Raw genomic sequence first — 288,358 nt, forward strand, 5'->3', positions numbered from 1 at the left:
ACCTGGGTGGCTTCTCTTGCAGCTTGAATCCAAAGGCCTGTTCTCTGATTTGATGTTTCTCATGATCCTTCCTGCCAGTTCTCCTCTTCAGCTTTGCAACCTTCGAAGTCTTAGCTTTAGGGAGAAGGAGCAGCCTAGTTTTCTAGGCAGCCTAGTGGCTGGTTCCTCTTTCTCAGTATTTCATTATAGATCTGCTAAACATTCTCCCTCTGGGACACTGGTCCTGGAGAGGATATAAATGACTCCTAGTTGGAAAAGAAAAAACCCTACTAATACTTTCAAATTTTCCTTAAAATTTTTTCATAAGATTAATTTAAAAATATTTTTCTTAAAATTGTATTTTGCAATAATTTAACTTTTATTTTTAATATTTTAATATATTTTTTAGGCTGAGCTGGGTCTTCATTGCTGCACACAGGCTTTTTTCTAGTTGCGGTGAGCAGGGGCTCTACTCTCTAGTTGCAGCGTGTGGGCTTCCCATTGCAGTGGCTTCTCTTGTTGAGGGCACAAGATCTAGGGCATGCTAGCTTCAGCAGTTGCAGCATCTCGGTTTCTAGAGCACAGGCTCAGTACTGGTGGTGCATGGGCTCCGTTGCTCTGTTGGCATGTGGGATCTTCCCAGATCAGGGATTGAACTGGTGTCTCCTGCATTGGCAGGTGGATTTTTTGCCACTGAGCCACCAGGGAAGCCCCTAATTTAACGTTTAGAAGCAATTTAAAGCTCATTTTGCAGTACTAGAGGGTTAAATTTCTGTAGATAAAGAGAATATGGAAGCATCACTTCTTCCAGTTCTTAGCAGAATATTTGAATCTTGACCATGAAAAATCCCTCTTAAGGATGAGCAGGAAATACACTTTTCTTATCAATCTAATCTCTGACTTCTTTTTTTTTTTTTTTAATTGCCAAAATGAGATGTTTAATAAAAACTAATATATTTAATAAGATAAAAATATTCATTTTACTTTTCTGTTTTTTCCTTTAAAAACATTTTATTTATGTATTTTTAATTGAAGGATAATTGCTTTACAGTATTGTGTTGATTTCTACCAAACATCAAGATGAATCAGTCATAGGTTTTAGCCAAAGGTCCAGAGCCAAAGGTTCACAGCCTAAGGTCTGTCTAGTCAAAGCTATGGTTTTTTCCAGTAGTCATGTATATGGATGCATTTGGACCATAAAAAAAGCTGAGTGCTGAAGAATTGATGCTTTTGAACTGTGGTGTTGGAGAAGACTGTTGAGTGTCCCTTGGACTGCAAGGAGATCCAACCAGTCCATCCTAAAGGAAATCAGTTCTGAATATTTATTGGAAGGACTGATACTGAAGGTGAAACTCCAATACTTTGGCCACCTGATGCGAAGAACTGACTCATTGGAAAAGACCCTGATGCTGGGAGGGATTGAAGGCAGGAGAAGGGCACAACAGAGGATGAGATGGCTGGATGGCATCACCGACTCCATGGACATGAGTTTGAGCAAGCTCCGGGAGTTGGTGATGGAAGGGAGGCCTGGGTGCTGCAGTCCGTGGTATTGCAGAGTCAGACACGACTGAGCAACTGAACTGAACTGATTGCGTTGATTTCTACCAAACATCAAGATGAATCAGCCATAGGTTTACCCATGTCCCCATTGACTTCTTTATTTTAGGTCATGTGCAGGAGTTGTTGAATTTACAGTGGACAGAATGAATTTTGAAATACACCAACTGTCCACTAGGACCTGGGTTGAAGCCATGAACTTATTTTTTTCAGGTCCCTGTGTAATCGTGATGGAGGCATTGGTCCCCACAGTCAAATTTGCACTGAAGTCATTGCACAGCAAAACCTTCCCAAGGCTACATTTTTATATTTCATTTTCAGACTGTTGGTGCCAACGGAGCAATTAAAATTTGTGAATAATGTCTGTTTCTCCCTTGATAAATAATGTGGATGGCCTGCAGTCTGTTCATATTCATGGCAAGGGATTTAATAGGCTATTGTGTTAGTAACAATGTGGATGCAAATTATAAACATTTATCATCCCAAAGTTTCATACAGTTTTCAAAGCAATATCAGTTGAAACAGATGCTCTAAACCCCCTAAATAAAACAATCTTTAGATGATTTTCCCATACTCTCCAAAACCATTTTGTCTCTCAGTGACTTCTATTTATTATATCAAATGAAATTGTAAAATCTACTAAAAAGTGATGAGTAATGGATAAAAAGTTTTAATGCAATGTCCTCTAAAATTGATTTCCTATCTCTGTAGATGCTTTGAGCTATTACTATATCAATAATACCATCCATATGTGGAATATAATATGTCCCCTCTGCCTATTTATCAGCGTATTTATTAGGAGGTGAACTACTTATAGCTAGTGAAAATTTCCTGATATAATTATCTATTTATTTCAGAAATTTACAACTGATACTATCTTCACTCCTGAAAATCACTGATCCTAACAGGAAATTCCAAAGATTTGGAAGTCTTAAAATTGAATGGATATTTTTCCAAGAGGGGAAAACTCTTTAAGAATCATTATTTAAATCTCCTAACACAGCAGGTCGGAAGAGACAGACATGGATCAACAAGTATTTTTTTTTTAATAAAAATTTTTATTATTGGCTGTGCTGTGACTTGTGGGATTTTAGTTCCCTGACTAAGGATTGAACTTGTGCCCCGCCCTGCCATGGAAGTGCAGAGTCCTAACTACTGGACCACCAGGAAATTCCTGACTAATTTCTTCTTGTGAGGACTTGGACTGAGCATGTGGGAATACAAAGAAACATAAACTGTGGCCTTGACCTCAAGAGGCTCAGAATCTAGTCAGGATACTCAAAACTTAAAAATCTGGCAAGATAGTCAAAAGTTGAAACATGCTTGGGCAGAGAAGATGGTAATCTATTAAATAATTAAATGGATGTTGGAGAAGCATAGTTTAGGTATTTTGAAAAGGAATATTATTTTTGTGATAATCAAGAAAGACTTTATGGAAGAAGTGGAATTAGGTAGCGATTCAGGAGAGGTGAACTCTGAAGAGTTTTAAAGGAGCAGGTAGGCAGCGTGTTGGTGAGAAACACCCCACGTGAAGGAAGAAGAGAAGCCCGCAGTCTTGGGAGTAGGGGTGGCAGGACTGTGAGGTGAGTAGACAAGTCTGATTAAAGTGAGGGATAAATCTGTGGCTGTGAGCAAAAGCACAGCCTGGTCACATGGAAAAGGTGAAGGCATTGAGACTCCACTGTGAGGTCCTCCTACTGTGGGGAGGTTGGTTTCTTGTGTTAGGATTCAGGCAGAATGGAGATAAAGCCCCAGCTCCACCACATATGAACAGTATTTTACTTAGTGATTTAACTTTTTTGAACCTCAGTTTGCCTTCTTGCCAATGGAGATTATCTCCACCACACAGAGCTGTCAGGGCTGCATAAATAACATTTCACCGTCACATGGGCTGTCATCCCTCCCAGTAAGTGGGTGGCGCAGGGAGGCCAAAATAAGTGCTTGTGAGGAGGAAAATGACATCATTAACGGGATGGACATGGTGTTTGGGAAATGCCAGTTTTGTGGTGGTGTCCAGGGTGAACTGAAGAAGAGGGGCATGCGTGTATTGGAGGTGAGAGGAAGCAGGAAACCAATCTTATCAGGCTATACACAAAGAGACAGGGTCCTAACTAGCCATCCTGGCTATGGCCAAGCCAGTAGAAATGACGAAGCGACTGTCAGAAGGGAGGAATGAAGGGATTTGATGAAAATAGGGCCAAAGGTAAAAAATGAAATCCAGAATAAAAATTGATTTAAGGATGAAGACAGAAGTATCAAACTAGTAGCAGAAAGTATTGTTTTAAAACCTTCCAATGGATGTTTATTTTTGGTTTGTTTTGCTTTGTCCAGTGCCTGCTCTTTCCTTTGAGTTAGCTGCTTTCTTCTCTCTCTAAACACATCTTTATCTGGAAAATCGGAGCCCTTTATTGTCTTGGCACAATGGTTGGTCTGGAGATCAGGCCAGCCAGAGTCCTTCCTTTGGATTTTTCTACCTGAAGATAAATCCACTTGATCTCTCTGAGTATAGGAACTAGCAAGATTTCTAGAGAAAACTGATGGTAGGAATGCAGGAAGCCAAATGGAAAGCATAGGAAATCAGAGGAGAAGCAGAAGGATGGATTGGAGGTTTGGTAATGTTGATACTAGTTTCATTTCCCAAGATTCACAGGGTTGCCCTGATTTTGGTAGGATCTCTTTTAAAATTTCTGTGAACTACAATCTTTCTAACAAACCCTTTTCTGTTTAAGCTAGGTTATGCAACAGAAACCCCAATAGATGTGACTGAGCAAAAGTTAAAATTTCTGCAAGCCCAAGTGTTTTAAACAAAATCAAGTCAAATAAACTAGATAACATTTGCAACAAATACAATATGTCAGAAAAGGTAACTATTCTTATTGCATGAAGAGAGATTACATATCAATAAGAAAATGTTACTATTCCAGGAAAAAAGTAAGCAGAGGTCATGAACAGACCATTTGCAGAAGAAGAAATACAAAAACTCAATAAGTAAGAATCTGCCCCAATAACAAGCACAGAAATATAAATCAAATCAGCATCCACTGACCGATGACCTGATAAAGAAGATGTGGCATATACAGGGCAAAAATAGAGATGCTGAAGTAGAGAATGGGCTTGGGGACACGGGGAAAAGGAGAGGGTGGGCTGAATGGAGAGAGTGGCATTGACATATATGAAAGTGCAAGTGTTAGTCACTCAGTCGAGCTGGACTCTTTGTGACCCCATAGACTGTAGCCCGCCAGGCTCCTCTGTCCATGGAATTCTCCAGGCAAGGATACTGGAGTGCATCGTCATTCCCTTTTCCAGGGGACCTTCCCGACCCAGGAGTGGAACCCGGGTCTCCTGCATTGCAGGCAGATTCTTTACCACTGAGCCATCAGAGAAGCCTGTAGGTACATGTTTACACCACCATGTATAAAATAGATAACCAGTGGGAAGATGCTGTATAGCACAGGGAGCTCAGTTCGGTGCTCTGTGATGACCTAGAAGGGTGGGATGGGGGGTTGGGAGGGAGGCTCAGGAGGGAGGGGATGTACACACATTTATAGCTGATTCACACTGTTGTACACCAGAAACCAACACAACATTGTTATACACCAGAAACCAACAGAACGTAAGAGAGGACATATATATGCCTATGGCTGATTCATGCTGATATTTGGCAGAAACCAACAGAATTCTGTAAAGCAATCATCCTTCAATTAAAAAATAACCTAAAAAATAAATCAAAAGAGCAAGATATGCTGTTCATTAATCAAATTGCAAGGTGAAAAATATGGTAAAAATGCTTTGCATACAATGTATGTGTTTGTATTATTCTACTTTTCTTGAGGGCATTTCTGCTTTGTGTGTTAAGAGCCTTAAAAATGTTCATAACTTTTGTTTGAAATATTCTTCTAGAAATGATCCTAAGGTTATACTTAAAGGTGTACACAAAGATATACATATCCATGTTGTTGATTGCAGTGATATTAGCCTAACTGTAAATGTCTAACTAGTGATGGTTTGATAAATAATGAGGAATGGGAAGTCATATGATGAAAAATTATGAGCCAATGTAAATCCCATTTTTGGAAAATATTCCTTGACATGGGAAATGCTCATTATATAACATTAATGGAAATCAAGTAGAATGCAAGATGATGATATGGTCCCAATTATTATTATTTTATGTATATGTGTATGTATATATGTTTTAGGATGTGAAATGAGACTTTTTCTATTATCTGGAACTTTCTCGGCCAAAGCCCAAAGTTGAGTAATTGATACAAAGTATCCTTACATTCTCAAGAAGGGGGTTAGACAGTCCCACAGTATTTACATTAAAACACAAAAGCAAAAAAGGAATGAAATGTAGTAGTAACTGTTACTATAAGGAACAGTCTATACGAGATTTCTCAGAAAGGATGATTTGAAGTGAATTTTTTAGGGTAGCATGTGCTTTTTGGCAGAGGCCCTGGTCCCTGATGCTACCTTGGAGGTATTTGCAGGTGGGAAGTTCGTTGGAGCAGTCCGAAATCGTAGACTAGGAGAGGGGAGTAGCAGCGTCCACAGGCCTTCCTTTCCCCCTTGGATTCTTCCATGGGGTGAGTCGGGTGGGACAAGGAGAATGAAAGATAAGACCATTCATTACCTCCTCTGCTCCAATTCCCTGAACTACAGAGAGGCCTGGGCTTAGGGAAGAGAGAAGCATTGCCTTGATGGAGAGTGAATGAGACCTTTCCATTCCTGCATGAGAAGAACAGTTCTCCTACCTGAAGGTGACAGAAAGAAAAGCTATGGCTGTGTTTGGATCATGGCTAAAGGCAGAGAATGGAGAAATGCAAACTGGAAGGAAACGGTAGGAAAAAATGTCAAGCCGCTTCATCTTTGTACTCCACTGTGTCCATCCTATGAAGTCATCACTCCTAATCACATCCATCCATCTTGGAAAAAAAAATTTGTCAATATGTTGTCTGAAATCATCTCTGAGTGGTGAGAGCAGAGGGCTTTCTTAAATGCTTTCTTTATAATTTCCAAATTTTCCAAAATAAAACATGTATACTTTTATAAGAATAAGAAAAGACATAAAAAAAGATCAAGAGGAAACAGCTCAAAAGAGAAGAACCAAGACCAAAGTTTTAAAAGGAGATGAATTATCTCCCACTTAGTCTAATGAGTATGTTATTTCTGGATTTCTCTTGAGATGTCTTTATATCGCTCCCTCTTTTCACAGTCATGTCACCACATGAATGCTGAACCTTCCTCCTCCACGTTAGAAAACTGCAGTGATTTCATAATTGCTGTGTTTTCCTCCTAGCAACCACCACATGACTGATGGACCAAAATCTCTAAACATTTTTTCTCCTCTTTGGAATCTCTCATTGCATCCAGCAATGGCACCCACTCCAGTACTCTTGCCTGGCAAATCCCATGGACGGAGGAGCCCGGTAGGCTGCAGTCCATGGGGTTGCTAAGAGTCAGACATGACTGAGCGAATTCACTTTCACTTTCATGCATTGGAGAAGGAAATGGCAACCCACTCCAGTGTTCTTGCCTGCAGAATCCCAGGGATGGGGGAGTCTGGTGGGCTGCCGTCTATGGGGTCGCACAGAGTCGGACACGACTGAAGTGACTTAGCAGCAGCAGCATTGCTTCCCGACTGTTTCAAGATAGCCCTCTAGCTTCAATCAAGAACAGTTTATTTACACTCCCTTTACAGTAGGCTAAGCTAATCCCTACTTGCTGCTGCTGCTGCTGCTAGGTCGCTTCAGTCGTGTCCGACTCTGTGCGACGCCATAGACGGCAGCCTACCAGGCTTCCCCGTCCCTGGGATTCTGCAGGCAAGAACACTGGAGTGGGTTGCCATTTCCTTCTCCAATGCATGAAAGTGAAAAGTGAAAGTGAAGTCGCTACTTGGGCTCTTGTCGATTTCTGACATCCAAAGTGTCCTTTCAATGTATTCAAATTACAACCGTTTCCTGGAGCTCATCTTAGTTCCCACCATTTCTGTCATTTCAGGAGGCAAGGGGCACTTGCTGTGGAGGTTGGTTAAGTGGTAAATAGAATTCTCTACTTTTCTGTGCGTGTAAATGAATTCACCTGAAGACATAAATTCTACAGGTGATGGGGCCATGCAGTGTGCTTTTATGTGTATGTCCTTATGTCATTTACCGCATTGTTTAGCACATAATAATTTCAGAAAATATTGTTGCACTGATTGAATTTAAGTAGTCATCACAAAACTAATCTGTTAATGCATCACCAGAACTACTAGAAATCTGGTATTTAATATAGCCCATTCAGTTCCTTTCTTGAATTTTGGAAACAACTTTCTAAATAATCTTTCTTTTCAATCTGTGATATAGGGTTATGTGAAAGTAATTTGACATCATAATACCTAAAATATAAAATAAGAGAGTAGATTTAGAGAAAATAACCTGTATTAGTCCCATTCGTATTTGTATTTGAAATTTAAAATGAATTAGTACTCTCGTATTACAGTTGTCATTTAAAAATTACTTTTTTTGAGCCTCCTAACAATAGTCACTAAAAACATAGAAAACTTTTTCTCCCTTTTCCTTACTTGATCACCTAGGAAAAGATTTTTCTTTTGACCTTTCTGAATAGATCCAAAGGAAAAAAATAGAGGCTCCTACTTGTTCTCTTCACACTTACTGTTTTATTTGTAAGTAAATTTACCCTTGGATTCCCAGGTGCTTCAGTGGCAAAGAGTCCATCTGCCAGTGCAGGAGATGCAAGATACGTGGGTTCAATCCCTGGGCAGGGAAGATCCCCTGGATAAGGAAATGGCCACCCACTCCAGTATTCTTACCTGGAAAATGCCACGGACAGAGGAGCCTGGAAGGCTACAGTCTGTGGGGTCCCAAAGCCTCAGACATGACTGAACAGCTTAGCACACACATTTATCCTTACTCAGTGCAAGGCAAGGGCTAAATAGCTTGCCAAAAAGAAAGCGAAATTGGATATAGACAAAGGCCAAGTTTCCTCTTAAGTCTACAAGACAGCCATGTCCAATGGGACTGACACGCAATACTTTTCGTGGGCTGAGTATTTCGGAAGCCATGATATATAAGTATTAAATTTGATTTGACTTCATTAACATGGTACTGATCACAATATTGATCTACATTAGCTTTTTCAAGTTTTTGTTTTTAATTCCTTATTTGACCTCACATTGAAACCCATGACACATTTTCTTTAGTTCCCACCGCCTTCTACTGGAATCCAACTCCATTGTCCTCAGCAGCGGCAGTGCCGTAGACCAGGCCTGTTGGCTGGGTTGAAGATCTCTGGAGGACCCTAAACCCAGAGGCAGCTTGACTCTCGCCCCCACCCCCACCCTTCTGAGCTCTCCTCCCTGTACAGCCTGGTTTCACCTCCCAGAATCACATCCTTTCTACTCCCTTTTCTTAAAAGTTAAGTCTCTAGACTTCCGTTGTATCCCTACCATGCGGTTGGCAGGCTGCAGACGGTGAAAGCCTGGCTGTTGCTCCTGATGGCAGAGGCAGAGATATGTTGACAGCTGGAACTCAGAACTCATTTAACCATGGAAACCAAGGCGTTTTGTTAGCTAGGTTCTAGAGTACACACAGAGCTCCAGATGAGGTACGGAAGTGAAAGGCACTCGTGTGAGTTCTCCTGGGCATCTACCTACTCCTTCAGGGTTGTTTCCTTAGGAGAATGGCTTTGCGTTCCAAGTCGACCATAAACTCTCTTTGTGTAGAGGGAGTCCAAGGGGCAGAGGTTGAAATTGTTAGCTGGCTGTGAACCCAGGCAGGGGTGGGTCCCTCTGAGGGACTCAGCCCTCTTTACCACGACTCCAGGCCCAAGACTTCTGAGCAACTAGGGAAATGAGGAGGCGATTTAGAAGGAGCACGGGAAAGGGAAATAAGACGAGTGGGGAGAGGGCGCCCAAGAACGTGGTGCAAGGACCATGCGCGGGGCAGGAAGGGCAGGTGGTTTGGGAAAAGTACAGGTGAAGGTTTCCAGAAGGGCTTTTGGCCTGGTCCCTAGAGATGGTAACAGTGTTATATTGTTAAGTTAGTTTTTATGGACTTGAGTCAGACATTGGTGGGAATCTTATCACAAAAACACAAGTGGAGCAAAGAATTCTATCTTCAGTTTTCTAACAAATGGAGGCCAGGGGTAGAGTTATCTTGTATATGGCAGGCATTCTGCTGTTCAGTTGGAACAAAATAAATTTGTAGCTACAGTCAAGGCCACCCCAACCTGGAGGCAGTAGGAGGTGAAAGCAGGAATCCTTATAAAGTGATGAAAGAACTGGAGCCACCATAAAGCAGGAGGAAGAGTCATGACGGTCATTTATGACTCTGACTTCCTTGGAGGAGGAAGAGAGAGCTGGGGCACTGGGATCCAGACATTGAGATGCAGGTCTCTGATCTGCTGCTGTTGCTGCTGCTGCTGCTGCTGCTGCTAAGTCGCTTCAGTCGTGTCTGACTCTGTGCGACCCCATAGACGGCAGCCTACCAGGCTCCCCTGTCCCTGGGATTCTGCAGGCAAGAACACTGGAGTGGGTTGCCATTTCCTTCTCCAACGCACGAAAGTGAAAAAGTGAAGACGTTCAGTCGTGTCCGACTCCTAGGGACCCCATGGACTGCAGCCCACCAGGCCCTTCCGTCCATGGGATTTTCCAGGCAAGAGTACTGGAGTAGGGTGCCATTGCCTTCTCTGAGGTCTCTCATCTAGGTTTAGCAAATAATTTACTCATCTGGTGACTCTTTTGATTGTGTCCTGGGGGAACCTGGGTGCTTTGATACACTTCTTGGTGTTTAGGAGAGGCAGAGATATGTTTATGTTAGTGGTAAAAAACCTGCCTGCCAATGCAGGGGAAGCGCAAGAGAGACGGGTTCCGTCCCTGAGTTGGGAAGATCCCCTGGAGAAGGAAATGGCAACCCAGCCCAGGATTCTTGCCTGGAAAATTCCATGGACAGAGGAGCCTGGTGGGCTACAGTCTACGGGGTTTCAGAAGAGTCAGACACGACTGAGTGCACACACATGCATAGTGTATCAGCCCTCAATGAGTGTTACTGATAGCCTAAATAAAACTAAATAAAATAGAATTAATATATAATAAGACTATACTTTGAGGTTCAGACAAAAGGCAGAAAGAATTGTTGCTGTAAAACTGAAGACACACTGTGTTGGTTTCGAAGCTGATTTTAGCCTTTGTTTATCATCATAGCTGTTGAATGTGCCCATCCAGTCTTTTCCTTCAGGGGAACTGAATAGAATTAGGAAGACACACCAACCTTTGCTGTGACAGTTTAACATTTATTTTATGGTCTTTCAAAGTGGTCTTCTGGGGGCTTCCCTAGTGGTCCAGTGTTAAGAATCTGCCTTGCAATACAGAGGATACCGCTTCGGACACTGGTCTGGGAAGATCCTACACGCTGTGGGGCATCTAAGCCCGTGAGCTACAACTACCGAAGCCCGTGAGCCCTAGGGCCTGTGCTCCCCAACAAGGGAAGCCACTGCGATGAGGAGCCTGCACATCACACCTAAAGAGTAGCCCCTGCTCACTGCAGCTAGAGAAAGCCTGTGGGCAGCGAGAAAGACCCAGCACAGCCAAAAATAATAAAACTGTTTAAAAAGCGGCCTCCTGGGGCTCTGAGCCTTCTCTCCTGAGAGTGTGGTAGGTATTAAGGTAGAGGATGAGTTGATGCCAGAATCTCAAAAGTGATGGAGATAGCGGTGGTGGTGGTGGTGATGGGTGTGTGCATCCATGAGTGCTAAGCCGGGAGGGATTTTTGAGGAGAGGTATAACACTTCTTCTAGCCATTGACTCCTGTAGCTGGAAGGAGTTGTCCCAAGTGTTGGGAGTGGAGTATGGCTGCAGAAATTGGCCTGACTATCCTCTCCAAAATTCAGCCTATGTGTTACCTTTTGGCACATGAGTTGGAGGTGGAAGGCAGACTAGCTTGCTCAAATGTATGCAAACAAAGTATATACTTTATAAATGCCAAATGCTCTTACTTACTGAAAGCACCACTTATCACTGTTTATTTTTTTCTGGCTGCACTGGGTTCTGTTGCTGCACGTGGGTCTTCTCCAGTTGCACTGAGTGGGCACTACTCTCTAGTTAACATGCGCAGACTTCTCATGGTGGCTTCTTGTTTCTGAGCCTGGGCATCAGTAGTTGTGATGCACAAGCTTAGTTGCTCCACGGCATGTGGGATCTTCCTGGACCAGGGATCGAACCCGTGTCCCTTGCATTGGCAAGCAGATTCTTAACCGTTGGACCACCCGAGAACTCCCTTCTTTTCTTCATTTCTACTGTTGCTACCTTAGTACAGGCCCTCGTGAACTTCTGCCTGGCATTTTGCAGTGGCCTTCTGCCTGAGCTCATTCCAGCTTCATCCTTGTAAAATCCATCTTCCCTGTGGCAACTATATTAAGATATTCGCAGTGCAAGCCTAGCTGTATTAGTACGATAAGTTCCACCCACCCTGCCCTCCAGTTTCTCACTTTTCTTTTTCCACTGCATTGGTCAACAAAAGCTTATTATTTCACCCACAGACCAAGTCCAGGCACTTGCATCAGTAGCTAAGACAGATTTGATAATGAGAAAGAGAGATGGTCAGTGTCCACTGATTTAATCTTTAAGATCGTCTTCAACACTTTATTTCCTACAAGATGAAGCAGAAGTTTTGCAGGTTGTCATTCACTGTCCTCCTTACCTTTTAAACTCCGCCCTCCCCTCCCCTATCCCCCACAACTAAAACTCCATAAAAAGAATCACTGCTTCAGCCAGATTTTTCTGTAATATAGTTACCTGTAAGTCTTTCTCCAATGGTGGCTTGTTTGCACAGATCTTTCTGCCTACAGAGCCCTTCACTTCATTTCTGTCCATTCACTTGAACCAACCCTCAAGGGATTCTAATTCACACTGATTTTTTGCTCTTCTGGCATCTACATATTTGCACAACTTAAAAAAAAATCATTTATCACTTACTGCTTTATATTGATATTTGATTCTTCATGAGTATGTCCTACCTCTGTCACCGGATTTTAAGCTCTGTGGGGGACGAGGTCCAAGCTTCAAGCCTCTGAGTGCACTTAGCTCATTGTTTTGCCTTATGTGGGTGCTTCTCACGTGTTTGTAGATTTCTTTCTACAGGATCCATCTCTTGAATCATAATAGCTCCACATTTTGGTGAATTGTCAATAAAAGGTTCAAAGAAGACAAAGTCAATAAATTTAAGCTTCCAAATGTAAAAGTTAATTGAGGTTAGATTCCTCAGTTCCCACAAAGGGGATAATCACATTTGTAAGGTGCCTAGCAATAGTCTTAAGTTCTCCTGAGCAAGTCCAGGGAATTTGTAACTTTTGTGTCAATGAAAATTATAATTACTCAGTACAATAGCAATGCCATGGAAATAATATTACAATTCATACATCTGTAAAATTGCTATTTCAAGGTGCTGAAAGATACAAGCTCAGAACAAAGGAGAACAAGAAACACTTTGGAACTAGATTTCTGGTGGCAATAAAGAAGTTGCTGAAATTCCCTGGAGTTCCAGTGGTTAGGACTCTACACTCCCACACTGCAGGGAGCACAGATTTGATCCCTGGTCAGGGATCCTACGTGCTGTATAGTTTGGCCAAAAAGGAAAGGAAAAAAAATAAAAGCAGTTACTTTAAAAGTCTGGGATTTTAATTTTTCTTTCTCTATATATTCTTGTTTATTTTTGAGTGTTTCACCTTAAATTGGAGATCATGAACACAGAAACTCTTCTATTATTTTCATATATTTTATTTTTCTGCTTCCAAGATTCTGTCTCCCATCTGTTTTCATGGCTTTATTATGATTTTAATGAACATTTCAGTCAATCCCCTGATCATCTTGACCCATTAGACATTTTTCTTCTAGAGGTTTTAGACAAAAGTTCCATTTCATTTATCTTCTCATAAAATTTAGTATTCTTTCCATTGTAGGTGGTGTTTTGTACTTATACAAAAAAGGAATTTATTGGCTCATCTCAATTGAAAGTGTAAGGCTAGATCAAGTTTCGGTCACAGCTGAAGTAAGTGGCAAAGAGATGTCATAACTGGTTTCTCACCATCTTTGTCTTCTGCCAAGTGTTGCCTTTACTTCTGTGTTTAGTCTCTCGGTCGTGTCTGACTCTTTGCGACCCCATGGACTGTCATAGCCTGCCAGACTCCTCTGCCCGTGAGGATTCTCCAGGCAAGAATACTGGAGTGGGTCTCCATGCCCTCCTCCAGGGGATCTTCCCAACCCATGGATTGAACCCCAGGTCTCCCGCATTGCGGGCAGATTCTTTACCATCTGAGCCACCAGGGAAGCCCTTACTCCTAAGCTTAATGTAGCAGCAAGGGAGTAGCAACAGTCTGGGTCCTATATCTCCTCTAGGTTTAAGACAGTGGGAACGAGTGATACTCTCTTAGAAGTCCCACGGATAGGTCTCATTGGCTTTCAGTGGTTTTGTGCCCGTCCATAAATCAACTGTCATGACCTTGATTTACTTGAATGGGATGAAGAGGCAGGTAGGCACCACCTGGCCTCAAGGGTGTAAACTGCTCCACCAGAATCTGATGGACTGACAATGTAGGTGAATTGGCATTAATCTTTGTAGAAACCCATCTACTGAACTGTCAGGAGCCGTCAACCTTGGTGACCACTTCTTTAAATCATCGATTTCTTTGACTTTTGTGATGCTTCAGTCTCCTGGTCCCTCTTTTACCTTATCACTCTCTCTCTGGCTGTTAAATGTTCAAGCCTCTCAAGGGTGGGTCCTAGACACTCTTCTAACTGGCCTCTATTTGAGGTGATGTCATTCATAAGCAAGGCTTCAATGACCACCCAAAACCTGAAGATTTGATATTTCCTCTGAAACCCAGAGGAAACTTTGCGCCCCCTTCTATGTCCAACTGCCCACTGAATTTTCTATTTGATTCTCTTAAAGTCATTTCAAACCACAATGTTCAAAACCACATCCGCTGTCCCCCAAATAAACCTGTCCTGAGCACAGGTTTTCTGTTGTGGTGAATTGAATCTATCCAGTTGAGCAAGTCAGAAATCTTTAACACGGCCCTCAACCTCACTCCTTGTTCCTTAGCTGATCTATCACCAAATCCTACAAGTTTTGCTTCCTCAATACCTCTCAAATCCTTCCATTTTTCTCCATCTTTATGGCCACCTCCTTAGTCCAAGCCGTTATCTTCAATCATCTAATTACTATACATTTTCTCAACTCACTTTCAATTGTTTCTGCCTCTTTTCAGTCTATGTTTTAATTTTGTAGTTGCAGTGCATTTCTTCAAAGTGCAGGTTCAGTGACTTCCATCACCTCAAGATACAGAACAAAATCCTTTCTCTGGTCTACAAACCTTTGCCGGTATGCTTCCTTCCCAGGTCCTCATCACCTGACTCTCCATACTCCCCTCTTGCCCTTTCCATGCCATCATAGTAACATTCTTTTACTTTCTTGACACATCGTGGTAGACACAGTAAGGGTCCTCCAGAGATGTCCATAGCCTACTCACCAAGACATGTGAATGTGACTTTATATGGAAAAGGAACTTCATAGATGTGATCAAGTTAGGGGTCTTGAGACAGGAAAATTACCCTCTTTATCCAGGTAGTCCCAGGATAATCAGAAGGGTCCTTATAAGAACAAAGGAGGAGAACTGAAGGCAGAGAAGGACATGTGCTGGTGGAGGCAGAGGTCAGAGTGGTATGAGGAGGGGACTGTGCATCAAGGAACACTGGTGGGGACTTCCCTGATGGTTCAGTGGTTAAGACTCTGTGCTTCCAATACAGGGGTCGTGGGTTCTATCCCTGGTTGGGAAACAAAGATCCCATATGCCCTGCAAGCACAGCCAAAAAATAAATATAATTACAATAAGAATAATAAAATAATTTTTTAAAAAGGAACACAGGTAGTCTTTGGTAACTGGAAGAGGCAGAAGACAATACTTCCTCTAGTAGGCAGACAATCTTATTGACAACCCAATTTTAAGGGTTCAGAACTGTAAAATAAGAGATTTGATTCATTTGAAGTGACTGGAATGGTGATAATTTTTATAGCACCAAGAATAAACTGATACACACCCCTGAGCTGAAGATCTTGGGTTTGTCCTTCCAGATTATTCTCCACCCTTCTTTGTGCTCTTCTATGCCCTGAGGCTGAGCTGCATGTTCTGCCTCAATGAGATTTCTTAACTTCTGCTGTGGCTGGGCTTGACCAATGGGAGATATCCCCAGGAGGCTGGAGGGCAGAAGGAATGGGAAGTTGAGCTATTTATCTCCCTTCCTACCACCCTGTGGGGTCTCTGTGGGCTGGTTGCATCCCCTCTACTGAAGGCCACAGCTCCTGTTACATGGCCCTACCACGTGTCTGTCTATTCTAGGTTCCAATAACTGCCTTATTCTCTTGTGCCTTTAAGCTGGGGTGGTGGTGGCATGGTGGTTGCTAACAGTTCTCTGCAAGTGACTAGCCTAGGGTACCGTACCATTATGGACTATCTTCCCTATACCCTGGCCTCATCTTGTAAACACTCCTTAAATTTCCTGGTTCAAAAAAGCTGTGTCTTTCCCCATGGGAGGCTGACTAAAACAGGCCTTATTATCTTCTGCTATGCCTCAGGGCCTTGGCACATGCTTCTGTCTTTGCCGGAAAGCCTTTCTTCCTATCTGTGGTCTCTTCCTGGATCAATCTTCAGAGCCTTTAACAGCAGTTCCCCTAGATGAAGTCAGATGTTACACCATCACTAACACTATGTATCTATACTTCTTATCACTTACTGTTGCTTATGAGTTCTTTTGATTACTGTTTCTCTTTCCTTCTGGAGCCACATTGTCCTATATGGTGGTCACTAGCTACCTATGGTTATGGAGCACTTGGAAGTGGCTAGCTTCACTGACTAATTGAATTTTAATGATTAACTTTGATTAAATTTTCACATGGTAAAGAATCTGCCTGCAGTGAAGAAGACCCCAGTTTGATCCACGAGTATGGGATATCCCCTGGAGAAGACAATGGCAACCCATTTTAGTATCCTTGCCTAGAGAATTTCATGGATGGACCATAGGGTTGCAAATAGTCGGACATGACTGAGCTACTAACATTTTGATTAATTTAAATTTAAGAACTATTAATAAAGTTATCAGAAAGCTTTTAAGAATATTTATAAAATCTTAAGGCATGGGGACCTACTTTATCAATGAACATTTATACAGATACAGTTTTTCCTGACAAAAATTTAGTGTCTAAATAGATATGGGCCATAAAACAAAAGACTAGATTTCAAAGACTTAATACAAAACAATGTAAAATATATAATTAATAATTTTAAATATTGATTACATATTGAAATGATAATATTGGGATCTGTTGAATCAAATCAAATATATTACCAGAATCAATGTCACTTGTTTCTTATTACCTTTTCTAAACATGGCAACTAAAAAATTTTGAATTACATATGTGACTCACAGTGTTATTTCTCTTGGTAAGTGCTTCTCCAGACTAGAGCATAAAGTTCAACAGGGCCGTTTTCTCACCTCTCTTTCTCTTTGCTACTGCCAGATGCTTCTTAGATGATGCTCCTCAAATATTTAATGCACGAGTGAACAAATGGAAACATGTCCTTAGGCTAACAGTGCAGGGGAGCCTTAGGGAGCACCTCACCCTGAGTAGCAACAGATTTCTGGTCTGCATCCCTATGTAGCTTAAGAGTCAAAGTTTTAGGGACAACGCTGGCAAGACCTATACATGTTTCTGTCTTCTGGAAGTTAAGATCCTACAGCTTGATAGGATAGCTGTTGCAAAATGTACCTTATCTAGTAATGAGATGATGTGTGGATTAGTAGCAGTGGAACAAACTTTGCTGCACTTGATAGGAAGCCAAGTTTTAAGGTGGTTTTGAGAGAGACAGGGCTTCCCTAGTGGCTCAGACGGTAAAGTGTCTGTCTGCAATGCAGGAGACACAGATTCGATCCCTGGGTTGGGAAGATCCCCTGGAGAAGGAAATGGCAGCCCACTCCAGTAATCTTGCCTGGAAAAGCCATCCCATGGACCGCGGAGACTAGTAGGCTATGGTCCATGAGGTCGCAAAGAGTCAGACACGACTGAGCGACTTCACTTTCACTTGAGAGAGATGAGAGTGAGCTGTACCAAAGTCTCCTGGCACTCATATTCAGGAATAAACCAGGGACTTCCCTGGTGGTCCAGTGGTTAATAATCATCCTGCCAGTGCTGGGAACATAGGTTCTATCCCCGGTCCAGGAAGATCCCATGTGCTTATGGAGCAACTAAGTCCATGCACTTCAACTACGGAAGTCCACGCTCTGGAACCTGGGCTCTGCAACAAGAGAAATCACCAAAATAAGAAGCCTGAGCACCGCAACTAGAGAGTAGCCCCCGGTTGCCACAACTTTGTTGCCAATGCATGGCAGCAAAGACCCTGCTGAGCCTAAATAAATAAATTAATTAATTAAAAAAAAGAATAAACCAGGGCTGCTCCCTGCCAGCCATGCTCCCTTCCCCACAGGGACCGTGTTTCCTTTTTGTGATTCTCCCTACTTTCCCCACAAGTGTCATCCTTATCACTTAACTCTGGTTTCTCCCAGCCTAATCTCATAGGGTATCTTACCCAAGAGCCTGCTTCCAACCAAGGTTGCTTATTTTGTGGACAGTAGACTTTTACTTCTCTGAATGGACTCTTCAAAGGGAGATGTGGCAACTTGCTGGGGTGAGAAATAGACCATTTGATTTTTGTTGGAAGGAGATCAATCATGCTAATCAGACCTCTGCATTGTGGGTCACACATCTCCATCTTTTCAGCCCCAAGCACCTCTTTTCAACTGGAAAAATGTCATCCTGCCAGGCAAGCTGGTCTCTGATGTTGAGTCCTTCTATCTTTGAGAAGATAGACACAGACAAGATAGAAACTTCATGTCTTTATGCTTAAGGTCCCTTGAATGTTCATTCTGCCTGTCCGACTGGGTATTTTGTAAGTTCTGAGTCATAGGAAGGTTTCGAAGGGGACTTCCCTTGCTGGTCCAGCCCTGCGGCTCTGCCATCTCCCTGCATTTTTCGCAGATCTCACACAAGCTGAATTCATCAGCTTATTTTCATTCATTCCGTCTTTACGCTTCCTTCAGAGCAATGACCTACTTAAGTTAAAGGGAAATACAAACCTCCAAGGAGATTTGCTGACAGCTGTTTCCTGGGTAGAATTAGGTTGGGCATGTGTCTGAGAGAAGCTTATGAACTCTAAGAATCATCTTGGCTGAGGATGGAAGTGGGAAAGAAGGAATTGAAGGTTTTAAAGAAAAATGTTAGACACAAGTATTCCAGGGGAGGTGATGGGAAACTGGCGATGGCAGGGAGGGTTGGGTGAGTTTCTCAAGGACAGGTCTAAGCTGGAGTCTCCACGTTCTCTTTAGTTCCCTCCCTCGGTTTCTTGCTCAGAAGCTCTATCTACTCCTCAGGTCATAGAACTTCAGTGTCCAGACAGCAGATAGAGCCAAGCCAGTATCAGAAATAAAACACACTTTTGGAAGGCAGTAAATCATAGGGCAGTTTGGGAGGTAATTTAAAGACAAAAGATCACAACTGGAAACAGCTTTGGATCAAGAGTGGAAACACTGGAATTTTTACCATGAATTTGCCAGGGACCGGCTGTGTATGTTAAACAAGTCATTTTGACTCCTCTAAGCCTCACTTTTCTCATCTGTGAAATCTGTGGTTCAGACTAGATCATGACTAAGATGTCTTTAGTTACTAAATTCCTTGAGACATATAAAATGATTTACCTACTGGCTCACGTAGCTAATAATCACTTTCACTTAGTAAAGTTGTTAAAAAGTAGATTGACTTATGTTTCATCCTCTTTCTTTCTTTTGATGGAGGTATTTAAAGGATGGTCAAAAGACCAAAGATCCACATAAGCCCCAAACTGGACACTGGGCTCTGATTCATGGATGGCTGATAGGCTGTGGACGTACGCTGTCCTCTGGTACGAGTCCTCAGCCTTATTATCCCAAGCAGCCGATGCCATGAGGTGATCCTTTTCTCAAATGTTTGGTGCATGGGAGAACCAACTAACAGCCCAGAATCTCCTGGTTGAAACATAAGGTGCAGTTTGCATGTCATTTTCGTTCAATTGTAACTGCATGAGTAGAGTAATCTCTGTATAATATTTGATATTAAATTCCACACCAAATCATCTGGTGTATATTAGAGCAGCTGACAAAACTGGTTATAGAAGATCAAAGTAGTCTTAGGTCAGTTTATAAGCTTAAAATTAAGTGTTACAGAATTTAGCATTAAAAGAGACTCAGTTCAGTCGCTCAGTTGTGTCCGACTCTTTGCAACCCCATGAATCGCAGCATGCCAGGCCTCCCTGTCCATCACCAACTCCTGGAGTTTACCCAGCCTCATGTCCATCGAGTTGGTGATGCCATCCAGCCATCTCATCCTCTGTCAGCCCCTTCTCCTCCTGCCCCCAAACCCTCCCAGCATCAGGGTCTTTTCCAATGAGTCAACTCTTTGCATCAGGTGGCCAAAGTACTGGAGTTTCAGCTTCAACATCACTCCTTCCAATGAACATCCAGGACTGATCTCCTTTAGGATGGATTGCTTTTATCTCCTTGCAGTCTAAGGGACTCTCAAGAGTCTTCTCCAACACCACAGTTCAAAAGCATCAATTCTTTGGTGCTCAGCCTTCTTCACAGTCCAACTCTCACATCCATACATGACCACAGGAAAAACCATAGCCTTGACTAGATGGACTTTTGTTGGCAAGGTAATGTCTCTGCTTTTGAATATGCTATCTAGGTTGGTCATAGCTTTTCTTCCAAGGAGCAAGTGTCTTTTAATCTCATGGCTGCAATCACCATCTGCAGTGATTTTGGAGCCCCCCAAAATAAAGTCTGGCACTGTTTCCACTGTTTCCCCATCTATTTCCCATGAAGTGATGGGACCGGATGCCATGATCTTCGTTTTCTGAATGTTGAGCTTTAAGCCAACTTTTTCACTCTCCTCTTTCACTTTCATCAAGAGGCTTTTGAGTTCCTCTTCACTTTCTGCCATAAGGGTGGTGTCATCTGCATATCTGAGGTTATTGATATTTCTCCCAGCAATCTTGATTCCAGCTTGTGTTTCTTCCAGTCCAGCGTTTCTCATGATGTACTCTGCATATAAGCTAAATAAGCAGGATGACAATATACAGCCTTGACGAACTCCTTTTCCTATTTGGAACCAGTCTGTTGTTCCATGTCCAGTTCTAACTGTTGCTTCCTGACCTGCATACAGATTTCTCTGGAGGCAGGTCAGGTGGTCTGGTATTCCCATCTCTTTCAGAATTTTCCACAGTTTATTGTGATCCACACAGTCAAAGGCGTTGGCATAGTCAATAAAGCAGAAATAGATGTTTTTCTGGAACTCTTTTGCCTTTTCGATGATCCAGCGGATGTTGGCAATTTGATCTCTGGTTCCTCTGCCTTTTCTAAAACCAGTTTGAACATCTGGAAGCTCATGGTTCATGTACTGTTGAAGCTTGGCTTGGAGGATTTTGAGCATTATTTTGCTAGCATGTGAGATGAGTGGAATCGTGCAGTGGTTTGAGCATTCTTTGGCATTGCCTTTCTTTGGGACTGGAATGAAAACTGACCTTTTCCAGTCCTGTGGCCACTGCTGAGTTTTCCAAATTTGCTGGCATACTGAGTGCAGCACTTTCACAGCATCATCTTGTAGGATCTGGAATAGCTCAACTGGAATTCCATCACCTCCACTAGCTTTTTTCGTAGTGATGCTTTCTAAGGCCTACTTGACTTCACATTCCAGGATGTCTAGCTCTAGGTCAGTGATCACACCATCGTGATTATCTTGGTCGTGAAGATCTTTTTTGTATAATTCTTCTGTGTATTCTTGCCACCTCTTCTTAATATCTTCTGCTTCTGTTAGGTCCATATCATTTCTGTTCTTTATCGAGCCCATCTTTGCATGAAATGTTCCCTTGGTATCTCTAATTTTCTTGAAGAGATCTCTAGTCTTTCCCATTCTGTTGTTTTCCTCTATTTCTTTGCATTGATCGCTGAGGAAGGCTTTCTTATCTCTTCTTGCTATTCTTTGGAACTCTGCATTCAGATGCTTATATCTTTCCTTTTCTCCTTTGCTTTTCGCTTCTCTTCTTTTCACAGCTATTTGTAAGGCCTCCCCAGACAGCCATTTTGCTTTTTTGCATTTCTTTTCCATGGGGATGGTCTTGATCCCTGTCTCCTGTACAATGTCACGAACCTCATTCCATAGTTCATCAGGCACTCTATCTATCAGATCTAGGCCCTTAAATCTATTTCTCACTTCCACTGTATAATCATAAAGGATTTGATTTAGGTCATACCTGAATGGTCTAGTGGTTTTCCCTACTTTCTTCAATTTAAGTCTGAATTTGGTAATAAGGAGTTCATGATCTGAGCCACAGTCAGCTCCTGGTCTTGTTTTTGTTGACTGTATAGAGCTTCTCCATCTTTGGCTGCAAAGAATATAATCAATCTGATTTCGGTGTTGACCATCTGGTGATGTCTATGTGTAGAGTCTTCTCTTGTGTTGTTGAAAGAGGGTGTTTGCTATGACCAGGGCATTTTCTTGGCAAAACTCTATTAGTCTTTGCCCTGCTTCATTCTGTATTCCAAGGCCAAATTTGCCTGTTACTCCATGCAAAGATGGGCTCAATAAAGGACAGAAATGGTAGGGACCTAACAGAAGCAGAAGCTATTAAGAAGAGGTGGCAAGAATATGCAGAAGAACTATACAAAAAGATCTTCATGACCCAGATAACCATGATGGTGTGATCACTGACCTAGAGCCAGACATCCTGGAATGTGAAGTCAAGTGGGCCTTAGGAAGCATCACTATGAACAAAGCTAGTGAAGGTGATGGAATTCCAATTGAGCTATTCCAGATCCTACAAGATGATGCTGTGAAAGTGCTGCACTCAATATGCCAGCAAATTTGGAAAACTCAGCAGTGGCCACAGGACTGGAAAAGGTCAGTTTTCATTCCAATCCCAAAGAAAGGCAATGCCAAAGAATGCTCAAACTACCGCACAATTGCACTCATCTCACATGCTAGCAAAATAATGCTCAAAATCCTCCAAGCCAAGCTTCAACAGTACATGAACCATGAGCTTCCAGATGTTCAAACTGGTTTTAGAAAAGGCAGAGGAACCAGAGATCAAATTGCCAACATCCGCTGGATCATCGAAAAGGCAAAAGAATTCCAGAAAAACATCTATTTCTGCTTTATTGACTATGCCAACGCCTTTGACTGTGTGGATCACAATAAACTGTGGAAAATTCTGAAAGAGATGGGAATACCAGACCACCTGACCTGCCTCCAGAGAAATCTGTATGCAGGTCAGGAAGCAACAGTTAGAACTGGACATGGAACAACAGACTGGTTCCAAATCAGGAAAGGAGTATGTCAAGGCTGTATATTGTCATCCTGCTTATTTAACTTCTATGCAGAGTACATCATGTGAAATGCTGGCCTAGATGAAGCACAAGCTGGAATCAAGATTGCTGGGAGAAATATCAATAACTTCAGATATTCAGATGACACCACCCTTATGGGAAAAAGTGAAGAAAACTAAAGAGCCTCTTGATGAAAGTGAAAGAGGAGAGTGAAAAAGTTGGCTTAAAACTCAAGATTCAAAAAACTAAGATCATGGCATCCAGTCTCATCACTTCATGGCAAATAGATAGGGAAACATTGGAAACAGTGTCAGACTTTATTTTGGGGGGCTCCAAAATTACTGCAAATGGTGACTGCAGCCATGAAATTAAAACACACTTGCTCCTTGGAAGAAAAGCTATGACCAACCTAGATAGCATATTAAAAAGCAGAGACATTACTTTGCCATCAAAGGTCTGTCTAGTCAAAGCTATGGTTTTTCCAGTAGTCATGTATGGTTGTGAGAGTTGGACTATAAAGAAAGCTGAGTGCGGAAGAATTGATGCTTTTGAATTGCAGTGTTGGAGAAGACTCTTGAGAGTCCCTTGGACTGCAAGGAGATCCAACCAGCCCATCCTAAAGGAAATCAGTCCTGAATATTCATTGGAAGCACTGATGCTGAAACCAATATTTTGGCCACTTGATGCAAAGAACTGACTCATTTGAAAAGACCCGACGTTGGGAAAGACTGAAGGTGGGAGGAGAAGGGGACAACAGAGGATGAGATGGTTGGATGGCATCACTGACTTGATGGACATGAATTTGAGTAGGCTTTGGGAGTTAGTGACGGACAGGGAAGCTTGGTGTGCTGCAGTCCATGGGGTCACAAAGAGTTGACATGCCTGAGTGACTGAACTGAACTGAAGTGCTTTGAACAGCTCCTGGCATGCAGTTAGCACTCAATATATAAAGAAGGCTGAACTCTGAAGAACTGATGTTTTTGAGTTGTGGTGATGGAGAAGTTTTTTGAGAGTCCCTTGGACTACAAGGAGATCAATACTAAGGGAAACAATCCTGAATATTCATTGAAAGGACTGATGTTGAAACTGAAGCTCCAATACTTTGACCACCTGATGCGAAGAGATGACTGGGAAAAAACCCTGATGCTGGGAAAGATTGAAGGCAGCAGGAGAAGGGGGTGACAGAGGATGAGATGGTTGGATGGCATCACCGACTCAATGGACATGAATTTGAGCAAGCTCTGGGAGATAGTGAAGGACAGGGAAGACTGGCATGCTGCAGTCCATGGGGTTGCAAAGGGTCAGACATGACTGAGTGAATGAACAGCAACAAAAATAGCAGCAACGTGTTAGCTATCTTTATTATGACTTTATACCACATGTTCTGTGCCTGGCTTTGTAGAAACAATAAATATCACAGCAATGAGAAGTATTATTCCTTAAATTATTCATTGTCTGTTTGGAGCATCAGAGAAACAAATATACAGTTCTATCTGTGTGCTAGGAATGTGGTTGGAGGTGTGCTTGGGGACATAGGCGGTTCAGGGGAGCACAGTGTTGGTGCTGAGAACCCTGTGTGACTGGGGCCAGGAAAATCCATGGACCCCCCCCATGAAGGCAGAGGTAATGACCCTTGGGGAGGCGGGAAGCTGAGACACTGTGTATCCGAGAACTGTTTGCCTGAAGTGAAGGGTGTGAGGCTGAACTGATGTGAGATGAGGCAGATAAGGCTGGGTCTGGATGTTGGAGGCTTTTGTTGGCCAGAATAAGAGATGATCTGATCTGTATCTTTCTTAAAGTTAAGAGCTCCATTTCCCTAAGGTTTAAAGCCTTTTGAGGTATTCTAGAAGGGGAAGCCACATAGCGAAACCAACACATACACGCATGAATGAATGAGTAAACAAACGCCTTAAAAGTCTTACTTTAATGGGAGAACGATGGATTGACCTGAGTTTCCTGAGAGCGGTGGCTCTCAGCTGGGTGATTCTGCCCTCCCTGGGGACATTTCTCAGTGTCAGGAGACATGCTTGGTTGTTGTAATTGGGGTGGGAAGTGCTACGGGCACATAGTGGGTTGAAGCCAGGGATGTTGCTAAAAGTTCAAGGACATACACAGGACAGTCCCCAATGACACAAAACCCCCAGGTCCAAAGTGTCAATGATGCTGATACTGAGAAACCTTGCTTAAAACCTGAGAAATAAGGCTGGAGGAGAAGGAGGTTCTGAGCACCTTCATGCAGATCTTTAACAACATGACAAGTATCTTGGAACTCACTGCACAGGCCATTAGGAAGCTAATGAAGGTTTTTGAGTAGAGAGCGATGGTGAAGGTTGTGTTCTGGAGGATTAATGTCTGTGTGGAGGGAACTCAAGGATTTCAGGACATTGCGCAGCCAAATAAGCCACTTTGGTGTACTGATTATTTTGAGCTGAAGGTACTTGAAAAATGTCCAATGAAGGGAGAGGTTTGCTCTGAACTCCTCTTAGCTACCTCAAGACAGATCCTCCGAGAGAAACTCAGTAGTGATGGATCCCCTGCAGGGAGTTTTGTCCTCCAGGGCAGACTGAGTCATTGCAAGAGAGGAAACAAGAAGTTGACACCGCACTAGACAAACTTTATCCCAAACTACCATACTTCCCATCATGTCAGAGCAAATAGAAGGGGAAGAAGTGGAAACAGGGAGAGATTTACTTTTCTTCAGCTCCAAAATTACTGTGGACAGTGACTGCAGCCGTGAAATTAAAAGACACTTGCTCCTTGGAAGAAAAGCTATGACAAACTTAGACAGCATACTAAAAAGCAGAGACATTATTTGCCAACAAAGGTCTGTCTAGTCAAAGCTATGGTCTTTCTAGTAGTCATGTATAGATGTGAGCATTGGACCATTAACAAGGCTGAGCACTGAAGAATTGATGCTTTTGAGTTGCAGTGCTGGAGAAGACTCTTGAGAGTCCAAGGGACTGCAAGGAGAGCAAACCAGTCAATCCTAAAGGAAATTAACCTTGAATATTCATTGGAGGGACTGATGTTGAAGCTGAAGCTCCATTACTTTGGCCACCTGATATGAAGAGCCAACTCATTGGAAAAGACCCTGATGCTGGGAAAGACTGAGGGCAGGAGGAGAAGAGGGTGGCAGAGGATGAGATGGTTGGATGGTGTCACTGACTCAATGGACATGAGTTTGAGTCAACTCTGGGAGATAGTGAAGGATAGAGAAGCCTGGCATGCTTTGGTTCGTGGGGTCACAAAGAACTGGACATGACTTAGCAACTGAACAAAGACAACGCTCATACCTCTCATCTATTCTTCGAAGGGCCCATTTATCTTTCTTAAACATCATTTGCTCTCCTTTAAATTGCCTACATTCTCCCTCCCCTTTTGCTATTAAGATGATATAAAGCTCTTGAATCTCACTGCTTCTTTGAATGTTCACTCTCCCCCTCCCCGTGATGTCCTTATGCACATAATATTAAGAATTAACATATTTGTATCTTTTTCTCCTGTTAGTCTGCCTGTTGTCAGTTTATTTAGTAGATCCCCCTAATGAAACTAGCAGGATCGAGGGAAAGCCTTTCCTCCCATACAGGACACCAGAGGGTAGGAAGGATCACAGGCAGAGAATTGTGTAGGAGGTTATTACGATTGTTAAGACTCTAATGGTAAACCTAAGTGCTTGGGAGAAAATGGAGAGGAAAATAATGAAAATTGATGGACATTAAAAAAAAAAACTTGGAAAGTAAATTACTGTGGGAGAAGAGAATGTGCTTTTTTTTAAAAGAAAACATTCATTTTAAGGTTAACAGTGCAATTCATGCAAAAATATCTTGTATGCAGAGAGTTGTGTCAACTGAACAAAACAAAACAAAACAAAACTGCACACCCTAAAGCTGAGAATTAGGCTTAAAAAAATTTTATTTATTTATTTTTGGCTGCACTGGGTCTTCACTGCTGGGCTCGGGCTTTCTCTAGTTGTAGCGAGCAGAGATACTCTCCAGTTGGCGTGTCTGGGCTTCTCACTGCTGTGGCTTCTTTTGTTGCAGAGCACAGGCTCTGGGTTAGTAGTTGGGGTGTATGCACTTAGTTGCCCCACGGTATATGGGATCTTGCTGGGCCAGGGATCAAACTCATGTCCCTTGCTTGGGCAGGCAGATGATTCTCAACCACTGGACTACCAGGGTACTCCAGGAATTGTGTTTTATTTAGGAGACTGTCTGAAGATTTAAGCCCAGGTGGTCATTTCTCCGGTAGCTCTGAGGGACTGCTCCAAAGAGTAAGGGAGAAATCAGGATATATGGGAATTTTTGCAACAAAACCCAGGTAGTTGGAATATCAAAAGATTACTGTTAATGAAAGAAAAGCCAGACATTTTAAGTCAACGATTTTAGCACTTTCTTACATATGCGAAGATGCAAGTGTCTGGGTTCATTGAGATTACTCCTCTGATAGGCATGTAAACTATCTGGACCCGTATTCGGTTTTGTCCGTCCTGAATCTCCTGGGGGTTCACAGGGGTGGGGGAGGGCTGAGGCTACAGTAGCTGAGGGTTTGATGGCAGCAGCCTCTTTTCTTTCTAGATATGGCAGGTGACATTCTCATCTTCAGATATGTGCTTAGCAAAGAAGGTTATAGGAGTCATCAGGGTTGAGGTTATAGGAGTCATTAGGCTAGAAGTGACCAGCAAAATAGCAAAGGGCTAATTCTTTGGGTGGAAAGGGGTGGCAAGAGAAAAGCAGTAGCCTGAGAACTGAAGGCAATTCGTGATGTCTCTTCTCTTTCCCTGTTTTGTTTATTTTTTCCTTAAAGCCCCCATTTCTCACCAGTGTTGTAAATGAGAAGAATGGAGACAGGTGCCATTTCCAGGTAGCCTGACTCCACTGGTATTCAAGATCCTTAAGTGACTGTTCATTACATTGATTAGCCAGGTGTTTCCTGGAAGGTTGACTCTCATCTGAGGACTTATCACTGAAAACTAGCCTGATCATCAATGTTTCTAGTTACTTTGGTCCTCCTCCAGTCTAGATGGTAGATTTGTATTCAAAAACGGAACATGGCCTGGATCCTTTCCTTTCCCACTGTGTGCACCAGCATGCCTGAGGTGTTGGCATTCTGTAGATTGTTGTTTTTTCTTTTGCTTTATAAGTCCAGTTACCTTGGAGTTTATTTAAACTAAGAGAAAAAGGTCATAATGTTTTCATGCAATACATACTTCGTTCTTTAAATAACAATTATTGTGACAAATAACAGACATTATTAAGGAATGCTGCACTTGCGATCCATACAAAACGCCAGCATTTTGAGTTGTACACAATTTAAAGAAATGTCCTGAACACTTTTCGAAATACTGTAATAGCCGATACATAGAGGCATGCCTTAGGCGGCCACAGGAATGCAGTTTAAAAAATAAAGAAAAAAAAATCACACTGGAACTACTTGATTTCTTCAAAACCACTGAGCAAGAGAAGCATCATTGAACTTCCATACTGATTTTACATTATGTCTCTACAGTGAAGTGAAGTGAAGTGAAGTTGCTCAGTCGTGTCCGGCTCTTTGCGACCCCATGGACTGTAGCAAGCAGGCTCCTCCCTCCATGGGATTAGACCTTGACTTAAATCCAAGAGTAAAAGTTAAGACTCTCCTCTATTTTTGGTAAACAACTGCATGGTAAACTTGGATGATTTTTTCCCCCTGGATTTTACCTGGGAGTGGCCTTTTTGTGATTTAAAAGAGGGCAGGTTTGGCACTTTTATACTGATGTCACCAATGTCAATATTTCTTGGGCTCTCAGGAAGATTCATATCCTTTACAGCTGATACAGCACGGGCTGGAGCTCCTGCTAAGCCAGCCTCAGATTTCTCCAGTTTATTTTATGCATCAATTTGTGTAACAATCTCATTCATGTTGGTCTCCAACACCATTTCCCCATCACCATTTCTGCAAGAATATTGTGAATCTTGTCTACATGGAAAGTTAAATCTAGTTCACAGATGTTTTCAAAACACTTGTCTAATGTTTCCACAAATACTTGAATTAGATCTAAAACGTCAAGTTCACTTTCTGAAGAATCCACGCAGAAGACAAAATATAATGTTGCATAATGTCTATAAATCAGTTTGTTTTCAGATCCTCCAATTAATAATCCTCCTTCTAGGAAATTGCAAATATTTTCATCTCTCTTAGATACCAAATGGAATGTCTCCCCGATGATTTGCTGTTGTATATCTTCACTCTGTGATTCTGAGTCAGAGTTGGGTTGGGTTCTCCCCCACCCCTACTCCGGCGCCTTTCTAGAGATGCTCTGTAGATTGTATTTTTTAAAATCTTGTTTGGCCATGTCCCACGGCTTGGAGGACCTTAGTTCCCTGACCACGGATTGAACCCCCCTCTTAGACAGTGAAAGCATGGAGTCTTCCTAACCACTGGACCACCAAGGAATTCTTTTGAATCTTGGTTACTGCTTCTCTGTTGTATCTCCTGTGTCTCACCAGTATTTTTCTCTCCCACAGAGCATATTAACCACAGAATTCTACAGTCTCTGCAAATCAAAAACTTGATCTGGGTGGATAGCAATGCAAGGAAGAAGGAAAGGGTATTAAGGAAAATAAAAAGACAAATGTATTTGGTTAAAAAAAGAGTGAGTGAGTGAGTGATAGTCTCTCAGTCGTGTCTGACTCTTTGCAACACTGTAGCCTTGCAGGCTCTTCTATCCATGGAATTCTCCAGGCAAGAATACTGGAGTGGGTTGCCATTTCCTTCTTCATAAAAAAAGAGCAAAGCCCTTAAAATGACTTTTTAGTCAAGAGTTACACAGAACCTTAAGAAGGAAGGAAACCCCACCATTTGTGACAGCATGGATGGACCTGGAGGATGTTATGCCAAGTGAAATAAGCCAATCACAGAAAGACAAATATGTATGATCTCACTTACAGGTGGAATACGAAGTAGTTAAACTCACAGAAGCAGAGAGCAGAGCAGTCATCACCAGGGGCTCGGTGCAGGGGGAAACAGGGAGGTGATGGTCAAAGGTACCAAGTGTCACATTTTAATGGCTGTTACTTATTTACTCAAAATTTAGTTTTCTTGTTTAAAAAATTCTTTCTGAGAAACCGCGCTGCAGTCAACAACTTTCTGTGTAGATCATTTTGCACATACGTAACAAGTACCACCAGAGAATACATTCCTAAAAAAAGAATTGTTGTGTCCAAGGGTGTGTGCATTTGTAGTTATGATAGATAGTGCAAACAATCTTCCATAGGGACATACTCAGATTAACCTCCCTGTACAATATACAACGTACAGGGTGGTTCTCATGTTTAAAATTTTTTGTTCTTCTGATAGAGAAATCATAGCTTGTTGAACTTTTCTTTTTACAGTGTGACTGAACATCTTTTCATATGTTCAAGAGACATTTTAAGACATTTAAGACATTCTTGGACTTTCCTGGCAGTCCAGTGGCTAAGACTCCGAGTTCCCACTGCAGGGGGCTCAGGTTTGATTCCTGGTGGGGGACCTAGTTCCCACAGGCCACAGTGAAGACTTCGCATGCCACAACTAAAAATCCTGCACGCCACGACAAAGATCAAAGATCCTGCTTGCCACAACTAAGGCCCAGTGCAGCCAAATAAATAAATAATAATAAAAAAAACTTTGTAAAAAAATTCACATTCTTAATGCTCCCCAGTCTTGTGAATCCTTGGCAAGATCCAGTTTGTCCATAGGTCAGCTGAGTCAGTAGCTTTCTCTTGTTGGGCTGGACCTTAGCTTTCCTTCCTCTTGATGATGTTTACTGAACCTATGGGCCACACGTTCCCTCTTTCTGTGGCTCTGAAAGAGCTCTCCCTGCACAGAGGGTAGCTTGGCCTCCCCTGGCCTTTCTACCATCCTCTGCTGATGCAATCCCTTCTCCCTCACTAGCATCACCTGCCTCAGACGGCTGATCTGTGGACGCCACAGTCGCAGCCCAGTCCTGGCCTCTGCTGCACTGACCCAACCTTTACCTCTGACTTTCTTGGCTGCCTGTTGTCATCCAGGCCCATCTGGAGTCCATTCTTTCCTAGCCTGACTCCGGTTACCTACTCTCAATGCAACTGATGCTCTGACTAACTCCCCGTAGTGATGACCTCTATCCCTTCTTTGAGAATATGCTGTATCTACCCAGCACTGTTGTCTTCGTCAGTTGCTGCTATAACAAAATACCATAGACCAGGTAGCTTATAAATGACCAAAGTTTATTTCTCACAATTCTAGAAGCTGGAAAAATCCAAGATCAGGCCCCGACTGATTTGGGGTCTGCCAAGGGCCCATTTCCTGGTTCATAGATGGCTGTCTTTCCCCTGAGTCCTCAGCATGGCAGAAAGGGTAAAGGAGCTCTCTGAAGTCTTTTTGTGAGCCCAAGAACTATAGTCTGCCAGGCTCCTCTGTCCATGGGATTCTCCAGGCAAGAATACTGGAATGAGTTTGCCATTCCCTTCTCCTAAGGATCTTCCTGACCCAGGCATCAAATCCACATTTCCTTCATTATAAGCGGATTCTGTACCCCTTGAGCTACTAGAGAAGCCCCTCTTAACTCTTTCAGTTCAGTTCAGTTCAGTTCAGTTGCTCAGTAGTGTCTGACTCTTTGAGACCCCATGAATGTCCATCACCAACTCTCGGAGTCTACCCAAACCCATGTCCATCAAGTCAGCGATGCCATCCAGCCATCTCATCCTCTGTTGGCCCCTTCTCCTCCTGCCCCCAATCCCTTCCAGGATCAGGGTCTTTTCCAGTGAGTCAACTCTTTGTATCAGGTGGCCAAAGTATTGGGGTTTCAGCTTCAACATCACTCCTTCCAATGAACACCCAGGACTGATCTCCTTTAGGATGGACTGATTGGACCTTCTTGCAGTTGAAGGGACTCTCAAGAGCCGTCTCCAACACAAAGTTCAAAAGCATCAATTCTTTGGTGCTCAGCTTTCTTCACAGTCCAACTCTCACACCCATACATGACCACTGGAAAAACCATAGCCTTGACTAGACGGACCTTTGTTGGCAAAGTAATGTCTCTGCTTTTTAATATGCTAGGTTGGTCATAACTTTCCTTCCAAGAATTAAGCGTCTTTTAATTTCATGGCTGCAATCACCATCTGCAGTGATTTTGGAGCCCCCCAAAATAAAGTCTGACACTGTTTCCACTGTTTCCCCATCTATTTCCCATGAAGTGATGGGACCAGATGCCATGATCTTCGTTTTCTGAATGTTGAGCTTTAAGCCAACTTTTTCACTCTCCTCTTTCACTTTCATCAAGAGGCTTTTGAGTTCCTCTTCACTTTCTGCCATAAGGGTGGTGTCATCTGCATATCTGAGGTTATTGATATTTCTCCCAGGAACCTTGATTCCAGGTTGTGCTTCTTCCAGCCTAGCACTTCTCATGATGTACTCTGCGTATAAGTTAAATAAACAGGGTGACAATATACAGCCTTGACGTACTCCTTTTCCTATTTGGAACCAGTCTGTTGTTCCATGTCCAGTTCTAACTGTTGCTTCCTGACCTGCATATAGGTTTCGAGAACTCTATTTTAAGGAGGAGGAAACTGACACTCAGAGAAGGTACATAAACTCCTCAAGGGCAACAGATGGAGATAGAGGAAGATTGAGGAGGGCATTGGTGGAGTGAGAACTCTGTCTCTCCTTTGCTCTAAAGTGCATGCTGCCCACTGCCCCAGTGGCGGTGCTAACCAGGTCTTGAGTTCTGGGGTTTGCTCTTGGTTGCTTTCTGGGGCTTGCCACCGTGTCTCTCCAGTTCATGTACACCTTTCTCTCTCTCATCTGTTGAAAAATGTCTTCCTCTGCAAACTGGTCGGATCTATTTTTAGGGAGATGAGTGGGAGGGGAGAAACCACTTCACGGGCCTCTAGCACAGGGGCTGTAGCCCAGAATGACTCAGGTCTTGAGGTTTACCCTTCAGACTTCCTCTTCCTAAGGCACCTACGCGCTGGGGTCAAAGTTTGAGGAGGGAGTGGAGAAGGATGGGGAAGGGTGTTGCATCGTAGAGAACCCATCACTCCATTCTGCACTGACTCCCTCTCCTGCCTGGGCTGGCATGCCCCTCTTTCCCAGATGCCTCCCTCCCTCACCCGGGATTATTCTCTCAGGAGCCTCTTTATTCTCCTTGCAATCAATTTGGCGTCTGTCAGGCACCCAGGGCATCAGATCCATGCATAGGTGGATCCCTTATACCATGTGGTCCCAAAAGGCCTCCTCACCTCAAAAGGGTCTATCAAGTCAGGGACTGCCCCTAGATCATTGTTTAAGGGTCTCTGAACCCTCCAGTGCACAAGAGGCTCACTCTGTGCTGAACATTCCGAAAGGCCAGCTACACATACAGATATGCCCGGGCCTTAACCATGGCTCCATCAGACCCTGCCTTAACATCATCTGCCCCTTCCTCTAAGCCCTGTTCTGTGGTCTTGCCTGGACAATGGACTAAACAGTCTCTTAAAGTTGAATTAACTTTAGCTTGTATTTCTGTCTTTGGTCTCTTAGTATCACTGTTTCCTTTCTTCACTTCTTTTTTCCATTTCATTTTATTTTTATTTAACTATGGTTGATTTATGACACTGTGGTGGTTTCAGGCGTACAACTTCAGATTCTTTCCCATTATAGGTTATTACAAGATACTGAATGTAGTTGCTTCTGCTATATGGTAGGTCCTTGTTGTTTATCTATTTTAGATATAGCAGTGTGTTTCTTGGAGAAGGCAATGGCACCCCACTCCAGTACTCTTGCCTGGAAAATCCCATGGACCGAGGAGCCTGGTAGGCTGCAGTCCATGGGGTCGCTAAGAGTCGGACACGACTGAGCGACTTCACTTTCACTTTTCACTTTCATGCATTGCAGAAGGAAATGGCAACCCACTCCAGTGTTCTTGCCTGGAGAATCCCAGGGACGGAGGAGCCTGGTGGGCTGCAGTCCATGGGGTCGCATAGAGTCGGACATGACTGAAGCGACTTAGCAGCAGCAACAGCAGCAGCAGCAGTGTGTTTCTATTAATCCCATAATCCTAATTTACCCCTCCCCCTTGCCTTTTCCCTTTGGTGACCATAAATTTGTTTTCTTTGTCTATGAGTCTGTTTTTGTTTTGTAAATAAGTTGATTTGTATTATTTTTTAAGATTTCTCACGTAAGTGATACCATATGTTGGTCTTCCTCTGCTGGACTTGATTGACTTTGTATGGTAACCTCTAGGTCCATCCAACACAGTCTCTTAATCGTCCATCTGGTCTCAGTGCCACTGCCTTGGGCAGCTGCTACTTCGCTGGCTCATTCCAAAAAGCTGGATTCAAACCCTTCCTTCCTAGTGCCCTTCTCAGACACACATATACATACACCCTTGAAAGATCCAAGATTTTTGGAGTCAAAAAAGTCCTTTCCAATAGAAGCTTTATTTTGTAACTTGTGGCATTAACAGTCTGGCTGGAAATGAGGTGCTGTGGAGGAGCTGGTTCTAGTGGATGGACACAATGTGGGAGCAATAACCTCGGGGGCTCGATAGCCAGGTTCTACTCTGCTCATTTGAGTTCTTCAGGGAAATCACTTTGCTCCCAGAGCCTCATGTTTTCTCATCTGTAAGTGATGGGACTGGACTAGCTGGTCTCTGGACTTGTGAGGAGAGGGAGACTGTTGTCAGTCTTCAGGAAAGCAGGTTAGCAGGGCCACCAATTTCCAGCCACAGAGGGAAGAGAACACATCTTTTCCTTACACAGTCTAGCCCAGGCTCTCAGTCTTGACCTCACTGACATTTTGGACCAGATAATTCTTTGTTGTGGGGGGTAGTGGTTCCTGTGTATTGTAGAATGTTTAACAGCACCCCCAACCCATACCAGTAGAATCCCCTCTCTAGTCATGACAACCAAAAATATTTTCAGGCATTGCCAAATATCCCATGGGGTCAGGGCAAGAGCCCTTCCAGTTGAGAACTACTGGTCTACCTTATGCAAGTCTTCCCTAGTTGGCTCAGGCAGTAAAGAATCTGCCTGCCATTGAAGACCCAGGTTCAATCCTGGAGTTGGGAAGATCCCCTGAAGAAGGGAATGGCAATCCACTCCAGTATTCTTTCCTGGAAAATTCCATGGGCAGAGGGGCCTGGCAGTCTACAGTCCATGCGATTGCAAAAAGAGTTGGACACGACTGAGAGGCTAATACTTTCACTTTCACCCTATGCAACTTGTATAGATTTTCTTCCTGGAATAAAGTCTTTCTTCCAAGTGAGCCAGCGTGTAGACCACAAGGGTACTACTGCCTTCCTCTGTAGGTTGTAACCCAAGGGCTGTGGACACTGATCACAGCAGGTTTAGTTGTGGTGGGCTTATTTTCATTTCTCTGTATTTGCTCTGATCTTAAGCATCTTTACACTGGCTACCTGGGAAGCAGTGGTGTCTAACGAGTGTTTGAAGCTCTGAAAGAGATGAATGTTGGCCCACAGAAAATATGTTTCCTCTAAATTCTTTTTTTAATTTTGGAGAGACAAGGAGACTGTAAACTGACTCCAAGAAGCTTATCTTAGTTGACACTCCAAAACATCTAATCATTGCTCTAGGCTGCCTGTGGTATGATAGGAGAGCCTTCACTTTGAGGGGCCTGAGTGCTCGATGGGGCTGGTTAGACAGCATTAGCCACAGAGCAGCTGGATTTTGAAGCTGTGTTCAACAATGGAAGCCAATGTAACCAACCCATAGACCTAGGTCACTACAGAGGGCAGACCTATGAACCAGGAAGAAATCAGTTTGCTCCTCGGGGTGAGGTGGGGGGATGGGAATCACTCAATGCAACCTAAACAGATTCAGCTTCCAAGGGGTTCCAAGGAACACCACCCTCATGGGATGCAGGTAAACTGTGGGACTGGCCCCCATCCCTGCACAGTGCGCCTGTCAAGAGATCTGAGGTCAGGCTGCCCTCCCAGGGTCAGCCTTGAGGGAGAAGGGGCTGGGAGGAGACTTCATGCCAAGGTCAAGTGCAGCTTGAGGGGTGAGTCAGGAGGCTGGTGGGGAAGATACCAGATCTGGCTGTGAAGCCCAGTCCTCTTTCCCTTGGAGTTACTGATTCTCTAGGGGAACTTCATATATTTTCAGCAAGAGCTCACAGTACCATCCCATCTGCATTCATCTGGTTCTTCCCTTAGTAATTTCTTCTCCTTCCCCAAATTCTCACCCTAGACCTGCAGCCAGTCTGGTTTGTGATTCCCCCGGGCTGGCATTGCAGGTCAAGAGGAGATGGGGGTGGCAGTGTTTGCATATATAGATGCTAGGAGTGTTAGAAGTGGGGCGTTTCTGTAGCTTTTATTCCCTCATTTGCCTCCCACTCAGTCTCTGTACCTCACTTGTAAGAACTACTATTATGAACTCTGGATTTTTCCTATAGCATTGCTCTCCCCACCTACCTGAACCTCTTTTTTTTTTTTTTTTAATTTCTTTTGGCCACACTGTGTGGCCTGTGGGACTTCAGCTCCCCTGACCAGGGATCAAACCTGTGCCCCTGAACCCACGCCCCCCTGTACTGGCAGCAAGGAGTTTTAACTACTGGACCACCAGAGAAGTCCCCACCTCCTCGAACTTCTGATTGTCCTTTAAAGCTCAATTCAAAGCTACCTCCTCAGGAAAGACTTCCTATCACCTTAGTCTGACTTGGAGTCCCTCACGTATGCTCCTATAACGTCAGTGCTCCGTCTTTGAAGTCTGATCCTCTTCAGTCTGTGTCTGTTTTCATGTTTCTTTCCTCACCATTTGCTGGACTCTTTAAAGACAGAAATAAAATCTTCTGTCTCTGTATGCTTTAGACATTTCAGCATTATCCCTAATTTATTAATAAATAGTCCTACTATTTATTCAGTAGGCTATAAACAAGTATCTGTTGACCAAATCAATAAAGATAATTTAGAGAGCCCATCAGAATTCCTGGGTGGAGTTTTTAAAATATACATTGCTAGATCCACCCCTGGGCATACAAATCCTCCAGGTTTGGACTGGGGTTCATGGATCTGCCTTTTGAAAAAGTCTCATAATAATTTTGAGGTTCACTCATGGTTAAAAACCACAGACTTCATTAGATCTATTCTACTCACTCTGAAGCTAGAGGGGGGAAGGGACTTATCTAATATCATGCGGACTTGAACTAAATATCCAAATATCCATACCAGCAATCATGCCCTTTCTTCTACTTTCTAAAAAAAATAAAAGAAAATAGAAATGTGTTAGGAAGAAGAGATTTGATGTGAGGCAGAAACAAAATATCGGGATGAGTTAAAAGTTCTTTGGCTCTTCAACAACAATAATTACCATTAATGATAATAAACCCCATTGTGGCTGGAAGGATAGACATTACTTATGATGGAACAGATGTTTGGGAGAAAAACTGCAGCACCACTCAGCTGGTGACAATCAGGGGAGGGATACAGCCCCGATCGCCCCGCTTCCTTGCTTGTGAGGCGTGTGGACCGCATTTGCCTAGATAAACATCCATACACAGAGCCATTCTTGGATTGCTGGAGGAGGGAGGGGTGCCGAGTGCCTTTAGTCCTGTGATCCCATTTTAGAGAAGAGGAAACTGAGGCTGGGAATGGGAGTGGGGAGTGACCTCAGGAGCTGCAGCAAGTTAGTGGAAAAACTGGGCCTGTAATCTAGTTCCCAACTCTTTGCCAAGTATGTGTACACTGGTTATTCCTGAACAATGCAGTTAAATGTTTTCAGGTTGATTCCCTCAGGAGTCCCCAAAAGTGTCCACTTCAACCTGATTTTTTAACCTAGCGATTCAGATTTGATGGAGTCAGGGTCTCCGCCATAAGGAATTCAACTTCCTCTTGGAGGTATTCTGCCTGTCCACTCAGTTGGGCCTCCTTGGACCACTTGAGGGGAAAGTGAAAGTGAAAGCTGCTCACTCGTGTCCAACTCTTTGTGACCCCATGGACTATACAGTCTATGGAATTCTCCAGGCCAGAATACTGGAGTGGGTAGCTGTTCCCTTCTCTAGGGGATCTTCCCAATCCAGGGACCAAATCCAGGTCTCCTGCACTGCAGGAGGATTCTTTACCAACTGAGCTATCAGGGAAGCCCCAACTTGAGGGGATGGCCTTTGAAATTCCACAGGACTTTGTCAACAAAGGTCTGTCTAGTCAAAGCTACGGTTTTTTCAGTAGTCATGTATGGATGTGAGAGTTGGACCATAAAGAAAGCTGAGCACCGAAGAATTGATACTTTTGCACTATGGTATTGGAGAAGACTCTTGGGAGTCCCTTAGACTGCAAGGAGATCCAACTAGTCAATTCTAAAGGAAATCAATCCTGAATATTCATTGGAAGGACTGGTGCTGAAGCTGGAACTCCAATACTTTGGCACCTGATGTGAAGAACTGACTCATTAAAAAAGACCCTGATGCTGGGAAAGATTGAAGAGAGGAGGAGAAGGGGACGACAGAGGATGAGGTGGTTGGATGGAATCCCCGACTCAATGGGCATGAATTTGAGTAGGCTCTGGGAGTTGGTGATGGACAGGGAAGCCTGGTGTGCTGCAGTTCATTGGTTCACAAAGAGCTGGACACGACTGAGCGACTGAACTGAACTGAACTGAGGCATTCTCACTTGTTTTGACCCTAGTCTTCATGATTGGAAGTGGACATTACCATCTGTCACCTTCAAGTCTGGAGGAACAAACTCTTTACTCCGATTATATTTACCCGCATGCTTCCAAAAACTCACTTTCTCTGCTGCTTCCAATGATTTCCTCCACTTTGAGTTCTTCTTCATGTCAGCATCTCCACTTACCAAAATCCTTCCCATCCTTACAAACCTCACCCATGTTCCTGTCCCCTGCGAGGCAGCCTTGTCCATTCTCTGGGGTCTTCGAGCTCTCCTCCTTTTCAGCGCTTGCAGGAGTGTGTATCATCCACACCAATCCCTCGGTGTGTGTCACGCTACCTTGTTTTAGGCTTGGGGACACAGTTTTCCCGGCTGGGTGACAAGCCCCTGGGACCACAGTACATGTGAGCTATTAATTCTCTGCAGAGTACATGCTGCGGGGTAACTCAAATCAACAAACGTTTATTGTGCTTTGTGTGGTGCTACCTTGGGACTTCTTGTTATGGGGAAAATAAATGTACTTATTGTTCAAAGCTCCTTTTATTTGGGTTTGCGCTTCCCTGTAGCCAAAAGCTGCATGACTGATACATACACCGCTTAAGTAAATAGATGTGAGGGTGGACACAGGGTTTTTCTAAGGTCTACTTCAATTTGAACGGCAAATGAAGGGGAATGAGGGAAGAGGGGGAGTTAAGAATCAGTGTGTGTGTATGCATGTGCGCGTGTGTGCGCGTGTAAAAGCACAAAGCTAAAGGAAGCAGAGAGTGAATGTGTGCCCGTGGGAGAAGGCAGGAGGGAGGAGGACATTTATTTAGAAGCAGATGAAAATAATGAACTCCTCGTGCAGAATAACTCCAATATGGAGTGTTAAAATCTGGGTATTCTTTTTTAAAATAAGCATTTCTCGAGTGCCCCGGGTTGGCTAGGGGTGGCTAATAACACTCTATTTTTTAAAACTTCAGCTCACCTCATCCAAACCAGTGCTTCCTAACATGAAATTTGATTTTACTTTCAATAGATAAGGAAAATAGTTTTTATTCTCCATTTAGGTTAGAAGCAATTCCGGCAGCAGTTCAGACACTCCTCAGGGCACCAAGAATATCCAGCAGCTTATCTTTGTGAAGGTCTTTTGGGGGCCCGTTTCTCATTTTCTGGGATTTTTCTTTTCTAGCCTTCTGAATTTTCTTTCTTTTTTTGTTTCACAGTTTTCATTTATTTTTCATCACATCTGTCTTCTTTGACATTCCTCCATGGTTTCCTTTTTGAGGTCTCACATTTATTCCTCCCTGGAATGAGCATCTCATGTGAATGGAGGGGGTAGATTTGGGGTCCTCAGAGTAGCAGGAGAGCAGTTTGGTAAAGTAGAGAAGTTCTTGGATGAGGGCGCGGGAGTCTGGGTTTGCGTGCAGGGTTTTATCACTAACAGGCTGGGTGACCTTGGGCAAAATCGCAAATTCTTGGTATTGCCTTAGGGCCCTTATCTCTAAAGAGGATTTGACCAGTATGATCTCCAGGCATTAACTTTCTGTGCCTTTTATAAAAATACAGCTGTATTTAAGAAGTGAGATTTGCCCTGGTACTTGGAAATATGGGTCTTTGGTGATAATTAGCACTGGATTTAAAAGTCGTTTTGTGTTCTGCAACTTTGTGGTTACTCGAGCTTTCTAAATGAGGGCTGGGATTTGGGACCAGCATTTCCCAGGTTGTTATCCATCAAACACAGGAAACTTTTCCAGATAGGAGCCTACTCTGAAGGAAACAGGGAGATAGAATAGTAACAGTCCTTGATTTGTGCGTGTGTTTTTAATTGTGGTAAAGACATAAAACAAAATATACCCTATTAACTACTGTTTAATTGTACAGTACAGTACTGTTAGCTCTCAATGCACTTGAATTTCCAGAACTGTTTCATCTGACATGATTGTAACTCTATTCATGGTATAGCAACTCCTATGCCCTCTCTTTCCCCCAGCCTCTGGAAACCACATTCTACTCTCCATTTCTATCAGTTTAGATACTTCTTATCAGGGGAATTCACACAGAATTTGCTTTTCTGTGATTGTCTTATTTCACTTAGCATACTGTCTATAAGGTTTATTGTGTTATAGAATGTCACAGACTTCCTTCTTTTAAAAGGCTGAGTAATGCTGCGATTCATGGGGTTGCAAAGAGTCGGACACGACTGAGCGACTGAACTGAACTGAATATTCCTTGACTTGTATTCTAAACTAGACTTTTTCCTGAGTCTTATACAAATAAAATTAAACCAGATATTTTGTCTCAACGCACTTTCCTGCTCCTGTGGGTGGTTCATGGTGCCCTCACCAATGTAAAAACTTTTTGGGCAGATTGGCCTAGTACCCACTCACATATAAGGATGGTTCTCTTTACCCCTGATGTATTCTCAATGTTACATGATTATTTTTTTTTTAACTATTTTTCATTAGAGTTGTTGTTCAGTCACTAACTCATGTCTGACTCTTTGTGACCCCCATGACCGCAGACACTGTCCCGTGATTTTGGAGCCCAAGGAAAAAAAAAATCTGACACTGTTTCCATTTTTTCCCCATCTATTTGCTAAGACGTGATGGGACCAGATGCCATGATCTTAGTCTTCTGAATGTTGAGTTTCAAGCCAGCAGTTTCACTCTCCTTTTTCACCCTCATCAAGAGGCTCTTTAGTTCCTCTTCACTTTCTGCCATTAGAGTGCTATCATCTGCATATCTGAGGTTGTTGATATTTATCCTGGCAATCTCGATTCCAGCTTGTGATTCATCCAGCCTGGCATTTTGCATGATATACTCTTCATAGAAGTTAAATAAGCAGGCTGACAATATACAGCTTTTTCTAGAGTTAGGTTTATACATAGCAGAAATCTTTGTCTATAAACATGGCCTTTTAAATAGAATGATCCGACTTTTGGGGACAATCTAGATTCTTGTCTTGACTCTGCACATGCTTGGGCAAACGTCTTCCCAATGTGGGGCTCAGTTTCCTCATCTGTAAAATGGAGAGGTGAGAGTAGATTACTTGTCCTCGTCGAGGGTCATTTTTCCCTTCAGTGGACATTTGGCAATGTCTGAGGACAGATGCTGCTGGCATCTACTGAGTAGGGGCCAGGGATGCTGGCCTCCAGGGCCCAGGAGAGGCCTCTTCCCTCCTCAATGAAGAACTATCCAGCCCCAGATGTCAATAGTGCTGAAGCTGACTAGTCCTGGGCTAGCTAATGTCTACCATCTCTAAAATGCCATGATGCTTTCCATCTCTTCAGCTTTCCCCTTCATACTCTCATTGGCTTGGGCCTGAAACACAAGTATAAAGTAGGAGAATTTGTCTACCTTCTCTCTTCTCCTTTCATACACTGTCCTTCCCAAGCTTTCATTCTCTTTTCCTTTCCTTCACTGTTTCATCATAATGTGGGCTGGGTTTAAGAGGAGTATTCTTCTGAACAGAGTTGAAACTCTAGGTGGCATCAGGCTGGCTCAAGGGGGGAAGACATCTGATCAGCCTAGGTCTTTGCTCCCACATGGCTTCCTTCTCATGCTTTGAGTCCATGTGTGACTACCCCTCCTCCCCCCTTAATCTGCCCAGTTATGTTAGCTGTGGAGTACACTACAGTTTAATTTCAAAGCAAGATGATGTTTAGTTTCCAGGTACTGTTAGATTTTGCTCTTTATGTTTTCCTACCCTCACAGTCCCTGTCTTACCCAGAATTTTAATGTGTAAAAGTAAAATCATCAGTCTATCTGCCTATGTGTACTTACTCCAGAGAACTAAAGATACTCCTTGTATATGACCTTGGCTTTAAGGCAATCTTTAATGATCTCTGGCATGTCTTCTATAATAGAAATACATTAACTATTCAAGCACATAAGCCAGAGTCTATGTGTAATCTTTGATAACTCCCTATCTCTCATCTCTCAGACTGAATCCATCTCCAAGCCCTATTGATTTTGCCTCCTAAATATCCTCCAAATCCCACCACTTAATGCCCCCTCTGTCAGTAACTCCAGGGCAAATTCCTATCACCTCAACCTGGACCACAATCATCTACTCTTGACCACTTCAAACAGATCCTTCTTAGCCCCCTCCAGTCTTTTCTTCACATTGAGACAAGAGCCACCATCTCAAAACAGAAACAAGAGCACATCAACCTCCATTGTAAAATCCTTCACTGGCTTCTTACCCCACTGAGGACAAAGGCAGAGCTCATTTCCAGGGCCCTTATGATCGCTCTGGGATCCTGCAGAATCCTTCTCTACTCTCTTCCCTCTGCCCCCAGCCGCTTCTCTGGACACTTCTTCTCCTGCTTCTTCTCCTTTTTTTGGTAATATTTATTTATTTGGCTATGCCAGGTCTTGGTTGTGGCACTGGGGACCTTTGCTGTCTTTGGAACATGCAGGGTCTTTACTTGTGGCATGTGAACTCTTAGTTGTGGCGTGTAGGATCTAGTTCCCTGACTACAGGTTGAACCTGGGCCCCAGCACTGGGGACATGGAGACTTAGCCACTGGACCACCAGAGAAGCTCCTCCTACCACACTTTCCTCATTATTTTCTGTTCTGGTGAGAGTGGCCATCTTTCAGTCCCTGAAACTCTTCGTGTTCCTTCCCATCTCAGGGCTTTTGCACAAGGTTTTCTCCTATTCTCTCCTCTCTCACTCCAACTTCCTGTCTTAAGGTGGGTTCTCCAAGAAGTCTTGTCCTGACACTGGAACATGAGTTTGTCTAGTTGGTGTGAGAAGCGGTTCCAGAAAGTGCTGGTAAGGGAGTCAGGGAAGGGAGATGAGCTGGGGATGAAAGAAAGCCAAGACTAGATGCAAGGATGAGGAGGTGGCTGGTGAGGACGGTGAAGCTCAATTTCACCAGGGCCTTCTAGAAGGTGGTGCAGATCATGCTTGGAGTCGTCCAACCTGGGGGCTTAGGAAGTTGAGATGTTTGTGCTTCTGGGAGTGCCAACTTTCTAGTACTCCTGGCTTGCCCTGTTAAGAACTGAGACCACCCTGTGGTCAGAGAAAGCCCTTGGACAGAGCACTGACGTCATCTACTACACCACGTGCCCTTCTTCACCAAGTTAATTTCTATTCATTCTTGGATTGCAGTTCAATCATCACTCTTTTAGGAAGCCTCTCCAGACCTTATTGAGGAAGTCAAGTGCCCTAATTATTAGCCCTTCTGGCACCATGGTCCTTTGTAACATCTGTGATTATTTCGTTAATCACACTATGTAGTCTAGCGTAGTCTCTACCACTACACTGTAGGCAACACAAGGACAGGGACTTGGTCTATTTTTACTCATCTCTGTCTATACTGCAACCACAGTGCTCAGCCTAGGCTTTGTGAAATGAATGTGAATGCTCTTTAATTTTATTCTTTTCCCCCTGTAACTGAATATAGAGATTTTCTTTTATTTATACTCTTTTAAACACATCTGGTCCCATCACTTCATGGGAAATAGATGGGGAAACAGTGGAAACAGTGTCAGACTTTATTTTTTTGGGCTCCAAAATCACTACAGATGGTGATTGCAGTCATGAAATTAAAAGACGCTTACTCCTTGGAAGGAAAGCTATGACCAACCTAGACAGTAAAGCAGAGACATTACTTTGCCAACAAAGGTCCGTCTAGTCAAGGCTATGGTTTTTCCAGTGGTCATGTATGAATGTGAGAGTTGAACTGTGAAGAAAGCTGAGTGCTGAAGAATTGATGCTTTTGAACTGTGGTATTGGAGAAGACTCTTGAGAGTCCCTTGGACTGCAAGGAGATCCAACTAGTCCATTCTAAAGGAGATCAGTCCTGGGTGTTCTTTGGAAGGAATGATGCTAAAGCTGAAACTCCAGTACTTTGGGCACCTCATGCGAAGAGTTGACTCATTGGAAAAGACCCTGATGCTGGGAGGGTTTGGGGGCAGGAGGAGAAGGGGATGACAGAGGATGAGATGGCTGGATGGCATCACTGACTCAATGGACATGAGTTTGACCATCACCGGGAGATGGTGATGGACAGGGAGGCCTGGTGTGCTGTGATTAATGGGGTCGCAAAGAGTCAGACATGACTGAGCTACTGAATTGAACTGAACTGAAACACATCCAACAATTCCCATTTTTGTTTGGATTATATTTTTTTTTAAATCTATTCTTTTTTATACTAGGATTTGTCTTAAGTTATAGAAAAATCATAAAGGTAAAAAAGTTATAAACAAGTGCTGAAACATTGCTGTATAGACATAGACAGAGGTGTTTAGATACAAAATTATTGATTGCCAGGCTGCGTTATCTTAATATGGCTCAGTTTTGTGTGAAAGGTGATTTTGATGTGTTGCTCTTGGCAAGGAGTGTGAGTTCTACAAAATTCTAATGAGTGAAAGTTAAGGGCTGAACTGTGTGCTCATTGATTTACTCTGTGATTCAGAGTAGATCCATAATAACTTTGCAGTTTTATAATAATAATGCAAAGTCCATAATAACTTTGCAGCCCATGGTAACTTTGGGGGTATGGTCTATTTATTTTAAAGAGAAGCTTCTGTTGCTTTGGTGAAAGGTAGGTGCAATTGCTTCTTGGGAGTACATTAGTTGGGTCTCCAACAAAGACTAGTATAAATGGGAAAAATGGGGCAAAATACAGGAAAGATGGAGCGGGGAGTCTGTTCAGTGGATCAGATTAAAATAAATATAACAGGTCACTTTCCATCACATTCTTTCTCTCCTTCTTATTCTCATTTCCTTCCCCTCTCTTCTTTGACTCTCTCTGGGTTTTCCATATTTTCTTGGGTTATACCCAGGCTACTTCCATGTCAAAGAAAAGATGACCACTGACATCCCCATGGGCTTCCCAAGTGGTGTAGTGTTAATCTGGCAAGTCTCAGTAATAAGAGAACACCTTTCTCCTAATACCCAAGTACCAGGGAATTGATTGGTTTTGCCTGAGTCATGTATCTGTTGCTTGGACCAGTCCCTGTGGTGTGTGAAAAAGAATACCATGATTGGTGAACTTGGATGGAGGGTACAGGAATTATGAGTGGCAGCCCCACCAGAACTACATGGCAGGAAGAAAGAAGGTTGCCATTACTGAAATAAGGGGAAAATGCTGGGCACAGAGGTACAACAGATGCCCCTGTAAAAAGGAATGAATTTGATTTTTCATTAATTTATTCGTTTGGACACTAATCCATTTATTCAAAAATCACCTAGTGATTCTCTTATTAGGACCAAATACTGTCAGATATAGAAACCAAAGATGGTTTCGCATCTCAAGTAACTCAATATGGTGGAGGATATGGATAAGGAAAGAGTTATAATAGGTATCAGCTTTCATCTATTAAAGTAACCCAACTACAAGACATTAAAAAACTTTTTCTTAGGTCTATCCAAAGAAGCTGAGAGCTACCCTGACAATGAGAACCATATTTATTCCTTCTGATTCCGGCCATGACAAAGCTAATTGGTTGCTCTACTATTCTGTGGGTGAGGAAGAGGGAACAGTGAGGAGAAGCTCAAAAATTGAACATCTACTCAGAGTTCTGACAGTAAGGGGAAATTATCAAGATTCCAGGGATTCTCTGAAGAAGAAAAGCTCTTAATCATCTCTCCTGGACTTTGAGAATCAACCCCTATGTCTAGGGCTATAAGAATCAACACCTTTCTGGATTGTCTGGAGAATTTCTTAGCAAAACTTGATGATATGTTAAGCTTGTCAACCATCAAGTATTTACAATACTGCAATTGTTTGAACAGTGTCACTTCTAATAGTTTCTCAATCAAGTGTCTTCCTACGGAACGCCCATGACCTTGGCCAACGTTCTATGAAGACGTCATTTTCTGAAATTCAGTTTGGAAGTTCCTCTAGTCTCACCTACTTGAGAGGTTAAAAAAAAAGTGATCCATAGTAACAATAACCAAAGGCAATCACTGTTAAGTGACTTTATTTCTCACTGAAAACCAACAGGGATTTAGGGTGAAGCTGGCCAGAGCTGTTTGATTTAGCAATAAAGGACTGTTTTCTTTAAGTTCTACACAGCCTTTAATTTACTGTCTTACTGTTGTCTAACTCCCACACAGACCTCCCTAAACACACATTTCCAGCACTCTACTTGTTACAGCCCTCAACACAGGTCTGAGAACTTCCCAGCAGAGAGATAAAGGGCTATAACTCACACAAACTCTGAAATTTCACGCAGAGAAGAAGCCTTCATCACTTCTGCCCCTGTAGCAGGCTTCTTAGTAACACAGCTTGCGCTTTGACACAAGATTGCCACACCTCTCATCTCAAGCTTCCTGAAACAGGTCAGTCCTCAGAGTGGTTTCAAGGAAAGTCAGTGGCAGGAAGAGAAAGTACTCCTTTTTTTTTCCCCCTTAAATTAATTGGTTTTTTTATTGGAATATAGTTGATTTGCAAATGTTGTGTTAGTTTCTACTGTAAAGCAAAGCAAATCAGTTCTGCATATACAGATATCCACCCTTTTAAGATTCTTTTCCCATATAGGCAATTACACAGTATCAAGTAGAGTTCCCTGTGGCATACAGTAGGTCCTTGGTGTGTGTTAGTTGATCACTCATGTCCGACTCTTTGTGACCCTGTGGACTGTAGCCCTCCAAGCTCCTCTAGCCATGGGATTCTCCAGGCAAGAATATTGGAGTGGGTTGCCATGCCCTCCTCCAGGGAATCTTCCCAACCCAGGGATCGATCCCGCCTCTCTTACATCTCCTGCATTGGCAGGCGGGTCTTTACCACTAGTGCCACCTAAGGAGTGTGCCATCCTCATCTTTGCATGTTATCTCAGAATTGTCTGGTATATTGCACAAGCTCAGTAAATATTTGCTGGCAATTGAAAGTGAAAAGTGAAGTCTCTCAGTTGTGTCTGACGCTTTGCGACCTCATGGACTGTAGCCTATCAGGCTCCTCTGTCCATGGGATTTTCCAGCAAGAGTACTGGAGTGGGTTACCCATTTCCTTCTTCAGGGAATCTTCCCAACCAAGGGATCAAACCTGGGTCTCCTGTATTGAGGGCAGATGCTTTACCATCTGAGCCACCCGGGAAGCCCTGGTAATTGAAAGAGCAAACTAATTACTGTCTGGAGACATTTGGTCAACCTTGTATTGATGACTACAATTTCACTCCTTGTTCTTTTAAAGCACAATACATCTGAATTTTGAGAAATGGGCAGTTTTCTAATTTTTTATGAGCTTTAGTTTAGTTATAGTGCAGTCTAACATTTTATGTCTAAAGTATACATATATCTTTATATTGCAGCATGCATTGTCTTTCCTCATGGATAACCGGGTCAACTCCTTAACTAAATAGATACTATTTTCCCTTTTCTTTTCATATTCCTTGATAGCTGGTAAAATATTACAGCTGTTTTTAAAATGTCTTAATATGGCTATAATTTCTCTTATTGACTCCTGGTGGAGACAAGATGGGAGTCTATTCATTCTGTGGTTTTTCTTCCCTCCTGGTAGAAGCCCTTGGGCAGCTGTCTGCTTTATTGGGGCCAGGGTGGAGGCCTGAGCTCCTGTCTGTTTTGCTACCTTCTTGGCTAGAGGTCAAGCCTTGAGTTTCTTTTGAATCTGGGGGAGTGGCTTAGGCAAATCTCGTCTGTTTGGCGATTGTCAGGTTCTCTGGGTAAGAGACTAGCAGCCTCTGGTGATTAGAGGGGAATAGAGTCCTCCACAAGCTGGCTAGTGGGAGGATGCTGCAATGAAAGTGAATCTTTGACAAAATTCTGCCAGATACACAAGTGTAAAAGAAGATAACAACCTGCTCTTGGAAATTCAGAGGTGGCTCTTCTCATTGACTTCATGAGCGTGTTACTTCAAGGCGAGTGCCATGGTTTCTGATGGTTTTGGAGTCAAGTCAAGCTCACAGCCCATGCTTGCCTATCCTTGCTGTCATAAGGCATTGCATCACCACATGGATAGAGTCGTACTGAGTGAAGTAAGTCAGGCAGAGAAAGACAAATGTTGTATGATACCCCTTATATGTGATATAAAGAAATCTGAAAAGAAATGATACAAATGACCGTATTTACAAAACAGAAACAGTCTCACAGACATAGAGAATGAACTTACCACGGACGAAGGTGGAAGGGCAGGGATAGTTAAGGAGTTTGGGATGGACAGGTACACACTGCTATATTTAAAATGGATAACCAACAAGGACCTGTCGTACAGCACATGAAACTCTGCTCAATGTTATGGGGCAGCCTGGATGAGAGGGGAGTTTGGGAAGAATGGATACATGCATATGTATGGCTGAGTCCCTTTGCTATTCACCCAAAGCTATCAGAGTAGTTATAGTTAGTTAGCTATACTCCAATATAAAATAAAAAATTAAAAAATATATAGATCACTGCATCCATATTGGATTAACATATTCACACAAGGTGCTTGTTGGAGTCCCTTGCAGTGGTCCCCAACCTTTTTGGTACCAGGGACCATTTTCGTGGAAGAGTTTTTCCACAGACCACTGAGGGAGATAACGGTTTAGGGCTGATTCAAGCACATTGCATTTATTTATTATTTAACTTATTTATTTTAATTGGAGGCTAATTACTTTACAGTACTGTGGTGGTTTTTGCCATACATTGACATGAATCAGCCACGGGGTACCTGTGTCCCCTCCGTCCCGAGTCCCGCTCCCACCTCCCTCCCCATCCCATCCCTCTGGGTCATCCCGGTGCACAGCTGTGAACACATTGCATTTATTATGCATTTCATTTCTATTGTTATCGCATCAGCTCCACCTCAGGTCATCAGGCCTTGGATCCCAGAGGTTGGGGACCCCTGCCTTAAAGTACAGGGATAGGATTTCTCTAAAGCATTCCCCGCAAAGTTATGAAGTCCTGTGCTTGCCTCATCCTTAAACTTCATTTACAAATTTAGTAGAATATATAGAACATAAATTTTTCCTATTTTAGTCATTTTTCAGTGCCACAATTCCATGGCATTAAATGCATCGACATTGTTGTGCAACCATTACCACCATCATCTCCAGAACTTTTTCATCATTTGAAATGGAAACTCTGCACCCATTAAACATTCAACCTTCCCCCCAACCCCCTAGCCCTGGCAATCATGATTCGACTATTTCTACCAGTTTGACTACGCTGTGTACCTAATACACAGCATCATACAGTATTTGTCCTTTTAGGTTTGCTTATTTCAATTAGCATGAATGTTTTCAATGTGAACATGAAGTCACTCAGTTGTGTCAGACTCTTTGTGACCCCATGGACTGTAGCTCGCCAGGTTCCTCTGTCCTTGGGGATTCTCCAGGCAAGAATTCTGGAGTGGGTTGCCATTTCCTTCTCCAAGGAGACTGGATAATTTTTATTTCTCAAATACCACTTATTTCACCCCAAATAAATTATTCCTAACATCCTTTATGCTATTTAACAAACCTGTGGAGTGGATTTAAGTCACAATGTCTGAGGGGCTTAAGCAGCCACCTCTGAACTGTTGAGTCATGTTTAGGGTTTTTCATATGATAATGAATCACCTTTTACACATTACATAGTTCACAGTCTTAAAAGTCTTTAAAAAGTAAATTACCACATTGACCTTATGACCTAGTTAAAATTCAAATATCCTGACAGAGGTAATGTTGAGTATTAATAAGGAAATGACTGTCTAAATTGAGTAGCAGATCATATTTGATTCTGTGAGGTGGCAGGGTTTCAGAGATGGGCTTCAGAATCTAGAGTTCTGCACAAAACTCTCTCTGTGTGTATTTCTGGGGTAAGAGCTCAGGATTTTTACCAAATTCTCAGAGAGGTGTTCGTGAGCTTCCTAACAATGTAATGAGCCATGTTGAAAGGGAAAATTTAATTTTTTGCAGTGTTTTTGAGGAAACAAAAGGTTCAGATATCCATGTGGGGTGGTTTTTGAGGATGGCAAAAGGTCCAGTTGTCTATGTGGGGTGATGCAGTGCACTGAATGCTCATGGCCCCTTAAAAGTCATATGTTGGTACACTACCATATGTAAAATAGGTGGCTAGCGGGAAGTTGTTGCATAACACTGGGAGCTCAACCCAGTGCTCCGTGACAGCCTAGAGGGGTGGGCTGGGGTGGAGGGTAGGAGGGAGGCTCAAGATGGGGGGGGGACATACAGATATGTATATTAATGGCCCATTCACATTGTTGTATGGCAGAAACCAACACAGCATTGCAAAGCAATTACCCTCCAATTAAAAATAAATTAAAAAAAGTTCACATGTTGGAATCTTAACCTTCAATTTGATGGTATTAAGAGTAGGGTCTTTGAGAAGTGATTATGTTGTTTCTCACGAGTGAGATTCGGGTCCTTATTAAGAAGACCCTGGAGAGCTCTCTTGCCCCTTCTGCTGTGTGAGCACACAGTGAGAAGGAATCCATCAGTGAGCCAAGGAGAGGTTTCTCACCAGATATGAAGTCTGCTGACACTTTGATCTTAGACTTTCCAGCCTCCAGAACTTTGAGAAATAAATTTCTATGGTTTATAAACCACTCAGTCTAGGGTGTTCTGTTATATTAAGTGAACTGACCGAGATGGGGAGGTGGGAATGTTGAGAAACTCAGGTTTATTGCTTCTGAATTCTCATGCTGCTGAGCCCCCTGGTTGACAGTTGCTCTCAGCCCCAGGCTGAACTGAAGACAGCAGCTTTTTTGGCCTTCTGATCACCTCCTCTAAACAATAAGTCTTTGCGCTTATTGATGTCTGTGCCTCCATAAAGTTACACTGGTTAATAGCTCTAATTGTCACTTGGGCTGTGTGTGGTCCCTTAGCCTTAATTATTTTATGGTCCTCAGTATGAGTGTTCATGTTTTGTAATTTCTCTGATCGGAGCCAGTGATCTCTTATCGAACCTGCGGCCTCAAAGCTTTTCCTTACTCGTGAGGGTAAGAGCATCACACGACTTCAGGGGACCCGGTCCGTCTGCATCCCCTGTGAGCGGCACCTCCTTGAGTTGGACAGTGAGGTGGCCTTGTTAATTGCCAGTGCTCTCGTGTGTGTTGATGCCACTGAGGCCTTCACCAACACCCCTTTTCCCCCACGGTCTGTCTGCTCTTTCATACGTGTATTCAGTGTGGACTGTGTGGAAAAGACCAAAGAAGAATCAAGAATAGGACCCTTGCTTCTGTGTTCCAAATTAGCAAAGTGATTGTTGGGATTTTGAAAAGACTTTTACAGTGATCAGCTAATGAGGGCATTCAGGGAGATAAATAACATCAAGAATCTTTCACAGCTAATAATTCCCTAATTTTCTGTTTCAGCCTTTCCTCCCCAGATTCTCAATGCTATGCCAATTTGGCAAGCTGATATAAATCATTCTTTCCTACCTGGAATGTTCTTCTTCACTCTGACTGCTTGATTTCTCTACATTCTCAAAATCTCAGCTCAAGTTCCATGAAATCCATGAAACCTTCTCTAATCTCTTCCACCCACCATGTTCCCTCTTCCGAATTTAGTACCATTCAGGGTGTGTACCTCACTATTAGCACTTACCACATATGGCCACACTGCATTCATTTCCTTTTTAGACATGTGTGATGGGACAATATTTTGGTACATTATCTGGGATAATTCTCCTTGCTGGTAACTTCAGTTGCTCTGCAACCCTCTCTTTCCAGGGAGCTGAAGCATCTACTGAATTGGGGGTGCAGATTTAGAGAAACAGTTCCCAAGACCATCCTCAGGTTTAATACCTCTCGAGTATTCACAGATCCCACTGAAGGCCATTATGCTCTCAGCTATGGTCTGTTACAGGGGAAAGATGCAGGTTAAGACCTGCCATGGGAAGAGGTGGTGGGGGAAAGTCCCAGGTGCGGAGTCTTTGGTCATCCTCCCCCACCGTCATGGACAGGGTTACTCTTCTGCCAAGGCTGTGTGATAATGTATGTTATGTGGGGGACTGCCAACCAAGAATGTTCACCTGAGCCTTGGTGTCCAGAGTTTTTGTTTGGGTTCCATGGCTGACGATGGCTCATGTGGCTGACCTCAGGCTCCAGCTCCGTCTTCAGAAACTGAGCTGATAGCGCTTGCCTCAAAACCCCCTCCATAAATCACATGTCTGGTGTGGTCCAATGCCTCCAGGTAAGCAGGGACATTCCTATAGGGCAGGACATTCCAGGCTTAGAGGTAAGCACCCCAGGAGCCAAGGGCAAAGACCAGACCTCTTTTGGGGCAAAGTTCAATTCCTCTGACACAGGGAGCTTTGCGGTATCTAACTGAAGGGTAGAGACCACTTTCATTTCCTGGCTTCCAAGACAGGCTCTCAAAGTGCACATCAAAGACAACAGCTGTGATTTCCATCTGCAAGGTTTTAGTGTGAGGAGTCAGATTCTTTGAGAGAAGTGAGGTTTGTGTGTTCTCTGGGAGCCAATGCTGGAGGACTAGTGTTTGGCATTTATGCAGGTGAACAGTAGAACAGGGGATGAGGTAGGCTGTGACATAAGGTGCTTTCCCATCCCACAAGGAGGCAATGAGAATCCCTCCTGGGCTAGGAGGTGCTCAGGAGATGGAGAGAGAGAGGGGGGGGGCATTGACTCGACCCACCTATGGGGCTGAAACCAGGGGATGGAAGTGAGGGCAGAAACTCCCCAGATGCATTTGAGGACCTACTCTTTCTTCTGCCTTGAAATCTTGGAGGAGAGCAGCTCATACAGTTATACCAACAAACTGCAAAGATGGAGCACACATAAAGCTTTCTGGGTTATAAGCAAACAACGGTCCCGCATCAAAATGACACATGTAGGACCACATGCATATCCATGATTATGTTGCACAATCCATAGACAGATGGAAGTCTGCCCACATTGATGGTAAGAATTAGTGTTATTATTTCAAGCACAATAGGCAATTTACATCTTTCTTATCTTTCTTGGTTAGTTGTATAATCTCTGAATAAACATTGTTTTGGGCAATTTATAGCTGATCGTATCTGACTGTGTTTTCCTTGCTCAGATGTGGTTGACGAAACTCCCTGCCCTTTGGCCAGGCATTCATGTCTCCAGTTTGACTTCAGCCCTCCTGCCAGCCTTTATATTCTCTTCCTCCTATGCAGGCTGCCCACCCTCCACTAAATGGAGCTCAGGGGTTCCTAGAAGTGCTTCCCTCACCATGTCTTTAGTTGGAGTGTTGTTCTTTTCTGGCCTGACTTTCCCCATCTCCACTGGGCTGAAATTTCACTTCCTCTGTGAAGCCTTCCTTAATTTGTGGTGGAGGCCACTCCTTTTGAGCTTGAACCACAAGTTTAAATTGCTACAACCTTGGGCCTTTTGGTTTGGCTCTTTTAAAAGCCTTAAAAATGCAATTCTCCTTAACCCAGCCATTCTACCTCTGGAAATTTATCTTCAGGAAATATTCATGATAGTGCACACAGTCTGGCAAACATGTTCACAGTGATTCATTTTTTAGTCAGTTCAGTAGCTCAGTCGTGTCCGACTCTTTGCAATCCCATGAATCACAGCACGCCAGGCCTCCCTGTCCATCACCAACTCCCGGAGTTCACTCAAACTCACATCCATCGAGTCAGTGATGCCATCCAGCCATCTCATCTTCTGTCGTCCCCTTCTCCTCCTGCCCCCAATACCTCCCAGCATCAGGGTCTTTTCCAATGAGTCAGTTCTTCTCATCAGGTGGCCAAAGTATTGGAGTTTCAGCTTCAGCATCAGTCCTTTGAATGAACACCCAGGACTGGTCTCTTTTAGGATGGACTGGTTGGATCTCTTTGCAGTCCAAGGGACTCTCAAGAGTCTTCTCCAACACCACACTTCAAAAGCATCAGTTCTTCAGCGCTCAGTCTTCTTCACAGTCCAACTCTCACATCCACACATGACCCCTGGAAAAACAATAGCCTTGACTAGACAGACCTTTGTTGGCAAAGTAATGTCTCTGCTTTTGAATATGCTATCTAGGTTGGTCATAACTTTCCTTCTAAGAAGTAAGCATCTCTTAATTTCATGGCTGCAATCACCATCTGTGATTTGAGTCCCCCAAAATAAAGTCTGACACTGTTTCCACTATTTCTTCATCTATTTCCCATGAAGTGATGGGACCAGATGCCATGATCTTAGTTTTCTGAATGTTGAGCTTTAAGCCAACTTTTTCACTCTCCTCTTTCACTTTCATCAAGAGGCTTTTTAGTTCCTCTTTACTTTCTGCCATAAGGGTGGTGTCATCTGCATATCTGAGGTTATTGATATTTCTCCCGGCAATTTTGATTCCAGCTTATGCTTCCTCCAGCCCAGCGTTTCTCATGATGTACTCTGCATATAAGTTAAACAAGCAGGGTGACAATATACAGCCTTGACGTACTCCTTTTCCTATTTGGAGCCAGTCTGTTGTTCCGTGTCCAATTCTAACTGTTGCTTCCTGACCTGCATATAGGTTTCTCAAGAGGCAGGTCAGGTGGTCTTGTATTCCCATCTCTTTCAGAATTTTCCAGTTTATTGTGATCCACACAGTCAAAGGCTTTGGCATAGTCAATAAAGCAGAAATAGATGTTTTTCTGGAACTGTCTTTCTTTTCGATGATACAGAGGATGTTGGCAATTTGATCTCTGCTTCCTCTGCCTTTTCTAAAACCAGCTTGTACATCTGGAAGTTCACGGTTCACGAATTGCTGAAGCCTGGCTTGGAGAATTCTGAGCATTACTTTACTAGCGTGTGAATGAGTGCAATTGTGCGGTAGTTTGAGCATTCTTTGGCACTGCCTTTACTAATAAAGAAACATCCTAAATGTATGACAATCAGATTTAGGTAAATTAAAAATAGATAAGCAAATATATATACATATTTTTTATCACAGAATTCTCTGAAGTTAGTAAACGTGATGTTGAAGATTTGGGACCGCTTTCCTTTAAACTCTGCTCCCTGGGACTTTTCTGATGGTCCAGTGGCTAAGACTCTGTACTCCGAATGCAGGGGACCCATGTTTGATCCCATATGCTGCAATGAAGATCAATGATCCTGTGTCCCACAACTGAGACCTGGTGCAGCCAAATAAATAGATACATAAGTAAATATTAAAAAAAACCCCTCTGTTCCCTGATTTGGGGCTGGTTTATGTAGGTGCACTGTCCCCAGCAGCCATTTGTTTTCTACCTGTACGTGCTAAGTTGCTTCCGGTGTGTCTGACTCTTTGTGACCCTATGAACTAACTGTACCCCGCCAGGCTCTTCTGTCCATGGGATTCTCCAGGCAAGAATACTGGAGTGGGTTGCCATGTCCTCCTCCAGGGGATCTTCCCAACCCGGGGATTGAAACTGCTACTCACATCTCCTGCATTGGTAGGCGGATACTTTACCACTGGGCGGCACCTGGGAAGCCCCCTGCAATGAGGCACAGATCCCTTGATCTTTGACACTGTCCCACAGTTGCTTGAGTTAAACCTTGCTGAGGCCAGAGCAGAAGGTAAGAGCGGGATGGGGTTTCTCAAGCCCCTATTTTGCGGGCTGGAGGTGTGCACAGGTGCTGAGCTGTGGGCTGCTTGTGTGTGATGCTGTGTGATCAGTCTCTCCCAGGAGGGCACAGCTCGGGAGGGAGTCTCATCTTCATATTTGGTGGCTTCTTTTTCTGTATCTAACCGATGGAGAAAAAAGCTGACTTGCCCGACATTAGAAGGAATTTCTTGACATGGAAATAGGCTCCAGATCCTTTGCCAAAGGAAGCAAACAATTCACAAAACTGCATCGTGCAGTATTATTTCATTTTTTAACAACAGAAGCCTTATATCTTTCCATATTTATATTTACGTCTACACCTCTATCTCTGTCTCTATGCATGTAGAAAAGCATCTAGAAAGAAGGCTTACCAAAATATTGACATCTGTTAGTCTGGGGGATAGAAATGCAGTTAAGTTTTGTTTGTGTGTATTAGTCTTTAAAGGTTTTGTTTTCTTTCTTTCTTTCTTTTATGTCTCCCTCTTTTTTTCTTTACCATAAAGATATATATTACTAGTGTTCAGTTCAGTTCAGTTCAGTTCAGTTGCTCAGTCATGTCTGACTCTTTGGGACCCCATGGACTGTAGCATGCCAGTCCTCCTTGTCCATCACCAACTCCTGGAATTTACTCAAACTCATGCATTGAGTCCGTGATGCCATCCAACCATCTCATCCTCTGTCGTCCCCTTCTCCTCCCACCCTCGATCATTCCCAGCATCAGGGTCTTTTCAAATGAGTCAGCTCTTCACATCAGGTGGCCAAAGTATTGGAGTTTCAGCTTCAACATCAGTCCTCCAAGGAATATTCAGGACTGATTTCTTTTAGGATGGACTGGTTGGATCTCCTTGCAAGTGTAATAGACATAAATAAAGATCTACCTCTGACTTCTTCTGCTCACTAAACCATAGTAAGGAGCTCCTGGTTCGAGGTGCAAGAGGCCCTCGTGGAGAGTCTGGTGGAAGGAGCCATTCACTCTGACTGGGGGCTTTTGGGAATGTCGTGGAGGAGGTGGCCCTTGAGGGGGTGGTCCTACGAACGAAGGGGAGAAAGGTCACGCTGTGTTGAGGGAGCAGCGCCAGTGACAAAGCGAGTGGCTTTATCATGGTGACGGTCACCTCTGGGTCTCTGAGGACACGGGTGCCCCAAATGGCTGGGGGACAAGGGGACTCATCAGACACTCACATTTAGGTCTTCCATTTGGACCTCAGGGCTGCCTGCAGTCTTTCTTTGACCCTTTTCTGCTCAAAAGTCTTGTTCCTAAAGGAGCTTCAGTTTCATGGGGGCAGACCCTTCTTATGAAGTTCCCCCAGCAGGTTCCTCAGTGCTGAGCAGAGGGGAGATGTTCAGTGAGTCTGCAGGAGTTGAACTGACATGAAGTCCATGAAGGCAGCTGCAGAGAACCCCCCAGCCCATGTGATCAGTCTGGAGGAAAGGTTGAGGGTGACCTATTTAAAGAGCGTCCTTCTCTAGGGCTGTTCTTGATAGAGATGTGAGGGATATTACTAGTAATTTGGTACTCTCAATAGTTAAATTTAGCTTACAAATTATTCCCTTTTTGTTCGCTAGAACGGATTCAGGGATATGCATATGATAAAGTAATTCAAACTGGCTTTCTGGGAGGCTGCCTGCATGATGAACATGACATCTAGTTCCCTGCCTTTATGCTCACACGGCATAGTGAGCCATTTTCCCTGATGGACCCTTTCTGGTGAATTCCCTCTCAGGCTTATAAAAGCGTGATTACAAGTCAGGGACGAAGCAAGCCGGCTGTACTACTTGGGGTCTTGTCAAATCTGCCTCTGACATGGACATGCACTCGTGGTCCCCTGACTCGCTTCCCTCCGTGCGTGGAAAGCTGACCCTGGTGACAGCTCTGAGGTGAGGGAGGGGAGAACGCTAGAGAGGAGCCGTGAAGGACGCTGGCTGGCGAGCGACAGGGGAGACCCAGGCCCACAGGTCGGAGGAGACCCCTCCCCTCTCTCTCCAGAGCATCCTGTGGCCCCTGAGGACAGCCGTCAAGGGAGCCAGGCTTATCAGTAGCGGGTGGCTCCCAGGCACTTGAAACTGAACACGGACTCCAGGTGAGGTGTCCCAGGGGAGAAGGCCGCAGCCCCGACCCCATTCCCCCAGGATAGGCCCTGGGGAGCATACTGTTGGCAGGAGCGCTCACTCCAGACAACTGGGCAGTCGCACTAGCTGCCGTTCAACTTCTGGAAGTGAAATGAATCCCACTTGTCCCGCGGTGGAGTCACTTTGCTGCTCTCCTTTGTCCTAGCCTGACTGCCAGAACCTGCTGGGTGCACCTGGGAAGGTTTTGAGACAGTTTCTTGCTTTACAGACACCAGAGAAGCCTGTCTTCCTATAAAATCATGACTTAAGCCTTTTGTTAGTGATTGACAGGTGTGCAAAGTCCTGAGAGCAAAGCTATATTCACCCGCTAACCCACATATAACCTAATTTGAGATTAATTTGAGCCACAGTCTCAATCCCAACTTATGTCAAGTGAAGAAGGATGCCTTATTTAGAAGGAAAGGCTTGTTGAGAAGCCCTTCAGTGGATTTCTGCTCAGGTTCCATGGATGGGTCATAGGCTTGTGCCCCAGCTGCGGGGGAAGCTGGGAAAGCAGGTGAATGACATGTTCACATCTGCAGTGTGATGGGCTGTTCAGCCAGGAAGAGGGTTGGGGAGATGGATGCTTGTAGGCAGCCTTGAACATCTGCCATATTTCCCAGATGTCTGGTCCTCCAAATATCTGATCAGGCCATTGACAATAAAGTCCAAAAGTCCAACAAACCCCACTCTTCTAGCTCAGTTTGTTTCTTCTCTAGCTTTGACGCTGTTGCTGTAATTGGAGGTCCTGGTTCTTGCCAGTGACACTTCATCTCATGACACCATCTCTTGTCATTTTGCCATGTTGCCCAGAAACAACGAGAATCAGTGTTGCCATTCTGCCGGTGGTCTAACCAGTGACCCCAACGCTTGTTTCAGCCTTTTCACTGTCTCTTTAAATAGCTGTCTTCTTACTACATCTGTGTCCCCACAGCTCCATCCCCATCAATAGAGCCAGCTCTGTCTTCAGGCAGCGGGGAGAGTGACTCCATGGCAACCTTGCTGAGTCAACCTTAGCGGGGTCTTCCAGCACGTGATCTGGTTCTTATTTCAGTCCCCTTACTTAGAGGCTGGGAGTCCGTAATTTATAACAAGAACTCTAACTCGTGGGTGTGCGCCCTTGAGGAAACATCACTGTGTTTCTCCTCCCAGTGGGTTGGTTTCCAGAAGAACTTGTGTCCACGTTGTGTCTCTGATTCACTAGTTATAATTATACCTAACAGCTTATAACACAAACCTGATTGTGATGAACCAAACAGAAATTTTGTTTTTCTCATGTGAAAAGAAGTCTGGAGAAAGGCAGTCTAGAACTGATGCAGAATATACATAATGCTGTCAGAGACTGTCTTTCTCATGCTTCCTGCTTTATTGTCTGTAGTGTGTGGCTTTTGGCCTCAGGAGAGCAAGATGACTCCATCACTGAAAGAAATCACATTTCATTCCAGGCAGGAAGAAAGGAGGACAAAGAATAGTAAAAAGGGAAAGACTTTATTTATTTTTTTAAAATGAGGAAACACATTTTCTGAGAAGCTCTATTCTGTAGGCTTCTGCTTACATCTTATTGGCCGGATCTGGGTCATATGGCCGGGGTTTCCCAGGTGGTACTAGTGGTAAAGAAGCCATCTGCCAATTCAGGAGATGGGGTTCGATTCCTGGGTTGGGAAGATCCCCTGGAGGAGGGCATGGCAACCCACTCCAATATGCTTGCCTGGAGAAGCCCACAAACAGAGGAGCCTGGCGGGCTACGGTCCATAGGGTTGCAAAGTGTTGGACACAACTGAGCGACTGAGCACAGCAGTACAGGTCACGTGGCTACTTCCTTATCAGTGAGGGGATCTGAAAGAGATAAGCTGGCACATTTACTGAATAAATCAATGTTCTCTTAGTTAAAGAAGAAGCAAGGCTGGATACTGGGTGGGTAGCCAACAGTGTCTGTCATGGGAACCCATCTCTTCAGGTCAGGTGTGGTCTGGGGGAAGGGGAAGAGTACCTGAACCACAGAAAGTTCCCTTTGTCCATACTCCCACAAGGCGCTCAATCTCCACTGGTGAACAGCTTGCAAAACTCCCACATTCCCTAGACGGCTGGCACATGTTTGCTTACGGCCATTTTGGAGGGTCCCTGCCTTCCTCTCAGGAGAGTCATTCCGTTCTACCTTCTGTCTCACTCCCTCCCTCTCTGCTTTCCTTCCTTATTTCATTCCACCCTTCCTTTGTCCCATCTCTTCCTTCCTTTCCTCTCACCCTCCCTCCCTTCCTTCTTGAAATGCTTCCTGAGTCCCTGATCTGTATCAGACGATGTCCTGGGCACTTAGAGACACAGGCCTATGTTGCCCCCTTCCTCTGTTGAGCAAGATGCCAAGTGAGACTCCTGGGTGCCACACAAAAATCATGGCTCTTCACTGAGCGTCACCTGCTAGGAACTATCCAGGCAGGGGACATGTGTTTGCAGCTTGTGAAAGCTTAAAGAGATTTCTGGAAAGTGTGTTCCAACAGCCTACAAACCTTCTGAAAGCTTGCTCTAAGAGGAAAGACACAGGCCCTGCCTTCTCCCTGAAGGACGGAAGCCATCCCCAACCCTCCATCTGTTGACTTCATGCTCGTGTGTGGGAAGCTTGTTTTCCCTGTTACAGATGGCTGGACAAGCCAAGTCCACTCGACATGGCTGCGGCACAAGATGTCCCCCCTCCCCACTGCCCACTCCTACTCACATCAGTTGGGAATCTTGCTGGTGATGGACGCAGTGGGTCAGCCCCTGGAGAGGCCAGGCTTAAAGAGGCTTATGGCAATACAGTCACACATCCATATCTAGGACTCAAGACTGTTTTGAAAACTTCTCAACCTGTCAGTGAGAAAGATGTGCAGGATTTTCAATTATCCATGAAGTTGGACGGTGTCTGCTGGGGAAATGCTGAATTAACCAGAATAACTATAATATTTTATATGGTTAATAATCACTTACATTTGTCTAACATGTTACACTTTTCAAAGTGCTAATGTATACCTGATCTCATTGGACTTTTGAAAGAGTTTTAAAGTATGCTTCATATTATATATATAAATATGGACAGCTCTTTCCCTACCACCTAAGGGGTTTCCCAGGTGGTGCTAGTGGTAAAGAATCTGCCCACAATGCAGGAGACGCTGGTGACATGGGCTCAATCCTGTGTTGGGAAGACGCCCTGGAGGAGGGCATGGAAACCCACTCTAGTATTCTTGCAGGGAGAATTCCAGGGACAGGGGAGCCTGGTGGGCTATAGTCCATAGGGTTGCAAAAAGTCAGACACACCTGAGCACGCACACACTCCCAACCACCTAACAAAGGCAATAAAACTTCCACAGACACTGAATATCAATATCTTAGGAGCACTAAACCCCAAATGTTCCACTTTCTTTTACTTGCCTCATGAACCTGTTTTATTTATTTTTTAAAGTTTGTTTTTTAACATGGACCATTTTAAAAGACTTTATTGAATTTGTTACAACATTGTGCTTGTTTTATGATTTTGTTTTTTGTCATGAGGAATGTGGGATCTTAGTTCCCTGACCAGGAAATCTTAACCACTGGACCATTGGGGCAGTCCCATGATCCTGTTTTATAACACGCATTTTGTGTTCCTAATTCTTTTTCTGACGTTTTCAGATTTCTGTTACCCTAGAGTGTCCTTATTCTTGACATTGGATCTTTGATATCCCACATTAACCCACTTTGTTTTTGCTGTTTGAGTTTAAAAAAACAATTTATTGAGGTGAAATTTACATACAATAATCTGTACACATTTAAAAGCATTAATTTACTAAATTTTGACATATGTATAAACCCATAAAACCATCACCACAACCAAAGTAGTGAACATATCCATTTATTTCAAGCGTTGGCCTTTATTTTTCCAATCAAAGGAAGCTTAACTAAGATGCCATTTTATTGACATTTTCTGGTTCTTGAATATGTTTAGGGAGCACTCTCATTCCAGTTCTGTACTCATGGGGCTGTCAGTTCAAGTGGGACCTCAGCCTTAATAAATGATATTTATACATATTCTGTGTCTCATTACCTCTAGTTTCGATTTCAGCAAATTCGGTCCATCTAATGTGGTAGTTGAAAGAGGACATTTCAGAGCTGGAAGATCTGAGTCCATGTCTCTTCCTTGCTTCTTTCTAGATGCCTGACCTTGGACAATAATGACTATTACGCCACACACCTTACTGGATCACACGAGAACCTCCTCACGCAACAGGATGTGAAAATGGAAGCTTCTCTTCAGTCCACGATACATGTCATATTCCAACACCAAATCATCACACGGACAGTTTACAAAGAAAATGTCCCTAAACTGATTCACGATCTCTTGAACTTCTCACCAGCTTTAAGATAATAAAAAGAATCAAGAAGTGGAGAGGACTGAGAATATGTGAGGGAATTTTATTTTATTATTATTATTCTTTAACAACTGAAGTCTAGTTAATTTACAAAGTTGTGTTAGTTTCAGGGGGATTTTCTTGAGTGAGGACTGTTTTCATAATGTGAATCTCCTGCCCTCTGAGGTCGCCCAGTGACAGGTGACTCCCAGGGGATCGTTCAGAGAGCTTGATGGGGAAGAGCTGACTTGGGGTGGGGGGACCTGATTCACCCCGAGAAAGATGCAGAGGACCAAGAGCTGCAGGTAGGTGGGTTGCCTGCACTCCTGGGGACTTGTGGGATGAAGGGAGCATGAGGACTTCTTGAAGGTCAGAGATTGGTTGACCTCATGCCATTGAGGATCTAGAGAAGGTAAGGAGAGAATGAGGGATGACCTGATGGAGTCCGTATGGGCACTGCACAGGGCCATGGGTCATGGGGAGCAGTGCCCAGAGGAGCAGAATTCAGGGTCCGTGTTGTGGGATCGTGGCCGGACAGGCAAGCAGAATGACCTCCAGTGGGTCCAAGAAAGCACCTGTGCGGGAAGAGGTGGCTTTTAATGTCCACCTACCGGCCAGGAGAGCAGAAGCTGTCGGTCATGGGGGAACCTCCTTGTCCCTCCTTACACCTTCCTCTTGTCTCTCCCCACATGCCACTCCCTGGGGGACCTCCCAGAGGTCTGGGAGGGCAACAGAGAAGTCTCACCCTGAACGTGTCTTATAATTTCTGAATTGGGAGATTTTGCCTCCAAACCAGCAGAAGGGTCGTAGGATCTGACCGTATTCTCATCTAGGAACAGGGGAAATGTACTCCTCCATATTAAAGGGGAAGTGAAAGACAAAAATAAAGTTGCATTTAAATTATATCACAAATGATGCTTGCTTATCATACAAGTAACTCCCTTACACTGGAAATGTCATGTAAATCTTAGTGACTGTTCAATACATCCTTTACCATTACCTCTCACTGGTCTCACAACACCCATTGCAGTGGGTCTGGGGTTGGGGGTGAGGACCAAGAATTTGCATTTCTAATAAGCTCTTGGGTGTCACTGATGCTGCTGATCTGATGCCCGCCCTTGGAGAACCACAGTTCTTAAACCCTGGTTCTCCACCTTGGCTCTATATTGGAATTACCTGGGGGAGAATTAAATACTGATGCTTGGGTCCCAGCCCAGAAGTTTGATTGAATTGATGAATCTATTTCATGGATTAAAATTGGTGTGACCAATTCATAGACCAATTCACAGGTTAAAAGCTTCACTGGGAGTTAGAGGAGGAATATTTACTTTTATTTTAAAATTCTGATTTACCTAATTGAAGGTGGAGACCTTAACTTTCTGCCTTATACATTTTGGAATTATCTGAACTTTTAACAAAAAGCCTATGTCACTTTATGGGGGTTCCCAGATGGCACTAGTGGTAAAGAACCTGCCTGCCAAAGCATTAGACAGGAGAGACGTGGGTTCAGTCCCTGGAGGGGGAAGATCCCCTGAAGGAAGGCACAGCGAACTACTCCAGTATTCTTGCCTGGAGAATCCCCTGGACAGAGGAGCCTGGTAGGCCATAGGGTAGCAAAGAATCGGACACGACTGAAGCCACTAAGCATGCATGCATGTCACTTTATAATTAGCAAGCAAACATGTGACTTTATTTTTTCCATCATTTGTCCCCATTTTAACATGTATCACAACTCTTTCAAATCTTAGAGGACATTTGGAACTCTTCTCCATCATTCCTTTAATCATTGAAAAAATGCCCTCTGGGTCTAATAAAATCTAGCTCATTCCAAATTCCAAATTATTTTATTCTAATTTCAGTGATTACTATGGAATGTTGGGAAAACTTTATCCTGCACCTTATACTTCATAGAGATTAGAGATCTTTTGTTCTCTCACAATCCAGAAAATTTTACAGATCCATTTCCCTTTCTGGGGTTCCAGGCTCCTGTATGTAGTGAAAGTGAAAGTTGTGTCCAACTCTTTGTGACCCCATCACTATACAGTCCATGGAATTCTCTAGGCCAGAATTCTGGAGTGGGTAGCCTGTCCCTTCTCCAGGGGATCTTCCAACCCAGGTCTCCTTCATTGCCGGTGGATTCTTTACCAGCTGAGCCACAAGGGAAGCTCAGGGATACTGGATGGGTAGCCTATCCCTTCTCCAGGGGGTCTTCCCAACCCAGGGATTGAACTGGGGTCTGCTGTATTACAGGTGCATTCTTTACCCACTGAGCTATCAGGGAAGCCTGGATGTAACTAAACACATTTATTTACTTGTATTCTCACAAGTAAGTAGAAACACCTACTGAGGACTTATATTGAGAATTGTTTCCATTTTACAGATCTGGACACAAAGGCTTAGAAGATTTCCAAATTCATTATTACAGGATTATGTGTGTAGCTTTATAGGTGTCTTTCCTACCCACATATTTATTGACTATCTATCATTTGTAAACAGCAGAAATGTATTTAATTTCTGACTTGATGGGTAGCTCATCTGTCATAAATCTTCAATCAGCCTTCCCAAATTCTGCCCAGAGACCCTTTTTATTGTAGATTGATTTCTGATGATTTCTCACATGTCTGTCTTTTTTAAAGACACAATTGAAATATTCTTGCATGGAGGAAAGATTACTTTTGGGAGGCAGTTACACATTTTATTATTATTCCCAGGCTCCCATTCATATGCAGTGTCATAAATACACATCTGGCAGCTGAGGTTCTCTTTCTTTCAAACATGCTCATTTTGTATATTAAACAAAATTCCACCTCTACATGATTCCCTTTTCCTATTACTGACTTGTGGGAAGATGCCTGAAACCCACTCCCTTTATGTACCATAAAATTCTCTTTAGGTATTACTCTTTATTTCTTGTACTAAAATCACATCCAGTTTCTTCTCTCTCAGGGCCATGCCAACTGTGACTTTAATGTTTTTCATTTTACTACTTTTATGTATTTCTAAATTGTGCCTTTTCTATATAGATGTAATTTTATTAAGACCTACATATTTCCTTTGATTGCTGTCTCCTCACGGCTCCCAATCTTTGTTCTTTTAGCATCAGGGTCCATTCACTCTGAACCCAGCATTTTTTTGGGGGGGGGTGCTCTCATTTAATTTCTTTGCTGTCTTCTTTTTTCTCCTCTGTTGATTCATTTCGATGTAATTGACTATTTCCCTTCTTTTCCATGAGTTAGCCATCCCCCAAAGCTTTTGCCTATAAGATTTTATGACAAACATTTTCAAAATACAAAAAAGTGTAAAGGATTTTATAGTGAACATCCACACACCTTCCACTCAGATGTCACCATTAATATTTAGTGCGGTCACTTCATCACATGTCTATCCATCTATCTGCTCCTCTTTTTCCATCTATCACACCACCTTCGTTTGGATGCATTTTGAATCAGACCAAACAAGTCAGCTGAATATTTTTAAAGTTCAATATTTGTTTATCATTCTTTTGTCCCCTTTGAGGTCAAATTTATATACAATGAAATGCATAAATCTTCAATTTACCGTGTGGTGTGTTTTGACAAATACCGGTCACTTAGCCTGACTTCACAGACTGGGAACACAGTTCAGGGTGCAGGGTGGCTTCCCTGACCTCGGGGCTCAGTGACTGCCTTTTTGGTCTGGTCATAAGGCCGTTCCTGCCCCTAACATCAAGGCCACACTCACGCCTCAACTATACTCTCTCTCTTCTCTGCTTCTATTGGCTTCTTCTGTCCTTCTCTCCACATGTTCTCTACTTCCACTCAGTGTCGGCCACCTCTTTGTGTGTGCCATGACCAGACTTGTTATGAAAGAATCTGGTTGGTTCAGTTAGTCGCCAGCCGCTATCGGCCATCCCTGTTTGGTAAAACTTGCCAGATTTCAGAGGGCTGTTTTTGGAGTCAGGTGCCGGGGGTGGAGGGTGTGACCTGGCTTTAGAGGCAAGTTATTACTCTGGCTGCCCTCTCCTAAGGGGACTATGGAACTGGCAGGCTCAGAGCATCTTGTCCAGGACACATAGTGAATCTGGCCCTCACAAGCTAAAGACGTCACAGTCCCCAAATGAGAAGTCCCAAGCACACGGATGGTTAACCCTTTCCTTCCTTTGCTATAGTTGATTTCATAATAAACTATATGTCCCTCAAGTCAAACCCCTTTTGTGTCTGTTTCTTTGCTGGCACTGGTAGTCTCCCTTAGTATATAATTCAAGCAAATTTTCCTGGAGGAGGCAAGCCTTGATCTGCAAGGGCCTAATCTTATTTTACTTATATGGAGAGTACATTGTGAGAAATGCTGGGCTGGAAGAAGCACAAGCTGGAATCAAGATTGCCAGGAGAAATATCAATAACCTCAGATATTCAGATGACACCACCCTTATGGCAGAAAGTAAAGAGGAACTAAAAAGCCTCTTGATGAAAGTGAAAGAAGAGAGTGAAAAAGTTGGCTTAAAGGTCAACATTCAGAAAACTAAGATCATGGCATCTGGTCCCATCATGTCATGGGAAATAGATGGGGAAACAGTGTCAGACTTTATTTTTTTGGGCTCCAAAATCACTGCAGATGGTGATTGCAGCCATGAAATTAAAATGTTTACATGTATAATAAAATAATAAAAGGAATAATAAGGGACACATCCATCAACACTACCACTAATAAGATGTTATTTCTAACCCAGCAGACCAGCAAAACCCTAATCCTCTAACCTTTAAGAATCCATAAAGATCAAGTTTGGCATTTGGCACACAGGCCACCTTCACGTGTCCCCCTTTTCCAAGGTATTAGTTAATATAGAAAATATTTCAGAATGATTAGAGCAATGATTAGAAAGCCCTCAAGGAAAGAAAAAAAGTGTTATACCCAGATAAACTGCACAAAAGTAAATAAGCAACTGACAGATATTTTCAATTATGACAGAATCTGAAGAATGTAGTCATTTAGGAGCTTGAAATTGGCAGATACAAACCACTATATATAAAATAGATGAACAAAAAAGTTTTACTTTATTGCACAGGAAACTGTATTTCATATTCTATAATAAACCATAATGAAAAAAGAATATTTGCATATATGTTGGCATAGGAAACTATTCAATATTCAGTAATAAATCATAATGAAAAAAGTAAATGTGTATATGTGTGTGTATGTATATATATTCACACACAAACATGACTAAATCATTAAATCACTTTGCTGTACACCAGAAACTAACATGACATTGTAAATCAACTATACTTCAATAAGAAAGTAATAATAAAAAAGTAGTCATAAAAAAAAGTAGTCAGAGCTGCCACATGTGGCATACATGTATGTGGCATTCCATAGACTGTAACATGAATGCTGTTCCCTGGAATTGTGCACTGCACAATCTGCACAGATGTGTGTAGCAGTGCTGAATATGGTTCATATTTCCTTGAAACACTAATAAAGGATAAAATTTAATTGCATAAAAGGTAAGTGGAAGAGGTAAAACAAAAAGGACTGGCAGTAGGGATTGAATCTATCTAAATGCAACAATAAAACTAACAGCAGTGGCAATTGTGGCTCAGAATATAATGTGAACATTACAAAGAAAGATAATGTACAAAAATAATTAAAAACCTCAGACGGTAGAGAGAATGAGACGGAGAAGGAAATGGCAACCCACTCCAGTGTTCTTGCCTGGAGAATCCCAGGGACAGAGGAGCCTGGTGGGCTGCCGTCTATGGGGTCGCTCAGAGTCGGACATGCCTGAAGCGACTTAGCAGCAGCAGCAGCAGCAGCAGAGAATGAGAAGGTGGGTAATGTAAGTGTATGGATCTTCTCATTTCTCACGGAGGGTGGTCCAAAGATACTGTCTAAATCTGCTAAATCAGGTAACAGGCTATCAATACATATAAAGCTATGAAAGTAAAAAAGTATCCGAAAAGAAAATTGGGTAATAGGAGAGAAGGGAGGTAGGAAGAAATTTCATCTTCATTCATAATGTGAAGCCAATAGGTTTCCTAAAAATTAGAGAAGCTGGACTTTTTTTTACTATATAGTTCAAAAATTCATAAATAAAAATGATAAATATCTTGGTTTGAAAAGCAAAACTATTATGATTAAAAGAATAGGGTTTGAAGTCAGACTCCCTAGCTTTGAATTCCAGTTGATTTGCTAGTTGTAATATCTTGAACAAATTAATGAAATGCTTATCCTTAGTTTTTTCTTTTGTCAAGTATGATTATAATAGTGCTTATTTCATAAGGTTATGAGGAGTAAATGCAATAATGAATCTAAAAGTCTTAGCAATAAATATTAATTATTATTATAAATAAATGCTATTATTACTTTGCCATTCATTATTTTCATTAAAAGATGCTTGCTCCCTGGAAGAAAAGTTATGACCAACCTAGACAGCATGTTAAGGAACAGAGACATTACTTTGTCAACAAAAGTCTGTCTAGTCAAAGTTATGGTTTTTCCAGTGGTCATGTATGGATGTGAGAGTTGGACTCTAAAGAAAGCTGAGCACCAAAGAATTGATGCTTTTGAACTGTGGTGCTGGAGAAGACTCTTGAGAGTCCCTTGGACATCAAGGAGATCCAACCAGTCCATCCTAAAGGAAATCAGTCCTGAAAATTCATTGAAAGGACTGATGCTGTAGCTGAAATGCCAATACTTTTGCAATCAGGCCACTGATGTGAAGAACTGACTCACTGCAAAAGACCCTGATGCTGGGAAAGATTGAAGGCGGGAGAAGTGGGTGACAAAGGATGAGGTTGGATGGCATCACTGACTCAATGGACATGAGTTTGAGTAAGCTCTGGGAGTTGGTGATGAACAGGGAGGCCTGGTGTGTTGCAGTCATGGGGTCACAAAGAGTCAGACACCATTGAGTGACTGAACTGAACTTGTCTTGACTATTGTATATAGTGCTGCAATGAACATTAGAATGCATGTGTCTTCTTGAATTATGATTTTCAGGGATGGAACTGCAGGATCATATAGTAACTTTATTTTTAGTTTTTAAGAAAACTCCATACTGTTCTCCATAGTGGCTGCACCAATTTCCAATTCCAACAATAGCTTAGGAGGGTTTGTAATTTTAAATAGAATGGTCCATAAGGCATCATCAAGAAGCTTCCCTCTGAGAAAAGTCCTGAAGGAGGTGAGCAAGTAAGCCATGTGCCTGTTTGGGGAGGAGCAAGTTCAAAGGTTCTGAAGTAGAAGCATGCCTGGTGTGTTCAAGGGACTAACTATAGGGAGATCAGTTGTCTGGAGTGCAGAGGTGAAGGGGGAGAATGACAGATAAGGGAGGTCAGAAAGGTAATGAGGAGTGACAGATCATGTAGGATCTACTGTGTACATATGTGGTAGCAGCTCAGTCGTGTCCAACTCTTTGAGACCCCACAGACTATAGCCCACCACCATCCTCTGTCCATGGGATTCTCCAGGCAAGAATACTGGAAACAGTAGCCATTCCCTTCTGTAGAGGATTTTCCCAACCCAGGGATTGAACCTGGGTTTCCCACATTGCAGGCAGATTCTTTACCATCTGAGCCACCAGGGAAGCCCTGTAGGACCTACTACTATTACTATTACTACTACTATTATTACTACCTTTACTACTATTACTACTACCACTATTATCACCTCTACCACCATTACCACCACCAGTGCTACAGCTATTACTACTGCTATAGCTGTTGCTGTGACTCCTAATTCCATTATTATTCAGGGTATGAGGATACAGGAGAGGGATATGGTAAGACAAAATTTACAAATAAGTTTGCTTTTAGAGTAGAATTCTTAAATTTTTGCCATTCACTCTAGTGGCCCTTGCAAACCATAAACCCTGCATGCTGCTTAAAAATCCACCGCACCAAATTCACCACCTAAAAACAGGTGCTATGCCAATGAGGGATAATGGAGTAAATGAGAGAACGCATACTGGCCACTGATGCAGGCCTGACTCTCTACCAGCTTCTATGCAGAATACAAAAGAAAGATGACTTGGTCCCTGCCTTTAAGAAATCTGTAGTCTTGTTGGAGTTAAAAAAAAAAAAAAACCAGATAGACAGACGTTCTCAGCTGGTAGTGCTGGCTCCAGGTGGGAGGCAATGAGGACTCTAGAGAGGATGATGAGGGAGCTTCCTGAAGCTTCACCTTGAAAAGTGATTAGCCAAGAGAGAGAATCCCAAGCAAGAATAAATAAACAAAAAACCTGTTCATGATAGCAGTGAGCTTGAGCTGGGAGTGCAGTGGGAGGTGAGGTTACACGGTTGAGGGTGAGGGAGGACCTTGAAAGCTCAGCCAAGAAGTGTCAAAGGTAAAAGATTAATGTAGCTCTCCACAAGTGCGAGCAGGAAAACGTACTAGTCTACTGTAAACCCTGATAGAGAAGAGATGGGCCAGAAGCCCACCTGGATATGGTGCAAGAAGAAATTCACTTGGAGAACTGCTGGGGGAGACTTCTGCTGATTGAGCTACCTAATGCTTTGTGAAGAAGAAGTAAAGAGCCTCTTGATAAAAGTGAAAGAGGAGACTGAAAAAGTTGGCTTAAAGCTCAATATTCAGAAAACTAAGATCATGGCATCTGATCCCATTGCTTCATGGCAAATAAATGGGGAAACAGTGGAAACAGTGTCAGACTTTATTTTTTGGGGCTCCAAAATCACTGCAGATGGTGACTGCAGCCATGAAATTAAAAGACGCTTGCTCCTTGGAAGAAAAGCTATGACCAACCTAGATAGCATATTAAAAAGCAGAGACATCACTTTGCCAACAAAGGTCCATCTAATCAAGGTTATGATTTTTCCAGTAGTCATGTATGGATGTGAGAGCTGGACTATAAAGAAAGCTGAGCGCCGAAGAATTGATGCTTTTGAACTGTGGTGTTGGAAAAGACTCTTGAGAGTCCCTTGGACTGCAAGGAGATCCAACCAGTCCATCCTAAAGGAGATCAGTCCTGACTATTCATCAGAAGGACTGATGCTGAAGCTGAAAGTCCAATACTTTGGCCACCTGATGCAGAGAACTGACTCATTTGAAAAGACCCTGATGCTGGGAAAGATTGAAGGCAGGTGGAGAAGGGGATGACAAAGGATGAAATGGTTGGATGGGATTACCGACTCAATGGACATGAATTTGAGTAAACTCCGGGAGTTGGTGATGGACAGGGAGGCCTGGCATGCTGCAGTCCATGGGGTCGCAAAGAGTCTGACACGACTGAGCGACTGACGTGAATTGAATGCTTTGTGCTCTTCAAAAATTCCCTTTCCTACTTGCGGGCAGTTAGGGGAGCTCTCTTATCAGACTCCTGTCTCCAGTTGCAGCAAGATGGACTGAAGTCTGTTACATGAAGGCATTTTAAATGCATTATAAGACTAGAGATTCCAGAAATGGCAGGGATAAAGGCTGCACTCGTCCTGATTTCAGCAGATAAAGGGGAATTCAGAGTGCAGAGAGACAAGAAAATCTGTTGTTGAAGGCAGGAACCAAAGGGAGGGGCTTTAGAGATCGGCCATCCTCACACCATCCTCTAATCAGAGTTGCCTAGGAAGGTAACCTCACACCCACATTCTGCTGCTTCTCTCCCACCTCCAGACCTTTCAGGGCCCAAAGATGGGACACCGTCAGTTTATCTTCTCCTGGGTCAGATCTTTAATCTGTTAAGAGAAATGTAGCCAGACAACAGAGGCACCGTTTTAGGAGAAATTTCCAGCTGCCGCCTGATCTACAGGTCCCAGGTTGTCTTCTTTTTGAGTAGTTTTTTGAGACTTAAAGTGCACATCATTAGCAAAATGCAGCAACTCAGCCCTACTCCATCCTTACTTACTCACAATTCCCTGGTGGTTCACGTGGTAAAGAATCCGCCTACAGTGCATGAGACCGGGTTCGATTCCTGGGTCAGGAAGATCCCTTGCAGAAGGGAATGGCTACCCACTCCAGTATTCTTGCCTAGAGAATTCCATGGACAGAGGAGTCTGGCGGGCTAGGGTCCATGGGGTCACAAAGAGTCGGACAGGACTGAGGGACTAACACTTTCAAAGGCCTTTCGCAGTCTGTCCTCTGATGGTCTAGCCTCCTCTCCCTTGACTGTCTCTTGTCTCAGCTACTATAAACTCTGGCATCTGGGTTTTCTGTCCCTCTGCGCATGCACTCAGGCTCATCCTTCGGCTCCAAATGGTGTTCTTTCCTTCTCCACCGGATGGATGCTGTTCTGATTGCTGCACCCGGTCCTGCTTTCCTCTTCTGCAGGTTTTCCAACCCTAGCTGCACATTAAAATCAACCACCAGGAGCTTTTTAAAAAGTACGGAAACCCAGGCCTCACCCCTGGGGAATCTGACTTTCTTGATGTGGGGACAGATGTTTGGACATTGGTACTTTTAAACAGTTGCCTAACTTGGTGCTTCTTGAACTTTGCTGTGTCCACCCACCCCCTGGGGATGTTTCTGAAATGCAGATTCTGATTCAGTAGGTCTCATGGGGCCTGGGATTCTGCTTGTCAGATGTTATGAGGTTGTTGGTTCACAGACTGCACTTGGAATAGTGAGGTCTGGCATGGATGGTTCTGAAGTGCCTGGAGGCTGGCTGCCCTTCTTCTATAGGACACTTTCAGGCCTCCTGATCATCACTCTTCCTTAGCTGCTCCATCTTTCTGTGTCCGGCCTTCTGATTTTTTGACATTTCTTATCATAATAAGGTTTTCTCTGATTTTCTGTGCAACCTACAGTGATTAAAAACTCCAATAAAAAGTAAATTTAGGTGGGAGGGAGGTTCAAGAGGGAGGGGACATATGTATACCTATGGCTGATTCATGTTGATGTATGGCAGAAACCAACACAAATTTGTAAAGCAATTATCTATCAATTAAAAATTAATAAATTAATCAAAAATTTAAATATTAAATAAACAAATTTTAAAAGTAACCTCCAAAATAAAATTCAATGAGCTGTTTCATGAGGGAGAAAATTTCATATGCTTTTTACTAGCAAACACTTTGGCATCAAGATACAATTTCTGTTTAAAATGCTTACTAGGAAATTGGTAAGACATCAAAGAAAAACATTTCCCACAGAAGCAAAGAAAAGCTGGTTTGTTCACTTAAGAAACACAGTTTAAGGGCTATTTGAAGTATTTGATATGAAAAGGAAATATGAAGAATTTGCAATAATAATGATAGTAATAATGATAAGAGTTAATACTTTTATCATTAGATAATAGTTATATATTATATTAGTTATATACTAGATATATATACTAGTTATATATTATACTAGTTATATATTATATTATAAGATAATCATTAAACATTTATTATCAAGGTAATGTTCTAAATGCTTTGTAATGACTCTACTAAACCTAAAATTAAAAATCCTAAAATTGTCCTTTGAGATAGTTCCTATTAACTATCCCCATTTTTTCAGGCAAGGAAATGGAAACTCAAAGGTGTTAAGTACTCAGCTGTGTGAACTAGCAGGTCACTTAACTGAAACAAATGATTTAACGCTAAAAAATAAAGAAAAGAACTAGAATCATCCGGAGGTTAGAGACATCATTTAACACCTGTGAAAGCAGATCACTGAAAAAGCTTTCCAGGGAAAATACCCGTTACCCAGCTTCTATCTACAACTTACACACTTTCAGTGGTGTTTGTGAACATCAACTAGGCAAGGAAAAGTTCTTGAGACACGTGATTCATGATTTTGAACGCAGTTTGAAAACCTGGGGAGCAATGAAAAAAATGCTTCCTCTTGCTTTAGGGAGTTTTTGTCATCTTTTGTTTAACCTTTGTATTCTTACTGTGAAATTCTTCAGCCAAGTCAGTTTGTGCTGTAAAATTCTCCCAAAAGAGTATTTTAAAGATTAAGTATTTAGATTTAATGGTAAAGAATCCACCTGCCAATGCAGGAGATGCAGGACACGCAGGTTCAGTCTCTGAGTTGAGAAGATCCCCTGGAGAAGGAAAGGGCAACCCACTCCAGTACTCTTACCTGGGAAATCCCATGGAGAGAGGAGCCTGGAGGACTACAGTCTATGGGGTCACAGAGAATCGGACAGGACTTAGTGACTAAACCACCACATCTGCATTTAATACTTAGTAGATATCTAGAAAAGCAGATACCGGCAGTTGCACAAAGCATATGTGGTATTTCTCTGGTGTGAAGGACTCTCTAGGAATGAAACCTACATTTGTATAAATACATCTGTAGGAGATAAGCATTCTTATGCTGGCCTGACAGCTCTCGGATAGGTTTGTGCCCAGGTGGATTCTTTAACACTTAATGTGCATGTTTTCTCAGGGGCCAGAACTAGATCCATTCAGCTTTGTATCCAGCTCCCTGCCGGGTTGCTCACTGTGTTTACTGAACTAAACCAGTATCCATAGTTAGTGTATACTGAGTGCTTTCTCTGATCTAGGCACTGTGCTGGGTGCTTTTGCAGGGATTAGCTCATTAAAGCTCTCCATAAAGCCACAAGGTATGCACACTAACCCAGGCCTCTGATGACAGCTCCCCTCCTGAGAACTGTGTGTTGGCGCTTCTTCACCTGTGGGTTTGGGCTGCCCTGAGGCCATGTGCCCTTGGCAGCTGCCACGGTGCATACGACAACTCGCAGCCCAACTTCTCAACAGACATTTTTCTCTTCCTGAATTATTATTATTTTTTCTTACTACCCAGCTCACGAACTGGGCAGTAAAGCTACTGACAGAGCCCCTAAAATAAAAATTCTATTTTTCTGCATTTCTGAGATTCTCGCTGAATCCCAAATCAAGTATACATTTCCCATTTGAATTTTTGGAGAGCTAATAAGCTGCAATTGCATTCCAAGATTTTCTCAGAATCCTAACTCAGATATTTTCCCCAACGTGACTCTTTAAAGAATGAACACTACTAAAAGCTTTACATTCAACTCCACATTTAATTAGAAGCTGTCTTAAATGTGGTTCCCTCTTGAATTGTCAAATAGCCTAATGATTTAGTTATTTTATCCATTTTACAGGTGAGAAAACAGGCATAATAGTGTTTTATTCAAAGTCACACTGCCTTTTTAAAAAATAGATGTCACCATTTGTAAGATACAAGATGTATATAGGACAGATAATATAGGTATTGTTATCCATATTTTATGCATGAAGAAAAGAGGGTGTTAAAGGTAAGAACTAAAGAGCCTCTTAATGAAAGTGAAAGAGGAGAGTGAAAAAGTTGGCTTAAAACTCAACATTCAAAAAACTAAGATCATGGCATCCGGTCCCATCACTTCATGGGAAATAGATGGGAAAACAGTGGAAACAGTGTTAGACTTTATTATTTTGGGCTCCAAAATCACTGCAGATGGTGACTGCAGCCATGAAATTAAAAGATGCTTACTCCTTGGAAAACAACTATGACCAACCTAGACAGCATATTAAAAAGCAGAGACATTACTTTGCCAACAAAGGTCCATCTACTCAAAGCTATGGTTTTTCCAGTAGTCATGTATGGATGGGAGAGTCGGACTAGAAAGAAAGCTGAGCGCAGAAGAATTGATGCTTTTGAACTGTGGTGTTGGAGAAGACTCTTGAGAGTCCCTTGGACTGCAGGAAGTCCAACCAGATCATCCTAAAGGAAATCAGTCCTGAATATTCATTGAAATGATTGATGCTGAAGCTGAAATTCCAAAACTTCAGCCACCTAATGCGAAGAACTGACTCACTGGAAAAGACCCTGATGCTGGGAAAGATTGATGGCAGGAGGAGAAAGGGACAACAGAGGATGAGATGGTTGGATGGCATCACTGACTCAGTGGAGATGAATTTGAGTAAACTCTAGGAGTGGATGATGGACAGGGAAGCCTGGTGTGTTGCAGTCCATGGGGTCGCAAAGAGTCGGACTCGACTGAGCAACTGAACTGAACTGAACTGAAAGAAAATAGGCATCATACTGTTTTGATTGCTGTACTTTGCAGTATAGCTTGAAATCAGGGAGCATGATACCTCCAACTTTATACTTCTTTCTTAAGATTGCTTTGACTAATCAAGATCTTTTATTTTTCTATAGAACTTTTAGAATTATTTGTTCTAAATATTTGTGAAAAATGCCACTGATATTTTGAAAGGAATTTCATTGTATCTGTAGAATCCCTTGGGAAGTATGGTCATTTTAACAATCTATGAACACCAGCATATTTTTCCATTTGTTTGTGTTGTCTTCAATTTCTTTCACAAAGTCTTATAGTTTTTCACATATAAGTGTTTTGCTTCTTCAGTTAGGTTTTGTTGTTGCCATTCAGTTGCTCCATGGTGTCTGACTCTTTGTCACCCCATGGACTGTAGCACACCAGGCTTCCCTGTCCTTCACTATCTCCCAGAATTTGCTCAGATTTCTGTCCATTGAGTCAGTGATGCCATTCAACCATCTCATCCTCTGTCATCTCCTTCCCCTCCTACCCTCAATCTTTCCCAGAATCAAGGTCTTTTGACCAATGAGTCAACTCTTCACATTAGGTGGCCAAAGTATTGGATCTTTAGCATCAGTACTTCCAATAAATATTCAGGGTTGATCTCCTTTAGGATTGATGGTTTGATCTCACTGCAGTCCAAGGGACTCTCAAGTCTTTTCCATCATAAGAGCTCAAAAGTATCAATTCTTTGGCTCTCAGCCTTCTTTATGGTCCAACTCTCACATCTGTATATGACTACTGGAAAAACCATAGCTTTGACTATAGGGACCTTAGTTAGCAAAGTGATGTCTCTGCTTTCTAATACACTGTCTAGATTTGTCATAGCTTTTCTTCCAAGGAGCAAGCATCTTTAAATTTCATGGCTGCAGTCACCATCCACAGTGATTTTGGAGCCCAAGAAAATGAAGTCTGTCACTGTTTCTATTGTTTTCCTATCTATTTGCCATGAAGTGAGGAGACCGGATGCCATGATATGAGTTTTTTGAATGTTGAGTTTTAAGCCAGCTTTTTCACTCTCCTCTTTCACCCTCATCAAGAGACTCTTTAGTTCCTCTTTGCTTTCTGCCATTAGAGTGGTATCATCTACATATCTGAAGTTTTGTTGATATTATTTCAGGTAATTTAACTAAAACGACTTCTCAGCACAATTTTATAGGACAGTGATCCTAATAGATATATTTTTGCATGCTTGTCCTACCTGTAGCCTCCTTTTCAAAATTGCTTCCTCCCTACCTATAGCCTCAGTTGAAGGAGTGGTAGAATCAGGGAGCCATGTTGACACCAGCTCCCTTCCCTGATTGCACCTGTGGTGGATACCTGACCAAGGTCCAGTCAATCCACTGCCTGACCAGCACCCAATCAGAGTCTCTCTTTTGAGAATTTGAAACAGGAGACACAAAGAGTTCTGAAAGGCCTAATGGACATAGACTTGTGGATACAACGCCAAGGAATCCTTCAAAGAGAAGTGGACAAGAAAGAGAAAGAGCTGGGAAAGAATACATAGTTCTTGAGAGTGGAATGAGGTCTCTCTTCAGAGTTGTAATTTCTAACACACTCTTTCCTGCATGAGTGGACCTCTGTTCCTTGAAACACATTGATTCTTCACAGAATGGATGTAACCATGTGATTCTGTCTGAGTATGGAAGTTTATATGGGTTTATATGTGTGTGTTGGTCGTTCAGCCGTGTCTGACTTTTTGTGACCCCATGCACTATAGCCTGCCAGGCTCCTCTGTCCACGGAATTCTCCAGGCAAGAACACTGGAGTGGGTAGCCATTCCCTTCTCCAGCGGATCTTCCTGACCCTGGAATTGAACCCGGGTCTCCTGCATTGCAGGCAGGATTCTTCACCTTCTGAGCCACCAGGGAAGCCCATTGGTTTATATGTGGCTTGCTAATTGATATAAATGGAATGTAAAAGTTGGTGTTTTTTGTTTGTTTGTTTTGTTTTTGCTTTTGCTTTGTTATTTTTCACTGAAGTGAAGTTGTGTTTTCACGGCAAGAGAATGTGAAGTCCCCAGAGTAGAATGTCCAATTGTTTGGGAAATATTTGAGTACCTGCCATGTGCCCAAGGGGATCATAGGGCTAGACACATCAGTACTACCTCCAGACAAGTTTTCATCAGCCCTTTCTTCATAGCCAAATGGTGATTAATAGCGACGATCAGCCAGCCTCTGGGGAATACATACTGCTTGCTTTTCTGTCTTCCTACTCTGATTGCAGTTTCCAAATTCACTGCTCCTAGGCACCTTGACCCCTGGATAGAGGAAGGAACAGAAGAGATGCAGGGAAAAAAAGAGAAAACTAGCCAGTCTTGCTTTGTACTTTGAGTTCTAGTGCTCCACTTGGTGGAGGGCCAGGTTTATAGACTGACCAAGAGGATGTTCCATGAAGAGCCCTTTGCCTCTGAACCCTCCTCCACACCTCCACCGGGTTCCCTAGATTCCTTGCAGACAGGGAATTCTCTGGAGGCAGCAGACAGGTGGGAAGAATCCTGGCCTGGGGGCTGTGTCCTTTCTGGTCCTGGCTTTGCTTGGGGGGTGGTGGGGAACTGGGGCAAGGTCCACTTAGCATCGCTAGGCTTCTGCTCCCATATCTGTAAAAAGATAATCATCAATGCCAGTTTTGTCTAGCTCACAGGGTGGCTGTAGGATCAAATGAGAAAATAGATGGGAAAAGATTTCTAAGCCACAAGGAATAAAGAATGTGTGTGGGATCATTAGTCAGGCCATGGTGGAGAAATGTGTGCAGGCAGCAGAAATTCCAACCTGCCCTGACTTGTAACCACTCCAAGATTCCAGTCTTGTGGCCAACACCCACTCCCCGCCCCCAAACCCAACCCTCTGATTTTCTCAGGTTTCTTCCCCTCTCGACCTTTTCTCTTCGTAGGGGGACAAACATGTTGCCAGTCAGGGCTATGGAACATAGAAACCAGCCTTCACTTTGGAATATTTAATTGAGTGTTCCGGATTCTTGATCAAAGGTAGATGTTTTTATATATGTCAATGCGAATAAGTCATTGTACTTCCTTCCCCCACAGTTTTGTTCATAAGAAGATGAAAAAGCGGAATCTTCCAAAGGCCGGAAGTTTCCCTGTGTGCCTATTAGTACTACTGGTGGCTGTCCACCAAGACCCGCCCCCTCCCCGCCCCCGCCCCTGCCCCTCACCCCCGCCCGCCCCGCCCCCCACAATTCTTCCTTAATTGGTCTGGGGTGCGGCTTGGACATCTGTGCTTTCAGAAGGCACCAGGAGATTCTAATACACAGCCAGGGTTGAGAACTTACTGATCTTGTCTAAATTCAATTTACCCTCGAGGATCTGGAGGCCGATGTCTCCCAAACTACAGTCCTTCATTTAAATTCCCGTTGGCCTCCCTTGTTGGGAGTTTGCTACTGCTGCTAAGTCGCTTCAGTCGTGTGCGACTCTGTGCGAGCCAATACCTAAATCTCACACATCCTAAAATGGAAAACATATTCCTTTGCAACCAGCTTAAGCTATTTATTTATTATATTATTTTATTTTATTGAAGTATAGTTGATTTACAATGCGTGTTACTTTCAGATGTACAGCAAAGTGATTCAGTTATGTGTATATATATATACACACACATATATGTACGTATGTACACAGACACACACACACGTACATATATATATATATATATATACTTTTTCAGATTATAAATTGAAACTCTTAATGTCATTGCCATCATTATCCTCAACGCCTCCCTGGAAACCTCAGGCAGCTTTATATTCTCCTTATCCCCAAGATGAACTCTGGAACTGGAAGGAAATTTCTTGTTATATTTCTTGTCTATTTTTTTCAGTTTCCACTCTGCTCATGACCTTGTCCATCAGCTGGTAAACTGGTCTCCTTGCTTCTCTCCGTTGCTTTATTCTACCCCAAATATGAGGCTCAGTGGAGGATGGGCTCTCAACTCCTCAGCCTGGTCTTAAAAGGCTCTGGTTCTTTGTTTTAAATTTCTTTACTCATTTTTGGCTGCGCTGCGTGCGGGTTTTCTCTAGTTGTGGCCAGCAGGGGCTACCCTCCAAATGTGATGTGCGGACTTCTCATTATGGTGGCTCCTTTTGTTGCAGAGCACAGGCTTAGTTGCCCCGAGGCATTTGGGATCTTCCTGGACCAGGGATCAAACCCCTGTCTCCTTTATTGGCAGGCAGGACTTGTAACCACTGAACCGTCAGGGAAGTCCCTGGCTCTTTGGTTTTATTCTCTCTTGCTGCCAGGTAGCAGACCTGGACCCTGGACCCCTACTTGCTGAACACACTTTTTTTTTTAAGTGTCTGCTCAGGTTCTGCTCATACTTTTCCTTCTCCTTTTCTGCCTGTTGAATCTCACTTACCCTTCAAAGTCCAACTCCACTGTGGCTGCACCCACTAAGTCTTTTGCGATCACCTCCTCCCAAAGGGATTTCTTTTTGAATTCCTGCAGCATTTTCTTTGTGTTTGACATTGAGCACTTGGCAGATGCTGAGTTTCTCATGGAGACTTTGAGCTCCATGGGGACTGGGGCCCTGTTCTGTGTGTCTCTGTCTCCCAGCTGATACCCAGCACAGGCTTCTCTGTCATGGTGAGAGTATAGTCAGTATTTGTTGTGTGAGTGACTGCACGGTTGAAAGACAAACAGCTAAATGACTTTTGCAAGATCATCCAAGTTGTTTGATGGTCTGAGTAGGATGAGAATCTGTATCTTTGATATCTACACTTTATTCTGCTTCATGGAGCCTGTTTTGCTTAGACAATTCACAAATGGTGTACTTTACAGAATATTAATTGTTTCATTAAGGACACATGTTTGTTAATGTTGAAAAGAATCACAAGTAAGAAAAAGCTGAACAGTTTGAAAGAGGAAAAAGTAATCTTGTCAGTGGCTCAACCAAAACAACCAGAAAACCAAACATTAAAAGGGTGTGGAGTATGACATTTTCCTGTCATTCCAGGGGAGGTTCTGGGAAACCTGGATGTCAGAGGAGGAAGGGACAAGAACAAGTTGAACAAAATGCTTCTATTAAGAGAAGATGAAGAGCCTAGGCTTTCTCACAGCACCCGGGCGCCCTGGATGCTCTGTGATGCTGCTGGCTTTGACGGGGTGCAGTGGTGTGCAGTGGTGCACAGTGGACTCGGTGCAGCCTGGGGTGGCAAGGGTTAGGGCAGTTTCTTCCCCATTATCACCTCATTAAACTTCTGAATGCTGGAGCTTTGCTAGCAGACTGGATTAGGTTTAATCTCTCCTGAATTCCACACATTGCCTTTAAGCGGCACAGTTAATTGCCTAAGGGGTAATTGAAAATGCAGCATGAAAAGTATGGCCAGAGAAGGTTATTATACAGACCTCAAAGTTCTACATTTCTGATTAACTCTGTGAGCTTAGCGCACGTTAACCCTCATTCCCTTTGATGACTGGCATTGGGTTCAGGCCAGTGAGTTCCTGCTAAGTGCGTGCGTTTGAGAATCTTAGCTGCCACCTTGATCCTCGCCCCGTCCCTCTATTTCTCTCTCCCTCCCTTCCTCTCTCTCTGTCTTTTCTATTCCTGGGATACTGGATTTCTCAAACTGTTCTCTATGGAAGGAAACCGACTCTGTTGAAGCCTAGAAGGCAATCACGTGGTGCCCAGTAATGGCTTGTGGAGAGTGTGGGGACCCCCCGGCTTCCCTCAGGCGCCTGCCCAGCGGCCCGCGGAGGTGCCCTGGCTCCCGCCCGGGTCCCTCAGCTCCCAGGGCTGATGATGGGGCCCGAGTGTTCTGGACATGCTCCCTGCCTCCTGGGTTAGTATTCAACCTCCACACAAGGCTTAATATGCACGCAACCTTCTTTCCCCACCCCAGGCAAGGTGGGAAAACAAATCCTTGTTTCTATGTTCTTAGAAGAAGGGTCTCCCCTCTGTGAGGCCTGCGTCCCAAGGTGACTCCGGAAACCCAAGAGATGCATCTGCTTTTCCTCAGAGGTGGCCTGTGTGTCTCTGCTGGAAACACCCGGAAACGTTTATACAAGCAGGACCGAGAGGTGTGAACACACACACGGAAAATGATTGATGAAGGACCACCTTGACGGTCCAGTGGGTAAGACGCTGCTCTCCCAATGCAGAGGACACAGGTTCGATTCCTGGTGGGGGAAGTAAAATCCCACATACCACATGGAGTGGCCACAAAAGAAAAGAAAATGGTTGATGAATGATTGCGCCCACCACGAGCCCCTTGTAGAGAGTGGTGGGACACATTCGCCTGACACTGATTTGAGGGGTGTGTGATATTGGATGCTCATGCAGGTGAGGGGTGTGTCGGTCGGAAAGAAGGTGTGGCTGGGAATCCTGGGCCCCGCCCTGTCACCGAGTGTGTCTGGCCTCCTGGAAGTTGCTCACTGTCTCTGAGCCTGACTTACCACATCTCCAAGACCATCTCCTGGGGCCCTTCCAGCTGTGGGAGACAGATGTTTAAGAAGGTTCTCTGGGCATTATCTCCAGTGCTACAAACCATACGGAAATAAAGTAGCAAGGGATGGGCTTCTGATGCCAAGAATCAGAGAAGGGAAGGGAAGTGAAGTTGCTCAGCCGTGTCCGACTCTTTGCGACCCCATGGACTGGGGCCTACCAGGCTTCTCAGTCCATGGGATTTTCTAGGCAAGCGTACTGGAGTGGGTTGCCATTTCCTTCTCCAGGGGATCTTCCTGACCCAGGGATCGAACCCGGGTCTTCAGCATTGTAGGCAGATGCTTTACCCTCTGAGCCACCAGGGAAGCCACCAGGAAGAATCAGAGAACCAGCCAGCAAACAGAAACACAGCCCAGGAGGGTCTCCCTGTCAGCTGATGGTCAGCATCAGTTCAGTTCAGTCACTCTGTCATGTCCCACTCTTTGAGACCCCATGGACTGCAGCATCACCAGGGTTCCTTGTCCGTCACCAACTCCTGGAGCTTGCTCAAACTCGTATCCATGGAGTTGGTGATGCCATCCAACCATCTCATCCTTTATTAATCTGTTGCCTAATTTAGTTGAGTCCTAGCCCTTCTTTGCTAACCCACCTCACTCAGGATTGGCCATTATGGATTTATAGATTTTTCCTCTTCTCCCCTGGGCTCAAGTGTCTATAGCAATTGAGGTCTTTGCTGGGTTGTGATGGGGAAATAAGAATGAAATTAACGGCGCTTTCCAACGAGGGTAAACTTAATGGAGGTAACAGATAAAATGTCTAATTAAACAGGCATGTATCACTGTCTACTTTGAGTCTAAATAAATTTTCCTTTTGACTTGGGTGGGGTAAGAGGTTAATTAAAAACCAGCAGATGTGTAGCCACACCTGGGTGCTCCCTGATAAAGGCAGTGTCTGGGTTTGAGAAGGCGGGGGATGGTTCCATCCAGTATAATCTCCATGCAGTGTAATGCTTTTGAAGGACACAGGCCTAGTGAGGGTCAGCTATGTCTCCTTTCTCCTCTCCCCCAATACACACACACACACACACACACAAGCATGCGTGCACACATGTGAGTGTGAGTGAGTGAAAGTCACTCAGTTGTGTCTGACTCTTTGTGACCCCGTGAACTATACAGTCCATGGAATTCTCCAGGCCAGAATATTGGAGTGGGTAACCTTTCCCTTCTCCAGGGGATCTTCCCAACCCAGGGATCGAACCCAGGTCTCCGCATTGCAGGCGGATTCTTTACCAGCTGAGCCACAAGGGAAGCACACAGGAGGAGTATTTATTTCCTGTGGATGAAGCTAACTCAAACATCGAACTGAAAAGAGAGACAGGAAACAGAAGGAAGACTCAAGTTCAGCCACATCGTGCCTCATTCTGGGGGAAGGGAAAACTCACCCCTAGTATTTCTCCTCCTCCCACCTCCAGGCAACTAACATTTATTTAGCCCTTTCATGTGGTCTACTTTAATTTTATTTTGGTTGTGGTTAAATAAGCATAGGTCTTCTCAGGTGGCTCAGTAGTAGTGAATCTGCCTGCCAATGCAGGATCTCTGGGTTGGGAAGACCCCCTGGAGGAGGAAATGGCAACCCACTCCAGCATTCTTGCCTGGAAAATTCCATAGACAGAGGAGCCTGGTGGGCTGCAGTCCATGGGGTCACAAAGAGTCAGACATGACTGAGTGACTGACATAAATGTGTATAACACAGAATTTACCATCTTAACCATTTTAAGTGTGCAATTCAATAGCATCAGGTAATTCTCATTGTTGTGGTATTCTCACCACCATCCATCTACAGAATTCTTTTCATCTTGTAGAACAGAAACTCCGTACCCATTAAGCACTAACTCCTCATTCTCTCCCCCTCGTTTCTGACAATCACCCTTCCACTTGATCTTTATGAATATGATTATTCTGAGTACCTCATATGACTGGAATCATATAGTATTTGTCTTTTTGTGGTTGGCTTATTTCACTCAGCATAAGCGTGTGTCAGAATTTCTTTCCTTTTTAGGGCCAAACACTTTTCCACTGTATGTATAGACCACATTTTTTTTATTCATCTATTGATGGACACTTGGGTTGCTTTCTCCTTTGACTGGTGTGAATAATACTGCTATGAATATGGGTGGACAAATATCTCTTCAAGCCCTTGCTTTTAAACTTTTTTGGGAATATACCCGGAAGTGGACTTGCTGGATTATATGGTAATTCTATGGTTAATTTTTTGAGGAAGAGCCTTACTGTTTTCCAAAGTGGCTGCACTGCTTTACACGTATACCGGCCGTATATCGGGGTTCCAGTTTCTCTACATCCTTGTTAACATCTGTTATTTTCTTTCCTCCATCCCTCCCTGTCTTCCTCCCGCCTTCCTTCCTTTTTCTCTCCTTCGAGAAACAGAAGAAGAAGGGGAGGCAGCTTGCTTTAGTCTTTGTCCTCTCTTGCTGCTCCTTTGCCCCCTCTCCTGGGTCCTTTGTCTCCCTCTGATAGTATCCCCTCATTTCCAGAGGAGGGGGCTTCATGGCAGAGCTGATTGGGATAGAAATCTGATGGTTTCTGGGTTTATGGTACTAGTTGGAAAATCATCCAGCTCTCCTCCTCTGTCCCCACAAAGCCTGTCTGTGCACATGGATGCCCACACACGTGTGAAGTATAAGTGAACGATGAAGGACAAATCTAGGCTCTGTGACCGCTGAGTTACTTCTGTCCAGTTTATCAAATATTGAGTGTTCTAGCTTGCACTGGGCTCTAGAGAATGAAAAGTAAAAAGTTAAGAGAGAATCTTGCACGTGGAAATATGGGGGGAGACAAACTTTACTGACAAAAAAGAATCAGGGAACAATACTCGTTAGTATAGAAGCAACTGCTAAATCAAATATAATTTTTAAATTCTAGCATAATCAATGGGAATAATGTACTGGAAGCCGAAGTGTTGTTATAGGAGGCTTGCTGTGAGCCAGGAAGGAGGAATCAGACTGGGACAGAGGAAGAAGGGGCTGCAGGTACCGAAGGATTGTACTGTGTGGAGTCCTATTCTACTCTCGTTCCTGAAACAGCGATGGGTTTATTAGCTCTGTTTACCATCTTGATTGATCCCCATCCTCTGTCACCAAGGTTCTTTTGGCTCTGATGGGAAAGTGCGTGTGTAGACTTGCGATTGAAGAGATAATGTCCCACCTTGGCATTGACCTCACCTTCTTTCAAACACTTCCTCTTCTCTCTCTTTACATTTCCCAATCAGAACTTGAATTTCTGGGCTCCTGTTTGTCAGATCTGCCCTCTGGGGGAAAAATACGAATACTTTCAGGAAATCCTTTTTTTCCGAATGATTACAGGCGGTGTTGGCCTCTTTCGGGACCCTCTGCTAACATCCAGCCCTAGAAATGAAAAAGGAAGAAAGATGTGGCATGTTCACTGTAGAAAAGCCATTTGTTACAGAATTAAAAGCGTTGGTCCCATGATCACTTGTTTTTAAAACGCAGGATATGTGACTACTTCTCTCTATCTCTGTGGAAAATTATCTAATCAAAATTCAGAGATACCAGCCCTGTAGGCTCCTCTTTGCTGTGGTTTGTGAGCAAAGAAAGCTGAGAATGAGAGATGGAAATATTCTGTAAAGGTTATAAAGGTCTTCATTTTTATTTATTGTCCAAAATGCTCTTTTTTTTGAGAAGGTGGCAACTTTGCCTGTAACATTTGCTGTTGTTTTATGGGAAAGGCATCTCTTTATAGAAAATGGAGCAAATTGATTCAGGACCCACACACACTTCCATCCTAGTTCAGTGTGGTTGTTGATTGACCTATTGTGCACTAACTCAGCCGCTGAAATTTGGGTCCTGCTAGTGGATCCAAAACTTATCTGACTCCTGTTTGTTTTGTCTCTGCTTTTCTTGCCTCTCAAGATGTTTTCTTTGAAAAGGCAACCCAAGGTTAACAATGGATAATTTGCAACAGATTGCCGAGAGCAGCTCTTTCCAAAGGCTACGTTCTGTGTGTGCAGCAGAGGCTAGATAATGATATAGCTTTATCTTTGAAGGCAAACGTCCTTTCTACCAGTGGGCGCCCCAAATCCTTTCCAGGGTTAATTAATGCAGCTACAAAGTGAAAATAAAAAATGACAGTGGAGGGGAAGGGAAGAGCAGCTTGGGGCTGTTAGCAAAGGAAAAAAAGATAACACCTCATATTCTAAAGCACGCTCAGCAAAGGTAGTCCTCCCAGCTGCAGGACAGATCGTGTCTGGGCCAACTGAACACCTATTAAAATAAAGGCGAAAGAAGATATGTGCAGGTATCCATGCGTCAGGGTCTCTTCTGGTGTTACATTACAACAGCGGTCGTGGTGATCACACGCCAGGTAACGCAGAGGGTGGGGGCCATGCACCAGGCCCTGCAGTAGCTGCTTCTCCATTAGGGTTTCTCCGCTCGTCACTATTGACATCTGGGGCACGATAATTCTGTGTTCTGGGAGGCTGTCCTGTGCATTTTAGGATGTTCAATAGCATCTCTGGTCTCTGCTCATTAGATGCCAGTAGGACCCCACCCTCAATATGTGGCCAAATATATTTCAATATGTGGCCAAAAATACCAAAAATATCTTCTGCTATTGCTGAATGCTTACAGGATCATGTTATTTAACCCTTCCAATATAGTGTGAGGGACACTATTATTATCTCCATATGACCAAGCAGAAACCTGAGAGAGAAGAATGTTAGATGGCTTGCCCAAGGTCATAGTATATATGATTCAGGGCGGTGAGTGTCCTAACCACAAAACCAAGCGGTCTTTTAGGACACATTTGTGTGCTCTGCTGCTGAATAAGAAGCTATTTTCAGCAGTGAGGTACTTTATTACTTACCCAAATACTAATCATATAGGATCCTTTATCATACCTTTCTACTCTACAAATGTTACTACTTAATACATCAGGTGTCTTCAACTGTTGCTCCATTCATACTACCTGAAAGAAAATATTGCGAGCGTATCAAAACAAAGAACGATACGACAGATGCTGGATACAGACCACATCATTAGTTTAACTTATCTTAATGTTTTATCATATTTGCTTTAGATTATTTTAATTAAAAAAAGAAGATATTCTGATGTCTTCCAGTTTCTGTTCTGCTCTCTTCCAGCCCAGAGATAATCCCTATCCTGAATTGAGTGTTTATCATGCCCATGAATATTTTCATATCTTGTTACGTATTTGTGTCCCCAAATGATATATTATAGTTTGCCATGTTTATTTGTGTTATTTGAATGCTATTATAATGAAGTTATCACAGTGTATGGGTTTTGCTTACCATTTTAAAAGTAATTTTAAATTTTGGATAATTTTAGATTTATAGAAAATTCGTAAAGAGTTCTTATATACCCCTTTCACAGTTTCTCCTATTGTTACCAATTTATTTTATGGTGATACACTTATTAAAACTAAGAAACCAATATTCTTACTATTAATGAAACTATAGTTTATTCAGATTTTACTAATTTTTCCACTAATGGTCTGTTTCTCTTTTGGGATAAAGATCATTGCATTTAACCTCATCTTTAAAAAAAAAGTAACAGATTTATTAAGATATAATTCACATACCACACAATTCACTAATTTAATCAATGATTTTTAGTATGTTCACAATCAATTTTAGAATATCTTCGTCATGCCAAAAAGAAGCATTTCTATTAAAAATCATGTCTCATTCCCTTCCTCGCACCCCTCCCCCCAATCCTAGGCAACCACTAATCTTTTTTCTGTCTCTGTAGATTTTCCTGTTCTGGACTTTTCATATAAATGGAATCATACATCACGTGGTCTTTTGGGACTGGCTTCTTTAACTTAGTGTTCAATGGTCATTCATGTTGTAGAATTAAATAGTACATCGTTCCTTTATATTCCTGGGTAATATTCATGGTATGGATTTACCACTTTTTGTTTATATGCTCATTGGTTGATAGATGTTTGGATTTTTTTTTTTTTTTTTGGCCGTGGTGGAAGATGCTGCTCTGAATACTCACATACAGATTTTTGTGTGTACACTTTATTTTCTTGGGCACATACGTAGGAGTAGGGTTGCTGGGTCATATGGTAACACTATGTGTAATGTTTGGAAGCATTGCCAGACTGTTTTCCAAAGTGGCTGCACCGTCTTATATTCCCACTCACAGTGTATGAGGATTCCGATTTCTCCACATCCTTGCTGAACACCTATCATTATCTAACAGTTTTTGATTTTAGCCATACTTGTTCGAGTGAAGTGGTATCTCATTGCAGGTTCTCTTTTAAAGCTTGACTTTTATTTATTTGTCTTTTGGCTGTGTGGGTCTTTGTTGCTGCACCTGGGCTTTTCTCTGGTTTTGGAGAGCTGGGGCTTCTCTCTGGTTGCACAGGTGCACAGGCTTGTCTTTGCAGTGGCGTCTCTTGTAGCAGAGCACGGGCTTTAGGGCTCACGGGCTTCAGTAGTGGTAGCTCCCGGGCTCTAGAGCACAGGCTCAATTGTTGTGGTGCTGAGGCTTGGGTGCTCTGTGGCTTGTGGGATCTTCTTGGACCAGGGATGGAACCCATGTCTCCTGCATTGGCAGGCGGATTCATTACCACTGAGCCACCAGGGAAACCCCTCATTGCAGTTTTGCATTATATCTTCTGATGCTTTATGATGTTGTGCATCTTTTCATGGGCTTATTACTCACTTATATATCTTTGGAGAAATGTCTGTTAAAATCCTTTGTCCTTTAAAAAATTGAGTTGTCTTTTTATTATTAACTTGTAACAATTCTTTTTTAAATGCCTTTACTGAGATATCTTTGACATATAAATACTGGATACATTTAAACTATACAACCCGATGTTTTGATATATGTATAAATTGTGAAGAGATCATCACAATCAAGCTAACTAACATATCTATCACCTTCACATAGTTACAATTTTTGTACATTTGCATATGTACTTTGAGAAGACTTAAGATCTGTCCTAGCAAATTTCAAGTAAATAATACAGTATTGTTAACTATTATCACCATGCTGTACACTGAATCTCTAGGCCTATTCATTTTCTATAACTGAAACTTTGTACCCTTTGAAGAACACCCATTTCTCCCTAACCCCAGCCCCTGACAATCACCCTTCTACTCTCTGCTTCAGTGACTTTGACTACTTTAGATTCCACATGTAAATGAGATGGTAGAGTATTTGGTTTTCTTGGTCTGGCTTATTTTGTTTAGCATAATATCCTCTAGATTCATTCATATTGTTGCAGATTGACAGAGTTTCCTTCTTTTTTAAAGGTTGAATAATATTCTCTCTATAAATAACATTTTCTTTATTCATCTGTTGAAGAATATTTTGAAGGGCATTTAAATTGTTTCCATATCTTCGCTATTGTGAATCATGATGGAAATGAATGTAGGCGTGCAGATACCGCTTTGGGATAGTCCTTTGGTTATATAGCCAGAAGTGGGACTGCTGAATCATATGAAGGTTCTATTTTTAACTTTTTTGAGGAAGCACCATACTGTTTTCCATAATGGCTGTGCTAATACACATTCACATCAGTAACACACAAGGATTCTCATTTCTTAACATCCTCATCAGCACTTGTTATCTTTTCTCCTTTTGATAATAATCATCCTAACATGTGTGAGAGGACATCTTGTTGTGGTTTTGTTAACATTTTTCTATTGATCAGAAATGCTGAGTATTTTTTCAGACATCTGTTAGCATTTGAATTTATTCTTTTGAGAAGTGCCTGTTAAGGTCCTCTGCCCATTTAAGAAAATTAGGTTGTTTATATTTTTGGAATTGAATTATATGGATTTCTATGTATTTTGGATATTAACACTTCATTAGATATATTACTTGCAAACACTTTCTCCTATTTTGTCGGTTGCCTTCTCATTTTGTCAGCGTTTTCTTTTTTTGTCAGCTTTTTCCTTCGCTGTGCAGAAGCCTTTAGTTGAATCCAGTCTCACTTTCCTATTTTTGCTTTTGTTGCCTGTGCTAGGGTGTTGTCATATCCAAAAAAATTATTGCCAAGGCCAACGTCAAGGAGGTTTTCTCTTATGTTTTATTCTAGGAGTTTCGTAGTTTTGAGTTTTACTTCTAAGTCCTTAATCCGTTTTGAGTTAATTTTGTATATGGTGTGAGATAAGGATCCATTTTAATTCTGTTGCATGTAGATTTTCAGTTTTCCCATCACCATTTGTTGAAGAGACTATCTTTTTTCAACTGTGTGCTCTTGGCACCCTTGTCAAAGATTCAGTTCAGTTCAGTTCAGTTCAGTCGCTCAGTCATGTCTGACTCTTTGCGACCCCATGAATCACAGCACGCCAGGCCTCCCTGTCCATCACCAACTCCCGGAGTTTGTCAAAGATTAGTTGATGGTAAATGCATGGGTTTATTTTGGGGTTTTCCATTCTGTTTCACTGGTCTGCATGTCTGTTTTTATGCTAGTATCATACTGTTTGGATGACCATAGCTTTGTAAGATAGTTTGAGCCAGACAGTGTGATGCCTTCAACTTCATTCTTCTTGCTCATAATTGATTTGGCAATTTGGGGTCTTCTGTGATTCCATATGAATTTTAGGAATTTTTTTCTACTAATGTAAAATATTTGGGAAATTTTGATAGAGATTGATTTGAATGGGTCTTTAAGTAATATTAGTTCTTCTAATCCATGAACATGGAATGTCTTTCAATTTATTTGTGTATTTTAAAATTTCCTTCATCAATGTTTTATAATTTTCAGTGCAAGTCCTTGACATCTTTGGTTAAGTTAGCTCCTAAGTATTTTATTCTGTTTTCTGCTAAGGTGATATTGTTTTCTTAATTTCTCTTTTGGACAGTTTGTTGTTAGTGTGATGTCATTGATTTGCATATGTTTAAGTTGATCTTGAAACTTCACTGAATTTATTAGTTCTAACAGGTTGTTTGTATGTGTTAATTTTTTAGGTGCTCTGAGGTTGGGTGCAAATATATTGATAATTGTTATATTTTCCTGTTGAACCGAACTTTTAATTATTATACAATGCCTTTTTTTTTTTTTCTAGTGACAGTTTTTGACTTCAAGTTTTCTTTTTCTTGTTATAAGTAGAGCTTTCCCTGCTCTCCTTTGGTTACACTTGCATGGAATATCTTTTTTTACATATTTGCTTTGAGCCTATGTGTGTCTTGATACTTGAATTGAGTCTCTTATAGACTGCATATTCTAGATCTTGTTGTTATTTTTTTTTTAATCCATTCAAGTAAAATGACTCTGTGTCATTTTAACCAAGTTTTTGATTACCGAGTTTAATTCCTTGATATTTATAATACTTATGCATAGTTAAGAACTTACTATTCTATGTTAATTATTTCCAGTTTTGCACTTCATGTTTTTCCTTTCTTCTTTTCTTCCTGTCTTCTTTTTTTACTTGCTATTTTTTTAAAAATAGTAATTTATTTTGTTCCTTTCTATTTTGTGTGTCTACTAGGGTTTTTGTGTGTGTATTTGTGTGGTTACCATGAGGCTCATATACATCTTGTATTTATGAACATCTATTTTAGTTTAATAACAACTCAAATTCAAATGTATATAAAGCTTCTCCAATTTTATTCCCCTCACACTTTGTGTTCTTGAAGTCAAAATTTACTTTTTTTATGTCGAGACTGTTGCCAAAGTTTTCTTGTTATAATTATTCTTAAAACTTTTGTCTTTTAACTTTTCTAATGGGGTTATAGCTAATTTGTGTAGCACCACTATATTATTCTGTATTTCACTATATATTTACCTTTACTGGTGAGATTTATACTTTCACATGCTTTTGTGCTGCTGTTTGTGTTTTGGGTTCCGTTTGAAGAAGGCCCCATGTGGCTCTTACAGCAAAAGCTATGGTGTGTTCCTGGTGGCTGTGATGGCTGTCCTTACCAGTACTTTTAGGTCCGGTGGCAAGTGTGTCTGGATAGGCATGGCCAGAGCAGGAGGCAGAAGGGCTGGGGCTGGAGGTATGTGTGTGCAGTGGTGGTGGCCAGCAGTGGGTCCTGGGTCTGGCTCTTTGCAGGCAAGTACATGGTTGTAGAGGCTAGAAGTGAGCATTTGTGTGGCAGCAGGGGTCAGGGCTGGTTGTGGACACCTGAAAAACAGCTGCTGGATCTCAGGCCTGGGGCACTGCAATGGCGCTGGCTAGGGTGGCTTCCAGGGGGTGGGATGAGGGTGGTTCAGGAAGCCTTAGTTCACAAAGGAGAAGACTGTGGCACCCTCAGTGGTGAAAGCCGTGGGGGTCATCAGTGGCTGCAATGAGCTACGGGGGTCTTTCATGGGGCAGGCTGCTAGTGATTGCAATGGCAACCACTGGGTTCCTGCATAGTGAAAGCTGCAGGTAATCCGTGGCAGCACTAGAGCTGATGAGGTGGCAAAGGCTTCTGGAGTTTTCCGCAGAGCAAACGTGGCAGTCTTCTACAGAGCAGGCCATGGAGACCATGGTAGCTGTCCACAAATGAAGGAGAGGCAGACTTTCTAGAAGTTTAAGGCGTTTATCACCGCTAGACCTACCTTATAAGAAATGCTAAAGGGAATTTTTCAAGTTGAAATAAAAGGACATTAGTTAGTAACACAAAAACATATGAAAGTATAAAACTCTGGTAAAAATAAGTGTATGGTCAAATTCAGGAAAATCTAATAGTATAGTGGTGGTACAGAAATCACTTTTAACTCAGGTATAAAAGTTAAAAGACAAATATTAAAAATAGGTGTAGTTACCATAATAGTTAACGGATACACCAAATAAGATGATGTAAATTGTGGCACTGGTAACAGGAAATTAGGCAGGGAGTAGGAAAAGTGTAGAATTTATGTAGGCAATTGAAGTTAAGTTGCTATTAGCTTAAAATTGACTGCTATAAAATGTTTTATGTGAATCTTGTCATCATAGGGAAAAAGTCTCTAAAAGATATGCAAAATGTAAAGACAGATGAATCAGAGGATATCACTACAAAAAGTCAAATCACAAAGGAAGACAGCAAAAGAGGAAGGAAGAAAAAAAAACCAAAACTACCAAACAGCGAGAAATCAATTCACAAAATGGGAAGAGTAAGTCCTTATCTGTCAATAATTACTTTAAATGTAAATGGATTAAATTCACTAATCAAAAGACAAGAATGGATAGGAAGATAAGATACAACAATATTTACAACAGACTTGTTTTACCTTTAGGGCATAATGGCCAAGATATGGAAACAATATAAGTATCCATCAGCAGATTAACAGATTAAAAAAAATCACACACACACACACACACAGAAATATTATTCAGTCTTAAAAAAGAAGGAAATCCTGCCCATTCTGCAACCATGGATGAACCTGGAGGGCATTGCGCTAAGTTAAGTCAGTCAGACAAATATTGTAGGAAGTAGCTTATGTGTAGAATCTAAAATAGTCAAACCCATAAAAGCAGAAAGTAGAATGGTGGTTGCTGGGGCTAAGGGGGTGGGGGAAATGGGAGGTGTTTATTAAAGGATACAAAAGTTTAGTTACATGGATTGAAAAAATTCTGGAGATGTAATATAAAGCACGATGACTGTAACTGATAATAACATATTATATACTTGAAATAGAGTAGATCTTGTGTTCTCACCCCTCCCTCAAATCATAACTATGTGAGATGATGGATGTGTTAATTAACTTGATCATGGTAATCATTTCACAACATATGCATATATTAAACCATCATGTTATACAGTTTTAATATATTCAATTTTTATTTATCAAGTACCACTATATGAAATGGAAAAAATGAATCTCATATTGTGCTATAGCTAATTAATTTGTGTTTATAAAGGGCTTTGAGATCTAAACTTGAAAATAGTTATGAAGCAGAAAATATCATTATGATGATTTATTTGTGTACTGTTGTTTGCTGTTATTTTATTACTGAGGTTATGTAATTTATTGTCATAGGCGAAGGAGAGCTCATTGCCTGGGAAAATGAAAATATACAGTAGATACAGTAATATATCTATTACACATATTTTAAAGGGAGCCACCTTCTTGCATTTATCACCTGTGTTATGTGAGGGTGAGTTATGAGACCTCACAAAAATGGTGTATCTCTTTTTATGCACTCATAATTTAGAAGTAGTGGCTGAATGGATTTCAGAGAAGTTCTCTCTCTCAAAAAAAAATGAGCACCACAGGACTCAGATCAGCTCAGGGATTTGAGTGACTAGAGCCATTTCTCTGCCTAGGGGCGTACTGAAGTGAACGAAGGAGAAAGTACATGCAAAGAAGAGAAGGCTAGAACTTTTGTCTTATTGCTGTACTCGAGCGTTGTACGCTGAAGACTACTAAACTAACATGAATATTTTGAGGTGTCATGTTACTTAAATCGGAGAAGGCAATGGCACCCCACTCCAGTACTCTTGCCTGGAAAATCCCATGGATGGAGGAGCCTGGAAGGCTGCAGTCCATGGGGTCGTTGAGGGTTGGACACGACTGAGCGACTTCACTTTCACTTTCATGTATTGGAGAAGGAAATGGCAACCCACTCCAGCGTTCTTGCCTGGAGAATCCCAGGGACGGGGGAGGCTGGTGGGCTGCCGTCTATGGGGTTGCAGAGAGTCGGAAACGACTGAAGCGACTTAGTAGCAGCAGCAGCTACTTAAATAGGGAGGTCATTTTTATTTTTAGTGGTGGATTCATTTGTTATTTCCATTTTATAGGTTGAAAAACCGAGCAGGAGATAGATTATGCATCTGACATCTGGTGGAGAAATAAGTTCTTGTCACCTTAGCACCTAATTATTATTAAGAATAATGACCACGGCAGTGTACTGTGTAATAACCATGTAGATTACATAGCAAGGAGCCTGGCACACAGGAACCATAGTGTTGCTGTGTCAGACACTGTGCTGAGGGCTTTACTGGGATTACTACATTAGATGCTCACTTTAGCCATAAGAGGTAGGTATCAGCTCCCATTTGAGAGGTGCAGAAACAGTGGAAACAGTGGCTGACTTTAACTTTCTGGGCTCCAAAATTACTGCAGATGGAGATTGCAGATGAAATTAAAAGACACTTACTCCTTGGAAGGAAAGTTATGACCAACCTTGACAGCATATTCAAAAGCAGAAACATTACTTTGCCAACAAAGGTCCATCTAGTCAAGGCTATGGTTTTTCCAGTGGTCATGTATGGATGTGAGAGTTGGACTGTGAAGAAAGCTGAGCACTGAAGAATTGATGCTTTTGAACTGTGGTGTTGGAGAAGACTCTTGAGAGTCCCTTGGATTGCAAGGAGATCCAACTAGTCCATCCTAAAGGAGATCAGTCCTGGGTGTTCATTGGAAGGACTGATGCTGAAGCTGAAACTCCAATACTTTGGCCACCTCATGCGAAGAACTGACTCATTGGAAAAGACCCTGATGCTGGGAAAGATTGTGGGCAGGAGAAGAAGGGGATGACAGAGGATAACATGGTTGGATGCATCACTGACTCAACGGACATGGGTTTGGGTGGACTCCGGGAGTTGTTGATGGACAGGGAGGCCTGGTGTGCTGTGGTTCATGGGGTTGCAAAGAGTTGGACACGACTAAGCGACTGAACTGAACTGAACTGAACTGAAACTGAGGTGCAGAAAGGTTCATTTAATCAGTGATGGATGAACGTGCAAATCCATGTCCATCTGACTCCAAAGTCTTTGTCATTAACCATCAACTTTCTACTGCTGTTCAATACAGTAGCTGCTAGCCACTTTTGGGTAGCGGGAGCTTAAAATGTGATTAGTCAGGATCACAGCACAGAATTTGCTGGGAATGTAAAATACATACAACATTTTGAAGACAGAACAAAAAAAGAATGTAAAATATCTCATTAATATTTAATAATATTGAGTACATGCTGAGATGACAGTGTTTTTGGACTTACTGGGTTAAACAAAAATGTATTATTGAAATTGATTTTATGTATTCTTTTTAAGTTTATTTTTAATGTGGCTATTAGACAATTTAGAATTTGTATGTGGCACACATTGTATTCCCATTGGACTGCACAGCTAGAGTCTGTTATTGTTCTAACCACAAGCCTCTGCCCATAGTAAGCCCTCCACATGTCCCGGCATACCCATGATTTATATAATCAGGGTTGGAAGCCAAAGAAGAGGGAAAATGATAAATTGACAAGTGATTCCTTTTGGCATGAGAAGACCACAGCTTGACAGACTCAGAAGACAGACGATAAAGTGGCCATTTCCAGGGCTCAGGCTCCCATCATCCCACCTTCCCAGCCCTTCCTCCCTATCCTTCCCTCCTCTCATCGATAAACATGCTAGGAGCACTTAGAACAGGCCAGGGACTGTGCAAGGCGCTGTAAATTACAAAGGTAATAAGGCCCAGTAACAAGGTGTTCACTCCCTAATAGAGATATTGATCCATATTAGTTTGCTAGGGTTGCCATAGACTGGCTGTTTGAACAGCAGAATTTTTTCCTCATGGTCTGGAGGCTAGAAATCAGACATCAAGGTGTTGGCAGTGACATTTGTTTCTGAGGTCTTTTTCCTCAGCGTGTAGATAGACAGCTATCTCCTCCTTCACACTGTCTTCCCTCGGGGTCTGTGTCCAAATTTCTTCTCTTGTAAAGGCACTGGTCATATTGGATTGGGGCCCACCCTCATGACCTCATTGAACCTTATTGTCTCTGTAAGGACTGTCTCCATGTATGGTCACATTCTGAAGTATTGGGATTAAGACTCCAGTACTTGAGTTTTGGAGGCACAGTTCAGTGTGTAACAGGATATATGAAGCAAGAGCAGTGGCCACGTGGGAGATGAAGTACGTGATGCCTGGTGACTGCATGTTGAGTTTTGGTCAGGGAAGACTACTCATGTGAGCTGGGGATTGGTAGGCTCTGTCCTTTTTCTTCAGTCAGATAAACTGCCTGCTGTTCTCAATACAGGTAGAAGTAAAGGCAGATATTGGCAGCTTTGCTTTGTTTCATATGTGTTCTCAAGTAAAAGTGTAGCAAGACACATTTTTTTTTTTTTTTTGAGTGGCTTAGAAGCTGCCTCACCCCTTGGTATGTCGAGTTGATGGTCAAGGAGGCAATGATCAGCTTGCTTAGGGGTAGACAGAAACCAGTGATAGATACAAGAATGGGTAACAGACCCCCTCTAAAATACGATTACTTTGAAGAAAAGAATAGTCTACCTTTGTGATTAGGCTTAGACCCAGAGGGCCAGGTGTTTTTTAATGGGGTCCTGGTTTGGCCCAGGGTGTTACTGATGCTGGAAGCTTTTCAGGACCCCCTACATTTGAAGGATTTGAGATTTAGGGGCCATGGATGGATGTGAAGGTTTGGACCTGAAGAAGGTACTTGGGAGTCCAAGTGCAGGGTCTCTGAAGGGACTTGGACTAACGAAGGCGGCAGAGCAGAAGGGAAATGTGTCCATGGGATTGTGCTCAGGGGATAAGTGATTGTGAGATGCGTACGGAGTGAACAAGCGCTCAGTGTTTCCAAAATACAGCCTGCAAGAAGTGGCAGTTGTAGGGACAGGACTCCACTTCTCTCTGTAGGATTTTGACAGAGGACCCTCCTGAGGTGAAGTAGCTCCTTTGATTTGTTAAGAAAAAATTTAAGGGAAGTGAGAAGATCCCAAGAGAAAGATGAGTGCTTAAATAATTTACTGGGAAAAGAATAAACAATTGTATCTTGTGTGATGGAGGCTGTTCAATGGGTTCTAGAGTGGGTAGCATACAACTTGGAAGGATGAATTGGAGATTTGTAGAAGGTAAAGTTAAAGGGAGACATTCCAGGCAGAGAAAAGAGCAATTGCGAAGCCCTGAAAGAATTTGATTTGTTAGAGGGTGGCTGCTAGTGTGGGGCATAGAGTTTTTAACGGGAGAAAGAGGAAGGGATAAAGCTGGAAAGGTATGGCAGTCTGGCACAAAGGGTTCTGTGCTGTGCTACGGAGCCTGAATCTTATCTGATAGGTATGATGGAGGGATTTGGTGATGGCGCTGTTTCTTTAGCTGAAGAGTGGGTGAGAAGGAAGAGGGGCCCTGAGTGGGGACATGTTGCTGTTGTTATTCTGTCACTAAGTCGTGTCCCACTCTTTGAGACCCCATGGACTGCAGCATGCCAGACTTCCCTGTCCTTCACTAATCTCCCAGGGTTTGCTTAGACTCATGTACACTGAGTCAATGATGCTATCCAACCATCTCATCAAGCCACTGCCATCATCTGGGTTCACATGATAGTGGGTGGGGCTCTGGCAAATGACCCTCTGGGCCCATGGACGAATAGTAGAACTTCTATTTCTTTATAATCTACAAAGCAAATCAGATTTACTGGCATTTATCTCTGTAATCACACAGCATCCTGACCTCGCTTGGATTGTAGGGTGCAGCCACGTGCCTTCCAGGACTCACGGATCCTGAGGTTGAGTGGAGGCTCCCCCGGGCGCTGGTGCTGACAATGCGCACTGCACACCTTCGCTCGCTTCCAGTGTATTTTTCTGCTCACTTGCTTGATTGAGTGAATTTACAGATGGTTTTTCTTGGTTATATCTCACTTAACATGCACAAAATAGCTGAGAGGCTTGAACAGTTCTAAAATGAAACTCTGGGCTTAAGGCGACATGAATAATGCAACCAGCAACCAGAGCCTGGGCAGACAGTGGCATTACCGCTTCTACTTTTAGGACAAATTCTTTGTCTAACACAATATGAGGTAAAAATAGTTACAGTATAGTCACCCAACGAGAGATGGGCTCCCAAAATTGAAATCAAGATTATTTAAAATATGAATTTATATCACCATTGCTAATGTCAAACCTTAACTGTATGTTGGCCAATAATATACTTAGCAAGATAGTTAGCAGAAACATTCTCTGCTTCTTTATTGTATCTTTAAAAAATACCCTTTTTGGTGTGTGTTTTATAATATACATATTATTAGAACAGTGGTACATGTACCTAATCTATAAATAAGTAAATATATATATATGTATAACTGGATAGTGAATGTTCAAAATTTTTACCAAATGGGTTTTCAACACCAAAATTTTGCAGTCGACTGCTTAAAATCACGAGAGATTGAAATCACTGTGCAGACCCCCTGTGGATTCCTGATTGCCCTTTGGGAGTCCTGCTAGGGTTTTTCCACACAATACTCATGTGATGATTATTAGTTCACTGTCTCACTGCTCTGGAGACCTTAGGGTACCCAGCATGATCTGAAGATACAGGTTCAGAAACTCATTTCTGTGATATTTCTCCCCTCAGAGGTGTCAAGGGGTTTCCTTGGCTGAGGCATTGTGGGGAGAGTCTTCACAGCAGTCAGATGATGTAGCTCTGCAGATCTGAGGTCCGGGCAATGCTTGGCCTCGTCTCACAGTTGACCTGAGCAGTGGGTAACCTCCTGGATGCCGGCTAGGCAATGCCCCCATCCATTCATGAACCCGTGACCATGAACGGTAACCTGGTGAGTATCCCTGGCGTAAGGGGCCAGTCAAGTCTTGGGCTTAGCTTCGTTTTAGGCATTTGGGTAGTGTCCCTCCTCACAGTTTCTCTCCATGTCTGCCTGTTCGGACTTTCTAAGGCTTTCCTTTGGCTCCTCCCTACTCTATTTGGTTCCAGCCCCAATCTCCTTTATTTTTCAGCATGCAAAATCTCTCTTTTCTATCACAAAATTTCCACCCACCCTTCCTTCCTTCCTCTCGTCCTTTTTCCAGCTTTATTGAGATATAATCGACCCATAACACTGTATGTTTATGGTGTGTTGATCTGATACAGTCATACAATTGTAAGGGGCTTCCCAGATGGCTCAAGCTGTAAAGAATCTGTCTGCAATGCAGGAGATGCAGGAGACAGGGGTTCAACCCCTGGGTCAGGAAGATTCCCTGGAGAAGGAAATGGCAACCCACTCCAGTATTCTTGCCTGAAAAGTTCCAAGGACAGAGGAGCTTGGCGGGCTACAGGCCATAAGGTTGAAAAGAGTCAGACATGACTGAGCCACTGAACTGAACTGAATGTGGGAAAGAAGTTGGAATACAGTCAGATGTGTTTCATGGGAAAAACACAATAAAAGAAACCCAATGTACTTTTAATTTGGCTCCTAGTAGATAGTTTTTTCAAATGACATCTGGACTCTGCCCAATTCCTCCTCTTCTGCTCTTGCTTGCTGTGGTGACATGTGCTATGGAGTTGGCCAAGATACAGCTGGGATGCTGAGTCTGCCTTGGTTTACCACCATGCCTTCTCTGTTCCAGATGGAAGAGGGTCTGCCTTGGTGCCCTGGCTGCCAGGTCCGTTCTCATTTCCAGCCTACCCCAGCAACAACCTGAATTAGTTAGGACGCTTGGTTGAAAGTGACAGAAACCAACATTAGCTGCTGTTAGCCAAGCTGAGGATTTATTAGCTCGCCTAACTGAGAAGTCTAAGAGTAGACCCAGATGCCCAGGCAGCTGGACCAGGGGGCCCCCCAAGGCTGAGCTCACCTCCTCTTGGCCATGCTTGAATCTCCTTGGTTTCTTTCTCACAGTTTTTCTCTCAGAGCTGCTCCAAGCCCGTATTATAAGTTTAGCTCCCAGGTCCAGCAGAACAAAGGCCATCCTTCTCTCTTAGAATCCACGTATCAAGTCTCATGGGGGGATTGAAGTGGCTTTACTGTGGTCACCTGCCCATTCCAGAACCCATCCCTGTGGCCAGGGGACTGGGAGGCTCTTCCTGGGCAGCTACGCCCCTGCGTACATGCCTTCCCTGCAGCTGAAGGTGCTGGTGCTGGTCCCGTCCAACTACCACATGGGTTTCCCACAGGAAAGAGAGGTTCTGCAATCAGAAAAAGGATCACTGGGGAGGCCAAAGCAGGAGCTCTCCTCTAGAAACCCTAATTAGGGACCTCTTGTGCTGGAGTTTGTCGTGGCTGCTGTTGTTCAGTCACCAAGCTGTGTTCACCTCTTTGATACCCCATGGACTGCAGCCTGCCAGGCTTTCCTGTCCTTCACCATCTCCTGGGGTTTGCCCAAATTCATATCCATTGAATCCATTGATTCAATGGCATCCTCTGTTGCCCTCTTCTCCTTCTGCCTTCAATCTTTCCCAGCATCAGGATCTTTTCCAATGAACTGGCTGTTTGCATCAGGTGGCCATTATGTAGTTATCCATTTTACTTATTTTAAACCTTTTATTTTGTATTGGGCTGTAGCCAATTAGCAATGTTTTGATAGTTTCAGGTGGCCCGTGGAGGGACTCAGCCATACATATACATGTGTCCACTGTGAATGTATTAATGAAAGGGTAAAATGAGATAAATATATCAATGAGTTTTGGAAGCTGTATTTTCCTCTATAAATGTTTCATAGTATTTTAATGTAACTCATTATAAATCTTCAGCAAATGTTTTCTTATTAAATGGTTCAGTGCAGAAGCACTTCTTTTTGAGTCAGCTCCCGAGCCCTGGAATCTTATCTAGATAGTATTTTCTCTGGATTTTGGCCGATAATGGTTATTTACTTGTCATTCTCAGATGAGGATTCCAAAGTGATATTTAAGTCTTCTTTCCACAATCTCAAGGAAGGTTACTGGATATTTGCTTGAAAAGGCACATGTAATCCATAGTAATGAGACCAATATACTTTATAGACCTTTCCTGATTAGAAATGTTAACACATCTGAGATGCTGTGCCCTGTCGGTAGCACGATTGTTAGAGCAACTAAATGAGGCAAGTTCAATCAGTTCTTGGGCAGAAGAAGCGAGAACTAAACTCACCTTGTGTGTCCTTTGGGTTTCTGTGTGTCACCAAGAATAATGTGTCTTTCAGACTTAGAGAATGAACTCATGGTTGCCAGGAGGGAAGGGTGGAGGGAAGGTATAGTTAGGGAGTTTGGGGTAGCCATGTACATACTACTGTATTTAAAACGGAAAACCAGCAAGGTTCTACTGTAGAGCACGTGGAACTCTGCTCAATGTTATGTGGCAGCCTGGATTGGAGGGGAGTTTGGGGGAGAATGGACACATGGAGATGTATGGCTGAGTCCCTTTGCTGTCCATTTGGAACTGTCACAGCATTGTTAATTGGCTATACTCCCATATACAATAAAAAGCTAAAAAAATAAAGATGAGCATTTTTGAGCATTTTGTACTTTTTGGTTCGCAGGTGGTTGGTACCTTCACATGGCCTTTCTTGTGTGAGCCTGTGTCCTAATCTCCTCTTCTTATAAGGACACCAGTCATATTGGAGTAGCTGCTGCTGCTGCTGCTAAGTCACTTCAGTCGTGTCCGACTCTGTGCGACTCCACAGACGGCAGCCCACCAGGCTCCTCTGTCCCTGGGATTCTCCAGGCAAGAACACTGGAGTGGGTTGCCATTTCCTTCTCCAATGCAGGAAAGAGAAAAGTGAAAGTGAAGTCGCTCAGTCATGTCCAACTCTTAGCAACCCCATGGACTGCAGCCTACCAGGCTCCTCCGTCCATGGGATTTTCCAGGCAAGAGTACTGGAGTGGGGTGCCATTGCCTTCTCCGATATTGGAGTAGGGCCTGCCCTAACGACCTCATTTTACCTCCAAGACCCTATCTCCAAATGCAGTCCCATTCTAAGACACTGTGACTTCAACATAGACATTTTGGGAGGATGTTCAGCCCATAACACCAAACAAGCAACTGAAGGTGTCCATGCATGGGTGGGCACCTGTGTGTAGCCGTGGTGGGGAGGGGCCACAGTCACAGGGCAGGAGAGTGTGGGTGGAGGAACTGGACATCTTCACTGCAGCCCAGGATTAAGAATCATCAGCTAGCCCAGGACTGAGTAGGCACAGTGTTGACCATCATAGTGCTGGACCTCAGGTTCTGCTCCCAGTTCTTAGGAGATCAGGCCCCAGAACACTCTGCTGTGAGTCAGGGAACCAATGCCAAAGTTTAAACCTAAGAAGAAGCTTTTCAAAACCCTGGGTCAGCCTAAAAGACACATTAAGTAGAAAGTCTCTTTAATATTTTCTTAGTGATTGAGATGATGGATGAGCAAGTGAGCCAGTTGAGTTAGCCGATGATGCTGAAGCTGTCATTAAGTAACAGGTGAATCATTAACTAGGAACGCAGACAGGGGGCCCGAACTTCATCATTTTTATTCCCACCTTTGGGGAAGCCTGGCAGCATAAATGCCCTAACCCCTGCCATGAGGAACTGCTCTGAAATGCAAAGTGTGGCTCAGCCAGCAAAGTCAAAGGAACGGTAAATGGTCTCATTTCTATCTTTTTGAGTAATGATATGCCACTTTCCCCATAAATTGCATAAAGATGAAGAAGAAAAATAATTCTTTGACCTTTCTCATTTATAACCACACTTAGGTATTTCTTCTCATCTCTTATGCTGGCCACAGAGCTTCACCCTGCTGAAACTTCATTTCATGCAGTTGCAAGCATTAAAATGGATAGAACCTCCTTCTCTCCTTCCCTCTCCCTTCTTCTATGCAGCTGTCATTCAGGGCTGGGAAAGACACAGGACCCAAGTGAGGGGTGTTGCGAGTGAAATCCTTCCTTTCTAAGCACACTGTTTCCACAGCACAGAGCAAATAGGTGCCTGATAAGAGGGACTATGAACGCTGAGCACGTGGGCTGTGGCCGTCACACCCTCCAGGTGATGAATATCTTTTATCCCGATAAATGTACTTATAATTTGTTGGTTTTAATTACTGCAGCCTTGTGAAGTCTTAAGCCAGTAATTCCTTTCTCAACAAATTAGAGGCCTGAAATAATTCTGCGGGAAGACTAATTGCTCACCCTGGTTTTTGGCCATTTGTCTGAAACATTATTTCCAGAACTCAGGTGGGTGTTGTTAACCACTCAGTTATGAGGACTCTGGTTGCATTGTGACCTGTAAACCCCCTAGTTGGAGTGGCTTATGCATTGCTAACATCGAAGCATAAATCTCTGTTCAGTAATTACCTTCCCCAGCTCCCCTTTTAGGAGGGCAGAAAGATTTCATCTTAATAATGTATAGCTTTTGTTTCAAAAGAAGAAAGTAAGGGAATCCTCCCCCTGTCTGATCCCAGCTCTTAAACGAGAAGAAGAGTCTGGTGGACACGTTACTGGAAGCACCAGCCACTTTTCGCCCAACTCTGTCCCAGGATTGGGTACTGAACCGTTCAAAGTCTGCATTGGTGAAATATGTAAGCTTTCTCCCCTATTCTAATTTCTGCTCATTTTCTCTATTTTGCCAATGTCTGTCTTTCTCCACCAAGTGAGAGCTGGTTTGGCTGGCTTTCTGTCAATAGGAAATCTCTGCTTAATTGGCATTTCTCTGCTTTGCAAGCAGAATGATAACTGATATTCATAATGATATTCCAGACGCTCTGCAAGAACCTGAAGGGGCTCATGAATTCTCAAAGAATGATTGACTTCTGTGCAGAATAATTTTAGTGTCAGGTGTATTTTATGGTTTTCTGATTCACTGCAAATTGGATGTCCTTGTATGGGTATAACTTTCAGTTTACCAAAGTATTAATTAAGCAGAGCCCAAGTCTTTGGGCTTCCCAGGTGGCTCAGCGGCAAAGAGTCTGCCACCAGTGCAGGAGATGTGAGTTCGATTTCTGGGTTAGGAAGATCCCCTGGAGGAGGAAATAGCGATTCACCCTAGTATTCTTGCTTAGGAGAAATGCCAGGGACAGAGGAGCCTGGCAGGCTACAGTCCATAGGATCACAAAGAGTCTTTTAGAGATGGAAAACTGGAATTTTTCTATTTGGCAGCTCCTGGTGGTAGGACACCAGTCAAGTCTACGTCTTCTTTTATCTTCGTTGTACTTAGTAGGTCCTTGGAGGATGCTGTGGGATAACTGCGCTATGCAGGAACATGGAGAGCTGTGGGCTTGACAAAAGCCCATCCTCTTAGCAAGCCTGAGCCAGAGGCCAGAATGGTCTTGCTAAACCTGAAAGTCAGATGGATGGGATCAGAACAGGCTGCAAAAATATAGAAGTGAGGAAAACTCACACAGAGAATACAAGTCAGAGCAGACGGAAAGGTCTAAATCCAGGGGCTTGAGGCGTTGAGTATGTTTCCCAAAGATGGAAGTGCCCACGAGGACCCTAAAGCTCTATTTGTGGGTGACTGAGGGGTCCCTGTCATCACTCAGAGTCACGTGGGACCGAGGATGCTGGATCCCTGAGGTCTTTATGGAAAGGGGAAAATACAGATGGGTACTTGCCTGTGGTCCAGTGGCTAAGACACAGCGCTCCCAATGCAGGCAGCCCAGGTTCCATCCCTAGTCAGGGAACTAGATCCAGCAAGCTGCAGGTAAGAGTTCTTGAGCCACAGCTAAGATGCCACATGCCATTGACTAAAGAGCCTGCGAGCTGCAAAGAAGACCCGGTGTGCCACAACTTAGACCTGGCACAGCCAAACAAATAAATACAAAATCAATAGATAAACAAATGAATGGTGGGAATAAAAGCCACCTTATGCTGTGCTGAGTCACTCAGTCATGTCCAACTCTTTGAGACCCCATGGACACCTCTGTTCATGGGGATTCTCCAGGCAAGAATACTGGAGTGGGTTGCCATGCCCTCCTCCAGGGGATATTCCCAGCCCAGGGATTGAACCCAAGTCTTCCACATTGTAGGCGGATTCTTTACCAGCTGACTACCAGGGAAGCCCCAAAGCCAACTTAGTCTCCTTAGGAAAAAAAAAGAAGGATGCAGGTAACTGGTTACTGAGACAAGCCAACCATGTCTTCTCACTTTGGGATTCTGACTGCAGCAGCCAGACTGATGGTGTCAGTCTGCTTTCGTGGTCTAACCTATCCACTCATCTTCATTGCAGTCTGTCTCCTTTACATGAGCCAGTAAGACACAAAGTCAGTGCCATTTGACTCCTGGCTAAACACTCTTGTACTCTGTGGGAGACCAGCTTCCCTTGCATATTATATGCCTTAAATTGTATTAAGTAACCCTGACATTTATTGCTCTCACTGGGTCAAAGCTCCTGTGTAATGGAGAGGAGGTAAGAAAGAGTTCACTGTCTGTCTCTGTTTCACATACTAATTCTGTGTAACAAACCACCCCAAAGCAAGTGCCTTAAAACAGCTATGATTATTTTATTTCTTCATGAGTTTGAGGACTGACTAGAAGTTCTCCTTCAGTCTGGCCTCCTTTGGGGGTGTTCCACGTGGCTGCATACAGGTAGGAGATTAATTGACTGGCAGATTTAGATTGTTGGCAGGAATACCCTTCTGCATGGCTCAGTTCTCTCTCTCTCTCTCCCCTTTTCTCTCTCTGTGGTGTCTCATCCTCCAGGGCTTCTCCATGTCTCTATGTCTCATCCTCTGGGGTTTCTCTGCAGCATGGTAACTTGGACTTCCTTGCAGCAGGGCAGCTGGGTTCCCAGGCTGTGAAGGGAGAAACTGCCAGGACAAGGCTCAGCCTAAAACTGGCCCCGTGTAACTTTAGTCACCTTTGATTGGTTAGCATAAGTCATGGGGTGAGCTCAGACTCACTTGATGCCTTTGAACTATGGTGTTGGAGAAGACTCTTGAGAGTCCCTTAGACTGCAAGGAGATCCAACCAGTCCATCCTAAAGGAAATCAGTCCTGAATGTTCATTGGGAGGACTGATTTTGAAGCTGAAACTCAAATATTTTCGCCACCTGATGCGAAGAGTTGACTCATTGGAAAAGACCCTGATGCTGGGAAAGATTGAAGGTGGGAGAAGAAGGGGTCAACAGAGGATGAGAGGGTTGGATGGCATCACTGACTCAATGGACATGAGTTTGAGTAAACTCCAGGAGTTGGTGATGGACAGGGAAGCCTGGCGTGCTGTAGTCTATGGGGTTGCAAAGAGTTGGACACAACTGAGCGACTGAACTGAACTGAACTGAGCTCAGACTCAAGGGAAAGGGAAGAGTTCTCATGTCTTGTTGAGAAGAGCAACTGATAATTTGTGGCCATTTTTGGAAATCCAAAACAGAGGGAATGTATGTATATGTATGGCGGATTCACTTTGCTGTGCAGCAGAAAATAGTACAACATTGTAAAGCAACTATGCTCCAATAAAAAAAAGTTCCTGATTGTCAGCCAAGGGGAGAGAAATACATTAACGCTTATCCTATAGGTTGTTGTGTGGTTTAAATGAGGTAACTGCAAACATAGCATTTAGGGCAGGCAGATAAACAGCTATATTTCTTCTGCCTGATTTAAGGATCCATTCTCATGGGTAGGGACAGTTGTCACAAAATTTTAATTCAGGGATCGGGCTTCTGGTCAACTGTGGTTTAGTTATTCCCAAACAGGAATTAAGTGAGATGATGTATGTGAACTACTTAGGAGAGTCAGTGTCTAGGACGTGGTAATCACTCAATAAACGTAAGCTAGCACTATTATCACTATCAGTATCGAGGGGCGATGATTCCTAAAAACAAAACAACATCTCCAAGATTATAGGGAACCCACCTTCCTGATTATGAACATCCTTCCTTTCATTTGAGTTACTTTTAACCTTTGTGTAACAGAATTTTAGAGATGCTTACAATCTCAGAGGTTTAGATCGGAAAGAAATTTAAAGCCAAGTTTAGCCAGGTGACTTGTCCACCTCACATAGCTGATTGGAGGATTACTTCCTAATTTCAAGACTCCCAAGCTTCTAGCCAAGGGCTCTCTTCACTGCATCCTTAAGTGTAGATGTTCAAACTCATTTGCTTTAAAAATAAGAGCTAGGAATACAAAGCTGTATTTGGCAAGTATAACACATTTAAATAAGTAGTTTGGTTTTATACGTCAGCATGTACTTTGGAGGAGAGAAGAAAAAACTGGCAAGATAGAGGACAGAGCAAGGACAGAAAGAGATGATAGATACACCCAGAAGGACGGGAAAGAGGGTTAAAAGATTAAAGATGATTTGTTTGATGACTTTTATGAGTACTAAGTACTGAAAACCTGTTGGGCAAGAATTGGTTCTACTGTCTGTCCCCAAAGTCCTGGCCATTCATCTGGCAGCAGCACCCTCACCACCATTTTTTGAAAATGCCCTCCTCAATTCCAACCTGCTAGTCCTGATGGTTCTGACAGTCACATCATCTTACTTTCATGGCCATGAGGATTGGTCAGGTGGGGACCAGTTAGAGTACTTTTATAGGCTTGATAGAGCCTATACTTTTCCAGGCTCTGTAGAGCAGAGCAAGAAAAGCATCTTGATTAAGGTTGCCTTGCTTCCAACCACTTTTTAGTAAAATCTGCCATAGGCAGATTAGCCATGTCCACCTTCCTTGGCTGTGTCCTCAATCTTCATAGATCCTACTGCTTTCTTCTTTGTTACTCATTTATTAAAATTTTATTGACCCTTTGCTATGCACCTGGCATCATAATACAGTCATAGTCCTTTCATTCATGGACCCTACAGTCTGCTGAATATAGACATGGGTGATGGTCAACACCAAAATCAGATCAATTATATTCTTTGCAGCCAAAGATGGAGAAGCTCTATACAGTCAGCAAAAACAAGACCGGGAGCTGACTGTGGCTCAGACCATGAACTCCTTATTGCCAAATTCAGACTGAAATTGAAGAAAGTAGGGAAAACCACTAGACCATTCAGGTATGACCTAAATCAAATCCCTTATGATTATACAGTGGAAGTGGGAAATAGATTTAAGGGCCTAGATCTGATAGATAGAGTGCCTAATGAACTATGGAATTAGGTTCGTGACATTGTACAAGAGACAGGGATCAAGACCATTCCCATGGAAAAGAAATGCAAAAAAGCAAAATGGCTGTCTGGGGAGGCCTTACAAATAGCTGTGAAAAGAAGAGAAGCAAAAAGCAAAGGAGAAAAGGAAAGATATAAGCATCTGAATGCAGAGTTCCAAAGAATAGCAAGAAGAGATAAGAAAGCCTTCCTCAGCGATCAGTGCAAAGAAATAGAGGAAAACAACAGAATGGGAAAGACTAGGGATCTCTTCAAGAAAATCAGAGATACCAAAGGAAAATTTCATGCAAAGATGGGCTCGATAAAGGACAGAAATGGTATGGACCTAACAGAAGCAGAAGATATTAAGAAGAGGTGGCAAGAATACACAGAAGAACTGTACAAAAAAGATCTTCATGACCCAGATAATCACGATGGTGTGATCACTGACCTAGAGCCAGACATCCTGGAATGTAAAGTCAAGTGGGCCTTAGAAAGCATCACTACGAACAAAGCTAGTGGAGGTGATGGAATTCCAGTTGAGCTATTCCAAATCCTGGAAGATGATGCTGTGAAAGTGCTGCACTCAATATGCCAGCAAATCTGGAAAACTCAGCAGTGGCCACAGGACTGGAAAAGGGCAGTTTTCATTCCAATCCCAAAGAAAGGCAATGCCAAAGAATGCTCAAACTACCACACAATTGCACTCATCTCACATGCTAGCAAAGTAATGCTCAAAATTCTCCAAGCCAGGCTTTAGCAATATGTGAACTGTGAACTTCCTGATGTTCAAGCTGGTTTTAGAAAGGGCAGAGGAACCAGAGATCAAATTGCCAACATCCACTGGATCATGGAAAAAGCAAGAGAGTTCCAGAAAAGCATCTATTTCTGCTTTATTGACTATGCCAAAGCCTTTGACTGTGTGGACCACAATAAACTGTGGAAAATTCTGAAAGAGATGGGAATACCAGAACTCCTGATCTGCCTCTTGAGAAATTTGTATGCAGGTCAGGAAGCAACAGTTAGAACTAGACATGGAACAACAGACTGGTTCCAAATAGGAAAAGGAGATCGTCAAGGCTGTATATTGTCACCCTGCTTATTTAACTTATATGCAGAGTACATCATGAGAAACACTGGACTGGAGGAAGCACAAGCTGGAATCAAGATTGCCGGGAGAAATATCAATAACCTCAGATATGCAGATGACACCACCCTTATGGCAGAAAGTGAAGAGGAACTCAAAAGCCTCTTGATGAAAGTGAAAGTGGAGAGTGAAAAAGTTGGCTTAAAGCTCAACATTCAGAAAACGAAGATCATGGCATCCGGTCCCACCACTTCATGGGAAATCATAGATGGGGAAACAGTGGAAACAGTGTCAGACTTTATTTTTCTGGGCTCCAAAATCACTACAGATGGTGACTGCAGCCATGAAATTAAAAGACGCTTACTCCTTGGAAGGAAAGTTATGACCAACCTAGATAGCATATTGAAAAGCAGAGACATTACTTTGCCCACAAAGGTCCGTCTAGTCAAGGCTATGGTTTTTCCTGTGGTCATGTATGGATGTGAGAGTTGGACTGTGAAGAAGGCTGAGCGCCGAAGAATTGATGCTTTTGAACTGTGGTGTTGGAGAAGACTCTTGAGAGTCCCCTGGACTGCAAGGAGATCCAACCAGTCCATTCTGAAGGAGATCAGCCCTGGCATTTCTTTGGAAGGAATGATGCTAAAGCTGAAACTCCAGTACTTTGGCTGCCTCATTCGAGGAGTTGACTCATTGGAAAAGACTCTGATGCTGGGAGGGATTGGGGGCAAGAGGAGAAGGGGACGACAGAGGATGAGATGGCTGGATGGCATCACTGACTCGATGGACGTGAGTCTGAGTGAACTCTGGGAGTTGGTGATGGACAGGGAGGCCTGGCGTGCTGCGATTCATGGGGTCACAAAGAGTCAGACACGCCTGAGCGACTGATCTGATCTGATAGACAATGAAAAAGTTTACAAAAACACGATTATGATTTGTGATAAGAGCACTGTTGTAGGCTGAATAAAGGCCCTCAAAGATGTCTATGTCCTAATCCTTAGAACCTGTGAGGTTAACACCCCAGTGTTACCTTCCATGGCAAAAAGGACTTTGCAGTTGTGATTAGTTAAGCCTCTCCTGATAGGGAGGTTATCCTAGATTATCTGGGGGAGCCCAAAGTCATCACTAGGGTCTTTATAAGAGGGAGGCAGGAGGGTTAGACTCAGAAAAGGTGATGTGATGATGGACACATAAACAGAGATTAGAGGATGCTCTCCTGCTGGCTTTGATGATTCAAGTGGCCACAGGCCAAGGAAGGCAAGTGGCCTCTAGAAACTAGAAAAGTGAAGAACATAGATTCTTCCCTGGAATCCCCAGAAGGAGCACAACACCTTGCTTTTGGGAATTCTGACCTCCAGAACTATAAGAAGACACGTTTGTATTGTTTAATCACTAAGCTTGTGGTAATTGCTGGGCGTAGCAATAGGAAACTAACACAAGCTTCAAAGGAAAAAGGTGGATACATGAAAGAATGTGAGGAACCTTCCTAAGATCAAGGGGTCAGCGAAGACGTTGGTGAAAAACCCATATTTTGGTTAAGAGCTCATGGAAAAGAAAGAACCAGCCTTAGAAAAAGAGGAGGGGTGTTGGCAGCTGCATTCAGGAACACAAGGCCAGAAAAAACCTTGAGCTAGACAGGTCTGTCTGTTCTAACAGCTGAAAGAAGACTAGTGGGGCAGGATGACAGGAGAGGGGCATCAGATGACGTCGCCGGCCCCTAGAGATCCACACCTACTTACCAGAAGTTCCTTTCTTCCTCCTTCTTGACTTTTTTTTTTTCTTCTTGACTTTTTAAGTTCTTCCCACCTTCTCTTCCAGCTCCACTTACACCCTTACCCCAAAGCCTTCCATGATCTCAGCAGCTTTATTTATCTCCCTCTTTCATCCAAACTGTGCTTCCTCTTTCTAACTAAGGTCCTTGGACCTATGAGTACCCCACCCTGCCCTACCCAGGTTTATCCTTGGGGAAGGTATCTTCAAATTTTTCAAGGATGTTTTAGTTTTAAAGATAAGTAATAAAATAGAATAAGCTTGGACTAACCTTTAGGAGCACCTGCTTGAGTTTCATTTTAAGATTTCAGAGCCTTCGCGGGGTCACTTGAAGGCTAAATGATGTCCAGGCGAGCCATAGAAGCAACGGTTTTGAAGAAGCTCGAGCAGAAGAGTGGAGGGAAATGAAACGATCAGAGGGCACGCAGCATGTGAGGTTGAGCACGGAGGCAGTGCCCTGCTGGCTTTGCACGCAGCTTTGTTCTGTGGATTCTTCCCTTCCGTATTGTTGTTGTTGAGTTGCTAAATTGATTGCAGCAAGCCAGGCTCCCCTGTCCCTCACTATCTCCTGGAGTTTGCTTAAATTCATATCCACTGAGTCGGTAACACTATCTAACCATTTCACCCTCTGTTGCCCCCTTCTCTTCCTGCCTTCAATCTTTCCCAGCATCAGGGTCTTCTCCAGTGAGTCAGCTCTTTGCATCAGGTGGACAAAGTATTGGAGCCTCACCTTCAGCATCAGTCCTTCCAATGAATATTCTGGGGTGATTTCCTTAAGGATTGACTGGTTCGATCTCCTTGCAGTCTAAGGAACTCTTAAGGGTCTTCTCCAGCACCTTCTCATAACACTTCACTACTAGTAGATCTTTTTCAGTTTTGCCTTCTCTATTAATTGATTAGTCTGTTATGCGTCAATGGTTAAAAGTGAGATCATTGAAATCAAACACAGCGATGATGGCTGTGAACTCAATACTAATGACTCAAATGATGATCTGTCATGCTCAAAATCAGAAGATTCGTATCGATAACAAGTAAAATAGTAAACATGCAAATATATTTTTCCACGATTGTGTCCAATAGTACCAATCAATTTTAAGTAAAACATTGTCAATTATCACATTATATTAATGCAATTTTAAACTTCTTTGGTTTTATATTTTTATTTGTATTTAAAATTTTTGTTTTGATTTTACCAAGAGAGATGTAAGTATAAGTTTATAATTAATTTCATGTTGTACAGATTGCATTTGCTGTCCATTTCATATAGAATAATACTATAATAAAATATAACTTGTCAACACTGGGGATCTGTGGAAAATATTTTTCTTTAAAAGGAATCCATACCTTTTTAAGTTTGAGAAACACTGATCTGTAATGTTCATATTGTACAGTTTTTGAAATACTAGTTCTTGAGTTGCTACTTCGTCTGTGTGAGTTTACACCTATTGCCTCAACAGAAAGGAGAGCTCGCTCAGGGGGAATGAAGGGCACATGTACGAGTTTTCTGAGAATCCACAGGTCCCCTGGCAGTGCTGGGCACACAGAAGAAGCCCAACAAATACTTGGGGAATGTATTACTCATGTCTTTTTATTATCTGTTTCTGGTGCTCTGGGCCTGCCCGACAGTGGAGGGACAGCCTCTCCCAGGGACCGTCAATCCCTGGAGACAGCAAACAACTTGCCTTCATCATGCCTTCCACGCGTAAGGTGAACAATGCAGAGCCCACCCCTCCCCCACCCCTCCTCTATCTTATGCTCTGGACCGCTCTCCACCTGCTCTCATCACCCCCGTGGCCAGGTGCAGACACTGAGGGACAGCCCCTACACCCCAGAGCCTGCTGAAAGTTTTGAAACTAGTCAGTCCTGACCTGCCTTGAGAGTTCCTTCCTGTGTAAACCACCATAAGGGAGCTTGTCCACATTCTCCTCTTGCCCTTTCTGCCTCCTGACCGACCCTGATGCTTCCCCGTGTGGCCCTACACGTGGTGCTCCCTGCTCGTGGGGACTTGAACAAACTCTTCACGGGGGGCTTCCCAGGTGGCACGAGTGGTAAAGAACCCACCTGCTAATGCAGGGGATGTCAGAGAGGTGCGTTCAGTCCCTGGGTCAGGAAGATCTCCTGGGGTAGGATATGATAACCCACTCCCAGACAATCCCATAGACAGAGGAGGCGGGCGGGCTACAGCCTGTAGGGTCGCAAAGACTCAGACACGCTGGAAGCAATTTAGCATGCAGGCATTGTCTCTTCAGTGGCAATGGGCTCCTACTCTCTTGGCCTTACCATCTCTGGATTAAAAAACCCTACATTTTCAAACAGAATAAATATATAATCCCGTTGTTCTTCGCTCTTTATACAAAAATGTTGCAATTTTTTCAGTCACCGAGAGAAGATGTCTTATTCCCTGTGTATCTGTGTGTCTCCACTGTAGAACATAATGTCCTTCAGGGCCAGGATTGAGTGTGGATCTGGGCTGAGCTGTCTGCACTTCCAGTGCAGAGTCTGTGACCACAACAGGTTTTTTAAAAATTGATTTAATAATTTTATTATGATTATTATTTAATAATCACCTCAGAGGTTTACTTTTTTTTTCTAATTTTATTTTATTTTTAAATTTTACATAATTGTATTAGTTTTGCCAAATATCAAAATGAATCCGCCACAGGTATACACGTGTTACATTCTGTCCTCATAAGTGTCATGTTTTTGCTAACTCAGCTGATGAGCCCCAGTTTGACAATGACCCTGTGTCCAAAACTCCTTGCCTAAAAGTGAATTCCTGTTTCACCCCAGATCCCTTCCTCCCTCCCTCAGGCCCCATGTGTGTCTTATTTGGGTAGTCTGCTCTCAGGTCTCAGCACAAAGCCACACCTCCTCCTGGAAGCCCACCTTGACCTCTCCCGCCCGTCACAGCTCCCTCTTCTTTGGGTTCAAACACTCTTTGACTTATCTTCCCTTCAATACTCCCCACAAGCAGTGCTTGTTTTCATAGCAGGGTTTCCTCAAGTGTTTATTAATCACCAAACTGCTTTCTTCCTCTCCCTTTCCCTCTAACTGTTGCTGGCCAGGGCAACTCCATCCCACCCAGGGGCAGGGCTTGAAATGATGGAACCAGAGCTGTACAAGTGGAAAAAAACCGATTGCACAGGAAGTGGTTTACAGTTTTTGTTTTCAACCGTTTCTCTCGTTAAAAAAGTGTCCCATAGCCCTGGTCGCCGAGAAGCCACATTGATTTTTATTCACCCGGTCAGATTTCTGGATCCTCCTAGAGTTAACAGAGTTGGTTCACAGGGTATTTGTCAGAAACAAGAGCCTCTCAAATCAAGATCTTGCTCTCCCGAGGCAATTCCATCCATGGCCCTCCAAGGTTTTGCATCAACGCTAAGCTCATCACCCTAGCAACCAGGAACTTCAAACTGTCCTCTGGATTCCATTGACATCTCCTACATTTGATAGGTGAAGGGTGATGAGCCATAAGCTCTGATGATGGCAAATGAAAGAAAGATTCCTTCTCTGGAGCAGGCAGCTCGCAGTATGTGTGCCAAAGGCTTTCTTGGATGAATTTCAGTGTGTTTGGAGGTTGTCATGTCGAGCTCTCTGAAAACTGGACTCAGCAAAAGTTGATTATGGTACAAATCTAATCTGTCACTCTTTACCTAAAACCCATAGCTCTCCTTTACCATACGATTTGGTTCAGTTTTCTTTGCAGTTTTTTTTTTTAATTAAATTTCGAGATCACTATCAGTTTCACAGTGATCTGAGGCACAGCCGGTTTCAAGACATCCAGAGTCCCTGTACCCTGTACTGAATTTCTCCTAACAGTAGCTCTGGAAAATCAGATGTTGACATCCTGCAGAAAGGGTGGGGTCCCGGGCAGAAGAAGTGTGGGTGTTCCTTTTTACTGCAGAGTGTGGGTGGGAATTCGGGCCTCCCCAAGGTCTCCACTGACACCAGAAAGGGGTGGTTTGTTATTGCTTGATGGGCAGTGAAGTCCCAGATCTCCACCTGGCCTATCTGACCCCTCCCTGGTGCAGGGTTTGGGGCACCTAGCTAGAGCCTAGCCTGGGTGGAATCTAGGGTTCTCACTCAGCTTCTGCTGGTGGGGGTGGGACCATAGTTGTTTCCTGAGGTGTCTGGCTGAACTCAGGATAAGCAGTTCAGCCAGATAAGCAGTTCAGTTTAGAGGATAGGCAGTTATCATCTAAAAGTCTTGCCTTTCTAGGCTGCCCTTTTCCCTGTCCTTTGGCAAGAGAGAGCTGGCTTTTGCTGCACTTCTTTTGTCCACTTTGCATGGCATTTCTGGGTTGCCAGGCACTTAAGCTCCAAGTCTGGGATATGTGAAGCCAAAAACAAACAAAAAACCCAGTGAACTCATCACTGTATCATTCCTTGGGTCCTGAGGTCCCTCCCTGGTTCCGCCTTTTTTTTAAATTCACTTCTCAGCATCTTACTTTTAATGTCCTGGGTTTTAGCTGTACTTAGCAGGAGAAATAGGAATAAGCATGAGGAGTCCATCTTTTTGGATGTGGAAGTCCCCAGGTGTCTTTTTCTTCTTTAAACATGAATGGCCCCGATCTGTCTGCTGCTCATCTCTCCAGCACTCGTCACACCTGCTTCTTGCCTGACGCTCGAGCACTAGCTACCTGCAAAACAGCCCTGCTGTTGCCACTGAAAATCTCTTCACCCACACTCTTGCTAATAAAAACAAGCACATATACAGCACTTATTATGTGCCAGGCACATTATATGTAATAATTATGAATTAAGGACTATTATTATAGAGATGAAGAAACTGGGCCCCAAAGAGATTAAGCAATTCACTTGTGGTCACCCAGCCAGTAAGCCACAGAGCCTAGATTTGGATCCAGGCAGCTGGTTCTGAAGCCGCTTCCCTGCCGGCTCTGGCTGTCGAACTTGAACTTGAGCGGCATCAGAATCCCCTCCAGGGCTTGAAAATACAGACTGCTGGGCCCGCACCCAGAAATCGTGAGTCTAAGGTGGGGCCTTTAGAATTTGCATTTCTAACAAGTTTCCAGCTGATGCTAATTCTATTCTCTGGGAACCACACTTTGCAAACCGATCACTTTGCCACCCTCTCCTTCACCCCAATTTGCTTGGCTAATTGCTAAGCAGCCTTTTTGATTCAGCAAAGCTGAATGTTGCCTGATTTGACTTAGTCTTCCTCCTCCACCCTCAGAGGGTTTTAGCAGTCTCAGCATATCTGTCATTGTAGTTGCCACGTTATATGGAAATTATCTGTTTATGTATTTCCAAACCCCTTGAGGGCAGAGAGGTTAGTGCAGAACAAAGTGTATGTTATTCATCTTTGTACAGTCATCTGGGGTGACTGTTGAAAACGGGATTCCTGGGCCCAGCCCACGAAGTTTCTAAATCAGTAGATCACGGCAGGACCCAAGAAGCTGCCCTTTAAATAAACAACTTGCGTGATTCTGATGTGGTTGTGGAGGTGAGCGGGGGAGGCGCTTTGAGAAACTGCCCTAGAACTTTGCATTACGTTCGGCACTAAGTGCCCAATAATTATTTCTTAACTGTATGTTATTGAGCTGAACTTTGGACTGAATGGTAACCCTCGCCACAGTTCCCATGATGGCAGTCTTTTGTGCTCATCCCTCCAAAACCTAAGATATCCATCTCCTCCAAATCATTCCTTGCTAATCAGAACTTTCGTTCATATACTACATATATAACTAACTGATTTCAGTTAGTTAGTGAGTCAACTTGGAAACATAAACAATTTTTGTGGATGGTATCTTTTAAAAAAAATATTAAGATGTAACTTACATAGAGAAAAGGCACAAATCTTAGTTGTCAGCCCTGGGTAAGCACCCCTCAGATTGCAATGTGGAACATTTCCAGCCCCTAGCAGATGCCCTCATGATTCCTTCTAGTCAATACATCTCAATGATGATTCTGATTTCTATCACCATAGATTAGTTCTGCTCGTTCTTGAATTTCGTATAAATGAAATTATATAGAACGCACACTTTTGTACTTGGCTCGTTATGCTCCACATTCTGTATTTGAGCTTTATTTATTTATTTAAATAGTTTCTTTCATGGCTGTGCTATATTCCATTCTTTTTTTTTAATAATTTGTGAAATTTATTATTATTTTTTTTAAAATTTTATTTTATTTTTAAACTTTACAATATTGTATTAGTTTTGCCAGATATCAAAATGAATCCGCCACAGGTATACCTGTGTTCCCCATCCTGAACCGTCCTCCCTCCTCCCTCCCCATATCCTCCCTCTGGGTCGTCCCAGTGCACCAGCCCCAAGCATCCAGTATCATGCATCGAACCTGGACTGGCGACTCGTTTCATACATGATATTATACATGTTTCAATGCCATTCTCCCAAATCTCCCCACCCTCTCCCTCTCGCACAGAGTCCATAAGACTGATCTATACATCAGTGTCTCTTTTGCTGTCTCGTACACAGGGTTATTGTTACCATCTTTCTAAATTCCATATATATGCGTTAGTATACTGTATTGGTGTTTTTCTTTCTGGCTTACTTCACTCTGTATAATAGGTTCCAGTTTCATCCATCTCATTAGAACTGATTCAAATGTATTCTTTTTAATGGCTGAGTAATACTCCACTGTGTATATGTACCACAGCTTTCTTATCCATTCATCTGCTGATGGGCATCTAGGTTGCTTCCATGTCCTGGCTATTATAAACAGTGCTGTGATGAACAGTGGGGTACACGTGTCTCTTTCCCTTCTGGTTTCCTCAGTGTGTATGCCCAGCAGTGGGATTACTGGATCATAAGGCAGTTCTATTTCCAGTTTTTTGAGGAATCTCCACACTGTTCTCCATAGTGGCTGTACTCGTTTGCATTCCCACCAACAGTGTAAGAGAGTTCCCTTTTCTCCACACCCTCTCCAGCATTTATTACTTGTAGACTTTTGGATCGCAGCCATTCTGACTGGCGTGGTTTTGATTTGCATTTCTCTGATAATGAGTGAAATTTATTTTGAAAAACATAATTTTTATTGATGTATAGTTGATTTACAATGTTGTGTTAGTTTCTGCTGTACAGCAAAGACAGTCAGTTATATGTATGCATATATCTACTATTTTTTTAGACTCTTTTCTCACATAGGTCATTACAGAGTATTGAGTAGAGTTCCCTGTGCTACACAGTAAGTCCTTATTAGTTATCATTTTATATGTAGTAGTGTGTATATATCAATCCCAATCTTTCAATTTATCCTTCTCCCCCTTTCTGCCCTGGTAACCATAAGTTTCTTGCAACTGTGATTTTATTTCTGCTTTGTAAACACGTTCATTTGTACTATTTTGTTTTTACATTCCACATGTAAGTGACGTCATAATATCTGTCTTCCTCTGTCTGACTTACTTCACTTAGTGTGATAATCTCTAGGTCCCCTATGTTGTTGCGATTGGTATTGTTTTGTTCTTTTTCATTGCTGAGTAATATTCCACTGTATATATGTACCATATCTTTACCAATTCCTTTTTCAGTGGATGTTTAGGTTGCTTCCATGTCCTGGCTACTGTAAACAGTGCTGCAATGAATACTGGGGTGCATGTATCTTTTTGAATTATGGTTTTCTCTAGATATATGCCCAGGAGAGGGATTGCTGGTAGTTCTATTTTTAGTTTTTTAAGGAATCACCATACTGTTCATCATAGTGCTTTACCAATCTGTATTCCATTCTAAGAATATAAAACTAGCAGCTGTTCTTAGACTGGATTTTTATTTTTTTGGTTGCTTCTTTTTTATTGGGATAAAATATGCATGTGTGCATGCTAAGTTGCTTCAGTTGTGTCCAACTCTTTGCCACCCTATGGACCCTAGCCCACCAATCTCCTCTGTCCATGGGATTCTCCAGGCAGGAATACTGGAGTGGGTTGCTAGGCCCTCCTCTAGGGGATCTTCCTGACCCAGGGATTGAACCTGCGTCTCCTGTGGCTCCTGCATTGCAGGCAGATTCTTTACTGCTGAGCTGCTGGGTAACTCAGATAAAATATATAAAACATAAATTTTGCCATTTTAGGTCTTTTTAATTGAACATTTGAGTGGCATTAAGTACATTTACAACGTTGTATAACCATTACCACTCTCAATCTCCAAAACTTTTTCATCTTCCCAAACAAAAATTCTGTACTCATTGAATAATAACTCCCATTACCCTTCCCCCAGCTCCTAACAACCACCATTCCACTTTCTGTTGCTATGAATTTGACTACTCTAGGCATCTCATATAAGTAAAATCACATAGTATCTATCTTTTGTGACTCGCTTATATATTAATACATATATAGGTATATATTCCCTGGTGACTCAGTGCCTGCCAATACAGGATAGACAGACTTGATCCCTGGGTCAGGAAGTTCCCCTGGAGAAGGAAATGGCAACCCACTCCAGTATTCTCATCTGGGAAATCCCATGGACAGAGAAGCCTGGTGGGCTACAGTCTGTGGGTTGCAAAGAGACAGACACAACTTAATGACTAAACAACAACAACAACAACAACATATATATGTATATATATGTGTGTATATATATTTTATGTATCAGATCAGATCAGATCAGTCGCTCAGTCGTGTCCGACTCTTTGCGACCCCATGAATCGCAGCACGCCAGGCCTCCCTGTCCATCACCAACTCCCAGAGTTCACTCAGACTCACATCCATCGAGTCAGTGATGCCATCCAGCCATCTCATCCTCTGTCATCCCCTTCTCCTCCTGCCCCCAATCCCTCCCAGCATCAGAGTCTTTTCCAATGAGTCAACTCTTCGCATGAGGTGGCCAAAGTACTGGAGTTTCAGCTTTAGCATCATTCCTTCCAAAGAAATCCCAGGGCTGATCTCCTTCAGAATGGACTGGTTGGATCTCCTTGCAGTCCAAGGGACTCTCAAGAGTCTTCTCCAACACCACAGTTCAAAAGCATCAATTCTTCGGCGCTCAGCCTTCTTCACAGTCCAACTCTCACATCCATACATGACCACAGGAAAAACCATAGCCTTGACTAGACGAACCTTTGTGGGCAAGGTAATGTCTCTGCTTTTGAATATGCTATCTAGGTTGGTCGTAACTCTCCTTCCAAGGAGTAAGCGTCTTTTAATTTCATGGCTGCAGTCACCATCTGTAGTGATTTTGGAGCCCAGAAAAATAAAGTCTGACACTGTTTCCACTGTTTCCCCATCTATTTCCCATGAAGTGATGGGACCGGATGCCATGATCTTGGTTTTCTGAATGTTGAGCTTTAAGCCAACTTTTTCACTCTCCACTTTCACTTTCATCAAGAGGCTTTTGAGTTCCTCTTCACTTTCTGCCATAAGGGTGGTGTCACTTGCACATCTGAGGTTATTGATATTTCTCCCGGCAATCTTGATTCCAGCTTGTGCTTCCTCCAGTCCAGTGTTTCTCATGATGTACTCTGCATAGAAGTTAAATAAGCAGGGTGACAATATACAGCCTTGACGTACTCCTTTTCCTATTTGGAACCAGTCTGTTGTTCCATGTCCAGTTCTAACTGTTGCGTCCTGACCTGCATACAGATTTCTCAAGAGGCAGATCAGGAGTTCTGGTATTCCCATCTCTTTCAGAATTTTCCACAGTTTATTGTGGTCCACACAGTCAAAGGCTTTGACATAGTCAATAGAGCAGAAATAGATGCTTTTCTGGAACTCTCTTGCTTTTTCCATGATCCAGTGGGTGTTGGCAATTTGATATCTGGTTCCTCTGCCTTTTCTAAAACCAGCTTGAACATCAGGAAGTTCACGGTTCACATATTGCTGAAGCCTGGCTTGGAGAATTTTGAGCATTACTTTACTAGCGTGTGAGATGAGTGTAATTGTGTGGTAGTTTGAGCATTCTTTGGCATTGCCTTTCTTTGGGACTGGAATGAAAACTGCCCTTTTCCAGTCCTGTGGCCACTGCTGAGTTTTCCAAATTTGCTGGCATATTGAGTGCAGCACTTTCACAGCATCATCTTTCAGGATTTGGAATAGCTCAACTGGAATTCCATCACCTCCACTAACTTTGTGCGTAGTGATGCTTTCTAAGGCCCACTTGACTTCACATTCCAGGATGTCTGGCTCTAGATCAGTGATCACACCATAGTGATTATCTGGGTCATGAAGATTTTTTTTGTACAATTCTGCATATTCTTGCCATCTCTTCTTAATATCTTCTGCTTCTGTTAGGTCCATACCATTTCTTTCCTTTATAGAGCCCATCTTTGCATGAAATGTTCCTTTGGTATCTCTGATACATGCACATATAATATATATATACATACACAAATACACACCACATCAATCACATTTTGTTTATCTCTCAGATATGGTTGGACACTTGCATTGTTCCTACCTTTTGGCTGCTGAGATTTCTGTTTTTTCGTTTCAGGGTATCCATGGCTTATCATTGCTGCCCCAGGAAAGTGCACACATGCAGATTCCTAGGGCCATGTGATAAGGAGGGTGGTCCCTGGACTATCATTCCTTGGAGATGCTGCACCTGGCAGGAAGTGTTAGTTGGAACCTGAGAAACAAAGCATGAAGGTCTAGAGCCTGGGAATCGTAACAAGCGATGCACCACTGCAAATGTGCAGGAGAAAGTGGAGTGAGCAGGCATGAACATAGACGTGGGTGAGTCTGGCAGCCAGCTGGGAAATAACTCCACGAAAGCCAGTGATCTAGTGGACATTTTCAGTTTCTCTGTTACACAACCTAGGGTTCCTTTGAAGGCTGGGTTTTTAAAGAGCTCAGTCCAGGCTGCTTACTGATGTTTGCTTCTATTGCCGTGAATGCTACCATCTTTTACATACTGCTGCTGCTGCTGCTAAGTCGCTTCAGTCATGTCCGACTCTGTGCGACCCCATAGATGGCAGCCCACCAGGCTCTCCCGTCCCTGGAATTCTCCAGACAAGAACACTGGAGTGGGTTGCCATTTCCTTCTCCAATGCATAAAAGTAAAAAGTGAAAGTGAAGTCGCTCATTTGTGTCTGACTCAGCAACCCCATGGACTGCAGCCTACCAGTCTCCTCTGTCCATGGGATTTTCCAGGCAAGAGTACTGGAGTGGGGTGCCATTGCCTTCTCCGCTTTTACATACTAATAGTTCCCAAATCTGTCCCATTAGCACTAACTTTCTGTTGGGCTCTAGACCCATATTTCCATCAACTAGCTGATACATACAGCTGTATGTTCAAGGATACTTCAGATTCAATATGCACTAAATCAAATTTTTTTATCTTCTATAGTGATTAACGTCATTACCATTTACTCAGTTCTGGAAACCAGAATACCTGGAATCATCTTTGACTCCTTCCCTCCCTAATTCCCATCTACTGATTCTACTTCTAAAATATCTCTTAACCATGTCCGTTTTCTCTTAGGTCACGTTTCCATGTCTGAATTCCACCCCATCTTGTTTCATAGACACTCATCCCTTCTTCCCATTTCTGTTAGGGTTATTTTTCCAAAACAGGCTTGATCATGTTATTTGTAGCACCTCCTCTTGTCTTTAAAACTTTGAAGTCCCCCGGTCATTGCCAAGAGGCTAAACTTTGTGCTCCTAATATGGTTTATACGGCCCTCCTGACATATCACTCAGTCACTCATCTAGCATCTTCTTACATTTTACACCTTTCACATCACGCTTCATTCATGCTCATCATTTTTCACATTCTCTAATATTGGACTTTGTTTTATGCCACTACTTTGCTTGTACTATTTTTTCTAAAAGCAGAACACTTAGAATTCTATTCATTATTTTCATTCCCTCATCATTTTATTTTTTTTTAATTTTTGTTTGCTTTTTATAAAATTTTAAAATTTTTGGCCAAGCCATGTAGCATGTAGGGTTTTTTCTGACCAAGGATCGAACCCATGCACCCCTGCATTGGGAACACAGAGTCTTAATCATTGGACCACCAAGAAAGATCTTCTTTTTTTTTTTTTAATTTTTGAAATGAATTGTTATTGAAGTATAGTTGAGCTACAATGTTGTATTAGTTTCTGCTGTACAGCAAAGTGATTCAGTTTTACGTATACATATATCAACCCTTTTTTAAGATTCTTTACCCATACAGGTCATTACAGAGTATTGAGTAGAGTTCCCAGTGCTATACAGTAGGTTTTTATGAATTATCTATTGTATATATAGTAGTGTGTATATGTCAATCCCAATATCCCAATTTATCCCTCATGCCCTTCCCTCCTGGTAACCAGAAGTTTGTTTTCTACATCTGTGACTCTATTTTTGTTTTGTAAATAAGTTCATTTGTTCTCTATTCATTTTTGAAGAATCAGGCTGCCTGTCAATCTTCTCATCTTTGGTGGTTGTTCTTGTTGGAGGCTGTAGAACTTGTGCAGAGCCTCTAGTGAAGGCTTCTGAAGCTTTGGACACTCCGTTACACAGTCGCGAATCACCACATAAGGCCCCCATCAGAGCCCAGTTTTAATGCCCCCTGATATGACCCAGCACACACTTCCTTGGGTCCTTCGTGGAGATGGTAAAAGGAACCTATCTGAGTCTACCTTCTATAGCCTAACATTCTGATGTTTGGCGTATGTGCCTCATTCATCAGACTGAGATGTTATCTACTGTGCAGGAGTTCATGACATAACATGAATAGATGCCTGTGAAAACCTTTTGTAAGCTGTGAATATTATATTAGTCATTGTTAATATACACTTCATTCTTTTACTCTTTCCTTTTTATATGTCTCTTCTTCCACTCTTTTCTCTCTTCATTTTTTTCTATATCTTTTCTTTTCGCTTCCTGTATTTCTTGTATATATTTTCTTCTTTTTTCCCTTGAGATTGACAGTCACACTCATATGTAATTTTACCCCCTCTGGGTACCCTGATAAATTTTTGACCCCTGCCCTTGCACAAAGTAGTACCAAGCCATCCACAGGCTTGAAAAAATCTTATATTGCCACCATTTACTTATACATTTCTTCAGGGCATTATCAACGCTTCTTGGCCTGGGGAAGAGTTTGCCAACGTACACAGTCTCTTTGTCATTGGAGTTTTAAAAAAGACTTTCCATGTAACATTGTCAACTGATTAACCTTTAGGCCTGGAAAAAAATGGGAATATCAAAGCAGTAATATTTTCAGCTGTTTTTCCACTGAAGGGCACATCAATCACAGAAATGTCTTTGACTCCTGTTTGGTTACTGCACCAACAATTGAGTATAACTTTATGAGTTAGAGGGAGATAATGGTTTCTGGGGGTAATAAAGCTGTCAGGAGGAGGGAGACTTTCATCTAACTCCATAAAAAATGTAAAAGCAGTGGGTGGCAGTGCAAGGACATTGAGGAGATGGCAACATCTGGAGAATCTAAGGACCCAAACAGTCTCATAATTTATGGCCCCGAGAGAGATGCCCTGGGCCAGGAGCCTGGAAGCCTGGGTTCTGTTCTCATCCCCATCACGGGCATCCAGAGTGACCTTGGGCAAGTTCCTAATCATTTTTTGCTTCTAGTATTCATATTATAGGCAATGATAATACTACTAAATAATACTACTAATATTTATCCATTTGTTACTCAGAGAGAGTTTTCCTCTGTTCTCTCTCTTTTGATAGGTAAATGAGGCCCCTGGTTTGAAGCTGTTGCATAAATTCAAGGTCTTGTTCTCATCATACATGTATATTTTTATTTACAAAGAGCTTTAATTTATTTTATTAGGAGTTCATTAGACCTGGGATGCCAGGAAGCTTAATGTTTAGGCTATGCCAGTTTCAAAGAGAGTTTTTCCCCACTCTCATTCTCTTTCTCTGGGTAGATAAATGAGGCACCCTTTTGAAGATGTTGTGTAAATTCAAGGTCTTATTTCCTCCCTCCGTCCCTCCTCCCCCTTCCTCTCTCAGTGTGTATACACACACAGTTTTTACAAAGAGCTTTAATTAATTTGGTTAGGAATTCATCAGACCTGGGATGCCAAGAAGTTTAATTTTAAGGCCATGTCAATTTTAAAGAGGTAGTAGGTGCAGCTCAGAGAAATTGGTATTTGCAGAATCAGAACTTTAAGATCCTATTAATCACACCAGTTTTCTCCTGATTAATCATGGACCCATAAGAAAAAGAGAAACTTTTCAAATAAAATCAGATGACCTTGGAAGTACAACTATCTGTATTTAATTTTGGCAAGCGGGTCATGTTCAGTATGGAATAGCAGTAAAATATCCACAGTTGAGCTGGGTATTACACAGTAAAATGGGGTGGGGACGGGGTTAGGGCTCAGCCCACCTCCCTTCTTCTCACACAGACCTCCCAAGGCACAGTGACATCATACATCTTGTTACTTGTAGCCTTTATTTTTCAATTACAGTCTACTTCTTGAAATTGCTTTCTTTTATTACAATTTGACTTTTAAGGGATGATTATTCCTGTGGTTACATTCATTCATGCCACAAATATTATTAAGTCCCTCAAGACCTCAGTCAACATGATGGCCTGGGGGATAGAGTGGTATACCCTGCAGATGCACCTCCTACCTTCATTGACCTTGGGATTGAGAGGAGAGAGACCTCTGCCACAGAAACATCTAGTTGCAGTGGTGATAAAGTGAAGAAGAGAAAGCACAGGAGCTATGTTAATAGAAAAGGAGATTGTCCGTAAGTGATCGTCCTGTGAGTGATCTTATTATAGCTCCCAGATTTCTTTCATCTTCCTTGAGGCCACTCTATATGCCCCACCCACATCTCTCCCATGCTTCTGTGTGTTTTTTAAATTTTAATTAATTAATTCATTTTTAATTGTGGTAAAATACATATGACATAAAATTTACCATCTTAACCATTTTTAAGTGGACAGTTCAGTAGTAGTAAGTACCTTAACATTGGTGGGCAGTCACAACCTTCATCCAACCCCAGAACTCTTTTCATCTTGCAAAACTGAACCTCTACACCCATTAAAAAACACCTCCCCACTCCCTCTTTTCCTAGCCCCTGGCGACCACCATTCTATTTTCAGCCACTGTAAATGTGATGCTGGTAGGTACCGCATGTGAGTAGAAGCATACAGTATTTGTGTTTTGGGGACTGGCTTATTTCACTTCGTATGATGTCTTTAAGTTTTGTCCAAGCTGTGGCATGTGTTAGATTTTCCTTCCTTTTTAAGGCTGAATGATAGTCCGTTGCATGTATGTACCGCATTTTGCTTATCCGTTGATGGGCACTTAGGCTGCTCTACCCTTTGCCTGTTGTGCGTAACACTGCTGGAAAGGTGTGTATGAATGTCTCTTTGAGACCCTGTTTGCAGTTCTTCCGGGTGAGTACCTAGGAGTGGAGCTGCTGGATCCTGTAGCACTTCCGTGTTTCATTTTATGAGGAGTGTGTGTGTGTGTTTTGTACTTGCTTTCTGTTCTGATATAACCACACTGTCTCTGGCCAGTACATACTTGGCGGCCAGTACTAGGCATGCCTGATTTATATTGTTTCTTTGGTTTCTTTTTCTCCCTTAAGAGTCTTGTGCCAACACCATGATGCACTTCTGCTTGTTCTTTTTCTTTTCTGACCCACTCAGAACTTAGCTAAGACCACCCCCCCCGCACCCCAGCCCCCAAGGCAGTCTCTTTAAGGTACATACACATTGTCTTTTCTGGATTCAAATCATTGAGTCATAGATTCCTAATTATGGCAGATAAATGAGTTTAAAACCATCAGTGATAACTTAAATATCAAGGGAATGAGAAGCTCTTTGCTTAAAGTGTATGTACAAACTATAAATGATGAGAAAATCAAGGCCATCAACCTCAAAAGCCTTTGGAATGCCCACCATCTCCTCCCACCCCCACAAAAGTTTCAAAAATCTTCCCTTGCTTTCCAACCTGACTTTAATTATTCTCGTTTTCCTCAGACTTGAACATTGAAGATAATGAAAAAAGCCATTTCTTATTCTACTCTATTGTTTTTCTGAGCTGTTTTCATTACTAGTTTCAAAACTTCTTGTTTTCTACTATTTTTCCTGCAAATGTGCAGAATTTCAATTACCATAAAATCCCTTCCAAACCTGGAATCCAATAATTTTGTATTATAGAATAAATAGGCCTTCTGAGGGATAACTTACAAACTTAACCACGGTTGATAAGATTTTTTTCTCTATGGGGAAATCTTCCTTGAGACTTGAATTCTAACCAAATGACTTCTAAATAAGTATTTAGAAAATAGTTCTTTTGTAAGTAGGACCATTCAAATTATAAACTCTTTTGGGTACTGAACTGTTTTACATACAATCATCTCTTCCAAAATGCCTACTAAGATGCCTTACACAAAGCTTGGTGGATAGCAGTTAAAAGGTTGAGAGACTCCGCATTCTCTCTGGGAAATTCACATTTGGTGTTCCAGAGCTTCTTGTGTCTGCTGAGGTCAATTTCTACTTGCTTTGTCCTTTGTTAAGCCAGAAGCTGATGATTTACAAAATATCTAATGCATCTATTTTTATTTTTCTGCTCAAAACTATTCTTTAATTTTAATTTTATTTACATTGAAGTGTAGTTGATGTACAGTATCATATAAGTAATAGGTGTGCGGGCATGCATGCTGTTGCTTCAGTCGTATCCGACTCTTTGCAACCCTATGGACTGTAGCCCAGTAGGCTCCTCTGTCCATGGGATTCTCCAGGCCAGAATACTGGACTGGGTTGCCATGCCCTCTTCCAGGGAATCTTCCCGACGCAGGGATTGAACCCATGTCTCTTATGTCTCCTGCATTGGCAGGCGGGTTCTTTACCGGTAGGGCCACTTCGGAAGCCCTAAGTGATAGGTATACCATATAGTGATTCACAATTTTAAAGGTTTAACTCCATTTTTATAATAAGAAATATTTCTATTTATAGAAATAATTATAAATAGAAAAATAGAAAACTTATACAGTTCCATTTATAAAATATATAAACTCAACTTATGAAATAGTATCTATATTCCTTGTGTTGCACAGTATATCTTTGTAGCTTATTTTATACACGTGTTTGTACCTCTTCATTTCCTATCCCTTTATTACCCCCATCCCCTTTCTCTCTCCTCCCTGGTAACCACTAGTTTTTTCTCTATATCTGTGAGTCTATTTCTTTTTTGTTAGAATCACTAGTTGTATTTTTCAGGTTTCACATATAGCTGATATCATACAGTATTTGTCTTTCTCTGATTTATTTCCCTTAGCACGATGCCTCCCAAGTCTATCTATGTTATTGCAAATGGCAAAATCTCATTCTTTTTCATAGCTGAGTAGTATGCCACTGTGTCTACGTATGTGTGGCATGCTCATTTGCTCAGTTGTGTCTTACTCTTTGTGACCGCATGAGCTGTAGCCCACCAGGCTCCTCTTCCATGGGATTTTCCAGGCAAGAACACTGGAGTAGGTTGCCATTCCTTTTCCAGGGTATTTTCCTGATCCAGGGATTGAACCTGTGTGTCTCTTTTGTCTCCTGCCTTGTAGGCAGATTCTTTACCGCAAGTGCCACCTGGGAAGCCTATGTATGTGTATATACCACTTATTTACCAATTCATCCATTGGATGGGCTTCCCTGATAGCTCAGTTGTTAAAGAATCTGCCTGCAATGCAGGAGACCCTGGTTTGATTCCTGGGTCAGGAAGAACTGCTGGGGAAGGGATAGGCTACCCACTCCAATATTCTTGGGCTTCCCTTGTGGCTCAGCTGGTAAAGAATCCACCTGCAATGCGGGAGACTTGGGTTTGATCCTTGGGTTGGGAAGATCCCCTGGAAGAAGGGAAAGGCCACCCACTCTAGTATTCTAGCCTGGAGAATTCCATGGACTGTATAGTCCTTGGGGTCACAAAGAGTCAGACATGACTGAGTGACTTTCACTTTCTTTTCCATTCGACACTTAGGTTAGGTTGCTTCCATCTCTTGGCAATTGTAAATAATGCTGCTGTAAACACTGGGGTGCACATATCTTTTTGAATTAATGTTATTTTGCAGGTATATACCCAGGAGTGAAATTGCTGGGTCATATGGTAGTTCTGGTTTTTTTTTTTTTTTTTGAGAAACCTCCATACTATTTTCCGCAGTGATTACACTAATTTACATTTCCGCCAGCAGTGTACGAAGGTTCCCTTTTCTCCACGTCCTCACCAACATTTGTTATTTTTGTCTTTTCAACGATAGCCACTCTGACAGGTGTGAGGTGATATCTCAGTGTGGCTTTGGTTTGCATTTCCCTGATGACTAGCAATGTTGAGCATCTTTTCACCTGCCTGTTGGCCAACTAGAAGCAACTGATTTTAAATGCCATTAGGTTTTACAAAATTGTGAAATGTCAACCATACAGAAAAGTACAGATTTATATACCATATTTTGAGAACTATATACCATATATCCACTATTTACAAAGAACAGACATTGACATTTTGCAATATTTGCTTCAGATGGCTTTTTTCTTTGGGAAATAATATATCACAGTTAAAAATCTCTCTACACTGACCTCTTTCCATGTCCCTTTTTCCCTCTTTCCCTCACCAGAGAGAACCAACCTCCTTAAGTTGGCTTGTTTGATTTTCACCCGTAATTTTATATTTTAATATATTTATATGCTTCTAAACAATGCAGTTATTGTTCCATGCATTGAAAGAGACAGCAGTAGTAAAATAAATAGTAAAAACTGTATACAGCCTTTGGTAATTTGCTATTCTTACCTAACATCAATTTTGAAATCTGTCCATATTGATGCATATGAATCTAATTCATATACATTAAGCACTGTATAGATTTCCATCCAGTGAATAAACCACAGTTGATTTTCCCTTTCTTTCTTGATGGATAAGGTTTCCTAAGAAGCAGAACCTAAGGCCAAAGCTTGCATGGAGACCAAAGCTTCTTAGAGAGTTTGGTCCCAGGGAAGCAGGAGTGAAGAAGGGCAGGAGTCAGGAAAGGTGGGGAAGCTGATGTGAGAATGCTGGCCACTGCCTCCCATCAGGGATGCTGATTGCTGAATTTTGTGGGACTTATCACATTATATAAACTTCTGTGTCTCAAGACAGTCTGTGGGGAGGGAGAAGAATTTAACCATCATCTATCTCCCATTTACCAAAGATTTGCCTCATGTAGGGTGTCAAATTTAACAAATAAAAATATAAAGACATCTTAAATTTATCTTAAATTTGAATTTCAGATAAACAACAAATAATTTTTTTAGCATAAGTATATCCCATGTGAGATTTAGGACATACTTATGCTGAAAAGTTATTTGTTGTTTTTCTAAAATTCAAATATTTCAGATAAAATATCATGTATTTTTTTCTGGCAACCCCAGCTTTACTGGGTGTGAACACCTTGTGCTGCCAGAGAGTGCCTATGGGAATGTCTGGTCCTGGCATGATAGCTTGCACATCAGAGAATTCCAAGCTTGTCATTGGAAGACAGCTTAAAGGCCATCTAGAAGGGTAGTTCTCAGTTCAATTTCCATGCTTCTGAGGCTCATAACACAATCCCACTCATAGTAATGACTGATGATAATGAATGGTATCTCACTGGGGCATATATGAGCATGAAATGAGAATCTGGTGATAGAGGCATTGTGTGTGTGTGTGTGTGTGTGTGAGAGAGAGAGAGAGAGAGAGAGAGAGAGAGAGAGAATGACTGAGCTTAGATCAGGCCAGTGTTGAAAAGCACATATGTTTTAAAAATATGTTTAGTAAATTCTAATCTATCCTCCAATGGTTGTGTAGCCCAGCCCCTCAGCAAATCACTGATTCCCTTTGGGGATCATGGAAGACTCTCTAAGGAAGTTGCTGTCCGGGCTAAAATTTGGGGCTTGATTAGACATTAAGTTTCGAACAGAAATGGAATTGAGGGAAGCATTTCAAGCTATGAGAACAGCTTTTTCAAAGCCCTCTAAGTGGGAAGGTGTAGTGTGTGTGTGTGAAAACTGAAAGATGGTGAGACTGGCTGAAGGAAAGGAGGGGAGGGGTGGAGAGATACGTGGCTGGAGAGACAGACGGTGGCTCCTGCAGGGCTTAACATACCATGCTAAAGATTTTGGACCTTATCCTTAATGATTCTGAAAAATCATAAAATGATCTGCATGGGGGAGAGGCGTGAATGAATCTCATTTTTCTTACAAGGATGAGATTTGGAGATCAAATTTGAGGGGATATCACTAGATAATGAAAGTCTAGTGGGGATGTCATATCAGACTGGATTAAGGAATGGCAGTGAAGACTCAGGTAGGTAGACTGATTCAAAAGATCCGGAGTAGGTTAAATCAACAGGACTTAGGGCTTTGGCAGGGAAAGAGAGGTATTCATAAAGGATGTGTCTCAGGTCTCCGGCTTGCGTGGCTGGATGGTAAGTGGTGCCAATCATTGAGACAGAAAACCCTGGAGCCAGGTGGGTGTGGGATTAATGTGGACCTAATTATTACGGCAAGGTTTTAAGACATCTGAATGGAGATGTTCATGGCCACTCAATATCTGGTTATGACGTTTGGAGGAGTGATTTGGGCTGAAGCTGGAGGTTGGTGATCCAACCTAGGATCATGAACAAGGATGCCTTAGCATAGAGTGAAGAACAGAGAGAGACCAGACATCCAGGACTTTTCTCAACAGGAACTCGTGTTAATCTGATAAGCTAAGTTTTGATCAAATCTCCTTAAAGAAGAGATTTCTTTCATTGGCAACCAACGGACCCCTCTGGAGAAATGCCTTAACCAGAACGGACAACTTCTGTGGGAGAAATTTAAGTCATGTGGCAGTTTGGAGAGGGTGTATTTGATCAGGCAGGGCCTCGTGGTGTCTCCTAAGTCACACTGGGATGGAAGCTGCTTTCTGGTTCTACAACCATGATATCTATTCTGTTCCTGCACATGTTATGTGTACTAGACAGAGGGTGAGCAGAGAGACATGACATTTAACAGATGAATTTGTAATACCACCTAAACAGAGTACAGTTTTCTCTTTCATGAGAAAGATGCAAATAAGAGAAAAACAGGTAGACACAGGACTTTTTTGGTGGTAAGGAAACTCATAGAGGGTCTCCTGGCATCAGTACGACTCAGCACCATCTACACCTTCTCTATCTTCTTTTACAGCTTTAAACTGTGAGCCCTGAGGACAATCATGAGTGTCATTTTATTGAGTGTCTGTATGCAGGTCAAGAAGCAACAGTTAGAGCTGGACGTGGAACAACATACTGGTTCCAAATGAGGAAAGGAGTACATCAAGTCTGTATATTGTCACCCTGCTTATTTAACTTATATCCAGAGTACATCATGTGAAATGCTGGGCTGGATGAAGCATAAGCTGGAATCAAGATTACTGGGGGAAATATCAATAACCTCGGATATACAGATGACACCACCCTTATGGCAGAAAATGAAGAACTAAAAAGCCTGTTGATAAAAGAGAAAGAGGAGATTTAAAAAGTTGGCTTAAAACTCAACATTCAAAAAACTAAGATCATGGCATCCGGTCCCATCACTTAATGGCAAATAGATGGGGAAACAATGGAAATAGTGACAGACTTTATTTTGGGGGGCTCCAAAATCACTGTAGATGGTGACTGCAGCCATGAAATTAAAAGATGCTCCTTGGAAAACAACTATGACCAACCTAGAGAACATATTAAAAAGCAGAGACATTACTTTGCCGACAAAGGTCCATCTAGTCAAAGCTATGGTTTTTCTAGTAGCCATGTGTGGATGTGAGAGTTGGACTATAAAGAAAGCTGAGCACCAAAGAATTGATGCTTTTGAACTGCGGTGTTGGAGAAGACTCTTGAGAGTCCCTTGGACTGCAAGGAGATCCAACCAGTCCATCCTAAAGGAAATCAGTCCTGAATATTCATTGAAATGACTGATGATGGAGCTGAAATTCCAGTACTTTAGCCACCTGATGCAAAGAACTGACTCACTGGAAAAGACCCTGATGCTGGGAAAGATTGATGGCAGGAGGAGAAAGGGACGACAGAGGATGAGATGGTTGGACGGCATCACTGACTCGATGGACATGAGTTTGGGTAAACTCCAGGTGTTGGTGATGGACAGGGAAGCCTGGTGTGCTGCAGTCTATGGGATTGCAAAGAGTTAGACATGACTGAGTGAATGAACTGACTGTTTTAGTGTCTTGGGGCTTTCCAGGTGGCACTAGTGGTAAAGAACCCACCTGCCAATGCAGGAGTCATAAGAGACTTGGGTTTGATCCCTGGGTTGGGTAGATCTCTGGGGGAAGGCATGACGACCCACTCCAGTATTCTTGCCTAGAGAATCCTATGGGCAGAGGACCCTGGTGGGCTATAGTCCATAGGGTTGCACAACAGAGTCAGACACAACTGAAGCGACTTAGCATGCATGCACTGAGGGTCTTCTATGTATCAGACACATGGAACCTCTATGGTGTAGATATTATTACACTCACTTCAAAAATAACCAAAAACAGAGGCTCAAAGTGCCTAGTAATTTGTGTAATGTCTCACATTGCTAGTAAGAGACAGCCTGGGGATTTGATTCTAAGTCTGACTCTCAAACAATGCCATCTCCTATTCACTTTTCTCTTAAGTGCACAGCATGGAGAAGCCCTAAAGTTTAGATGAGACTGAATTCTAAAACAAAGATTCCATTCTGTCCACTAGCATTCACTTTGTAATGTAGGAAAGTGGACTCAGACGTTTTGGACTTCATTGGATGAAAGGGTTGTTAGGGAACTAGCCTTTCTTTAACTACAAAATTCAATTAACTAGAACACTCCATTCCCCCCTGTTAATTGCTGTTTTACTGGTGCCATGGGGGAGAAGAGATGGGATTGCTCTGGGGAAAGAGAATGAGCAAATGCAAAGTCTGAGCATCCCACGGGTTTTTGAGGATAAATCATCTGGTTAAGATGGGAACTCTTGCTTAGTACTTGACATTTTTACTGACTTTGAATTAAAATCAAATGCCACCCATGAGTTCTTCACATCAGAGTGGCATCATTGGGAATGATCCCTGTGCCTCCTCTGGGTTTCAAGCTGCATATTGGAAGATTTCTTGGTTCTGTTGGGCTGGTCGGCATTGTCATTATCTTTCCCCTGATGCCATTTTTGTTCCTAAGTCAGAGGGTTATTAAGTTTTACTGTGCATTTAGACCTGAGAAATTTTGTGTAATTATGACCTCACTGTTTGAATAGCCTTCTTCTTAAGAGTGGAAAGAAAGAGGTAAAAAGGTCCAAACACTTCTAAGCCAGCCCTTCAAGTACACATGGGTTTTGTGCTCATCTGGCTATTTTCAAGCAGGGCTTTCCAGGAGGAAAGAACAGTGGGAATAAACACTCTTCCAGGGATCTGCCCAGGGGTGTCATTTCAGAGCAATTAGAAGTTCCAGGGTTTTGGATGTCACCAAATCTGAAGCTGCTCCAAGATGTAAACCATTTAGTAGAGGGAAAAAGACACCTGCTGTTCTGCCAGGCTGCATCTTCAGACTTGAGGAACAAAAGGTCCAATAATAATACCACTTACAGCAATACCAGCTGGGATTCTCTGTGCATGTGCTGCGTGCCAGGCTCAGAGCTAAGGGAGCTGACATTTCTCCTTTCTCTTTTCCTTTTCACAGTAACCCTCTTGGATGGGTATTGTGTGGGTCGCTGCGTATCCTCTGAACCCCACGTCTTGCATCAGCTTCTATCATAATGGTTGGTTCTGAGCAGGCTTCTGGCAATCCACTCCAGTATTCTTGCCTGGAGAGTCCCTTGGACAGAGGAGCCTGCAGGCTACAGTCCACAGGGTTGCAAGGAGTCGGACATGACTGAAGCGACTTAGCACGTATGAGAAGGTGAGCTTTGTGTGGGTACAGAGAGGGACCTATCCTAAGTCTCTCTACCTTTCTCTTTCCACCTTGAAGCTTCTCTGATACCCGGGGTTGGGAGGCGAAGCTCAACCCAGAAGTGCAGGAGTTAGTGCTCATGTGACTACTGCTGCTGCTGCTAAGGCACTTCAGTCGTGTCTGACTCTGTGCGACCCCATGGACCGCAGCCCACCAGGCTCTGCCGTCCCTGGGATTCTCCAGGCAAGAACACTGGAGTGGGTTGCCATTTCCTTCTCCAATGCAGGAAAGTGAAAAGTGAAAGTGAAGTCGCTCAGTCATGTCTGGCTCTTCTCGACCCCATGGACTGCAGCCTACCAGGCTCCTCTGCCCATGGGATTCTCCAGGCAAGAGTACTGGAGTGGGGTGCCATTGCCTTCTCAGCTCACGTGACTACCTTTGACCAATAGGGACAAGAGTGCCTAGATAAGTACTTCCTCCTTCCGTCTCCAGGCGGACCCTTCTGAGATCTATTTTACAAGCCTTAGAAGGTGCTTTTGAATTGTGGTGCTAGAGAAGACTCTTGAGAGTCCCTTGGACAGCAAGAAGATTCAACCAATCCATCCTAAAGGAAATCAGTCCTGAATATTCATTGGAAGGACTGATGCTGAAACTGAAGCTCCCATACTTGGGCCACCTGATGCAAAGAGGCCAACTCATTAGAAAAGCCCCTGATGCTGCGAAAGACTGAGGGCAAAAGAAGGGGGTGGCAGAGAAGGAGACGGTTGGATAATGTCACTGACTCAATGGACATGAGTTTGCGAAAACTCCAGGAGATAGTGAAGGACAGGGAAGCCTGGCAGTGCTGCAGTCTATGGGGTCACAAAGAATCGCAGATGACTGAGCAACTGAACAACAAGAGAAGGTCACAGTGGGCTGAGCACAGTCACCCGTAACCCTGGTAGCTCAACCACATCCTGTGGTTCTGTTCTTCTGGGCCCTCTTGCCTGCTTCCATGAACACTCTTCAGGGAAGCCTTGGCTCAGGCTCTGCCCTGGGCTGTGGGGCAATGGTGGGGACACAGGCTGGACAAATATCATGGGGATTCTCTAAAGCCTCTTGACCCTCTTTGCTGCTGCTCCTGCAGCACCCGTTGGCAACTCTATGCTCTCCAGCTCCTAACAGGAAGAGCTCATGATGGCTTTCTTATCATGGGAGCAATCCACTATTGGCTTTTTACCCAATGTTGCTGCTGCTGGTTCCCTGGGGGGCCTGCAGAGCTGTCATCTTTGACCCTCAATTCAGAAATTTGCAAGCACTATCCTTTTAGAACACCGCCCCCCCCCCCCCCCCCCACCCCCGGCCCCCAGTCCCAGCCCCAATCCAGATGTCTGACACAGGGGACTGTCTGTGCTGGGACCTCCCACGGCCAACTCTTCAGTGGTGATCCTAAAATCATGTTTTGTTGGACCTCTCAAGAGGCGGATAGGAATCCACCCTCCAATGCAGGGGCCATGGGTTTGATCCCTGATCTGGGAAGATTCTACATGCGGCAGAGCAACCAATGCCATGAGCCACAACTGCCGAGGCTGCATGCCTAAAGCCTGTGCTCCGCAACACAGGCGCCACCCCCGGGAGAAGCCCGAGACGAAGAATAGCCCCTGCTGGCCACAATTAGAGAAAGCCAGTGGGCAGCAACAAAGACACAGGGCAACCAAAAAATTTTTTTTTGGTTTTGTTGCTTCTCACCTTTTACCTTTTTCACTGGGAATTGTGGGAATTCTGGAGAGACTCCTGGGTGGGCAGATTTTGAGACCTGCCTGGGGCTGTGGTTTTAGCTGTGTCCTCTTCAGGGGGAGATGTCAGGTCTAGTCTGCTCCTCCCAGCTTGGTGTACTCTTATCCCCATGTCACAGATTAGGAAACTGAGGCCTGAGGAAAGTAACTTGCCCAGCGTCAGGTAGGTCCCAGCCGGCATTCATAACCAGGTTCCCCTTGCTCTGGCTCCCCAGTCATAACCACTCTACCACACTGCCCTCCATGGCCTTCCTCCAGGATGGGGCCTCTTTGTGAGCTCCCCTTCCAGGAATACCAGCAGAAGGCAGCTCCGCTGAGACATCTGAGAAGGAATCTGAACCTGGAGACAAAGAACCCATGGTGAAAACTTGAAAGCTCCATATCCTGTCTGTTTGCGTCTTTGTTGTCCCTCATCTGCTGCAGCACAGCAGTTTAAAAAAATTTTTTTTAAATTAAAATAATTTGGCTCAAGGTTATGTGCCAGCCTGGATGGGAGAGGGTTTTGGGGGGAGAATGGATACATGGAAATGTATGGCCGAGTCCCTTCGCTGTTTCCCGGTAACTATGACAGCATTGTTAATCAGCTATACCCCAGTACAAAATGTTTTTGGTGTTAAAAAAGAAAAGAAAATTTTTATTATTGAAGTATAATTGCTTTCAGTTCTGTTCAGTTGCTCAGTAGTGTCTGACTCTTTGCAACCCCATGGACTGTAGAACACCAGGCTTCCCTGTCCATCACCAACTCCTGGAGCTTGCTCAAACTCATGTCCCTTGCATTGGTGATGCCATTTAACCATCTCATCCTCTGTTGTCCCCTTCTCCTCCTGCCCTCAATCTTTCCCAGCATCAGGGTCTTTTCCAATGAATCAGCTCTTTGCATCAGGTGGCCAAAGTATTGGAGTTTCAGCTTCAACATCAGTCCTCCCAATGAATATTCGGACTGATTTCCTTTAGGATGGACTGGCTGGATCTCCTTGCAGTCCAAAGGACTCTCAAGAGTCTTCTCTAACACCACAGTTCAAAAGCATCAATTCTTTGGTGCTCAGCTTTTGTTATGGTCCAGCTCTCACATCCAGGCATGATTACTGGAAAAGCCATAGCCTTGACTAGACGGACCTTTGTTGGCACAGTAAGGCTTTACAGCGTTGTATTAGTGTCTGCTGTACAACACAGTGAGTCAGCTGTGTGTGTGCATCTGTCCGCACCCTCTCAAGCCTCCCTCCCACACCCATTCCTTCATCCCACCTGTCCAGGTCATCACAGAGCATCGAGCTGAGCTCCCTGTGCTATAAGCACAGAAGCTGAGTGACATCCTCACCATGAGAAGGCCTCCTGGAGCCGGGACCCTGGCAGAAGAAGGGGAGCTGAGTGGGCGGGCCAGGGGCCACAGGCAGCGGGAAGGAAGGCAGGAGTGGACGTGCGCCTGAGCTCCAGGGAAGGGAGGCCAAGGTGCAGCTCCGGGCCTAAGCAGGCGGCCCAGGTTGTGGCTCTAAAACACCAGCGTGGGCAGGGCTGGCTTCACGGGCTGTGACCAGTGCTCGGTTTTACACTGTGCCATCACAGTCTTAAAATTCTGAACAATTTCTGAACAAACCCTGCATTTTAATTTTGTACGGGACCCTGAAGACTACGTAGCCGATGCTACGTAGCCGAGAGCATGGTTTCCCAACATCTCTTTTATCTCACAGAGCCCATCAGAGGCCCCCTACTGATGGGATTTCACAAGGACTAAAAAGGGCTATTTGCTTCAAAGCACCTTTCTACTTCCCTTTTGCTTGGGAAGCAAAAGGAGTTAAGGATTAAAGTGCAAATTCCCCTAGGAAAGAGATTGGTGGTTTAAATGCCTGTTAAAATTTAAAGAGCCAAATGCAGCTGGCTTGCTTGGGAGCAGGTTTCAACCAGGGTGGAGAGAGCGACTGCTCCACCTGGAGCTTAAGGTGGGGTTGATGGGGGCTGGGACACAGTAGCATCCACCCAAGAAAACCATCCCAGGGGACGGGATGCTTCTATTGAAGACTCCTTTGAATATCATGACTTCCCAGGTGGCATGAGTGGTAACTGAACCTGCTTGCTAATTCAGGAGACCGAAGAGACATGGGTTTGATCCCTGGGTGGGGAAGATCCTTGGAGGAGGGCATGGCAACCTGCTCCAGTATTCTTGCTTGGAGAATCCCATAGACAGAGCTTTTCTGAGAGCCCCTCTTATATGCAACTGAATTAAATTAAAATTTATTCCCCAAACTTCTTTTACTTTGGCATTGGTCATCTTTTGTGTAATGGAAATAATAGAGAACTTGAAGGGTAGAAGTGAGGATTAGATCAGTCAACATGCAGGAAACTCCAGTCATGCGCTGAACACGGGCCATGTCTGCGGCCAGGGTCCATTTCCATTCTCTTACACCACCAAGTGTGCTTTGAGTTCCAGGTGACTGAGAGAGCTCATGCATTTATCTGGGTAATCTGGGTCAATACCTACTGTTGAGGGCCAAGGTCCAGCACTTTCCATGGTGGTGACGATATTTCTAGTGACTCTTTTGTGGTCTTAAAGGCACAGCTTCCAATTACAACTTTGTTCCAGCTGAGCAAGAGATTTTTTTTTTTTTTTCCAGGTTGTGAGTATTCCTGAAGAGCCTCCATAAAACTCCCGTAGAAACTATGGCTTGACTCTTAAAAGATTCATTTACTTTAATTTACCTACATGAGTCCATATGAGCTACTTGAGTATTGCTCTGGGGGGATCCTATTCTGGGGATCCATCTATGTCATACTGATTTTTACTGGGGCCTCGTGTGTGTGTGTGTGTGCATGTGGGCACACATGGGTCGACTCTGTTCTTCCTGTTTAAACATAATTTGTTATTTGGATGTACTCAAAGGAAAAAAAAAATAAACTTCATATTTTATTTTTCATCAGCAAATGTACTTCCAGGCATGTTCTCCTTTATTTTGCTCACTGTTTATAATGTTCTCTGGTAGCAATAATTTGATGAAAGACATGTAGCTTAAGAAAAACAGTGTTTCACTCTGGTGGTGGTTTAGTCACTAAGTTGTGTCCAACTTTTGCAATCCCATGGACTGTAGCCTGCCAGGCTCCTCTGTCTATGGGATTCTCCAGGTGAGAATACTGAAGTGGGTTGCCATTTCCTTCTCCTGAGAGTCTTCCCAACCCAGGAGTTGAACCCAGGTCTCCTGCATTGCAGGCAGATTCTTTACCAGCTGAGATATGAGGGAAGCCCCATTTAGTGGGTCAGAGAAGGTGTTTTTGGCTAGTATAAATGTTTAGTCTCAGCTTACACCAGTTTTCACCAGACTAGAATTTATAGATTATTTGAATTTAAAATGAAAACCAAACTCAGACAAAATAGAAATCATTCCAATTGTTCAAGCTCTTATTTTTCCTTTAAAAATTGTACAAGTAATTCATATTTGTTGTTAGAATATTAGAGGGTGAAAATTAGCAAAAACTAAAGGTAAGATAGAGAATCTCTGGTAATGTCTTCCTGCCTCTCAACTCTGCTTCAGTCTTGAGGACAGAGGAGCCTGGTGCGCTACAGTCCACGGGATCGCAGAGTCGGATGCAACTAACACAACACCCGGTAGTTTTATTTTTAATTTTTTGGTGAGCCTCCACCAATTTGCATTCCTCACCAACAGTGCATAAGGATTGTCTTTTCTCCACGTTTTTGTCAATACTTGTTTCTTTTCTGGCTTCTGTTTTGATAATAGTCTTTTTAACAGGTGAGAAGTGATATCTTCTTGTGGTTTTGATTTGCATTTCCCTGATGGTTAGTGATATAGAACATCTTTTCATGGGTCTGTTAGCCATTTGTACATATTCTTTGGAAAAATGTTTATTCAAGTCTTCTGCTCAATTTTTGAATTGTTTTTTTTTTGCTCTTGAGCTTTAGGAGTTCCTTATATATTTTGGATATTAATCTCTTATCAGGTGTTTTGAGAATATTTTCTTCCACAATTGTGAAAAGATGTTGACTTTTGATGAAAGATTTTTTCTGCATCTGTTGAAACGATCATGCAATTTTATCCTTCATTCTGCTAATGTATTGAATCACATTTATTGATTTTGGGATAGTGAACCATTTTTTCACTTCAGGGATGAATTCCACTTTGTCATACTGTATGTTTCTTTTAATGGGCTGTTGAATTTGGTTTGCTAATATTTTGTTGAGGATTCTTGCATCTATGTTCACTGGGATATTGGCCTGCAGTTTTCTTATGATGTCTTTGTCTGGCTTGGGCATCAGGGTGATGCTGGCCTCGTAAAATGAATTTGGAAGTGTTTCCTCTTCTATATTTTGAGAAAGGTTTAAGCAGCTATTATTGGTATTAATTATTTAAATATTTGATACAATTCACCTGTGAAACCGTTTGGTCCTGGGGTTTTCTTTATTGGGAGATTTTTGATTACTGATTCAGTCTCCAAATTTGTCATTGGTCTGTTCAAGCTTTCTGTTTCTTCTTAGTAGGTTGTATGTTTCTTAAATTAATCCATTTCTTCTAGGTTGTTCAATTTGTTGGTGTATAATTGTTCACAATTGTTTCATGATCTTTACTTCTGTGGCATCAGTTGTAATGTCTCCTCTTCCATTTCTCATTTTATTTGAGTCTTCTCTCTTTCTCGCTTCATCTCTCTTTTTCTCTTCTCTTTCTTCATAGTCTGGATAAGGATTTGTCAATTTTGTTTATCTTTTCAAAAACCAACTCTTAGTTTAATTGACTGTTTTCCTATTGTCTTTGTATTTTCTAGTTATCTTTGCTCTAGTCCTTATTATTCCTTTCCTTCTGGTAACTTTGGATTTAGTTTGCTCTTCTTTATCTAGTTCCTTTAGGTATAAAGTTAGATTGTTGCACTGAGATCCTTATCCTTTTTTAATGTAGGCCTTTATTGCTATAAACTTTTCACTTAGCACTGCTTTTGCTGAGTCTCATAAGTTTTGATCTGTTGTGTTTTCATTTTTGTCTGCCTCAAGGTATTTTTAAAATTCTCTTTTGATCTTTTCATTTGGCCCAATATTTGCTTAAGAGTGTGCTATTTAATTTCCCTATGTTTATAAAATTTCCCATTTTCCTTATGTTACTGATTTCTAGTTTTAATCCATGGTGGCTGGAAGAGATATTTGGCCTGCTTTCATCCTTTTAAAATTTGTTAAGTCTTGTTTTATAATATAGCATGTGATCTATCCTGGAGAATGTTCCTTGTATGCTTGAGAGGAATGTGTATTCTAGGGTCATGCCAGTTGTTGAGACGTGTGTTCTTAGCTGCCTCTGCACAATCTGGCCATGCTGATTCCCTCAGTAAAATGGGTGAGAGGAGACAAAGGCGGGCCTCTTGGGCAGCACCGTTAAAGGCTATGGAGGTTGAAATCGTGAGCCCATGGGATTTGTCTTGATCCTGAGTAGTGCTGGCTTGTGTGCCAAGTTCCTTCAGTCGTGTCTGACTCTCTTCGGCCCCATGGACTGTAGCCCACCAGGCTCCTCTGTCTGTGGGCTTCTCCAGGCAAGAACACTGGAGTGGGTTGCCATGCCCTCGTTCAGGGGATCTTCCTGACCCAGGGACTGAATCCGCGTCTCACGTCTCTTGAGTTGGCAGGCAAGTTCATTACCACTAGTGGTGGCTTGGGGATACATAATGCAGGTAAAGAGCAGCTGTTCTTTTTGTTCATTTCATTGCAGCTGTGCTTGGATTTTGTGCTCTACTGGGGTGCTGGACTTCTCAGCTGGACTCTGGAGCTCTCATAAAGTTGTCTTCATCTGGGGATGGTGGTTAGATTAGTGTTTCTGTGGAAAGGATGAGGCTTGGAAATTTATTTTTTCCTTTAAAAGATATTTATTTATTTTGGGGAGCTTCCCTCATAGCTCAGTTGGTAAAGAACCTGCCTGCAATGCAGGAGACCTGGGTTCTATCCCTGGGTCAGGAAGGTCCTCTGGAGAAGGAAATGGCAACCCACTCCAGTATTCTCGCCTGGAGAATCCCATAGACAGAGGAGCCTGGCGAGCTACAGTCCATGGCATGGCAAGAGTCAGACATGACTTAGCAACTAAACCACCACCAGAGTGAAGCACTGTTTTTCTTAAGCTACATGTCTTTCATCAAATTATTACTACCAGAGAACATTTTCATCTGTGGATGATGGTTACATTCTTGTTTCTGTGGAAAGGATGAGGCTTGACTTTAAAAAAGATTTATTTATGTTTAATTGGGGGATAATTGCTTTACAGTATTGTGTTGGTTTCTGCCATATATCAGCATGAATCAGCCATAAGTATAGGTATGTCCACTCCCTCTTGAATCTTCCTCCCACCTCCCACCCCATCCCACCCCTCTAGGTTATCATACAGCCTCAAATTTGAACTCCCTGCATCATGCAGTAAATGTCCACTGGCTACCTGTTTTACATATGGTGATATATATGTTTCAATGCTACTCTCTCAAATCATCCCACCCTCTCCTTTCCCCACTGTGCCCACAAGTCTGTTCTCTATGTCTGTGTCTCTTTTGCTGCCCTGCAAATAGGTTCATCAACACCATCTTTCTAGATTCCATATATACGTGTTAATATATGATATTTGTATTTCTCTGTCTGCCTTACTTTGCTCTATATAATAGGCTCTAGGTTCATCCACCTCTTTAGAACAGAGTCAAATGAATTCCCTTTTATGGCTGAGTAACATTCCGTGGTGTTTGATAAGAGTAGATAGGTTATTGTCTAAAAGTTTCTGACCTGTTAGGCTGTCCTTTCCCTGGCTCTTTGGCTGGACCAAGCCTCCTCTCGTTCTGAGTATTTTGTCTGCCCTCATCGGCCTTTCTGAGTTGTAGGCTTCTTCATCACCACCCAGTCTGAAATTCATGCGGCAAAAAGAAAACCTGGGGAACTCATCTTTGGGTCTTAAGGTTCCTAGCTAGCCTGTCTTCCTCCCTCCATCTTTCAGAGACTTCCTACCTTTGTTTTATATATAATGTCCAGAGTTTTTAGCTATATTCAAGGGGAGGAATAGTGAATGTATGTCTGTTCCATCTTTATAGATGCAGAGATCTCCTTACTGGTGTTAGTATGTATTTGTATATATATCACATTATAAAAATATATGTGTATCATATTAACATATAAAGAGTGTTTACTTTTGGGGAGTCAGTTTTTTAAAATATAAATATTAATATATATTTAGTGCTTTTACTATTTTATCTTTTACATGTAAAACTTTAAGCCAGTGTTTATCAAAGGATAGCTTATACAGCTCAGTCTCTGGGCCCCCCTAAGAACTGAATCAGAATCCCTGGGAGTCTCTCTTTATGCCAAATTCTCCAGGTGATTAAATATATGCCAACATTTGAGATCTATAGTTTTATCTTTTTAGAAAAATTTTTTGATGTAAGCTGTGAGGCAGGAATCTCACCTATTTTTTCCCCTAAGAGCTTAGCCAATTGTCTTAAAACTGTTTATTAAATTGCTCTTCTTCCTTCACTGATTTAAAATGCCACCATGATAAAATATTAAATTTATCTATAAATACAAATATAAATATAAACAGTTGGGTCTGTTTCCAGATTTTCTATTCTGCTTCATTGATCTGTCTGACCATTCTGGCGCCAGTAACTTACTTTTTAAAATTGCTGTAACTCGAGTCTATGTAGACTTCTGAATGTCGCCCTGCACCAGCCTCTAAAAGCCTTGTAAGAAACCACTTGCCAGGAGAGAATTAGATGACTCATCTGTGAAAATACTTTATAAATTGCAAGGATCTCTGGCCTCTCAACCCACCCCTGACACCAGTACTTCCTAAAACACTGATCTCATCCTGTCCCTTCTTGACTCCAGAACCTTAGTCATAAGATGAAGCTCATTATCCTGACATCCAGGGCCCTTCCTCTGCAAACTAGTCTCCATCTACCTTTCAAAATCACCTCCACTTGCCTACAATTTAATCCTATTCCTCTAACCAGGTTGATTTACTATCTGTTTTCCAGATGTGCCTGACACATTTCTTGCCTTTTTCTTGTGGTTCTCCCCCTCTTGAAGTGTGTCCTTCAAGACCAAACTCCTTTCCAGAAAGCTTTCTATCTGAATTTTCCAGCTTGCCTGACCTCTCTCTGCACTCCCTTTACACTTAACGTATGTTGACCTGTGACAGCTCTTGTCTGATGAGATGACTTTGTTATTTATGCTTCCTGGAGTGTATATATCATCTCACCCAGTGACGCTGTCTTATCCTCCCTTACAGAGGCTTTGCCTTTGTCTGTGTCTGTCCCTGTGTCTGCCTCGCAAAATGTGGTGCATACAGTGGACATTCACTCCATCAATGTTTCCCACCCAGGTAATACTAGACCTCAAAGAAAGTACGTGATTGACTTGTGTAGGTCAAACCCAGGAGGAGGATTGATCTCCTTGTTTTGCCCCTTTTCAGGTGACTATTCAGTTCAGAGCAAAGTCAGGCTCTGAAGCCCTGTGTTCTCAGCCATCACTGCTTTATATTAATGAGCGAGACGATGATCTCACGGGACATGATGATCCTGTGAAGAGATGTAGAAATCCATGACTGTCTTCCTTAGATCCTGGCAAATATCTCTGTGCAGCTCAGTGTGGTCTCTACTGGACAGAGAAGAAGATGTTTTAGAGATGTTATCACTGTCTGCCCTGCCCATCACTGCATACAGGGAATTGACCCATCAGGCCTCAGTAGCCATTAAAAATTCTTTTTAGTAAAAGATTTTTTTTTTTTTAATCTCTTGCTCCCATGCTTCTGTGGCCACTGCTGACTGGACTGATCAAAGAGTGTGCAGTGATGATCTGGGCCAGTCTGGTTCTTACTCTGATCATTGGAACCCAGAAATACGTAGGATCATTGCCAACTGGGTGTCGGTGCTGCAGCTGAAAGATCCTACAAGTGGAGTGAGTGCCAGGTGGCTGGGATGGCAAAGAGGAACTGAAATATGGAGAATGGGAAGAAAAAGAAGAATGAGCCAGGAAAGATTTCAGGCAGAGGGATGGCAAGATCTGGTCCTGGAACTACACTGAGTCTGGAAGCAGTATTTATCTGAACTCTCCTGAGCAATCTCCACCACTGCCCACCCCCCAACACTGGGTCTCCTCTGTTCCCATCCTGGAATCTTCATGAGATCATTTGAGCCTAATGATAAACCCTGTGTTTCATACTTTTTTTGGACTAAGCTTCAGGGAGAGTTGAGGCTCTGCCTCTTTCAACCAAATTAGCCTGGATAGGACAGATGATAGTGAAATGAGTGCTTCCCAGCTGTTTTTCTGTCTGGGAAGAATATACAGTATATTTAAACTATAACAGGAGTCATGTAAGTTAGAAGAGCTGGATGCTCCCACCAAGATTTTAAGTCTTTAAAATATTTTATCGTGAACTATTTCAAACATACAGCAAAGTGGAAAGAATAATAGAATAAACATTATCCATCTGCCATGCAGATTCAACCATTATTAACACTTTTTTTTTTCAAATTTGCTTCATCTCTTGTTTTATCATTGCTGAAACATTTTAAAGTAAATTATGGAAAATATAGCACATCACCTTAAAGACTTCAGCATCCATCTCTGAAAGGTGGCGTTTTCCTGCATAGCTACAATGCCATTATCATATATTACCAGATTGCCATTGCTTTCTTACTATCACTAATAACCTGCCTATATTGAAATACTCATGGTTGTCCTTACATTGTCTTTTACAGATGTTTTCGAGCCAGGATACAAACAATGATGACACTGCATTGGATTGTGATGCCCTTCTGGTCTCTCCACCCAGAACAGTTCATTCCTCTATCATTTCTTTTTCAACGGAGGAATTAGGTCATATATTTTGTAGAATGTCCTACATTCTAGATTTGTCTGATGGTTTCCACTTATTAATAATATTGTTTCTCCAGTTTCTCTCTTCCCTTTCATTTCTCCACAAAACAAGGTAACTTTAAAGGCTAGGTTGGATTCAAGTTAGACCTTTTTGGAGACAGCACCTCACAGGTGATGATGCCATGTGCTCTGCATCACATCACATCAGAAAGCATAATATATCTGGCTGACTGTCCCGCTGTTAGTGACGCCACATCGGTTACTCTGTAAAGATGGTGACAGCCAGATCTCTCCATTGTAAGGGAAGCACTCCCCTTTGTGATTAGCAAGTAAGCCATGGGTGATACTGATTAGTTTCCATTCACCTTTTCCCTCATAATCTTGGTAATCAGTGTTGATCCTTTCCTGAAAGGATAAAGTTTCTCACCACCTGGTTCTTTCTGACAATAGATCAGGTTACAAAGGGGAACTGAACACAAATCTCTTTTACCAGAGGTCATTATACACGTTACTGTTTATTTATTTATTTAGCTGTGCTGGGTTTTAGTTGTCGCATGCAAATACTTAGCTGCTGACTGTGGAATCAAGTTCCCTGGCCAGGGTTCAAACCCTGGGCCCCTGCATTGGGAGTACAGGGTCTTAGCCACTGAACCACCACGGAAGTCCCCCATGTTACTGTTAATATGGATGGAGTTACTCTTACCTACTGCAGCCTAGTAAATCCTGCCAAAATATAGTGACTTAAAACAACAGTGATTATGGTCTCTGTGGGTCAGAGATTTGGGGAAGTGATGGTTGGGGGCTTCTTGCTTGGGATATTTCAGGTGGTTGTCCTCAGGCAGGGCAGGAGCTGGAAAAGCATAAACTTGCAATATATCAGGAGGCTGGCCAGATGTCTCTCCCTCTTCATGTGGTCTCTGCACGAGCTGGTTGGGTTTCCTCACAGCATGGTGGCCACAGGATGGTAGGACTACTTTACACGATGGCTCAAAATTCCTACATAGTTCCAGCAAATAAAGTGAAAGTGGCATCATCTTTTGTAACGTAGCCTTGGAGGTCACATGGCTTCACAAACATATCAGTAGACCAGCCATTGGCCCCGGACTCAAGCAGAAAGGTCATGGATCCCACTTCTCTGTGTTCAGAGTATCAAAAAATTTGTAGACATGTTTTAGAGCCACCTCATTCTTTTTAAGAAGTATATGTAGGAAGTACATTTAGGATGACTTTTTTTTAATCTTTTTAGAAAAAGACATCTACCTTGACTAATTTTTGTCTTTTTTTGGGAAAAAAGAATATGAACCAATGAGAAAACTTTTCAATGGAACAGTGAAAAAGAATACAAACAAAAAAAACCAATATAAGTGTTTCAGGAAGGCGGACCCCTTCCAGGGCCCGAAACTGGGCTCTTGTCTAACACTAGGAAATGAATTGTCTGAGGAGACACGTGTGCTGACAAAGCAAGAGATTTTATTGGGAAAGGGCACCCGGGTGGAGAGCAGCAGGGTAAGGGAACCCAGGAGAAGTGCTCTGCCACGTGGCTCGCAGTCTCGGGTTTTATGGTGATGGGATTAGTTTCCAGGTGGTCTTTGGCCAATCATTCTAATTCAGAGTCTTTCCTGGTGGCGCACGCATCGCTCAGCCAAGATGGATGCTAGTGAGAGGGATTCTGGGAAGTGGACGGACACGCGGTGTCTCCTTTATACCTTTCCCGAACTCTTCCGGTTGGTGGTGGCTTATTAGTTCTGTATTCCTTATCAGGATCTCCTGCCATAAAACAACTCATGCAAATGGTTACTATGGTGTCTGGCCAGGGTGGGCGGTTTCAATCGGTGTGCTTCCCCTAACAAAAGGATGAAATATGTAGATGTGCAAACTCGGACTGATTCAAGTTCCTTCCATTAAGTGCCATGCTCACTTGCTGGCAGTGAAGATGAAACATGAAGGATTTTGGTATTTATAGCTTTAGCTGTTTAGTAAAAAGAAGTTTACAAATCTATCTGAAGAGTCACTTTTCCCCTTGACGCTGGTTTTAGAAAGACTTGATTGATCACGTCCTTTCATCAGAGCCATTGTGAAACAAGAATTGTTGATGCCTGGCTTTTGTTGCTCTAAAGAGAGAGAGATGCTCTTTAAGTGGACACTTGTGATAGCACTTCTTTAAGGAAACAGAGATAAATACTAATACTAGCTTTTCCCTTGTTTCCTCAGAGAACACAGATAGACTGTAGTTTGTTGCTTTCTGAAGTTCTGATAGTGTCTGCCTCAGGGAAGCCACGGTAATGAATTTTAAACTTTGGCTGCTGCACAATTGTGTGGGTGGGGACACTTTTTGAAAACCCTGATGCCCAGGCTGTTCCTCAGAACAATTGAATAAAATCTCTGCCGGTTGGTCCCCAATCAGTCATCAGTATTTTTTTTCAGCATTCCCCATGTGATTCCAGTGTGCAGTCTGCATGGAGAACCATCGCTTTTGAGCTGAGCTTGGCAAAGTTCTCCTGCAAATGGCCACATAAACAAACATTTCTGGTTTTTCGGGCAGCACTGTTTCTGTTGCAACTATTTGCGTTTGCGGCAGGAAAGCAGCCACAGACAATATGTCATAGAAGGGTGTGGCTGTGTTCCAATGAGAGAGGCTATTTACAAAAACAAAGGGTGGCTGGATTGGGGCATGGGCCCTGGTTTGCAACCTCTGGTTTAGAGGATTGGTTGGTTTCCAGTTCTCAGGAGCACCATCTTTGTAAGTGGTGCCCTAGATGTGCAGATGTGAAACATGGGGATACTTTTTTCAGCTGTCGTGGCTGACATGGGCAGTTTAAGTGGCAGTCTGAGCTGTTCTTTAGTATCTCTTTTTCAGAAGGAAAGAGGTTCATTCACAAAGTTATACACATACTTTCCCGGGCATCCCCACCTTCCAGCTCCTCTCTCACCCCACTCTTTTGTCCTGAGGACACAGGTCTTTGGAGCTAGGGTGACCCTAGAGATCCCTCCTTGCCTGCTCCCTCCAGGAGGGCTGAGGTTGCTGATGTTGCTAGATCTGAGACCAGAATGGCAGAATCAGAGCTTGGGCCCTGCCATCTGGTCTAGAGACTCACTCTGAAACACAGCAGGACCCTCTGGGGGATTCCTCAGACAGGCCTCCCCCATATCCTCTGCTTTAGCTCCTCTCTGAAGTACCTGGATAACAGTATTTGATGGAAACTTCCAAGTTGTTTTGTAGATATGAAAGTGCTTAGTCACTCAGTCGTGTCTGACTTTTTGTGACCCCATGGACTGTTGCTCTCCAGGCTCCTCTGTCCATAGGATTCACCAGGTAAGAATATACAGGAATGGGTTGCCATTCCTTCTCCAGGGGATCTTCCCAATGCAGGGATTGAACCTGGGTCTCCTGCATTGCAGGTGGATGTGAAAATCCCCTACCAAATGGAAGAGGTTAACTACTCGATGACCGTGAGCACATAACCCCAGGTCTCCTGGAGCCGAAGGACTGATAAATTTAATCCCTGTGACACCGCCCTTTTTCTTCACCATCAGCCAGTCAGAGAATTGTGCACAAGCTGATCACAGACCTGAGACATCTCTCCCTCACCTGACTTTTGATAATGTCTTTCCAAAGCTTTCAGGGAGCTTGAGGCTTTGTAGGGCACGAGCCCTCTTCTTGCAAAGCCTCGCAATAAACCTTTCTCTGCCCTGAACTCCAGCGTTTCAGTTTGTGTGGCCTCACTGTGTGTTGAGTCCAGACAAACTTACATTAACAATCCCACTTTCCAACTTCCTCAGATGTACCCACTAAGCTTCTGCCCCTCTGCCTCTTTAGAGTACTCACTGCCATGAATCTTGGACCTTGGCATGGTCTCAATTTTCTTCCTAAGCACTGTAAATTATTTGGGGCCAGGGTAAGCCATTGTTCTGTGTTCTCCACCCCTGCCTTCCAAGTACTGTGTCACCTCCCATTTCTCACTGTCAGTAACACTCCCTCTACACCCAGGTCCAAAACTTAAGCCCCTTAACTTCTCTGCTGGTTAAGGCTCAGCAACTTTCCTTGCCCCAAATCTTACCTCAAACCTCTCCCACTGGGGCTCAGAGGCCCTAGTCTCTCTTCATCTTATTTGCAGGCCTCTCCATATTTTGGCCACCTGATGAGAAGAGCAGACTGATTGGAAAAGACCCTGATGCTGGGGAAGACTGAGGGCAGGAGGAGAAGGGTGTGACAGAGGATGAGATGGTTGGATGGCATCACCGCCTCATTGGCCATGAGTTTGGGCAAGCTACGGGAGATTGTGAAGGACGGGGAAGGCTGGTGTGCTGCAGTCCATGGGGTCACGAAGAGCTGGACACGACTGAATGACTGAACAACAACGACAACTCTAGTCTTTTGAGCTTCCCAATTTTTAGTGGTAAAAAATTAGGCTTCCAATGCAAGATACTCAAGAGACGTGAGTTTGATCCCTGGGTTGGGAAGCTCCCCTGGAGGAGGAAAAGGTAACCCCCTCCAGTATTCTTGCCTGGAAAATTCCATGGGCAGAGTCTGGTGGGCCCCAGTCCATGGGGTCACGAAGAGTCAGACATGACATGAGTGGTCTTTTGGCATCTTTTAAAAGACGGTTCACACTGTGTTATTGTCAGTGCTGGCTTAGTCCTGAGCTGCTTTCCATCTGCGTAATCTTTTGAGTAATCTCATCTGCTCTCATGATTGTGGATTCCAAAAATATAATATTTACACAATTGCCTTGTCTTTGTCTGGTATAATTGTAGTTGCCCACTAGCTAAAACAGTCAATTTAAAATTCTTGTTGTATGTCAAAAAACAGCACAGAATGACTTGTTCACATTTTGATTGCATTTACTAAATAACTGAATGCTGGATTTATCATCCTTCTTTGCCCTTATACCATTTTCCTTTTAACTATGTTGTGAATAAATTTCTAGTTGTACGAGGTATAAAAATTATTAAAGGGAAAGGTAGGGGAATTTGGGAGATCTGATTTCTTTTGGTCTTAATTACTGACTGTATTCAATGTCTAGATAATTTGATTCTGAGATAATTCTTGTGAGGTAAATATTGTATATATTCTTGTATAAAAAGATTCATTAGGAACAATAAAATAGGATTTCTCATCAGTTAAACCAGCTTTAAGAGTTAAAACAATTATTTTCTGTCTGGTAGGATTTTGGTAAAATTGGTTAGCAACATAAATGGAAATACTTCTTTTAGAAAGCAATTTGGCAACATGGAAGAGGTGTTCTTACAATAAAAATGCAGGGTGTATGATACTACATTTGAATGTATTTACAATGGTTGGATAAAGAAAATAAAAACTTTTTGTATGCAAAGATAGGGAGGTGGGATATGGGACATTGTAGCTTTGTTGCTGTCATTGTTCAGTTGCTAAGTCACGTCTGACTTTTTGTGACCCCACGGACTGCAGCATACCAGGCTTCCCCATCCCTCACTATCTCCCAAAGTTTGCTCAGGTTCATGTCCGTTGAGTTGGTGATGCTATCTAACCATCTCATCCTCTGCTGCCCTCTTCTCCTTTTGCTTTCAATCTTTCACATCAGGGTCTTTTCCAATGAGTTGGCTCTTAAGGTGGCCAAAATATTGGACCTTCAGCTTCAGCATCAGTCTTTTCAGTGAATATTCAGAGTTGATTTCCTTTAGGATTGACTGGTTTTATCTCCTTGCTGTCCAAGGGACTCTCAAGAGTCTTCTCCAGCACCACAATTCAAAAGCACAAGTGGAAGCAGCCAAGTTGATTTAAGCCTATGCTTGGAACTAGTACAGCATTGGTACTCATTACATCGGCCAAAGCAGGTCTTAAGACCAACCCAGATTCAAAGGAATGGGATGGAGCCTCCTCTTCTTGATGGGTGGAGAGGCAATTTGTCTCTTGGAGAATCCCAAGCATTGATAGGATTGTAATTTTCTTTAAAGAAACCAACTTAAATAATCAGTAAATAATATTTATGTTATTTCAACAAAGAAAATGATAGATATAAAATAATTCTATGAATAGCAAGATACTATAAGAAGTTGAGGTTTAGCTTGATGGAAAAGCATAGCTAAGGGTTCTGCTGCTAAGTCACTTCAGTCGTGTCTGACTCTTTGCGACCCCATAGACCGCAGCCCACCAGGCTCCCCTGTCCCTGGGATTCCCCAGGCAAGAACCCTGGAGTAGGTTGCCATTTCCTTCTCCAATGCATGAAAGTGAAAACTGAAAGTGAAGTTGCTCAGTTGTGTCTGACTCTTAGTAACCCCATGGACTGCAGCCTACCAGGCTCCCCTGTCCATGGGATTCTCCAGGCAAGAGTACTGGAGTGGGGTGCCATTGCCTTCTCCACAGCTAAGGGTTCTAGGAAATGCAAATCTTAGGAGTCCTTATTTAACTTATAAGGAAATCAAATCTCTGTAAATACTTAACTTCTTTAAGTTCATTGATTTAAAATTTTAAGTCATTAAATCTTTTTTCACTGCCTTGACAGAGCAAGGACTAGAAATACCTCAAGACTTCCTATTCAGTGCTTTCCCTTCTCTGCACCTCCTGATCATATGGATAAGGTTTGACAGTTGCGCCTGAAGAAATTTTTAACCACTTGGTTACAATTCAGAGGTTTTTTTTTTGCCTTAAGCACTGTTGGCATTTTGCGTTGGATAATTCTTTGTCCTGGAGGATTGTCCCCTGCATTTAGGATGTGTAACAGCTTCCTGGGTTCTACTCACTAGATATCTGTTGCATTCTCAATCTCTACCAAGTTATGAGAACTAAAGTGCTTCAGACGTTGCCAAGGTTCTGACAGAAACCCAATGCCTTAGTCCAAGCTACTTACATTTACCAGGTTGCAACTTCCTGAACTGTCTACATTATGCTTAAGGAAGAACTATTTCCAAAAGGGCATTGATCTGATAAAGGACTCCTTCCTCCCCCCCAATCTGTATAGTCATGTTTATAAAATTTGTTTTAAGTTATAAATTAAATGCATATAATTAAAATTGCACTTGGTTACATATATTATATGCCCAACTCATAATTGTGGGCAAGTGTGTGCAATTAACTTCACCTCTGATGGAACCCACTGGAAGGGTGATGTTTAATAACTGTGTTCAGAAAACACAAAGAGAAGCCAAGATGTGGCAAAATGTCTAGTTGATTCGAAGCAAGTAGACCAGAAAGCATTCAGTTTAAGAACACTTCCTGATTCCAGTATTACAGAGACTGACTTTCTGCACTAATCAAATTGTTCAAAAAGTACTCATTTCACTTGGTAGCGTGTCAAAACAGCAGAGTGTTTGCTAAAGGATTCTTTTCTAGTTGTTTACATCTCTAGGCAGATATATTAAAACACTGGATTTGGTCTGACAGTTTCCATCTTGTTCCCACATGAATGATAATGTTGATAGGACTAGGGGAGCAACACCAACAAGGAAATTAAATAATTTCAAGTTTTCTTGCTTAGTAAGTTCAAGGCATTACCAGAAGGTGCCTGGGGACTGCAAGGCAGAGAGCACCCGTATGCTTCATGCAAGTCATGATTGCTCAACAGTGGTTAAAAGCCAGTCAAATCACATTTATTTCTCTTTATGTATCATAAATGGACCTGCAGAAACTCTGCAAATTGATCTTCATGGGTTCCACACACTTAATAAACGCATGCTTAAATTTGTTCCTTCATTTGCGTTTTGAGATTTCTCTTTCATACAAATACCTATAATATTCCAATGTGCTGCTCTGCTCCTTTGGGAAAGCTGGCTGATGGTTTCGCCTCTGGCGTTTGCGTAACTACTAAGCCAAGAGGCTAAATGGCTCTCAAGTCTCTGCAAGTTAGTATTTCTGCCCAGTTCCTAATAAAATACAGCTGAAGTCTCAACCAGAAGATGTTATCTATTGCCTGATGTGCACTGACTGTGATAATGCAATGCTGCCTCCTTCATCCCTGAGTGCTGAAGTTTAATCCACGTGGACTAATTTTGGGAGTCTGGTTTCACCCAACGCTTCTGTCACACGGGAATGAAAACTTCTTTTGCCCAGTGACGTGAAAATTTCTTTTGCCCAAGACTTGATATGGTTAAGGTGGATTTGGTAACAACACACTTAAGTGTTTTTTGTCTTAATAGCTTATTTTGCCTGCAGCTCTCTCCTCTCCCCTTCCTGCCCACCCTCACCTGCTCACCCCCACCATGAAATTTTGTGCTGAGCCTCTGTCCTGATCTACCTCTCTGTCTCTGGATTCGAATTACCTTTAATTATGTCCTCAAGGAGCTCAGTTTTCTCCACAGAAGAATTCTCCTGCAGAGCACCATCACTACCTAAGAATCTGGCCAATTAATTTCTCTGTTGATTTTAATTTCTCCTGAGTATCAGATCTTTGGCAGAAGTCTAAAAATGCACCGAGAAACTAAGACAGAAAGACAGAGAAACAACATTTCAAATCAGAAACAATTTATACAGACAAGTCATTGTAAGCCATGAGGACATTTGGTCCTTCAAACCAGAATGGTATTAGCTCAGCTCCACAAAATAGTCCATGCCAAGGCTCCTAGAGAAATTGAATAAGATCTGCTGCACCTTCTGATTCGCTTCCTGTTAGAATTTTCTAGAATGTAGATGAGCTTGGTGAAGAGTCTCCTTACCTTTGTTTTTCTGAGAACTTTCTTCAATTCAGGCTTGCAAAGCAAGATGTTTCAAAGCAGTGAATCGCTGGATCCATCTTGAATGGCTGGACATAAAGATGGAAAAGACTTCCTTTGTGAAAACCACAGAGGTGGCTCCTCACCTCCAACTTCAGACTCACACAACATCCGAACCTCTTAGTTCCAAATGACTAACACAAGACTGACATTAAGATCAACAAACCCAGGGGCTTTCCTGGTGGTCCAGTGGCGAAGACTCCCCGCTCCCAGTGCAGAGGGCCTAGGTTTCATCCCTGGCCAGGGAACTCGATCCCACACTCTGCAACTGGGAGTTCACACGCTGCAACCAAGATCAAAGATCTTGTGTGTCACAACAAAGACCAGGCACAGCCAAGAAAAAAATCGACAAATCTCGTTGACTGTCTTATCTCAGGTGTTGCACAGAATAAGTGTAAATATTAGCTAATCAATCTGGCATTTAAACTTAAATTGCTTTCTGAAAGTTCTTTATATGTGTTGACTTTGCTTTTTCCTTCTTTTCATAGTTTGATTTCAGATCAGGGTGTATTTGAGGCAGAACCTTACAGACACATGCATCCCAGGGACACCTACTTCCTGGTGGTCCCTGGCACCCCAGGTCTATTTCCTTGGTTCCGCATGCTCTGGGGTCTAGTATGTCACCGGGACACAGGTACTGTGGGACCTGGGAACCTTGAATGGGAGGATCCTGCGGACTATTTTCCAATCTGTTGAAGAATTCTCCCTGCTTTTCTAGAGTGTGCATTTTCAACAGAGGGGATACTATCATTGAAGGGGTGAACATTGTAATATAGGTATTACAATAGCTTTTGACCTTCCAAAGTTCCATCAAAACTGACAAAAATCCTAGCCCTTGGTACTCGATATCTTTCAACAGGGGGAGATTTAATTTAAAGTTAAAATGTATTCATTCATTTAAATTAACTTTAAATTTATTTTTTTTTCCTTAGTGGGGAAAGTAATGTGGGGGAAAAAAAGGCTTAGAAACACTGTTCTCAGCGCCTACATCTCTGTGGCTTTGGAAACAGCCTGTGATAAGCAAACTTGTATTCTTTTGTTATCTCCCTCAGTTAAAATATTTCTTACCAGGGCTCTTAAGATGAACTCCTGGGAAATGAATTGAAAAAAGCCTTCCAGAGAAGCAGAGGACAGATAACCGGATACCATCCCAGCTCCGGGTCTCCCCACACCCTCCAGCCCTAGTTCCTCATCACCTTCCCCAAACCTTTCCTCTCCTTCACGTGGCACGTTTCTCCAGTTGGCCAGTAAGGACTGGCTTTGTGAAAGTCAGCGAGTCTGAATTTGGGCCAACTGTACATTTCTTAGGTTCTTCCTCCTTTGGACGCGTTCACATGATTCCTTCCAGGCAAGACACTGTTCTTGACACAGCCGCCTTTTTCCCTGGCATGGCCAGCAGGGAGTTACATGCCCTCGACATGGAGGGAAAAAAAATGTGCACATAACTCTGGTAGCCCCTGGAGGTCCATCCTGACCTCCATTCCTGTACTCATACCCTGCCAGGATATGATATCTAGGTCTAGACACATCCCATGATATCTACATCCAGAGCCACCCAGACAATCTCCTTGGAGTCTCTCAGCAAGAAGGTGAGGCTGCTGGATATTTTCTCTTCTTTATAAACAACAACACAAACGTTGCCTGATACACAACTACTGATTTACCCAAGATCACACAGCTGAGGAATAGTCAGGTCACGACAGCGCTTATACCCACCACACACACACTAGACTGTGAGTTATTTTGAGGACAAGAACCACGCTTTTTGCTCACCATCCTGAACTCAGGGCCACCACTTAGCAGGAATCTAGTCAACATTTGTTACATGAATACATTTCTCTGAGTCTGGAGCCATCAGACCATCAGCGCAATGAAGGACGTCTCCTAAAACCGTGGGCCGTCTGTCTGCCCCACTCCCCCCTTTTAAAACTGTAGCACAATAGTGGTGCTGAGATTTTCAAGCACATAGCTTCCTTGAACTTCTGAGAAGTTTGCCATGGGGCTCGAGGGGAGTGTATCACCTTCAAGGTTATACTGTGTTTCACATTCCTTCAGAATGTTGTCATCTGGGGTCTTGTTGAGATTGTTTGGCGTTATTATTAAAAGGGCAAGATTTTCTTGTTACTGAAGTCTCTTATATTAGGAAAACCAAACTGTATACAGAGGTGAAGACACTCTCATTTCTGTTTTCAATAAAGTTTACACACAACTCAGATGCACTAAATAAGAACATGCATGTATTCTGGAAGGTAGCAAATAATCAAATTACGTTTACTTGAAACCAGTCATTTATTATCAAGGAGGAAGAAGTTACGCTGAATTGTTACAAAGTTGGTATGCAAACATAAACAACTTTCTTCTGCATTAGTTTTTGATAGGGAAGTGTGTTCCAGTTAGCGCAGTGGGTGTGGGGTAAATACATCTCTAATTGAAGAAAACCAGGTATTCCCAGTCATGTATGAACCAATGGCTTTTATTATGTTCTAGCATGCATTGCAGAAGGGAATTGCAACCCACTCCAGTGTTCTTGCCTGGAGAATTCCAGGGACAGAGGAGTCTGGTGGGCTACAGTCCGTAGGATCGCAGAGTCTGATCTGACTGAGTGCATAGGCACACTGGTACACATCCATTACCAAACTGATTCGTTACACGATGGTTAATCATGTTGCATTGCAGTTAATTCTGACACCATGAAAATCTAGAGGGCACAGGAAAGACAGAAGTCTATTTCCTTTTAAGGTCCAGTTCAAGAGGATTCTAATGTCCAGTTCAACCAGACCGGCTGGCTGGGCTCTCTCTAACCTCCAGCCCACCTGGGGACCCAGGTTTCTTTCATCTTGTTGCTCTGCTGGGCCACACATGCATGCTCAGTCACTCAGTTGTGTCTGCTCTTTGACACCCCATGGACACGGGCCCACCTGGGTCCTCTGTCCATGGAATTTTCCAGGCAAGAATACTGGAGTGAGTTACCATTTCCTTCTCTAGGGGATCTTTCCAACCCAGGGATCAAACCCACATCTCCTGAGTCTCCTGAATTGGCAGGCAGATTCTCTGCCATCTTCTAAGACAGGAGGCAGCAAACTTGTTCTGTGAAGGGCCTGATAATAAGTATTTTCAGTTTTGTAGGCCATATGGTCTGTTTGTTACAATGACTCACTCTGCTGTGATGGAGTAAAAGCAGCCACAGACAATATGTCAATGAAGGGGCATGGCTGTGTTTCAACAAAACTTCAATAGGCAGTGGATTGGATTTAACCCGTTTGCCCACTGGCCCTTGATTGAGACTTCAAATATAACTAAGGTGCTTACTTTGGTAGCACAAATACTAAAACTTAAATAATTCAGAGGAGGTTGGTATGTTTCCTTTGCAAGGATGATCTAAAGGATTCATGAAGTGTGATGGTTTTTCACAGCACAGGAAGATTTGGGAGGCAGAAGTTCCTAGATCACTGAGAATGAATACCAGCTGAGATTGTACAGAAATTAAAATGGACAACATAAGAGTGTAGCTCAGAACAAAGCAATAAGCTGAAAAAAAGAGAAAGCTTTCAAAGAAGTCATATGTCTAAATTTTTATAGATTGAAAACCAAAAAGGTAGCAGATCTTCACTGAACTTGACTCACATGAAGCAGGCATTACACATTTTTTATTTAATGAGGACTTAATTATTAATACAAAATGAAAGAAAATGAGTCAGAAAATTGTTCTAATTAAATTCATAGCTTGAACATGTCAGAAGAAATCCCTGCAACTCCTCATTCTTCCCTGAGTGAAGATTTAATTACCATTATGAAATGTCACTCGCACACAAGAAGGCTCACATGCAATTTCTGGATGGGAACAAAAAGGCTGAGTAAATAGCAAACAGTTGATAGTATTCCACAAAGACAAATAAATGCAGAATACTGACAGAGCTAGACAGGATGGGTGTGATGCTCTTAAAAGCAAAGCATAATGAGGATTTTGTGGTGTGATATTTACTGAGCAAAATTTCTAAGGTTAGTAGAAATAATTTGAATATGGATGGAAAATGAACTATGAAACAAATGATCACTATCTAGGATGGAGAATTCAATCTATCATTATTGATTAATAGGTAATTAAGTGACACAAAGTATCATACAAGAAATTTTAAAATGGTGTAACCATCAAAGGCAATTTGATCAGATTGCGGCAGGGACAAAAGTTGTGTTAAACAACTAAAGTGTATTGTACACATTGTTAAAACAGAAGGCAAAACCAAGAAGGTTGAAATAAGTATTTCATTGATTTTACACCTGCTGCAAAGAGGACATTAAAAAAAGTTAATTGAAGAACTGAAAAATCTTCAGACTCAGTATTAATTTAAAAGATGAAGGAAGGCAGCCTAGGACAATGCCACTGACGTGGCTGGTTAAGAAAAAGGTGCACAAGTTAGACTTGTCTGAAATATACAGAACCATTCTTTGCGCCCAACTGAATTACAACCATGAATTTGTTACTAGGCGATGTGGCCTCAGCTGTGCCAACTGCAATCACATTTTGAGGGAACAATTCAGAGATTAGGTATGATAATCTCTGGACCAGTGTAAAGATGGCATATTTTGAAGAAATCTGCAACCACTCTCTGATAACATGGTTGGGAAATGTTGTGAAAGCAATTAGATTTAATTTAGATATGATACAAGATGCTTTGGAAGAGTTAGGCAGAATAGCAGAAGATTCTCAGATGGGGTGAATCACAGTCTTGGGCAGAACAAGAAATAAATAATGAATTTGTACTCTAATCGCTATTTACTATGAACAGATGTTTGCAGAAGTTTATAAGAAACCTAAAGGGATCTATGTTTAGCCATCAAGTTTTAAAAGGATTCAAAATATTTTAAAAACTTTTAGAGAAAAATTTTCTAGGCCAAAATTATATGAGAAATATGCAATAAAATGATATTGCATTAAATATAAGGAAATTAAAACAGGGAAAGAAAAACATTTAAAGTCGCTCAGTCGTGTACGACTCTACAACTCCATGGACTATAGACCACAAGGCTCCTTTGTCCCTGGAATTCTCCAGGCAAGAATACTGGAGTGGGTAGCCATTCCCTTCTCTAGGCGATCTTCCTGATTCAGGGATGGAACCCAGGTCTCCTGTGTTGCAGGCAGATTCTTTACTGTCTGAGCCACCAGGGAAGGCCAGTAATCATTGTGAGAGACAGGATATACCAAATACTTTTGAAACTAATTTCCAGAGATACTATTTGCTGAGCATTATAGATCAGGCAGAGTCACAAATGAAGATAGATGTGAAAAATCAAGAAATACAAATTATTAAAATGTCAAAATATTTTTGTATTTTTAGTAAAACCTGAACATTGATAAATTTTAGTAGAACTTTAGTATGGATATAGCTCTTTGCTTTAAAAAGTGGTGGAAATCTTAAGTAAATTTGGTAACTTTCTTTTTTGCTGATGACATATGAATATCATATCTGTATATGACAGCCACTAATAGGCCACTTTGCCATAAAGATTATTTTCAACTGAAGGCAATGAAGAAGCTGCACATGTAGAAACAGCTTCTTGCCCCCACCTCCTATCTACCTAAAAGTAGGGCATAAACTTCCCTTTGTGAAGGTGATCCCTTTCTCCCTCCCTGTATCTGGAGAACAACCCTTACCACTGAAAATAGAAAGTTAGTGCTGAGATAGGGCTGCACACACAAACTTGACCAAAGTGACTCCTGGCTTGGACTCCACAGTTACTTTCCCACAATTTCCATGGTCTGCCCCCCGCCCCTGCTCCCTCTCAAGCCCAAGATCCTTTTCCTCTGCCTTGTCAGTTCTCCACAATTTATCACCCTTTGTTAAAATAGAAGCACCTCCACCCTCCACTCCCCACCTCTAGATTAATTCCTTCCTTGGGTCTTCACTTCTTTACTATGAAGACCTCTGTGCATGTAAAAATGAAAACATTAATGTCAAATAAAGTTTGTCTTGGGACTTTCCTGGTGGCCCAGTGGTTAAGACTCTGCACTCGGGTTTGATCCCCGGCCAGGGAACGAGACCCCACATGCCACATAAAGGTCCTGAGTGCCACAACGAAGACTGAAGATTCTGCATACTGCAACTAGGCCCCAAGTAAATAAATGTAAAAATAAATAAATATCGAATCACTGTGTGCCTTTTCTGTGTTAATCTGTCTTCTCTTGGTTGAATTCGCAGGTCCCAGGCACAGAATCTAGGAGGGGCTAGCAAAGGTTTCCTTCCCTTCCCCCCTTGCACCATTGCCATTCTTTCAATGTTTGTGTCAGCTGTTAAGCTGTTGGATCTGTTGTATCTCTTGTATTTCAGCGCCAAATTGACTCTTTGCTATTTGGCTTTGTGATGCTGGAGCTGGAACACTTCAAACCACCTCTCTGCTTTTCCAGCGGGCTCCATGTCGGTCTGTGCCATTGCGGGTTGTCGGAGGGAGACAGGGAGGCTGGAGGAGAAGAAAAGGACTTGCTCTGCCTGTTCCCCCTCTACCTACGAGAGTCGTTCCAGGTTTCCTCACCCCACCCGGCCGCGCTGCCCCCCCAGCGGAAGCTGCCTGGCAGTTTTCCACCACTTACAGCAGCAGCCCCGTGACGCCCCATTCCTGATCAGCCAGCCCAGCCCTCTGGAGCTCCTTCCTCTGGTACATCCATCCTAGGACCCTCGAAGCCCTCCTTTAAGTTTCTAAATTTTAATAATCCCACCTCTTCCTTTTGTTCCCTCAAGCCCTACGAGTAGCAGCTGTTTCCCATACTTGCTGCTTAAATGATACCTTAGAGTTCTCTGAAAACATTAAAAAATTTTTTTAAATTAAAATTGTGGTTAAACATATGCACATAAAATTTGCCATATTAACCATTTAAAAATGTACAATTTAGTAATGTTAAGTACATCCATATTGTCCCATGAACCAATCTCCCAAACTCTTTCATTTTGTAAAACTGAATCTTTGTGTTCATTAAACAATAACTCCCTACTCCTTCCCTGCCCTCCCACCCACTCCCACTCTCTTGGCAATGAACATTTGACTTTCCATCTCTGTGAATTTGGCTACTTTGCATGGATGCTCAGTCGCTCAGTCATGTCCGACTCTTTGTGACCCCATGGACTGTAGCCCGCCAGGCACCTCTGCCTATGAGATTCTCCAGGCAAGAATACTGGACTGGGTTGCCATTTCCTCCTGCAGGGGATCTTTCCAACACAGGGACCAAACTCTCATCTGCTCCATTTCCCACAGTTCAGTTCAGTTCAGTCACTCAGTCGTGTCCAACTCTTTGCGACCCCATGAATCACAGCATGCCAGGCCTCCCTGTCCATCACCATCTCCCGGAGTTCACTCAAACTCATGTCCATCAAGTTGGTGATGTCATCCAGCCATCTCATCCTCTGTCGTCCCCTTCTCCTCTTGCCCCCTATCCCTCCCAGCATCAGAGTCCTTTCCAATGAGTCAACTCTTCACGTGAGGTGGCCAAAGTACTGGAGTTTCAGCTTTAGCATCATTCCTTCCAAAGAACACCCAGGGCTGATCTCCTCCAGAATGGACTGGTTGGATCTCCTTGCAGTCCAAGGGACTCTCAAGAGTCTTCTACAACACCACAGTTCAAAAGCATCAATTCTTCCGTGTGCAGCTTTCTTCACAGTCCAACTCTCACATCCATACATGACTACTGGAAAAACCATAGCCTTGACTAAACGGACCTTTGTTGGCAAAGTTATTGACAGGCAAATGCTTTACCAGAATTTGACTACTTTAGATACTTTGTATAAAAGGAATCAGAGTGATTTTCCTTTGTTATTGGCTTATTTTAGCGTAATGTCCTCAAGTTTCATCCATGTCGTGGCATGTACTATAGTTTCCTTCCTTTCTAAGGACAAATACTATTCCATTCTAAGTCCTTAGCAAATTTGTTTGTCCAGTCTTCCATGGATGAGCCCTTAAGTTAGCATCTCTTTTAACCCCTTTCAGTTACCTTTAATATTAGTCTTCTACATCAGTTGTGTCTGACTCTTTGCGACGCTATGGACTGTAACCTGCAAGGCTCCTCTGTCCATGGGATTCTCCAGGCAGGTATACTGGAATGGGTAGCCATTTCCTTTTCCAGGGGAATCTTCCTGACCCAGGATCAAACCTGTGTCTTTTACATCTCCTGCATTGGCAAGTGGGTTCCTTACCAGACACCTCTAACAATTGTTTCTATTTGCTTAGCAATTCTTCATATCAAAGTCTCTGTTCAAATAAGTGGTATGATTTGATCTTCCTGACTGGATTCTGACTGATACAACAATCAATAATTTTGAGAAAGATATCTTTCATATTTGAGTGGGAGTGATCTGTGATGAGCCTGTCTTCTGGGTGGAGGAGTACTGTCCCCAGACTAGTCGCATTGCTGGAGGCACCGCCCAGCTTCGCTAGCTGTGGGACATTGTGGGTGTCTTCAGAATCAGAAGAACCAACTCACAGAGCTGTCGCCTTGCATTTGGCGAGAAATCACCACTGGAACATGCTGCTCCCTGCTTGTTCTTCCTGCTGCACTTGCTGTGTTCTTGCAGAGATAGATCTGTTTCTCTCCCCTTTCCTCCAACCCTGGCACCAGGAGCCCTTCCCAGACAGATTTGGCACAGCTCAGTCTTGCCGTCCTGAAACCAGTTTGAGAAGGAATACCCCCGTGCCTCTTCTTGTTTTTGGAATTCAGGGATGTTGAGCTGGTTTGGCCTCTGGAATTACTCTAATTTCTATGGCAGCTTTCTCCTGACCTGCATTTTGGGTGTGGACTTCATTGCCAGTCTGATCTTTATGCTTATACTTGGCAGGATTTCTTATCTAAGCTCTTACTGCCATGCCTTTTGGTTTTCTAGCACTGTATGTGTTTATTCCTTTGAAATGATACATTTCTCCCATTTTAAGGGATTTTGACTTGGAGCGGAGATATTCTTGGTTCACTATTTTAATCCAGTTTTCTATGTACTTCTTTATGATAGTTTTATCTAAGATTTTCTATAAATGAGTTTTACTTTTATAATCAGAAAAAAAAGTTAGATTTCCCCCAAGCTGGTGTTACTTTCCTTGTAAACTATCAAACCCTCAGGGACATAAACTTTTAGTTACTTCAGAAGGAAACATAACTATCATAATTCATGAAATCTCCAGAGGCAACTCATTGCAACTTAATTTCTTAGATGATGTTTATTCATTCCATAACTGCTTGGATAAATAATGTATGAAAATGAAATGGCAGTTGTGATCATCACATCAATGGAAATGTTAAAGTCATTTGAATTGACTCAAAGCTGGCAAGAATTTATTGTATATTTTTAAAAATTACTTATCTAGGTATCTTTTATTATTTGGGCTCAGACTCTCCAAGGATTTTCAGGAACTAAAGTGAAATAAAATCCCCGTGAAATGAACTGAAAGTGAATGAGATGTTTGCAAATGCAACATGTATATATTGTAAATGCAGCATGTAGATATTCATTTATCAAGCATCAGGGATCATAGATAAATGAATCTTATTACTTTGGCATGCTCATCGAACCCACCACACGTCAGGTTTTGTTCTAGTGCTGGGCTCACAATGACTAAACAAAATAGACTTGTCCAACTTAATTCACAGGAACCAAAGTTAAAGTGCATTTTTGGAGCTTTCAGAATAATGTTCTTACCTTTATTACTACTCTTAAACAATTTTTCTTTTACAAGTACTTTAAGATTATGTATTAAAATGGTGTTAATCATTGAACTTATACTCTGGTTATACTCTGGTGGGGATATAGATGTGTAGACAGGTAGTTACTATATAGTGCACTAAAAAGTAGGATGAGATAAATCCAGGGAGACCAGAAAGCTCGAAGGAGGGAAACTTAGTCTTGAGTGTCAGGGAATATTAGATTGTGATGTTAAGAAATGATAAAGAAGCTGACGAAAGAGTACTGAAGGCAGATAACAGAGACATGTTCTCTTTTGGGTCCTGTGTGTACTGTGATTATACCGTGTCTTTGACCTGGAGTCCTGTAACAGTCACACCGTGTGGTGTCTCCTGACAAGCATGTTTTAAGGTGCTTGCCCTTCTCAAATGCTCTTCTCTGTGATCCATTCATTTCTTGGGTCTCATAACCTTGCTTGTGTTATCTCCACCTTTTTTTCCTTTTTTCTTCCCTTCCTCTTTCCCTCTTTCCTTTCCTCTGTCTCTCCCCTGCATCTTCTCTATAACTTCTTGCAACCAAGGTGGACACTTGTAACCCACTCCATTGGCTGGACATTAACCAACCAGAGTGTGTCTTCTTCTTTTTTTAAAAAAACCACTCTAAAAATTGTTTATTCTTAGGAACACATAGTACTAATGCTTTTGGTATAAGACTATTGTTTCCCGTGATGAACACATAAAATACATCCCTTACCTTTTATATACATAGCTATCATCTAATAGTGTCAACTCAACCACAAAGTGTGTCTTCTTTTTATCTCTAGAGAATTTGAAGAGGCACAGCACCTGTACTGAAGCACTGTCTGTTGCATGAATAAACAGTCACTCCTCAATTTAATCCATTGTTTTTGTTCAGTTGCTAAGTTGTGTTTGACTCTTTGTGACTCCATGGACTGCAGTATACCAGCTTCCCTGTCCTCCACTACTTCCCGAAGTTTGCTCAAGTTCATGTCCATTGAGTCAGTGATGCTACCTAACCATCTCATCCTCTGCTGCCCTCTTCTCCTCCTACCCTCATTTTTTCCCAGCATAGGGGATTTTCCAATGAGGCAGCTCTTCGCATCAGGTGGCCAAAGTATTGGAGCTAAAGCTTCAGCATCAGTCCTTCCAATGAATATTCAGGTTTGATTTCCTTTAGGATTGACTGGTTTGTTCTCCTTGAAGTCCAAGGGACTTTGAAGAGTCTTCTCCAGTACCACAATTTGAAGGCATCAATTCTTCAGTGCTCAGCTTTCTTCATGGTCCAACTCTCACATCCATACCTGACTACTGGAAAAACCTAGCTTTGACTCTTCAGACCTTTGTCAGGAAGGAGATGTCTTTGCTTTTTAACATGCTGTCTAGGTTTATCACGGCTTTCCTTCCAAGAAGCAAGTCTTCTAATTGCAAGGCTGTAGTCACCACCCACAGTGATTTTGGAGCCCAAGAAAATAAATTTGCCACTGCTTCTACTTTTTTCCCCTTCTATTTGCCATGAAGTGAAGGAAAGTTATGACCAACCTAGATAGCATATTCAAAAGCAGAGACATTACTTTGCTAACAAAGGTTCGTCTAGTCAAGGCTATGGTTTTTCCTGTGGTCATGTATGGATGTGAGAGTTGGACTGTGAAGAAGGCTGAGCGCTGAAGAATTGATGCTTTTGAACTGTGGTGTTGGAGAAGACTCTTGAGAGTCCCTTGGACTGCAAGGAGATCCAACCAGTCCATTCTGAAGGAGATCAGCCCTGGCATTTCTTTGGAAGGAATGATGCTAAAGCTGAAACTCCAGTACTTTGGCCACCTCATGCGAAGAGTTGACTCATTGGAAAAGACTCTGATGCTGGGAGGGATTGGGGGCAGGAGGAGAAGGGGACGACAGAGGAGTAGATGGCTGGATGGCATCACTGACTCGATGGACGTGAGTCTGGGTGAACTCCGGGAGTTGGTGATGGACAGGGAGGCCTGGCGTGCTGTGATTCATGGGGTCACAAAGAGTCGGACACGACTGAGTGACTGAACTGACTGACTGACTGACTGATGGAACCAGATGCCATGATCTTAGTTTTTTGAATGTTGAGTTTTAAGCCAGCTTTCACTCTCTTTTTTTTCACCCTAGTTAAAGGCACTTTAGTTCCTCTTCACTTTCTGCCACTAGAGTGGTATCATCTACATATCTGAGGTTGTTGATATTTCTCTCAGCAGTCTTGATTCCAGCTTGTGACTCATCCCGCCCAGCACTTCATATGATATACTCTGCATATAAGTTAAATAAACAGGGTGACAACATACAGCTTTGTCGTACTCCTTTCCCAATTTTGAACTAGTCAGTTGTTCCATGTAAGGTTCTAACTATTGCTTCTTGACCTGCATACAGGTTTCTCAGGAGACAGGAAAGGTGGCCTTGTATTCCCATCTTTTTAAGAAGTTTCCACCGTTTGTTGTGATCCACACAGTCAAAGACTTTCTCATAGTCAATGAAGCAGAAGTACATGTTTTTCTGGGATTCCCTTGCTTTCTCTGTGATCTAATGAATGTTGGCAATTTGATCTCTGGTTCTTCTGCCTTTTCTAAATCCAGCTTGAACACCTGAAAGTTCTCGGTTCATATACTGCTGAAGCCTAGCTTGAAGGATTTTGAACATAGTCTCACTAGTGTGGGAAATGAGCACAATTGTCCAGTAGTTTGAGCATTCTCTGGCACTGCTCTTCTTTGGGATTGGAATGGAAACTGACCTTTTCCACTCCTATGGCCAATGCTGAGCATTACAAATTTGTTGACATATTGAGTGCAGCACTTTAACAGCATCCATCTTTTAGAATTTGAAATAACTCAGCTGGAATTCCATCACCTCCACTAGCTTTGTTGGTAGTAATGCTTCCTAGGGCCCACTCTGATCCACAGGAATTCAAATTAAAGTACATTTTTGGAGATTTCGGAATAATGTTCTTACCTTTATTATTATTCTCATAAATTGTTTCTTTATTAAGAACTTTAAGATTATGGATTAAAAACGATGTTAAATATAACCACGTTATTTAGTATCATAAGCAGCAACAATGCATTAATTCCTCTCACCAAATCATGAACGATCAATATAGGTACTGATCATTTAAAAGCAGACATTTGTGTTCCAATTTGAAACAGACCAAAGATTTGTTAAGTAATCTGAGATTAATCAATTAATCATTTAATCATTAATCAAACAATTTTAATTTGGAGTGTAATCTATGCTTTTAAAATAGGACTTGAAGGGAGCAGTTATCATTTTATTGTGATATCTATAGTGGAGCTGTGTGGTAGATTTCTATTTCAGAGTTTAACAAAGCAATTTGTTGAGCGGTGACATAGGAGAGTGTAACAGTTACTGTCAAAATCTGCTGCATAACAGACCATCTCACAACTCAGTGGTTAACTATAATTATTTTCATGGGCCTGAGTGTTGGCTCATGGTGAGTTTGATGTGAGCTGGGCTAAACGACAATGACTTGGTTTCACTCCACACCCCTCATCCTTCGTCTGGGACTAGCAGGAGAGCCTGAGTATGTTCTTCTCATGGTGTGGATAGAGGTAAAGACAGCAAGTGAACACACTTCCTGAAGCTAAGGTTCTGAGTGGGCACACTGTCACTTCTGCCTCATTCTATTGGCCAAACCAAGACTTAACAACTGTATCTGAGGGCAAGAGAAAGGGAATATCAGCACATGATGAAGGGACATTGCAAGGTTTCATGGAAAAGGCCATGATACAGGAGGGATGAGTAAGAAGGAGCAGTGATATAGTCTATACACAGACAGTTCAGTTCAGTTCAGTCACTCAGTCGTGTCTGACTCTTTGTGACCCCATGAATCACAGCACGCCAGGCCTCCCTGTCCATCACCAACTCCTGGAGTTCACCCAGACTCACGTCCATCGAGTCAGTGATGCCATCCAGCCATCTCATCCTCTGTTGTCCCCTTCTCCTCCTGCCCCCAATCCCTCCCAGCATCAGAGTCTTTTCCAATGAGTCAACTCTTCGCATGAGGTGGCCAAAGTATTGCAGTTTCAGCTTTAGCATCATTCCTTCCAAAGAAATGCCAGGGCTGATCTCCTTCAGAATGGACTGGTTGGATCTCCTTGCAGTCCAAGGGACTCTCAAGAGTCTTCTCCAACACCACAGTTCAAAAGCATCAATTCTTTGGTGCTCAGCCTTCTTCACAGTCCTACTCTCACATCCACACATGACCACAGGAAAAACCATAGCCTTGACAGGATGGACCTTTGTTGGCAAAGTAATGTCTATGCTTTTCAATATGCTGTCTAGGTTGGACATAACTTTCCTTCCAAGGAGTAAGCGTCTTTTAATTTCATGGCTGCAGTCACCATCTGCAGTGATTTTGGAGCCCAAAAAAATAAAGTCTGACACTGTTTTCACTGTTTCCTCATCTATTTCCCATGAAGTGATGGGGCCGGATGCCATGATCTTCGTTTTCTGAATGTTGAGGTTTAAGCCAACTTTTTCACTCTCCTCTTTCACTTTCATCAAGAGGCTTTTGAGTTCCTCTTCACTTTCTGCCATAAGGGTGGTGTCATCTGCATATCTGAGGTTATTGATATTTCTCCCAGCAATCTTGATTCCAGCTTGTGTTTTTTCCAGTCCAGCGTTTCTCATGATGTACTCTGCATATAAGTTAAATAAGCAGGGTGACAATATACAGCCTTGATGTACTCCTTTTCCTATTTGGAACCAGTCTGTTGTTCCATGTCCAGTTCTAACTGTTGCTTCCTGACCTGCATACAGATTTCTCAAGAGGCAGATCAGGAGTTCTGGTATTCCCATCTCTTTCAGAATTTTCCACAGTTTATTGTGATCCACACAGTCAAAGGCTTTGACATAGTCAATAAAGCAGAAGTAGATGTTTTTCTGGAACTCTCTTGCTTTTTCCACAATCCAGTGGATGTTGGCAATTTGATTTCTTGTTCCTCTGCCTTTTCTAAAACCAGCTTGAATTTCTGGAAGTTCACGGTTCACATATTGCTGAAGCCTGGCTTGGAGAATTTTGAGCATTACTTTACTAGCATATGAGATGAGTGCAATTGTGTGGTAGTTTGAGCATTCTTTGGCATTGCCTTTCTTTGGGATTGGAATGAAAACTGACCTTTTCCAATCCTGTGGCCACTGCTGAGTTTTCCAAATTTGCTGGCATATTGAGTGCAGCACTTTCACAGCATCATCTTTCAGGATTTGGAATAGCTCAACTGGAATTCCCTCACCTCCACTAGCTTTGTTCATAGTGATTCTTTCTAAGGCCCACTTGACTTCACATTCCAGGATGTTTGGCTTTAGGTCAGTGATCACACCATTGTGATTATCTGGGACATGAAGATCTTTTTTGTACAGTTCTTCTGTGTATTCTTGCCACCTCTTCTTGATATCTTCTGCTTCTGTTAGGGCCATAGCATTTCTGTCCTTTATCGAGCCCATCTTTGCATGAAATGTTCCCTTGGTATCTCTAATTTTCTTGAAGAGTTCTCTAGTCTTTCCCATTCTGTTGTTTTCCTCTATTTCTTTGCATTGATTGCTGAGGAAGGCTTTAGATCTGGCCACAGTCAGCTCCTGGTCTTGTTTTTGTTGACTGTATAGAGCTTCTCCATCTTTGGCTGCAAAGAATATAATCAATCTGATTTTGGTGTTGACCATCTGGTGATGTCCATGTGTAGAGTCTTCTCTTGTGTTGTTGGAAGAGGGTGTTTGCTATGACCAGTGCATTTTCTTGGCAAAACCCTATTAGTCTTTGCCCTGCTTCATTCCATATTCCAAGGCCAAATTTGCCTGTTATTCCAGGTGTTTCTTGACTTCCTACTTTTGCATTCCAGTCCCCTATAATGAAAAGGATATCTTTGTTGGGTGTTCATTCTAAAAGGTCTTGTAGGTCTTCATAGAACCGTTCAACTTCAGCTTCTTCAGCGTTACTGGTTGGGGCATAGACTTGGATTACTGTGATATTGAATGGTTTGCCTTGGAAATGAACAGAGATCATCCTGTCGTTTTTGAGATTGCATCCAAGTACTGCATTTCGGACTCTTTGTTGACCATAATGGCTACTCCATTTCTTCTGAGGGATTCCTGCCTGCAGTAGTAGATATAATGGTCATCTGAGTTAAATTCACCCAGTCCATTTTAGTTCGCTGATTCCTAGAATGTCGACATTCACTCTTGCCATCTCTTGTTTGACCACTTCCAATTTTCCTTGATTTATGGACCTGACATTCCAGGTTCCTATGCAATATTGCTCTTTACAGCATCAGACCTTGCTTCTATCACCAGTCACATCCACAGCTGGGTATTGTTTTTGCTTTGGCTCCATCCCTTCATTCTTTCTGGAGTTATTTCTCCACTGATCTCCAGTAGCATATTGGGCACCTACTGACCTGGGGAGTTTCTCTTTCAGTATCCTATCATTTTGCCTTTTCATACTGTTCATGGGGTTCTCAAGGCAGGAATACTGAAGTGGTTTGCCATTCCCTTCTCCAGTGGACCACATTCTGTCAAATCTCTCCACCATGACCTGCCCGTCTTGGGTTGCCCCATGGGCATGGCTCAGTTTCATTGAGTTAGACAAGGCTGTGGTCCTAGTGTGATTAGATTGACTAGTTTTCTGTGAGTATGGTTTCAGTGTGTCTGCCCTCTGATGCCCTCTTGCAACACCTACCGTCTTACTTGGGTTTGTCTTACCTTTGGCGTGCGGTATCTCTTCACGGCTGCTCCAGCAAAGCGCAGCCATTGCTCCTCACCGTGGTCGAGGGGTATCTCCTCACTTCTATACACAGACACCACATGGTTATTCACCAAACTGTTTCCTTTTCTTCCTCATGCCCACAGCTAGACTGTATTGCCTTGCATCTCATGTAGTAATGTCTGTCTGGATGATCAAGTGTTTGCCAGGGCACTGTGAGCAGAAATGACTTGACCCACGAAAATTTCTAGTGAGAACTCTTCTGTGTTATTTCCCATGTCTTTGGTTTGATACAGACAAGCTAGGAAAGCTTGAAAGCCATGTATTAAAGATAGAAACACAAGATGAAAGAGGCTGTGTCCAATTAAAAATCCCATGTGGACTTTATGTGAGAGAGAAATACATTTTTATGGTGTTGGAGTCGTTGCTCATTTTGAGGTTTGTTTGTTAATCAGCTGGAATGACCTTCAATAACACATGTGATATATACAGAGAAAGGCTCTGACAGCAGCCCCAGAGTTTCTTGAGAGTGCTTTAAGACACACCACCCTCATGCTTGTTAGGTTTAATTTCAATTCTTTCAGGGGCATCTTCTCCCTGTTTGTGTAAATCCAGGAAGAAATACTTGGGTTTTCCTGAGTTTGGGGAGATACTCTTCCTGGTCATCAGGGTAGGTCTGAGCAGTAAGAAGCCTTTAATGATCAAAACAAGTCCTGAAGACCGGGATGGAAATATATTTTGGCATCAGTTAGCCTCTTTTTTTGCATTATCTCTTGTTGGTCCCACTAGACTCCTTTAGCAACAACAAAGGAGGGGAAGGACTATAAAAGGAAGGGTTAGGTGTGTGGCTTTCCTCTGGTCCCACGAGCTGAGCCCTGCCAGGCTGTGCTTGTGGCCAAGGCCTAACTCACATCAAGAATCCTCCTCTCCTTGCTGGGGACTTCTTTGGCGATTCAGTGGTTCAGACTCCGTGCTTCCAGTGCAAAGGCCACAGGTTCGATCCCTGGTCAGAGAACTAAGATCCCACGTGTCACATGGCCAAAATATAAAATAAATAAATAAAAGTCTGACTCAATAAATCATTAAAAAAAAGAAAAAAGGAATCCTTCTCTCCTGGTAAACATCAGTATTCTGCTCTCAGTTAGAAAATCTGTTTTAATTTAGAGTTTAGTTTTTGGCATATAATCCATCGTAAGTTTTAAAACATTATCCATTTGGGCATATCATCTGAAACAGTTGTCAAAAGACTTTTTAATTTTTTCATTCGGAACGATTTTGCCTCATAAAGAAGCAGTCACGTACTTGTTAGAGGTGATCCCATCTTGCTCGTTCATCACATCAATCCACCTTGCCTGTAATGTCAGAAATGCTACTTACCTCTAAGGTCTTGTTAGATGCTTTTCTCTACTTAGTAACAAGCAGAACATATCCATCACATCCACAAACCTGAAGGTAAACATTTAGAAAGCACCTGTCTCAGAACTAGAGAAAATGTCCAATCATCTAGTTTTCTGGATATTCACCAATGCCTCTTTTTAATCTCCAGACCATCTGGGTTATTATTATCATTCCCCTTCTTTCCCTCTCTGCCCAGAAGTTCCTCAGTTCTGGTGGATTTTTTCCCTTGTAGTTAATAATAATACCTAATGTTTATTAAGCAACTACAAGGTCTTGGACATTTAACATACATTTGCTTATTTAATTCTTAGAGAAATCCTCTGAGATGGCTCATAGGATCCCTATATTATAGGTGAGGAAATGGAAGTGACCCAACTGGTAACAGATGGGTCCCTGCTTTGAACCCAGAAGTCTGATCCAGAGGCTGGGCTGTTTTCTGCTAGTCTGTTAGGTCAAAAGTCATGATTCTCAAAGTTGGGCAGCTCTTTTTCTGTACAAGGGTGATTAACTCTGATGAGAATCTCCAATAACTTTGTCTTGTCTGATTTGATGGTGTCAGATAGATGAGGATGGTCCCCTGTATATATTTTCTTTTTTAAAAAATTTATTTATTTTTTAATTGAAGGATAATTGCTTTACAGAATTTTGTTGTTTTCTGTCAAACCTCAACATGAATCAGCCATAGGTATAAATATATCCTCTCCCTTTTGAACCTTCCTCTCATCCCCCTCCCCATCCCACCCCTCTAGGTTGATACAGAGCCCATGTTTGAGTTCCCTGAGACATACAGCAAATTCCCATTGGCTATCTATTTTATCTATGGTAATGTAAGTTTCCATGTTACTCTCTCCATACATCTCACCTCTCTTCCTGTCTCCCATTGTCCATAAGTATTTTCAATCTATATTCCATGGAAATGGGGCTGGTATTCAACAGGAAACAGCATAATGCTGGCTATGCTGGCTGTTAAAATCATGACATAAATAGGTAGTCATTGTCACAACCTCCCAATCCCTTTACCTTAGACTTGCCCCAGAAATTTCCATCTTTCATACCATCTAGCAACTGGAGCGTTAATGTTCTCTTCCTGCACCCGGCTCGTCCTCTGCAGCAGTGTCTCTTGCCCGCCCTTCATTAATTCATCTCTACCATGCAACAACCAGTATCTGCTCTGCCTTTGTCAATTGGCTGACAGGAGGATCATGGGAGAGGAAATGGCTGGAAACTTGCTTTACAAACTGAGAAATACAAAGACCAGGGAACGTCACCATGTGGAGGAGTTTCATTCTCAGCTTGGCAGGAGGCAAGCTGTCCTGCTACTGTTCCTCAAAGAATGACTAACAGTTTGTAATTTTTTTCAAGTGGAAATAGGTGTTCAATGTTTCTGTGAAGTTACTAATGCTTTTTGTATTTTAAGTTCTTACAGAGTGTATGATTCTTTTTTTTTTTAACCTTAGTTGCTTTCTCTTCTCTTTTCTCCAAATTATACTCTCATTTTCACTCATTCATAAGTGTAATCAGAATGTGTACCAGTTAAGAGCATGTGGGTAGGAAATCAAAGATTTAAAAAATTGATGCTGTTTGCTAATTGTTACTTTGAGAAACATGTATAGATGAAAGATTAGATTTAAAATTTATTTCAAATTTAGTTTTCATCCTCAAACTTACCACCCTAGTATTCACTCATTTTAAAATGAGTATTTTAATTACCTTCTTTCCTACAGCATAAATCTGTATTTTTTTATAAACATATATTAATTTTTAAATTATTTTCTTTGTTAGCACTAACACCTTACCATTTTACTTGAAGTTTTACAATTTTTAAAACAAAGATTCTATTATTTTAAGGTTGAGCATTTTCTTTTTGTGTTATCTTTTTTTCTCTCTTAAATAGCTTAAAGAGATAAATTCATATACATTTCATTTACCCATATAAAATGTACAATTCAGCAGCTTTTAGTATTTTCACAGAGCTGTGCATTCATTACCAAAAATAATTTTAGGACATTTTCATCACCCCCCAGAAAACCTTGTGCCTTTTAGCAGTGACTCTCATTTTCCCCAAATCTATTTCCTGCAGCCCACTCCAACCCCAGCTCCAGACAACCACTAGTCTACATCCTATCTCTGCAGATTTCCCTGTTCCGGACAGTTCCTAAAAGTGGAATGATACACGATCTACTCTTTGGTGAATGACTCCTTTCAACTGGCAAAATGTTTTCAAGGTTTCTACGACACCTTGATAAGACGTCATGTGTCACGCTCGGCTAGCTCCTGTATTTCATTATTTTCAGTGTGTTTCTATGTACTGCCTCACCAAATAGACCAAATACATCTAGGGACGGTTTTGATAGCTGTGGTTTTGTAGTCTAGGGGCAGGACAGCCTGGGAAATGCTCCTTCCAGTCCTTTTTCTGGGGAAACTCCTGGAGGGGGTCTTCATACAGGCCCTGTCCCCCAGTGTTCAGTCTGGGATGAATACCTGACTCAGTGGATCTTCCCTGGGAATTTAGAGTTAAGAACTGAGACATGGGGTCTCACACCCCATCTAGAGATGTGGCTGGAGAGGGTCGTGTCTGCTGCTATGTGGAAGAAGGCGGTACACGGTATAAGAGAAGGAAACCCATGTGAAGAGATGAGCCATTTGTGACACCTGGCAGCATTTGCATTTCTGACTCCATTCATATCTGAGGCCCGAATGCATCCCTGGCCCTCCTCGCTGCCTGTGGGGCACCCTGTGGTATGCTTTAACATATTCCGTGCCAAGTATTTAGATATGGGAATGACTGCTGCGGCTAAAGAATCCTGGGGACTTCCTGGTGGTATCTGCCAGGGAAGTTCTTGCAATCTGCCCTGTAGTGCAAGGGACATGGTTTCCATCCCTGGTCGGAGAGCTAAGATCCCACACGCTGCAGAGCAAATAAGCCCATGCGCCACAATTATCGAGCCTGTGCTCTAGAGCCTGGGAGCTGCAATTACCGAGCCTGCTCGCCATACCTACTAAGATTGCACGTCATGACTAGAGAGTTCGTGGGCCACAACGAAAGACCCCACATGCCACAACTGAGGCCCGACACAGCCAACAGAAATATAAACATCAAAAAAGCAGTGTCTTGGGAGAGTTCAAAAGTGGGGGTCACCTATTTCTGGAGGTACCATTTTAGTGGATAATCAAGACCTAGATTAACTGACCTTAATATTTAGCATCCGAGGTATTTTACGTTAGTTGAAGATGTCTTCTATTAACAAACTTAAGTTCTCCATGAATACTAATGATGCATCATCATATTTTGTGGGTATTTTTCATCATTAAAAAATGCATTACCAAGCACATGCTTATATGGAACACATAGAGTTTTTCCTTGCACATTTCATCTGTTTGAATAAACAGGTGCTCTTTCTTATTTGGGCTTGTTTAGTATCATGAAATAAATAATTGGAAATTGAAGACAGGGAGAAATCTCAGGCATGCAGAACACTTTTTTACTTCAAGTGTACATTTTAGCATTTTGTACATGCACTAAATAAATACTTAAAAAAATCTCTAAAATGCAGAGTTAACCTATTACTACTTTGCAACATTACATTTATTTGCTGTTTAAAGAGAAGGTTTGGGTCTTTACACCTGAAAATTTATGAGATTATAAATATTTTTGTTTATTCAAGTGCATATAAAAGACAAACTCTAAGAAAATATCCTGACCCCTTAAACTACTTTCTTTCTGCATGGATATGTGTCATAGGAAGGAAGTCTTGGCATTTATAATAATTCTGCATGTTTGGTATAGATTCCTGGCCTTTTATAGGCAACTTTTTTTTTTCCTCCCCAGGGTCCTATTTTACCACTATTTGCAGGCAAACCTTAACATCAATTCTTTTTACTAACTTGTAAAATGGCTGCTTGTGCAAAGCTCTGAAGGACCAAGGTAAGAAAAAGAAAAAATACGTGTCTAAGAAAGGAGGATGGGGAAGAGGAAAATATGGTGAGTCAAGATGAAGGAGTGGATCATCAAAAAGCCAAGAGATAACAAATATTGGTGAGGATGCAGAGAAAAGGGAAAGCTTTGTGCACTATTGATGAGACTGTGAACTCACATAGCCTGTATGAGAAATTGTATGGAGGTTTCTCAAAAATAAAAATAGACCTACCATATGATCCAACCATCCATTTCTGGGAATATATCCAAAGGAAATGAAAACACAACATGGATTCAAAAAGATATCTGCACCCCCATGTTCATAGTGGCATTATTTGCAATAGACAAAACATGGAAACATCCATCAATACACAATAAAGAAATTGTGATACACACACGTACATACACACCAGAACATTATTCAGCCATAAATCCCCAGGAAATCCTACCATTTGTAATAACATGAATGGACCTTGAAGCCATTATGCTGAGCGAAATTACTGAGACAGAAAGACACATCCCATATGTGGCAGAGGGTGGGTTTGAGGAAGAATGGATACATGTATATGTGTGGCTGAGTTCCTTTGCTGTTCATCCGAAACTGCGACAGCATTGTTAATTGGCTATACTCCAATACAAAATAAAAAGTTTAAAATACATGAAGCAAAAAAAGAAAGGCATATAGTATATAATCTCACTTATATGTGGAATCTAAAAGAAAAAAATTAAACTAATTGAAAAAGAAATTAGACTTGTAGTTACCAGAGACAGAGGGGAGAAGGTGGGGAAATTGGAGGAAAGTGGTCTAAAGGTATACACTTAGGTTATAAGATAAATGAACTCCTCTGTCCATGGAATTCTCCAGGCAAGAATACTGGAGTGGGTTGCAGTCTCTTCTCCTGGAGGTCTTCCCAACCCAAGGATGGAACCCTGGTCTCCGGCATGACAGGCAGATTCTTTACCATCTGAGCCACCAGGGAAGCCCCTAAATGAGTGCAGGGGATATAATGTACCAGGCGATGACTGGAGCTGACACTGCTGTGTGATATACAGAAAAGTTGTTAGGAGAGTAAATCCTATGAGTTATCATCACAAGGAGAGTATTTTATCCTTTCTTTTTTTGTTGTATCTGTATGAGAAGATGGTGTTAGTTAAACCTATTTAACTAAGCAGTGGTCATCATTTCACAATATATATAAATCAAACTGTTGTGCTGTACACATTAAACTTATTACAGCCATGTGTATCTATTATTTCTCAATAAAACTGGAAAAAAGGCTCTCCTAAAAAAACAAAACTGAAGACGGAGTGGGATCTGAACTGGATTTCTAACAAGCCAGAGAGCACAATCCTTCGGGTAGGTGCAAGAGGCAGGTGGTGCCAATCCCAGGAGGGTGAGGTCCTGGATGTATGAGGCGAGCAGTGGGCTCTTGTCAATGAACGCTGAGTCTACATCAGGGAGTGGGTCCGATTTTAGGAGTCTGTGGTCCGCTGGAAGGTGCAGGACCTTACAGACCTTACAGATGGGCAAGGTTTCTCACTCAGGTAGAACGTGGGGACCTGGTGGACTCATGCTGAGATAACACGGGAGGCTGGGAAGATCCAGGGCGTGAACCTGCGAAGGTCATCTGAGCTGCATGTATCACGTAGGATGGGGACTTCTCAAGCTGTTTACTTGGAGCCCTGCCCAGGACTGGTGGAAACAGAGCTGACTGGGCCCTGAGCTCTAAACTCTCTGTCAACCACAAAAGTTCCTTTTATCTGGTTTTTGTACAAGTGTATGGGGGCGCAGTTTGTAGAAGATTTGAGAGAGAAAAAGCGTTCTGTTGCTTTGGTATTAAATAGTTCAAAATCGTCCATCAGAAGGTATTTCTTCAGCCTGATGTTACAAGGAGACCCCAAGCTGCTCTGGTGGGCGCTGAGGTTGTCCTTGTGTCTGGGGTTGGATGGGCTTCTCCATCTTTCAAGGAAGTCACTTTGCTCCACTGTCAGTGGTCACTGAGGTCGTGGAGAAGCCGCGGAGGAGGTACAAGGAGGGAATACTTCCTGGGAGAAAGGTGAGGGTATAGGAAGTGATATTAGGGGAGATCACTGGTAGGTAAATGTTCTTCAAGGAGAGGCTACAAATACGCCTCTTGACCACTGGTCCAATAGCAGTTAGGGACTAAGCATCACATAAGCAAAAAACCAAGTTCCAGTCCTGTGTATCATCTAACCGATGGTTAGGTCCAGGAAGGCGCTATTTTATTTCAGCTTGTGGGCAGCAGGGCTTGCCAAATGACTGACCTACAAAACTGAGTCAGCCCTGCAGACAGGGAAATGAATTTGACCTCAGCTGAAAACCAAATCTAGTAGCTCGATCAAACTTCATCGGTGGCTTGATTCAAGTTACATAGCCATTCTGTGCGGGTGAACACATGGCCTCTGGGTAGGGAGGGAAAGAGGCGCCTCTGTGGACCACACCCTCAGCCCGTTCCCCTTAGTCTCTTGCATGGGATTCTGCAGGCCCAACGAATTTGAACGGAGAATCACCCAGAATGAAGGAATAGCACTGCTCATTACACAACGAACTTTTGAAGACTGTAGACCACCAAGTGGGGAAGTCAGAGGACCACTTGCATAAATAAGAGTTGCTTGAGTGTGTAAAAAAAAAAAAATGATAAAGCAGGCTCCTAGACTTCATCTAAAATCCACAAAGTACAAATTTCTGAGGGTGGGGCTCAGGAATACACATTGATGCCAAGTCCCAGGATAACTCTTAGGCATTCTAACCTTTGAGAATTATTGCTTTAAAGCCCAGGATGGCTCCGATATGAAGCTATAAATCCGGAGCAATGTGACTCCACGTTGCCCTCCATAGTGTTGTTCTTGACTAAATGACAAAGACTCTACAAATTGTATTGCAGGGAATTACCGTGTCTCAAAAATTGCTGTACTAGAGGTAGGGATGAATCATACGGTAAATCAACCTGTGACTGCTTGCTGGCAGAAGGAGGGGAAATCTTGAGATGGAAGAGAAAGATTGGAGACTAAGATGTGCCCACAAGGGGATCCCTCATTGAGAGTTTAGTTTTTATTTCCTTTTCCCTTTGGACTCTGGGAATAGTCAGGTTTAATGCCCAGGAATAATTATTCCCTGGGTAACTCACATGCTTCAGTGAAGGCTGTTGCACACATACAGTGTAGTTTGCATGGTGTCTTAGGGGAAATTAGGGGCAGACCAGTGAAGGGAAGTGTGGCTTCCTGAGATTCACCCATGGCAGAGGCCAGTGTGTATAGACAGCACTCATTATAGGCTGGAGCTTACAGAAGTCCATGCTGGGGCAGTGGCTCATGCCACCACTGGGAGAAGAATATGACAAGGATCAGTTCAGTTTAGTCACTCAGTCATGTTCAACTCTTTGCGACTGCAGCACACCAGGCCTCCCTGTCCATCACTGACTCCCAGAGCTTGCTCAAACTTATGTCCATCAAGTTGGTGATGCCATCCAACCATTTCATCCTCTATCATCCCCTTCTCCTCCTGTCTTTAATCTTTCCCAGCATCAGGGTCTTTTCCAATGAATCAGTTCTTCGTATCAGGTGGCTGAAGTATTGGAGTTTCAGCTTCAGCATCGGTCCTTCCAATGAATATTCAGGACTGATTTCCTTTAGGGTGGACTGGTTTGATCTCCTCACAGTCCAAGGGACTCTCAAGAATCTTCTCCAACGGCACAGTTCAAAAGCATCAATTCTTTGGTGCTCAGCTTTCTTTATAGTGCAACGCTCTCATCCACACATGACTACTGGAAAAACCATAGCTTTGACTATACAGATCTTTGTTGGCAATGTCTGCTTTTTAATAGATTCTCTAGGTGACAAGGATAAGAGCTATCAATTGCCACTGTCCCCACTCCTACTTTTGTTTTTGTCTTCAACCAACTCCAAACAGATTTTTGTCTCTGCTATCCCTATAAGTGCTCTTCCCAGTGTCTCCAGTGACGTTTTATTGCCAAATTCAATGATAGGCTCAAGGATCTCCTGTTTGCTCTACCAATAGGTATTTGCCCCAGTTGATCATTTCCTTGTTGGAAACCTCTTCCCTTCACTTCCAGATCAGCCTTCAACCTTGGTTTTCCTGCTCCCTCACCGGGGGCTCCTTTCAAGTCTCTGTTACTTATTCTTTCTCAACATTGATGTCACCTAGGACCCAGTACTTGGGTATTTTCTGTTATTACCTTTACTCAACACGTGGATGGATGACTCTCAATATATTTATCTCTAGCTCCAACCTCTTCTCGCTTATAAATCCAACTGCTGACTGGCCTTCTCCACTGGGATGTGAAAGTGTTGAAAGTGTTAGTCACTCAGTTGTGTCCGACCCTTTGCAACCCCAAGCACTGTAGCCTGCCAGGCTCCTCTGTCCATGGGATTCTCCAGGCAAGAATACAGGAGTGGGTAGCCATGTGAAATGATGCTAACTGAACATGTCCAAGTTAAATTTGCACTTGTCCTGCTGCTGCTCCAAATCTGCTCCTTCTCGGCCTCCCCCACGTCCCCTACTGCTTGGTCCAAAGGCTTGGAGTTATCCCAGTCCATATCCAGTCCAGTAGCAAGCCCTGCTGTCTCTACACCAGCAAACTATGCCCAAGATCTGTCCACTTCGCACCATCACTACCCAAATAGTGTGGCCCTAAACACTATGATCTCTCACCTGAATTTTTGTCATAGATCTAGATAAAAATCTAACTTTCCCTGTGCTTCCAACAGTAAAGGATTAACTTAGCAGGCCTGGGTTGTCCAAACCTTGCACATTTCAAAGAAAACTAGTCTTTTTCCGGGTCCTGGGAAATTACCTCTATGATTCTGGAATATCCAGGCCCCCAAATGTTACTTTCCAGGAGTCAGACAAGAGCCAAAATTCTTTACTGTGGCAAAATATACATAATATAAAATTAACCATTTTAATCATTTTTAGGTGTAAAATTCAGTGGTATCAAGTACACTTACAATATTGTGCAACATTCATCACTATCCATTCCCAGAACTTTTTCATCTCCCCAAACTGAAACTCTGCATTCATTCCGCAATACCACTTTCCCCCTTCCCTTCAGCCCTGGTCACTTCTATTTTATTTTCTGTCTCTATGGATTTACCTATTCTAGGTCCCTTATACAAGTGGAATCATATTAAAATATTTATCTTTTTGTGTCTGGTTTATTTGGCTTAGCATAAGGCTTTTAAGCTTCATCTATGATATAACATGCATCAAAATTTTAATTTCTTTATGGCTTAATTACATTCCATTGTATATTGTTGTTGTTGTTCAGTCCCAAAGTCATGTCCAACTCTTTGAGACCCCATGAAGTTCAGCATGCCAGGCTTCCCTGTCCTTCACTATCTCCCTGAGTTTGCTCAAACTCATGTCCATTGAGTTAGTGATGCCATCCAACCATCCCATCCTCAGTCACCCCCTTCTCCTCTTGCCCTCAATCTTTCCCAGCATCAGGGTCTTTTCCAATGAGTCTGCTCTTCACATCAGGTGGCTAAAGCACTGGAGCTTCTGCATCAGTCCTTCCAATGAGTATTTAGGGTTGATTTCCTTTAGGATGGACTGTTTTGATCTCCTTGCAGTCCAAGGGACTCTCAAGAGTCTTCTCCAGCACCACTGTTTGAAAGTTTGTTTTCAGCATTTGGTTATTGTGAGTAATGCTGCTGTGAACATTGGTGTACAGGTATCTGAGTTCTAGTTTTCAGTTCTTTTCATGTATATCTAAGAGAAGAATTTCTGGGTCATATGGAAATTTGTGTTAACTTTTTAAAGAACCACCCAGCTATTTTTCACAGTGGTTGTACCATTTTATGTTCTCACCAGCAATACATTAGGGTTGCAATTCTCAGCATCCCCACCAATATTCATTATTTTCAATTTTTAAAATATCACTGCCATCTTAATGGGTATGAAATGGTATTGCATTGTGGTTCACGCAGTCAATACCTCATCATCTTGCATGTGAATTGACAAAGAGACTTGGATCTCTCCTTGCCCTCCTCATTTGCCTTCCTCACTGCATTTGTCCACTGTTGTTCATGGCTCTTTGTAAAATGCCCCTGTAATAGATTGTCTTGTTGGCTCCTTTCTCCCTGCACAAATCAACACTCTCCTTCCTGCTAAACAATTTTCTGTCTACCCAAACTTCAGTCCCCACAGAGGTGTTCTTTAAATAGTTGCTGAGTAAACAAATACATAGACTTACTAACAGAGACTCTTTCCTGAGAAAACTTAGAGTCAAGTGTACAATTTTATTTTATTTATTTTTGGTCATGCGGCATGTGGAATCTCAGTTCTCTGACCAGGGTTGAAACTTGTGCCCCCTGCGTTGAAAGCAGAGTCTTAACCACTGGATCACCAGAGGAATCCCTAGTATACAATTTTAAAATGAATAAGTCATAAGAAAGACTCAGATAAAGGGGACTCAGGACAGAGGGGATTCATGGAGGAGAATGGGAATTGAAGAATGAGTAGGACTTTGGGAGGAAGAGAGAAAGGCACCTTCCACAAAGGAGAATCTTATATGTGTCTCTTTTGGCTGAATCTTAAGGTATACAAGAAAGGAACGTGTCCTTACTTTGAAAGACTTGAATGTCATGGTTAGGAGTTTTGAATCCACTTAGTAATCAATCTGGACTAATAAAGTTTTTAAGAGTCCTAGAGTTGCAAGGAAAGACGACACCTCTGTGTGCTCTATGTGCTTAGGTTTAGAGAAAGAAGGTCCCAGAAGCAGGGGAATGGCTGGTAAGACCACTGGAACAATAAAAGTGCATATTTATTAATGAAGGTGGGGACTAAGATAGCAGCAGCAGAAAAAGGACATTTGGAGGTTGTTTTGAGTGATACTTTAAAGAAAAAGCCAATCAATGACTGAAATGCTCTCAGGAGGAAGGGGTAAAGGAAGATTCTGAAATTCTGAGCCTTGAGAACTGGGAGGCTGGAGGAATCCTACTAATAGAAACATAGAATCCATGCATGGAAGCACATTTAAGATGAAAATGTTGAAAACATGGAGGCTAAAGTGTCGCTGTATTATTTCCTAGGAAGAGGCTAACATGTGAGGTTGTAACTCAAGGGAAAAGTCAGGTGTACTAGTGTGGATTTGGAAAACGCCTTTATCACGATGAGGTTGGAAACGTGTGGCTCTAGAGTGCATACAGAGAAGAGAGTAAGGAAAGAGATGATGTGAAGGCCAATCATTCAGGAATGTTTCTAAAGGATGAAGAGGGGTCAGAATGTGAAAGAGATGGGAATCTCTTCACAGCCCAGCGGGGAGAGAATTTTTAGGAGAAAGTGATCAGCTCTGTTCTGAAGTTGCAAAGAGGTGTTTGAAGGATGCTTTGGATTTTAGCAATTAATGTTAAGTAATTCACAACCCTTGAGAAGATAGTTGATATTCATTGGAGGAGGTAAGGCAGAATAAAATATCAGAGAATAGAGCAGAGAATGTGAGGATGATGAATGGAGGTTCCTCTTTCAAGATGATTAGCAATAAAGGCTGGGGGATGGGGGATAATAGAAGAGCTGGAAGGGGGAGGGTTTCTTAAAAATGGGAAAACAAGGGTAGCAGCCCTGCCCGAGCTGAAGGTCCTGGTGTCTGTAATGTCAATGTGGGAGACTTAGCATTGTCTATGGTTTTGTTATTGTAATTATTATTTTTTTAATGGCAGCTAAAGGTGTACAGACTATGTTAAGTAAATATTTTTGTGGTGTAATTTTTCAGTTCATTTAGAACATGCAAGTATGGTCTTTTTAAGCAAATGAAATATGTACGAAATGGATTTTCTTCTAATTTTAGATTCACCATGACTTTACAATACCAACTAATGAAGATATTTACACTACCTGCCTAAACTTGTGTGTGAGCTTAGTTACTCAGCTGTGTCTGACTCTTTGTGACCTCACGGACTGTAGCCTACCAGGCTCCTCTGTCCATGGGATTCTCCAGGCAAGAATACTGGAGTGGGCTGCCATTCCCTTCTCCAAGGGATCTTGCCGACCTAGGGATCAAACCTGGGTCTTCTGCATTGCAGGTGGATTCTTTTCATTTGAGCCACCAGGGAGGCCCATCTGCTTAAACATAGAACTTTGCAAATACTAGGTTTTTCTCAGTGTTTCTTTAACAAACATAGCATGCAAAATTAGAAATTTTTAACATAGGTACTTAAATTATACATGGAATATATGTTCATAGTATTTCAAAATTCATGCAACTTCTTTGGAAAACATAGCTTCTTTGGAAAATGGACTGTAAAACTTAATAGATTTTCCATTTTGTCAACTGGAATATTTTATCTTAGTTTGTTTTTCAGTGCTAATTTTTTATTCTTTGTTCATTTGACCTGCCAATTGTTCTTTTTTATGATAAAGTAGCTTTTAGTATTTGTTTCTTTAAAAATTTTGGTGCCTTTTCAAACTGGCATGTTCTTAAAGTATTTTTCTTCCTTGATTAAAAGCGTGTGTTTAATCACTTCAACTTTACCAAGTAAAACTAAGCCATACTGTTTTTAAGCCAATTAAGAAAACTGCAATTTTTAAATGTAACATTTTGGGGTGATGAACACATGAGACTTGACTTGATTTAGGCTGAAAGAAACTGCCTTAAGAAATTCATTGAAAGTTTTAGTATTGTCTGAAAGTTTAAAAAGAGGGGAAAAAGAGAGCAGTTTTGTTTTACAGTTAAAAAAAAAAAAAGTCTGGTTATTCTACAATGTGAAAGAAGACAAAGCAAATTCAGGGTGCACAATAAGTTGTAGAAAGTGAAATTTGTCTCCTTGAAAATAATAAATTTGAAAAGAACAATGAAAATGCACTGAAAATTGGAAAGCATTAGGTCAGTTTTGATGGATTTGTTCATAAAATGGAGGCGATGCTGGTGAATGTTGTAAAGTATTATATGGGTGATACACGGAAAGAGTGAGTTACAGTTTAATTTTTTCTATTAAAATAAAAATGATCACAGTTTTTAAAAAGATCTTTTAAGTGGGGCTGGCGTGGACCAAAATTCCCCCCCTTCTCTGGCTGATTTGTAATTACTGATACATTCAAGTACACGTTGAACATGCACGTGAAATATATTTGGCCAATGGAAATAAGAAATAGAAAATACTCTAAACAGATCAATCCAAATGAATTCTCTGTCTAAATGAATCATGCAATTAAATAAACAAAAAGCAAGCACAGAAAGAAAAATGGAAAAAATTTGATTTGGGGTGTTAGAACTGGAAGGGTGGGGGCAGAGGTGTAATGGGAAGAGAAGGGGAAGGAAGGATCAGGCAGTGGGGTGGGGGGAGAATGTACCCTGAGGCTCCCTCCTCCAAGGATGAAGAGACGGAGATGCTGCTGAACAAAACTTGGGTCCCCTTGCCCATGGGCAGGAAAGCCAATCTATTGATGCTGGGTGTGGTGAAGGCAAGTGCAGCGCTTATTGCAGGCACCACGCAAGGAGTCCTGGAGAGCTTAAAAGGCCTGCACCTCCCGAAGGCTGTCGGGGCAAGATTTTTAAAGACAGAGTGAGCGACAGGGGTTGTGAGGTGTGTGATCAACTCATAGATGTTCTCCTAGTTGGTTGGTGATGAGGTAATTGGGAGTCAACATCATCAACCTCTGGTTTCAGCCTGTCTGGGGTCTGTGTGCTCTAGGGCAGCATACAGTGGGGGTTTCAGTATTTGCAAAAGACCTCAAAGAACACGGCTCAGAATATTATCTGTAGCCCTTGAGAAGGAACTAGAAGTCCTTGGCTTTGTTTAATGGCTACCCTGTTATTATTTTGTCTGGCTTGACTGTTTACCTTTGCTTCTGCATTTTCTCACTTTGCTGATTCAATTTATTCTTTGGGACTCAGGGAAGGTCTAGGAGGTTCAAGTTTATCTACAGATAAGAGGCAGGTGGAGGACATGGCAGGGAGGGTTCCATAAGGTTACAGAAATGATGGCTAGATAGATCCTGGGAGTTCTGGAGGAGGGAATTCGGGGAGTTTTGTCTGATGTCCTTGATTTTAGGGACGTAGGAGAAGGCAAGGCCATTGTCTTGGGACAAGGTTAGACATGGGAAGGGGTCAGACGGGAGGTCTGAGCAGGGAAAACAAAGTTTGTATGAGTGCAGTGGGTAGGGATGGCAGCAATGTGAATGCACTTCAGGTGTTTCTTGAAAAGTGTTTCAGAAGAAGGGAGAGCATGAAGTCAGTTAAGCACTGGGCCCATTTTTTAATTTTTTGCCTTTAAAAAGTGCAGGGCTCATGTATGGGGGGATTCCCACCTTCCCACAGTCAGTGGTAAAGTATCTGCCTGTCAAGCCGGAGACGCAGGTTCAAGCCCTGGATTGGGAAGATCCCCTGGTTTACGAAATGGCAATCCACTCCAGTATTCTTGCCTGGGAAATCACATGGATGTAGGAGCTTGGAGGCCTACAGTCCATGGGGTGTCAAAGAGTTGGCCACGACTGAGTGACCAAACCATGACCACCACCCCCACCGGGTGTGAGGGGCGGTCTGGAGCCACGTCCCACACTCAGCATTCTCTGTCACCTCCAGGCACACACACAGGTTGTGGGGGGGGTTACACTTCTAAACTGGGAGCCGCCGTCTGCACCCTGAGGTCTGAGATTATTTCAGCCTCTCATCTTTCCCCCTGAGCCACTTTATCCTGTGAAAAACATGTGCTTGAGACACAGCTCACACGATTTTGGCTTTATATACTCTCCCATCTGAATCTACTCTGTGATCTCAGAAACAAAATGTAGAAGAAAATGGAAAAGCAAAGAAGAAAGAAAGAGTAATCTCCATCTGCAAACCCCTTATCAGAAAATTTCAGAGTTATCACGCCTGCTCTATGCAGTCTTCTGCTACCGGGCTTAGAAGCTGGGCTGGGACTTGGCAGGGAGAGAATGCCAGGGGAAGCAGAGGAGGGCAGAGGTGGTTTGTCTAACTCCAGTTCCCGCTCCTGATGGAGCGATGACTTCCAGGAAGTCATTTTCTCACAAAGTCACCGTGTCTTTAGGCTGCAGTCCTGTATTTTGTCTCTATTGCCCTTCATCGTATCTCTTCTTTCTCTTAACTAATCAAAATCATTCAGGCTCTGTGATGCCCCGTCCACCTCGATTAAGGATAGTTCTGCAGTTCGGTCCTTGGTTTGATCTAAGAAAATTAGGTGAACGTTGATGGGGATACGACCATGGGCAGGCCCCGGGTCCAGCACTGTGAGCGGACAGGGCTGAGTAGGAAGACACAACGCAGGCAAAGAGGCCGAGCCTGGCAAGTGCAGGGTCAGAGAGGGACAGGATCTGGGAGATGGCTTCCAATTAGGAAGGCTTGGGAATGAGTGAGTGGGGCGTGACTTTAGAACCGGGCTTGCAGGGTTTAAGTGATGAGGCAAGATTTGGGCCAGATGCTAGGGAGAAGGGGAGGGTCTTCCTGGTGGAAGAAACCAGGCGAGCGGAGGCATGGTGGTGGGGGCGGGGGGGGTGCCGTGGGGAAGGGCAGAAAGGAAGCCAGGAACACTCATGGGCTGCACCAAAAGCTGAGTGAGGAGGGGTGGAGGCGCCCTAGACTTGCGTGCTCTGCTCAGGAGTTTGGAACTTTTTCTGTGAGCAGTTCAAAGCCTTTGAAGGCTGCCTGATCATTGCCAAAGCTTTCTCGTTTATCTGCCTGTTTGCAGTTCAATCTGTGCTTCCCAGTTTCATCTGTTAAGAAGTAAACTCTGGAACTTCTTGGGCTGCTCTGAGGTCATTTTTGAATCCTCTGCTCTCCACTGATCCCTCCTTATCTGGGTCCCCCCTCCTTATCTGGGTCCCGCTGTTTCGCTTGGCTCATCTTGACTCTCTGTCAGCACTATCTCTACATAGCGGGTTCGCATGCTTCCCTTCTGAGAGTGCAGGATCACATTTTGCCAATGTTCAGTTTTAAGATGTTTTCTCACGTTTTCAAGGATGTGATTAGGAAGAAAACATGTACGCGTGTAATGAGCCATAGGTGGCATCCTGAATATTGTTATGGTATAGCTGAGATAAAAACTTTAAGAAACACAGCAAGCATCTCACACCCTCAGACTTTTGGCCCTGGAACCACTTTATTTATTTATAAAAATAAAAATGTTTTTATTTATTTATTAAAAAATTAGAGTGTTGTGATAATTACTGCTCTTCAGCAAAGTGATTCAGTTATACATACATATATGTGTGTGTGTATATATGTATGTATGTATATATATACATTCTTTGTTTAAATTTCTTTTCCATTGTGGTTTATTGTAGGATACTGAATATTGTTGTCTCTGCTGTTCAGCAAATCCTTGTGCTTATCCAGCCGATACATGAAAACTTACATCTGTCCACCCCAACCTCCCGCTCCATCCCTCCCCTCCCCCTTGGCAGCCTTTACCAGGCTGTTCTCTATGCCTGTGATCCTGTTTCCGTGGCATAGGTAGGTCCATTTGTGTTATATTTTAGATTCCACATGTAGATGATGTCATGTGGCGTTTGTCTTTCTCTTTCTGACATCACTTTACATAGAAGTTGACAGATAAGAAAATGGAAAGGAAGATCTTGATCCTTACTTAGTAGGATCAAGATGATCCTTTTGCTTAGTAGGCTCAATGATGAAAGTTCTGGAGGATTCTTTTTGTGGCACTTACTAGGCGCTCATTAGCTGTTAGTTATTAGAAGAGCTCATGTCTGGGTGGGAGGCACCAGATTTCCTTCCCATGCTGGGATCCCTCATTTAGACCCAAAGTTCCACAGTGCGGTGTGTTATTTTTGATGAAAAAGAGCAAGCCATCAAAGGGAGCAGTTTGGTACATATGGCACATCCATACGAAAACGCTTATGTCATTTCTTAAAAGGTGATTACTAAAACCCTTATAAAATACTATAATGTAATGTTAAGAGGAGAAAGGCAGAATGGAAAATTGCATATCACCAGGGATTTATTTTTTTTTAATATATGCTAAGTAGATTTATTATGGTGATCACTTTACAATTTATACAAATATTAAATCATTATGATGAAAGTAACAAAATTGTATGTCAATTTATGTTACAATAAAATTTTTAAATGACTTTACTGTCAACTTGGAAGATATGTTTATAGACATATAAAATGTTTTAAAAGTCATAGCTAAATTATATGACAAGATGGTAACATAGAAAGATCTTGAACTCACCTACTTGGACACACCAAGTCTACAGCTATATATATAAAAATTTCTTCTGAAAAAAATTCTAAATGATAACTAAGTAATAGCTCAGTGATAACTACACATCAGGCAAAGGAGAAAACCATATTGAATGCGGTAGTAGAGACTGGGATACAATCTTGTTGTTAACCCCACTCCTGGTGCAGCAACCCACCACTGGGAGGGAACTCAAAACCTGGAATTTCTCCTTGTGGAGTAAAGTGTTTAAATTCTACGTTGGGTTCCCCAATTTTTAAGACTTGTACCTGAGACATGAGTTCGTAAAATATCTAACTGTCAAGACCAATGGGGCTCATGTCCAGGAAACCCACAAGACTGTAGCTATCTGAGAAATAGCTCTGAAAGGACTCATGCACATGTGTTTCCCTGTCCCATGGCCCAGGTCAGATTTAGCCAACCTTTAAGTGAAAGGCTCATTTGCTTAGATTAAAGCATTAACCTTAAGTGTAAGTATCTAATTTATCTTCCCTGATGGCTCAGAGGGTAATGAATCTGCCTGCCAATGCAGAAGATGCAGGTTCAATCCCTCGGTCAAGAAGATCCCCTGGAGGAGGAAATAGCAACCCGCTCCAGTATTCTTGCGTGAAAAATCCCATGGGCAAAAGAGTCTGGTGGCCTCAGTCTGTGGGGTTGCAAAGAGTCAGACACGACCCAGTAACAGAACAACAACTAGAATCTAATTAAACACAGTGCTGGGACACTATCTAGTGAAAGACTGGTGGGTGCCACTTTTACACACTCCCTCTGATTTGCTCTAGCCAGTGAGAACCAACTTTATGTTCCCCCTTTGTCTCACTCTAGCCTCGCGGCATCAGCTTCCATCTCTCCCTTGACTTAATTGAGCTGCTGCTGTTGCTAAGTCACTTCAGTCGTGTCCAACTCTGTGCGACCCCACAGACGGCAGCCCACCAGGCTCCTCCATCCCTGGGATACTCCAGGCAAGAACACTGGAGTGGGTTGCCATTTCCTTCTCCAAATCGAGGTAATCGATACCATTTTTTCCCCTCAATTCTGTGTTTTCCTTCTTGTTTTCCAAATCTTTTTTTTTTTTTTCCTCCCAATGGGCATCATCTTTACACTCCCCCATACCTGCCTATGCTCAGTAGGGACTGTCTTCACGCTCTCCCCTTCCCATGCTATAAAGCACCAGAATCACCTGAAAGAGAGCTTTTACACATATCTGGTGGCTGGTTTTCATAGCTACCACCCGGGGGTAGCTTGATTGCCCTTGGCTCTTGAAGGTAGGTGAGCTGTTTCCCTGAGTCCCATGGGGCTGCAATAATCAGAGAAACAGGTCTTGGTAGGCTACCATCCCCAGGACACTGCACAGAGAGCTAACTGAAACAACCCCAAGTGTTTTGTGAAAGAAGTTTTGTGAAAAAAAAAAAAAAACTCCTTTTGTGAAAGGAGTTTTGGCCTGAAGGGTAGACTTCTGATTTGATCAACATCTACTGAATTGCTCTCAGGGAACAAAGGCCAATGGATGGAATCTGTCTTCTCTGTGTGCTTGAGCCATCTTGCTATTATCTCACAAATGTTAGCTTATACTAGTCTCCAGAGCCCCAATTTTTACATCTGCCTCCAGAGAGCACCTCTAAATATGCCTGGCTCTGGCAGCTAGCAGGATTGTTTAAACACTTTAAAAATGAGAGGTGTCTGTTGCACAGATAGCCTCTTGAAGACTGAAAGTTGGACCCAACGAAGGTGGTCCCTGGAAGGGGCTGACCAGATACAGGATTGCAGGCTAAGTCTGAAGCTAAGTGAGCAATACACATCCCTGAGTATGAATATGTTTTCAAAAGAGACCCATGTAAGGTAAAGAGTGTCATTTGCCTGCATCCAAGTATCAAGAAAACCGAATTTGCTTCCTAGCTACTCCCTGCTTTTCCGTTTTCTCGTCTTTCCAAATACTTTCCACTTGGGTTGTTTCCTCTAAAATTGGTGCACAGATTAATGTTGTTAACTGAATGTCATTTGCAGACCTCTTACGAAACACACGCTCCTGGTTAGGTCCGCTGCTGTCCCTGGCTACAGCGCTCACAGAATCGTGAATTATATCTGTCTTTGTGGTTAATAGATGAACTCGTCCACATTAGGATTTGGGGCTGCCTCCTTCCCCAAGTGTCTGGGGACAGAATTGGCAGTAACGAGTGACCCCCTGCCTTTCACAGACGCACAGAGTCTGGAAGTTAACTTAGGTAGATGAGCTGGTAGGTTTATGGTCGCGGACCCCTACCATATAGGCATAAAGTTGCTTGCACATTATGTGAAGACCCAGAAATAAGACCCTGCTGTTAAAAGAGAGAAAGAAGCGGCCACCGGGTGTTCTGAGCACCCTGCGTGGGGGGAGTTACTGCATATTTCTATTTCTGTGAAGGAAGGTAACTATTTCAGCGCCTCCTCTTCTCTGATGCTCAGTCCTGAATTTCTTCTCCCCACTTATTACCCTCCGGCACTTTCCTGTGATGATATTTATGGACTGTGCTCTCTTGGAGATGCCTTTCCCCTGGAGCCTTCGGGGGGGAACTATAGCAGCTACTGCTTGTCTGTCCCCGTCCTGTGCTGTACACAACCAGCCATGTGAGGTCAGGATGAGAGGAGAAGACCAAACCAATGCCCTCTCAACCCACCTTTGCTCCTGCTCTGCACTGTGGAGTTGAGATCTCACCCTTTCCAAGATGTCCAGCCTGAGAAGTTATTTAAAGAAAGAAAGTGAAAGTGAAGTCGCTCAGTCAAGTCCGACTCTTTGTGACCCTGTGGACTGTAGCCTACCAGGCTCCTCTGTCCATGGGATTCTCCAGGCAAGAATACTAGAGTGGGTTGCCATTTCCTTCCCCAGGGGATCTTCCCAACCCAGAGATTGAACCCAGGTCTCCCACATTGCAGGCAGACGCTTTACCCTCTGAGCCACCAGGGAAGCCTGAGTTATTTAAAAATCTGCTTAAATAAGCCGATCTTCTTCCTGCCAGCTCCACCTGTACACCCCTCTCATATCTGACTGGCCCACCTCTGTGTGTGGGCGTCAACACGTGGAACTGCTGAGAGGTGGCTCACAAATGGTAAAAGCATTCAGTGAAGAGTTAGCTGACTCTTCACCTTCCTTTCTTCCTAAGCCATCACCTCTTACTCTGGGAGACCCAGGGATCATGCAGAACGCAAACTGGATGGTTCTGTAGATGATCTGATAGCATTTTCTAGATGAGGAGACGGATGCCCAAAGAACATTGCTCAAGATCACAGGCTGACAAGTGACAGCCATGGGGCATGATCACTTCCATCCCAACCTGGCAGCCTTTTCATCATGGCATTAGGCTTACTTGAGTTACATTCTCAATCCTGTAAACGTCTAAGAGGCTCTGCAGGAAAAGCCGGTTTGCTTCCAAGCTTTGCCCAAATGCCATCTCTTTCATGACACTTTTATAGATGGACCTGGTCATCAGAGACCTCTGCATCCTCCAATCTCCCTTAGCACTTTTTAAAACCGTGCAGAGTGTTTGGAGTCTACAGTACTGCCATCAATTAGGGTTAATCAGATACATGTTTTAGCCTCCCTACTGGACAACAGGAGCTACTCGAAGGCAGCAATTGTCTCTTAAGTTTTTGTTGGTCTCATAATGCTGGCGCAGTGCTTGGCAGTGGTGAACACTCAATAGAGGCTTGCTGCCCAAACGAAGGTGGGGATGAATGAATGAACAATGAACCCATTGGACTCGCACCTTGGTTTCCTCCTGGGTGAGGGTGCTGTAAATCACAGGGTGGTGGTTCTCTGGGGACTGAGAGCTTTGTGAGTTATGGGGAAGTCTTCCTGTCTCTCTGGCTGAGCGAGCAGTGATAACATTAAAACTGCAACCTTGGAGTATCGAGCAGTTAGTAAATCACTGCTCTGGGAGGTTCATTCATATGGGCCCTTCATAAATAAATCAGTGAAATGGCTGCCACTCGTCAGTCAAGCAGGTCGGCTCCTCAACAGACCAGGTTTCTCGTATTCACCTGGCTAGGAAGTGGATTGCTGCTGAAAATGGTTCCAGCATCATCAGTGTCCCTGCAGAGTCTCGGGCTTTTTGTCACCAGTGTCTGCCTCTTAAAGGACCTTCCTCACCAACTAGAAGAGGGCAGCCAGAGCTCGTTGTTGGATCACGGTGGTGATGGTAATGTGGGGCAGCTGTCACCCCTTCAGGTTTGTCCTGCACAAGGCTGAACTTTTTATTTGGCCTGGATCTCCCCCCTTGATAAGTGTTCTTATGGGGGATTCTGTGGCTTAGGGAGCGGCAAAAGTCACATCTCCATAAGAACTGTGGGAAGCTCTCCTGATAAGAAAAACTATCAATTCTGGTCCATGTCAAAGAATAAGTGACTTTTGGAAACCGTTAAGTGACTCTATGCATCCTGCATCCCATTAAAATATTTTTGCTTCTTTATCTTAGTCCTAAATGCCAGGATCTCTGGATGTTCAAGGTAGCAATTAATTGAGTTGGAAGGCTGATTCAGATTCCTGAGCTAATAGGAGAGGATGAGTGAAGTTTCTCCAAGTTCTTTCTTTTTCCTTTGCAATGTATTCAACAACAAGTCTTTATTAAGTACCTCATATGTGTCAAGAACCATGACAAGCTTTGGTGATAGGAACACGAAGTAGCTTTTGCGTTCGAAGATTTCATCATTGGAGAGGCTAGTGGATATGTGCATAGATGGTGTCTGGAGAGAACAGCCCTGTGATGGAGATGGGGTAAACTGCTCTGGGAATAGGAATGAGAATGAAGCATGCTGGCTTGGGGAAAAGTCACTGAACTGGGGCAGCAGGAACAGCAAGGAGAAAGGACTTGATGAATTCAGGGCATCAGGCATTCATTCATCCACAGATCATTATTGATCAATCCATGAGGCTGGCCCTGTGCTGACCCTGTGTCACTTTGGTATGTACGGGACTGCCTGGGGTCTCAGTCTTCCAGGACTCAGCATTCAGATGGAGATGACATTGCTATGGAGAGAGCTGGGAGATGAGATGGAGGTTGGGCTGATAGATGGTGAGAGGCTCTGGTTTTGGACTAAGAAGTGGGGACTTTGGCTGGCAACATCCTGGCTTGTGGTCTAGTCCATTAATGGACCAGTCCATTAATGAGGAGTGTATATGTGTTTCCATTTTTGCAAACATTATTGCAGTGAATAACTGTGTTCTCGCATTATTTCATGCATGTGAGTGCCTGCTCACATGCATGAAATAGCATCAGGTTCTAAACTGGAATCACTGGGTCAGTGAGTGTGTGCGTTTGTAATTTTATCAGTGTTCACAGTGTAAGAGATGCACTCACATCCCTACTCACCACACACACACACACACACACATGCACTCTTCATTCACTCACACTGAAATGAGGATAATCTTTCATTTCACTCTCTAATAATTGCCACAGACGGCCAAGCTCCTGCTCTCTCTAAAGGCACTAAGGCATGTATTTGGGATGGATGAATTTCTGTCCTGGACAGATCCAAGAATACACTCCGCGTTCCACCTTGGTTCAGATTTCTGTCCTGTGGGGACCTGGAGTGAAGCAACGTGGGAAGAAGTGATTGGCCTTCAGGCTGTTTGACTATTTGACTCAAAGGTTAGGAGTGTCCCCATACACAACTGCTGAATGGGACTCTAAATAACTCACAGTGGGTGGCTCATTGATGAAGTCTTAATGTTTTGTTCATTTTTCCCACCTGTATTTTCAGCTTATGCCACTTGGGAAATGATTGCTCTAAGTCCCATTTGTCCTCAACTTTTAATCTTGGAATGTGTGGACCTATTTAATGATCTACCACATCAATAATAGTTTATAATTTTTGGTCATTTTTGTGGGGTAATAAAAAGCTAGTAGCCTATGATTACTTGGATTTATCCCAAGAACATCAAACTTAAGTCTGTGTTTTTCAGGCCTCCTCCACGACCCGCTGCCACATACCTATGCAAGTGGAAGATGAAGGCAAAAATCTGTGGTTTTCAGGCATAAATCCTATGCATGCAAAACAAAAGATAACTGAAGTTTGGCCCATCTATCTCAGTTGTCATTTCCATCCTCCCTCTGAGTACATGGGGATGAGCACTGGCAACAGACTGCCCCCATGAAGGGGGAAGTTTCTTGATAAATGTCTGTGAGGACTAATCTTGCAGCTTTTAGCAAAAATATTGAGGGCAAGTCATACAGTTACTTTAAGTGCCAGAAAACTGAATTTGGCAATAGTGTTGAAGCCTTGGTATTAAACAGCTACATATTATATATGGGATTTAAAAAAACAATCAAGAAAATAGCCTTTTTAAGGACCTGCCCTGCGGAGGCACTCTATTAGATAGAATAGAAGGTATTTCCTATGTGAAAAAATAAGCAAATAAAAATTAGTCAGGGTCCCAGATTTTTGAAAAATTAGAAAGAATGGAAGGCAAATATATATGAACAGTTTAATTATTATAAGAGGGTTAATAGGCTTCTCAGGTGTCTCAGTGGTAAAGAATCCACCTGTCCAGGACACATAGGAGATATGGGTTCAATCCCTGAGTTGGGAAGATCCCGTGGAGAAGAAAATGGAAATCCACTCCAGTATTCTTGCCTGGAGAATCCCATGGACAGATGAGCCTGGCGAGCTACAGTCTATGGGTCACAAAGAGTTGCACACGACTTAGCAACCGAGCACAGAAGAGAATTAATAGTATACATTACCAATACCTGAAACTATTCAATGCCAAACAATGGGACTTGAGCATCTTATCCAGCTCTGAACTAGAGTTACCAGCTTGAAAGACCTCATCATAGCTCAAGGAAACTTTTTTAGGGGGCTAGGGTACACCTTGCCCTTACTGCCTATTCATTGAGCTTCAGTTCATTCACGTTCTTGTTGAACATCTCCTCTATGCTTTGCCTGCATATTTTGTGTTGATTCTCTCTCCTTAGCGGCCTTTAGGATACCTGTCTCCTTTTTTTCCCCACACCTTCGGGCTCCACTCAGGACAGCCCCACCTTCTATCTATCCAGGGCTTCGTGACTTGTCTCTTCTCATTCATCCCAGCAACCTGATCTTGTGCTCCCAGTTCTCTTTGCTAGAGGATCAGTAAACTCCTTCAGGCCCTCAAAAAGTTAGGGAGTTACCATATGGCCCAGCAATCCCACTCTTAAGAGTATACTGCAAGAATCAAAAATAGGAATTAAAGCAGATATCTCTACAATTCACTGTGGCATTGTTTACAATAGCTAATAGACAGAAACAATCCAAATGTTCATCATAGATGCATTGTTAAACAAACTGTGGTATATCCATACAATGGAATGTTATTCAGCCAGAAAAAGGAATGAAATTCTGATACCTGCTATAACACAGATTGACTATGAAACATTATGCTAAGAGAAGAAGCCAGATCCCAAAGGTCACATATATATTTTTTTTTTGTTCATAGTTTTTCCAGTTTTTTAAAAATATTTATTTATTTGTCTGTGCCAGGTCTGATATGTATGTGGGATCTGATTCCCCGACCAGGTGTTGAACCCTGGTCCCCTGTATTGGGAGTTCAGAGTCTTAGCCATTGGACCACCAGGGAAGTCTCTCCAGTTTATTTTTAATTTCATATTAATTGTAGAAATATGGTTTTGAGCTCCAGCACTATGTCATCAGAATTGTAATTGAAATTGTATTAAGCTTGAACAAACCTTTGAAGAATTGTTATTTTCACAATATTTTGTTTTCGTTTACAGGAATATAGATGCCCTGTTGTCTAGTCACTAAATTATGTCCAGCTTTTTTGCAAACCCATGGACTGTTGCCCTCCAGACTTCTCTGTCCATGGGATTTCCCAGGCAAGTATACTGGAATGGGCTGCCATTTCCTTTTCCAAGGAAGGTCACATATTATATAATTCCACTTATATATGAAATATACAGAAGAGGTAAATCTGTACAGAGAGAAAGCAGATTTTCCATGGATGCCATGGCTAGGGAGGGTGGTAAGTAGGCAGTAACTATTTAATGAGCGTGGGGGTTTATTTTGAAGAGATACAAATATTTTGGAACTACATAGAGATGGTGGTTGCAGAACACTGTGAATGTACTAAATGCCAATGAGAGGTCCACTTTAAAAGATCAGTTTTATGTTATGTGAACTTTACTTCAATTAAAAACAAAAACAAAACAAATAACTCCTTCAGGAAACATGCTGTTGGGAGCCAGGAGGTTAAGTGCTCTTCCTCCTGATATAATTGCTTTCAGGGAGAGTGGGTCACTGCAGAAACAAAACATTAATTCAGGCGAGTGAGTTTCCGGGTTTAATTTAAGCAATGACAGTAATCCCTCTGACTGGTACAGAGCTTTATAGTTTAGGAGAGTACCTTAGGTCCAACCCCTTATGCATCTTTTACAAATTTCCCCTCATTGTTCTTCCTCATCTTATCACCCCCAAAAGATCACAGTTCTCACTTCCTGTCACCTCAAATAATGTCCCCCTACCTCTGTGTTTGATTCGGATCCATTCACTGAGGCCCCAGTCAAATGCCATTCCTGAAGCTTCACTTGGAGATACAAGCGCAGTCTGGTTGCTCAGAGCACTTTAGCCGCCCTCTCAGGTGTGCTCAAAAGGCCTTTGGAAAACATGTGAGTCATGATGAGAAGGCTAAGCTCCAGCCAGACAAGGCGGTACCAGTGGGATTCTCTCAGACCTTGGGGTCTGAATGTTCTCCTTAGGGTTTAAGACAGCCCCTGGTTATAAGCCAAGATCACCAATGCTGTCTCGGGCAGTGATGACACATACTTTCAGTAGGTACTTGTGGTCAATTAATTCATAAGAAAGGAGGCAAAAATGCACAGTGGAGGAAAGGTGGTCTCTTTAATAAGTGGTGATGGGAAAACTGGACAGATATGTGTAAAAGAATGAAATTAGAATATTTTCTAACACCATATACAAAAATCAACTCAAAATGATTTAAGATCTACCTACATGTAAGACTAGAAACCATAAAGCTTCTAGAAGAAACCATAGGCAGAATACTCTTTGATATAAATCATAGCAATATTTTTTTGAATTTGTCTCCTAAGTCAAAGGAAACAAAAGTAAAAATAAACAAAGGGGGCCTAGTTAAACTTAAAAGCTTTTGCATATCAAAAGAAACTATCCACAGAATGAAAAGAAAACCTACTGAATGGGAGAAAATATTTGCAAATGCTACAAACAATAAGGGGTAAATATCCAAAATATATAAATTGTTCATACGACTCACTGTCAAAAAACCCACAAACAACCCAATTTAAAAGTAGATAGAACACTGTTAATTGGTTATACCCCAATATAAAATGTTTTTGGTGTTAAAAAATAAATTAAATGCTAGAAAAAAGTGGATGGAAGACCTGAGTAGATGTTTTTCCAGAGAAGGCATACAGATAGCCAACAAGCACATGAAAAGATGCTCAACATCCTAACCAACAAAACCACAATGAGGTATCACGTCACGCCTGTCAGAATGGGTAACATCAAATAAATACCAATGTTGGCAAATAATAAATAACGAATGTTGGCAAAGATGTGGAGAAAAGTGAACCCTTGCACTGTTGGGGGGGAATGTAAACCGGTACAGCCACTGTGGAAAACTGTAGGGATATTCCTTAAAGAACTAAAAATAGAGCTACTGTATGACACAGCGATTCCACTTCTGAGTATATATCTGAAGGAAAGAAAAGCTCTAATTTGGGAAGACACGTACACCAGTGTTCACAGCAGCACTATTTACAATAGCCAAGGTATGGAAGCAACCTAAGTGTCCATCAACAGGGGAATGGATAAAGAAAATGTGGTGGATGTGTACATATGTGTGTATATATATATATAATGCACAAACACAGTGGAATGCTACTCTGCCATTTGGAACAACATGGATGGAATTGGAGGGTATTATGTTTGGTGAAAAAGGCAGAGAAAGACCATACTGCATTATATCACTTATATGAAGAATCTGAAACAATAAAATAGTGCATATAACGAAAAAGAAACAGACACACAGATACAGAGAACAAACTAGTGGTTACCAGTGGGGAGAGGGTTGGGAGAGGGGCCAGATGTGAGTAGGGAATTAAGAGGTGCCAACTACCATGTATCAGATAAGCTATAAAGACATATGGTACAGCCCAGGGAATATGGTCAATATTTTATAATAACCATAAATGGAATGTAACCTTAAAACCTGAATCACGATGTTGTACACCTGAAACTTTTATAATATTGTAACTCAACTATACCTCAGTTAGAAACTACTGTTGCGTTTAGCCCTTTTCATTTATTCATTCCTTTTTGGGGAGAGGACGGTCTTTGAAAGTAAGGCCCCTGAAGATTAGGTCCACCACTGACATTTGTGGTGGAAGTCTATAATTTGTCCTCCACAAACATCTGCTGAACGATTGACTGAACAAAGGGAGAGAATGTGAGCTTTGGATCTGACGATCCAACACTTAAATCCCACCTCTGAAAGGGGACATCCTATACTGTTGGTGGGAATGTAATCTGGTGCAGCCACTGTGGAAAACAGTGGGAAGGTTTCTTAAAAATCCAAAAATAGAGCCACCATATGATCCGGCAATCCCACTTCTGGGCATATATCTAGAAAAGATGAAAACTGTAGTTTGAAAAGGTTCCAAGGTTCCAAGGTTCACAGCATCACTATTTACAACAGCCAAGACATGTCAGCAACCTATGTCCTTTGACAGGTGACTGGATAAAGACGTGGTATAGATATACAATGGAATACAACTGTCATAAAAAGAATGAAAAAATGTCATTTGCAGCAACGTGGGTAGTCCTAGAGGTTGATTAGAATACCAACTGAAGTAAATCAGACTAAGACAAATATCACATGGAATGACATATATGGAATCTACGAAAATGATACAAATGAACTTATTTTACAAAACAGAAACAGATGCACAGACATAGAAAATAAACTTATGGTTACCAAAGGAGAAAGACTAGGGAAGGGATAAGTTGGGAATTGGGGATTAACAGATAAATACACTACCGTATATAAAATAAACAACAAGGACCTACCGCATATCACAGGGAACTGTATTCAATATCTTGTAATAACCTGTAATGGAAAATAATCTAAAAAAGAATATATTTGACTGAATCACTGTGGTGTACACCTGAAGCACTATAAATCAACTAGACTTCAATACAAAAATATAAATTAAAAAAGAAACCCATCTCAGGCACTCACTAGCTGTGTTGTCATGTAAATAGGGACGATGGAAGACCCAACTTCATAATTTAGTACTAGACACATTTAATAAATGGCAGCTGTTCTTCATCCATCAGACAATGATCAAAACTAAACAATGTTCAAAGAACAACACAAGCAATTCCCCTTGGCAACCGAAGATCATTCATTCTTGTGCCTTGGTCATGTAAACCTGGCTGAGCATTCCTTTATTCATTCACCCAACAATTATTTATTGAACTCTTCCTACGTGTCCGATACTGTTCTAGGAACAATAGGAAGCCCCTGGAAGGCTGTTACAAGAGGTACCATCCTTAGACAAGTGTTACAATGATCCTTATGCTTTGCTATGTGAATAATGGCCTAGAGGCTGGCAAGATGGAATGAGGTAGAATAAGAGAAAATGCATTGCAGTGTCTTAATGGAAAGAAAGTAGCTTAGGCTAGAGTGGAGGTTGTGGAACTGGAGAGGAGATTTGGACTGTATATTGGAGGCTGAACAGAGAGAACTTGAGGGGTGGAGTGAAGGAAAAGAAGGCAGAGGTTGGTGCTTCAAATAACAGGGTGAGTGGAGCTGCAATTTCCTGATAGTGTGGACTCTGGGGGAGGAAGAGACTTAGAAATGAGTTTCAACAATCACAATTTAGATGTGACACTTTTGAGATGCCTATTGGATAGGGACAAGATTGGAGTTGTAGATATATATATTTTAAAGTTGGTATAAAATGTACTTAAAAACATGAGAATAGATGAGATCCCCTTAAAAGAGAAAAGAAGAAATAAGGGACTGGGCTGTGAGAGGCAACCCGGTAGACAAGGCGTCCAGCATGTGTGCTCATGGAATTTAAGAGAAGAGTTTTCAGTGGGAGAAGTGAACATCTGCATTGAGTGCTGCTGAGAGAACTAAGTAAGATGAGGACAGAGAAGGGGCCACTGGAATCGGCATCGTGGAGATCACCTGGGATGTGGTCCAGGCTGTTGCAAAGCAGTGAAAGGTGCGGAAATCCCAAAGGAGCAGGTGGATGGGCCAGTGGGAGGTAAGGAAATGGAGCCAGTATAGACAGCTCTCTGGGGTTTTCTGTGACGTGTAGCTGTGATGGGTGCTGGAAGCTCAAGGCAGCTGTGGGGTTCAGGGTGTTCTGCTTGGTTCAGTGAAGAAACAAAAACGCTAAGGCATGTTCTTTGGCTGACATGAAGAATCAAGAAGAGATTGAAGGTTCAGGAGGGAGAGCTGATAACTGTAGGAGCAAAGCCCCTGAGAAGGTGAGAGGGTGGGAGAAGCAACCCGCAGGCCAGAACTGTGTTTGAGAGGCTGTTCTGGAAAGCAGGAGAAAAGAGGTATGGTCCATTTTGAAGGTTCTGGACATGAGAGTATTCTGGAGGGAAGGAAAGTATTCTTCCTTTCACTGGAGGGAAGTGAAATGTATGGACCCTTTAGCAGAATTTGGGGACAACCCCACACACACACACACACACACACACACACGCCCCTTGTATAGACATGCTCAGTGCCTGGGGCACACAGCAGGTGCATAATCTCTTTCTTGAAACAAAACACGATCCTGGGAGTAGAGGTCAGCTGCCTCCTACTGTAAAATATTACGACGAGAGCTGATGCTTCCAGGTGTGAGGTGGAGGGAAGGGAGATAGAAATTTGTAGGAGGGGAAGTGTGGAAAAAGGAGGAGTGTGGGGCCGGGGAAGAAAGCAGAAAGGGAAAGGACAGCCCGAGGGGGAAGGGGGCCAGGGGAAGCAGCCGTGTGAGAGGCAGCGCAGGGCACCGGTGACTTTTAACCAGCTCGGCGCCGCGGGGCACAGGAAACCGCCGTAACCAGCACAGGTGCAGCGACGCAGCGCGCAGCCGGCTCCCGGCCTGTGAGAAAGGAAGTGCAGGGATGGGCCTGGCTATAATTAGCACCCCGTGGTAGCCTAGAAAGCTGCCTGCTCTGAGGTCGGTAGATCAGAGCCAGCACACAAGAGCAGGGGCTGCAAGCCGCCTGCGGGAGCCCGGGGGAGGCCAGCCCCCTCCCTTCGCCCCTCCCCCCGAGTCTGTGTCTCTGCTGCCTCGGCTCTGAGCGCGCTGCCCTGAAGGCTGGTGGTGCTGGGCTCGGCCCTGGAGCCCGCGAGGCTAATTGAGGATGAAGGCGTCCAGAATTCCAGGACTATCACTGCTCTGTCTGGACGAATGTCCTTCACGGCTGGCATCCTCTGGCTCCGGGGGTGGCTCCAGCCCGTGGGAGTGGCACTGTCTTGGCAGACCCGGGAGACTGGCCTTGGCAGACACGGGGGTGGAGCGGGTGGGGGCGAGGCTTTCCCAAGGCCTTGTCTCCTTGGAGAGCCTTTCTGATGCTTTGGCACGTCCATGCCGCTCTCCGTCCCCCCGCGCCAGCCCATCTTTGGCTCTGCGCCTCCTTTCCCACATGAGGACATCTTTTTTTAAATCATTACAGTGAAACAGGGAGGGAACCTGTTTCTTTGTGTGTGTGAGTTTGGAATTTCGGAGGGAAAAGGTAGAAGGCACCATCTGTTTTTGCTTCTCTCTACAACGGTGACGCCATAGGTCCCCTGCGGCTGCTCTGTGACTGACTCGTGAAATCCAGCGTGGGGCTGCCTCTGTGTCGTCCTCCCAGACCTGATGAGGCATGTGTTCAAGGCAGACCCCCCACCCCCACCCCCCCCCCGTGCTCCTCCTAAGGCGGGCCTCCTCCCCGCCTCCACCTGTGGGATCTTAACAACGTCCTTTCGCATTTGGATCTCATGTTAATTTCCTTGTAACACTCCACCTCCAATCTTGTTCTTTTTTTCCCAGGCGCCCCGGAATTAGCTGGCTTTCCCTTCCAAATAGGAGCCTTTCCTCTATGTTTGTGAAACAAATCGTTACCTCCTGTCTGCTTTCTTTTTTTCCAGACTTATCATCCCCAACGACTTTGACCCCTCATCCATTCACCAATTATCTGCTTCTGGCCAGCCAGGCGCCTTTACAAGGCTAAGTCCTGGGATGGATCCACTGACAAAATGTAGCCCTGGGAACTGGAGGAACTCACATTTTTTTTTGTTTAAAAGAACAGTATTGGCAAAATAGAAACATGTTATAAAATTAGAATATGAGGTGATGAGAAGCATAATGGAGATTAAAAATTTTTGTTGCTTCTTGAGGTCTTGTCACACCCCAGTGCTAACTATGCTGTGTACATTATCTTACTTAGAACTTAGGTCAGCATCATCTACTTATAGACAGGTCAAGTGTTCTGCCCAAATTCACAAGCTGTTTAAGATACCAGTCAGCCTTATAGAAGGGCAGATTCAGGGGTTCAAACCACAGAGACAAATGCAAAGTTTCACCCTCAAGTTCATATACCATGAGCAAGAATTTGAACTCAGGCCACCCGGCTGCAGAGGGCAAATGCTTGACTATGATGCCATTTTGCTTTCCTGGAGGGTTGTGGGGATACCGAGGAAACACGGATATAGGGGTGTCCTTAGTGGGGCTACTGCCTCTGACCTGGGCTGCAGAGATGTTTTTAGATACTCCCCCAGCAGGAAGCCCAATGTGCTAGCTCTGACCTTGCTGCAGTTCTTGGCACAGGCTAGTCAGTTTCATGTTACTGACACCTCTGCTGCTCTGAATATTCACTTTCTTCCAGCTTTCTCTCCACCCTGTAATCAGAGCTAGTGTGCAAAGGCATGGCCACCCCCATGCACCTCCGGCTATGGTCCATTCTCAGAGGAATCACCTTGCAAAGCCACACTGGGAACTATTGAATTAAGTGCTGCTGCTTGGAGAAGGAAATGGCAACCCACTCCAGTTTTCTTGTCTGGAGAACCCCAGGGATGGGGGAGCCTGGTGGGCTGCCATCTCTGGGGTTGCACACAGTCGGACAAGACTGAAGTGACTTAGCAGCAGCAGCAGCAGCAGCTTAGAAGGCAGCTGTTGACCTGAAGAGGATGGGTGGAGCTTTTCCTCATCATCCAGCAGCCTTGTTCCAACTGCGTGGGGAGAGTGGACTGTCCTGGGTGCTTCTGTGACGTGCCCGCCTGGCACCTGTTCTGTGGTGCCCACTGTGAGGGGCACAGGATGGGAACCTGACAGCTGTCTCCCTTCACCCCACTTCCCTGCCAGGCCATGAGCAGGCAGTTCTTGGCAGGGCTTGTGATGACTCCGCAGGTTTGAGCAGCCCAACACGAGACCATGTTCTCTTCCATTTTCCCGGCTCCAAGCAGCTCTACTGATGATTGCAAATTTCCGTATGGGGTTGTGTGTCTGCTTATGTCATTCTGGATGGAGATATGACCCGTACTGAGCATGACATGCAGCAATAATTACTATTATCATCATTATTTTTAACATCAATTGTTCACCATTGAGAGCAGTGGGCGTTGTCAGAGAACAGAATTAGACCTGTTTTTTTTTTTTTTTTTCCTTTCCCCAGTCAGCTCCCAATTTAAACTAAACAGAGATGGTTCATCAACAAGAGGTTAGGATGATGGTGGTGCTGGGGAGTGTTTGGTGAAAAAAAAATTCAATTTTTTCTGTTCTTTTTGGGGGGCAGATATTAACCCTTGTAGTTCTCCCTTCTGATTTGGATGATTTTTGTATTTTAATAAAAACCCACAATAATAATGATATCATGCAGAATTTGGACCTCTGGGGTCACATTTTTGTAGTTATTTCATAAATCTGGGGGAACCAAGATTCATTAAATTTGAATTCACATGTGCATGAGACAGGGGGAAATGCCTAAATGGCCTTGGGAGAGCGTGGGCTGATGGAGGGGTCAGAGACTTTGCTGCTCTGAAATCTTGTTTGCCTTTTTTCTCCTGAGCAAGCATCTGCTGTGATTTCCTTGTTGATGAAGATGTTTATGTCTCCCTCTGTGAACTTCTGCCCTTACCCCTCAGCACCAGTTCCAGAGGAATCTTCCCAAATTAGCAGGTTCAAGTGTGCCACCCCCTCTCTTGCAATTCTTCACCCTTCCCCACTGGGCTGCCCACTCAGAGCTCAGAGTTTCTGGGCTTTTAGGCTTCTGCTTCCCTCCCCTCTCAAAAGCTCCATTTCCTCATCAGCCCACAAGCTCATTTTGCTTCCTTCTGCTTGGGCCCTTGGTCCTGTCGCTTCTCTGGCCTGCAATCACGTCCCTTCCCCTCCACTCATCCACTGCTTCCCCGGGTCCTGGCTGGCCCCTCTGGGGGCCTTTTCTGGTGCCTCAGTGTCTCAGCCTCCTGTGAACCCCTGTGGTACTTACGGTGGGTGATGGGTATGCTGTGTCCAAATTCTTCTGTTGAAGCCCTAAGCCCCAGGACCTCAGGATGCAATTGTATGTGAAGAGAAGGTCTTTGAAGAAGCGATTAAGTTAAATTGAATCCCGTCTGACTGGTGTCTTTATAAGAGGAGGAAATCTGGATGCAAAGAGAGAACCAAGGGGGCGTGTGCCCAGAAATAAGAGCATGTGAGGCCATGGTGAGAAGCTGGCCTGGGCATGTCGTGGACAGAGGCCGCGGGAGACACCACCCCGCCTGCATCTCAGATTTCTAGCCTCCAGAATGACGAGACAACAAAGCTCTGCAGTTCAGGCCACCCAGGCTGAGGCACTTTGTCGTGGCGGCTGGAGCGGACTAACACGCGGTGGGAGCTTGTAGTACAGTCCCCGAGATTCTGTCTTCCCTTCCTTCTGTGAGGGTGTGTGTCCTCGCTGACGCCCATGATTGTGGTGCCTTCCCTGCCCTCCTGGGAGAAGTGGACGTGCTCGCTGTTGGGCCTGGCCGTGTGACGCACTGGACCCAGGCGGAGAGGGGGCACGGTGCATGCTCAGCAGAAGCTCTGAGCCCCCGCGTGATCGCCCCTCACCCTTCTCCTCACTAAGGGAGGCTTGTGTATGGGACGGTTGTGCTCCTTCACCTGGATCCTGGGATGTGAAGACACATGGAGCTGAGCCAGGGACACTTCCGGCAGTAGCAGGCATGTAACGTGGGTGAAAATTTACTCTTGTGAGATTTGGGGATTGTTATTACAGTAAAACTAGCACCCCAGTATTCTTGCCTGGAGAATCCCGTGAACAGAGGAGCCTGCTGGACTGCTGTCCATGGGGTCGCACAGAGTCGGACATGACTGAAGTGACTTAGCATGCATGCATGTATTGGAGAAGGAAATGGCAACCCACTCCAGTGTTCTTGCCTGGAGAATCCCAGGGAAGGCGGAGCCTGGTGGGCTGCCGTCTATGGGGTCGCACAGAGTCAGACACGACTGAAGTGACTTAGCAGCAGCAGCACATCATTTATACTACAGTTTACTCTCTAATAACAAGGAGTTACTATTACCTGTGCTGTGTCTTCTGCTCTGGGACGACTTCCTGAACCCCCAGCCCCTCATATGTGCGCTGCTATATCTCTATGCAATCACTCATTCTCACTGAGCTCATGAACACAGTCAATGTTTAATGAGCATCTGCTTTTCACCAGACACTGACCTGGTATACTGAATTGTGCTCTCTCTATCTTTTTAAGTGAATGGTTCCTTTGTTCATATATATATGTACATATACCCAAATATATATATATATATATATATTTGTTGTGTGGCATGCAGGATCTTAGTTCCCTGACCAGGGATTGAACCTGCGCCCCCTGCAGTGGAAGTGTGAAGTCTTAACTACTGAACCCCTAGGAAAGTCCTTGAATCACTCTCCAGCCTCTCTTGTCTTCTCTACTAGCCCATGAGCTGCTTTGGGTCAAGCAACTTGTCCTTATTCATCAAGGTATCCCATTGTCTCGTGTGCTGTCCAGCATAGTATTACTCAATAAATATTTGTTAAATAAATAATGACCCCCATGTGCCTGCACAATTGGATTATTAAATTTTTCAAGGTTGGTGCCTGTTTTCTCCATCTTCTTTACTCTCCCAAAATCTGCTACAGAGCTGAGCATGGAGCATTAGAGCCTAACTCACCTATTGGAACTGAGTCCCAGCTGTCACTTCTTTGGGATCCTGACTTTGCTTATAGAATGGGAGAGTTTTTGATACCCATAGAGATGCATAATGATGCATGTGAAGGCACCACCGTTCATATCTTCTCTGTTTTTGCAGTTGTCATCTGTCAGTGCTCTCCTGGAAATGGATGAGGATAGCACTCGAGACAACATACATGTGTGTTCTCTTGAAACAAAACTTTTGTCATTCGGGGAGGTAGGTACCACATGGTCTGAGAGGATCAGAGGCCCAAACCTTCAGATTCCAGAGTGTGGATTTCTCTAGTCCTCTCTCTCAGTGGGTTAGCAGCAGCTGGTCATTGAATTCCAAGGAATCCTGGGAGCGCAAACCAACTTTTCAAATCAGGAAGTATGTCTGAAGGGAAGAGGAAGGCTAGGGACCACTTCCATCGAGCAAAGTGTATGTTTTGAAGCTTAGCAACCAGATGGGTTTCTTCCCTCTCATCACCATCCCTCACCAGCCTCCCCCCACCCCCCCCCGCCCCCGTCACCTGACCGAAAGACACAGGGCAGCTGCTATGGGACAGCGCAGTGCAGAGGAAAGAAGCCAGAGCCTGTCCGGACACTTGAGTCTGAGTTTTACGGGTTTGAGTTTGACTGTTACTGGTTTATTAAATGAGCTGGACCTGGTGGGGTGCCAGGAGGAAGATGCTTTATTCCAAGCAGCTTGGAATTCCATGTAGCTTTTTCCGTCTACTTTTGAGAGCTTCTGTCTTTTGAGAGCTTCTCCAGGCACTGCATAGAGACCCAGTCAATGTAATATCAAAACCCTAAACTCTGATCTGAGAGTTGAGGATGAGATGGTCGGATGGCATGACCAACTTGATGGACATGAGTTTGAACAAACTCCAGCAGATGGTGAAGGGCAGGGAAGCCTGGAGCGCTGCAGGGCATGAGGTCACAAAGAGTCTGACATGACTGAACGACTGAACAACAACAAACTCTCGTCCAGTTTAAACATTTTTCTCCCTCAGCCAGGGCCTCTCTCACCTTCCGAAACCTGAAGTGTGGAAGCAGGAGGTGGTCAGCTTCTTCTTTCTCTGCCCTCTTGCTCCCTCGCTTGTTTGCCATCCTGGCCCCTCTGGGGTGGCAAAGAGGAGAGGTTGTATGGTGGCTGTTAGATGCTGGTGTCCTCTGATCCTGTCAGGCTCCCAATGCAGGTTTTTTCCCCCTATCATAAGGTGTGGGTAGCCAGCCTCCGAGATGGCATCCAGTGACCCCTGCGTCCTCACAGGACACTCCTGTGTAGCACCTCCTCCTGCCCGCCCTTGTACCCTGGTTGGTTTCTGGGACTGACAGAATATGGCATCAGTGATGGTGTTCTGAGGTTAGGTTATAAAAAACATCGTGGCTTCTGTTTTGCTATTTCATTAGCTCTGAGAGAAGTGAGCGGTCATGTTGGGAAGCCACCTGTGCGAACGTCTGTTTCCTGAGGAACTTGGGCTTTCAGTCATCAGCCAGTGAGGAGCCGAGGCCTCTTCCCAACAGCCTCCTGAGTGAATTAGAAGTGGACGCTCCTGCCTCGTCAAGCACCAGATGAGACCGCAGCCCAGCCGACGTCAGAACCCCGACCTCGTGAGAGACTCTGAGCCAGAGCCATCCAGTTAAGCTTCTCCCAGTGTCCTGACCCTCAGGAGCAGCGTCAGGCAACACAGCTTGTTGTCTGAAGCCACTACATTTCTGTTGTTCTTTGAGTCCTTTCTCCCTCAGGCACCAGCCCCGTGGGTTCTGGTGAGGAGGTGCTCTGTTGGGGCCCTTCTGCAGCTCCACAGAGGAACCTCTTTCCTGAGGACCTGGTCTGACGTTTCTCTTCAGGAGCATGAGGGCACGCGTGCCTCCCTGCCCCGCCAAACCCTGGAACAGCAGGTTGTCTTCAGCGGGTCCTGTTTGCCCCATCTCCACCACCTCAGGCTTCCCTGGTAGCTCAGATGGTAAAGCATCTGCTTACAACGCGGGAGGCCCAGGTTCAATCCCTGGGCTGAGAAGATCCCTTGGAGAAGGAAATGGCAACCCACTTGCCATTCTTGCCTGGAAAATTCCATGGACGGAGGAGCCTGGTAGGCTACAGTCCATGGGGTCGCAAAGATTCGGACACAACTGAGCGACTTCACTTTCTTTCAATGGTAGAGTGCTTGCTTAGCATGTGAGAGGTAGTGGGATCGACGCCCACATCCTCCAGTTTTGGAGAAGGAAATGGCAACCCACTCCAGAATTCTTGCCTGGAAAATTCCATGGATGGAGGAGCCCGGTGGGTTACAGTCCATGGGGTTGCAAAGAGTCGGACACGACTGAGTGACTTCACCGCCACCTCACTCCTTCAGACGTTATAGGATTCCAATTATATTTCAGTCCTTATGTCTCCCAAGGCACAGGAAACACATCTCAAGTTCTTGGGTTATTTTTTAAAGGTTCTGCCTTTCTTAGATGGAAAGCCCCGTGCCTTTACCCTAAGTGTGTGTGCATGAACTGTGTGATCCACGTACATCACTTTCTATACTCGCTATGTGAGGAAGTCACATGTCCAGTGCATTCTTCAGTGCTGGGTTGTAGTAGAACTTGTTTTTGTTCAGTCTCTCTGTATGTCCTGCCTGGATGGTCTAACACCTTGTTCTGGAATATAGAAGCACATGGCCCAAATTAAAACTCCCGTTTGTTTCAATCAGGAAATGTCTGGGTTTCAGGTCTGGCACTATCTAGCTGTGTGATATTAGGAAAGTCATTTAACGTCTCTGAGCCACAGTTGAGGGTGTGTGTACACGTACATGTGGAATCTCTTATAGCTAGAAAATTCTTTTCTGTTATCCTTTCCCTGAGTCTTTACTCTGCTTACAAAGGGGAACTTATATCTCCTGAGTTATAGCATTTCACTTTGGGACCTTGTGCAGGCTAAATAACGGCCCCCCAAAGATGTCTGTATTCTAGTCCTCAGTTCAGTCGCTCAGTCGTGTCTGACTCTTTGCGACCCCATGAACTGCAGCACGCCAGGCCTCCCTGTCCATCACCAACTCCTGAAGTTCACCCAAACTCATGTCCATTGAGTCGGTGATGCCATCCAGCCATCTCATCCTCTGTCATCCCCTTCTCCTCCTGCCCCCAATCCCTCCCAGCATCAGGGTCTTTTCAAATGAGTCAGCTCTTCGTATCAGGTGGCCAAAGTATTGGAGTTTCAGCTTGAACACCAGTCCTTCCAGTGAACACCCAGGACTGATTTCTTTAGGGATGGACTGGTTGGATCTCCTTGCAGTCCAAGCGACTCTCAAGAGTCTTCTGCAACACCATTTTCCAGTGTCTAGAGGCCTCCCACATTTCTTTGTTCATGGCCCGCTCCTCACATCACTCTGACCCCTACTTCCCTCATCACATCAACTCAATATCTGCTTCTCAGCTTCCAGCCTCCCTCTTGGAAGGACCTTGACAATGACATTGGGCTCACCTGGAGAATCCAAGTGGTGCTCCCCATCTCACAATCACTAAATCAATCACATCTGTAAAGCTTTTTTATGCCAAATTAACATATTCATGAGGCCTAGGACTAGAACTATAGATACTAGGACTATAAAGAAAGCTGAGTGCCAAAGAATTCATGCTCCTCCGCCCATGGGATTTTCCAGGCAAGAGTACTGGAGTGGGTTGCCATTGCCTTCTCCAGGGGATCTTCCCAACCCAGGGATGGAGGAGCCTGGTGGGCTGCAGTCCATGGGGTCGTGAAGAATTGGACACGACTGAGTGACTCACTTTCACTTTTCACTTTCCTGCATTGGAGAAGGAAATGGCAACCCACTCCAGTGTTCTTGCCTGGAGAATTCCAGGGAAGGCAGAGCCTGGTGGGCTGCCGTCTATGGGGTTGCACAGAGTCAGACACGACTGAAGTGACTTAGCAGCAGCAAGCCTCTAAGTGAAAGTGAAAGTGAGTTTGTAGTAATTTGTTACTGGTGAAAGTGAAAGTCACTCAGTTGTGTCTTGTCTGGCTCTTAGATTCAGTTGGAAGGACTGATGCTGAAGCTGAAGCTCTAGTACTTCAGCCTCCTGATGCGAAGAGCTGATTCATTGGAAAAGACCCTGATGCTGGGAAAAGTTGAAGGCAAAAGGAGAAGAGAGTGGCAGAGGATGAGATGGTTAGATATCGTCACTGACTCAATGGACATGAATTTGAGCAAACTCTGGGAGATAGTGAAGGACAGAGGAGCCTGACATGCTGCAGTCTGTGGGGTCAAAAGAGTCGAACATGACTTAGCAATTGAACAACAACAACAGAGCTTAAGCATTGTTTCAAAATTCTGTTTACCACTTATATTTTTTCTTTTAATGAACTCCTTCTCATGGCCTTTGTTCATTTTTAATACGTTGCTTAACCTTTTGTTACTGATTTGAATGATATTTGTATATTAAATTACCCTTTGTTCATCAGATGTTGCAAATATTTTTCCAGTTTTTTATTTGTCCTCTAACTTTGCTTAATAGCTTTTTGTTTTGCCACAGTGATTAAAAAAGAAAAAAAAATCTGGTCAAGTTTATTGTTCTTTTATGGTCTCTGAGCTCATGATTTTTAAAATGTAAATGGGGCTTCTATATCAGTAGGTTAGGGAAATTCCACAAAACCCCTCTAATAAGGACTGCACCCATGTTTTATGAAATTTGCCATGATATCCTTATGGACAAAGTGGAGAAATGAGAGTTGGGTGGTGTATACATCAAAATGCCTTTATAGTTTACTGAATGAATATACATGACGCATGATGACTAATAGACCCATGTCAGCCTGGATTCCCTTGGCCTTGATGAAGACATAATTCTCATATTTCAGACAGAAGAAAGGTCAAGATGGGATATTTAATTTCCTGGATAACAAAAATAAAGATCCAAGAAGATCTTGACAGGCAAGAACAATGAGTTTAAAACCAACACAACAAATGTAAAAGAGATAAATCAAAGACTAGTATTTTTCTAAAAGTTCAAGTCTACAGGGACAGGTGGGAAAGGCCGAGATCCTAGATACTCGTGAAAATAACATCACAACAGTGACACAGCTTAGTGTGAGTTGATGGTGTACCAGGAATACCAAGTGAGGGTGGTCTGAGAGTCTCTCTGGACCGTGCTTTGTATTTCACCAGTTTCTATATTCACTCATTTGGATGTGTGTGTGGTTCCATGAAATTTTATCACAGGTATAGATGCACGTATTCGGGACAGTTTTTAATTAGTACGTGGAGTAAGACTAGATTTATCTCTAGAAAAAGTTTGTTCCTCTGTTTCAGACAAATCAAGCTCAGGATTTTAAAAGAGTGGCATACCCTGGATAAAAGCATGCATGGGGTGAACTTGCATGAAGTACTCTAACTGTACCTTAATCATGCTATATTTGCATTCCTAAGGCTATATTCAAGCTGTATGTTGACACATTATAGAACTGAAGGGAAATGAGACATTTGCTTATTCGGTCACTCAGTTGTGTTTGACTCTTTGTAACCCCACAGACTGCAGCACACCAGGTTTCCCTGCCCTTCATCACCTCCTGGAGCTTGTTCAAACACATTTCTATTGAGTCGGTGATGCCATCCAACCATCTCCTCCTCTGTCATCCCCTTCTCCTCCTGCCTTCAACCTTTCCCAGCATCAGAGTCTTTTCCAATGAGTCAGCTCATCGTATTAGGGGGCCAAAGTACTGGAGGTTTAGCTTCAGCTTCAGCATCAGTCCTTCTAGTGAATGAATATTGAGGGTTGATTTCCTTCAGAATGGACTGGTTTGATCTCCTTGTGGTCCAAGGGACTCTCAAGAGTCTTCTCCAACACCACAGTTCGAAAGCATCAATTTTTTGTCACTCACCCTTCTTTATGGTCCTACTCTCACATCCATACACGACTACTGGAAAAACCATAGCTTTGGCTATACAGACCTTTGTCAGCAAAGGTCCATATAAATGAGATGTTAAGCAATGATTTTCAAAGGCCCCTTGAAAACCTGCATACAGTAAAGAGGTTAGGCTTATTCCATGCCAGTACAGAGGCTGTTAAGAGAGATTGGAGACAGATACAAGAAACTGCCTCCTTGAGACTTTGACTCAAGAAAATTTTTTCTAGCAAGGAGAGTTGGGAAACAATGGACTTTGGTTGCTATGAGAGCAGTAGCAGTTATTCAAACAGGCAGAGTGACCACATTTCAAGAGGGGGGATTCTTAAAGTTTGGATTAAAAGACCACTAAAGTTCTTCACACTTTGGCGACCTGATGCTAAGAACTGACTCATTGGAGAAGACCCTGATGCTGGGAAAGGTTGAAGGCAGGAGGAAAAGGAGACGACAGAGGATGAGATGGTTGGATGGCATCACCGACTCGATAGACATGAGTTTGAGCAAACTCTGGGAATTGGTGAAGGACAGGGAAGCCTGGTGTATTGCAGTCCACGGGGTCACAAAGAGTTGGACACAACTGAGTGACTGAACTGAACTGAAAGTTCTTCTCAACTCAGGCTCTGAGATTCTATATTATTTACTAGATTATATTATATTCTGGAATATTCTAGGATTCTAGACCATATTCTATATACTCTTTTAGGACGAGGAAAAGGAGAAAGGAGAGGTGTAAGGAAGGGCTGGTGATCCTAGGCTGCTCATGTAATACAGAAATAACCAAAAGCACTATGAAGGCATATCAACTCTGTAAAGAGCATGATTGTATTCAGCGATGGTGCCTATTAATTATGAAGACATAGAGGTCTGATATTTTTGTTACTCTTTTGGAGAAGGAAATGACAACCCACTCCAGTATTCTTGCCTGGAGAATCCCATGGATGGAGGAGCCTGGAGGGCTACAGTCCATGGGATCGTAAAGAGTCGGACATGACTGAACGATTAACACTGTTACTCTTTATCCTTCTCTCCTTTGCCTTTCTCTTTCCTTTCTAAATTGATATGTTTTACTTTAAATAATGCTGTATCTAGTAGGTTCCAAACTATTTTGACTGTTTTATTTCTAATCTAACTTGAATAGACCTAGGTTATTGGCTGGTGAGTTTATATTTTTTAAGACACATGTTTATAGATGGTAAGGATCCAAGGGGCCTGGGAGGTACCAAGAAGTGGCTGCTGTCATCCTCTGAGGGCTGGTATAATTAGGATCCCCTGTCAGAGTGAAAGACTGTTCCATGGGGCTATAAAGGAGAACGTCTCCTTTAAAACCATCTTCAGGGAGAGAAATGTTATCAAGCATATCTATACCTGTTTGGGTTCCACCCAATTTAATAAGATGTGACACTCAAACACAGGGACTTAAACGAATTGATTTATTTTTCACATAAGGAGTTGAGAGGTAGTGATTGCCAGCTTTAGTTCTGTGGATCTATCATGTTAGGGCTACGTGTCTCCAATTTTCCTACCTTTTCCCTCGTGGTCACAAGAGGGCTGCTGCAGCTCCATTCATCATATCTGCATTTAAGGAAGGAAGAAGGGAGAAGAGACAAGGGGGATGGAAGAAAGGGAAACTGAAAGGGTTGACACAAATTTTTCAGGAAATTCAAATGTCTTCCCAGGTCTTATAGGCCAGAATTTTCTCTCTTACCCACACTTTGGGATCACACAGTTTGACTGAGCCAATTGTATAATTCTTTAATAATAACATGAGAGGAGCCAAGAAAGGGGGAATAGAGGTTCTTCTACAATGTACAGATGGTTCAAGGATATTAATCTGTGAAATGGACTATGAATGTCAGAGATTTCATTCCACAATTATTCGCAGAGTCCTCCTTATATACTCATTTATGCCTGAGATTAAGAGAAAGAAGGTGCTGCATGAGAATTCTGGTAACTCTCCACTGAACTGAAATCATCCACAGTATAGTGTAGGAAATTGGTCATAAAAACTCTTCTTGCAAGTTTGCTACAGCCATTCCCTGAAAAATGACCAATTTAGAGCAATTTCTTCATAGTCCCTCTGCTTTTTATTGTAAACATGGTGAGATGATGTTCTGGGTTGCTGCACTGGAACCCAAGTATGTTTCAGGAGATTGTCCTTCTCCATTTGAGAGTCATATTTCAGTAATCGAGACCAGAGCTTGACTCTTTGGGTCCACAATGTAACTAAATTAAATTAGGGATTTCATAGAAAGAACAATAAAAGCCCAAATTCTGTTACTATGCTATTTTCTTAATATGTCTGAGCATGCAGATCTTTTAAGTGGTAATATAAAACAGGCACTGCATTCTTGGACTCTAAGTGCTGGTTTTAAAATGTGTTTGGCAACATAACTCTGATTGTTTAAGAGGACTTTGAACATCTGATGAGCAAGGTTTGAATTAGCCCCTTTTTACAAATGAGGCAAACTAAAGGTCAGGAGAGTTGAGGTACTTGCCTGAAGTTTCTTGAATAGAAATGAGATTCAAAGTGTGTCTTGTCTGACCCATGGACCTTCCTCTTCATTAGGAGGATGCCTGATGCTACTGCTAAACTCCACAAAGTGAGGAACTAGGGTGTGTGTAGGTAAAGAAATGAGGTCCCGACTGAAAGATTGTTCTGAAGGCCTGAGGTCACCATGGTTTGATGCTGGTGCTCTGCCCTTGTGACTTAGAATATGTGTGTGACCTAGTGATTTAGGCAAGAGTCTGTGAGGCCAGTCTTCCTGTGGGTGTGGGCGCTGCCTGTCTGACTGCGTTCCGACACCAAGGGCACACCTGCTTCACATGTCTGTCCTTGTTCATTTTTCCAGTGGTCACGTGTGGGTGTGAGAGTTGGACTATTAGGAAAGCTGAGCGCTGAAGAATTGATGCTTTTGAACTGTGATGTTGGAGAAGACTCTTGAGAATCCCTTGGACTGCAAGGAGAGCCAACCAGTCCATCCTAAAGGAGATCAGTCCTGGGTGTTCATTGGAAGGACTGATGCTAAAGCTGAAAGTTCAATACTTTGGCCACCTCATGCGAAGAGTTGACTCATTGGAAAAGACCCTGATGCTGGGAGGGATTGGGGGCAGGAGGAGAAGGGGATGACAGAGGATGAAATGGCTGGATGGCATTACTGACGCGATGGACATGAGTTTGGGTAAACTCCAGGAGTTGGTGATGGACAGACAGGGAGGCCTAGCGTGCTGCAGTCCATGGGGTCGCAAAGAGTCGGACACCGCTGAGCGACTGAACTGAACTGAACTGATGTCCACCTTGACAAGCCCTTGTTCTGTGGTCGCCATTACACACCCGGCCACTAGGGGCACCCCAACCTGGCTGACCTGGCCTCCCAAAGCAGGGGGGACAGATCCTTGCTCCCCGTTAGCTCCTCAGCCCCAAGAGGAGACTGAACATTTCTAAGCAATCTTGCATAAATGTAGAAGAGGGATGGAAAAAATGGACAAGCATAGGAGAGATGCCTCCAGCAGGAGGAGTACTTCTGCCCGCAGATGGGCATGGCTGGCATAGGCTCGTTTTCCTTGATTTCCGTTCTGCCTAAGCGACCCTATCCAGGGCCCCTACTCCAAAGCTTATCCTTGGAAGTTTCTCCTTGCCCACCTCCCTTGTGGGTGCCTGTTCCTTCCACTGTGGAGGTTCTGTAGATGGGGTGCAGGAATGTGGACCAGGGCAAGTGTGCATGTATTTAAGTCGCAATCAAAGGCTTTTCCTCATGGACAGCAAAAGCTGGTTTTCCCATATTTTTAAAATGCCATGACTTTGGGCGGATAATACTAATTTTGTTAAAATAAGAATAAAATGCACAGAAAGGATTTTATTTACATTCTTGTTTTGAGGAAATGGCAACCCACTCCAGTATTCTTGCCTGGAGAATCCCATGGATGGAGGAGCTTGGTGGGCTACAGTCCACAGGTCACAAAGAGTCGGACACGACTGAGCGACTTCACTTCACTTTCATCTACAACTCCCTAGTGTCACATTTGACACTGCTCAAAGCATGCTATTATATGTTCTGTATATATATACATACACACACATATCTATATAACACATCAACAACCTAACACGTAAGTTGTTGTTTAGCCACTAAGTTGTGTTCGACCCTTTTGCAACCCAATGGACTGTAGCCCATCCCTTCATGGGATTTCCCAGGCAAGAATACGGGAGTAGGTTGCCATTTCTTTCTCCAAGGGATCTTCCCAACCCAGGGATAGAACCTCTGTCTCCTGCATTGGCAGGCAAATCTTTACCACTGAACCATCAGGGAAGCCAACATATGCTTGCATATATGTCCACATACATGTGGACATGTATTTTATGCATATACATGTGTCTCTGTGTTTGAGAGGTAGTTGTTTAGAATACCAGAGTAATGGACTGAGCATACCTTCATCCATTCGCTTTCAATTTAAGCAATTTAGCTTATACTTTGGCCACCTCATGCGAAGAGTTGACTCATTGGAAAAGACTCTGATGCTGGGAGGGATTGGGGGCAAGAGGAGAAGGGGACGACAGAGGATGAGATGGCTGGATGGCATCACTGACTTGACAGACGTGAGTCTCAGTGAACTCCAGGAGTTGGTGATGGACAGGGAGGCCTGGTGTGCTGCGATTCATGGGGTCGCAAAGAGTCGGACACGACTGAGCGACTGAACTGAACTGAATAGGTATTACCATGAATCATAAAAACAGACAAATTTTTGGCCACAGTAATTCCTCCTTGGGAAATGATACCAAGGAATTCGTTTCAAAGAAAAAGAAAGTTAAAATATATATTGCTGTGCTTTTGTAACATATGGGTTACCCCTCCACCTGCTAACAGTATATAAGTCTTTTTCACATCTGTTATCTTGTTTCATCTTTGCAACAACCCTCCAGGACAGGTGGCTTTATTTTTCCTCTCTATTTTAGTAATGAGGGAACAAACTTAGGGAGATGGTGTGGTTTCTTTAAGGTTGTACAGCGAGAATGAGAGGTAGAGCTGGGAAAGTTTTTGCTTAGGGTGGAAAGTAGGAAAGCTAACCCAGAAAGACAGTACGCTAGTCCAAAAGAGCCACAGTAAAGTGCGTGGATGCGTGTGTGCTTTGGAAGAGCAAATGGGAAATCCAGGTCTTTAGCTCCAAGTTCAGTGTGTCCTTTACCACACCATCACCATTCCCCAGCGGAGGGATTTTTTATTAAGCTGTGGCTTGCCGATTTGGTGCACATCATGGAGGCTTTATTCACTATAAGTACAGAGACTATGAAACAGGGTAGAAAGTGTTCATGGCATAATTTGTTACAAAAGGGAAAGCTATATCCATAGTATAATTATAGATGTGTAATACATATTGGGGGCTTCCCTGGTGGCTCAGATGGTGAAGAATCCGTCCTGCAACCCAGGAAACCTGAGTTGGATCCCTGAGTTGGGAAGATCCCCTGCAGAAGGGGATACCTACTCTGATATTCTTGCCTGGAGGATGGAGGAGCCTGGCTGACTACAGTCCATGAGGTGGCAAAGAGTAGGACAAAGAGTAATACATTTACATACACACATTACACATCTATACAAGGATTTAAAAAATGGGGAAGGGAATATGGAAAAACAAGAACATGCCATTAAGGAGAGCATAATTAAATCTTCATACTATTTTGTCCTTAGTATAGCTAGAATTGCATTCTAATGTTTAAAAATCCAATTACTAATAAAAACAAACATTTATTGAGTGCAAGGACTGTACAAGTCTCCTTTCCATACCTAATTCCAGGCAATCACAACTCTATGGGGTAAATATTACTAGAATTTCCACTTTGTAGATGAGAACCTTATGTTTCAGGATGATTGAGTAATTGTTCCAGGGTTACAAAGCAAAAAGTCACGATGGGAGCACTTGGGTTTATGCTCTGTGTCCTCCAGCCCCAAATACCAACAGTGCTTTGGTGTCTGTCCTGTAAAGGGTACAGTTAGTCATTAAACTGGCCAATCCATCTTACTGTTGCTGTGTCTACACAGACTCTTTTTTTTTGTCTCAATGTGGAAGAACTTTAGTTGACTGACAGGCGCTAGCCATTCACAGAATGTCTAATTAGAACTCTCTGTGGGCCATGTCTAATGAAGGCTATGGTTTTTGCAGTAGTCATGTATGGATGTTAGAGTTGGACCATAAACAAAGCTGAGCGCCAAAGAATTGATGCTTTTGAACTGTGGTGTTGGAGAAGACTCTTGAGAGTCCCTTGGACTGCAAGGAGATCCAACCAGTCCATCTTAAAGGAAATCACAGATGACACCACCCTTATGGCAGAAAGTGAAGAGGAACTCAAAAGCCTCTTGATGAAAGTGAAAGAAGAGAGTGAAAAAGTTGGCTTAAACCTCAACATTCAGAAAACTAAGATCATGGCATCTGGCCCCATCATTTCATGGGAAATAGATGGGGAAACAGTGGAAACAGTGTCAGACTTTATTTTTCTGGGCTCCAAAATCACTGCAGATGGTGATTGCAGCCATAAAATTAAAAGACACTTACTCCTTGGAAGGAAAGTTATGACCAACCTAGACAGCATATTCAAAAGCAGACACATTATTTTGCCAACAAAGGTCCATCTAGTCAAGGCTATGGTTTTTCTTGTGGTCATGTATGGATGTGAGAGTTGGCCTGTGAAGAAAGCTGATCGCCAAAGAATTGATGCTTTTGAACTGCAGTGTTGGAGAAGACCCTTGAGAGTCCCTTGGACTGCAAGGATATCCAACCAGTCCATTCTAAAGGAGATCTGTTCTGGGTGTTCTTTGGAAGGAATGATGCTAAAGCTGAAACTCCAGGACTTTGGCCACCTCATGCAAAGAGTTGACTCACTGGAAAAGACTCTGATGCTGGGAGGGATTGGGGGCACGAGGAGAAGGGGATGACAGAGGATGAGATGGCTGGGTGGCATCACCGACTTGATGGATGTGAGTTTGAGTGAACTCTGGGAGTTGGTGATAGACAAGGAGGCCTGGCGTGCTGCAATTCACGGGGTCACAAAGAGTTGAACATGACTGAGCAACTGAACTGAACTGAACTGAAAGGAAATCAGTCCTGAATATTCATTGGAAGGACCGATGCTGAAGCTGAAACTCTAATACTTTGGGCACGTGATGCGAAGAGCTGATTCATTTGAAAAGACCCTGATGCTGGGAAAGACTGAAGGCAGGAGGAGAAGGGGATGACAGAGGATGAGATGGTTGGTTGGCATCACCAACTCAATGGACATGAGTTTGAGTAAACTCTGGGAGTTGGTGATGGACAGAGAGGCCTGGCGTGCTGCAGTCCAGGGGGTTGCAAAGAGTCGGACACGACTGAGCGACTGAACTGTATCTGTCACTGTGGGCCATGCACACATACTGGATGAAATGCATTGAGGAATATAGATTTACATCCTCCTTTGCAAAACAAGGGTCCAGAAGAGCAGAGGCTGCTGTGAGGGGCAATTCTGAGTATCTGAGTGCACTGCCAACAGAAGCTCCTCCATAGACATATTGGTAGCCCTGACCAGAATGTTAGCTTATGTGGTAAGCATGTTTGATAATCCATGGGATGCAGAAAGGGTGGGGAGGGAAGCTATATCTCCCATCCCAAGAAACAGTGCTAGCCCCAGACTTTTTCCTAAACCTCCAGGAAGAAAGCCAATATCTTACTACCTTTGGTCTGAATTAGTAGGATAAATACCTCAGTTCTCAACTGTAGTTTGTCCAAGCATTAACTCTTTGCTACGCAGAAAAGTCATTTTCCCCTGAATTTCTTGGCTCTAATCAGGCCAGGATTTTCTTTCCAAGATGTGAGAAATGAGCCCATGGTAGAAACACCCTTTCTCATTGCAGACTGCTCTTTGAAAGATTCTCTGAAGTCTTTGGAGAATAGAACACAGAGCTGCTCTTCCCGCAGTCCCCATCAAAGAGCTGGTCTCCCCATGTCTCTCCCTTTCATAGCATGGAGGTCTCAATCTGTAGGCTTCAGACACCTAACTCCTTACCTTTCCCATTTCTTTTTTCAAAGCCCATGCACTTTCAGTTCAGTTCAGTCAGTTGCTCAGTAGTGTCCGACTCTTTGCAACCCCATGAACCGCAGCACGCCAGGCCACCCTGTCCATCACCAACTCCTGGAGTCCACCCAAACCCATGTCCATTAAGTCAGTGATGCCATCCAACCATCTCACCCTCTGTTTTCCCCATCTCCTCCTGCCCTCAATCTTTCCCAGCATCAGGGTCTTTTCAAATGAGTCAGCTCTTCGCATGAGGTGGCCAAAATATTGGAGTTTCAGCTTCAACATCGGTCTTTCCAATGAACACCCAGGACTGATCTCTTTTAGGATGGACTGGTTGGATCTCCTTGCAGTCCAAGGGACTCTCAAGAGTCTTCTCCAACACCACAGTTCAAAAGCATCAATTCTTCAGTGCTCAGCTTTCTTTATAGTCCAACTCTCACATCCATAATGACTACTGGAAAAACCATAGCCTTGACTAGATGGACCTTTGTTGGCAAAGTAATGTCTCTGATCTTTAATATACTGTCTATGTTGGTCATAACTTTCCTTCCAAGGATTAGCGTCTTTTAATTTCATGGTTGCAGTCACCATCTGCAGTATCAAGTGCTTTGTTTTAGGTCTTTTAGATGGGTGTTCTATCTTTCTTGGCTGAGTTTCCCTGTTTTCCAAAATAAGCGAAATGAAATCACCCATCTCTGTTGCCGTCCCCCTTTGTTTACCTCTCTGTTATTTTAAATCTTTTAGTAAGTTCTTATTCTGGGACTCTGATCCTTTGATGTGAAGTTGGTCCAGTGTTAATCTTCTTTAACAGTACATGGGCTTTCCAGGTGGCGCAGTGATAAAGAGGAGTTGTGGGTTTGATCCCTGGGCTGGGAAGATCCCCTGGAGTAGGAAACGGCAAACTGATCCAGTATTCTTGCCTGGAAGATTCCATGAATGGACAAGCCTGGTAGGCTACAAGCCCGAGGGGTTGCGAAGAGAAGGACATGACTGAGTGACTGAGAGCATGCATGCGTGTGCGCGCACACACACACACACACACACACACTATACATCATATCAGATCAGTCGCTCAGTCGTGTCAGACTCTTTGTGACCCCATGAATCGCAGCATGCCAGGCCTCCCTGTCCATCACCAACTCCCAGAGTTCACGCAGACTCACGTCCATCGAGTCAGTGATGCCATCCAGCCATCTCATCCTCTGTTGTCCTCTTCTCCTCCTGCCCCCAATCCCTCCCAGCATCAGAGTCTTTTCCAATGAGTCAACTCTTTGCATGAGGTGGCCAAAGTACTGGAGTTTCAGCTTTAGCATCATTCCTTCCAAAGAAATGCCAGGGCTGATCTCCTTCAGAATGGACTGGTTGGATCTCCTTGCAGTCCAAGGGACTCTCAAGAGTCTTCTCCAACACCACAGTTCAAAAGCATCAATTCTTGGGCACTCAGACTTCTTCACAGTCCAACTCTCACATCCATACATGACCACTGGAAAAACCATAGCCTTGACTAGATGAAGCTTTGTTGGCAAAGTAATGTCTCTGCTTTTGAATATGCTATCTAGGTTGGTCATAACTTTCCTTCCAAGGAGTAAGCGTCTTTTAATTTCATGGCTGCAGTCACCATCTGTAGTGATTTTGGAGCCCAGAAAAATAAAATCTGACACTGTTTCCACTGTTTCCCAATCTATTTCCCATGAAGTGGTGGGACCCGATGCCATGATCTTTGTTTTCTGAATGTTGAGGTTTAAGCCAACTTTTTCACTCTCCTCTTTCACTTTCATCAAGAGGCTTTGGAGTTCCTCTTCACTTTCTGCCATAAGGGTGGTGTCATCTGCATATCTGAGGTTATTGATATTTCTCCCAGCAATCTTGATTCCAGCTTGTGTTTTTTCCAGTCCAGCGTTTCTCATGATGTACTCTGCATAGAAGTTAAATAAACAGGATGACAATATACAGCCTTGACGAACTCCTTTTCCTATTTGGAACCAGTCTGTTGTTCCATGTCCAGTTCTAACTGTTGCTTCCTGACCTGCATACAAATTTCTCAAGAGGCAGATCAGGTGGTCTGGTATTCCCATCTCTTGAAGAATTTTCCACCATTTACTGTGATCCACACAGTCAAAGGCTTTGGCATAGTCAATAAAGCAGAAATAGATGTTTTTCTGGAACTCTCTCGCTTTTTCCATGATCCAGTGGATGTTGGCAATTTGATCTCTGGTTCCTCTGCCTTTTCTAAAACCAGCTTGAACGTCAGAAAGTTCACGGTTCACGTATTGCTGAAGCCTGGCTTGGAGAATTTTGACCATTACTTTACTAGCGTGTGAGATGAGTGCAATTGTGCAGTAGTTTGAGCATTCTTTGGCATTGCCTTTCTTTGGGATTGGAATGAAAACTGACCTTTTCCAGTCCTGTGGCCACTGCTGAGTTTTCCAAATGTGCTGGCATATTGAGTGCAGCACTTTCACAGCATCATCTTGCAGGATTTGGAATAGCTCAACTGGAATTCCATCACCTCCACTAGCTTTGTTCCTAGTGATGCTTTCTAAGGCCCACTTGACTTCACATTCCAGGATGTCTGGCTCTAGGTCAGTGATCACACCATCGTGATTATCTGGGTCGTGAAGATCTTTTTTGTACAGTTCTTCTGTGTATTCTTGCCATCTCTTCTTAATATCTTCTGCTTCTGTTAGGTCCATACCATTTCTGTCCTTTATCGAGCCCATCTTTGCATGAAATGTCCCTTTGGTATCTCTGATTTTCTTGAAGAGATCCCTAGTCTTTCCCATTCTGTTGTTTTCCTCTATTTCTTTGCATTGATCGCTGAAGAAGGCTTTCTTATCTCTTCTTGCTATTCTTTGGAACTCTGCATTCAGATGTTTATATCTTTCCTTTTCTCCTTTGCTTTTCACTTCTCTTCTTTTCACAGCTATATGTAACGCCTCCCCAGACAGCCATTTTGCTTTTTTGTATTTCTTTTCTATGGGATTGGTCTTGATCCCTGTCTCCTTTACAATGTCACGAACCTCATTCCATAGATCATCAAGCACTCTATCTATCAGATCTAGGCCCTTAAATCTATTTCTCACTTCCACTGTATAATCATAAGGGATTTGATTTAGGTCATACCTGAATGGTCTAGTGGTTTTCCCTACTTTCTTCCATTTAAGTCTGAATTTGGCAATAAGGAGTTCATGGTCTGAGCCACAGTCAGCTCCTGGTTTTGTTTTTGCTGACTGTATAGAGCTTCTCCATCTTTGACTGCAAGAATATAATCAATCTGATTTTGGTGTTGACCATCTGGTGATGTCCATGTATAGAGTTTTCTCTTGTGTTGTTGGAAGAGGGTGTTTGTTATGACCAGTGCATTTTCTTGGCAAAACTCTATTAGTCTTTGCCCTGTTTCATTCCGTATTCCAAGGCCAAATTTGCCTGTTACTCCAGGTGTTTCTTGACTTCCTACTTTTGCATTCCAGTCCCCTATAATGAAAAGGACATCTTTTTTGGATGTTAGTTCTAAAAGGTCTTGTAGGTCCTCATAGAATCATTCAACTTCAGCTTCTTCAGCATTACTGGTTGGGGCATAGACTTGGATTACTGTGATATTGAATGGTTTGCCTTGGAAACGAGCAGAGATCATTCTGTCATTTTTGACATTGCATCTAAGTACTGCATTTCGGACTCTTTTGTTGACCACGATGGCCACTCCATTTCTTCTGAGGGATTCCTGCCCACAGTAGTAGATATAATGGTCATCTGAGTTAAATTCACCCATTCCAGTCCATTTCAGTTCGCTGATTCCTAGAATGTCGACATTCACTCTTGCCATCTCTTGTTTGACCACTTCCAATTTGCCTTGATTCATGGACCTGACATTCCAGGTTCCTATGCAATATTGCTCTTTATAGCATCGGGCCTTGCTTCTATCACCAGTCACATCCACAGCTGGGTATTCTTTTTGCTTTGGCTCCATCCCTTCATTCTTTCTGGAGTTATTTCTCCACTGATCTCCAGTAGCATATTGGGCACTTACTGACCTGGGGAGTTCCTCTTTCAGTATCCTATCATTTTGCCTTTTCATACTGTTCATGGGGTTCTCAGGGCTAGAATACTGAAGTGGTTTGCCATTCCCTTCTCCAGTGGACCACATTCTGTCAAATCTCTCCACCATGACCTGCCTGTCTTGGGTTGCCCCACGGGCATGGCTTAGTTTCATTGAGTTAGACGAGGCTGTGGTCCTAGTGTGATTAGATTGACTAGTTTTCTGTGAGTATGCTTTCAGTGTGTTTGCCCTAGTAGCCCTCATATGCAAAACATGTCACAAAGATGGATCATCTCAACATCCATTAACCTGTGGGGACAATGAATAGTTGGCTAATGACAGGAAGGAGAAGGAAAATGATTCTTCTCTTTTAATAAGTGTCATCAAGTTTCAAAGGATATTTCCTACCATGAGGTAGAATACAGGATAAGGGAGAGAGAAGAGAGATTTTGAGTGGAAATTCCTTTGTCACCATCATGAAATTCTTCATCAAGGATGTTGGTGCAAATTCTTTACAATAAACTTTGTGGAGCCAGCTTTGTTTCAGGACTTGAGTACGAACTTAATTCTAGTCCTAGTTTTCCTTCTGATGTAGAATTATAGAATGTTAGGGGATCCAGACCTTGGAGATACAGTCATTCAACAAATTGACTTGACAGATGCAGAAATTAAGGCAGAGAAAGGTCAGATCATTTTAAGGTCACATGAGGCAAGACTGGTTTTTTGCTTGGCCTGCCCTTGGCATCTCTGTTAGATAAGATGCCCAGTCACCTTGAAGGCCTTATGAGAGTGTATCAACTGATTATGTAACTGGCTAGTGCTGGGCTTAGATTTGGGGCTGTGCTCAAGCGTCTGCCTGTGGTTCCTAAGTGAGGTGGAGTTTCCTTGCTACAGCCAGCACAGCTGGTGTGTGGAAGAAAGATGGAACCACCCTTGTGCAGAAAGTTTCTCTTAGTACATTTGGAGAAAATGGGGTATAGAATACATCATTTATCTTCAAAGAAAGCCAATGAATATTTGATTTAAATAAACACTCTATTACAGTGCTCACTGTAGCAAATTCTGTAATTATAAGTTTTATGGCAACTCCCATTACAAAATCATTTCATCCTTCTCCTAGCTGTCTAAAAAAACCATAAACTGGGTGGAAATTTTCATGGTTGGACCCTGCCTGGTAGAGAACGGATGGCTTCTGGGAGCAGAGGGAAGGAAAGAAAATCTCATTAGCTGCCTATAAGTTATTGTGGAATGGGAAAAAATGTGAGCATACTCCTTTTCCAGTTTGCAAAAGAGTTGAATGTTTCTCTTCTCTATGTGGTGAAAAATGAAGTGGCAAGACTTTATTTTCAAAGCTGTATAGAGTCACTAAGAAATGGGGGAAAAAAGCTTTCCTGAGTCACTTCTAAGTATGCGTGGATGGAGCTGCTCTGGATTTCAGCATCCATCTGTCTCACTAATGCTTACGTTTTAACATTTTCCTTTGCTCTGTTTTGGTCATTGTGTCCTTGAATTCCTAGGTTCCCAGAGTTAGATAAAGGATTTGAAACCCTCTCTTGGAGGAGAGAGTGTCGGCATGCATCCTAGTTTATGAACCGAGTCTCAAGGGTTAAATGGATCAAACTGGTTTTGTACAAGGTTGATACACTACCATATCCCAACAGGTGACAGACACATTTTGAGGACGCATAGGTTCAGAACAGAATTCTAAACACTTAACACATTATTGACCAGGGGATTTTTGCAGAAACTAATGTCTGTGGCATTAATACTTCTCTGGTCAATAATGTGTTAAAAATCTTACTTCATCCTCTCTGTCAGTGTAAATTTTATTAATCAGGAACAGACATCTTACTCTCAAATCAGTCACATGAATGTCTTCTTTATATGTTGTAGTTTTGACTCTGAATCCCCTCACCCCACCCTCCCGTGGACCTTCATTCTAAGTCATCTTTCAAGGCTTATCTCAGTTTCTTGGTTTCTTCTATTTCCTGAAGCCTCCCTAATTATCTTAGGCAATAAGCAGAAGTCTCCATTCTCAAAATTATTTGCAATAGTGCCAGATTAAAACACTTATTTATAAATGTTTTATATGGTTCACAAATAGTTTCAATGCACTGCCTGTCTCCTACCTAGATTATAAGTGCTTTGGGGACAGTGACCATTTTCTTTATGTATCCAACCTTAATATTTAGGAGAATTTCAGACATGTGCTGTGTGTTGTGCTTAGTCACTCAGTTGTGTCTGACTCTTTGTGACCCTATGGACTGTATAGCCCACTAGGCTCCTCTGTCCATGGGGATTCTCGAAGCAAGGATACTGGAGTGGGTTGCCCTGCCCTCCTCCAGGGGATCTTCCTGACCCAGGGATCAAACCCAGGTCTCTAGCATTGCAGATGGATTCTTCACTGTCTGAACCACCAGGGAAGCCCATTTTCAGTTCAGTTCAGCTCAGTTGCTCAGTTGTGTCTGACTCTTTGCGACTCCATGAATTGCAGCATACCAGGCCTCCCTGTCCATCACCAACTCCCAGAGTCTACAAAACCTCATGTCCATTGAGTCCGTGATGCCATCCAGCCATCTCATCTTCTGTCATCCCCTTCTCCTGCCATCAATCTTTCCCAGCATCAGAGTCTTTTCCAATGAGTTAACTCTTCACATCAGGTGGCCAAAGTATTGGAGTTTCAGCTTCAGCATCAGTTCTTCCAATGAACACCCAGGACTGATCTCCTTTGGGATGGACTGGTTGGATCTCCTTGAAGTCCAAGGGACTCTCAAGAGTCTTCTCCAATACCACAGTTCAAAAGCATCAATTCTTTGGCACTCAGCTTTCTTTATAGTACAACTCTCATATCCATACGTGACCACTGGAAAAACCATAGCTTGACTAGACGGACTTTGGGGGCAAAGTAATGTCTCTGCTTTTGAATATGCTGTCTAGGTTGGTCATAACTTTCCTTCCAAGGAGTAAGCGTCTTTTAATTTCATGGCTGCAATCACCATCTGCAGTGATTTTGGAGCCCAGAAAAATAAAGTCTGACACTGTTTCCACTGTTTCCCCATCTATTTCCCATGAAGTGATGGGACCAGATGCCATGATCTTAGTTTTCTGAATGTTGAGGTTTAAGCCAACTTTTTCACTCTCCTCTTTCACTTTCGTCAAGAGGCTCTTTAGTTCTTCTTCACTTTCTGCCATAAAGGTGGTGTCATCTGCATATCTGAGGCTATTGATATTTCTCCCGGCAATCTTGATTCCAGCCTGCTTCTGTTAGGTCCATACCATTTCTGTCCTTTATCGAGCTCATCTTTGCATGAAATGTCCCTTTGGTATCTCTGATTTTCTTGAAGAGATCCCTAGTCATTCCCATTCTGTTGTTTTCCTCTATTTCTTTGCACTGGTCACTGAGGAAGGCTTTCTTATCGCTCCTTGTTGCTTAATCAGGTTATTGAGTTGTAATACAGTATGTGTGGGAATAAAGAAATAATACAGAAATGGTATGGACCTAACAGAAGCAGAAGATATTAAGAAGAGATGGCAAGAATACACAGAAGAACTGTACAAAAAAGATCTTCACGACCCAAATAATCATGATGGTGTGATCACTGACCTAGAGCCAGACATCCTGGAATATGAAGTCAAGTGGGCCTTAGAAAGCATCACTAGGAACAAAGCTAGTGGAGGTGATGGAATTCCAGTTGAGCTATTCCAAATCCTGAAAGATGATGCCGTGAAAGTGCTGCACTCAATATGCCAGCAAATTTGGAAAACTCAGCAGTGGCCACAGGACTGGAAAAGGTCAGTTTTCATTCCAATCCCAAAGAAAGGCAATGCCAAAGAATGCTCAAACTACTGCACAATTGCACTCATCTCACACGCTAGTAAAGTAATGGTCAAAATTCTCCAAGCCAGGCTTCAGCAATATGTGAACCGTGAACTTTCTGACGTTCAAGCTGGTTTTAGAAAAGGTAGAGGAACCAGAGATCAAATTGCCAACATCCGCTGGATCATGGAAAAAGCAAGAGAGTTCCAGAAAAACATCTATTTCTGCTTTATTGACTATGCCAAAGCCTTTGACTGTGTGGATCACAGTAAATGGTGGAAAACTCTTCAAGAGATGGGAATACCAGACCACCTGATCTGCCTCTTGAGAAATTTGTATGCAGGTCAGGAAGCAACAGTTAGAACTAGACATGGAACAACAGACTGGTTCCAAATAGGAAAAAGAGTTCGTCAAGGCTGTATATTGTCATCCTGTTTATTTAACTTCTACGCAGAGTACATCATGAGAAACGCTGGACTGGAAGAAACACAAGCTGGAATCAAGATTGCTGGGAGAAATATCAATAACCTCAGATATGCAGCTGACACCACCCTTGTGGCAATGTGAAGAGGAACTCCAAAGCCTCTTGGTGAAAGTGAAAGTGGAGAGTGAAAAAGTTGGCTTAAAGCTCAACATTCAGAAAATGAAGATCATGGCATCGGGTCCCACCACTTCATGGGAAATAGATTGGGAAACAGTGGAAACAGTGTCAGACTTTATTTTTCTGGGCTCCAAAATCACTACAGATGGTGACTGCAGCCATGAAATTAAAAGACGCTTACTCCTTGGAAGGAAAGTTATGACCAACCTAGATAGCATATTGAAAAGCAGAGACATTATTTTGCCCACAAAGGTCCATCTAGTCAAGGCTATGGTTTTTCCTGTGGTCATGTATGGATGTGAGAGTTGGACTGTGAAGAAGGCTGAGTGCCGAAGAATTGATGCTTTTGAACTGTGGTGTTGGAGAAGACTCTTGAGAGTCCCTTGGACTGCAAGGAGATCCAACCAGTCCATTCTGAAGGAGATCAGCCCTGGCATTTCTTTGGAAGGAATGATGCTAAAGCTGAAACTCCAGTACTTTGGCTACCTCATGCGAAGAGTTGACTCATTGGAAAAGACTCTGATGCTGGGAGGGATTGGGGGCAGGAGGAGAAGGGGACAACAGAGGATGAGATGGCTGGATGGCATCACTGACTTGATGGACGTGAGTCTGAGTGAACTCTGGGAGTTGGTGATGGACAGGGAGGCCTGGCGTGCTGCGATTCATGGGGTCGAAAAGAACTGGACACGACTGAGCAACTGATCTGATGTGTGGGAATGTTGTCTATCCTTACAGGTGGTGAGGTCTTCAAGGATAAATCTTTTAGTAATTCATCTTTTTGTGCCTTACATTCATTTTATGTTTAATAAATATTTGTTAAATGAATTGTTTGTCATCACTTGAACTTTTCAGAGAGGCCATTTGTCTCTAGTTTCCAGCCAAATCTCCAGGTGCTCAATACCCTTAGAGACATTGATGACTTCACTTCTGATGGAACATTTTCATCATTATTGCTAATTATTTGTTGTGATCATAGGTGTTTGGGAGTCTCTTTGGAAACTGTTGCATTTCCTCTAATACCCTCGTCTTGGCAAAGACTGTTTCTGTGGAAGGTGCCCATTGTGCTATTTTCCTTCATCCTTGTACACAAAGGCATGGATTTGGTACTGCTGCCCTACTGTGCACCCTGCTTCCCTGTGATGTCTCTTTCAGTGTCCTTATTCTTTATTTGGAAGGACGTGGGGATAAAAATCATTGAAGAAAAGTATTCTCAAAACTGTATGCTAAGTCACTTCAGTCGTGTCCGACTCTGTGCAACCCCATAGACGGCAGCCCACCAGGCTTCGCTGTCCCTGGGATTCTCCAGGCAAGAACACTGGAGTGGGTTGCCATTTCCTTCTCCAATGCATGAAAGTGAAAAGTGAAAATGAAGTCACTCAGTGGTGTCCGACTCTTAGCGACCCCATGGACTGCAGCCTACCAGGCTCCTCCATCCATGGGATTTTCCAGGCATGAGTACTGGAGTGGGGTGCCATTGCCTTCTCCCAAAACTGTATAACCTGAAGCAAAAATTCCCACCATCAGCCCCCTGCCTCTATTCCTTCTCCAATGCTGTGGATCCCTGACTGTACAGTTGGATGGTGCCTTCAGGGTGGCCTTCCTGCATTATTTTTCTTTATCACTAAGGTTCATAAATCACTTTGCCAGGGAACCTGAAGTCCAAGTTGCTCTGATGGCCTAGTTAACCTTTCTTGAAAAATTTTATTTCCTTACTTGAACTCATCAGTATTATTTTGTAAAGAAATAATAAGTTTACTTTTGAGTTGGATTCTATTATAACTCCTATAACTATTCCTTCACTAATGAAACTATTAAAATGTGATAGTGTACATAGTTCCTCAGACTTGCTAAATATTCTGAAATATCCAAATAAGAAGAGATACTTCATTTAGTTCTTCACTGAACAGAAGTACTCAGCGTCTCCTCTCTGATATTTTGTGAAACAGTGCAAAAAAGATACATCTTTTCTCCATTTTCTAAGATTTGAAATCATTTATTTGTCTCATTGAAATCTAGAGGGTGATCAGAATGACATCAATTTGAGGATCTGAGACCTGAAGTAGAGGCAGAGGCTATGCTTCTGGGGTCTGGGGTCTCAGAGACAAGAACCATTTGTGATGGGTTTGGGTAATCTGAAAAGCCTTTCCTAAGAGGAAGCTTTGAAATGAAGTCTTGATGGTGGAGTAGACAAAGAAAGGGATGGAGTGGAGGTTGGTTGGGGAAGACTACTGTAGACAAGGAAAGAGTCAGAAAAATCAATGGACAAAGTGCATAAATAGTCGAGGGAGATGAAGGCAGTAGGCTGGGGAGGGAGTTAGGGGCTGCCCTTTGTCAGGGTATATGACAGATAACAAAACAAAACAAAAGATTAAGACACTCTTTTCCAAAGTAAAAAGTGATACTCCTTCCTCTATTTTATTTCTTGCTGCTGAAATGATTAATGTGGCAATGTAATTAACATTGTTCCTGTAGATGGACCGAAAGTGCTGATGCGAGCGCTAAGAGAAAGAAGGTGTTTGGAAAGATGGCAATGAATCACTGGTGGTGATACCTTGATGGACTGGAGGAGCCTGGGTTGAAGATACTCAGTTAATCACTGGAGTCTTTCTCAACAGAAAAGTCTCCATGCAAGAGCAAATATTGCAAAAACTTAAAGTCTGGGGTCCTGAGCTCTGAACTTAACTCTGTGATTTTGGGGAAATCATTCATCTTTCTAGGTCTTACCATCTTCATCTGCAAAATGACAGAGTTGCACAAAAAAGCCTTTGAACTTTTCTTGGTTCATCCTATGATGCTTGCGGCCAGTGTCTTTCAAGCTTCCTCTTACGTTTGCTTCATTTGGGGATCTTACTCCTGAGAGTCAGTATTAGGAGGTAATTGTACTTTCTACTAAGACTCTGATGCTGCCCATTTCCTCCGAGGATTCTTCGGCAGGTAATCCCTGCTGAGGAAATTTGCAAAGTCTTTCCAGGCTGATCCAGCCTTCCCTGACTTTGCCCTTTCCAGCTCTAAAGTATCGATTCCTGGAGGACAAAGACCTATTTTTTCAGCATTTCTTACTTCTCAGTACTGAATCCCATGGAATGTTGGACTTACTTATTTCAAAAACTCTTAAGTTGAGACTTCCTGGGTGCGATGTACTGGAGACAAAGAGATAAAATTTTCCCTTAAGGAACACTGTCCATTTGGTAAGACATCCATGCAAATGAAGCAGATACCTGGCAATATGTCAACTGATGGAATGGACATTTCATAGTTTCTCACATTTGTTGCCCTAAATATTTACCAATTTTATCTAGTATCCCATTAAATTACAGTTCTTCAATATCTTTGAAGGAATGTAAGATGAGAGATGGGTAAAGATCAAATATATACGCTAAGTCACTTCAGTCATGTCTTTGCATCCTATGAAGTGTAGTCCGCCAAGCTCCTCTGTCCATGGGATTCTCCAGGCAAAGATACTGGAGTGGGTTGCCATTTCCTTCTCCAGGGGATCTTCCTGACCCAGGGATCGAATCTGGGTCTCCTGCCTTGCAGGCAGATTCCTTACCATCTGAGTTACCAGGGAAGCCCCAAGATCATATGTCATTGTCAATTTATCGAGTCCTTGCAAAGGAAGGGATGATTTGTGAACTCCTGCTACTAGTGCCTTCTTGACGAACTGGCCAGAGATTAGATGCATTAGATGATTTCTACAATTTCAGGTGGAGTGTGTTGTTTCACCTTTTCCCTCTCCTCTCTAATTTTTGTCTGTTTTATCTCCCTCTCTGCCTTTCTCTCCATTTCTCTACTCTTTGATCAGTTTACTTCCCTCATCCTTAAAGGTACCTTTATTGAGGGTCAACTATGTGCCAGGCACAGATCATTATTTTGCTTTGATCATTATTTAATCCCCCAAATAATATTTTTTTTTTAAAGAAAAGCCTTCTTGTTTTGTGTCTGTGTCTGTGTTTTAATATGATTTTACTTGCTTTTGGCTGTGCTGGGTCTCTGTTGCTCTGCGCGGGCTTTCTCTGGTCGTGGCCAGCGGGGGCCACTCCCTGGCTGTGGGCTTCTCATTGTGGTGGCTTCTCTTTTGCGGAAATTGCGCTCCAGGGTGTGGGCTTCAGTAGTTGTGTGCATGCATTTAGTTGTCCCTCAGCATGTGGAATCCTCCAGGGATTGAACCCATGTCCCCTGAATTGTAGGTGAATTCTTAAACTATTGGGCAACCAAGAAGTCCCCCCAAGTAATATATTTATGGAGAAGGAAAGTGAGACTCAGTGATACTGGGTCATTAGGCCAAGGTCACATAATGAACAGAGCGCCAAAAGAAACCTAGGCCAGTCTGGTATTTCAAAATCCAACCTACACAACTTCCTCGCAAAGCAGCTTTCTTTTGTCAATTAAGTGTGCCTGAAACTTTTCAGGCAACCTCTGGCAAGTTAAAATGGCTGTGCCTTTTATAACAGATATAGTTATTTGAGAAACCAGGGGCTAAAACTTGCAAAGTCTGCAAGAAAGAACTTCTGGGCTCTTTGGAGAATTTTCCCCAAACACTAACATCTCCTCAAAGGCAAGAAACAGCGATTATGATAAAAGAGACTAGAAAATAAGAGGAATAAACAACGTCATGATTGTACTGGAAAAACCGTGACCTATATTATATTCCCATTTTATAATGATCACTAATCTTTCTAGGGTTTTTGGAGCATGTGTGTCATCTTAAAACACTTTTTGAACTCTGGAATTTTCATTGCCTTTACAAGGACAGCCGTAATGAAGGGAAGACTCTCAGTTGCCATGAGTGCAACAGTTAATTGTGTCTACCTGCTGATCTTCCAAACCCCTTCTTGATTGGAAACAAAGGGGTGAACCAACTCCGTTGTAAGGATTTTTTAAAAAACTATTGTTTTCCCGTACTACTTAGAATGTTGTGCTTTTGATTCTTTTCAGTAGAGCTGAGGCAGAAAATAATAATACTAATTCAGAGTGAAATAGAATTTTATTGCCATTTTAGTTTTTTATTGTCTCCTTACCCAATCGTGGTTTGGAATTAACCTTGGAATCATACCCAAGTTAAACTAGTTACTGAATCCCACTGAGTTTGACATTAATGATATGATTAGGAGACCAAGAGACCTAATTCATTGTCTTTTTCCTTATTTCACGAGGCTCTTACATTTGGCAGTAAAATTTCCCTTTAATCAGAGGAAAGAATAACCTGTCAGTTTCCTTTGAGACTTAATCAAGAACCCCTCTGATTTTAGAATTAGAGTGCTTAAAGACCTAAAATTGTGCTAAGTTATATCATGACCAACAGCATTTGTTCAGCATTTACCATGTACCAGGCATAAATTAGGTACTAAGGATACAAAACTTAATGCACAGTCCCTGTTTTCAGAATTTCCTTATCCAACCCAAAGCTGGGGAGAACATAAGTTTTCTAATAACTTAGAATTGTAAGGGAAAATGTTGATTGCATTTCTTTGTTAATAAAATAATAAGTTCAGAATTGAAACAGTCAACTGTCCATCACTGGTAACTTTTTGGCTATTATGTAATATTTTGGAGTGGAATTGTATGATCACATGCTATGCATATTTTAAATTTATAAGAAACTGCCAAGCTTTTCCAAAGTGATTGTCTCATTTAACACCTCCACCTGCATTAAGTGGGAATTCTAGTTGCTCTAAATTGTTGCCAACAATTAGTATTATTAATATTTTTAATTTTAGCTATTCCAGTGCCAGTAGGTGTGCAGAATTATTTCATTGGGGTCTTATTTTACATTTCCATGTGACTGTTGATATTAAGCACCTTCTCATGTGGTCATTGGCTATTTAACTTGTTTGTAAAGTGTCATTGGGCAATTCTAAGTTCTATTGTTTGTCTTATTACTATCAAATTGCAAGTTCTGAAATATATTCTGGATACATGTCCTTTGGCATATATATGAATATTTTCTCCCAGTCTGTGGCTTACTTTTTCATTTTATCAGTGGTGTCTTTCATCAAATAAAAGTGTTTAGTTTTGATAAAGTTCATTTCATCAATGTTTTCCTTTTAAGATTTATGCTTTTTATATCCTATCTGAGCTGTCTTGGTTTCCTTCAAGGTCACAAATATTCCTACTATGTTTTCTTCTAGAGGCTTCCATTTTATGGTTAGGTGTATGGTACATTTTGAATTAACTTTTGTGTATGGTGTGAGATAAGGATTAAGGTTAATTTTCACCCCTGTAAATACCCAGTTGTTTTAGCACCAGTTGTTGAAAAGACTGTCTTTTTTTATCGAATTTCTTTGGTGTCTTTGTGAAGATCAAGTGACTGTATATGTCTGTGTCTATTTTTGGATTCTTTATTCTAGCCTATTGATTTATATCTCTGATTTTATGATAGTATCATTCTATCTTGAGTACTATAGATTTATAGTAAGTCTTGGCATCACATAATACAAGTCCTCTAATCTTTAAAAAACTGTTCTTTAGAAAGATTGCCTTGATAGTTATGGTTCTTTGCATTTTAAAATCAACTTGGTCAATTTCTACAGAACTTCTGCCAGCATTTTTGTTGGGATAATGTTAAATCTGTATATTAATTTGTGGAGAGTTGGCATCTTAAAATATTGTATCTTCTATCCCTAAACGTGGCATCTCTCTCCACTTATTTGAATTTTTGGTTTGTTTCAACAATACTTTATCAGTTTTATACACAGATCTTATACATATTTGTTAAATTTATTCATAAATTTTTGTGTTTGTGGATGATATTGTATATTATTTTTAAATTTCAATTTCAATTACTCATTGCTAGTACATAAAATATGTTGACTTTTGTATATTGACCATACTTTGCTGCTGCTAAGTTGCTTCAGTCATGTCCAACTCTGTGCGACCCCATAGACGGCAGCCCACCAGGCTCCCCCGTCCCTGGGATTCTCCAGGCAAGAACACTGGAGTGGGTTGCCATTTCCTTCTCCAATGCATGAAAGTGAAAAGTGAAAGTGAAGTCACTCAGTCGTGTCCAACTCTTAGCGACCCCATGGACTGCAGCCTACCAGGCTCCACCATCCATGGGATTTTCCAGGCAAGAATACTGGAGTGGGGTGCCATTGCCTTCTCCAACCATATTTTAGCACTTATTATAGCTCTTTTTTTTAAGGTTCTCTAAGAATGCTCAAACTACTGCACAATTGCACTCATCTCACACGCTAGTAAAGTAATGCTCAAAATTCTCCAAGCCAGGCTTCAGCAATATGTGAACCGTGAACTTCCAGATGTTCAAGCTGGTTTTAGAAAAGGCAGAGGAACCAGAGATCAAATTGCCAACATCCTCTGGATCATGGAAAAAGCAAGAGAGTTCCAGAAAAACATTTATTTCTGTTTTATTGACTATGCCAAAGCCTTTGACTGTGTGGATCACAATAAACTGTGGAAAATTCTGAAAGAGATGGGAATACCAGACTACCTGACCTGCCTCTTGAGAAACCTATATGCAGGTCAGGAAGCAACAGTTAGAACTGGACATGGAACAACAGACTGGTTCCAAATAGGAAAAGGAGTACATCAAGGCTGTATACTGTCACCCTGCTTATTTAACTTATATGCAGAGTACATCATGAGACATGCTGGGCTGGAAGAAGCACAAGCTGCAATCAAGATTGTCCAGAGAAATATCAATACCTCAGATATGCAGATTATATTCAATACAATGTTGGATAGAAGTGGTGAGAGTGGACATTCTTGCCTTTCTTGCTGTTTGGGGGAAAGCTGTGGGTGAAAGTGAAAGAAGGGAGTGAAAACCTGGCTTAAAACTCAACATTAAAAAAACTAAGATCATGGCATCCAGTTCCATCACTTCATGGCAAATTGATGGGGAAACAATGGAACCAGTGAGAGACTTTATTTTCTTAGGCTCCAAAATCACTGCATATGGTGATTGCAGCCATGAAATTAAAAGATGCCTGCTCCTTGGAAGAAAAGCTATGACCAACCTAGACACCATATTAAAAAGCAGAGACATTACTTTACCAACAAAGGTCCGTCTAGTCAAAGCTATGGTTTTTCCCGTAGTCATGTACGGATGTGAACCATAAAGAAACCTGAGTGCCAAAGAATTGATTCTTTTGAACTGTGGTGTTGGAGAAGACTTATGAGAGTTCTTTGGACTATGAGGAGATCAAACCAGTCAATCTTAAAGAAAATGAATCCTGAATATTCTTTGGAATGGCTGATGCTGAAGCTCCAATACTCTGGCCACCTGATGCTAAGAACTGACTCACTGGAAAAGACCCTGATGCTGGGAAAGATTGAAGGCAGGGGAAGAAGGGGACGACAAAGCATGAGATGGTTGGATGGCATCACTGACTCGATGGACATGACTTTGAGTAAGCTCCGGGAGTTGGTGACGGACAGGGAAGCCTGGCATGCTGCAGTCCATGGGGTTGCAAAGAGCTGGACACGACTGAGCGACTGAATTGAACTGATTTTAGATGTCATTTGTCAGATTGCTAATTTGCTGAGACAGATCTTTATTTCTTTCTTTTATCATGAACGAGCGTTGAATTTTGCCAAATGCTTTAGTTTCTCAATATGGCAAATTTCCTTAATTTTTGAATGTCATATCACCATTTGTGACATTATATACATAACTATATACATACATATATATGTATATATAATATAACATATATATTTATTTATTATGCCTCTGCCCTCAGTTCATGACACAGAACTCCTAAAGCCCCTGTAATTTCCTGAGTGAGAGGCGCATCCTTGGTTCCCACGAGGTAACTCTTGGTGGGTTTCTGGATAGCTTCTGGATGGGAGCATATCACAAAAAAAGACCAAGCTACGATTAGAAGCTTGGAACTTTCAGCGCCAAGCCCCATCCTCTAGGGAGGGGAGAAAAGAGATTGGAGATTGAATTGATAATTGATCATGCCTACATGTTGAAGTCTCCATAAAAATAAAACTCTTAACTACAGGATGTGGAGAGCTTCTGGGATGGTGAACACATCCTCATAACAGGAGGTGGCATGTGCCAACTGCACAGGGCCGAAGCTCCTCTGCTCAAGGCTTTTCTGAACGTCACCCTGTGTACCTCTTCATCTGGCTCCTCATTTATGTTCTTTATATTAAACACTGGTAAACATATGTTAAGTGTTCTTTTGAGTTCTGTGAGCTGTTATAACGAGAGATCAAACCTGTGGAAGGGATCATGGGAATCTCCAATTTGTAGCTGAGTTGAACAGAAGTGTGTGTAATCTTGCAATCCATTGCTTACAATGGGCATCTGAAGTGGGGGCAGTCTTGTGGGACTGAGCCCTAAACCTGTGGGCACTGGACTAACTCTGAGTAAGTACAGTAAGTATTCTTGTCAGAATTGAATGAAATTGTAGGACACCAAGTTGATGTCTGCAGAAAACTGGAGAAGATCTTGCTGTGAAAAATCCATGCACTTGGTGTCAGTACTGTTATGAGTAGAGAGAACATTTTTCCTTTACTATTGTTTCCTTTGGTAAATCCTTTTTGGTCACGGTATATTATCCTTTAAGAATCATATATATTGTTTCCGATTGCTTAGTTTCGTTAAAGATTTTTAGTCCCAAATTTACGAGTGATATTGTCTATAGTTTCATTTTCCTTGTAATGTCTTTCATTGGTTTTAGTATCAAGTCAATACTGGTTTAGCCCCTGTTTTTGTTAACCTTCTCATCCCAGTCTATCCGCTGGGATACCTGCTCTAAGTTTCTTTTCTTGATCTTTTGCTCGTCTTACCCTGATCCTACCTTGCCGTGAGGTCTTAGACCTGGTATTTTGTGCTCCCAGTGAACTTCTGGTTGGAGGTTTCAATATCTTTAGAACTGTTGCATCTTTATGAAGAGAGTCCAGGTCCTGGTTTATCCCCTTTTCCTCCTTCCTAGACACTGATCAATCATGGCTTCCCAAGACCTAAAGAAGCAAATGTGTTGGCAGGTATTCTGATCAAACCAAACTAAACAAACAAACAAAAACCCACATGCAAACTAATGTCTTTAGTAAGACAGTTCAATTAGTACATTGAAAAGTTTCTCTGTAAACTCTAAGAATTTTGAGCCAAAGTCTTTCTCTAATTTGCTCTCAAATTGTGATATTCCATAGGGTCTTTTTCTTCTCATTTAATGTGCTTCTTTTTCGTAATCAAAGTATAGTTGATTTACAATGTTGTGCCTATCTACTCCGTATAACAAAGTGACTCAGATATACACAAACATTCTTTTTTCACGTTCTTTTCCTATAAGGCTTATTATAGGATGCCATCCATTAGCACCTTGCTGTTTATCCATTCTAAATATAACAGTTTGCATTTACCAACCCCAAACTCCCAGTCCATACCCCCACTCCCTTCCCATGGCAGCTACAAGTCTGTTCTCCATGTCTATGAGTCTGTTTCTCTTTTGTAGATAGGCTTGTTTGTGCCATATTTTAGGTCCCACGGATAAGTGATATTACGTGGTATTTGTCTTTCTCTTTCTGACTTTCGTCACTTCGTATGATAATCTCTAGTTGCCTGTTGGGTGTGCTTCCTCAATCTATCTCACCTAGAGTCACAGCTTTGACTACCCACTGTATCCTCAAACTGCCAGATCTACCCCAGCACAGGCCCCTCTCTGGAGTTCCAAGCCCGTATATTTCTCCTGCCTATCCGATATCACCTCTTTCAGGCTCTATAAAGCTTCCCACCCTGGTGTGTGTAATTTTCTTCTTTGCAGATCTATCTCAGTTGTATCCCACTTCAGTGAGTGGTACCACTAGTTAATGCCTTGTCCAAGCCAGAGAACCTGGCTGCATCTTTGAATCTACACTTGCCTTCATCTGCTGCCACTTACTGATTTTTTTTTTTTTTCTGTTGGCCGTACCATGCAGTTTGCAGGATCCTAGTACCCTGAACAGGGATTGAACCCATGCCCCCCAGCAGTGAAAGCACAGAATCCCAACCACGGGACTGCCAGGGAATTCCCATCTATTTATTGATTTTATCTGTTTAAAGTTTCTCAACTCCACTTAAAAAAAATTTTTTTTTTTGCTTTATGATGTAGCAGTCTATACATTAAGAATATACTGTAAAGAGTATAATATATAGTTTAAGGAATAGCCCAACACTCAGGTTGAGAAGTGCAGCATCATCACTATCTTAAGAAACTCCCCTCTGTTATTGCTTTCCCCTTCCTTTTCCCCGTTAGAGATTACCATGCCTTGAATTCTGTGTTAAGCATTCCCTTGCTTTTCTTTCTAACTATTAAGTATTACTAAACGACACACCATTTAAGTTTTGAAACACTGATCCCCTGGAGAAGGGCATGGCAACCCACTCCAGTGTTCTTGCCTGGAGACTCCCATGTACCGAGGAGCCTGGCAGGCCTGCAGTCCATGGGACCGCAGAGACTCAGACACGACAGAAACGACTTAGCAGCAGCATGTTTAGAAGATAAATTTTTTGTCTACCTTCTTGCTGATTTTTCTTGGGAGCACTTCCTTAATAAGTCCTCATCTCAAGGTCCGCTGCCAGTCCTGAACCTAGGACGGATGTCAGCACCCCCCCTTTCTTATCACCCAAATACTAATTGCTTAAAGTAACTGCAGGAATTCACCTGTGTTCCCTCTTACATCATAAACAACCCCAACTCCCAATTTCTTCCAATAAGCTTGTGATGAATTCATATCGTTACTGAATTACATTCACCCTTTAATGTTTAGTGACCTATAAACGGATTTAGTAATGATGAAATGTCTGTTGTTTCTTCCTTCTCCCTCACACCACCTGCAGCATAAATTTATTTTAATCATTTTAAGAACTTGTTAGTTTTATAGTTATTGTCTGTTCAGATACTAAACCTTTTTTGGTCAGGATTTTGACTCTGGTTCTTAAGTCTAGGTGGCCACCATGAAAGATCAGTCTGATAGTGACCAAGCTCTTAGGGAGGGAAACAATGGTTATTGCTCTTAGAGGTGGACAGGTTTCCACTAGAGTCAGTATTAGTGATGGGCATCTGGCCTTGAGAAAAGCCCTGACTCTTCCCAATCACCTTGGAGGAAGAGGATGCAAAGCTATTGAGTTCAACCCTTACTGAGATTGCTTTCTCTCCTTGGGATGATAAATGGTTAAATGAGACACTCCAACTCAAAACTGGGAAAAACTACCAGTGAATTTATCTCCAGAAAAATTGTTTGCTCTGATTTCTAGTCCTTGAAGAACACTACCCAGTCTAGGGTCAACTAAGAGTTAGATGATTAAGGGTATTATTTTCCAAAATTGATTTTAATCCACTCTGTAGCAGAAAAACCTATTTACTTAGATGACTTTTGATTTGGAGGACACAGCTACTTGGCTGCAGTCCTAGGAGTGAGAGGTGAGTGAGAAGCGATGTGCAATCATTTTCAACAAGGCCAATGTCAACATGATAGGGTATCTCAACTGCTCCAGGTATACGTGGGGTGCAGGGCTAGGAGACACTTCCTGGTTACAAGTATCTGTTTCCAGATAAATAATGACAACAGAAACTCTGTCCACAATTTGGGCTGCAGATACATACAGACACTTCAGTTGGATGTGGGAGAGGAATGCGGATATGGGAGCGTGGAGGGGGTGGGGCACTGGGCAAACAAGATCAGAGAGGAAGTGCTGTAGGCTTTGGTGAGCAGTTATTCACCTGCTATGTATCTGCTATCCCTATGCAGTTACCCTCATGGTACCTGTGGGATCAGGGACCCTCACTGTGTACAAATTGAATGGAGGAAGTTAACAGCATTGTGGGGTTCCAGAAAGACAGGCTGTGCCTGTACCCCCACCTTCCACTTTATGTACACATAAGTCAGAGGAAAGAGCAGTGCCCTTACAGATGTTCAAGAGCATCACGGGCTACATCTGGGTTTGAGGAGACCTGTGGGAGCATCATGGCTCCATTGCAGAGATGTCTTTAAAGGCCAGGAGAAGCTTTGGCCTGCAGATCCCTGGCCTGGCTTATTCACACCAGTGGAGGGGGCAGAGTACCAGGAGGAAGAGCGATCTGTGGATGTGGTCCAGAGGAGGCTTCTGGTTCTGGATGAGGGAAGGCTGAGGAGTACGGAAGCCTGGGGGTGGGACGCCTAGACAGTGACTCTGGAAATTTCACTGTGAAGGGACTTGGACCTTCCAAGAATGTGTGGACTGAGGAGAGGGCAGGAGAGAAAAGGAGAGACCGGGGACTTGGGGAATTGCTGGGGAGACTGTCTGCTCAGGGGAGTGGGGAGGAGGCCACTGTGAGCCCTAAATAGGAGGAAGCAAAGGCAGGACCTTTCTTTGATCAGAGTTTGAGTGCTTTTTGAAATGGAAGATGGAAGTGGGGTGACCCAGAAGAAGAAAAACAATTCAAAGGCATAGGCTGGAAAAAAAGCCAAAGGGACAACTGAAGGGAGCATGAGAACAGAATAAACTTTGGCAAACGGGCTATGCTTTAAACTCACGCCAAACTGGCTTCATTAACATGAGCATGTGTTAGTTGCTCCGTTGTGTCTGACGCTTTGTGCCCCCATGAACTGTAGCTTGACAATCTCTTCTGTCCATGGGTTTTCCCAGGCAAGAATACTGGAGTGGATCTCCAGTATTCTCCAGGGGATCTTCCTGACCCAGTGATTGAGCCCAGGTCTCCAGCATTGCAGACAGATTCTTCACATCTGAGCCACATTTTAAAAATAAATCACATGCAATATGAGCATATATGCATGTGATTTATAAAAATTCATGTTGCACAACTCAAGATTCTGTCACTCTGTCATTAAATATATGTGCACTGGAATGGCCTCAGCTATCATGCAGGGGATCTGTTTAGGTAGAAGAGAGAGGGGAAAAGCTGTGGTTCTAAGAGGTTCCAGAGGCCTCAACTTAATGAGCAAAAAATTCAGTAAGTAGTACTGACCAGGGGGCTTCCCTGGTGGCTCAGATTATAGAATCTACCTGCAATGTGAGAGACCCAGGTTCGACCCCTGGGTCAGGAAGATCTTCTGAAGAAGGGAATGGCTACCCACTCCAGTTTTCTTGCCTGGGAAATCCCATGGACAGAGAAGCCTGGCGGGCTACAGTCCATGGGGCTGCAAAGAGTCGAACACGACTGAGCAACTAACATTTTCACTTTCCACTTTCAGTACTTACTGGATGTCCATCCCTGTGCAATGTGGTGGAAACTTAAAGGCCTATGCTCCCAAAAGATGTCTGGTGGTGATTCATAGCTACTGTGTGCTAGGATGATCAAAAGAGGGGGAGCAGGAATCCATGTCACAGCCTGGTGATACCTGGATTGATTAGGGACAATGACCAGACATTTTCCTGGACATGTTCATTGCATATCTGGAAGTGTTATTTTTAATGAAATATAAAGATGTTATGTTCCATAACATCATACAGGAAACTGGAATGAACTTTTTGGACAACTCAGTGTTTCAGACATATAGGATAAAATAATGGATATCCATGTGCCCATCACCCAAATTAAGAAACAAACAAACAAAAAAACCCATAGATGAAACCCCTTATGTTTAAAATTCCTGAGATAGTTTAGTAAGTTGTTAAAATCCTAGCTAGGCCAATTCTTAAAGGACCTGTCTTGGTTTGGGCTGCTATCCCACAATACCATAGATTGGGTGGCTTATAGACAACAGAAATGTATTTCTCATAGTGCTGGAGGGGGAGGAGTCTGAGATCAAGATGCCCATAGATTCAGCATCTACCAAGGGCCTTCTTCCAGGTTCTTAGGTGCCTGTCCCCTCTTCATGCTGTGTTCTCACAGGGTGGAGGGAGTGAGGGAGCTCTTTGGGGTTTCTTTTAGAAGACACTAACCCCACTCTTCTTAAAAAATTATTTATTTCTATATTTGATTGCCAGGTTTTAGTTGCAGCATGCAGGATCTTCTACCTCCGTTGTGGAGTGTGGAATCTTTTCAGTTGCAGCATGGGAGATATAGTTCCCTAACCAGACTGAACCCAGTCACCCTGCATTGGGAGCACGGGAGTCTTAGCCATTCTTGAGGGCTCCACCTTCATGACCTAATCACCTCTAAAGGTCCTGCCTTCCAACACCATCTTATTTGAGACTGTTTTCGCTTATGAGTTTTGCGGGGGCACAGACATTCTGTCTGTATCAGGACCTTCACACTCACCAGCCCTTGGGATCAATTAGGACAATGATGCTTGAGGCTATGAAATAAGGATTAGTCCCAAGAATAGCTTCCTGGAGAAACCTCCCTTTTAAACTGAGGTCTTATTCTTTCAGTTCAGAACTTGGCGATCAGGAGACCTTCTGTGAAATGCCCAGACTTGGGACTTGATTTCTCTCTGAATCTGAGGGCTTGGAGTAATCCAGGGCAGAAATAAGAGCATAACGAAGCCCTTCAAACCCCATAGGCAGGTTTAAGTGGCTCATCTATGTTAGAACACAGGAGATTCTGAAAAGAACAATTGTCTCTCTTTGAAGAAACTGTCAGTGGAAAAGCTTTTAAAAATAATTTCTTTGCAAAATGCATAATGCTCCTGTGCAGAACTCTCTGACACTGCAGTTTAGCAGCCTCTTCCATTTGTATGAGCTCTGGAATATTAAACATTCCTTGTGCAGACTCAGAAAATAGCTTGCTTATCACACCGTGCCTGTCAGTTGCATTGTAACATACGCGCCTTGGCACAGTGGAGCTGCAGGCAAGGCCAGCTCAATGTGATGTGTGTGTTGCTGAGATCAGGGTCTTTACAAGTCCCGGGGCTTGAGAGTTTGTAAAGGAGGAGATGAATTACCAGGATCTTTTCCCCCAGCAATCTGTCTGCCTTCCCTTCTGGAAATTCTGAAGGCTTAAACTCTCTGTAAGGTCCTCAGGGCCTCAGAGATTGCAGTGGAGGGGAATCCAGTGATCCTGGCTAACATGGTCCCAGTTCTGGCTGTTGTAATCACAACAGGAACATAGCTAGAAGTTTCCAGAAAGATTCAGCTACTCCGAGGCCCAGTAGTTGGTGTGATTGTTTGTCTAAATTCCATAAAGCTGTGGTGACAATAACAGCAATGTACCGTTTCTGAGCTCATGCAGGGGACTAAACCTTTCATATACATTACTGTATTGATTCTTATACCAAATCCCATCAGGTAGGCTTTATTGTCACCATTTTAGAAACAAAGATCAAGCTAAATAACTTGCTTAAGTTCACACAGTCCAGAAGTAACAGTGCCAGGTTTGAACCTAGGTCAATCAGCCCTCAGTCGGTCCTCCGGGTCTAGGACCTTTTCACCTTCCAATGATTCCCAAATCAATATTGGTTAGAATCACCTACAGTGTGATTGAAATAATCAGATACTTGGTCCTTACCACCTTGGGATGGATTTATTCAGGCCAGCGTGGGGCTGCCTTTCTAACACACATTTTGAACACACTCCACGAGCAACTTTGAGGCAGGTGGTTAGGGTGCCACATTGAAAAATGCTGGAAGGTAGCCCTCCCAGTGGCCAAGCCGCTTTCTGGATATCTGCGGCCATGCCAGAAGTGGAATGTTAATTGCAATATGTTAGTTTCCTTGTCGTGGAGACCCATGAGGATGGACTTCAGCTTGCTCAGTGGTTTGGATCTCAGTGTGAGAGCCATACAATTGCATGTAATCAGCAGGGGCCTCGGGGTCTGCTGGAGAAAAGCTTGAAGGACCAAACATTTCCAGAACTCTTCCATTTTCCACTTAGCGACAGAAATTCTTGGCGGCAGCCTGTGCGGGCAGGGTCTCTTTGACCTTCCCATCTGTTCTTCATTGCTTGGGACTGAACTGACTTGAGGCAGGACGCCTGACCCCATTTCTTGGCCACACACTCCCAACGGCACACCCTCCAGTCTTTACTGGGGAGCCACTGAGTCCAATTCTGCTTTAGAACGAGCCTGGACAGGAAGACAGTTCCAGCCAGTCCTACTGGGTCGGGCACAAAGGTAACCCGTCAATCGATACTTACTGAATGGTTGCTCCCCCAGAAACCACCGTCCCCACCAGCCTTCAACAAAGGCAGGCAGGAAGCCAAGCTAGAGGTCGTTTTCCTCTTTCCTTCCCCTGTCCTCCTCTGCTTCGCTGCCCTGGGTTTGCTTCCTCAGCACTGGGGTCCTCAGGCTCACAGAGGACCCTCCTGTGGGGAGGCTTCTCGACCCACTCATTAAGATGTTCTGGGGTTCACTGAGCTAGTTAAAAAAAAAAACAAAAAACAAAAAAACAAAACTCTCTTCAAATTGCCACACTTAAATCCAGCTAATTTCATCCTGGCACGTAGAGGACATAGCTGCCAAGCCATTTATTGAGATGATCCCAGAGACACAGAAAACTTCCCATCAAAGCCGGATGACGTGTCTAATTACCACAGGGCCTGAGGTCAAAGAATTTCTTAGTTAATTCGAGATTAAAGGTCAGTGATTTATGGTGCCCTCGAAGTTGCTTCAGTCGAGTCCGACTCTTTGTGACCCTCTGGACTGTAGCCCACCAGGCTCCTCCAACCATGAGGTTTCTGAGTCAAGAATATGGGAGTGGGGTGCCATGCCCTCCTCCAGGGGATCTTCCTGATCTAGGGATCGAACCCACGTCTCCTGCGTCTCCTGCATTGGCGGGTTCTTTACTGCTAGCGCCACTCGGAAAGCCCCCTTGGTGTGAGAAAAAGAGACCACACTCTAACAAAAGCATTTTAGGAGGTGACGGTGACCAGCTTGCTGGCAGAAAATGATGAGAGGAAAAGTCCACAATTGAACATCCAGATCTGAGACCTCGGGGAGGATTAGCTTGTAATTTATCCTGTCGTGGTCCTTGCTACACACGTCCTGCGACTCTGGCCACACTTGGATGGCTCAGCATTTCCAGATGAACTGAGTGTATGGATGCTGGCTGTTCCGTCTGTAGTCATCTTCTGAGGGAGATTCCTGGCTGTGATTATCCTCCTCAGAATGGCTTCTCTGGGGCACTCAGGTCATGGGGCTTCCCACTTGGCTCTTTGGAGGTCATCCAAGCAATTTATTTTTATTTTGAAGTTGTATGACTGTTTAGGACCACAGAAAGGACAATTTTAATAATATGTGACAATACCAACCAAAAAATAGGCACCGATCCTCAGCATATTTTTTAATCTTTTTTTCTTCTTCTTCTTTCTTACTTTATTTTTTAAATTGAAGTATAGGTGATTTACAATACTGTGTTAATTACTGCTGTACAACAAAGTGATTCAGTTATACATATATATATATATTTATGTTTATATATACTTGTTCTTTAACATTCTTTTCCATTAAGATTTAGCATGCTGCTGCTGCTGCTGCTAAGTCGCTTCAGTCGTGTCCGACTCTGTGCGACCCCATAGACAGCAGCCCACCAGGCTCCCCCGTCCCTGGGATTCTCCAGGCAAGAACACTGGAGTGGGTTGCCATTTCCTTCTCCAATGCATGAAAGTGAAAAGTGAAAGTGAAGTCACTCAGTCGTGTCCGACTCTTAGCGACCCCACGGACTGCAGCCTACCAGGCTCCTCCGCCCATGGGATTTTCCAGGCAAGAGTACTGGAGTGGGGTGCCACTGCCTTCTCTGAAGATTTAGTGTTGGCTATTTACTAAAACAGTTCTCTGTACTATGCAGAGAACCTTGTTTACCCGTTCTACATGTGAGAGCTTGCATCTGCTAACCCCAACCTCTCCATGCCATCACGGCCCTAAATACTCCCTCCCCAGGCAACCACCAGTCTGCTCTCTATGTCCAAGAGTCTGTTTCTGTTTGGTATATAGGTTCATCTACGTCATATTTTAGTCCCCACATGTAAGTGCTATCATAAGGTGTTTATCTTTGTCTTTGTGACTTACTTTACTTAGTACGATAATCTCAAGCTGCTGCAAATGGCATTCTTTTGTTCCTTTTTTATTAATGTGATGGAGCAGTATTCCGTTGCGCACATGTACCACATCTATTTTATCCACTCCTCTTGCCTCCATATCTTGGTAAATAGTACTGCTAGGAGCATAATGGTGTCTGTATCATTTTGAATTAGTTTTGCCCATCTGAGAAATTTTTAATTCACTTGAACTGGGGCCGATTTTTGCCCCCGCCCCCCAGGTTACATTTCGTGATGTCTGAGCGGCATTTTTGGTTGTTGTACGTGGGGTGGCAGTGGTGTTGCTACTGGGAGACTGTGGGTTGAGACCATGGATATTGCTAAATATACAACATGAACTGGACACCCCGTACAGCAAGAAACTATCCAATCCAAACCCCAATAGTTAAAGTCAAGAAACCTGGGGCCAGCAGAAGCCTGTCAGGAGACAGGCACGCACTTCACGTGGCAGTGGGGACAGGTTACGGCTGCAGTGGGAGCGGGTGTGGGGCTCTGCCTGTGAGTTACGGGCTTCAGGAGTGGTTCTGAACCCCAGCTTCGACCCATAAATTCAGTGATGCGAGGCGGCATGGCCCAAGGAGAGGAAGCTAGAGTCTAATCCACCCTTTTCTCATGCTCCCCAGGCTCCCCTCCTCCCCGCTCCTCCCCACCAAGTGTGCCTGCCATGGGGCCCCATGTCCTGATCTACATGGAAGGGCTGTGGACAGGTGGGGCATGGGGCTGGGGATGGCCCCCTTGTGGTCGTCGAGCCTTTCTTGGAGAGGGTCCTTAGCCCGAGGGGGTCAGGGCGCAGCTCTGCCTTGCATCCCCAGCTGCTAGCCCAAATGGACACACGTGGGGCAATATTACATATCTCCTGGGCGTATGAATGAAAGCGTGTCTTACTGAGGTGGAGTAATTCTTACATGTTTCTTACCCCAGACTCTGGGGGTGGCTCTCGGTTGAAGAGGAGGGAAGCCGCTGATGGAGTCGACAGGAGCTGGCTCTCATTTCCTCTCCCGTCCGGGGCTGTGAGCCCTCTCCTTGTTCAGGGTGATGTGGTGGGGAGCGGACGGGCTTTGCAGCTGGGTGGACTCATGCCTGCATCCCGGCTCAGCTGTTTCCAAGTGGTACTTGGCCAAGTGACTTAACCTTGATGAGTGTCAGGGAAATTAAAAAAATAGTCTGGCTTAGGCTCCAGAGACAAAGCAGAGCGGGTCCTCTGACCTTGCTTCAAACCTGCCTGGACACTGCTCTGGCTGGGAGTGACTGGGAGTGACTGCCTGCTGTGAGTGCAAGACTTGCAGGGCCACAGATAAGATGCAGGTGGAATCTTGAGAGTGTTAAGCCCCTGGAGGGGGCCTGGCCAACCAAGCCCCAAGCATTCCAAGTTTTACACAATAAAGCAGACAGCATTAACATGAAATCAGAGCTGCAATTTGTTCAAGGATTGATGATGATAACAGCTTGCCACCTTTCTGGGATCATAAATGGAACCCCCAAACTGCAATCTTTGAAGTCTCACCTATGGAGCAGACACGCTGCCTGGGACCCTTTCCTGGTTGGGACTCCAGCTGTTTAAGTCTGGATGTTGGTCAAAACCCAATTAGGTGATGTATTCTCTACTCTATTTCTCTTTTCTTTTAATGTTAGTATGTTGAAAGTAAGCTAGATAATTCTCTAATAAATATCTGTATTATTTATTTGTACATAATGAGCAGCTTATTTTGTTAACAAATCCTTTGAACCTGAGACAAAAGTGAAAACTTCTGTCAAAACAGTGAGCTTACGATATTGTAATCAGCCTCCAATTAAAAAACAAACAAACAAACAAAACCAGTGAGCTTGTTTCCTCATCTTAGCTTAGAGATAATAGCAGTTCTCTCCTTAGTGCATAAAGTTTTAGAGGATTACATGAAATGATGCATGAAAATTAGAGATGGCCAAGAGATTTTCCCAAGAAGCCTGTAGTTAGGAGGTCAGATAGAAGGGTAAACCGGCAGAGTAGAACAGTGCAAGTGGCATAGGGGGAATATACATGAGCTAACAGAGGAAAGCACCCACATAATGCCTGCATTGGGCTGCACCCCACATGCCTGCAAGGTCTGTACTTGCTCCGCTGCAAGACAAAAGAAAGAGCCCAGCATCGCAACAAAGGCATCAATGGATGGGGGAGCTCACACGTCTGAAATAAAGTCCTGGAGTGGCAGTGTGCAGTGAACAGCTGGCAGGACCTGATGGCAGTCTTCACTTTGTAGGGGAGAAGGGGACATACCAGTTATAGGGGAACTGACATCAGGTTGGCTTATCGGTTACAAGGGAAAAGAGTAGCAAAAGAGTACGCTCCTCATGGCTCCTTTGATAAGGACAATCACTGGCTAGGGCGGAGGTGTGCATGTCGGAAGGTCAGTCATGTGAGTAGGGTGTAGGTGAGGCAGGCACTGGTCAAGCAGGGGATGTACAGAGAACAAGGGAACAGTCATCGTGAGTGGCCTGACCACACGGCCTGGCACTTGGGAGGGATTCAGGAACCTGAATTCCATTCTCCATATGAAAAATGTCGTGGGACTTCAGAAGAGAGACCACACGAGAGTAAAGTGGGGGGTGCACTCCGAGTTCTAGAAGGAGGAGGTTATTAAATAAGTTTATATTTGATGGCCTCTCTTTAGTCCACATAATAAAGAAATGCCATTTCCAGAGGGAGGAGAGGAAACGGGGACGTGGGAAGCTGATGTGGGAAACAGGAAAAGGTATCTAGCAGGAAGAGAAGGCACAAGCTAAGACCCAGCTGAGACTTAAATTACCTACTGAAAGTGAATAGGCAAAGCTGTCTTTGTATTTTCTGGTTTTCTCCGACACTGTGGCTCCGTGGTTGGAAGATGCAGCTTTCATGCAAGTTTGGGCCCAGAGGCTGCTAGGAGAGCAAGGATGCTGATGAGAGCATGGGGGCATCAGTGGGGGCCCGAGGTGGTGAAAAGGGCTGGGAATCAGGAGCAGGGAGCAGACTAGAAAGAGGAACCGAGGGCCTTGGGTTCTGAGGAAGCAGGGAGAGACAAAGCACAGCAGAAGGGCAGGAAATGACTCAGTCAAGAGCATGAGAGTTTGCTTTTTGCAGGAGCAGGAGTTCTGGGTGATGAGAAACTTCACAGAGAGGCTGTGTAAAGGGGTTCCTAGGAGAGGTGGAGGTTCTTAGAGAAGAAAAGACTGAATTCTGTGCACATTGATGTTGGCCAGTGGTGGGAAGTGAGGTGGACTGGAAGTGGAGTCATGTAGAAAACTCTTGGTATCTGTTACAGTTCAGGTCGTTTTCCCTTTGAAAGCTGGGTTTCCCAGCTGGTGCAGTGGTGAAGAATCTGCCTGCCAATGCAGGAAATGCAAGAGACGTGGGTTTCATCCCTGGATCAGGAAGATCCCCTGGAGAAAGAAATGGCAATCCACTCCAGTGTTCTTGCCTGGAAAATCCCATGGACAAAGGAGCCAGGCAGACTACATCCACGGGGTTGCAAAGAGGTTGGACATGACTGAGCACACGTAGCATCCCTTGAAAGATACGTTGAAGTCTTAACCCCCAGGGCCTCGGAATGTGATCCTATTTGGAAACAGGGTCATTGCAGGTCTTAAGGTGAGATCACACTGGAGGAGGGTGGGCCCTTCATCCTTCTGACTCACGTCCTCATAAGAGAGGAAGACCTCATGTGAAAACAGAGACACAGGGAGAAAGAAGATGGTGCCGCATGATGACAGAGGTGGAGACTGCAGTGATGCATTTACAAGCCAGGGAACGCCAGGATTGCTGGCTACCACCAGGCAAGGAAGGAGTCTCCTCTACAGCCTTCAGAGGGAGCATGGCCCTGCTGATGGATTTCATATGTTGGCCTCCAGCACTGTGGGAGAGTAAACTTCTGTTTTTTTAAGCTGCCTCGTTGTGGTGCTTTGTACAACAGTCCTAGGACTCTAATATACACTCCTCTCCCCAGTCCAACATCACTCTTAAAGCCACATTCAACTTCCAATGCCTCAAATAAACCTTTCCACTCTTCTGGTCATGCTGACCTCCCCTGCCTCCCTTCTCTGCTCTCTAGCTACACTGGAAGTCAGGTGCAGTTATGCATGAAATCAGCATGTAATTCCACTAAGTTTTATGATTGCCCTCAAATTGTTTCAAGATTTGTCTTCACTAAGGTGCAAGCCTCTTGTGTGTGTTAGTTGCTCAGTCATGCCCAACTCTTGGCGACCCCATGGACTGTAGCCTGCTAGGCTCCCTCTGTCCATGGGGATTCTCCGGGCCAGAATGCTGGAGTGGGTTGCCATTCCCTTTTCTAGGGGATCTTCCCAACCCAGGGATCAAACTCAGGTCTCCCACATTGCAGGCAGATTCTTTATCATCTGAGCCACCAGGGAAGCACCTTAGGTAAGCATCTTACCTTTCGGAATTTCCAACACTGCCTCAGGCAGCACTGGGCTTCTGATGGGTGCTCATCCATTACTTGTAAATCTCTTGCTGGCAGTTTCAGAGTGTTGCCTAAACTTGATCCTTATTTAGGTCACTTGCTGTGTGTTTTTCTGGGGCACCACTATCCTGCTGGCATTTGAATACTGATGCTCTCTCTTGGATCATTATGGAAAAGTATGAAACTGCATATCATCCAAAAAGTCATAATGTATTTTTTTTTTATCATGAGAACAATTCAAACACAGTAATGCTCAACTGAAGAAAACCTCCACACACAACTGATTAAATGATTGAGAAGGGGAGAGAGAATTTTTTATTGACACAAAGTTTTTTTTTTTTAGTTTTAAATCACCTAATAGGTCTTCCTTGGTGGCTCAGGGGTAAAGAATCTGCCCACAATGCAGGAGATGCGGGTTTGATCCCTGGGTTGGGAAGATCCCCTGGAGAAGGAAATGGCAATCCACTTCAGTAATTCTGGCCTGGGAAATCCCATGGACAGGGAAGCCTGGCAGGCTACAGTCCGTAGGGTCGCAAAGAGTCAGACACGACTTGGCGACTAACCACCATCACCACCACCACCAACAAAATCACCCAATAAGGCTTAGAACATTTTTTCTTTTTATATGACTTATAAAACTTTTTTTCCTATCTACATCTATCACAGTAAAATGATATTTATGCAACTTTCTGAGGACACGGGGACTGTTTAAACTAGTTACACCGAGGCCAAACAAAACTTAGAAAAAAAAGCAGCACATTTCTCTGAATATGTTAAGTGCAGGTCTTTGCAGAAAACACCTTTCGAAGTTGATTTAAGAAGATGGTAATAGTGACTGTCTCTGGGGAGGAGAACTCCAGAAATAGTAGGCAGGAGGAGGGAAGAAAGGAAGACTTTCCACGTGATTCCATTTAATGGTTCAGAATAGGGGACAATTAGAAAGCAAAGACAGGGTCCTTGAAAGGATAACCTGTGCATGGATGTGGTAGTAGCCTGCACTCAGAGGAAGTCACGGAGAAGCGTGCACGCATACACACACACACACACACACACACACACACACACGCTTTTAATGATCAATTCTGCTATCTTCAGAAGCATATTCTCATTAAGCTTTTCCGGGGCGAGAAGATGATGTCATTCTTAATGTCAATCCAACCCAGGTGGGGTCTCTCTGCCTGCTTAATTGCTCCTGTCTGCATCTAATCTGCTCCCTGGGGAACCTCACTTACCGTGGTCCCTTTGAATACCACAGACCTCCCTTTAGCCCTTGGCATAGGAGAGTCATTTCCTCTGTCATTTCCCCTGCTTGGTGATTTCAAACTGCCCTTCTCTCTTTCCATAATGATTTGATGCAGCGGATGATGGCAGCATTGGAAAAAATGGGCTCCAGTCTGCCCAGGTCACAGAGCAGCACAAAGCTGTACCCAGGTCACAGAAGTGACATTGCTGTTAGACTGCAGAGCTCCTAACCTCTAACCTCTAACCTCCGAACCTCTAAGCAGTGCCCTTCTGCAATCCCACAGCCTGACACTCAGATCACACACCTCTCATTACATGAGAGTAATGGGCAGAACAGGGAACCCTGGCGGAAATGCTGTGGAGAAAGGGTTTGCGATTCAGATATCACAACTGAGTTATTGGCAAGACTCCTTTGAGAGATTGCTAGCTTGAATGCATTGGCTAGCTCTGCTAAAGGAACAGCTTCTGGATGACTCACTCACCAGCGGTTTGGTCCTTAACACTCTGTGGACTGTGTCTGATTCATCCCAATGCTTGACACATGGTAGGCTGATCACAAATTTGTGTTGAGTGAAGGAGCTGACTTATGGTTTATATAGAAGGGAGACAGCTAAGTCCTTCATTCTAGCTCTACAACTAAACTGAATCCATTTGGAAGAAGAATCCAGATAAAAAGGGATGTGTCCAGGGAAGAGGGAAGGCTGAAACAGGCTGTGCGAGCCCACCTCCAGGTGTGTGTGTGTGTGTGTGTGTGTGTGTGTGTGTGTCTGTGGGCGTGTGTGTGCCATGAAAGGAATAGGAAGGGAACCAGGCGTGGCTGCTTGCCTTGGCCCTCAGGGACAGTGGGCTCACAGTCCCCTGGGCTGGTGGCACGGTGCTGCTGGGGAAGAATGCAGCTTTGGTGGAGAGGGGTGGACAGACAGCAGGGCTGTGTGTTCTGAGGCAGCTTGCGGGGGAAAAGACCACCACCTGGGACGCGAAACAGTCCAGGAGCTGAGGAACTGGTGCTGGAAGGCACGGGGACGGGCAAGCAGGGAATGGGCACGAGCTGCAGACGCACAGGCCACAGAAGTGCCAAGCTGCACGTGGGGTGTGTGGGGTTGGCCACCTCCCTCCCTCCTGACTGCTGCCCACCACATACACCTCAGAGCAGCTGAAGCAGAGATCTCCTTCTACTGAGAGTCTGCAGAGTCTGTTACAGAGAGAATCTCTGGACCAAACAGGTAGCCAGAATTCCTAGGCCATCAGGACTCTTAGGTACATCGTCATTTTCTTGACTCAGTGAGAATTTAAGAGAGAACCGTTGTTCCCTCCCCCAGAGAAATATAAATGAAGGCCACCCAGAGTCTGGGTGGGAGGAGTTTCATGTCCTCTCCAGGGACCCTCGAAAGAGCCTGAAGAAAGCTTTGAGTTCACCAGATCTAACCTTCATTTTTACAAAGGCTTTGAGATGCAAAGGAAGGACCTTGACTTACTCAGGATCACAGAATCAACAAGAACGCAGTGGTCAAAAGCAGGTCTTCCTTTTTGAAATTCCATTCCAGCAGTGGCTTCTTCTCTACGGCTTCTGCAGGACCTCTTGGGGTTCATGTGAATGCAAAATGTGTCCACCTGGCTAGACTTCCCTCTATGAAGTGTTCAGATGCCCAAACATCATTTCTTCCTCTGCAACTTGGATCTTGGGTTAGAACTTTTTTTCTCCCTAGCTGAGCTGATCTGAGCTCTGTGGTTGGGTGGGTCCTGTGACTGGAGGAATCCACTGGGTGGCATGGGTGATATGTGCTTAACTCTATCAGAGTCAAGCCTATTAACCCAGCTGACCCACTCACGGCTGCACGGTCTGCTTGGCTGATGCCACCTTTCTAAGCAGCCCCGCTCTATGTCAGAATAGGCAAGCAGAAGACAGCAGTTCGGTAAAAGTGATCAACTCGGCAAAAGTGATCAACTCCTGGGGTGGCTGATGTTGACACAGGAGTAGAGGGGCAAGCAATATGAGACTCCTTTAAGCCCTGCTGAGCCTCTAGTGTTTCTTGGGTATGACCACCTGCTTCATATTTATGCACAACTGCTTCACTGAGTGGTGTAGTGAGTGCTACAGACGCACTGAACCGAACTGTCTTATTCAGTTCTCGCCTGGGGTACGGGCATTATCCCCCATCTTGCAGGTGAAGACAGAGGCTTAGAAGAAGAATCAAAATGCTGTTAGTAAGAGAAGCCAGGATTGACTGATTGATTGATTGAAGTATACTTGATTTACAATGTTGTGTTAATTTCTGCCCTAAGGAAAAGTGATTCAGTTATATATATACATATATTCCTTTCTATTCTTTTCTATTACAGTTTATCACAGAATACTAAATATAGCTCCCCATGCTATTCAATAGGACCTTGGTTATCCATTCTTTACATACTACTTTGCATCTGTGAATTCTAGGCTCCCAATCCATCCCCCTCCCACCACAAAACACTTCACAGCCACAAATCTGTTTACTGTGTCTGTGAGTCTGTCTCATAGATAAGCTGCTCATTTGTGTCATATTTTAGATTAATGATATTATATGGCACTTGTCTTTCTCTTTCAGAGTTACTTCACTTAGTATAATAATTTCTAGGTCTAGCCAAGTTGCTGCAAATATCATTTCATTCTTTTTTTATGGCCGAGTAGTATTCCATTGTATGTAGGTACCACATCTTCTTTACTCATTCCTCTGTCGATGGACATCCAGGTTGCTTCCATATCTTGGCTATTGTAAATAATGCCGAGGAGCTGGGATTTTAACTGACAGACATCTCTCTGCTTTGCATTTCCTGCTTCCTAAGGCTCTGCACAGGTGCTTTTTTGCCCCTGGCCCTTCCTGGATTTCCATAAGACATTCTACTTTTCAAAATCACTAGCTGTGTGACTTTGGCTTTCTGGGGATGAAATAGCATAAGTTTTTTATTCTAATAAAAGCTTGAGTGAAGGAGAGGCCATCTGATTTTGGAGTGTGGGCAGCGCTGACGCTTAGTCCTAAGTTCCTCATCTTCTCTCCTGTCCTCCCTGCAGAGTTGGAGGGGGAATTTGTGGGTTCACTAGGAAAATTGTTCCATGAATGCTCGGCATTGTTCTCATCTGTGGTGGAGAGAGTGGCCAAGGGGAAAACCTACCCAGTTGGCCCGGAAAGGCAAGTGGCTGGGTCATCCTGACATGGATGGCTGGGCCAATAGAGGTCAACCTTGCTCCCTGTGGACGAGGCCCCGGGACGTGCTCAGAAGCTCAACAGGAGAAACCCCTGTGGAGACTGTGGTGCCCTGTGAAGAATGCAGACCGAGAGTCCAGAGACCCGGATTCCTCCACACCATTGGAAATATTCCCTCCTGGACCCCGGTTAGACCGTGTAGTCTGTCCATCTCTCACATGTCCTGGGAGAGATGATTTCTGTCAGCAAGATAGCTCTGGTCTATCTGTCTTATCTGTGATACCATGGACAGAGGATCTTGGCAGACTACAGTCTGTGGGGTTGCAAGAATCAGACATGACTTAGCAACTAAACCACCACCATCTTTATCTGTGATATCACAGAAAAGATATTACAGGTAAGAAAAATTTGATTCCACGTGCAGGACCGATGATCTTTCTTATTGCAGATTCAGAAAAATATGGGATTAACATCTGCTTCCCCCAGTAGTGTTCTCCTCAATAGGTTAAACATTCTCACATGTTATTCTTTCTAGACCCAGACCCTCTGCTCTCAAATACAGAATTGATCAAACCCTTTTGATAGGGTTTGGCTTAGTGGAGAGAGTAGAGAGGGACTTGCTTTGACCGGGGTGCTATTCTTCACTCACACCATCTTCTCTAAAAATGTTCCCCAGGTCCCTTGTTCTCCCTGCGACCTGATGAATCATAGTCAAATTATTCTACTTACACCAGTTATAACAAGATGATCAGTGGTGCAGAGCACATAGTTATCACGTTGTTTATTAAAAGGCTGGCTAACTTGGGAATGACTATAGTTCTGCTGTAACTGTTGGTGAATTTGGCAAAACCTCTACTTTTTTCAAAGGCTTTAAAAAACAAATCCTTTCTTTCAAGGACTGATGAGGAGCTAATAGTCCCCATTTTGGCTTTGGGAGAGATGGAAAGAAAGCCCAAGAAACTGGGAAAGGAAGCAGTAGAAAGTGAAGCCACGTTTGGACAATCCGACCCCATGAAAACCCAAGGAATATTTATTAGGCTCCACCTGGTAAGTCATGCTATTACAGTCTGCCTGACATCAGTCCTAGCTCTACTATTTGATAGATACCAGAGGCCCCTGCACAGATAAAGGTAAACCTATTTTTCAAGAGGGCAGAGCTCTTCATTGTAGGGTTAGTGCCCTGAATACTCAGGAGCTGCCCTGGTCAACCAGACCACAGCTCCAGGGTGAAAAGCCATCAGCCTGGGAAAATGTCTGTCATGACATAACGGCACTCAGAACTTCCATGTAATAGTCTAGCTTTTATTTCCGAGTGGTGGGGGGAGCAGATGTTTCTCGGTCATTTCAGCCCTTGGTCTTGAGCCCTATGTTTCTACCTTCTACTCTGGTTTCTCTCAATTGTGCCGTTCTCACCCCTCTGCTTATGGACTATCTTTGCAGACCCGAGCCCTGCAAAGCCAGACTCCCTCATCACTCTCTGCTTAGTTCAGCACAGGGGGAAATGAGTGAGAAGGACCTACCTGCCCACCCAAAGGGAAGGTTCACTCTGCCTGGTCTTCATGCATAGCTCTGGAGACTCATGGCAGGAGCTGAAGGGACAGCTCTTCACGTGGGTCTCTCTCTGAATCTCCCCTGGACACAACCATGGAGTCAGGAGAGCCAGACCCTGGCCATCTGTCTCTGTATTCTTCAGAGCCCTCACCCTGCTTGCGAAGTAGACATTCCTGAACCTGTTACCTCCTTCCATGACAGTAAACAAAATGAATGCATGCTCAGGTGTGTTAAGGTTCTCGGGGATACTTACATTTTAGCATTCTTTAGTATAGGGTTCGGAGAAGGCAATGGCACTCCAGTACTCTTGCCTGGAAAATCCCATGGATGGAGGAGCTTGGTAGGCTCCAGTCCATGGGGTCGCTAAGAGTCGGACACGACTGAGTGACTTCACTTTCACTTTTCACTTTCATGTATTGGAGAAGGAAATGGCAACCCACTCCAGTATTCTCCAGTAACCCATTCCAGGATTCTCCAGCCTGGAGAATCCCAGGGACAGAGGAGCTATCCCTGTTGGGCTGCTGTCTATGGGGTCGCACAGAGTCGGACATGACTGATGCGACTTAGCAGCAGCAGCAGCAGTGTAGAGTTGGGCTTCCCTGGTGGCTCAGCAGTAATAATCTGCCTACAAGGCAGGAGATGTGGGTTCAATCCCTGTGTCAAGAAGATCCCCTGAAGAAGGAAATGGCAACACACTCCAGTATTCTTGCCTGGAAAATCTCATGGACAGAGGAGACTGGCAGGGTATAGTCCGTGGGATTGCGAGAGTCATACATGACTTAGAGACTAAACAACAGCAACAAGTGTATGGTTGTCAGACTTTTTCCTTGAAGGGCCAGATAACAAATACTTTAGGTTTTGCAAGCTGTATTGTCCCACAAAGGCAGCCATAGGAAAAATATATATGAATGAGAGTGGATGTATTCTCATAAAACTTTACTTATGGGGATGGAAATGTGAATTTCATGTCATTTTCATGTGTTATAAAATATTCATCATTTGCTTTAAACTATTTAAAAATGTAAAACCATACTTAGCTCTTAGGACGTAGATAGTGGGCTGGATTTGGCCTATAGTTTGCCAATCCCTGATTTAACTAAAAGCAATGGACACCTGGCTGAAATCTCCAAGAACCGCCATGCTCTGTTAGGTCCTGCCTTTCTGGAACTTCAGTCCTTCTGGAGCCAATTTAGATCAGGTCTGGGAGAAGGCAATGGCAACCCACTCCAGTACTTTTGCCTGGAAAATCCCATGGATGGAGGAGCCTGGTGGGCTGCAGTCCATGGGGTCACTGAGGGTTGGACACGACTGAGCAACTTGACTTTCACTTTTCACTTTCATGCATTGGAGAAGGAAATGGCAACCCACTCCAGTATTCTTGCCTGGAGAATCCCAGGGATGAGGGAGCCTGGTGGGTTGCCGTCTATGGGGTCGCACAGAGTCGGACACGACTGAAGCAACTTAGCAGCAGCAGCAGCAGCAGCAGGGAGGCCCCACCACTGATGGGAGCTAGAGTTACCATTGTGGCTAAAGGTTTAGTTGCCCCTTAAGTTCTCCCGATTCCTCAGAGAATTTGTAGACTTGGTGGAATTGCCTTTTTTTCTCTCCAGAGCTGGCTGGGTGCACGCATAGATGTTTCCTATTGTTCCCATAATGAGTGACGACAGATTCAGCAGCTTAAAGGAATATAAATTTATTATCTCATAATTTTGAGCATCAGAAGTCCAGATTTAGGCCATGTTGAGAGGGGTTTCTACCACTTGCAACATATAACATAACTGCCCTGTGTTCTTTTCGTTAGACCTTTACCACTAGGCTGTAAGTTCTACAGGAACTTAAGGGAATTGGTCCCTTACATTTATCTTCTGCAGTAACGGGCACTTAATAAGTGTCTGAATTAGGAGGCATTGACAGCCTGTTGCAGGGGAGAAAGAGAGACCATTTGAGCACAAGAAGGAGATGAGAAAGCTACATGGGTATGAAAGAGCCAGCACATGAACACGTGTGCTCACACATGAAGCTGGAGCAGCAGAAAACACAGGAGAAAGAGGAAACAAATGTGGCTCTTACTCCACCGTCTCTTCCATTCCCACCCACGTGTGTCTGTCTGTCCAACTGTCTCATTAACGGTAGTGGACACTTGGCTGTAATTTTTAGGCACCCTCAGATTTTTTAGCTCTTACGTTTCTGCTTTAAATTGGCTCAGGAAATAGAGAAGATCCAGAAAAGAGCTAAGAATCTAAGGATGCCTCGAAATTATAGCCAAGTGTCCACTACTGTTGATGAGACTGTCAGACAAACAGACAGATGTGGGGGCCCCACAAGTGATGGGAACTGCTGTTAATGTGCTCTCTCTCTCTCCCTCCCTCTGTTTAGCTGTCTGTCTCTTCTATATCTCATATGCAGGAAGTCCCTGGCTTTCTAAGAATCATCCTCACCTAGATCAGCACTTATTCCTCACCTTCCCCACTCCACCGCCATGCCCCCAGCAGGGGGACAGAAAGGTTTATGAAATTGTTTCTGCGGCTGAGGCTGAAGTGGTGAGTGGGGAGGTAGGCAAGGAAACATTTTTTTTGGTTTGACACTATTGAGCAGATAAAGCTTCTCCACTCACGTTTTAACATTGGCTCTGGGCTCCAGGGTCAAGTCTTAACTCTGCCCTTAACCTCTGGGAGAGCTTGGCCTCAACATTATTTGCAGAAATGAGTAAAATAATATTACTGATATCATGTGGTTGCTTATGTATGCGTGCGTGCTAAGTCACTTCAGTCGTGGTTGATTATGAGGATTATGCCATATAAAACATCGTTAAGTAACATAAAACCTTATGAAACAATATAAAGCATGTAAAGTTCTTAGATGTGGGATCCAATGAGCACTCAGTAAGTAAAACTCATTCTTACTTTTTACTACTTTATTTTTTTTGTTATTCTTTTCCAAAATCAATGAAATTGTCCAGTGGACCCACCTCCCAAAACGTTTTGCTGTGGATCACTCTAAGGATGGATTTGCTAACAGTGAAGAATAAATCTACAGCGTCTGTTAACTGTAACAGACAGTTCTGATCTATGGAGGCAACTTTTGTACAGAGGCTGTGACTGTAAAGGGACAAGGTTCTCGTATGGATGTAGGTAGCTACCTCCATAGGTTGGGCTCATACAGAAAACTCTGACAAGGCACAGTGGATTCTGAAAGATGGAATTCAAACTTCCAAAAGAAGAATAATTAATACATGGATTTTGTGGGAAAGTATCACTCTCTTAGTTTCCAGGTGCCAAGAAAGAAGATAAAAAAATAATTTTCAATGTGAATAGGAATTTTTGTAGTTCACTTCAAGAAAAGACTTGATCTTCCCTTGAATATAGTAGTCATTTTAAGATGAATTGTTAGCCTTTACATCTCAATCTGATGTCACATATTCCAAATTTATTGCTTTGATTTAATATTCTATCTTAAGCATGGTTCCAATGAGAAACCACAGAAGAATTATGGCTGGGGAGGAGATTTTAAGATTTCCAAAGGGCGAACATGAGGAGTTACATATAAAAAATGGGTTTCTGAGTTTTTTTTTTTTTGAAGAGTTGTAGAATTTTTAGTTTTACTCTTTTTTTCTAGAGCAGGATAGATGCAGTTTTGGAAAGCTAGATCACTGGACACAGCTCTTTGATCACTTAGTTGAAAGTGATCCCCACATCCTTGAATTCCTTCAAATACTATGCCAGTCTGATACATCCTGTGACTTTCCCCTATATGTTATTTATATCTGTGTTTTATTTTTCTTTTTTGATACTTAAACTACTTAAGAGGAGGAAACATACAAATATGTATACATATATGTGCATGCATGTGTGCTAAGTTGCTTTGCTGCTACTGTTGCTAAGTCGCTTCAGTCGTGTCCGACTCTGTGCGACCCCATAGACGGCAGCCCACCAGGCTCCCCTGTCCCTGGGATTCTCCAGGCAAGAACACTGGAGTGGGTTGCCATTTCCTTCTCCAATGCATGAAAGTGAAAAGTGAAAGTGAAATCGCTCAGTTGTGTCCGACTCTTAGCAGCCCACCAGGCTCCTCCGTCCATGGGATTTTCCAGGCAAGAGTACTGGAGTGGGTTGCCATTGCCTTCTCCTAAGTTGCTTTAGTCATATCCAACTATTTGTGACCCTATGGACCATAGTCCGCCAGGCTCCACTGGTCATGGGATTCTCCAGGCAAGAATACTGGAGTGGGTAGCCATTCTCTTCTCCAGGGGATCTTCCCAACCCTGGGACAAAGCCCAGGTCTTCTGCAATGCAGGAGATGCAGGAAATGCAAGTTCTATCCCCGAGTCAGGAAGATCTCCTGGAGAAGGGAATGGCCACCCACTCCAGTATTCTTGCTTGGGAAATCCCATGGACAGAGGAGCCTGGCAGGCGAGTTGCAAAGAATTGGGCATGACTGCTTGACTGAGCACACACACACACACACACACACTTGCACACACACATACATGCACACATATGTACACACACATGCACACACACACACACATAAGTATCCATCTTTCCCAATAGCAATCCCAAGGTTTTGTATGCAACTATAGCACTTGATAAATGGGTGGTTTGTGGAAGTGAAGCATAGTGGAGAGTGATTCCAGAACTCTATACAAGATCATGGTCATCGTCCATAACATGATCTAGATCTCATGTTATCTACTTCCTTGGTGAATGGCCTTGAGTCTCAGCTTTCTGATCATCCTGAAACTGGGTGATGTCACTGGCTTTGTAGGAAAACTTAAAATTCCATACATGATAGAGCCTGGTATCTGACATGAAATAAGCCCCAAGTTACACAAGAATTTAAAATAATGGCCATTTACAGTAATATGGATTTTTAAATACTATTTTCATTTTCTCCCCATTACCCACCAAGTGGAAAAATCATCTTTAATTTTTTTTGAGAGTTTAAAGTTTCAATGTATCCTATGTTCAAAGAAGAATTTATGTATTCTTTGAAATGGAATGTTAGACTTGGAGAGGCTCTTCAAGTTTGCCTTAAGCCCTGCTCCTGATGCAGAAACTGAATGTGATTTCACAGAGGTGGGCGTGGGACCTTACAGAGAGAGTAGAATTAGCTAAAGGAAGAACTAGGAAATGGAGATGGTGTTGATTCTAGCAGGAGCATGGAGGTGATGGTTGGGGAGGGGGGCAGAGGGGTGAGTTAAAGGGAAGAAGGAAATTACTAGGTGGATTTTAGAAATGATGAGAAGACAAGGCAGACTTGTGAGTAAGGGGACCTGCATTTCATAAGCCAGGCACGATGCCAGGTGGTTTACTGAATGTTCACAATAACTCCATTATGTCCCTGGTGCTCTTCATCCATTTTACAGATAAGGAGGCTGTTCATGAAAGTTAACTTGTCATTGCTATGTGGCCATGTGTTTCCCCATTTATTATTCTGTGAAGGTTCACAAAGGGGGAACAAGTGAGTGACTTTCTAGACAGGAAGGGAGGTTGGGGCTATTTTATAAAGGCTTTGATGACAGGCAAAGGAGGAGAGGCTCATCTTAGAGACAATAGAGACACATTCAAGGTTTCCGGTTTGGGACTTGGGGAAATGAGGTTTATGATTCAATAAAAGAGGCGAGTTAGGAAGCTTTAACCCATCGGTTGTAAATCCCTCACCTCATCTTTTAAATGTGAGCTTTTCACTTTAGTTCCTGTCGATCCTAATTTGTGTATTAGTTTGTACCCTTTCTCCAAGGGGAATGGGGAAAGGCAGAGTATCTAAGACTCCGTGGATCCACCCTGGCACTCATTAAAGATGTTGTTACAAAGTACAGGAAGTTTCCCCAACTTGCTGCTGGCAGAATCCTGAGCAGCGGAGGGCAGGCGAATGCTTTCTTAGCAACGTGGAACAACTGTGCTCACGACAGCATTCAGAAGCGCTCACTCTGAATTTTTCATATCTTCCCCGTTCCAGTTTTATCCTCTCAAGTGAAACTGTAGGGTTGGAAAGTTTTTAGCTCACCACCAATTTCCTTGCTGTTGAGGAATAGAGGTGTCATTGACATTATTACATTATTGCCCATAATAAGTTTAATATGAAATGGAATTATGTGACAGGACTCGACGTCTATTGCCTTGAAAATTAACACCTCACCTTCACCCTGGTGTTTTTCCTTCATAAGTGCTTTATCTCATCATTTATCTTTCAGCAGCACTGTTGTCCATCCCCCCATACAATTAGAGCAGCTGACTGCCTCATTAGCCACGAATCCACCTGGGCATGCTCTCCCTTCCCCTTTTATACTGTGGGTCCATCGAGTTCCAGATCCCCTGGTATTACGCCCCGAACAGCCAGGGTGACCCTCGGTCAAAGTCATTGGCAGTGGGCTTCTCTTTCTAATTCTACCATGCTGACCCTGGGCTGCCCAGAAATGCCCCAACACAAAGCCCCCAGAAGCATGGGCACTGACAAATTGTTGGGACTTTCTTGGCTGCTTTCTGCTCTATTAAAACCTATGCCTCCTTTCCTTTGCCGCAGAATGTTATTCTCAGCTGGGTGATCAGAAGAGGCAAGAAACAACTCTGAAAATTTTTAATCTCCGCTCATGAGTAGGTGAGCTAATGTATTAAACTTTCAAGTAACACAACGCAAACCCCTTCTTGTCATCTCTTCTTCCCATAGAGAATTTAGGGCCATGAGGAACGTCACAGACCATTGTGGTCCAAGCATCAGCAGTCCTGATTCAGTAAATCATGAGTGGGGGTAAGTACAGGTATCATGAAAAAGCTTCAGTTGGTTATCGAGGGTCACAAACACTACTCTGGTGAGAGAATGATGGAGAGGTCCTAAAACTGCACTGTTGCACACGGTAGCCGCTTGTCACATGGGGCAATTTAAATGGAAATGAATTAGAATGGAATGAAATTGAAAGCACAGTTCCTCAGTCCTACTACACGTGTTGCAAGTGCTCATAGCCACACTACTGTGGTTCGTGGCTACCGTATTCAACGGAGTAGACAGAGAAAGTTTCCATTGTCATGGGAAGTTCTATAAACAGTATTGCTTTACAGCACGAATTCAGTATTGTTTGCTGTTTATTCTAAGTGGAAAACCAGTGCCTTGGGAAGCAGGGGAGTGGGGATGAAAAGTCAGAAGGCAGTCTTAGAACCTACCATCTCTGATGGGCAAAGCCCCAGTCAGTAGGCATTTCCCTGGTGCCCAGAGTATCAGTGCACTCTGGTTAGAGTGTAACTTCCCACCTGGCTGTGTTTTCATCAGGCTTTTAACAATCTGAATCAATGTCATCTTACAGTGATGTACTATTTCTAATAGAACTTATATTCTACTATTCAGCTTTCTCATTTACAAAGGAGCTTCATGTCCATTCACGTAAATGATGCTCAGGATAATTGTAAGAAAAATGATGCCAGTCCCCTTTAAGAGTGTGAGAAAATGAATACTCACTAAGGGCAGAATAGTCCCATAAATAAGCAATCAACCATAAGAAGAATGTATCAGTGCTATGCCTGTTGATTTGGAGGGATTTCCCTGAGATTACTTTGGTTGAGAGAAGCAGGAATGGGAAGGGGTGCATAGCGTTATCCTGGCTACCTGGAGGCTTGCTGCCTGAGCCCTGCTTCACGCTTACCTTGCTCTCTTCTGCACTACCAAGTGACAGAGACTCGAAGATGGTGGTTTCCAGGCTCCTGGCCGTTAGCTTCCAGTTGAGTTTAGCCAGGGGGAGTCATGGTGGAGGTTCGTGGGGTGTAGACAAGGGCAGAGCCTGGGCAGCTACTGTGGGCAGCATCTTGGGGGTATCAGTGTCTCCCCTCACGATTCCAGCCTCACTGGACAGCTTCGCTCTGGTGTCAGCTTCCCATAGCTGTTGGAACTGATGACGCTGCCTCTCTCCTTTGCACCTACAGCCCAGGGCTGGTAGCGATTCCCTGCTCTTGCCAACCTGCGGGCTGCCTCACCATTCTGTGCCTGGCTTCTTAGCTCTCCCATCACAGTGTGACCAGTATCCTGCATTCAAATCTCTCTCTCTCTCTCTGAACTATATTAGAGCAGTTTCTGTTTTCTTCATTGAGTCCTGACTGAGACGATCTGGTAAACAACGATAATCCATACAAAATGAATGTGTGTGTGGTATGCGTGCGTGTGCCTGATTGTGCGAGTGTGCAGAATACCGTGAAAGTACTAGGTGGTTAATGTGTGCTACGGAGATGAGGGCGCGTGCCTGTGAGGGTGGAGGGGATGGAGAAGGGGAAGGATAAAACTAAGCTAAAAAGGAGGGAAAAAGACTGCAGTAAGAATGCATGATCTAGTAACATGTGTGCGTTCACATAAACTGTGCACGTTTGAATAAGCGAGATGATAAAACTGGTAGGAGTGATTTACTGACCTGTCCGTAGGCCAGTGAGTGGTAGAGCTGGAACCCCAACCCAGGTCTTCTCACTCAAAATCTGGGTTCAGCATAGTGGTTGAGAACCCAGGCTGTGGAACCAGACGGTCAGTGTCCTTGATTGTGGCTCCATCACTTATCACCTGTGCATCCTTAGCATGGAGTCCTCATTGGCAAAACAGGGATCATGACAGTGACCACTTCTTAGAGTTTTTGAAATAATTACATGAGTTAATATTTCCAAAGCAGTTAGTTCTGTGCTTGGCACATAGCAGGTGCAACATCAGTGTCAAAAGGGGGTTTTTCCTCCATGTCCCTTAGTTGTATTAAATGTATCAAGAGAGTGAGAGTATTGCTTCCATTGCTTTGAGTTTTGCCTTTGCATTTTGAGAAGCAAGCAGTTGTAAAATCTAATCAAAGGACTCAACCCCAACATAACAAAGTAATGTATCTTTTCCAGGGGACTTAAAAAAACAAAACAGAAAGACATTAGAATAGAAATTTCACTTTGGGGAATCTGTCTCAGTGAAATAAAGCTAAGTCTGGAAACGGCTTTATGTACAAATGTGTTTATGGCTGTATTTTCATAATAACAAAAGACTTGGAGCCACTGAAGTGTCTTATCATGAGGGATTAGTTAAGATAACTGTTACATATCTATTCAATGGAATGCCATAAACTTATATAATTGCTTAAGAAAGTAGGTAATAATAAGTTAAGTACTTTATACAATAATGTTATAAGTGCTAAATTACAAACATTGATTCAGTTCAGTTCAGTCGCTCAATCATGTCCGACTCTTCATGACCCCATGAACTGCAGCACACCAGGCCTCCCTGTCCATCACCAACTCCTGGAGTCCACCCAAACCCATGTCCATTGAGTTGGTGATGCCATCCAACCATCTCATCCTCTCTCGTCCCCTTCTCCTCCTGCCCTCAATCTTTCCCAGCATCAGGGTCTTTTCCAATGAGTCAGCTCTTCGCATCAGGTGGCCAAAGTATTGGAGTTTCAGCTTCAACGTCAGTCCTTCCAATGAACACCCAGGACTGACCTCCTTTAGGATGAACTTGTTGGATCTCCTTGCAGTCCAAGGGACTCTCAAGAGTCTTCTCCAACACCACAGTTCAAAAGCGTCAATTCTTCAGCACTCAGCTTTCTTTATAGTCCAACTCTCACATCCATACATGACCACTGGAAAAACCATAGCCTTGACTAGATGGTATATTAAAATAAATGTTTGCATGGAAAAGGCTAGAATGACATATGCTTTGGGAATGAAGGGAAAAGACCATATACAATTTTCCGACAAGCCATCGAGACTGATTTGAGGTACAGTCTTTTCGTTTGCTGGCTGTTTGATACCCTTCTCCAGGCTTCTCCTGATGTATATAGAAGTCTTCCCTTTGGGGTAAAAACAGGGGTTGGAGGCAGCGCGCAGGGCTGTGTGTCTCTGTCCTGAGCTGGTGCTTCACTGGGCTGTGTGTATGCAGGGGGACATCTATCTGTCTGAGTGTAGTTTCTGGATTTGCGGGGTGACCAGGGGATGATTGGAGGAAGTGAGAAGACTCTTCCCTGACTTGCATCTATTTTTCCTTCTCCCCACAATGAAGGCTTGTCTCTGAGTCAAACTTAGAGGCCCAGTCAAATCAAGTCAGAAATCGCTACTGGCCTCAGCAATCCAGATAACTCTGATTCAGCCTTGGGTCAGAGCAGCCTGCAGAGGTTTGGCGGTGTCCTCTCTGCAAACACTCAGCATAGTTTGCTTTGTGCTTATGTAATACCTTTACTGCAGTTTTTGAGGACAACACAGAGGCAGTGTATTCTTTTTATATTTTCAAAAATTTCTGTATTTTTGATTGGAGGATAATTGCTTTACAATATTGTGTTGGTTTCTCCTGTACATCCACATGAATCAACCATAGGTATACATACGTCCCCTTCTTTTTATTTTTTAAGAAACTTTTTTGAGATACAATTCACACTTGTTTAACACAGACATCTCACTGGTATTTATTATATTATAGAGTTGCATAACCATCACCACTAGTTAATTTCAGAACACTTCTATTACCCCAAAGAAAGCGTATTAGCAGTCATTCCCCATTACCGCTTTCTCCAGCCCCTGACAATCACTCAGCTGCTCTGTCACTAGGGACTTTCCTATTCTGAAATTTCAAACAAGTGAAAACAATTTGTGGGTTTTTGTATGCTGTCGCATTCATTCCTGTTCTCACGAAGCTTAAGGTTGTTCAACAGGTATTCACACAAATAAATAAATAGCGGTAAACTATGAAACTTACATGAAGGAAAAATTGAGATCAAATCTAACTTGTGGAAAGGAGGGAAGTCTCTTTCTGGTGAGAATACATTAACGCTGGTCCTGAATGATGCATAGAGGCTAGATATGGGAAGGATAGAAGGATATAGGATTGTCATGTTAAGACATACGGGCTTCCCAGATGGTGCTAGTGGTAAAGAACCTACCTGCCAATGCAAGAGACATAAGAGATGCAGGTTCGATCCCTGGGTTGGGAAGATCCCCTAGAGGAGGGGATGGCAACCCATCTCCAGTATTCCAGCCTGGAGAATCCCACAGACTGAGGAGCCTGGAGGGCTACAGTCCATGGGGTTGCAAAGAGTGACTTAGCGTGCATGCATGTTAAGACGCGCCAGTGGCAGGAATGGACATGTTCATGGTAATTTTCAGGAAAGGGAAAAAGGCCGCTGTGGCTGGGGCGTTGTGAACAGAGGTGTGGATGACATGTGTTTTGGCTGGTGAGTGAGGCAGGGGCCAGGTCATGTAACATCTCGTGGGGCTTGTTAAGTGTTTTAAAATTTTATCTCAAGAGCAATAGAAAGTGATTAGATTGTTTTAAGCAGGGGCGGCAGGGGGTCATGGGGGAATGGGAGAATGTTCAGCTGCAATTTGTTAGTAAAAGAACCCTTCTGGAGCCTGCGGAGAAGGAAGACCAGATAGAGTTTCCAGGGATCCAGGCCTACAGGAGAGCGGATGGCCTCATGCAGGACTAGTGCAGCGGCGGGGCAGGTGGGCGGGCGGGAGGTCTGTACTGGGAGCAGAGGCCACAGGATTGAGTCACTGGTTGGATTTAAACACGGAGGGAAAGAAAAGGGCCAAGATGACACCCACGTTTCTGGCAGGAGCCAGTGCCTGGATGAAAGGGCCATTCACTGAAATGGAAAAAGCTGGAGGAGGAACTGATTGAAGGGTCAGGGCTGGGAGGATCAAGACTTTAGCTTTGGATGTAATAACGTTTGAGATGCTCAGGAGACAGAGCAGTTGATAGCAGATAGCAGGTAGGCAGCGGATGGTCCCGTCTGAAGCTCAGCAGAGAGGCTTTGGCTGGAGATGTGTCTTTGAGAGTCTCTGGCACAAAAAGGGTGGTGGGATGTTTGAGATCGCCAAGGGAGAAAATGATGAGTGAGGAGGGCCCAGGTCCCAGCCCTGATCAATTGCACTCATGTTCAGATGGAAGACAGGAGCCAGCAACGCAGATCCAGGAAGGCAGAAGGAAAGCAGGGAAAGTGTGGTGTGAAGTCACAGAAGCCACAGGAAGACAGTTTCTCCAAAAGCAGGACGTGGCTGCTGAGAGAGCTAGTAAGATTGTACTTGTAATGTGAACTTCAGTGAACCCAACAGTAGCGGGAATCAGAGCGCGCAGGAGGCCGCTGCCGGGTTGGAGTAAATTGTAGAATAAAGGCAACGTGAGGACTGGAGACAGGACATGCAGACAGTGCTTTGGAGTGCCTGGGCTGTCAGGGAAAGGACAGAAGTACGGGCACCTCTGGCTCAAGGGAAGCTTTCTGGTTTTAATGTCGGTTCTTTCTTTATAAGATTGGAGAGAACAGAGCCTTTTGGGAGGCTCGTGGAAAGCAGGTTGAGGATACTTGCCAGAGTGACAGGCAGTTCTGATGTGGTCAGGGGCCAGCAAGGTGAGGAAAGGGATCCAGAATTCATGGTGCTGAGCCGGGAGCACCATGAGCTCCCGAGCACCTGAGCATCATTCCAGGCTGGAGTGATTGTAATAGGACACAGCTGGGAGACCATGGGTGGAGATGCAGACAGGTGAGGCGGCTCAGTGGGGACTGGGGGCAGGCATTGCCTCCTGATGGGCTTCTGGTGGGTTTCCTTAGGAAGGGAGAGGTGAGAGTCTTTGGAAGTGAAGAGCTGGGTGAATCTGTCAGGATGACAAGAGGTGTGAAGAAGGGATAAAATAATTATTGCAGGGGATGGGAGAGCAAACTCACAGTAGAGACAAAGCAAAAAAAAAAAAAAAAACACACACACACACACACCAAAACCAAACAAATAACAAAACTCAAGTCCTTTGCTTGTCAGTCACTCATGCAAAGCCTTTGTTTTAGATGCCGAGATGAATAGGACATGAGTCCTGTCTGCAAGTTGCTCACTGGGGACACAAACACCAATACTGCACATAATTTAAATGTGATTAATGCCCAAACAGAAGAATGCAGAGCGGACTGTGGGAGAAGACAGAGGCATGTATAAGAAAACAGGAAGGCCAGGTACAGGGAGGCATTAGTGATGGTTACAGGAGGTTTCCTGGAGAAGCGGCTGAGTGAGCTGAGAACAGAACAGAAGGAGTTGGTCACACAAAAGCCTGGGAAGGGGAGTGACCGGGACAGCCTGAGAAACCCAAGAGGGCTCAGCAAGGGTGGGGCCTAATGTGCAGCGGGGCTGGGCAGTGGCGGGCGTGGGGGCTGGGGCTTGGACAGAGAGCCGGTCGTGGAGCACAGCGCGTGTTAGGAGCCTGGCTGCATGCCGGGCGTGCAGGTGAGCCTCCCGGGCTCTGTGCAGGGTGGCAGCTGGGTTTGCCTTCTCCGTGGATCACACTGGCTATAGTGACAAGAGATCTGAGGATGGAGGGAGTGAGAGCAGAAGGGGAGACCAGCTAGCAAGATGCGACCACAGTCCCCTAAGAGGAGACCTCTACCCCCCTCCACCGTTCCATTTCTCCCTTGAGATTAAATGAATCAGGCGGGAACTTCCTGTTGGTCAGACCTGACTCATTTCCTAGTGCCGGGGTTGGGGAGAAGGCATGCCTGCCCCTCTGAGCTTCCCAGGCTTATCCGCCTGCAATGCAGGAGACGCAGTTTTGATTCCTGGGTCGGGAAGATCCTCTGGAGAAGGAAATGGCAACCCACGCCAGTATTCTGGCCTGGAGAATCCCATGGACAGAGAAGCCTGGCGGGCTACCATCCATGGGGTCGCAAGAGCTGGACAGAACTTAGCGACTTTACCACTACCACCCCCTGAGCTTTCCAGTGGAAGATAGAGCCTTACTCCCCAATTACCCCTCTAATGTAGAGAAGTCCAACCAAATAGGAAATTTTTATTGCTATTGCTGAGCAGACAGAATAATGGCAGATGACCCTCCACTATTCATTCTAGAACTTTCCTTCCTTACACCCAAATGCTTTGGAGATTTCTTGATATTAGTAGGTATAGATTTACCTACTTGTTTTTTTTTTTTAAAGCTGCTGCCTGATTAAATTCTTAATCATTGTATCTCAAAATATGATTTGTCTGGATCTTCTGGACCTACCCAGGCACGCCTAACTGTAACTTTGACTCATTTATTTCTTAGATTTAGGCCAAGGCCAGGCAAATTTTAGTCTAAAAAGTCTAGCTACATAGTGAACTGTTCATCAGGCTACATTTTTCTGAGTTTGTCTTCCAGATGTACATAGAAAAATTTGAGCCTGGGTAGTTCCAATCCTGGGGTGTCACAGGATCAGATCATAAGTGAATTTCATTTTAGACGATATAATTATTTTCATATTCTAAACAATTTTTTAAAATGTTAAACACCAACAGATAAGGGGGAAAGGAACCACCATCTCTTTTGTGCTTGTTACATGCCAGCAACTGCTTAAGGAGTGTTCCCATTTGTTATCGGGCTTCATTGAGAGGATCTGTTTTCAGAGTAGGAGAGTCTTCTCTGGCTTGACCCCTGTGGCCTCACTGGGTGGGCGGCATTGGTTACAACAAATGTGTAACTTTGGTCTCCTTCCTGCAGGCTTTAGGAGTAATGATGAATTGTATAATCAGGCATGTGTGTCTGGGAGGACCAGGTAATAGTTTGGAGATGTTCAGTCACCACAGGTAAAGAATAGGAGTTGGGAATCCAGGTGCTTAAGGTAAAATACGCTGAGCATTACATAGTTACCAGAAGCGACAGGAAGCTAGGAGTACAGATGGGAAATGCAGGTGATAGATCAGACCAATGAGCCGGGCCCAGGGCACACACGGCTTGCAGGGGGGCTAAATCAGCTAGGGCCCCATCTTCAGAGAAGGAAGAGCCCTGAGCCGGTGCCTGGCTTGAAGTTACCAACACAGCAAGGTTCAGACACGTTGGAGCAAGTTTCCATGTGAATCACTTTCTTTCCACCCATGGGCTAAGCAAGGGCAGGCTTGTCATTTCTGTCTGATTTGTGGTTTTCTGGGGTTTCTGGCATAATTGGGTTGCTTAGTCCTCTGGTCTCCCTTTCTTTAGCATGTCCACCTCAAATACTCCTTAGCTGACTTGTCAGAGCCACACCTTCCACACCTGCCAAAGCTTCCCCAGCTCCGGTTCACCATGTGGTTCCCTTACAGTAGTTACCAAGGGGGAGTGCAAGGAGTTGATACCAGCTTCCTGGGAGAAACTCACCTGCTTTCCTGGGAGCTGCGCTTTTAATTCAGCCTTGTCTTCAAAACCGAGGCTGACTCCGGCAAAATTCTGACAGATGCATTCTCCAGTGGGTCCCCCACATTCTTCAAGCAACCCTGTTACCTCAAATCCATCCTGGTCCTCACCTGCAACCCTCAAAGGCAGAAAACAGCAGCTGAACAAATTTCTCTGAAGCACTGATTGCCTGTCTATGGGAAACATGTTTGCTTGCTTGTTTGTTTTCCCAGAGAGCTCTTGAGTCAGAAATAGCACATCTTATTTCTTAAGACCTGGGGTTCTTGGAGTCAGACACATTTGCATTGAATTTGATTGATCTTAGACAAGTTCTTTAAGCATAAATTTGCACATCTGTGTAGTGAGAAAGGCACTGCACAGGAAAAGCTCATGTTTAATGCCCGCCGTTTATTCCAGGACTAGCTTCTACTTTGAATCTCTACTCTCTTATCCACTCTGTTGAGCCATGTTGCAAACCTTAGAAGGATTCTGACTTTTCATCTTTCCTCCTAAGCTCTAGAGTACCCTGCTGTCTTAAGCAGGAATGGATTTGTTGGCTTTCCTCTGGTCCCTACTTTGACTTTTCAAAGCTAAAGTTACCCACTGCCCCCCCGCCGCCCCCGCAAAGTAAGCAGCTAAAACCCAAATAAGAGAGAAAGGAAAAATTTCCTAGACCTTGGAAGACTGCCAGCTGACAATGCAGTGGAACCATTTGCTATGTCTCAGGGTGGCAACACTTTTCCCACGAGGGCTATTACTACTAGATAGCAATACTGTCTAGCATAGATCAGAGTATAGGCAAATACAGAGACAGGCCACTCCTAAGTTCACTTTTTGATTCTACACCTAGGTCTGCCTAAGTCTAGAGAGAAGTGAGAGAAAGAGCACCATTTACAGATTGCTGGAGAAGGCAATGGCACCCCACTCCAGTACTCTTGCCTGGAAAATCCCATGGATGGAGGAGCCTGGTAGGCTGCAATCCATGGGGTCGCTAAGAGTCGGACATGACTGAGAAACTTCACTTTCACTTTTCACTTTCATGCATTGGAGAAGGAAATGGCAACCCGCTCCAGTGTTCTTGCCTGGAGAATCCCAGGGACGGGGGAGCCTGGTGGGCTGCCGTCTACCGGGTCGCACAGAGTTGGACACGATTGAAGCGACTTAGCAGCAGCAGTAGCAGCTGAAGAATATCTCACCTGCTTTAGGACAGTACCTCATTCTTGCAAGAATTGTTTCCAAGATGCTGTTCTAACTGTGTCCTCAATGGGCTCATCCACAATGCTGTAACATTGGTTGCTTCTGGGGGTGAGATATAGGATAAGACCAGTAAATCCTTACATCTACTATAAATTAGTTCCTTGGTCAGAAACAGTGTTGTATATAAGATATGCTGATGGTGAATAGACATTCAGTAAGTTCAAGGATGATGATGTTGGCAGAAGGACGGTGAACAGCTAAGCATGTATTAGTCCAGAGTAAGTGTCTATTCTGGTGGCAATTTCCCTTCTTGATGGTGGAGGCTCAATGTGCTAAACTGCCACTAGGTGGCAGTCTTGATTACTGGGGACCTGGTCCCATGTTGGGGTCCCAGGGTTGGGTGCTGCAGCTGGCAAACTGGGCCCTGAGGATTTGAACCCCTACAGATAATTTATACTTGTGTTCCTCTAACTGCTTAAGAAAAAAGCCCTTTTGGTGAATATAAAAATCTCATTATCACCACATACTGACTTTTTGATATATTCACCCTAGTACGGCATACTTTCAGTTAAGAATAATTACATTTTTTTAGTATTCTCTATCTTCACTAGCCAGAATATGTTTGTGACACCTGGAGTTTCCAAAAAAAGTTCACTTTTAAATAGAAAATAGTGTATTAGTTAAAATATTTATTTATTTATCAGTGGAAGCCTTTCCCCAATTCTGTCTTTTCCTTCCCCTGCCAAATGCCCGCTTCTGATTTTTTAATGCCAGGAAAGGAGAACGTCTGTCCTACAGAATTTAGTTTTGTTGCTTTCAGCTACTGTTCAAGATCTTATCTATTTTTTTTTTTTTTTTTTTCAAACTGGTGACCGTGTGTCTTTGGTGTCCAAAAGATTTTCAATCCTTTGGGTTGTAATTGGTAATCTAGGAGCTTTGTAAAGATTTTTCAATGATCTGTAGGCACAATGCAACATACTTCCTGATAAATCCAGTATCTATAATCGCCATGAGTATGATCTTAATTGTGTGACTTTAGATAAGTCATTTTTGGTCTGTGGGCCTCTGTTGTCTTAACTGTGGTTTATGGACGTGGGTCTATGCCAGTGGTTTCCAATTCTGATAGATGGAATAACTCCTTTGAAGTGTTGTTAGTATTTTGAAATTCTCCTTGATACGGCTGAGCTTCAGTGTTATCTTTGTTGTCCCGAAATAAAATTGATATGTAAAATAAGCCACCAATGCAAATAATCTTGAAACATTTATATAATATCCTAACTGTGATAAAGATGATAACTAAAAAGAAGTGGTTAACCACAGATAATGATGTGTTTTTAATATGAAAATAACTGATCATTGGCTATAATAAAAGAAAAGTAGAGAAATCAGATGTTTGCATCTATTTGGAGGATTACTGTGAATATAATAGTACAAATGCAGATGGATTAGGTATGTAGAAATGTGACTCAAACGTTGTGAAAAGTGTTGCTATTGATAATGTTATTTTGCAAAATGTTGAACATCCATGATAAAGTTCTGAACTAGTTTTCCAAGTATACAATCTTCCTTTTATGTCCATGGTCTTTGCATTCCTGACAATCAGGCAAAAGTACTTTGTTTTTGTGTATATTAAAGTCTGTGTGTGTGTTAGTTGCTCAGTCGTGTCTGACTCTTTGTGATCCCATAGCCCGTAGCCAGCCAGGTTTCTCTGGCCATGGAATTCTCCAGGCAAGGATATTAGAGTGGGTTGTCATTCCCTTTTCCAGGGGATTTTCTTGACCCAGGGATTGAACCTGGGTCTCCCGCATTGCAAGCAGATTCTTTACTGTCAGAGCCACGAGGGAAGCCCATATTAGAGTCTGGCTTTAGATTAAAAAATTTCTTGAGAAATTTGTATGCAGGTCAGGAAGCAACAGTTAGAACTGGACATGGAACAAAAGACTGGTTCCAAATAGGAAAAGGAGTTCGTCAAGGCTGTATATTGTCACCCTGCTTATTTAACTTCTATGCAGAGTACATCACGAGAAACGCTGGACTGGAAGAAACACAAGCTGGAATCAAGATTGCCGGGAGAAATATCAATCACCTCAGATATGCAGATGACACCACCCTTATGGCAGAAAGTGAAGAGGAACTCAAAAGCCTCTTGATGAAAGTGAAAGAGGAAAGTGAAAAAGTTGGCTTAAAGCTCAACATTCAGAAATGAAGATCATGGCATCCAGTCCCACCACTTCCTGGGAAATAGATGGGGAAACAGTGGAAACAGTGTCAGATTTTATTTTTCTGAGCTCCAAAATCACTACAGATGGTGACTGCAGCCATGACATTAAAAGACGCTTACTCCTTGGAAGGAAAGTTATGACCAACCTAGATAGCATATTCAAAAGCAGTGACATTACTTTGCCAACAAAGGTCCATCTAGTCAAGGCTATGGTTTTTCCTGTGGACATGTATGGATGTGAGAGTTGGACTGTGAAGAAGGCTGAGCACCAAAGCATTGATGCTTTTGAACTGTGGTGTTGGAGAAGACTGTTGAGAGTCCCTTGACTGCAAGGAGATCCAACCAGTCCATTCTGAAGGAGATCAGCCCTGGGATTTCTTTGGAAGGAATGATGCTAAAGTTGAAACTCCAGTACTTTGGCCACCTCATGCGAAGAGTTGACTCATTGGAAAAGACTCTGATGATGGGAGGGATTGGGAGCAAGAGGAGAAGGGGACGACAGAGGATGAGATGGCTGGATGGCATCACTGACTCGATGGACGTGAGTCTGAGTGAACTCCGGGAGTTGGTGATGGACAGGGAGGCCTGGCGTGCTGCGATTCATCGGGTCACAAAGAGTCGGACATGACTGAGTGACTGATCTTAGATAAACAAGCTTTAACCACATGAAATGAGTCTTTATTCTTTAGCCAATCTGACAACTTGCCATTTCATTAGAGTTTTTAGGCTATTTAGGTTGAATGTTACTATTGGAATGACTGGGCTTAAACCTACCATTTTGCTATTTATTATCTGTTTTTCTCGTTTGTTATTTGTTCCCTCTGTCCTCTTTGTTTTTATTTGAGCTAATTGACCATAATTTATGGTTCCATTTTGTCTCTTGTATCATCTTGTTAGCTATACCGCCTTTTTGAATTTTTTTTTTTAATGGCAGCTTTTAGGTTTATGACACACATAAATCCTGTGAATGGCAGTCTGCCTTCAGGGAATATCATTCAACTGCACACATGACACAACAACCCTATTACAGCATATTTTCATTTCTGCCTGGACCATCCATTGTGGTGTGCATGTATGTGTGTGTATATATATACTATATATGTATATATATAAAATAAAAGTATTTATTTATTTAGCTTAGATTCTTAGGTAGTGAGTTTGTTTTCTTCATCAAATTTTGGAAAATTTCGGCTATAATCTCTTCAAATATTCCCCCTCCTTTAAGGACTTCAATTATACATATGTTAAGCTGCTTACTGATGCTCTGATTATTTTCTTTTCAGTTTTTTTCTCTGTATGTTTTGTCTTGGACAGTTTCTATTGCTATATCTTCAAGTTCACTAATCTTTTTTTCTTTAGTGTCTACAATACTATTAATATTAATTTCATCTATGGTATTTTTTCATCACAGGCATTGAATTTTTCATCTCTAAAATTTCAAGTTAGGTTTTCTTTATTAATATCTTCTATGTCTCCACATGGCATGCTTAATCTTTCCTCTATATTCTTGAGCATGTAGGATATAGTTTCATGTTTTAATATTTTTGTTTACTAATTCTATAGTTATGTGTAATTTATGAACCAGTCTCTATTAATAGACAATACTGCATGTTTGATGGCCCATATTTACCCATTTCCTTGCATGCTTGGTAACTTTTGTTTGATGCCATATATTTGGAATTTTACCTTTATAAGGTACTGGAAGTTTTTGTATTATTATAAGAATATTTAAACTTTGTTCTAGGATGCAGCTGAGTTACTTGGAAATAGTTTGTTCCTTTTGAGAGTTTGCTTTTAACTTTTGTTAGGGCTAGGAAAACTTTTGTCTAGGGCTAATTTTAGCCCACTACCGAAACAATACAAGTTCTGGGTACTGTGTACTCTGCTGAAATGCCCAGTGAATTACAAAGACTCTCACTCTGGCTGGTGGGAATAAGTGCTGTTTCTGGACTTGTGTGAGCTTTGAGAATTGTTCCCTCTGCCTCTTTCCCCAGCAGTAGGTAACTTCCTCATATACCTGCACTGAACTATTAATATACGCTCAACTGAAGACTTCACGGAGACCCTCTGCTGACCTTTGGAGTTCTCTGCCCGTTTTCTTTTATCTTATCAGGGCTTTCTTCTGTGAAGTCTAGTGTCTCAAACTCCAGCTCCCTCTCTTCAATTCAAGGAGATCACCAGACTCCAACAGAGCTCTTCCTTTTTACATAGCAGTCTAGAAATTCCCTCCAATAATCTGGGGGAATCATGGGGCTTATGTTATTTGTTTCCTCTCCCTCATGGATCACTGTTGCCTGGTGCCCAATGTGTGAAAACTATTATCTCATATAGTTTATTCTTTTTGAAACATTGTTTCAGGTGGGTAAGTTAAATCCAGACCCTCTCCCTTCATCTTGGTTGGAAGCAGAAGTCTCCTGAGCCTTCTTTCTTTTTGGAAGTTTGGGGCAACTTTGTTGTCTTTTTCCACTGTCTATGTAAATTATATGTTTATAATGTATCTATGCCTTGAAAATACGGTAAACATTTGTAAAATCATCCAGGCATGGGTCTTTTACATTTTGCTTGTTTTATTTTGCTCTTCTCTGCTTTTTGTATTGTGGGAAAGAAGTGATTGTATTTATCACTCTATCTTTAAATTATTGCTCTTTTCAAATAGTCTATTTCTTTTTGTGCCGATTGTGCATTTCACATTTGTCTAAAATTCAGTCTTTGCACCTAGGTTTTCAAAAAGATGGGCATGTAGTTTTCCACATATGATTTTATGGCCTTTACTACTTCTGTGTCAGCAATGTATCCCCATTTTCCCTGTAATTTGTTCATTTTTATCTTTTATTAGTCCTCCCAGAAAATTATCTCTGTTATTGGACTTTCACAGGAAAATTTTTTTAAAATCAGTATTATTATTTTTTGCTCTCCTTTCAATTTTTCCCCCTGTTTTTCTTCTCTTAGATTGATTTCATTACTCTTTATCAAATATTGCCTTCATTGTTATTCATTTATAGTATTTCACAATTCCTTTACAATGTCTATTTTATCTAATGGCTGATCTAAAAATAATTATTTTAATTTTCATACAAATGAGTAATACAACAATGTTTTTATTAGTTGTCCGTAATTTTTTCATCATTTTATTGTGACTATAATTTTTAAGACTCTGAGACAGAGTCTGTCTTATAATGATCATTTGGAATTAATTTATATTTCTTCCATCACTTAATACATACTTAAAAATATATTTCATAGCTACTCTAGAAGGATCATAAGCTGTATTTTTGTGAGGTGACTGTTCAAATATCTATTCATGTTTGATTTTTGTCTGCCTGATCTATAATTTTTGGACATAAATGTGTTAAAATCTTCAACTATAATGTACTATAGACTTGACTACTTTCTTCTTTCTATCCATTGTTGCATTGATGTGTTATATAATTATAATAGAAAAAGAAGAAAAATATATTATTGATACATATCCATTTATGATTGCATACCTTCTTATAATATTTTTCTTTTTACCATTTGAAAACTTTGAGTTATTTTAGAATTTTTACTTCAATATTGTCACTCACGTGTTTTGGGTTTTTGCTTGTTTCATATTTGTCTTGTGTATCTTTTAAAAAATCTTTTCATTTTCAACTTCTCTGCTGTCTCTCCCTTCACCTTCTATAGTCAACAATGATGTATCTTTTTGAAAGGTAAAAATAATCTGATAATCTCCTTATTTTAGTCATTGAGTTTAATTATTCTGCTTATTATAGTTACTTAATACTTATTACTGAATTAAGACTTATTTATGATGTTTATGAGCATGAGAGTGCATTTTTTATTTTCTATGCTTATTATTTTTCTTTTCCCATGCTGACCTTTCTATTTTGCTATCAATGATTTGAAAGGACAAGAATTTTTGTTTGTTTTCTTTTCGTTTTTCTACTGGTGAGAAGCATACATTCTATTTTTATATTTTCTGCTAGTTTTTCATACTCACTAAGAGCCATTCTGATACTCATATTTCCCCTATCAATGTCTTAGGCTTATCACTTATAATGTCTTCACCTCAGACAGAATAAGAACTTTACCATACTTTCAGCTTTTTTGGTACCTTCTCTTGCTCCAGATCTCTTGTAGGATTATTTAAGATTTTATTTCTAGGTAATTAGTCAGTATATACTTTTGTAGTTATTTATTTAGAGATTTTTAAAAATATATTTATTTATACATCCCATTGTTTCCCTTTGGGTTAATTTTTATTTTTACTAGAATGCTTTTAAGTCCTGTATTGACTACAAATATCTTTATTTTATCCCATGAAAATAAAAGTTATTCTTTATTTTCTACTAAGAGTAATCTGTTGAGAAGATAGATGTTTATTTGATTCCTATTTTGCTTTTTCCTCTTCTGTAAACTTTTCAACTATTGATGCCAAATCTGAGGTACCTGGGTATGGTTTTTAAATTTATATTTATTAAAATATTAAATATTATTATACATGTTTGCTAGGCATTCTATGATCCCTTTCAATCTATGATTACTTTTAATTACTAGGGACTCTCTCAGTTATTATTAATAGGTCTTCACTTATTGCCTCTCCTTCTTCTTGTCCTTTTGAGATTTTTATTGAGTTGCTATTGGCATTTCTTTTTCTGACCTTGTATCTCTTACCATTATTAGTATACCTTTCACCTCTTTATTTGTTCCAAATTGTTTGTTCGACTCTTGGCTTATAAATTTACTCTTTGGCTTTTCTAAGTCTGTCTTTCATTATGCACATCAAGTTGTTTACTTTGACAAATACATTTCATGGACACTGTATTAGTTTTCTATCGTTGCTATTGCAATTTAGCACAATCTTAATGACAGAAGTTTGCTATCTTGCAATTCTGTAGGTCAGAAGTCTGACTCAGGTCTCACCGGGTTAGAACCAAGGTGTGGCAGAGCTGTGTGGAAACCCTTGGGGGAGAATTGTCCCCAAGCTCAATTAAGTTTTTGGCAGAATTCAGGCTCGTGTGGTTGCTGGACTGAGGTTCCTGTTTCCTTGCTAGCTGTCCCCTCTCCGGTTCTGGCAGCTGCTCACACGCCTTGGCTCAGGAGTTCCTTTGTCTATAAAGCTAGCACTGCTGAGTCCTTGTCATGCCTCATCTTTCTCTCTCACAGATATTTAAAGGCTGAATTTTAAGGGGTCTTATGATTAAATTGGACCCACTTATATAACCCAGAATAACCTTCCAATCATAAAATCTGTAATCTTAATTATATCTACAATATCCCTTTTGCCAGGCTACATAGCATAGTCAGGGACCACATCTGACAGAAACCAGACAGAAAAGCAGTTGATTCTCGACTTGAGAACCCAGAGCTGAGGGTGCTGCTGAGGTTCTAGGGAGTTCTTCACCTTACTTGATACTTGGGCCTTTCACAAGGCCCTATTTCCTCTAATAACTTTTGAAGGCTGGTTGGCTGATGGAAAGTGCTCTGGGGTCTGTGCCCAGACCCAGTTCCTCTGGTATTACTGCTCTTTCATTCAGGATGTAGTAAATCACTAGTATCAGTACCTTGCCTTTACATTCAGAGCTCTCTTACATAAGGAGTACGTGTGCTTAGTCTCTCAGTTGTGTCTGACTCTTTTCGACCCCATGGACTGTAGCCCACCGGGCTTCTCTGTCCATGGGGATTCTCCAGGCAAGAATACTGGAGTGGGTTGCCATGCCCCCCTCCAGAGGATCTTCCTTACCCAGGGATCGAACCCAGGTCTCTCGCATTGCAGGTGGATTCTTTATTGTCTGAGCCACCAGCGAAGTGTGCCTAGTTTGCAGAATACTGAATCTTTGTTGTAATAATAGTGCACATATTTCATTGCATTTCAAATTAAGTTACATGTTGTTCTTTATAAGGCAGGCAAACAGTTTTCTCTAGATTTCCTTTCTCACGTAATTATTTATTCAGTCAGTGAATCTTGTCTCTTCCATCCCACCATTCCATCTTATCCCATCATCCCATCCCATTCCATCCCACACCATATTACAAACATGTATTGCTAAGTGGATTCAGTCGTGTCCGACTCTGTGTGACCCGACCCCAGAGACAGCAGCCCACCAGGCTCCCCCGTCCCTGGGATTCTCCAGGCAAAAACACTGGAGTGGGTTGCCATTGCCTTCTCCAATGCATGAAAGTGAAAAGTGAAAGTGAAGTCGCTCAGTCGTGTCCAACTCCTAGCGACCCCATGGACTGCAGCCCACCAGGCTCCTCCGTCCATGGGATTTGCCAGGCAAGAGTACTGGAGTGGGTTGCCATTGCCTTCTCCAATTGGGTACCTCCTAAATGCCAGGCCCTATATGGGCTATAAAGGCTACAGGGGAAAGCCTATGTCTGGTGCTTTTTGGAATCTTTGTACTGAGACATAAAGTTGCTGAGAGCAGAGACAGGACTGAGGGATCCTGGGCCATTCGCCCATTCTCAGCCTGAGCTAAGCGCATCACCCAGGCCCAGACATTCCTTGCTTGGTCTTTGGTATGCCTGGCTGTCCACTCTTTTCTACTCCCTCTGCGCTGTACTCCGTTTACCCCGCAGGTGCTAGGGAAACCTTCCCAAGACAGCATTAATGTCACAGCTCCCTGCTGTCTTCTTTCTTTGCTGATGTCCTGCTGCATACAAAAGGCCATTTCAAGTCTTTCTGCCCAAGTCCTTGTCTCCAAGAAGGGAATAAATGCAAAATTCCATGGCCTGAGGATAGAGCTCAATAGATGAATTTTTGCAAAATTGCAAAACCGGTATTTAAACAATAAGTCCTTGTATTTTGTCTTTAAAAGACACAGGGCTTTGGCATTTCGTATGTACTTCTGAATGCTTTAATGTAAGTCATCTTAAAATAATTTTTGATGAAAATTTTCAATTTCTGTACACATCCCACCACGACTCTAAAAACTTTGACCAATTAGAAATATGCATCTACTTTGTTTGTGGCTTCTCATATTCTCTGCTCCCCTCTCCCCGCTGCCCTCTGCTGTGTGGACCTGGGAACTCTGAGATCTGGACTTAATGAATGAAAACCAAAATTCTTAGCTCAGCTGTTTAGGGCCTCCAGAAATCTGCCCTCCAGACTGTTCAGTTGTCTTCTCCAGATCCACCTTCTTCTTAGAGGAGCATATTCACGCGGGTCAGGTCACGGTTTCTTGACCTTGGAGAGTGTGGTTTGCTACGCCCAAAGGCTCATCAGTTTGGGAAAATAAAGCCGTTTGCCACAGTTTAATCCCATTAGAGATGTAGCTTCGAGTACCAGTGCTTTTTATTCCTTCCTTTCCCAGCGTCCTCTTTTCTGCTCTGTCTTTTCTTCCTTCCTCCTTCCCCTCCTCCTCTTTACCAAAAAATCAGGTATAAATATTTATTTCTTGATCGATCATGAAACTTTTCCTACCACTGTTTCTTCCCAGGCTCTATTTGTATTCAAGAGTAGGGTGACCGGCTTCCCGGGTTCCTAGGCACACCTATTGTCCTTGCAAGGTTATGACTCCTACTCCTTTCACTCTCAAAAATGTCAGGGTTTGGGAGATGAGTTAAATCACAACTCTACTGTCATATGAACCTGTTATTGCTACTAAATATGTTGCTGGAGTTGGGAACATGGATGAATTCAGTTGGATGTGCAGGACACTTTGTGGGTAGTGACCCCTCACTCTCTCCATGCATCAGCACTACATTCCAGAGTTACAGGGAATGGCTGAATTAGTTCAACATGATCCTTTCTCCACATGCTGTACTGCTGAGGTTTTAAAATTGTGAATATAGATACAAGTGATTCCAATTTTAATAATTTAAAATACAGTAACACTGTGGTTAATATTATGGATGGGTTAATAAAACCTTTCCTGTGTGACAACTGTGCATGGTCCTTATATGTTTTCATTTCTTGATGGTGGAGGTGGGGGTTTGCTAACATGAACAATAATCTAACAAGTGACCACCATTTAAAACAATTTGTAACTTTTAAAATAGTTTTCCTCCCATTGTCTCCCTCTCATGATAACTTTGAGGTAGAAACCACAGGTGTTATTGTTACCTATTCTGTGGATGAAGAAACTGAGGCTTGAAGAGTTTTGTTGAGTTGCTTCTGGTCAAATGGTAAGTTGGAAGTAACTAGGGCTTCTAACACTGCATTTCTTTTTAACAAGCCTAGGCTAAGCTGAGATAAAAGGTAGACTCCTTGATTTTAGTAGCTGGAAAAAACAAAGACTTCTCACATAAAATCTGCTGTGAAGTAGCAGCTTCCTTCTATCTCGTATCTATGTCACTTGGAACATTAGAATTCCAAGGTCACTGAAGCAGGAAGATAGAACCATGGAAGAGGTCCCTGGCTCTTAATGCCTTAACATGGCAGGATGCCAGTTATCGCTGCCCTTGGCTTTAGCTAGGAAAAGTCACATGACCCTGACCTAGGTATAAAGACTGGAGGATATGGTAACCCCCAACTGTTTCTGGCACAGCCACATACATATTGATCTTCTGGAAAATCTTTAATAAGTACACATATCAAGCAAAACACTATATTTTCTTAAACATGCTTTAACATTCTATAAAGAAAAAGTGGGGAGGACTGAAGGATGAAAGAATATTGGCAAAGTGTTGTTAACTGTTGAAGATGAGGGGTGAATACATGAATACATGAGAAATTATGATATTATTGTACTTTTGGGTATCTCTGAAAATTTTCATTATATATATATATTTAAATA

General features: G+C 43.0%; 1 non-coding gene and 1 pseudogene across 1 annotated transcript; one reads left to right on the top strand and one right to left on the bottom strand.

The window, feature by feature from the left end:
- Nucleotides 1–25,153: 25,153 nt before the first annotated feature.
- LOC113882819 lies at nucleotides 25,154–177,194 on the bottom strand (annotated as a pseudogene).
- Nucleotides 159,679–159,786, top strand: LOC113883074. Its single transcript, XR_003508558.1, has one exon. It is a non-coding gene; the product is annotated as a U6 spliceosomal RNA (small nuclear RNA).
- Nucleotides 177,195–288,358: the final 111,164 nt, after the last annotated feature.

The sequence above is a fragment of the Bos indicus x Bos taurus genome, chromosome 24 (genome assembly GCF_003369695.1).
Source record: "Bos indicus x Bos taurus breed Angus x Brahman F1 hybrid chromosome 24, Bos_hybrid_MaternalHap_v2.0, whole genome shotgun sequence".
NCBI classification, from domain to species: domain Eukaryota; kingdom Metazoa; phylum Chordata; class Mammalia; order Artiodactyla; family Bovidae; genus Bos; species Bos indicus x Bos taurus.